General features: G+C 48.5%; 4 protein-coding genes, 1 long non-coding RNA gene and 1 other non-coding gene across 18 annotated transcripts; 1 reads left to right on the plus strand and 5 right to left on the minus strand.

Moving 5' to 3' along the window:
* Positions 1–10933: 10933 nt before the first annotated feature.
* Positions 10934–89154, minus strand: PPARD (peroxisome proliferator activated receptor delta). 4 transcript variants are annotated; one of them, XM_060109525.1, is made up of 9 exons: positions 89014–89154; positions 85312–85396; positions 39924–40871; positions 25543–25773; positions 15989–16143; positions 15045–15183; positions 14233–14435; positions 13603–14053; positions 10934–12954 (listed from the first exon to the last, which is right to left on the minus strand). In XM_060109525.1, exons 4-9 carry the CDS (start codon positions 25670–25672, stop codon positions 12707–12709), a joined length of 1326 nt encoding a protein of 441 aa, XP_059965508.1. In that variant the 5' UTR covers positions 25673–25773; positions 39924–40871; positions 85312–85396; positions 89014–89154; the 3' UTR covers positions 10934–12706. The 4 variants fall into 4 exon arrangements, with proteins under 4 accessions (XP_059965508.1, XP_059965511.1, XP_059965507.1 ...); XM_060109528.1 differs by lacking the exon at positions 39924–40871 and having other exon boundaries at positions 13603–13846; XM_060109524.1 differs by lacking the exon at positions 39924–40871.
* LOC132498100 (U6 spliceosomal RNA) lies at positions 69071–69173 on the minus strand. The gene has a single exon (XR_009533712.1). It is a non-coding gene; the product is annotated as a U6 spliceosomal RNA (small nuclear RNA).
* Positions 89155–94312: 5158 nt separating the features above from the next.
* DEF6 (DEF6 guanine nucleotide exchange factor) lies at positions 94313–116066 on the minus strand. The gene is made up of 11 exons (XM_060110178.1): positions 115958–116066; positions 104922–105062; positions 104086–104271; positions 101812–102048; positions 101575–101721; positions 98242–98350; positions 97755–98053; positions 96509–96675; positions 96181–96379; positions 95112–95202; positions 94313–94908 (listed from the first exon to the last, which is right to left on the minus strand). Exons 1-11 carry the CDS (start codon positions 116051–116053, stop codon positions 94685–94687), a joined length of 1896 nt encoding a protein of 631 aa, XP_059966161.1. The 5' UTR covers positions 116054–116066; the 3' UTR covers positions 94313–94684.
* A 2391-nt stretch (positions 116067–118457) lies between these two features.
* ZNF76 (zinc finger protein 76) lies at positions 118458–150654 on the minus strand. 4 transcript variants are annotated; one of them, XM_060109449.1, is made up of 14 exons: positions 150547–150654; positions 130921–131089; positions 127284–127364; positions 127091–127168; positions 125663–125862; positions 123498–123614; positions 123083–123158; positions 122362–122487; positions 122063–122242; positions 121036–121269; positions 120778–120941; positions 119901–120065; positions 119243–119356; positions 118458–118701 (listed from the first exon to the last, which is right to left on the minus strand). In XM_060109449.1, the coding sequence occupies exons 2-14, from the start codon at positions 130991–130993 to the stop codon at positions 118597–118599; spliced, it is 1713 nt and encodes a 570-aa protein (XP_059965432.1). In that variant the 5' UTR covers positions 130994–131089; positions 150547–150654; the 3' UTR covers positions 118458–118596. The 4 variants fall into 4 exon arrangements, with proteins under 4 accessions (XP_059965432.1, XP_059965431.1, XP_059965434.1 ...); XM_060109448.1 differs by having other exon boundaries at positions 120778–120968; XM_060109451.1 differs by lacking the exon at positions 119901–120065.
* Positions 150655–150952: 298 nt separating this feature from the next.
* On the plus strand, positions 150953–164743 carry LOC132496836 (uncharacterized). Its single transcript, XR_009533535.1, has 3 exons — positions 150953–151091; positions 163619–163720; positions 164661–164743. It is a non-coding gene; the product is annotated as an uncharacterized LOC132496836 (long non-coding RNA).
* On the minus strand, positions 156959–194596 carry SCUBE3 (signal peptide, CUB domain and EGF like domain containing 3). 7 transcript variants are annotated; one of them, XM_060109442.1, is made up of 23 exons: positions 194069–194596; positions 180479–180601; positions 179118–179243; positions 177234–177368; positions 176130–176252; positions 175821–175937; positions 173604–173651; positions 171145–171261; positions 169084–169206; positions 168454–168570; positions 167820–167945; positions 167408–167524; positions 167167–167271; positions 166762–166878; positions 166268–166426; positions 165862–166077; positions 165340–165501; positions 164966–165133; positions 164297–164458; positions 163661–163858; positions 163051–163203; positions 162847–162926; positions 156959–161024 (listed from the first exon to the last, which is right to left on the minus strand). In XM_060109442.1, the coding sequence occupies exons 1-23, from the start codon at positions 194151–194153 to the stop codon at positions 160875–160877; spliced, it is 3027 nt and encodes a 1008-aa protein (XP_059965425.1). In that variant the 5' UTR covers positions 194154–194596; the 3' UTR covers positions 156959–160874. The 7 variants fall into 7 exon arrangements, with proteins under 7 accessions (XP_059965425.1, XP_059965428.1, XP_059965424.1 ...); XM_060109445.1 differs by having other exon boundaries at positions 163661–163795; positions 176130–176255; XM_060109441.1 differs by having other exon boundaries at positions 176130–176255.
* Between the last annotated feature and the right edge of the window lie 72902 nt (positions 194597–267498).

Genomic DNA, 267498 nt, shown 5'->3' on the forward strand with positions numbered 1-267498 from the left:
CACAGGGAACTCTACTCAGTACTCTGTAACTATCTATATGGGAAAAGAATCTAAAAGAGCGTGGATATATGTATCTGTATAACTGATTCACTTTGCTGTACAACAGAAACTAACACAACATTGCAAACCAACTATACTCCAATAAAAATTAATTTTAAAAAACAGTGCTAATGTTTGTACAACTCTGAATATACTGTATTACATTGAATCGTACACTTTAAATTGGTGAATATTTTGGTTTGTGAATTATATCTCAATAAAGCTTATACAAAAAATTCCATATGTTATATGGAATCTAAAAAAAAGTGGTTCTTAAGAACCTAGGGGCAGGACAGGAATGAAGATGCAGACATAGATAATGGACTTGAGGACACAGGGAGGGGGAAGGGTAAGCTGGGACAAAGTGAGAGAGTGGCATGGACATATATACACTACCAAATGTAAAACAGATAGCTAGTGGGAAGCAGCCACATAGCACAGGGAGATCAGCTCGGTGCTTTGTGTCCGACTACAGGGGTGGGATAGGGAGGGTGGGAGGGAGATGCAAGAGGGAGGAGGTATGGGGATATATGTTTATATATAGCTGATTCACTTTGTTATACAGCAGAAACTAACACACCATTGTAAAGCAATTATACTCCAATAAAGATGTTAAGAAAAAAATTCCATATGTAACATATTTCTGTTGGACAGCACTGAATTAGAGCAAAAATTTAAAAAATAACTACTAACATCTAGTGTTTACTCTGTGCCAGGTACTGTGCTATGCACATCACATATATGAACTCATCAAGACCCTGTGAGTAGGTGCTATTATCAGTGCCCTTTAGCAGATGAGGCAGTTGAGACTCAGAGAGGTTAAGTGACTTGTTCAAGGTCACACAGTTCCTAAGTGGTGGAGCCAGCATTTGAAACTAGGTGGTTTGACTCCACAGGCACCATGGTATTCTGCTTCTAGAACACAGAGAGCAACAGAGCCAGAGGAAATTTCCCCTCTGGCTGGGAATCTTGAGGAGGGAGTGGGTGGAAGGAAATATAAACCTTGCTCAGAGACAGAGCAGGAACCCTGGTCTCAGATCTCACTTGTGCCCACCTGCAGTACCCGATGACTCACATGCTAGGGACAGGGACTTCCAGGAGCTGCCACCAATGTCCTCAGCCTTGCTGAACAACTCCTCCAGGCCAGGCTCCATGCCCTGGTAGGTCCCGGCCCAACCCCATCCGACAGTCACAGAGGGCAGGTAGGAGGGCTCGGAGCCCCTGCGGGTCAGTCCCTGCGGGGGGCCTGACAGGGTGATGTGTGGCTCCGAATGGCGGCGGCCCCACTCAAGGTGGTGGAGAGGCTGCAGGTGCCGGTAGCTGTCGTGAGGAAGAGAAGGGTAAGGAGAAAGGGATAGCTCCTCCAGGGCTCAGAGCTAGCTCAGCCTAGTACTTGGAGCTGAGGGCAGAGGGGCTCTGGGAAGATGCATGGTCCATGAAGAATGATTCCTCCCTCCCACGTCTCCCAGCCCGCTTCCCACTCGAGGAGAAGAGGCGCTTACCTGCATCCATCTCCGTGGAAGCAGAAGCCTCGCTGGAAATATCTGCAGACCTGGGATGCCTTCCGGTCCTGAGTGAAGCAGCGGCTGGACCCGCAGTGACAGGCCCCTCGGTCAAAGTTCCTAAGAGATCATCTGAGTCATGCCCAGCCCCATTTTAGTTCCTGCCTTTGTGATCCTTCTAGAAAGAGGCTGTGTGACATGAGGACTCAGGCTCCAGGCTTGGTCCTGTGTTCAAATCCTGACTCCGCTTGATAACCCTGGGTGGTAATTCAATTTCCCTAAAGCTTGGTTTCCTCCCCCTTAAACATGAGGGTAACAATGCCTCCTGTTACCTCAGGGTTGTCGTGAAGGTTTTTTTAGATTTTGCACAATGCACACAGCAGGTGCTCAGTAAATCATAGTGATTCCTATTACTTTCTCCAAGCACAGAGTCTCGTGGGCTCTGGATTCAGAATTCTGGGTTCAGATTCTGGAACCAGGGCCTGCTCTATGGGCACAGACCTGTGTAGTCATGCAGGGGCCCCACGCTTGCTTCAATGTTTTGCCATTGCTGTCTTGAAATTATTAAATTTTTGAACAAGAGACCCTGATTTTCTTTTTGTGCTGGGTCCCACAAATTATATAGCCAGTTCTGCCTGGTACCACTGCTTCTTGGTGGTATGAGCTTGGACAAACTTTCCATGCCTCAGTTTCTTCATTTGTAAGTTATCAGTACTTAATTTATGGGATGATGTAAAACGTAAATGAGATATTGTATGTAAAGTATAGTTATCCCTTGGTATCCGTGCGAGGTTGGTTCCAGAACCTCCATGGACACCAAAATCCATGGATGCTCAAGTCCCTTATATAAAATGGCATAGGGACTTCCCTGATGGTCCAGTGGTTAAGACACCATGCTTCCACTGTAGGGGGCACAGGTTCAATCTCTGGTCGGAGAACTAAGATCCCGAATGCCACGTGGCCCAGCCAAGAAATTGAAAAAATAAAAATAAATAAAAATTAAAAAAAAATAAAATGGCATAGTATTTGCATATAACCTATGCATATGCTCCTGTATACTTTAAATTATCTCTAGATCACTTATAACACTTAATACAATGTAAATACTATGTAAATATTTGCTGGTACACAGCAAATTCAAGTTTTGTTTTTTGGAACTTTCTGGGATTTTTTTCCCAAATATTTTCGATCTGCAGTTGGTTTAATCCATGGATACGGAACCCACAGATACACATGGCCAACTATACCTGGCACATAGCAAGCCCGCAATAAATATTAGCTGTTCTTATCACTCTGCTGTCATCATTATCATCATCATCGTCACCACTACTACAGGGACATTTGAGGGTCAGCCTGTGAGGTGGGAAGGGTGGGAGGAGGCCAAATTGAGCCAACATTTATTGAGAATCTACTATGTGTCCAGGCCTGAGCCAGGGCTCTGGGGACCTCTGCTCTTGTCGTGTGCTTCCTTGCCAGGTGTGGAAATAAGCCCACATGTGAAGCGGCCAGGGCAGCAGGGACCGGGGACAGAGGCCAGACTCTTGTCCCAAGAAAACACAGACTGCCAGCTGATGCTGGGGGTCTGCCACAGAGTGGCCCCCACCATTCTCCAGAGAATGTCCAAGAGAGGCCCTGGCAGAGAAGCAGGTGGAGGAAGGGCAGGATGGGTGACAGGCACCCAGTCTTGCTGGTGAAGGTACCAGATCGTCGGGCACATGGTCCTATTACAATGACTATTATTATATTATTACATAATATAATACTTATAATAACTGTAGTTGTTATCATGTTGTTATTTTTATGGAAGCTGTTGTGAGGGCCAGGAAGGTAATATAAGATCACTAAACGGTAACTTTTGATTTTAATTCAGACCACTATGTCATTTTTGGTTTAATTCAGAAGAAATTCAAAGAATTGATTGCCCCTGATATAACAAATAACCTTTCATCTCCATTTGCTTATTTATGTGAACAAGATTTCTCAGTGCTTCCATTCATAAATATTAAAAATAGAAATTGATGTTGATAACACAACATTGTAAATCAATTATACCCCAATAAAAAATTTTAAAAATAAAATTGAATGACAACCGCCCCCCCCAAAAAAGAAAGAAAATGATGTTGAATCCTGTCTTATTCTAGCAATAAGTAATGTTTATCCATGGATACATGAGCTTTTTTTGGTGGGGGGGGAGCAACAATCTCATCTAAATTTTGTAATGAAAATTTTGTTATTTAGTAATTAACTGTTAAAGTGTGTAGGGAGTTCCCTGGCAATCTAGTGTTTGGGACTCAGCACTTTCACTGCCAGGGCCTGGGTTCGATCCCTGGTGAGGGAAATAAGATCCTGCAAGCCTATGGCATGGCCAAAAAAAAAAAAAAAGTGTGTAATTTACTTCTTTTGATCAGTTGAGTACTACTAATAACTAAATCTAGGAAAAAGTCATATTTCTGTTTCACAAATATTTTTGTTGCAGGAACAGATAATATCGTGAAGACTTCTGAGAAGAAAAATATTTGTATTGGTAAAATTCTGTGGGAGAAGTAGAATAGGCATTCAAGGAGAAAAGGAGTTATGTAAAACTGTAAAGAGCCTGCTTTCATATACTTTTAAATGGATGACAGTATATGTTAAATCTCTCTGGTATTTAGATGCCACTGGATGCATGAAAAGAATAATGTACTTAATCAAATCCACCCTGCTCACCTGCCATTGCTGCTCAGCTGCCCACACAGCAAGTTCATTGGCAGGTCCCAAAGCAAGCAGCCCGAAACACCTTCGACTGAAATTCTGCACAGAGCTACAGCCGGCCCCAGCCCAGTACCCCATGGTGACTTTCAATCATTCTCACTGCCTGGCTTGGAAAAATTGAGAGACTCCTGCAGGAAGATTGAGGGCAAGTTCTTGTGGGCTGAGAGCTTTGAACACATCCCTCAAAATCTTGCCTGAAGTGCCAGTCTTGGAGAAGAAAGATTCAGAAACGGTAAAAAGCATTTGATTTCGTGATGTAACTACTCTAAAAACATCTTTTAAAACTCTCTTTTGGAATTAAAAAAGAATAATTGTATTATTTTAAAGTGGGACTATTTAGAATACATTAGAAATTTAACCTTTGCAACAATTTACGTTATGATGAATACCATTAGATAACTTGGAGTGTGGAGGGGACACATGTTTTTTCAAATTTCTTTTAGGTTTATAGAAGATGCCTGGCCTGGTATGTTTCTGCTCCCAATTATAACATGAAGAGTAGATAGGAAGAGGCTGCAGTGGGGGAGGGACCAGATCAGTGGTGACAGCCAAAGTTAGGGAGGATAGAAGGTGGATGGAGGTTGGGGTGAGGGGCGAGGTGGAAATGACAGTCACTGGAGAAAGGGTGGGTGACCTGAGAGGAGGAGCCTCTCACCCCCTAGGGGAGGAGCCAGTGGCCCTCAAAGGAAGGGCTTGAAAGCCTGCTGTCCCCAGTCCCCAAAGCTTTGCTTTCCCTAAAGACCACCAATGAAGCTGACCTCCAGGACTGCCTAAGAGGCCACCATACTAGCTCCTTCACAGCTGAGAGATCCAGCAACAGAGCTCTCCCAGCATGTCCAGAGGTGCTCTTAGACCATCAGACGAGCCACAGCAACAGGAGCTAGGGGCTTTGTGATCAAATTGATTTGAGAAACTCCTCCTTCTATATTTTTTTAGAGGTATGTTGTATATTGCTTACCGTACATGAACATATTAAATGCTCTGATAAGTCCTGCCCTTCACCCACACAGCCTTAACATACCAATAAAACACATTTTGTTTGGGGTACTGGCAAATTAGTTCATTTAATCCTCAAAACAAGCCTTAAAAGTCAGGAGTCATCTTTTGTTTTCAAACTCTGAGGCTCAGAGAGGTCAAGTAACTGGCCTGGGACTCGGAACAAGAGTTAGGACTATAACCCAGGTGTCCTCACTCAGCACAATACTTCTCTAGTTAACCAAGATTGACTTGTCAGGGGTAAGGGCTGCTGGATTTGGGGAATTTCTTAAGCCAAATTCTGAGGCCAAGGGTTGGGGACAGAACAGCCAGAAGTCACCAGTAATCCAGGCCTGGGGAGGCAGCAAAAGCAGCTGGGTGGCTGGGAGGCCAGAGAAGGGGACCCCTGAGCAGTGATCAGGGCTGGCCTGTTGGGTGAACACAGGGTGTGCAGAGGAGAAGAGCAGGGATGAGGATAGTGGGGCTGGGTACAGTGAGGGGGAGGTGGAACCTGCCAAACGAGCCCCCTGACCAAGATTCTTAAAACTTGAGGGCCAAACTTAGTCTAGCATGCCACCTTCCTTCTTGAGCTTTGGGCAGGACCAGGAACAACCGAAAATCTCCTTTAGTAAATGTCCATCTTCTTTTTTTTGCCTTCCTCTTGCTGCCAGATTGCCTTTCTTCCCAGCTTGGGAAAACCATTTCACACTGAGACCCTAAGGTCTACAATGATCCTTCCTTTACCCAATATTCAGTTCTCTCTGGGGAACTCATCTCTTCCATCTGTTGGCAAAATGAATCTGCGCTAAGGTATGAATGCCTGATGGAAGGCCTAGGGAGCTAGCATACCCAAAAGAATGACTCTCTAATGGTGTAATGTTCAACCTGAAGTGTTTCCATTCACACACTTATGAACACCTGGCACCAGGCTACATACTGGGGCTACAAAGATGACCAGGGGACCAGATCCCACTGCAGGGAGCTGTATAGTATTTCTGGGCAGAGAAACATTTGTTGAGTGGAAGAGAAAAAAGGCAAGTGGGGAATCTCCACCCTAAATGGTCAGACCCTGAGCTAGCCGTGACTTATCCCCTCTCTGGCCTCAGTCTCCTCCTCTGAACTGTGAGGGGTGAGAGTCTCCAGACCCTTCCAGCGTTGGGGTGGGGGCTAGGAAGCCCCTTTTCCCACCTGATGCACCCCAAATTCTTAAAGACTGAGCTTTCAGTGGACAGACAGAACCCCAAAGAATTTTCTCCCACTTCCTCTGTGTTCTCCCAAAACCCAGGCCCCTACCTGTGTGGTCGCTGGGAGCGGGGCCTGCTCTCTCCACCTCGGCTGCTGCCATCCGGCTCCGCAGGGTCCATCCCAGCTGTGACCCCTAATGAGAATCAGGCAGGGCTGCTCTGGTGCTCCTTTATCCCTCTCTCTCCGGGCAGGGCCAAAGGGAGGAGGGGCTGCGCAGGCAGGCCCACCCCTCCCCATGGCCCCCGGCCTGCAGGAGGAGGGATGGACGGTGAAGCAGGATGGCTGGAAGGCTAGGAGGCTGGGGGCTCCAAATGCCCTGTCCAGGCTACAGGATGTGGGTGGGGTGGGGCATGAAGGCCTTAAGGGATCCCTAGATGACTACTGGAGGAAACTGGGGGGATGGTTTAAGGACTTTAAGGGCCTCAGCAAGGGCCACCATTAAGAGGTGGCCAGGAGGGGGCTTGTCTGAGGCTCTGTCTAATGAGGAAGCTCCAGATTAGATGAGAGCAAATCAGCCAGTCAGAGCCTCTCCTGGGCAGTATAAATGGCTGTTGGATTTGTAGCTTGCACTGTGGAGAACAATTGGACTGGGCCCATTGACGATGGGGAGTGAGGAGAAGGGGAAGAGCCCTTCCAGCTCTGACTATTCCTAACACCCCCTCAATTCCTATCTTAATCCTCCAAAGCCCATGTACTCTCCACTAGACTGCAGTGACCCATGTGGGAGGTAAGCTGGGAAATTTAAAAAGACAAAATAAGAGGAATTCACTTAAAAGTTAAAGGAGAGATTTTTAAATTGAATTTAATCAACTTCCTATATTTATCAGTAAATTGAGACACTAGTTTGGGAAATGAATTGTCTTGGACATCTTTGTTATTTTCTTAACTTTTGCTGGATCAAAATTATTTTTTATTTATTTTTAAAATTTATTTTATTTATTTTATTTTTGGCTGTGTTGGGTCTTCGTTGCTGCACGCGGGCTTTCTCTAGTTGCGGCGAGCAGGGGCTTCTCTTGTTGCAGAGCTCGGGCTCTAGGTGTGTGGGCTTCAGTAGTTGTGGCACAGGGGCTCAGTACTTGTGGCTTGCGGGCTCTGGAGCACAGGCTCAGTAGTTGTGGCACACGGGCTTAGTTGCTCCGCAGCATGTGGGATCTTCCCAGACCAAGGCTCGAACCCACGTCCCCTGCAGGTGGATTCTTAACCACTGCGCCACCAGGGAAGCCCTGGATCAAAATTATTTAAAAAAATTTTTATAGATGCTGCCAATTAGCCCTCTGTGGTGGCTGTGCCAGATTATACTCTCACCAACAGTATGAGAGTGCCTGTGTCTGCACACCCTTGCCAACACAATATAATCAAACTTGTTAGTACTTGTTAATTTGTTATGTAAAACAACAGTATCTCATTGTAGTTTTATTTAATTTTTTTGGCTGTGGCATGTGAGATCTTAGTTCCCCGACCAGGGATCAAACCCGCACCCCCTGCAGTGGAAGCATGGAGTCTTAATCACTGGACCGTCAGGAAGTCCCTTGTAGGTTTTTTTTTTTTTTTTTTTTTTGGCTGCGTTGGGTCTTCATTGCTGTGCGTGGGCTTTCTCTAATTGCGGCGAGCGGGGGCTATGCTTCATTGCGGTGCACGGGCTTCTTATTGCAGTGGCTTCTTTTGTTGCAGAGCATGGGCTTTAGCCGTGTGGGCTTCAGTAGCTGCAGCACTGGGGCTCAGTAGTTGTGGCAGTTGTACCTCGTGGGCTCTAGAGCACAGACTCAGTAGTTGTGGCGCACGGGTTTCGTTGCTCCACAGCATGTGGGATCTTCCCGGACCAGAGCTCGAACCTGTGTCTCCTGCATTGGCAGGCAGATTATTAACCACTGAGCCACCAGGGAAGTCCCCCCTCATTGTAGTTTTAATTTACATTTCTCTTACTATGAGATTAAGCATCTCTCCATATGCTTTAGAGGCATTTCTTTTCCTGTTCATATCCTTTGCCCATTTGGGTTGTTGACATTTTACTCATTGATTGGTAGGTGCTCTTTACATATTAAGGAAATTAGCCGTTCTCTTATTATGTCACATATTTTTTTAACATGGTTGATTTAAATTTTTTTGTGTTCCCCCCACTGGAAGAAATTTTTTTTAGTGTGATGTAGTAAGATCTTTTATCTCTCTATTTTATAGACTCTAAGTTTTGTGTATACTGCATGAAACTTAGAAATTTCTGTGTGTACAAGATATTTTCGAAAGGTCTATCCACTTCAAGATTATATATAATTTTCCCCATGTGTTTCTTCTAGGTTGTTTTTTCCCTCCCCAACTCTTCTAGTTTTTTTTTTCTTAAACATTGTATAAATATATCAAATTTATACATTTTCCTGTTGATGGACATTTTTATTGTTTCTAAGTTTTTGCTCTTGCTGTAAAGAACATGTGTATGAGTCAGTGCAATTTGGAGGCTTTCACTCTAGGGTACTGTGTCAGGCTGCCTTCTCCAGGAAATAGATTTAGAGGTTTACTTGCAGGACACTCACTGGGGAGTGCTCCTGAGAACAACACCTGTAAGAAATTGTAGGAAGCAGGATTGGGTAGAGAGAGAACTTAAACTGCAATGTACCTAGGACAGAAGCCCCAGTTCTGGAGCTGGACGATTCTTCACGTTGTTTCAAATTGGGGCAAGGAGCCTTGGCTTGTCCCCACATGTTGGCTATAGCCTGCCCCTGAGGAGGGGGTGTGCTTATCCTGGGCAAGGTGGCCCCCTCACTGCCGGCAATTTCCTGAGAGGAACTCAGCTGTGAGCCCAGCTGCCACGGACCTCAGTGCCCAGGTTCTGAGGGGTGGAACCTGGGTGAGGCCTCACAGCTTCCACAGGCGCATTTTAACTTCACAAGATTTTGCCAAATTGTTTTTCAAGTTGATTTTATCAACTTCTGCTCCCTTCTGCAGTATATGAGAATTTGTATTGTTATTCTTCCTTTCCACATTTTCTATCTTGGTTTTCCTATGTTATTTTGAGGATAATTTCTACAGATCTTTTCTGAGGGGTAAAAATGATCTCTTTGGCTGTGTCTGTTTTTTAACTCATTTTTTTTCTGGAAGTTCCAGGCATTTCTTTTAAAATGTTTGTCTTTTTTTTTTTCCTTAAAAAGCAAACTGTTTCTTTCATATGATTTTCATATCTTTATATTTTTAATTAAATATAAAACTTATTTATCTCCTATATGATAATCAACAGCTATACTTTTTGATGTCCTGGGGCTCTAATTTCACTCATTATTCTATTTATTTTCATGCAGGCTGTCTCTTCATGTTTGTAATTTTGTGGGAGTTCTGTACGGCCTGTGTCTGTCCTCCAGAAAGGTTTTGCATCTGCTTCTTCCAGGCTCCTCAGGCACATTATCAGCCTGGGACCCCATTTCTTCCTTTAATAATAAAACTTTTTAAGTTTCAGAAGTTTTACAGAGTTATCACAAAGACCGTATCTTTTAATTCTCTTAAGGTTGCTTTCTTCTTTTTTAGTCTAAATTTTTTTTTTTTTTTTTTTTTTTTTTTTTTTTTGCGGTATGCGGGCCTCTCACTGTTGTGGCCTCCCCCGTTGCGGAGCACAGGCTCCGGACGCACAGGCTCCGGACGCGCAGGCTCAGCGGCCATGGCTCACGGGCCCAGCCGCTCCGCGGCATATGGGATCCTCCCAGACCGGGGCACGAACCCGTATCCCCTGCATCGGCAGGCGGACTCTCAACCACTTGCGCCACCAGGGAGGCCCTAGTCTAAATTTTTGATTCATTTGTCTGTGGAGATGGCACCACTGTAAGTAAAGGAGAAAACTGGGGTGTCAGCTAAGGAGAGGAAAGCCCTGATGTCTCGTGGGGGTAAAACTGTGCAAGTCCCAGGGACTTCCCTGGTGGTCCAGTGGTTAAGATGCCACGCTTCCACTCCAGGGGGAATGGGTTCGATCCCTGGTTGGGGAACTAAGATCCCGCGTGGCGTGGCAAAAAAACCCCAAAAACCTGTGCAAGTCCTACATACCACTCAAGGCCCAGGGGGACTTGCTTCCTCCCAGGCCCTTCTTAGCCCCTCCCAGATGCCCTCACCCCCAAACCTGGTTTGTGCCATGGTTCCACACACCCTTCTCAGAGGGTGTGTATCCTTTCTCCCCCTCCCACCCCAAATGCTCCCTCCGGGTGGGATGGCATCTTCTCAGTTCTCCACAAACCTTGCTGACTGAGGAGTGGTGAACAGAGCAAGAGGTGAGGGGGAACGATGGGCAGCCCCACAAGCTAGAACCGACCCCGCCACCTGGGCCAGCACCCCACAGTCTCATTTGCCTGACCAAGTCTCCCCCTCTGTGCACTGGATGTGGAAGAGGGGGAGGGGTCTCATCAGCCCCCAGGAAAAACACTGTAAGCTGAGTTAGCTTAAATCAACTCTTAAATATTTAATTCCCATTTATTTAAAGTTCCATCAGTCTGTATACACTATTTATATTAAAAACACAGGAAGCTGGGGCTCCTAGCAAAAATATACATTTCAATTTTGGAGATTGTTCAGACACTGAGAAGAGCTGTATCCTCAGTACCAGACCTGGGGAGGGGGATGAGGATGGGGTGCATGGCGGGGGAGGGGAGGGGAGGGGAGAATCTTGCCAGTAGAGAGTGATCCTCAGGCATGGAAAGGCCCCTCGGAAAGGAAGACCAGACAGGACCCAGGAAGCCTGGGCTCTAACCCCACATGTCCCGCCACCTTTCTCAGAGATGCCAGCCAGCCCCTCACCCCTCCAGACCTGTTTCCTCCCTGGAGAAGCAGGCTGGGTAGGCTCTCTGTCCTCTGCTCAGATGGCGGCGCTCCAAGCTGTGCTTCTGCCAACGGGGACGAGGGGGAGGAGCGGGGGCTAGCAAGGTCCCTGGTCACCAGAGGCAGTACAGGAAGAGTTCCAGGTGACCAGCTGGGCCAAATACAAGGAAAAGGGGAGGGCAGCAGAGTTGTTGGGACAGACGGGTGTCACAAACGAGCAGGATCAGTTTATCCCCGGTACCTCCCCTGCAAGTAGGTGCTGGGCTGGGTCCACAGGACCCCGTGCCCACCAAGGGATCTGGCCTAGCCTCGGGAACAGGGGCACAGCTCTGCCCGTCCACCTGCAGGCCCTTCTGGGCACTTGCCTGCCTCAGGGAGGGGAGGGTGAGGGGTGTGGAACCTGCAGGTAAAGTGATTTCAGTGCTTGTGGTGTGTGGGCTGGAGGGAGTGTGTGTGGGGCGTGAGCTTCAGCTGGGCTGGAGCCACTGCCAGTGTCTCCCGGAGGCCAGAGAAAGGAGGGGCGCGTGTGAGGCCAGGCCCTGACGCTGCAGGAGACAGGGGAGCGCGGTGTCGACACCCGTAGGCAGGACTTGGTGGCTGCTGCAGAGGGGCAGACAGAGTGGGGTGCTGATGGGGGACCCGCCCCAGGCCTGGGCTCAGAGGCAAGTCTCCGGCTCGCCATCTCCCCTACCTCCCTCTGCCTCTCTTTAAGCTCGCTCGTCAGCGGGGGTGTAGGGACCCCCACCCGGAGGAAACCCCACCTCTATCCAGGCTGGGCGTGTGTCCCCCAGCGGCCAGCGCGGGGGGCCATCAGTGACACTGGCCTGCAAGACCGGTGAAAAGAAGGGAAGGGCGGCGGCGTCAGCGGGGCTGAGGTCTGCGCTGCCTGTTGGGAGCCAAGCCGCAGCCCGGGCCGGGCCGCCTGCTGCGGGAGGCGTCCTCCGCCAGGGACCCAGTGACCAGGGGCCGCTCTGCACTCAGCCCTGGCCCTGCTTACCTTCCCTGGGAAGCCAGGCCCAGAGAGCTTAGTGTTTCTTTGGATGGCTCGAGTCCTTTGCTGTGAAGACTGAAGATGGCAGAAGGGGACTGTTGGTGCAGAGGGCAGGCCCGGCCCCTCCTGCTGGGGGTGGGGGCGGGTGGGGTGGGGTGGGGAAGCAGAGGTGCTGTTCTGCGCTGCTGGTGAAATAACACAAACTGCCTCACAGGAAGAGGAAGAGGGACAGACACGGAGATGGGGAGAGAGAAGGGAGGGCGAGAAAGGAAGGAAGAAAATGAACAAAGAAATGAGAGAAGACAGAGGAGCTGAGAAGGGAGGGAGTCGGGGAAGGGAGAGGGAGGCGGGCCGCCTGTGTGTGATTCCCCCTTGGCCACCAGGCCCAGTGCTCAGCAGCTGGTCAACAGAGAAGCCCTCAGTACATGTCCTTGTAGATCTCCTGGAGCAGGGGGTGCAGCGAGGTCTCGGTCTCTGTCTTCTTGATCCGCTGCATCATCTGGGCGTGCTCGGTGACCAGCTGCCGCAGGTCAGCCATCTTCTGCAGCAGCTTGGGGAAGAGGTACTGGGCGTCAGGGTGGTTGGCCTGCAGGTGGAACTCAAGGGCGCGCAGGATGGTGTCCTGGATGGCCTCCACCTGTGACACGTTCATGAGGCCTGGCCGATCTGTGGGGACAGAGGGCAGAGATGTGGGAGGCAGCAGGCACACACGGGGTCTCAGGAGGGCAGGGCGGCTCCCCTAACCCCAGCGGTGTGGGCAACTTGGCCCTGGGAAAAGTGGGCCTCCCTGCCTGGACTCAAACCCCTTCTCTACCACAGACTAGCAATTGAGGCTACGGGCAGGTCCCTCAGCCTCTCTGGACCTCAGTTTCCTCATCTGCAAAATGGGGATAACAGAAGTGCCTCTGGCATAGAGTCGTTATGAGGATTAAAGAGTTATAATCTAGGAAAAGGAACTGGAACAGTGCCTGGCATGAAGCAAGCCATATGCCACTGTCAGCATGAGTCTTACTATATTTATTGTGTTGGAATTTGAAAAATGCAGGTAAAACACAGAAAATTTCTCCACTATCAGAAATAACCCCCATCAACATGTTGGTATATTTCCTTTCAGTCTTTTTTCTATCTCATCTCCATCTATACTAGATGGAGCTGGTCCTGCACACACAGTTAGGACCTTACATGTTCCACTGCCAACATCACATGGACCCTTCCTCATGTTGTCAGAGCTTAGGCTCGGCCCCTGCAGTGAGGGCCCAGCCCCCAGGAGGGCTGGCTGTGCGGGGGCCGACCCACTGCCCCTCCCTCACTTACCTCCGCACAGAATAATAGCCGCGATGAAGAGAGCCAGGTCACTGTCATCAAGTTCCAGGGCATTGAACTTGACAGCAAACTCGAACTTGGGCTCGATGATGTCACTGAAGGGCTTTCGGAGGCTGCGCAGGAACTCACGGGTGACAAAACCAGTGCCGTTGGCTACCAGAAGCCCATCCTTATTGACGATGGAGGCCAGCATGGCAAAGATGGCCTCGTGCACACCATACTTGAGAAGGGTCACCTGGTCATTGAGGAAGAGGTCGCTGAAGCTGGGGATGCTCTTGGCGAACTCGGTGAGCTCACGCACGGTCTCCACCGTGGTGCACTGGCAGCGGTAGAAGACGTGCACGCTGATCTCCTTGTAGGGGGGCAGACCGTTCACCAGCTGCTTCCACACCAGGCCCTTCTCTGCCTGCCACAGTGTCTCGATGTCGTGGATCACAAAGGGCTGAAAACCAGGCCCCATTAGAGGCCAGGCCTCGGGGGACCCCCGCCCATGTGTGCCCCGTACCCCTTGCCTGTACCATGAAGTGAGGGGAGGGAGGAGGCCTGGTTCTCCCAGGAGTCAGGCAGGTAGCAGCAGGGCCCAGAGCCCGGGATGCTGCCAGGCTGAGCAGTGACACTCACCGCCGTGTGGCTGGCCTTGCCGGTGAGGATGCCACGGGCCTTCTTTTTGGTCATGTTGAAGTTTTTCAGGTAGGCACTGTAGATGTGCTTGGAGAAGGCCCTCAGGTCAGCCACCTGGGGGTTGTGCTGACTCCCCTCGTTTGCCGTCAGCCCTGCCACCAGTTTCCTCTTCTCAGCCTCTGGCATCCGGCCAAAGCGGATGGCTGCACGGGGAAGGGGGACAGTCATGGAGGAGCCTGGGCAGGGGCCAGCACCTCTAAGGTACACAAGCCAAAGACGGAGACACACTTTTTGAGCGCAAGGCCCTAAGAAGCTCTAGAGCCAGCAAGTTGGAATGTTGGGGAACCCCTCCAGAATATAAGCTCCGGAGGGGCAGGGCTTCTGTCTGTCTTGTTCACGGCGCCCAGCAGGTTCTATCTCCCGGGAGTGCCGGCCTCCAGGAAACTCCAGCCTGGCTCCTGGCAGCTGACACCCATGGTCACTCCCTGGCTCCTGCCTGCCCTCAACAACCAAGAAAACCCGAGGGGATTCTGGGCCTTGGCAGTGGCTTTTCACATCCTGTCAGGTCATCCAAGACAGGTTTAAGGTTCTGGGAGTGGTGTTTCCAACACTACTGGAGTTAGGGTCAATTCCCAGGTCCCTTCTGGGCCAGAGAGGGTGAGGCTCAGGTGCAGACAGGTGGCAACCGCCCCCGGCCTGGGAAGCATGGCGGGTCCTGGGCAGTCTGGGGAGGCAGGCCTCAGCAAGGTCAAAGCTGACCCGCGTACTGACTGTTCCTGGGCTCTCGGAAGCCTGGTTTCAGGTTGGCTCACCGTTGTGCGACATGCCCAGTGCCAGGCATTTCTGGAAGCGGCAGTACTGGCACTTGTTGCGGCTCTTCTTCTGGATCTTGCAGACCCGCCCGCACTTCTCGTATTCCAGCTTCATGCGGACTGTTCGACGGAAGAAGCCCTGAGGGACGGCGCACAGGTGAGGAAGAGGAAAGCCACGAGGAAGGGAGAAAGGGTAAAACCCTGCCTGCTGGGTTGTGCCAGGGGGCTTGATTACGCATCGAGATGTAACAATTCCTGAACTTTGGAAGTAATGGGGGGGGAAATATTATTGGAGGAGAGAGGGAGAAAGAAAGTAAACAACTTTAAAACTTTTGAAAATAACTGAAATAATATAACATATTTATTTTAAGTGCTTCTTTGTTAGTTTGGTGACACAAAACTGTACTGTGGCTAACTTGATTTATTCGTAAATGCAACCTGGTTCTGCATCTTTTCTAGGTAGTCGTTTAATAAAATAATATGTGAAATTTCGATGGGTGTGCAGTTAGGAGGAAGAATCCAAAAGCAAAACCAGAAAAAGAGATATAACGTTTCCTTTTTTTAATCAAAGCGCTCCCTCGGGCTTTGAGGCGCAGGAAACCCTGACCTTGGGGAGATGGCTCAAGCCCAAGACCCTCATCCTGTCCTACATGTCTTCTCGTGTCAGGTCCCCAGGGGGCGCCAGCAGCCCAAAGAGCCCAGGTGAGTGGCTGGGTCGGCACCAACGGTACCCAGCAGGGCAGGCCCAGCGAGGGAACCCCTCCTCTACAACAGGACCCAGAGCTAAGCCTGGAACGGGCCCAAGGGCCTGGCTGCCTCCCAGGCAGGAATTCCACACTGGGTATGGTCAGGACCTTGCCAGGCAGCAGGGAAAGCCTTCCTGGCAGGGCAACTCACTATGTGATCACAGCCCCGATGGGCAGCCACCCCTCCACTGCCCGTACCTTGCACCCCTCGCACGCGTGAACACCGTAGTGGAAGCCTGATGCCTTGTCCCCGCACACCCGGCACTCCATGTTGAGGCTGCCACACGAGGTCCCATCGCAGCCCATCTGCAGCTGGTCCAGCAGCGAGGGTGGAGAGCAGCTCCGGGAGAGGTCTGCAGACACACAACACAGGGAGAGGTCAGCAGACACACAACACAGGAGCGGCTTTGTGTTCTGCCAGGCCTGGGGGCCTGGGGAGGTGACCAGAGCCCACAGGGCAGCCCAGGTGGCAGGGCAGGAATCACAGTCTTGGCTCAGCCACTTAAGGGCTATGTGACCTCTGGGAGTCAACCTTTCTGAGGATCAGCCTCTACATCTAGAATGTGGGGTCAATGACAGCTTCTCTGGGTGGAGGGCGAAAGTGTCCAAAGCATTTCCCCCAGGCCCGACACCCAGCAAGTGTTCCAGAAAGGCAGCTTACTATCTGGGCTGAGTCAGACCTGCCTGGGCTGAGCTCACTGCTGGCGGGGAGAGGGCATGCGGGGGATGGTTGTGTTTTGGGAGGAGGGGAGCAAGAGGGAAGAAGCAGAGAGATTCTCTTTAGACTGTCCTTAGGAAGTGGCTCCCTGGCTTAAGAGACTCCACTGTGTGGGCCCACAGGGGATTGTGTGAAATGTGTTTTGTGGAGGCTACAGAAGCGCAGGCCTCTGCAGAGCTCAGCCCCCGCCCCAGAAATCTGATTCCTGCACGGACTCCTGAGATGCTGCAAAGGCTCTCTCAAGAAGCTCAAAGTCATTCCCACGAAACTTCTTGCTAGAGCAGAAAAAGCAGAAATCTCAGTCACTATGACCGGGCGGTGGACTGAACTTCCTCGAGTGTTTTCCTGTTAAATGAACAGACGTCTGAACCCCGTGTTGAGTGTCGGCAAGGAAAGCAGTTGGCCACAGGCGACTTCAGGGTATTTGTGCCATCAGGTGACTTAGTAAGAATGGCTGCGGGGTCTCTCCTGAATCTCTCCCCTGGACGCTCAGAAATGAGCCCTTCCCTGGGAAAGGGGGCCTGACTGGGCCCGTCTCTGCCCCCAGCCCAGTGCCCCTGTGTGACCCCACGGGCCGCCTGCCCTGCCTCTGCCAGACTGGCCTGCCAACCTGCTTTTCTCTGCTTTCTTCCTGATGACTGAGCAACCTCCTCAGGGGCAGGGGCCAAATCCCCAGACCAGAGGAGCAGTGGCTTAGAGCAGACAGCTCCACAGGGAGACCCAAGCCATGGCGGTCAGTCCAGACTTAAGGTTTTCCAGGCCTGCCTTCCACCCTCTCTACAGTATGGTCACTGCACAAGAGCCTGACTCCCCACGATGGAGCTACCCCCAGACCAAAGCGTACTTCACTCCCCGACACCTTCCTCCCAGCTCTCCCGGTGTCCCCTGGGGTCCTAGGAGTGACAGCAGGAAAGCCTCCAGCCACAACCCACCCCACCAGCAGGAAGGAGCGCGAGCACCAGACCCCCGGGCTGGGTAGGGTAGGGGTGACACAGTCCCTGCTTCCTGAAACAGCCTGGCCTGTCACACAGCCTTAGCTCTCAACTTCAGTCACTCCAATGGGTGTAACCGCGCCCGCCTCAGCCCGAGGACTGGGAGAGCGGGCGCCCTTGGCTCCTGCGCATGCGCTGCGGGGAGCCGACAGCCTGTGGGGGTGGGGGTGCGGGTGCGGGTCGGGCCGAGCCCTTCTGGTCTTCTCCGGAGCCTTTGTGTTCACTCAGCATTGGCCGCCCCGCACCAGGACATAAGGGCCTCGGGGCAGGGACTCTGTCCACCAGGGCGCTGCTGCTGGACGCGGGGCAGGCGCTCAGCGACTCTGGACTAAGTGGTCCTCAGGCTGCCTGGGTGTCCTGGCCTCAGCGCCCGGGGGGATGGAGGGGCCGCGCAGGACCCGCAGCTCCTGCCGGCGTTATAGCGGGGGCAATGGGATTCACATTACCGTCTGCTGGGAGAAAACGAGATAACATGTAAAACCGCTCTGTAGAGACCTGCGCAGATGCCGAGCAGGGAGGGTTTCCGGCACTTCCTCCCTCGATCTGTGTGGTCTGTGTGCATGTTTGGTTTCTGGCACTTCTTGTAAGCGGTGTTGTTTATGTGGTTTGCACGTCTGTCTCCTCTGCTAGACTCGGCACGTCTCTACTCACGTTCCCTTTGGATCTCAAAAGCCACCTCCTCCACTGAGTCTGGTCCACAGTGACCTATCATCTCAGTCTGTTCCCACCTCTTGGTGGTGCCTTCCTCGTCCCCCTTGTGGCCCTGGAGGCCTGGCAGGTGTCTGGTCACTTGGTTGCTGTTGGTACGGCACATGGCAATGCCACACCCTACCTTTTCATTCCACAGACATTTGATGAGCACCTGCTGTGTGCAGAGCAGGAGTCAGACCCTGCCCTCAACCAGCTGAGGTAAGAACACTAGGACACAAGGTAGCGAGTGGCAAGGCCAGCGGCGGGGCAGGCAGCGTGGTGCAGGACTGGGCGTGAAGTGGTCAGGGAAGGTGACTGCTCCCCTCTCTGGGCTCAAAGGTCAGGGCTTCGATGACCCCCAAGTTGGCTTCCGGGTGCTCAGAAGCAGCCCTCCTAGGGGGTGAGAATGGCCTCAGGAGCCACACAGCCTGAGTTCAGGTCGGGGGTCCGAGGCTCACAACCCAGCTCTGCCCTCTGGGCCTGTCTCCTCCTCTGCAAATGGAGGTGACAGGAGCATGTGTCTCAGAGTCACCGTGAGGAACAGAGGAGTTAACAGAGGAAGCTCCCAGACCTTGGAAGTGCTGTGGAAATAGCAGCTTCAGTTAGGATGAGGCTTCCTAGGATCAGAAAGCTGCAGTTCTGCAGCTCCCAAGCATGTGCCCACACAGGCAGGGGCCGTGCCTCTTCCCTCCTCTGGCTGCTTGTTCTTCTTCCCCATGGCTTCACAGAAACCCAAGGTGGGGGAGGAGGGTCCTCTGCTTATGAGGCCCGGAGAGCCCCGAACAAGACCTAGCCTCCTCTCACTTCTGGCCTGCCGCCGCCGCCCCTGCTCACCCTGGAAGAAGCCAAAGTGCCCAAGCCCCATGGACCATCGAGGCAGCCAGGGCTCTGGATTGTAGGGAGAGGCCCAGGGTGAGTGTCCCGGGGGGGCCCCAGTCAGGAAGAGTGGCAAACTGGACTGGGGGGGGAAGAGACCCAGGGCAGCGTGGGGGCCCTGGGCGTGTCCTGCCCCCCAGGTGGTGGATGGGTATAGGTAGTCCGGGAAGCCTGGGGCGGAAGGGTGATGGGACAAGGGCCCCACCCCACCCCCGCCTATTTGAGGGGAATAAGAGAACTCGAATAACTGACACACGAGGTAGAAAGAGGCAGGGGAGATGAGGGGCTGGGGCGGGTGGAGTGTATGTATCCTACAGGGGTAGGTTTTGTTGTGGGGTACATGTGTATTGGGGTATCCCATCACTTCGTGGTGAGTTTTCCAAAGATAAAGGTTCTTTTTCTTCCTTGTTGACCACCTGGCTTAAGACTTTATCCTCCAATCACCATCACATCCTACCCAAGTCATGATGGCAGAATGCTCCCCATTCAAGGGACCAGCTTCTGAAGGTCCCCCCACCCCATGACCTCTTAGCAGGAGACTGGGCTTCCGAGAGGCCCTCCCTCCCACTGGGAGCCCCTGCCTCAGGGATCCTCTGCCTCAGGGACCCCCAGGCATGCTGGATGGAAGACACCCTGGGCTCGCCCTCTGAGGGCTGTCTGCCGGCAAAGCCACTCTCCTGGGCCAGCCCAGGGCAGTCCTCTCACCTGGCCTCCTCCTCTGCTCTCAGGAGATGCCCTTGCTCACCTGATGGCCATCATCTGGGCCCTGAGCCCCACCTCTGAACTTCTGCCCCAGCCACACCCTACCTGCCTGGCCTCCCAAACCCCTCCTGAGGGCCTGCCTCTAACAGTCCTGGGAGGGAAGGGGAAAGAACCAGCGTTTATCAGGCCCCTACTAAGTGCCGAACGTGTTAGTGTCTTTATGCTCATTAGTATCATTTCAAATCATCTTGGAAGACAGTAACTGCCACCATTTAAAGGTGAGGAAACTGAGGCTCGGGAAGTTAAGGAATCTGTCCGAGATTACCTGTCCAATACATGGTGGGACTGGGATTTGACCCTAAATCTGAGTCCCGGCAAGGGCTGTGTGTTTGAAGCAATAACACCTCTTTTTTAGTGCATGCCTACTGTGTTCCAGGCCCTCTACTGGACGCTTTACACCATTAGCCTCACGTGACCCATAAAACAACCCTTCAGGCAGGTCTTCTTAACACCTGTTTCATAGGTGAGGAAACAGGCTCAGAAGGCTAAGTGACACGCTGAGAGTGGCTCTGATGGCTAATTTTTGTTTGTCTGTTTGTTTTTTTGTTGTGCTTTTTTTTTTGCGGTATGCGGGCCTCTCACTGTTGTGGCCTCTCCCGTTGTGGAGCACAGGCTCTGGACGCGCAGGCTCAGCGGCCATGGCTCACGGGCCCAGCTGCTCTGCAGCATGTAGGATCTTCCCGGACTGGGGCACGAACCCGTGTCCCCTGCATCGGCAGGCGGACTCTCAACCACTGCGCCACCGGGGAAGCCCTCTGATGGCTAATTTTATGTCACCTTGGCCAGGCCAAGTACCCATGGAATCCAGCTTTTGGTCAAACACCAGTCTACCTGTTACTGTGAAGGTATTTTTTAGGTGTGATTGAAATTTAAATCATGAGTCTCCACAATGTGAGCAGAACCCAGCCAGTCAGTTGAAGGCCTGAAGAAAATAAGACCAAGGCCTCCCCAAGGAAGAAGGAATTCTGCCTCCAGGCTGCCTCAGACTTGAGCTACATTATCAACAACCCCAGGTCTCCAGCTTGCTGGCCTGCCTGCAGAATTTCGAGTTGCCAACCCTCACAATTATATGAGCCAATTCCTTAAAATAAACCTCGCTCTCTCTCTCTACACACACACACACACACACACACACGCACACACACGCACCTCCTCTTGTTTCTGTTTCTCTAGAGAACCCTGACTAACAGTGGCAGCATGAGAATTATCACCCAGAACCATCCAACCCCTAGGGCTGAGCTCTTACCCACTGCACTCTGTGACTTTCCGTATATGTGTGTGTTCGTGTGTGTACATGTGTTCATTACTACTAATCAACAGTTCGTGATTATGAGATGCGTCACTGCCAAGGATAACACTATGCCATTATTCGAATGTTTGGACTCAGCATAAGCACTACCCCTGTCACGCAGAGAGTGAAGTATCAGTTGCACCATCTCTGATTACAAGTTCAGCAAACAGACGCTATTGACCTTATTCACGTCATTAGTGTAGTCGAGAGTTCTCCTGTATATCTAGTCTCCATCACTGGAGATAGGCTGTTGTCATAGCTGTGAGGGTGGCCCAGCGGGAACAGCCCTGTCTATTTACTTTGCTGGCAGAGCCCCAAAGGCAAACAGCTTCTGAAGTCAGGGCCAATTCTGTAGGACTCTGGGGCTGGGTTACCAAGCAGCCTCCTTACTTCTGTTGGCCTGGACTGTGGGCTCCTCAGGGCAGGCACTCAGCCTTGCCCTTCACTGGATGGCTGACCCCTGCTGGACACCCACCAAGCACTTGCTGACTGAGAGGAGGCATCACGGCCAAGAGGAAGGACACTTTATCTTCCTCAGCCCTGTGCTGAGACCCCTGACTTCTTTCTTGGGTGTGACTGGGACCTTCATCACTGAAGCAAGAGAGGAAGAGGGTGGGAGTGGGAGGTGAACGCTGGCTCAGCTGCCCCTGCCCAGCCGGGGGACCCGGCCACGCGAGCTTCCTCTTTGCTGAGCGCTAACGATGAGGCCTGTCCTGTCCGCCTCCTGGGTGGGGGGAGGGGCTTGGCAGGTGCTGAGCCTGGTACAGAGATGCACAGGGTCAGCGCAGAACCTCTGGAGGGTCAGGAGGAAAGCAAACTGTGCAGCCTTCCTGCTGTTTCAGGGCTTGAGACTGTGCCTCATCCTCATGGGTCCCTGAGGGGACTCCAGAGGCCAAAGTCATAGACTCACGGGGTGGGGCAGGGAGCCAGCACGTGCTGACCAGTGCCTGTGGTGTGTCACATGCCACCACTGACTCCTCACCCAGCCGGCCCTTGAGATGGGCAGGATGCAGCTTTTTTTTGGGGGCCGCACCACGCAGCTTGTGGAATCTTCCCCGACCAGGGATTGAACCTGGGCCACCCCAGTGAAAGCCTGGAATCCTAACCACTAGACTACCAGGGAAGTCCCAGGATGCAGCCTTAAAAGGCAAAGAGCCTGAGATTGGAGAGGTAAGGGCACTGGCAAGGACCACAGTCCACAGGGGCAGATCTGGGATTCTAGCCCTGGGTTGTGTGATCCCCAACACAAGAAGCTCTATCTTCAGGGCCCCTCACCGGCTGGCTTTTTTTTTTTTTTTTTTTTTTTTAAGAAAACAACAACAACTAATTTATTTTACCCTTTTAAAGAAAGTAATGCATTTTCTTTTTAAGTTATGAGAAGGGCTTCCCTGGTGGCGCAGTGGTTGAGAGTCTGCCTGCTGATGCAGGGGACGCGGGTTCGTGCCCCGGTCCGGGAGGATCCTGCATGCCGCCCGTGAGCCATGGCCGCTGAGCCTGTGCGTCCAGAGCCTGTGCTCCGTGGCGGGAGGGGCCACAACAGTGAGAGGCCTGCGTACCGCAAAAAAAAAAAAAAAGAGTAAGTTATGAGAATACTGCAGGCTTGGTGAGAAAAACACATAAGGGCACACAGGCAGCATCTGACAAATCCCCTCCACCCACAATCCTACTCCTCAGAGTAGCCTCACTAGCTATTTGAGTGTCCTCTTCCAGTGCCTTCTAAGATATATAAGGATTTTTTTTTTTTTTAAAGAAGATGTTGGGGGTAGGAGTTCATTAATTAATTTATTTATTTTTGCTGTGTTGGGTCTTCGTTTCTGTGCAAGGGCTTTCTCTAGTTGCGGCGAGCAGGGGCCACTCTTCATCGCAGTGCACAGGCCTCTCACTATCGCGGCCTCTCTTGTTGCGGAGCACAGACTCCAGACACGCAGGCTCAGTAGTTGTGGCTCACGGGCCCAGTTGCTCCGCGGCATGTGGGACCCTCCCAGACCAGGGCTCAAACCCGTGTCCCCTGCATTAGCAGCCAGACTCTCAACCACTGCGCCACCAGGGAAGCCCTATAAGGAATTTTAAACAATGGGATCCCCAAGTTGTCAGGAACTTACTTCCCTGTCAGTATACAGAGACCTAATGACTGCAGAGCATCCCACCATATGGCTCTACCACAGTTTATATAACCAATTCCCCACACATGGGCACTTTCTAATTTTCTGCTATTATGAGCACTGCTCTTGTAGATAAGTGTGGAAATCTCTGTGCTCGCTGAGCAAGTATTTACACTGGATACATTCCTAAAAGAGGAACTGCAGGGCCAAAGGAATGCACACTAAGTAGTAATGGCCTGCACTGCCCAGCTGCCCCTACCACCCTCGGGGACTACTGCAGGGCCACGTCCTCACTGTCTGGCTAACCCAGGCCTCGTTGCCAATCTGACAGGCTAAATGACATCTCATCTGAAGATTCCTTCTTTGACTATTGAGTAGACTGAAAAATGTTTCATGTTTTCTGGCCATTTGTATTTGTCCTACCCTGAATTACCCGCTTCTGTTTTTCTGGTGGGGGGCGTGTCTTGTAGAATTTTACATACTCTGGCTTTCACCTGATGATTAGGTTAAACAGCCCCCTCCATTTCAATTACTGAACGAGTAAGTCTTTCTACTGCCAATTCATCCATTTACTGATAAACGGAATCTATTAAACACAACATCATACACAGCACTGTGAGACTGGCTGGGTAACTTCTGCCCCAGACGTCTCCCCACGTGCCCTAAATCCCACCAGTACAGCTCCCCGAGACACCATCACCATGCCCACCTCGCCCGCTTCTGCACAAGCTACCACACTCTGGTCTGCATGCAAACAGCCTATCATTTGGGGATATGGTCCCCACAGCGTGTGTAGGAAACCCCAGGACAGGACACCACACCGCAGGTACTTCTACGTGCCTGGGCCAGCCATGGGGGCAGTGTGGGCTAGGGTAGGCAGTGAGGCCACCAACCCCAGGGCCCTCTCTTCCTCTTCCACTCTCCCTTGGTGTCCTCAGTGACAACTCTTGCTCATTCTTAGCTCCCAGTATCTCCCCTCTGCCTCCTAAGCCTCTCCACTTGTCTCAAGTTCAGGACAGTGTGTGCAGGTCCTGTGTGCAGGTCAGCCATTCATTCCTCTCTCCTGAGAAAGGTTGGGTCTGCAAAGCCATCAGCCAACCGACAGGGAGTAGGCTACCCTGGGGGATAGGGGATGCCTTCTCTCAAGGCCTGAAATCACACTGGGCCTACTCTGGTCGTTCCAGGGTGTCTGGTGGGATCAGAGGGACTGGATGGTGGCTCTCCCCTCACCCTACCCCACCGTGTGCCCTGAAGAGGAAGAACCTCTGCAAAATCCCGGGACTCTGCTTTGTAGGTTCAAAGCAGCAAGCAAGGCCCAAGGATTCAGGCCTCTCTTAGGTGCAGGCTCAAGCAGGAGCCTGTCCCACCCCAAGAGCCCCCACCCTGGCTTAACTCCTGACATCACCTGCCTCCTTCTCCCCATGCAGACACAGGGAGCCAGAACGCATCTCTGTGGGGCAGGCCTGCTCGGCTGCTCTGAATCACCACCTGTGGTCAGGATCCCCTTCAGCTGAAGCCAGCAGCAAAATCAGGCTGCCCCTCCCGGCAGCACATCCTCTACTGACGCTGAGGACCCTCTGAGGGAAGGGAGCGAGGACCAGCCGAATGTGCTGGCACTCAGGTAGAGGGAGCACGGAAGGGGCGGCGGCAGCAGCAGGGAGAGCCAGGGGCTGAGGGGGGGGTGCAGCGTCTGGGTGCCCTTGAAGGTGGACATAACATGATGATGATGATGATGAAGATGAGGACACCACAGTACAAGGTACCAGAGGAAAACGTCTACACTGCTGCTGGCAGTAGATAAAGGGGAACCAACAAGTTAGACAAGAGAAGCTAAAATCTGTCTGGCTACACAAAAGTATTAATTCCAGTCGTTCTCACTAAGTGCTTAGCATCTGCCTAATTACAATGCACCTTGATGATGTGTAATTAGTACCAGATTGAGTTGTGTGTTCTGACTGATCCTAACAATCACAGGTACAGATGATCTTTCTGGCATGTTGTTGATGCACATTTGTCCCAGATCCCTTGTGGTAAGAGAGGTGGAATAATAATGAGGACGACGTGCATTACACAGGCTAACTCATTCCATTCTCACAAAAGCCTGTCCCCTATAATCCCTGTCTGTTTTACAGGAAGAAGGGGTGCAACTTGCCCAAAATCCTGCAGTTGATGAGCAACAGAGCAGGGGTGTGACCCTGGGCTGTCTGGCTTCAGTCCTTAACCACCCCATGATGATGCTGTTAGCAGAGGGCCAGGCTCCCTGTCCCCCAAACCCCATCTGTGCCCCCTCTGCCCCATGTCCCCTGCCTGCTTCCCCTTACCTGTATAGCTGCTGGAAGGAAGTGAGTGCCCTGGTCCCCCATTGAGTTCTGGGGCTCCTTCTGCCTTTGCCACTTCCTTTTTCTCCTCCTCTTCCCGGACCTCAGGGGCTTCCTCCGGTGGCTGCTCCATGGCTGATTTCCCCTCGGCACCACGCCTGCAGGCCCGGTCATAGCTCTGGCATCTTCTGGGTCTGAACACAGATGGACCTCTACAGGGCAGTTCCTGTCAGCCTGGGCAAAGGAGAAGACAGGGAGAGGTTGGGGAGGCAGGGAAGAGGACGAGAGGGTGATGGAGTGGGGCAGGACCGAGGGCCGCCATCTGGGGGGACTGGAGGGGCGCTTCTGCCGCTCCTGCCCCAGCAGAGCAGGAGCGACTCATCCCTGCAGTGCGAACCTCTAATCCTGCCATCACAGGTCACTGCCCCTCCACCCTTTGCCCACCTGGCTCTTGTGGCAGGTTTGTGGGGTTCAGAGCAGCTTCCGTTAGCCAGATGGGGTGACACACCCCTGTGCCACCTTTCCCCGCATCCTGCTCTTTGAGCCTCCTGAACCTACAGGAGCCACATGAGAATGACTGGAGGGGCTTTTTCAAATTTTCCAGTCCTCTTGGAGGTCCTGATATGCATCAGATCTCCCAACCCCCATCCTGTCCCCACCAGCACCCAGGCCCAAGAATCATCGCTCTCCTAAGCCACCTTTCTTCAAGGGAGTGGATCCTACCCTTCCTGTGTTTGGGTGTGGGGAAAAGGCACGAGCCCCTGCCACGCTAGGCTCACAGCTGACAGCAGATCTGCAACCAGACGCTCAAGGCAGAGCTGTCAGGCAAGGGGCGATGCACTCTGTCCTGGAATCTGGGTTACTCGGTGGTGACCCCCGTGTCTACATCACCCAGGAGGGGGCAGTTCCAACCCTCAGCAAGTAAAATACTGTCCACAGATGCCGCAGTCAGAGGGGGTAAGGCTACGGGTGCTGTGGGAGGGAGTCCTCCCGGCAGGGAACACCTCTCAAGAATACGGCCTGAGGGGCTTCCCTGGTGGTGCAGTGGTTAGGAGTCCGCCTGCCGATGCAGGGGACACGGGTTCGTGCCCCGGTCCGGGAAGATCCCACATGCCACGGAGTGGCTGGGCCTGTGAGCCATGGCCGCTGAGCCTGCACGTCCGGAGCCTGTGCTCCACAATGGGAGAGGCCACAACAGTGAGAGGCCCGCGTACAGCAAAAAAAAAAGACTACGGCCTGAGCAAAGACATCGAGGCAGCACAGTGAGGAGTGGTGAGGGACCCTGTTGGCTGAGGCGTGGGGTGCTGTAGGAGAGGATTTGAAGGGAGGGCTGGGAAGGTGGGTTTCATCCAGGCGTGAGCACTTCAAATGCCCTGACGTAGGGAGTGTAACTGGACTCTGTCCTGTGGTGCTGCAGGCCTGGAAGATTAACAGCAGAAAAGACCTGCTTTAGGGAAATGCAAGCCTCTGTGGGACTTTATCTTGGATGCTCCACAGGCAGCTCAAACTCAACCTATCCAAACAGGAGCCACCATCTGGCCCTAAGCCCACCCTTCTCTTCCTCTGGTAATCTCTACTTTAGTGACCCAAATGCCCAACTACCCACCTATCAAAGCCAGAAGGTGGGAATCATTTGACACTCCAGTCCTCTCTCTTCCTCCTCTAGGCCTGCACACTTGGCTATACTGGAATCACTGGGGAGTTGTTTTTTTTTCTTTTTTGGAGGTTTGAACTTGAGTAAGACATTTATAAAAACCTAGGCAGAGGCAGTGTCCTCCCCAGCCCAGGTGCCACTAGGCACAGCACAAGAGACTACAAATGCAGCAGGGGAAGGTGGACACTCAGGGTGTGGGAGTGTAGGCACCCCCACTTCTGGCTCAGGGATTTGGGGAGTAAACAAAACCTACTTGGAGAAGAATTGGGGAAGAAAACCAGCAATTGCCTTCTGCACGGGTGGGGACAGGGAAGGAGGCAGGGACAGGGGCAGGAGCATTTCATATCACTAACCTAACTTGGGAAACTGCAAGGGACCATCTTCGACTAGCCTTAAGAGGAAGACCAGATGGATGATGGGAGAATCCACAGGAGGGAGAGGAGGAGAGGGAATGTGGCTAGGGGGCAACAACCCCTTCCTTTCTGGGCACAGGAAGGCAGCCAGGGCACCAGGTCCAGGCAGTGACCTCACAAGGACAGCACAGTTTTTGCAGCTTAGAGATCACCCACCTGCCCCCACCCAGCTACTCATTCTGCTCGCTCGCTGGTGTAGGGCCACTCTCCGGCCCCGAGGGAGTGGATGGCTCTGCGGCCTGGGGCGCTGCCTCTTCTGTGTCTCCTCCCTTGAGGCAGCACTAGCCTCTGCCCCTTTGGCCTGGGGCTCCTGGCTCTCAGGGGTGGCGGTAGCCTTCCCTTCCGGGGCAGTGCCTTCCTCGCTGCAGGCACCGATCTCCACTGGGGAGTTTTTAAAAATATGGATGCCTGGGCTCCTCCTCAGGGATTCTCATTTGATTGGTTTGGGAAGCAGCTTGGGCATCAGGATTTTTTAAAATTAATATTTATTTATTTATTTCGCTGCATCGGGACTTATTTGTGGCACATGGGATCTTTTGTTGTGGCGTGTGGGCTTCTCTCTAGTTGTGGCACGTGGGCTCTAGAGTGTGCAGGCTTAGTTGCTCCGCAGCATGTGGGATTTTAGTTCCCCGACCAGGGATCGAACCCGTGTCCCCTGCATTGGAAGGCGTATTCCTAACCACTGGACCAACAGGGACGTCCTGGGCATCAGGATTTTTATTTTTAATTCCCTTGGTGACTGTAACGTGCAGCTAAGCTTGAGAACCGCTGTGCCACAGCAAAGCAACTTCCAGCTGATGGTAAATCGTTCCCTCTTAATCATTCCTTTCCACAAGGCCTTCATTTTCCCTTGTTTGGATTGACACAATGACCTCTTAATTGGTATCCTAAAGGCAGTTTGGAAATTCAGTGCTACAGTCTAAGAGCTGGGGAGTTGGGGATCTGGAGATTTGTCGGGGGTGGGGGGGAGGGTCTTCACTGACGTGACAGGAGCAAGAAGGAAATCATTTCACCAAAGGAAAGTGACACGTCAAGGGAGGACAGAGGAAGAGGCACCAGAGCAGACAGTGAGGCAGTGGCCAGAGACAGGAGAGACTCGGGACAGCCGGATGTCTCAGAGACAAGGGAAGGGCTGTTTTTTTGGGTGGAGTGGGCGGTCAACCATCTCAAATGCTGCAGAGTTCAAGGGTGATAAACTGACACATGGCCACTGAATCTGGTGACTGTGAGGTCATCTTTGACCTTGTTATACAAATTTCAACCAAGTGGTGGGGATGGAAACCTGAGCTCTGAAGAATAAGTGGCAGCAAGTAAGCTGGGACAATGAATAGAGACTAATTTTTTAATGAATATGTCACAGAAAGGAATGTACAAGAGGATGTAGCTTGAAAAAGTAGCAAAGCCAGGAAAAATTTTTTTGGAATAGCGGAGGCTCAAGTAAGCAGTGGCTAGAGGAGAGGTCTTCAGAGAAAGACAGTCTGAAGATTCAAGGGGGAAGTTGGGGCAGGATGATTGATGGAAGAGGAATAATTCAAGGGCACAGGATGAGGAAAATACAAAGTATCACAGCAGTGTGTATGGGGGTGGTGGTGGCGGCGGTGTGCTAAAGCTCATAGGGAGTGACTTCACTCTTGTTAGTTAACTTAAGTAGGAGGAATGGTGGTCTACTGAGAGTAAAAGATGAGACTTGAAGAAAGCAAAGAGGCTGAGTAGAGGTAGTCTGGCAAACATGATAGGGAATTAGCTGAAGAGAAATAAAAAGAATTATATAGTAGGGCTATGGTAATTAAAACAGTGTGGTACTGGCACGTGAATAGATAATCATTGAAAGAGAATACACAAAGTCCATAAACAGATACAAATACATATGGGACTTAAATGTTATAAAAATGGCACTCCAAATCAAAAAGAAAAGATGGATTCTTCAATAAATAGTATTGGGACAAGTGAGTAACCATCTGGGTCCCTACCTTACATCTATACCAAGACAAGGTCCAAATAAATCAAAGGTTTTAAAGTTAAAACAAAAATACATGAATTATAAAAAGTGTTGAAAAGCTAAGTGGGAGAAGAGCTAAGGTAGATACTAAGCCCATAAAGCATAATGGGTAAAAAAAATTAATAAATTTGATTTCATAAAAATACAAACTTACTACAAGGTGAAAAAACCAGCATAAGAGAAAAAAAAAAAAAACCCAGATAATAGACTGGGAAAAGTATTTGCAACTCGTCAGACAAAGGGCTAATTGCCCTAAAATAGTTCCTACAAATTATTAAGTAAAAGACCAGCAATCCAAAAGAAAAACGGGCCCAGGATACAAAAAATATACACCGAAAAGGTATATACACTTAGTTCTTAAACATATGAAAAAACGCTCAACATCATTCATAAAAGAGAAATGCAAATTAAAACAACACTGAAATATACTTTTTACAATCAGATTAAAACAGATGCTAATACTCATGGGGCTTCCCTGGTGGCGCAGTGGTTAAGAATCTGCCTGCCAATGCAAGGGACATGGGTTCGAGCCCTGGCCCAGGAAAATCTCACAAGCCACGGAGCCACTAAGCCCGTGCGCCACAACTATTGAGCCTGAGCTCTAGAGCCCGTAAGCCACAACTACTGAAGCCTGCGTGCCACAACTACTGAAGTCTGTGCGCCTAGAGCCCGTGCTCCGCAACAAGAGAAGCCATGACAATGAGAAGCCCGCGCACTGCAAGGAATAGTAGCCCCCACTCACTGCAACTAGAGAAAGCCCACACGCAGCAACAAAGACCCAACACAGCCAAAATAGATAAATAATTTATTTTAAAAAAAACCCCAAAACAGATGCTAACACTCTGTGGCTAAGCACATTGGGAAACATCATCTCACATGTCCCCATGGAAAGGTAAATTAGCACAACCTCTAAAGAGGGTAATTTGGCTACATCTATCTAAATTACAGGACACATTCCCTTTGATCCAGAGATACCACTTCTAGGTTGTATCTTACAGCTATCCTTCCACTGAAGTACAGTGACATAAAGTATTAGCACAAGGTTACTCATTACAGTATTACTTGACCAGTATGTGTGGGGAACAAGCTAGATGTCCATTAACAGGGGACAGCCATAAACAAGAATGATGATGTTTATGGACTGATTTGGGAGTATCTCTAAGATATGTTAATAAGGGAAGAAAGCAATATGCAGAATGAAGTGAAGAGCTATACTTTGTGCAAAGAAGATACAATGAAGCTGGATTTGATTGTGCATGTGTAAGATAGCGCTGGAAGGCTACTTAAGAACTGGGAATGCTGGTTGCCTCTGGGGAGGGAACTGAGTGTCTGGGTTACTGATGGGACAGAGATTTTTCACTGTACCTGTTATTTTTATTTTATTTAAAAAATTTTTATTGGGGTATAGTTGATTTACAATGTTGTATTAGTACTGTACCTTTTAAATTCTGAACTATAGGCATGCTACCTGTTCTAAAAACAATTTAAATCGGAATAAAATAAAAAAGCAAAACTTACAAACAATAATGTGGAAGATGAGAGGGCGTGATCAGCGTTAAATTGCTCAAGTCCTTTTATTTTTCAGGAGACAACTGGAGATGTTGATAAACTTTACAGTTCAGTCAAATGTACACAGAAAAATTTCAAAGGTAACCACTAAGACACTGTAAATAGAGTGTATAATTTCCAAATTATTGCAGCAGAATGGGAAAACTTGGGAGAAGTCATGTAAAATTCTAGTTTTCGGACTGAGAAAGTCTCACAGACAGAGACATTACAACCAAATGCAACGTAGGGTGGTGGACTGGATCCTGGAACAGAAAGAGGACAGTGGTGGAAAACTGGGAAGTTCCAAGTAAAATCTGCTTAGTTTAGTTAATAGCATTGTACCAGCATTATTTCTTAGTTTTGGTAAGTTTGGTAATCTTTACAATATTTCTGTAACCCTAGACTTTTTCAAAATAGAGTTTTTTTAAAAAGCTTAAAAAAATCTGGCTTTCTGGCTTCTTTTTTGGGGGGAGTGGGGGGACCGCACTGCACAGCTTGTGGGATCTTAGTTCCCCGACCAGGGACTGAACCCACACCCTCCACAGTGAAAGTGTGGAGTCCTAACCACTGGACGCCAAGGGACTTCCCTGGCTTCTCTTGTATTAGGGCAAAACTGGCCTGCATGCCCCTGGCCCCCACTGCTCCCCCCCGCCACCCAGGGGCTAGGCAGTGGCGGTCCCTTTACCTGGAATCGCGCTCTCCACTGGCAGTGTCTTCACTGCTTCCAGCTGTCACTCCTAGGCTGCTTTACTCATTCACGATGCATGAACTGTCCCCATTTGCAGGGATGTGAGTCTGGTTAGCATAAATTGGTTCCTCAAGGATCAATCCCTGATCATCCCTGAGCATTAAACCTGGGAATCACCAGACCCAGAGCAAGGGAAATGCTCAGAGGTGCAGTTCCTGCCACATGGTTCTGACGAGGAACGAGAAGCCACCACCTGGGGCAGTCACTTCCAGCTGCTACCCAATTCCAATTCCCCTTCTTTCTCACTGAGTCCCCATTTTCTCTGGATCAGCCACGTGCCTAGCTACACACTCAATTTCCCAAACTCTCTGGAAGCTACAGTGTTCATGTGATGATTCTGACCAACAATATGTAAACAGAAATCTAGGGATTTCCCTGGTGGTCCAGTGGTTAAGACTTCGCCTTCCAATGCAGGGGGTGCAGGTCTGATCCCTGGTCGGGGCGCTAAGATGCCTTGCGGCCAAAAAAACCCCCCTAAAACATAAAACAGAAGCAGTATTGCAACAAATTCAATAAAGACTTAAAAAAAAAGAAATTTACTAGAAGGTCTTCTGGAAACAGAGGTCAAGAGGGTGGGGCAGAAAGGAGGAAGGAGCCGGGTCACCGCAGCATCACGGAGCTGCTGAACTAACCGTAGAATGCCTGTCTACAGACTACTTATTAGGTGGGAAAAAAAAATTTTTTTTTTTAATTTATTTATTTGGCTGTGCCGGGTCTTAGTTGTGGCATGCAGGATCTTTAGTTGCAGCATGGATGTGGGATCTAGTTCCCTGACCAAGGATTGAACCTGGAATCCCTGCATTGGGAGCACAGAGTCTTAACCACTGGACCATCAGGGGAGTCCCTAGGTGGAAAAACTAAATGCCTATTTCACAAGGCGCTGTTTGCCAGATTTCGGTTTCGTGCAGTTGAACACAATCCTAACTGAAATAGCAGCAGGATAAAAGAGGAGAGTGGGGCTGGGGGGAGGGGGTTGGTGACAGCACTGTAAAGGACCTTGGTGATCACCAAGAGCAGCGTGTGACCGTCGTGGCTCGTATAAAATGCTCTACAAAAATTGGCGATTATCTAAATAACAAGGACCACAGACGCTGATTCCTCATGCTCCACAGGATTGAAAAGCCTGGAAGTGGAGGAGGCAGGGGCAGGTGAGTGGTGAGAGACCCTCAACCAGGCCTGTGGCTGAAGGGGCTACAGGAGGCTTCTGAGGAGCAGCATCAAGAGGATGGGCAGCACGGTGACAGAGGGGGCAGATGATGGGACACCCAGGAGCCAGAAGCACAGTGGTGGCACTGACCACAGGAGTAAGCGGATGAGGCTGATTAGAACAAACTGTTTGGGGATCCGTGTAGCCTGGGTGTCAGTGGACACGGGGAAATCACACAGGCTGTGGTGATGAGAGCCAGGGAGAGAGGGGTGTGAGGACTGCAGGCACACCAGGCAGGTGGAAACAGAGGAGGAAAAACAACACTTCCCTGTCCAGATACTCAACAAAATATTTTCTCACACGTTCCCTCATATCCTCTGACGCTCTGAGTGACCCTGGGAGACGGGACAGAGGTCACTGTTGGGACTGAATCCTGGAGGGAGGGGCAGGAGCTGACTGAGTTCCCACTGCATGGCAGGCTCGGCCCAATCCTCACAAGTCCCCACAAGGCCAGCCCCGTGGGCTCCCCTGGGCAGATGAGGAAAGTGACAAAAAGCCCAGGCCCACCTGGCCTGACAGGCGTCTCTCAGAGAGCACGTGAGAGGATGCAGCAGAGGACCACAGGGTGCAAACACCGCGGGGCCCGAGCCCAGCCCGGCCTCTGAGGAGCTGTGTGCACGGGGCCACCTTACACACCTGACGCTCCTGAGCCTCAGCTTCCCTTCCACATATCAGCTGGTAGAACGTTCTTTCACCACGACCAGAGGAACTCTTCTCAGTTTCTGGGGTGCAAGTGGTGGCCTCCTGAAATCAGATGTGATTCTGGGCCCTGGCTAGAGCTTTGGATTTGGGGCCAGGGTCTCTGGATTCCAGGTGGATGTTCCTTCCCAGCCCGGAGCTGTCCCTTCTGTTTGTGACCTCTTAAGGACAGCAGCTGCAGGGGGAGGGAAGCTGCAGTCTGGTTGCTCTAAAACCCACACACATCCCTTGGGCTGTTGCTTATTTAGATGCAACCCCATGCTGGGGCCCATCCCTGCAGTTTGCCAGAAGCCATCCATTTTCACACAGCCCTGGGTGCTCCATCTACAGCTGAGGTCTGCCCATCTCCCCAGCGCCTGCCCCCACCGCTGGTCTCAGCTTGCCCAGCCAGGAGCCGCTTTATTCGCTAGGCCCTCCCCCACCTCACCGGGCCGGCCCACAGGCTGGGTTTTCACAGGTAGCTGCCACCACGGCCTCCACTCTCCCTGCAGTGCACCCTGTTCCCTTCTTCCTACCTTCAGTCCTGGCACTAAAAATAGCACCTGGCATTAGGTTTAACCTTTATGTGGCTGAGAAACCTTGGTTTTTGCTACTGCCACCCCCCAGCACCGTGCCAGTGCCAGAAACCCTCTGACTGTGTCACAGCTTTGCCCCACTTAAGAGGCTGGTGCTGTCCTCAGGACAAGGGTCCTGCAGCCAGGATGAGAGGGGTGCTGCTCTGCGGCCCTTGCACAGAAAACGGAGTCGCTACCAAAAGAAATTCTTACAAAAACAAATACCTGGGCTACTCTGATTCTGGCATTCACATCACACACATGTGTTGTGTGTATACACGCTCACAAAAGCCTGCCAGACAAGCATCCCACCCTCTTGCCCCTTCTAGGAGCTAAAGTTGGGCAAGGGGCACGACTCTATCCATTTCCCACTGGGCAGGTAGATTTCATGGGCAGAGGTAGTTAGGAGTTTAACCGAAATGACCCAGAGCTCCAGAGAGGCCTGGTCTGGGGCTTGAGCAACCAAGCCACCTGGGGCCCTAATCCTTCCACCAAGTCTAGTCATCCTCGGGAAACAGAGCTTCCCTGACACCCAGCAGCAGGCTGTATGCTCTGAGTGGGGTTACTCTGTGTCAGGCCCCATTCAGCTGTGATGCATCCTGTCAGGCCTCTCCCTGCACCAGAGCCTAAGGTGGGTCACAGCTCCGAGCCTCAGGTCCACCACCTCCATCACAATGGTACCAGCTTCCAATTCTCCAAGGGTTTATAATACACCAAGCTGTGTGTATACTGACACATCTAATCCTCACAAGAGCCCTAAGAGTCGGGTGCTATTACTATCTCCATTTAACTGATGAGGAAACTGTGGCACAGAGAGGGAAAGTAATTGACTCAAGGTCACACAGTAACTGGAGGAGCAGGATTTGAGTCCAGGTAGGTTGGCTCAAGTCTTAATCACTATGCTGTGCCTTGCATGTGGTGCTGGGTAAGACTGGACCAGAAGCTGGTAAGTCCTTGCCCTGTTGGATCTGGAAGCTGCTCTTAGCCTCAGTCTGGAGCCATCATCCCTGAATCCTTTGTCTAGATGCCAAGAACTGCTTCTGTCAAGAACACCCTGGTTAAAGCCCTTCTGAATACTCCCTGCCAGAAAATAACTGCTGTGTGCTGAAGACAGCCATAGGCTCTGGTCCCCGGCTCCCTCCCCAGCTCACCCCACTCGCCTTGTGTGCAGCATCACTCTCTGAGCACAGAGGCTCGCACCAGCCTCAGCCTGGAATGCCATCCCCACCACTAGCTAAGGCCTACTTTCCTTCCAGACCTGCCTGCACCTCCTCCTTTAGGAAGCTCCCCTTGACTAGTCCTATTCTGTTCCTTCCTACTGCAACCCTGACTCAGGCTCTCCAGATCTGCTGTTACCACATCAAACTGCAACGTCTGTTAGCTGGTCTGTTCTCACCATGTTACCAGTTTCCCACACAATGCCCTCTATCTATCTTGCAGAGGTAGGTCCCTGGCACCTCGCACAGTGCCAGGCATTTAATGGGTGCTCAACGTACACTCTCTGAATGAACAAACAGACTAAACACATTAACCTCAGCCACACTGTGTCCAGTTGTAACAGTTGCCCCTATATGAGTTTTCACCTATTACTGTATTACTGCCCTTGAGATGCAGCGAGTACCCCACAGAAGTTCATTCCACAGGCTTGTGTGTCAGGCCTGGGTTCAAACCCCGGCTCTGCCCCCCGTCTCTGTGACTTGGGGGAGACGCTAACCCTTCCGTTTCTCAGCCCTAAAGCTGGCCTACTACCACCTAACCTGAGCGGCTGTCATGCGGATGAGATAACCACACGCAAATGCTTAACAGGGCTGGGTGTAAACACCTAACAAATGGGGCTGTGGCTACTGCTACTGTCATCACTCCTGGCTTGCCTTAGGGGATGACATGGAGCAAGTGATATTCCAGGTCTATTCCAGGGACCTAAACCCAGAATTTCCCAATTCCCTGCCTTACGATCAACGGTGAGAAGGGAGAGCTGACAGGGCGCCCTGCTCTGGGTTTGCGTTTCTTTCAGAGAGATGGGCCCGGACCCTTCTCCACCTCTGCGCCTTCCCCCGCCCCTTGGGACGACCTAGTAGCTGCATTTCCTCCTTCCCTCACTGCAGGGGGATGAGGAGCAGCAGCCTCTGGCTACAGGGCCGAAGAGTGTTTAGGATCAGAGAGGCCATGGGAGTGGGGCCTGGCCAACTCACTCCCAAGCTTCCCTATCAGTCATTAATCCAGTACTGACCCAGTGCCCTGGGTTTCCAGACCAGCAGCTCCACGGTGCTCTCTGCCCCCATTTGTCAATCTCGGTCACCCTACTCCTCTCAGGGCACGTGAGAGGCCTGTGTGGCCTTGGAATGGATTCACCCCCGCAGATGCCCTGAGGCCAACACCCCAGGAATAGCCTGGGAGCTGGTTTTGTGCAGACAGTATGGGAAGCAGAGGAAAGTCTGCCAGGCCCTCCCCCCCGCCACCCATTCTAGAATTCTTCCAATTCCACCAAGAGCCAGCCTGTCAGCCCTGTGGAGTGGAGCTAAGCTACAATAAAAGGAGAAGCCGGCCTCCTTTTATTGTACCTCCTCAGGGAGCTACTGAGAACGTGCCCAGAGAAGAGATCATAGTGGGCAGGAGGGCTCCTCAGCTGGGACCAGCGAGGGGCCTGACGGGCGGCCAGCTTCCGGCCACTGACCCCCACGCAGGTCAATGCGCCGAGCTGCCACGGACTGTCAGCAGCGGAGGACTGAGGAGATACTAAAAGTCTTGTCTTCACAGACAACAGAACCACAGCGATGTCAAAACATGCACATTATGCACAGGAACAAAACCGGAAAGACATGACCCAAACTGTTAATGGTGCTTCCCTCTGAGGGGTGATTCTTATTTTCTTACCTATATTTTTCCGTGTTCTTCAAATTCTTTACAGTGAGCATGGGATGCTTTCATGATGGGGGGGGAAGAGAGGGAGGTATGTTTAAAAGTGTTTTGAAGAAAGAAAACTGAATAATACACTGAAAGATACTGAGGAGGTAAAAGAAGGGCCTGCCCAGAAGCAAGCCGGGCCTCTCCGTGGCAGCCTGAGAGCTGAGGACCCTCCCTGCTCAGAGAAGGCTTTGGAGGTAAGGGCAGGGGTGCCAAGAGGCAGAGGGCCGCAGCCGGGGACCTTTCCAGAACCTTCTCACCCGAGGACCTCAGGAGCTACAGCTGCTGATGCCGCCAGTGCGCTCCGCTCTTCCTCTGGTGCCGGCTGCTGCCAGCTGTTTTCATTCACTCAGTTAACACACATTTGTTAAGCACTCACCATCATGTGCCCAACACAAACACCTAACTGTGAACGATGACCAGGGCGCTGAAAGGCCAACCAACACCGCCACATGAGCCTAGTGTGGCTGGTCGCTGGTCGGGGAGGGGGTCCCGAGGACGTGGTCCCTGACTAAGAGGCAGGCAGGTGGGGGGACAGAGACCCCAAGAAGGGAGGAGGATGGCACAGAACCTCTAAGGGGTAGAAAGAAGGGATGCGCGGATGGCGTGCTGAGAGCACGGGGCGGCCGGTCTGGCTGAGGCTGGAGATCACCTGGGGCCTTGAAGGGCAAGTGAAGGATGTGGCTGTTTATCCGAAGGGCAGCGGAGAGCCTAGGAGGACTATGAAGAGGATGGGCAGGGCGAGAGCAGCATTTGGAAACGAACTGGAGATGATTTCAGCTAGATTCCGAGAGGCCAGGGTGACAGCAAACCCAGCTGGGGTGTTGGCGGGAGCGAGAAGGCCACCTCCCAGGGCCCTGGAGGGCTGGGTCCAGGAAGCAGCCTCCCGTTCCATTCCCGGGAGGATCCGGGCTAAGCAGCCAAGGCATGGGGCCCTTACACAGATTTGAGTGCATCTCCTGTCACCTCACTGGCGTCCTGAGGAGAGGGTCAGGGCAGGATTAGATACTCCAAGATCCCTTCCTGCTCTGACTGGCCTGGGCTCCAGCCTCCCAGCACTGTTCTGGTCTTAGGGATTCCTGGCTGCGATACACACACATCTGGGGAGCAAATGTGGCACCTGGCACTGCTTGGCAGGAGGCCAACTAACACAAACAGCCCCCACATTCCTGGGCCCGACAACTCCATCCAAGCCCCCCAAACTTCCGACACCCAGCTCTCACCGCCAGCACACCAGCCTGTGCCTCAGTGGCCCTGCTGTGTGTGTGGGGTTGTGGTTATGGGGCGTGCACTGGACACCGCTACTCATACCCCCCCCCTTTTTTTTTACATCTTTATTGGTAATTGCTTTACAACGGTGTGTTAGTTTCTGCTTTATAACAAAGTGAATCAGTTATACATATACATATGTCCCTATATCTCTTCCCTCTTGTGTCTCCCTCCCTCCCACCCTCCCTATCAGACTTGGACATGGGCCAGCCCTTTAAAGTTCACAAGGCGCCTTCATGTACGTGACCTCACTTAGTGTGTTGAGCACCTACACTGGACTATTTCATCCTAACGCTCCGGTGAGCCTGAGGGAAGCTCTAACTCCTGCTGCCATATGAACAAACTGGGGGAGGGGACAGAGGCTGGTGGCAGGTGAGAGGCAGCGCACCGAGGGGTGGCCAGGCCTAGTGAGGGGGAACAGAACTCGGATCGGCCCAACTCTAATTGGAGGGGAGGAAGGCAGAAATGGGGGTCAGCAGGGCAGAGTGACTTCTGAACCTCCCTGAGGGGAGAGGAGACACAGAAGAGCCCTATAGCTAAGTTCTGTCCAGGAGAAAATGTGACTCCCCAATTTAAGCTTCACCTAAAAGTGATCATGTCCTTTGACCTTGTAATTCCTCTCACAGGAAACTGTTCCAGGCTGTTCAATGCAATGTCATTTACAATAATGAAACCAATTTTTATAACAAAAAATATTTTTAATAATGAAAAAAACCCCAGAAATGACTCAATGCCCAATAATAAAGGAATGGATAATAAATTAGGGCACCCCCAGAAAATGGAGTATTATCCAGCCATTAAAATCATGTTTCCATAGAATATTTAATAACTTGTTAAGTGAAAAATAGCAGAATACAAAACTACAGAGACAGCATGGTTCCCATAAAAATGACTAGAGAGGGACTTCCCCAGTGGCGCAGTGGTTAAGAATCGCCTGCCAATGCAGGGGACATGTGTTCTAGCCCTCCCTGGTCTGGGAAGATCCCATGCGCCACGGAGCAACTAAGCCCGTGCGCCACAACTACTGAGCCTGTGCTCTAGAGCCCGCGAGCCACAACTACTGAGTCCACGTGCCACAACCACTGAAGCCCGCATGCCTAGAGCCCATACTCTGCAACAAGAGAAGCCACCACAGTAAGAAGCCCGCGCACCGCAATGAAGAGCAGCCCCTGCTCGCTGCAACTAGAGAAAAGTCCATGCATAGCAACGAAGACCCAACGCAGCCAAAAAAAAAAAAAAAGGCTAGAGAAAGAATGAAGTTTCCTTGTACGAATAGGGTGGTAGGTGATTTATTATTTTTATGTTGCTCTACTTTTTTTTTTTTTATGTTGCTCTACTTTTAAAACTTTCTGTACTGAACATGTATTATAGTCATGTTACTTGACTCACCAAAGCATGGGATACATTGCTGGATCCTTTCTCCTTTACGTCTTTTCTTCACTTGGCTCCCAGGTTTTCCTCTGACCTCAATGGCTGCTCCTTATCAATCTCTTTTGCTGGTGCCAGTCAGCAATTTTCTTCCCAATCTCTAAAGGTCTCTTTCATTCTCCATCTACGTTCCCTCCCTGCATGATCCTATGCTGGCTCATGGCTCTCAACACCTTCAATATGCTCATGACGCCCCTATTTATTTCTCCATTCCCAGCTTCTCTGAGATCTCCACATGGATGCCCACTGACATCACAAGCTAACACATCCAAAACCAAGCCCTTGACATTTCCCCTAAAGTCTTTCTCATCTCAGTAAGTGGCAACTCCAACCTTCTAGATGATCAGGCCAAAATGTAAGAGTCAGCAAATCTGGTTGCCTCTGCTTGTAATATATACCCAGGATCTAATCACCTCCACTGCTAGGATCCTGGTCCAAGTCAACATCATCTCTTGCCTGGATTATCACAACAGCCTCCTAACTGGCTTCTCTGCTTCTGGCTTCACCCCACTACTCTCCACACAACACTCAGACCGATCCCTTTAAGTCAGATTCTGTTCCTCCTCTGATTACATCCCTCCAGGCGCTTCCTGCCCATCTTTACACTGGCTTGGAGGCCTTCCAGAACTGGTGCCCCTGCCTGCTACCTTCCTCCCAGGATACTAGGCACCCGGCACACAGCCTCCTTTCTGGTCCTGAACGCAACAGGCATAGCCTGCCTCAGGGCCTTTGCAGCTGTACCCGCCAGCTGAAAATGTTCTTTCACCATGGCTTGCTGCCTCACCTCTCAGGGCTTTGCTCAAATGTGACAGTCAACCTGACCACCTGATTTAAAATCACCCCAGCCCACCCTTGGGTACTTCTATTTCTCTTCCCTGCTTCAATTTTCTCTGTAGCTCTTACCACCATCTGGAGAGAGAGAGAGAGAGAAAGAGAGAGAGAATGCGCATGCACATATACACAAATATTTATATACATACATACACACACACATATATGTATGTATGTACCTATACATATGTGTGTGTACTTTTTTACTCATTTGTTAACTGCTTGTCTCTCCCCAAAAGAATATAACTCTACGGGCCAGAGATTTTCATCTGTTACAATCACATTGATCCTCAAATCTTAGAGAGGAGTGACTGGCAGGCAGTAATTGTCCAACAAATCTTGCTGAATAAATGGATAACTTCTTACAGCTGGAAAAAAGCTTTTCGTTCCCAGCCCAGCCTGAAGTAGCCCTGTGGATATCATTTGTCCTCAGGCTTCAGTTTTCACGGGGTATTGGGTATTGAGCCTGCTCTCCAGACCATTCCAGTCAAAAGAGGAGCTTATGAGGATTACGATCAATTGGTAGAAATGGGTGGAGGGGAAAACACACAGTCCAGAAGCAGCTGGCTGACGGGGCCTCCCTGTGGTCTGGGTAGCTCTTTTGCTAATCTGCCAGGTGACCTTGGGGGAGATGGTTCATTCTTCTTGGCTCCACTGTCCCCATTAGGAAGGAGTGTTGGGCGTGTCAACACACTTTGACTCTAAAATCCTCGCACAGGGTAGACCTAGAGAGCACAACCCAATGGAAGGAGGCCCAGGCCATTCACAGGCCTCAGCTCCTCTCAGGGCAGGGATACGGAGGTAGTTAACAAATCCTCAGGAGCCTTTAAAGTGTTTACACTCCAGTCCAGGAGGAAGATAAAACCAGTACCTGCAACCACCTTGGGGAAGGCTGCACACAAACAGGGGAAGGGGAGGAGGGTGGCTGAGTCCTTGGGGAGGAAATGGTCTCTTGCTGGAGGCCTCAGGGAAGGGTCAAGGCCAAGGAGAGCTGGGTTATCCAGAAAGGATCTTAATAGTAAAATATGCTCATTAGAGAAAACACTGAAGGGTTCAGAGAAGAAAATAAAGTCAAGGAATGGGCAGATGACTTTTGTTTACACAGGCTGAGGGGTAGGGTGTTCTAGGTAGGGGGAATGCAGGCTCCTAGGCCCAGGAGATGGGGGTGGAGAGAGACGCAGCAGAGCTGGGTGGCGGGGACCAGAAAAGGCTGGGAAAGCCAGGATGCAGTGCAGGCCAGGAGTTGGCCTGCCTTCAAGGTGGGAGCTCTCAACCACTCCAGGGTCCTGCTTCTCACTTCCATTCCTGAAGCCCTCTAATGCTACAGTCTCCCGTATCCTGGTGAGTGGGCCCTCCGTCAAACTAATTTCCATTCCTGGTCCTGTCCTGTCTGACCTCTGGTCACCAAGTCTCAGCCTGCACCTTCCTCCTCCCCAAAGCCATCTTCTCCAGACGAAGCAAAGCCTCTTCTTACTGCAGCTGTGTCACTGGAAGGTTTCTCGACCCCTCCTCCTCCTTGGTTTATCATGCAGCTCCTGAAACCCCCAATAATCAAGGTGATGACACCTTTGGATAAGGCAATTCAACAAATGATAGCAACTGCCCAGGTCCTGCTGAAATCCAGACCCTAGCATGACTCTTCTCTATCTGGAGGTGAGAAGGTAGTGGGACACAGTGGAGAGAGCACTGGTGCTGGACTACATGACAAGTATACTCCCAGCTCTGTCTTTACTATGCTGTGTACCTCTGGGCAACCTTCTAACCTCTCTGTGGCTCAGTTATCCCATCTGTAAGATGGAACTAATATCCACATGCCTTCCAAATGGAAGCAGCCAAACTCAGAGGAGACATTAAATATGAAAAACATTTGTATTATACAAGTTATATGCCAAAATGTTAATGATAGTTATCCCTTACGGGTAATTTTGATTTCTTCTCTTATTGCTTATCTGGTTTTTCTATAATGAACATGTGCTGTGTTTAGTAAGCAAAATAAAACAAAAAAAAGTTTTAAAAGCATGATACAAACATGAGATATCGTTTTTTTTTTTTTTTTTGCGGTATGCGGGCCTCTCACCGCTGTGGCCTCTCCCGTTGCGGAGCACAGGCTCCGGACGCACAGGCTCAGTGGCCATGGCTCACGGGCCCAGCTGCTCCGCGGCATGTAGGATCTTCCCGGACCGGGGCACGAACCCATGTCCCCTGCATCGGCAGGCGGACTCTCAACCACTGCGCCACCAGGGAAGCCCGAGATATCGTTATTTTAGAGAGTACCAAGATGAAGCAGGAAAGCTGAGGAAGTCTACCTCAAGGCACAACATTCTGGCACGTGCATGTCATGGGATCCTCTGCCGACCCTGCAGGTGGCACAGATGTGGTGCCACAGCAGGATGGCCGGAATACACAGCTGGGAGGAAACAGCGAGTAGTCGAACTGCATGTCTGCCTCACGCCCATTTTACGGGACTGCAACACAGCGCTGACAGACGCCTGCCCAACAACATAAACAACCGTGGAGGGTTTAGAATGGGAAGGAGGGAAGGAGGAGTGTGATGGTGGGGAGATCGATAGTCTTTACACGATTGCAGTTGCTTTTAAAACAAGCATCAATGTCTTCTGTAATGAAGCTGAGTAGAAAAGCCAGGAGTCTCCTTCAAAAACGCCTTGCTTTCTCCCTAACACAAGCTCTGGGCCTCGCTTGAGAGAAATCAGCTCAGGAACTAAGGGTGAGTACTGACAGCAGGAAGCGAGGCGAAGCAAAGCGAAGCTCACCCGGTGGTGGATTCAAAGGCATTTTCAGTACTTGCTTTCTGTTCTCCCTTTCCGTTTCGAGTGCACACCTGTCTGCTTGCTTTCTAAAGTCCCAGATAAGGGCCTAGTTAACAAATATTTGGAAAGCAAGAAGTCTCCCAAAGAGGAAAGGGAGAACCAGAGGTGAGGGGGTGAAAGGCCAAAAAACAAGAGTTATCAAATCTCAGGGAGCCCAGAACAGACTTTTTAAACATTGAAGCACCTTGGAGAGTCAGAAGGTTGGCCCATGCCCTCACCTTCCAATTCTCATAATATTCTGACATCAGCTTCTGGATTTTACACCTGCATGACAGCTTGCAAGAGCTCTGCGGGAGAAAACTGGTCAAAAACCTGCAATCTCACTCCTTAGGACTCAGGAGCCAGGAGGAGGGGTGTGTGGGACGAGATGGAGAAACGCCAAGATTGAATGATTTAGTAATGACAATTGGGGAATTCATTCAGGGAGCGGAAGGCCTCACACGTTCGGTCATGTCAGGTTCCTAGTAAGGGTTCCAGCCTCACCCGGCAGGAGGATAGAAGGGGCTCCCTCAAAAGAATCATGTAAAGCACCGCTGCTGTTCCTTGAGCGCTACAACCAGCGGAGGTGGGGGATCTCTCCCTCCAGGCTTCGCTCTCCAGGGCCCCCTCGGCCCCTGCCTGCCCGGCTGCCGGAGCCCTGGAGGTCCCTCCAAAAGGCAGGGCCCAAGGAGGCCATGGACCAGGGGCAGAAGAACTTCCCAGAACTCCCCGCAGGGCCCACACAGCACAGCCTGCTCTTTGTTGGGCTGCTTTGGCCCAGGTCCTGAATTCGGTCTCTTCCCTCTGGAGGCCTGTGGGGATGAACAATGTAGGGAGAAGCAGCTGGAACTCAGGGAGGCTGACTCTACTGGACTCTCAGCTCTAACAGCAACAGGAAAACATGGCCTTGACAAACCGTGTCTGGATTCAGCTGGAGCCACTGTTTTCCTGAAAACAACTGCTCTGGGGAAGGACACCATGAAAGTGTGAGGACAGACGCTACTCACCGAGCACGCAGGTGCTAGTTGCCTGGGGAGAGGCGCTCACCGGGAAGGTGACAGGCCGGGGGGGCCAGCAAGGGCCGTCCTGGGGAACTCTGGAGCTGCTGCCCGGCCCTTCTCCCTGACTGCCTGCTCCAGAACCTCCGCCCCAATCCTGAGGCTACCAGAGTAAGTACGTGGTGTCTCCCCACCCACAGTGAGCTGCTTGGCAAGGCTCTGCGCACCTTTCCCCCATCAGTACTTCCTGTCCCCCACCCCAGCCCCCAGGCACCCAGGCAGGCTGAGGCACTGCCTTCCCCCATCCCTCCGGACCGTCCTGGGGATTCACGGGCCAATGTGGGGATCCTGGGCAGCAACCCGAACATGGGCCAAGGCCAGTGACCTGAGGCCTGCACCTCCCTCCCTGGACAGGCAGGACCGGACCGGCACCAGCAGCTCACCTCTGTCACACCCGTGCGAAAGCCTTTATTCCAAGGGTGGCGGAGAAGTGCCCAACAGCCCGCTGACCTTCCTACGGAGCCGCCTGCCACGTGCGGAGAGGAGCCCAGGTGGGACAGACACCCCCTCTTCCCTCTCTCCCCACATCCTCCAGGTGCTGGTGTTCTTTTGCTTCTGAGCACTAGTGCCTGGTGCCACCCTAACAGTGACCAGCCACCCCAGACAAGGCGGACTGGGTTGAGGGCAAGGGCGGGGCTTTGGCCCAGCTAGAGCTGAGTCTGAACCCCAGCTCTGCCACTCACTAGCTGAGTGGCCTTGGGCAAATTGCTTCATTTCTCTGAGTGACGATTTGTTTATATGTACAATTGCCCAGCCCAGAGAGATGACATAACTTGTCTACATTCATGGGGAGAGATGGCTGTAGAGCTGGGTTCCCAGTGCCAGTTTCCGGGCTCTCAGGGGTTTTCTGACTACACCAAGATGTTTCTCAATAGCAGGTGCAACTGACAGAGAAATTGTCTGTTTTCCAACATGGCTGTCAGTTACTCCCAAAAGTCAGTGAAAAGTTCCTTCCAAAGTTCTCTGCCTTAAAACAAAAGTAGCCTTCACAGACACCAACCTACCAGGTGACTAAAGTCAGCATCACCTTTACAGGGGCAACTGGCATCATCATGCCTCCTTATGTGAAGTAACAGGAAGCACGCATCACCTCTGCGGGCTCCCATAAGAAACGTTAACCGAAACCCGATCACAAGGAAACCAGAGAACAAATATGGAATGTGGATGATCTAGGACATAAGGTTAAGCAAACGCAACACTGTTAGCGATTGGTGAACCTCAGTAAAGGAAATACGAAAGTTCATTGCACTATTCTGTCAACTTTTCTGTAGCTGTGACCTTTTTTAAAATAAAAAAGAGAGGAAAAAGGCTATTCTGCTTTCAGCTCATCGCATGGCTCTGAGCCAACGAAGACTCAGTTGTGTCATGTTCAATTCTCTCCCCAGTAAGTGTCCGGAATATAAAAATCCAAGCTTCTCAGCATGTCATTCAAGGCTTAGCACCTCAGAGTTTTCCAAGCTCATCTTCCACAAACCTCTACAACCTGAATCATCTTTGTCAGCCAAAGCTGTTTATACGCTGCTTCCAGCCACTGGTTGGAAACCCATCTGTTCAGCCAGCAACTTTCAAGGAGCACCCTCCACGGACCAGGCACCCACCTTGGGTCAAGTGCTAAGGGGGTCCCAGAGATGCTGTGCTGTACAAGACACAGCAGCTGCCCTGGGGAGCTCAGCAGCCAGGAAACCCTATGACGCTCGGCTTTCGTCAAGTCCTGCCTTGTGACATCTCTCGATTAGTATTTCTATGCAAGACTTCCTTCCCAACATTTCTTGGGAAATTTATGTATTACTGAATCCCAAAGCCTGAGAAACATCAATTGAGTATTTGGGAAAAGGTATTATCATCCTCTCGTGAGAATTAAAGCCTAGCAATCAACCTAGGGATGTTACTGGTTCACAGGAATCCACTGCTTCAAGTCAAATCAAGAGCAAGAAACTAACATGCAGAGTTGAAGGTTAAGGCTAACATCTTTGGAAACCAAGATAGGAGTGCATAGGAAAGAAGTGACAAGAATTTAATCAAGTCCTCCTTGAAGCCACTGCCATGTTGTAAGTGTGTATTCTTGGCCCGCTCTGTTGCTAACAGTCATTCTTGCAAATATGTATTAACGTATTTATATACAAAGTATATACAAATTCTCCCAGTGGTATTCTAAGAAATAAGTTTGGAGGCAAAGTAAGTCCTTAAATTGGCAATTCTGACACGTGATTCTGTGTACTACTGTTAACGTTGTTAGGAGATCCACGAGTTAGGTTATTAAAATACTACCCAATAATGTTTACTGCCATTTTCTAGCATTTGACTATTTGCTACAGAAGAAATACAAAGAAATGATGAGTATGTGGAATTCTAGGACACAAAATCAGAGACATCTAAAATGTGAATCAGTAAAAGCAGTCTTGATTAGAAAAAGCAATAGTTAAACCAAAACTGGGGCAAGCAAACTGTTTTCATCACTAAAAAAGGAAATGAGTTTATACAAAATGTAGCATGTACCTCCATGCCCAACCTGAAGATACTTTTGGACACACCCTTAACAAGTCAACCAACATCAATGCAAAATGAAAGAAATTTTTCTACATTCGGAACACTTGTCTATATCATGAAAAATTTTTCTACATTATGACATGTCATGAAACAAAGATCAAGATTATCAGAAAGGGTAATTAATGCTTTGTGTATTATATTTTATTTTGGCCTTGCCGTGCAGCTTGTGGGATCTTAGTTCCCCGACTAGGGATCGAACCCAGGCCCACGGCAGTGAAAGCACCGAGTCTTAACCATTGGACTGCCAGGGAATTCCCATGCTTTGTGTATTTTAAAATTTCATTTTAGACCCACACAAATATAACCAACTGATTCTTAACAAAAGTGAACAGCAATTCAATAGCGAGAACTCAACGAATGGTGATGAAACAACTGAAACAACTCAAATGCAAAAATTAAAAATAGAAAAACCTTGACTTATGTTTTATACCTTTTATAAAAATTAAGCTAAAAATGGATCATCAATCTAAATATAAATTAAAAGACCATAAACTTTTAGAAGAGAACATAGGAGAAAAACTTTGTGACCCTGGGTTAAGTTCTTAGATGTAACATCAAAAGCACAATTCATATTAGAACATTTTTTGATAAACTGGACTTCATCAAAATTAAAGACTTATGCTCCTCAAAAGATACCGTTAAGAGAGTGAAAAGTTAAGCCACCTTCTGGGGTGCTGGAAATGTTTGCAGTTGGGTGATGATTTTGTGGAGTATATAAACATAAGACTAAGACTAGTCTTAAGTAACTAGCCTTAGTTACTTAAGACTAACGCAGACTACACACTCTAACTATGGGTATGTTATACCCCTGTTACAAAGCAAGCAAGAAGATAAATAAATGGCACATCCCCAGATTAAATAAATAAGTAAAATGCAATAGCAAGAAAGTGTGGAACGGGCTATGGAGAAATACAGAAACTTTAGGAGTACACTGCAGGAGGCTTATCTAAGGAAGTGATATAAGCTGAGATTTGAAAGATGAGGGGTGTTAAGGGGGTGAGATGTCCCAGGTGGGAAGAACAGCCTGTGCTGAGGCCCAGAGGCAGAGAGTGCCTGGTGTGCTAGAAAGTTTTGGATGAATAGAGTGTAGAGTTCTGAAGGCATGGGAGACGCGATTTCAGACACTCACCTTCTCTCACTGTGTTGTTTTAGAAGCCCACCAGTGAGTCTCTGCCTTTCTCTGCTCTGATTCTACCCACCCCCTTGCCTCAGAATTAAGTCCACCCTTAGAAACTAGGAAGTCAGGGCTGCCCATGTCCAGGCCCTTTATCTGTCCTTCAGAGAACTGAACGCCCCAGCGAAAAGGACAGCTCACCATTCCCAGACGGGCTCTGCGTTCTCAGCCGACTTGCCTGGCTCTCCTTGGCCTTCCCTGGGAATGCCTTTCCCAACCTGTTGGTCAGGCTGAAAGAAGTGCCATAACACCTACTCCAGAATCATCCCTGCTTCTCCCAAGTTGTAAATATTTCTTCCTCCGAAGTGGCCACCTCTTGTGTGGCCTCCATCACCCAGCTAGCTGTACCCTCACCCTCTTCAAGGGCAGTCTCTGTCTCCCTCCTTTTGGCATCTCCCCTGTGGGACAGTTGTACATAGTCAGTTCCCAAATCAATACCATAAACAAATTTTTTAATTGAATGAGGCTCTGGCTAGAGGGAAGGGGAAGGGTGCCATGGGGGATCATAGCAAAGGCTGCCTGGGAAAGTGTCAAGACTTTGGTGCTTCCAAATTCCCAACAGTTATTAACTTTCAGGATTCGGGAATGAGGAATAGAATTTCCTGGGAATTCCCAAAATTGTAAATTACTCTATAACTTTCATAACACTTTATTTATGAGTTTTTAAAGAAGAATGAGAGATCATAATAAACTGAATTATTTTTCTGTGAAAAAGTTTCAGAGGTTTTACTATAAAAGAAAATAAAAAAATATAATAGTAAATGCATGCATAATTTATTACTCGGAACAATATAATGTGACAGGATTACATACTTTATTAACATGTAAAAATTATCTCTACCTGATATAGATATTTGATAATAGAAAATGTTAACGAAGAAAAACATTAACATAAAATGAAAAAAATAAAAATCATTTAATGATTTAAGGATAGTACCACAAATCTTGAATATTGAAAAGTTATTCTTAAAGTGAAATTAAAATTTTTTATTTTTAAATTTCCAGACACTAAAATTTACCCTTTCTGGTGTGCAGTTCTGTGGGTTTTGGCAAACTCATAGTGATTAACCACTGCCATAATCCAGATAAAGAACTGTGTCATCGGGCTTCCCTAGGGGCGCAGTGGTTGAGAGTCTGCCTGCCGATGCAGGGGACACGGGTTCGTGCCCTGGTCCATGAAGATCCCACATGCTGCAGAGCGGCTGGGCCCATGAGCCATGGCCGCTGGGCCTGCGCGTCTGGAGCCTGTGCTCCACAACGGGAGAGGCCACAACAGTGAGAGGCCCGTGTACCGCAAAAAAAAAACAAAAAAGAAAAAACAAACAAAAAAGAACTGTGCCATCACCCCCTAAAGACAATGACATTCCCTTGTGCCACTCCTCTGTAGTAAATCTGCCCACATCATTTATCATTAACTCCTGGTTTGTTCTCTCTTCCTGTAGTTTTGCCTTTTCCAGGATGTCATACAAATGGAATCATAAGTATATGGCCTTTTGCCCCTTCATTCTAACCCCAGCAAGAGTCCCCCAGAACCTGAGGAAGTGGGAACAGTTGGCAGCTTAGTGGGAGTCTCTGGGATGGGAGCCACGTGTTTGAAGAGCCAAGTTCCAGGCCCATAGACAGTTAGAGACTGGTGGCAGGAGTGCAGCCTGTTCCTGGACACGCCGTGGCACTGCCAGGAGATACTGCTCCAGGAATGGGGTTGTCATTAGGAGGGATGTTTCTGACCAGGCACCTGGCATCAGCTACACTGTGCTGTTCCTGGCAGCTTGTAACAATGTGAACCTTTGCGAGTAGTAAAATCAGGAAGGGGCTTGGATAGCACAACCAAGAGTTTGGGTTTGTTTTTATGGTAGCAGGGACTTTTTGAAGAGTCCTAAGCCTGGAAGTAGATGTGACCAGATTTGTGGTCTGGCTGCAGACTGGGGAGGGGGCAAAGAATGGAAGCGGGGGCCTCTGAGAGACTTTGGAGTAATTCAGATGAGAAAGGAAGGGGGTAGGTCAGGGAGGTGTTTGGCACTTGGATGACAGTACTTGGTTCATTTGGTACTTGGATTATTTGGATCTTGGGGGGACACTGGGGGATGAGGGGACAGCTTCAAGGAGTCTAACTTCAAGAATGAGACCCCAACCCACGATCCACCCAAACATAAGGCAGGAAGGCAACAGCAGAATCCACCACACTGTCACCTGGCTGCAGGAGTTTGTTGGTTGACCCGGAAGGTCCTGTGACTCCTCAAAGTCAAGGGTGAGGCTTCAGAATGGGCAGTCCTGGAGATGAGATGGACAGACAGGCCCCTGCAGACAGGTTGCTGCAGTCTTTCTCCCTATGTCCAGCACATGGTTGTTTCTGGCCCCAGGAAGCCCTGCCTTGTGCTGCATGGAGCCAGGAAGAGAGCAGCTCCTTGGAGGTCCTTGTCCTTCTGCTTTCTCCCTCTAGTTGCTTCTCCCAACCTTGGGTTTGCATAGTTGTCCAGAGGTGGGGAAGCCAGGCCACTCCCAGGCCTAGACCCATTTGGGCCACTTGGTAGGGTGGGTGGTATTGACCAAGTACTGTCAGCCCCATGCCTCACCTGGCCAGGTCTGTGGTGTCCTTGAGGAAGCCCCTCCTTTAGGAAGCAACCAACCCGCACCCCGCCCAGTGGGGTCAGGTGAGTCGGCTGGGCTTCACTTCAGCTTCTCAGCCATAAAATGGGGCCACACCCCTGCCTGACAGGCTAGGGAAAGGGTATGACAATGAATGCTCAGGGCAAACTGTTCCGTACTATACAGAGTATAACAACCACCAGTGAGAAGTTGCCTTTGGCTCTGCAAGGCTCCCCACGACCTCCTCTTGTCCACCAATCTAAGAGGCCCCTTGCCTCCATCACACAGTGCAAGAGCACTGCCACCACCTTCTTGAAGCCCTCTCCTCCAGGCGCTCTGCCCTCTGCTGCTTGCTTTTACTTTACCCACCCCTGAAACCTCCCTTACACCCTCCCTTACCCTTCCCTGGGTTTGTCCTTGGCTGGCTTCCCTTCTCACGGCACAAACCACCCACTGGGGTTTTCGCATACTGCGACTGCATCTTCCATCTCTGTCCTGGGCTGCTCTCCTACTGACGGTCTCAACACCCCACGGAGGCCTCGTAGGGCCTCCTAATGCATCCAAAATGCAATCGGTGATCTTTGTGTCGGGCCTCAGACATCCCTGACCCTTGTGCCCAGCAGAGTGCCTGGCAGGTGGCATGTGCTCAGTTTATGTTTGCGGAGCTGATCACCACGTGCTCCTTTCCTCTCCTGCCACCTTCCACCTGCGACTCCTCCAATGCTCCTTGTGCCATCATTGGGACACCATCTCCTAGTCACACAGGCTGAAACACCGGCACCATCGGGTCCCTCCTCACCACTGACTTTTCAACCATCCACTGTCCCCTTCCCCTGACTCTGCTGCTGTCCTGGCTCAGGCCCTGCCCACCTCTCACCTGGACCTGCCTCTAGACACTCTCTTGCTCCAGTCCAACCTCCCTACTCCTGCTGGTGACATTCCTAAGCCCAGACATGATCTGTCACACCCCTGCCTACAAATCTCTGCAGCTCTCTTGTGCCCAAAGAATAAAATTCCAACTCCTTAAATGCAGCATCCAAGGCCTCCCACATTCTGGCCCCAACCTGTCAGTCCAACCACAGTGGGAAAAAGCAGCGAAAATAACTGACATATACCAAGTGCTTCCCACGTGCCTCTTAATCCTTATAATAATCAGGACTACAATTTGACAGAGGAGGAAACCAAGGACAGGAGGGTTAAGTAACTTGCCCAGGGTCACAGTCCAAACTCATAAGGAGTGTCCTGGGTCAGAACTAACAACCTTTTAATCCTTCAGCCTTCCCTGAAAGATTAAATCTTTAAGGTTGGGATATGCCTTAAAAAAAAACCTCTGCAGCAAGCTCCACGCTGCCTCCCTTACCTCCCAAAGGGCGAGGGGTGGAAGAGGACAGAGGGCAACAGGTGTTTCTGAGATTGAAATCAAAGACAGTGCGGGTTCTATAAATTATTCCTAAAATTCCCTTTTAGTTCCAAGAAGGAATATGAATGTTTAATGGTACAGAAATTTTATAGTAAACAGAAGTTGTATTTTCTTTACATACAATTAACTACAGCATCCTGGGATTCCTGATTAATCAATGTACATAAAATATTCATACCTATTTTACAGGACCTATTTTACAGGAGAAGGATTTTACTACTCTCAAAGGTTCACGTTGTTACAAGCTGCCAGGGACAGCACAGTGTAGCTGATGCCAGGTGCCTGGTCAGAAACATCCCTCCTAATGACAACCCCATTCCTGGAGCAGTATCTCCTGGCAGTGCCACGGCGTGTCCAGGAACAGGCTGCACTCCTGCCACCAGTCTCTAACTGTCTATGGGCCTGGAACTTGGCTCTTCAAACACGTGGCTCCCATCCCAGAGACTCCCACTAAGCTGCCAACTGTTCCCACTTCCTCAGGTTCTGGGGGACTCTTGCTGGGGTTAGAATGAAGGGGCAAAACCACAAAACAACAATGATGGTAACGATAAAAGGGAGAGAGCAGAGGAGAGGGCACAGGAGACCTGAACATCAGAGAAGAACACTGGTGTGATAAATTCCGGAGGCTGCTCGGGTGCCCACTGGCTGGTGGGTGAGGTGTGCTTCCTCATGCTTTCCTCCATTCTGCCCCACTTACCCTTACAAGTACTGTATTTGTTTGCTTATCTATGTCTCCCCTCTGGAATGGGGACTCCTTGACTGGTCTTAAAAACTAGCAGACGGGAGGTGCTAAATTAATGCTGAAATGGTGGCGGACCTTGTAAATTGTTTTTTTTTTTTTCTTTTTTCGCGGTATGCAGGCCTCTCACTCTTGTGGCCTCTCCCGTTGCGGAGCACAGGCTCCGGACATGCAGGCTCAGCGGCCATGGCTCACGGGCCCAGCCGCTCCGCGGCATGTGGGACCTTCCCGGACTGGGGCATGAACCCGCGTCCCCTGCATCAGCAGGCGGACTCCCAACCATTGCACCACCAGGGAAGCCCGCAAACTGTTTATACAATATCTATTCTCTTCTTCTCCCTTAGTTACAAAATCCCAATTTTATTTCAGTTGGCCATGTGTCCATCTAAAAGACTTCTCAGCCCCCCTTGCAGCTATGGGAGGCAAATGAAGGGAAGTGGGAGCTATCAGGTGGGACCTCCAGCAAAGGTCCTTCAGGGGGAGACAGTTAGCATATGTCCTTTTTATCTTCTCCCCACATCTTCCTGGAAACTTGACATGATGGCTGGAGCTCCAGCAGCCATCTTAGACCATATGCAACCCCGGGGTTGGAAGCCATGCACTAAGAATGGCAAAGCAGAGAGACCATACCTAGATTGTCTCCCCCAGATTTCTTTTAAAAACCTAACAGAGAATAAACTTCTAGTGGTTTAAGCCACTGCTATTTCTGGTTTCTGCTTACTGGCTGCCAAATGTAATTCCTAATGAATTAATGAATAACCAATTAAACTTGGTTTTCTTAAATTACTCACTGCTGACTTGCAGTTCAAAGGCCAGTCACCACCTCTAACCTCTGGTCCTTGTAATATAATGATAATTTTCATTAATTATGGACATCAGGAAGATGGAAGGACAAAAGCAATACAAGGAAGAGGTAGTACAAGGTGGAGAAGTAGAGGATGAAGATGATGAGCGATGGCAGCAGGAGAGGAAGCGGGAAAATGAGGGGCAGACAAGAGAGGGGACGTGGGGGGAAGGCAGGGTAGGAAGAGAGGGCAAAGGGTGCTGGAGGAAAGGAAAGGGGAAGATGAGGGGCAGGTGGAAACCATGGAGAGATGACGGGGCAAGAAGGGAAAGGGAATGGAGTTCAAGTGTCCTCTGGCAACAGTCACTATTCAGAGAGCGCTCACTGTGGGCTGGGCACAGTGCCATATTCTGTACCATTCTCTCTAATCCTCATCCTCCTGATGTAAGTATTATCATGCCCATTTTACAAATGAGGATGGGAATTCCCTGGTGGTCCAGTGGTTAAGAATCTGCCTTCCAATGCAGGGGATGCAGATTCGATCCCTGGTCGGGGAACTAAGATCCCACTTGCCGCAGGGCAATTAAGCCCATGCACCACAACTAAAGAGCCCACGTGCTGCAACTACAGAGCCCACACACTCTGGAGCCCACACCACAACTAGAGAAGTCCGCATGCCACAACTAGAGAGAAGCCCGTGCACCGCAAGGAAAGATCCCCTGTGCTGCAACTAAGACCCGACGCAGCCAAAAATAAATAAATAAATAAATAACAAATGAGGTGGGACTTCCCTGGTGGCACAGTGGTTAAGAATCCGCCTGCCAGGGCTTCCCTGGTGGCCCAGTGGTTGAGAGTCCGCCTGCCGATGCAGGGGACACGGGTTCGTGCCCCAGTCCAGGAGGATCCCACGTGCCGCGGAGCGGCTGGGCCAATGAGCCATGGCCGCTGAGCCTGCACGTCCGGAGTCTGTGCTCCACAACTGGAGAGGCCACCGCGGTGAGAGGCCCGCGTACCGCAAAACAAAAAACAAACAAAAAAACAAACAAACAAAAAGAATCCGCCTGCCAATGCAGGGGACATGGACTTGAGCCCTGGTCTGGGAAGATGCCACATGCCGCGGAGCAACTAAGCCTGTGCACCACAACTACTGAGCCTGTGCTCTAGAGCTCACGAGCCCCAACTACTGAGCCTGTGTGCCTACGGCCCATGCTCCACAACAAGAAAAACAACCACAATGAGAAGCCCGCGCACCGCAACGAAGAGAAGCCCTCACTCGCCGCAACTAGAGAAAGTCCACACACAGCAATGAAGACCCAATGCAGCCAAAAATAAATAAATAAATAAATTAATTAATTAAAAATTGAGGTAACTGTGGCTCTGACATATTAAATAACCTCCCCTGAGTCACAGAAAATGGAAGAGGCAGAAGACTTCTTTGAAGTAGCCTTGGGGTGTGTGTGGCGGGGGACACATCATCCTCCCTTCTCTCTTTATCCTGCTGCCTGGAATGTGGGTGTGACAGCTGGATCCATGGCAGCCATTTTGGACAATAAGAACAACAGCCACACCCTAAGAATGACAAAGCAGGGAACTGGAAGGAACTTGGGTCCTTTACAACCTAGTGGAGCTTCCACAAGTGCCTGAGACTAAAGATCACCTAAGCCACTTGGAGTCCCCATCCATAAATCCATCCATAACTGTTTCAGATCTCACTTTGCTCAATTTTCCTCTGATCTTCAATAGCAGATTCCAAAACCCACTCCCAGAGAGCCTGATTTAGCAATCACTCTTCTAGAAAAATGGCATCAGACTAGAAAAGGCAAAGAAATGATCCAAGAGCCCATGGGAAAAATCTCGATGCCTCAAAAGCAGCAAGCTGGTGATCTGCCCCTAGAAGACGAGACCTTGGAGATCAGCAAGTGACACTGTAAACTTGTCATTATTTAAAGACATGGAGGAGAGGAGTGCTTTTTTCCCCCACTTATTTATTTTTTTAAATTAATTAATTTATTTATTTATGGCTGTATTGGGTCTTCGTTGCTGCGCACGGGCTTTCTCTAGTTGTGGCGAGTGGGGCTACTCTTTGTTGTGGTGCGTGGGCTTCTCACTGTGGTGGCTTCTCTTGTTGGGGAACACGGGCTCTAGGTGCGTGGGCTTCAGTAGTTGTGGCTCACGGGCTCTAGAGTGCACACTCAGTAGTTGTGGTGCGTGGGCTTAGTTGTTCTGCAGCATGTGGGATCTTCCCAGAACTGGACTCAAACCCATGTCCCCTGCATTGGCAGGCGGATTCTTAACCACTGCACCACCAGAGAAGTCCAGGAGGATTTCTTAAAGACACACTTGGAGCCATCCTCAGTAACAAAAAAAGGTGGTCCTAATAATCTCGGACCAGTCTTTAACGGTGCTCGCAAACCATCCAAGAAAAAAGATAAACCGATGGTCAAACCTCAGAAAAAGAAGAGCTCCTTTTGAGCAAAAGCACCAGGCTGTCGAAGGGGCACATCTGCACACAGCAGCATCACACGAAATTACTGTCTTGGGCAACAGGCTGCAGCTTCCCGTGCGCTAGGAATGCTCTCCAACTAGACGGCAAGCTCTCCTCTCTGAGGAGAGGGACTGTGGCATTACTATTTTGGTATCTTCAGCAGTAGCACCCAGCACAGTAGTGAACACCCAGAGTCGTCAGGAAAGAACTGTTGGGAACCGTGTGTACTGGCTCAAGCTGTCCGCCACCCCAGGCCCTGTGCCCACCTCTGAGTTGAAATGAGTTGAAATGAAATCCCAGCCAAGGGGACTGAGAGTCAGTGCTGTCACTGTTCGCCACTCCCACCAGACTACTGTCTGACGGACACCCTCTGGGGATCTTCAAAGATCAACTTCCCTTCTCCTCTGAGACTATTCCTGTGATAGAATCCCAAGAGTCCAGAGAATTCAGGTAGAGCTGAGGAGGGATGGCACAGGCCGTTTAGCTCTGCCCAGGCCTATCCAATGTGCCTCTTTTGGCTGCTGAAATCTCAGTGGGGCAGAAACCTTAACTGCACAGGCGTGGGCGTGGGGTGACACTTAGCTCTGAACAGCTGGCTACTGAACTTTCACACCCTGGTCTCCTCTGAGGCCCCCGGCATGTAGAATCATCTACTCTGATAGCAACTGTCCCTTTCAGAAATGCAGCCTTAATCTCAAATTATAGGTTCTCAGGGTCCACTAGGGATTATAATTAGTTTGTATTCCTCTGCCTGGCACTCAGAGAAGCTGAGTTTGGGGATGGAAAGTGGGACATGCATTCTTAAGGCCGGTAACTACTTTAATTTGCAGGCTTTAGTGGCTTTTTCTGGCCACTGGCTTGCTTTAAGTCTCTGGCACCCTCACCTAGACTGAGAATTGCTATCTTGTGTCCCAGCCACATTTCCATCAACTTGGCACAAAACGTGCCAAAAAAAAATCTTTCCTGCTCTCTTTCCCTGCATCTGGGTCTCATACCACTCCCAAGCCCTTGCCCCTACTCAACCAGAGAAATTCAATGCAATTCAACTCAACAGGCCACACTGAGCAGCCACCAAGTGACAGGGAGAATGCCAGGAGCTTCAAGCACTAAGAAAAGCAAGGCCCTGTTCTCAGGGGTCCCGGCATCTGGGAAGGAAAGGAAACGTAAACAAGTGATAATTACTATAGAAAGAGACACCAAGCACAGAAAGAGCAAAAGCCATTCTGTCGAGAGGAATTAAGGAAGGCAGTCAAGGGCACTTCCTGGGAGGAATAAGCATGTGCAAAGCCTGAGGGTGTGGCCTCCTGGAGACAGCAGCCACGGACAGAACTAACAGGGATTAGGTTTACTATACGCCAGATGCTGCCACTTTACAGAGGAGAAAACTGAGGCACAGAGAGGATAAGTACCTTGTCCAAGATCACAAGTTATGAAAGGATGAAGACAGGTTCCAAACCGAACAGCTGGACTCTAAAACTTGAACTTTTAAACATTACAGTTTGTGGTGTACAAATAGTTCAGTTTGCTGAAGTGTAAAATTTAAAAGCTAAGTTTACGCAGGAGAGGTAGATGGGGGCTGGATCGCAAAGGGCTGCATACACTATGCTAAGGATTTGGACTTGAACTTTCAGCAATATAATGGACTGAATTAATGTGAAAGAGCTTCCCCTTCCCACTATGGTCACAGTCATAGAAATACTAGATAAGATAAATGATATCCTTAAACATACAGCCAAATTTGAAAGAAAAATACCCCATGTGCCAGAAATGACAAGAAAAAGGGAAACATGAACAATAAGTGGGACTGACACCAGAATGACCTGTGGACTTTTGAACCCACACATGAAGTAGTTATAATGTCTGGCTGTGGCTTTGAGCCCAGATATCAACATGAGAACCTCAAAGGGCTGCCCAGTACAGGAAAGCAATAAGGAGCTGGCCATTTCTCCAAGGCACTGTGGAAGGGTGAAAGTCACCCATAAGAAACTCAACTACTAAGCTAGCCCGACCCACGGATACGAATCTGATTTTACACTACGAGAGTGGTGAAGGGGTGCCAAACTGAGAAATGAACATAAAAACTGAGCCAGGACCTTTAACCCTATGGCCCCACCAGATGCAAACTGTTCTTAGGGATACTTTCACACCCCAGGACACAAAAGTTGCCCATGACAGTCCTTCCTGAAGATGAGCTCACAACCCAAAGTTACAAACCACAAGGAAATAAACCACCAAGAGGGACAGCATCAGACACAAAAAGGGAGGAAGCATCCCAAGAATCAGGAATAATAAAATAATTTGAAAGGGCTAACAAAATGAGAAGATTTAGATGGTTAAAGAGGTAAAGCAGCACAGAAAAAACATATAAGAGATCTGGACGGTAGAACGGTCAACAGGTGTCTAAGAGGAATTCCGGGAGGCTAGAGTACAAAAAATGGGAGGGAACCAAAGAGAATGACTGAGAATTTCCCAAAATTTAAAAAAGAATTAAATATAAGATGTTAATATTAGGAAGCGCTGGGTAAAGGTGTACAGAAACTCTCTAAATCTAAATTTATCTAAAATTATTCCAAAATAGAAAAAAAAAGTTTAAGTGAGTCTCTCGATAGAAGTAGCACACCAAATCCTGAGGAAGAAAAAGAAAAACAAGTCCACTGTCTAAACAAAAGTATATAGAGATAAAGAGAGAAATGCATTAAATGCAAGTAAAAAGAATACAGATGTTCACTATATTATTTTCATGTTTTCTCCAAAGTAAAAAGATGGGGGGTAAGAAGAGAAAATGTAGGAGTAAGAACAGAAATAAGGTGTATAATTTTCAGACCAGTAACGAGAATAAAGAAAACTCAATCAATCTAACAGAAGGCAGGAAAGGAGAAAAACAGGCAAAAAAAAGGAAAGCATATGGAAAGGACTCAAAAACATAATATATTTAAGTCAAACCCAAAAACGTAAATAAATTAAACTCATTTAAGACAGATTTTCAGATCTGACTTAAAATTTTAAGTCCAGCCACGTTCTGTTGATGAAAGAAACTCCTAAAACGTGATGACACAGAAAGGCTGAAAATATGAGGCAAATAACAACCACAAGCTGGGGAAGCACTAGTGTCATCAGACTTTAAGACAAAAAGCAGTAAAGATATTAAGGAAGAAGACTTGACAAGATCTGGTGACTGATTACAAGAGCCATGAAGGGTGCCCAGGAGGTGACCAGGGGGGTGGGGATGCTCCCATTAAGGTGGGGACTGTGGGAAGAGCAGGTCTGGCAGAGAAGGGGCAGGAGCCCCCAGACGCTCACACTCAGGCAGGGGAAAGAGGAAGAGGAACCAGGGCAGCAAAGGCACAGTCAGAGAGGAAGGAAGAAAAGAGATGTTTCATCTCCCAGAGGGCAGGGCCAATCTCCTGCTGCTGCATCTTTCCAGAGTCTAATAAGGTACTAGGCACAAAGCAGGCACTTGGTAATAATAGTAATAGGAATAATAAAACAAACAAGTATGTGAGGGCCCAAACACAAGAGATCTCTGAGATGCAAGGAAAGAAGTTACGGCATCTGTAACGCTTGTGATCTCCACAGTGACAAGAGGCAGCATCTTCTTGAGAGGGATGGGGGCGAGTGGAAGAAGGCTTGGACCAACTCCAAGGAGAATGGGACACGAAAACCATGAGAGATGAATAAGAGGATAACCAGCCAGCTGTTGTTGGAGAGCCTTAACTGACTCCACACGGGGATACAGCTCTGCTACCTAAAAGCTCTGCCTTGGCCATCCAGCTCTTCCTTCAAATCCCAAGTGTACAATCCACAGACTTATCCAAAAAACAGGCAGACGCCACAACTCATCTTTGGAGAAAAGAACTGCTGTAAAACCAGAGCCAAGAGGCTGCCACCATGACCTGGGGAGACCTACACCACGTCCCTGGCCACTGTCTTGGGCAGGTCCTCCCAGACAGGAACTGTGTGGACAGGAGCAGGGACTGTGGCCAGTGGTGACTCAGGCAGCGTTTACCAGCTGCGTGGGTGCCCACCACCTCCAGAGGGTTGGGCTGATCGCGTCGGGCTTCCTGGAAGCGTTTCTTCACTTCTACTTCTGAAGACATGCAACCTCCAGAGTGACATCTCTCTTGATGACGTCAGAAGGCATGTAAATCAGCAGCTGGAACCAACGTCTTCTTTTTTAAAAAATTTATTTATTTTATTTTTGGCTGCATTGTGTCTTTGTTGCTCTGTGCAGGCTTTCTCTAGTTGTGGCGAGCGGGGGCTCCTCTTTGTTGTGGTGCGCAGGCTTCTCATTGCGGTGGCCTCTCTTGTTGCGGAGCACGGGCTCTAGGTGTGCGGGCTTCAGTAATTGTGGCATGCGGGCTCAGTAGTTGTGGCTCGTGGGCTCTAGAGCGCAGGCTCAGTAGTTGTGGCGTACGGGCTTAGTTGCTCTGCAGCATGTGGGATCTTCCCGGACCAGGGCTCGAACCCGTGTCCCCCATATTGGCAGGCGGATTCTTAACCACTGCGCCACCAGGGAAGCCCGAACCAACGTCTTCTTACACACACTTGACCAACCCAACTGTACTCACTCCCCAACACCTCCACACGTGACAGGGCAAGTGGCCAGAGAATGCCACGTGGCCTAAGGGAGACAGGAAATGATGCAATACCACGGGGCCACAGTGAGGACTGAGGAGGTCAGAGCTCCCAGACCGTCTCACCCAACACGCAGGACTCTGGTGGCCCAAGTAAAGGGAAATGTGAGCATCGACTCCAAACTAACTGGTGCCCAGGTCAGAGTGTTACATTTCAGAAGACCACAGGACTTCCTTTATACGTTAACTCAGATTCAAGGGAACAGGGAGTCAGAAACTCTCACATACTGCTGAGACAGGGTAAATTAGTGTAACTTCCTGGAATTTGGCAAAATTTATCAGTATGCTTACATTTTGATTCATTCAAAATTACACACATAAACACACACACACACTCTCTCTCTCTCTCTCTCTCTCGCTCTCTCTCTCACTCTCGCTCTTGCTCTCTCTTTTAAAACCAAATATGGCGACTTCCCTGGTGGTGCAGTGGTTAAGAATCCACCTGCCAATGCAGGGGACATGGGTTTGATCCCTGGTCTGGGAAGATCCCACATGCCATGCAGCAACTAAGCCCATGAGCCACAACTACTGAGCCCGTGAGCCACAACTACTGAAGCCCACGCGCCTAGAGCCCGTGCTCCGCAACAAGAGAAGCCACCGCAATGAGAAGCCCGCGCACCGCAACGAAGAGTAGCCCCCGCTCGCCACAACTAGAGAAAGTCCGCACGAAGCAATGAAGACCCAACGCAGCTAAAAATAAATAAAATAAATTTTTTTTAAAATGCAAAAGAGCATCCTTTGGGCAGATGCAGTAAGAAAACTTGAGGCTTTCAGGAGTCATTTCCTGGTTGTGAGGTGTGAGGCCCTCAGGACAGTCATTCTCAGGCCCCACTTGAACTCTGATCAGTGACTTCAAAGGCACCTTTCTGAGAAGTCGGTGGTTCTCCAACCAGGCTGCCCCCTCAGGTCAATGGGGAGCTTTAAAATGCAGATTCCTGGAGTTCATTCTTGGAAATTCTAATTTGAGAGGCCTGAGACAAGGCCCAGGAAACTATCTTTCTTCCAAAATTCCCTGGCGAATCTGCCAGCTGAGTCTTGCCTGGGAATCACTGGACTAGACACCACCTGGGACAACTTGCAGTGGGGCCCGTCTGCACATCTGGCTGCAGCACTGCAGGGATCCCACAGGCCAGCACTAAGTGCAGAAGGGGAAACTCAGTGGGGAAATTCCAGGCGTGTTCGGCAATCTGTGCCAAAGAGCCTGGGGGACAGCCAGCAGATCCCCCAGACAAAGCCAATTTTGGAAGGTTCTCTCAGGCATGGTGATCTTGGAGGCTAACCTGTGAGAAAGAGGTGACTAGTGCAACTTCTGCTCTGGGAGGCCAAAATAAAAATTAGTTCCCTTCAACAACACACGTGAGCCAGCAAGCTCTACAGGCCCCAAGGAGCTGGAAGCAGAAAGGAATGCAGGGTGGCGTGACAGAAAGAGCCCTGGGTCTGAGTCACACAGCTGTGAGTTCGAATCCCTGCTCTCCATCACTGGCCCTTAGTGGGTTAAAGATGGCTGCCCTTGCTACTCCTCCCTCCTTGAATCAAGGCTGGTCCAGGGACTGCTCTGACCAGCAGAATGTGGCAGAGGCCCCATTCAGACTGCTGAGGGAACACGAAAACCCAGTGTTCAAACAAAGAACCTCCTCACACAACCCTCTGACCAAGAAGCTCCCGCTTTTAGAGCCCTTTTTGGCCAAAAGCACATCTTCATACACCAAGTCTGGGAACTATTTACGATCCCCTATAATTGGGAAGGACCCTGCCAACAAGCACCCAGTGTTCCAGGATGACTCACCTTCCCCCACCACAGCAGTGACCCACTGGCCTCTCTTCTTCCTGTTACAGTGTTATCTTTGTCCTGGACACCTAGGTTCAAAAAATCAACCTCTCAGACTCTTCCGTCTCCCTTCAGCATCCAGGGAAGGGCCAAAGCTTTGTCTCCACAGTCATCCCCACTTTTCCACTCACCCTGCCACCCAAAGGCACGGTCCTAAAGGCCAGGCAGACCTGAGTGCCACTTTGCAACTTACTAGTTGTGCACCATATGCGAGTTTCTTTTTTTTTATTTTTTTTTATTTTTTATTTTATTTATTTATTTATTTTTTTTAACGGGCCTCTCACTGTTGTGGCCTCCCCCGTTGCGGAGCACAGGCTCCGGACGCGCAGGCTCCGGACGCGCAGGCTCAGCGGCCATGGCTCACGGGCCCAGCCGCTCCGCGGCATATGGGATCCTCCCAGACCGGGGCACGAACCCGTATCCCCTGCATCGGCAGGCGGACTCTCAACCACTTGCGCCACCAGGGAGGCCCCATATGCGAGTTTCTTAACCTCTCGGAGGCTTAGTTTTCTCAGCTGCAAACAATATACATCAGTAATACCTTCTTCTTGTGGTCGTTTCTAAGACAGAAGAGTTGAGAAAACACAGCCAAAGTACACGGTACAGAGAAGGTGCTCCATGCGTAGCAAGTGTTACTAAAGGCCAGAAGCTTTTCACTTCGGTTAATACAGACCTCGCCTAATCTAAGTCTCTGCCTGTGTATCACTCTCCATTTTGACCTGGCTGGTATAATCCTAGCAGATTAACTGTCCTAGCTAACGCCTATCACGTTATCCTCCTGCTCAAAGGCCTTCCATGGCTCCCATGTTCTCACATCAGTCCCAACCTCCCAGCCAAGCATGTAAGATTACCTACATTAATGGCTCCACCCCACTTCCAGCCGGCTCCAAGTCAATCCCATCCTCACTGCAACTTGATATTGGAGGCAGCCTTCTAAAACGGCTCACAAAACACCTGCCTCCTAATATTCAGGCCCTTGTGTAACTGCCTCCTGACCCACAGACACTGCCAGATCATAAATGTTGTTTTACGCCCCTAAGTTTTGGGGTAATTTGTTATGAAGCAATAGATAAACAATACTCTTGATTTCCCCAATCACATCTGAGCTGCTGCTCTTTTACTCACACTTGTGCTTCCTACACCATCTCAGCCTGCTGCAATTCTGCCCAGCCTGCGAGGCCCACCCCAGATGCCAAATGCTCACCCTTGAGCCTTTCTTAAGGCTCCATTAACCAGCCTCCTCTGAAGGCCTTTACCTCCTTCCCTCCCGGCAGTTTTCCCACACACTTCTCCACCACGGCATCTGTCGCATTGCATCCTTATCAATCTGTTTGTTATATCTGTGTGCAAAATGATACATGTGAAGGTTATTCACTCAGCAAAAGACTGGAAATCACCTGTACGCCCATCAATAAATAGGGGGGTGGCACACACATAAAAGAGAGGAGGGAGCAGTGAAAAAGAATGAGGAAGCTCCAGGCGCACTGGATGCCAGACGGACAAGACACACTACGAGAAGCGAGAGGCAGACCAGTGAGCACAGCAGATAGTCATCTGCCTGGAAAGTAATAATGTCATAACAGAAAAGAGGTACATGCTCATAAAAGAGAGTGGCTAAGGGGGCTGGGCGGCTGAGAGATGGGGGAGGGAAAGAGGGAATACCTCTTAATTTTGTAGCACATCAAGAATTCTCAATTCAAAAATAAGCAGCTCCGGGCTTCCCTGCTGGCGCAGTGGTTGAGAGTCCGCCTGCCGACGCAGGGGACACGGGTTCGTGCCCCGGTCTGGGAAGATCCCACATGCCGCGGAGCGGCTGGGCCCGTGAGCCATGGCCGCTGAGCCTGCGCGTCCGGAGCCTGTGCTCCGCAATGGGAGAGGCCACAACAGTGAGAGGCCCGTGTACCGCAAAAAAAAAAAAAAAAGCAGCTCCTAAGGAAAAGCTTTCCTCCTAAGATCAGGAACAAGACAAGGATGTCCACTTTCACCACTTCTATTCAATGCTGTACTGGAGATTCTAGCCAGGGCAATTAGGTGAGAAAAAGAAATAAAAGTTATCTGATTGGAAAGGAAAAAGTAAAACTATCTCCATTAGCAGAAGTCATGGTCTTATACACAGAAAATCCTAAGAAATCCACTAAAAAAAAACTATTAGAACTAATAAATAAGTTCAGCAAGGTTGAAGTATATAAGATGAATATATAAAATTTAATCATATTTCTACACACTAGCGATGAAGCAATAAGTCCAAAAGTCCAAAGTCTGTCTAATAAGAGTCCTAGAAGCAGAGAATAGAGACAATGAAGGAAAACAAAGAGAAGACTTCCTGGAGATTCCAAGACTTGTCTTTAGCAATTAAGGGCTCCGCAGAAATTAAGGAAAGAAGACAAATATCTAGATATATCCTGGTGATATATCTGAACTCCAAGAATAAAGAATATTCTTGCATCTTTCAGAGAAGAAAAACCAGATTACTTACAAAGGACTTAGATTCCAACTAATTTCATTATTCATATTGAAACATGGAACAGTAACCTCAAAATTCTGATTCTGTATTCAACCGAGCTATCAATCAAGAAGGAGGGCGTGGGTAGCTTTGTACACTGCTTGTGGGAATGTAAAATGGTGCAGCCACTATGGAAAACAGTACGGTGGTTCCTTAAAAAATTAAAAACAGAATTATCATACAACCCAGCAATTCTACTTCTGGGTATGTATCCAAAAGAACTAAACAAGGGGATGTGAACAGATATTTGTACATCCATGTTTATAGCAGTACATTCACAAAAGCCAAAAGGGGAAAGCAACAGACGAATGAATCAACAGATGAATGGATTAACAAGATGTGGAAAAAGGAACTAAATTCTGACACATGCTACAACATGGGTGAACCCTGAAGACATTATAAGTGACATAAGCGAGTCACAAAAGGACAAATACTGTATGATTCCACTCCTATGATGGATTTAGAGTAGTCAAATTCATAGAGACAGAAGGTAGAATGGTGGTTGCCAGAAGCCTGGGGGGTGGTGGGGAATGGAGAATTATTAATAGGGTACAGAATTTCTTTTTTTTCCCTTTTTTTTGTGATTTCAATATTTATTATAATATAGAAATCAAGACAGTGTGGTGTTGGCAAAGAACAGATACATATATCAATGTAACAATGTAAGAAGTCCTGAAATAGACCAATACTAACACAGTCAACAGTTCTTTTGAGAAAGAAGCAAAGTCAATTCAATGGACAAAATAGTCTTTTCGACAAATGGTGCCTGGAACTATATATATACACATACACACACACACACACACACACACACACACACATATACATACATATATGTATACATATATACATATAAAAGCCTAGACCTTATGCAAAAGTTAACTTAAAATGTAACATAAACTTAAATATAAAACAGGAGAAAATCACCATCTCCTGGGGTGAGGTGACGAGATTTTAAATATAATGTCAAGAGCACAATCCATGAAAATAATTTGATGAACTAGACTTTACTAAATTAAAAAAACTTCTGCTCTGTAAAAGGCTCAGTTAAGAGAATGAAAAGGTAAGCCACAGACTGGGAGAAACATCTGCAAAATACGTATCTGACTAAGGATTTATATCAAAAATACACAAAAAATATTTAAAACTGAACAACAATAAAATATATAAGCCACTTGAAAAATGAGCGTAAGATCTGAACAGACCGAAGATTTACGTATGCCAAATAATCATACGAGAAAATGCTCAACATCGCTTGTCATCAGGGAACTGCAAACCAAGACAACAGCAAGATACTACTAAACATATATTTAGAATGTCTAAAACACAAAACATTAACAGCCAAATGCTGGTGAGATGTGGAACAACAGGAACTCTTACTCCTTTCTGGTAAAAATGCAGATGATACAGCCACTTAGGAAGACAGCCTGTCAGTTTCTTACAAAATTAAAAATCGTCTTATCATATGATCCACAGTCATGTGTCTATCTAGGTTTACCTAGACTTGAAAACTTATGTCCAGATAAAAACCTTCTTGTGAATGTTCATTGCAGCTCCATTCACAACGGCCCAAAACAGGAAGCAACCAAGATATCCTTAAGAGGTAAATGGATACACAAAATGTGGCACATACCCACAAAAGAATATTGTTCAGTTATTTTTTTAAAATGAGCTGTCAGCCATGAAGAGACATGGAAGAATCTTAAATGCATATCGCTGTTAAGGAATTTCGTCCGCAAAGGCTACACATTGTATGATTCCAATTATATGACATTCTGAAAAAGGCAAAACTAGAAAGGGGGGGTGGGGGGGTGTTGAATAATTGAAGCACAAGGGAATTTTTAAGGTAATGGAACTAAATGTATGAAACTATAACCCTGAACCCATGGCATTATGCCTTTTTTAAACCCCATTTAAATGTACAACACAAAGAGTAAACCTTAATGTATAATTTTTTCTAAATGGCCCTATGGGAATCCCAGGATTAAAGATAGAATATGATAAAAGAATCAACTGTGTACAACAAATATATTGAACCACTTCACTGAAGTAGTTAAAGGTATAAGGAACTGACCTAAGTAACTTTATTTTTTTTTTGATATTTTTAAAAAATCTTTGTTGGAGTATAATTGCTTTACCATGGTGTGTTAGTTTCTGCTGTGTAATAAAGTGAATCAGCTGTATGTATACATATATCCCTATATCCCCTCCCTCTTGCATCTCCCTCCCACCCTCCCTATCCCACCCCTCTAGGTGGTCACAAAGCACCAAGCTGACCTTCCTGTGCTATGTGGCTGCTTCCCATTAGCTATCTACTTTACATTTGGTAGAGTATATATGTCAATGCCACTCTCTCACTTCGTCCCTGCTTACCCTTCCCCCTCCCTGTGTCCTCAAGTCCATTCTCTACATCTGCGTCTTTATTCCTGTCCTGCCCCTAGGTTCTTCAGAACCAATTTTTTTTTTAGATTCCATATATATGCGTTAGCATACGGTATTTGTTTTTCTCTTTCTGACTTACTTCACTCTGTATGACAGACTCTAGGTCCATCCACCTCACTACAAATAACTCAATTTCGTTTCTTTTTAAGGCTGAGTAATACTCCGTTGTATATATGTGCCACATCTTCTTCATCCATTCATCTGTTGATGGACACTTAGGTTGCTTCTATGTCCCTGCCACCGTAAATAGTGCTGCAATGAACACTGTGGTACATGACTCTTTCTGAATTATGGTTTTCTCAGGGTATATGCCCAGTAGTGGGGTTGCTGGGTCATATGGTAGTTCTATTTTTAGATTTTTAAGGAACCTCTACACTGTTCTCCATAGTGGCCACATCAATTTACATTCCCACCAACAATGCAAGAGGGTTCCCTTTTCTCCACATCCTCTCTGGCTTTTATTGTTTGCAGATTTTTTGATGATGGCCATTCTGACCGGTGTGAGGTGTGACACCTCATTGTAGTTTTGATTTGCGATTTGCATCTCTCCAATGATCAGTGATGTCGAGCATCCCCTCATGTGTTTGCTGGCAATCTGTATATCTTCTTTGGAGAAATGTCTATCCAGGTCCCCTGCCCATCTTTGTTTGTTTTTTTGATATTGAGCTGCATGAGCTGCTTGTATATTTTGGAGACCAATCCCCTGCCAGTTGCTTCGTTTGCAAATATTTTCTCCCATTCTGAGGGCTGTCCTCTCGTCTTGTTTATGGTTTCCTTTGCTGTGCAAAAGCTTTTAAGTTTCATTAGGTCCCATTTGTTTATTTTTGTTTTTATTTCCATTTCTCTAGGAGGTGGGTCAAAAAGGATCTTGCTGTGATTCATGTCATACAGTGTTCTGCCTATGCTTTCCTCTAAGAGTTTTATAGTGTCTGGCCTTACATTTAGGTCTTTAATCCATTTCCAGTTTATGTTTGGGTATGGTGTTAGCGAGTGTGTTATTTCATTCTTTTGCATATAGCTGTCCAATTTTCCCAGCACCACTTACTGAAGAGGCTGTCCTTCCTCCATTGTATATTCTTGCCTCCTTTATCAAAGATAAATTTCCATACAAATTCTGAAATTTTTTGTTCTAGTTCTGTGAAAAATGCCATTGGTGGTTTGATAGGGATTGCATTGAATCTGTAGATTGCTTTGGGTAGTATAGTCATTTTCACAATGTTGATTCTTCCAATCCAAGAACATGGTAATATGTCTCCATTTGTATCATCTTAAAAATATGGAACGCTTCATGGATTTGCATGTCATCCTTCCGCAGGGGTCATGCTAATCTTCTCTGTATCATTCCAATTTTAGTGTATGTGCTGCTGAAGCAAGCATGGGTACGGTTTCATTTTTGCAAGATGGTCTTTTTTTTTTTTCTCTTCCTTTTTTGGCTGCGCCACATGGCTTGCAGGATCTTAGTTCCCCAACCAGGGACTGAACCCGGGCCCCTGGCATTGAAAGCACAGAGTCCTAACCACTGGACCACCAGGGAGTTCCCAGTTTTGCAAGATGAAAAAACATTCTGGAGATGGATGTGGTGATGGCTGTACAACAATGTGAGGGTACTTAATGCCACTGAAATGTACATTTAAAAAATGGTTAAAATGGCAAATTTTATGTTATATGTTTTATAATTAAAAATAAATAAATAGCCAATAAATATAATAAACAAACAAACAAACAAACAATAAGTGAGCGAGGGCATGATGCAGGCACTTTGGAAAACAGTTTGGTAGTTCCTCAAAATATTAAACAGAAAGTTACCATGACCCTGCAATTCTACTCCTATGTATAATCCCAAAAGAACTTAAAGCATATGTCTACACAAAAGTCTGTAAATAAGTGTCCATAGAAGCCAAAAAAATGGAAACAACCCAAATGATACAAAGGAATATTATTCAGCCATAAAAAGGAATGAAATACCACTACATGTTACAGCATGGATGAACCTTGAAAACATTATGTTAAGTGAAAGAAGCCAGATACAAAAGACCACATATTGTATGATTCCATTTATAGGAAATGTCCAAAATAGGGAAACCCACAGAGAAGGATAGTAGATTAGTGGTTGCCAGGGAATCAATGAGGGGAAGATGGTATTAGGACTAAGTACTAATAGGTACAGGGTTTCTTTGGGGGTGATGGAAATGTTATGGAATTAGATAGTGGCAATGATCGTACAACACAGTACATCTACCAAAAACCACTAAAGTGTATACTTTAAAGTGGTGAATTTTACATTATGGGAAGTATATCTCAATTTTACAATACTACAGAAATATGCGGAGTATAAAATAAAAGAGATTGATCACGTTCTGCCTCGTGGCTCGGTGACTCAGAACCTTGGCCCTGTCCATGCCCTCCTGCCCTGCAAGACTGCCTGTCCTGGCCTCCACCTCTGTGTGCCCTGCACTCTGGCTGCTCACAAGCCCTTCATCTCCCCCTTGACTCTCCACTTTCTGCCTCTTGGGCAAGGCCTGCTCCTGCCTCACTGGACCCACGCCTCTCCTGGTGGGTTCCCACCACCTACTCAGACCTACCCAAGACTGTCGGGAGGCTGAGACACCAGACCGTGGAGTCACCCCAGAGGAGCTGCCCAGTGACCAGGACTGCGGTTACAAGTGTGTGTCAGCTGAGGGATACGGTTTCATATAGGAACTTAATTATAGCTCAGGAGTGGAGGAAGGGAGAGGAGAGGTGCAGGCTTCGAGGGGCCCCACAGGAAGCTACCCTGCTCTGCAGTCCAGCGGGTGGCTGCCGGGTCTCACCAGGACTGGGATCCACAGGAAAACAAGTATGATCCACTGAAGAACACACAGCTTATGGAAATCATCCTGTTCATAAGCATGAATTCCTGACCCCGCCATGAAACACCAGCCTGCGTGCAGACCAGAGTAGCCCAGAAAAAAGCTGAGATGCCAAGTTTCACTCATCCTCAGGGCTCAGAGGCCTTCTCCTCACCTACGGCCAGAGACCCCATTTTATTCGGTAAGAAGTAAAGGGGAGGCATCGCTTGTTCCTCCCAGACCACCCCAGCTTCCAATTTCTCCCTGGCTCTGAGCTGTTTTTCTAGAATGGAATCTAAGCTGCCAATTCTGACGATGCTGGGAACATCTTCCCCATGCCTGACTACATGCTCAGATCCCTACCTACTGGCCAGGGAGGGGCCATGGAGCAGCTGCTGGCACAGAGGTGTCAGTAGGGCATGGTGGCCGAGTCTGCCAGACCTGTCAAACCACCTGGCCTGGCCATGGCCAGGTAGGGAAAGCAGACCAGCAGAGGTTCATGGAAAGAGCAGGGCCTGGGTGGAGGAGTGTCTTGTCAAGACACAATTTCTTGTCCCCTATTTCCGGCCTACATCCGGGCCCCTTATATAATCTCCAGGCCTCCTCCTGGTCATCTTGGTCGCTGTCTCTGCAAGAAGCCCCCACAGCCACCTGCTATCCCCCCCAAACCTAACACCCAGTTTCTTCTCACTGCTTCAAGACAGAGCCAGGGACCTGGGCCCTCCTCTTGGTCACTCTTCCCAAGACTGCACCCCAGCTTAGGCACGACCTTTCCCGTCTCCACTCTGTGTACCTTTTTTTCTGAGCTCCTGAGAGGTTTGTCTCTAAAAGCCATGAAAAGAAACCTTCAGACTGGAGGCAGTATCCTTTCCTGGGTTTGTATGGAAGGAAAAAAAAGGCAGAGGGGTGGGTAGGGAGAGCAGATGGAAGACAGGTAGCGAGAAACATGGATGAGGAGAGGCACACACACACTTCACGCACCTCTCTACCGTCCACACTTTAAGCAACTACACCAAGAAATAACCAGATGGCTCTTCCCAAATGCCTCCCTTTGGGCAAAATGCCTTTCTTTGCTCACTCACAAAAGGCAAGGAAGGTCAGAGAGTAAACAGAGACATAATGAAACCACCTGAAAAATGGGAAAGGCAGGTCACAAAACTAAAAAACATATCATTTTTGAAAGAAAAAAGAATAGGTATACACAGTCATAGTAAAATCTAAAAGAACACAGTCCTTGGCTTGTGAGATCGTTATCCACATTCTTCACCCAAAAATAATAATCAATTAATTGACAGATAAATGAATGAATGAACACAGCTCAAAATTTATAGCAGTCGCTTATAGATGGCACTGATTACGTATGATTTTTTGTTGTTGTTTTTGGCCATGCCATGTAGCTTGCAGGATCTCAGTTTCCCGACCAGGGATTGAGCCCACACCATGGCAGTGAAAGCGCCGAGTCCTAACCACTGCTGCCAGGGAATTCCCTATGTATGACTTTTTTTTTTTTTTTTTTTTGCGGTACGCGGGCCTCTCACTGTTGTGGCCTCTCCCGTTGCGGAGCACAGGCTCCGGACGTGCAGGCTCAGCAGCCATGGCTCACGGGCCCAGCCACTCCGCGGCATGTGGGATCTTCCCAGACCGGAGCACGAACCCGTGTCCCCTGCATCAGCAGGCGGACTCTCAACCACTGCGCCACCAGGGAAGCCCCCTATGTATGACTTTTAAAATTTATTTTTTTAATTGAAGTATAGTTGATTTACAATATTATACTAGTTTCATGTGTACAGCACAGTGATTCAGTATTTTTACAGATTATATTTCATTATAATTTATTACAAGATAATGGCTATAATTCCCCATGCTATACAATATACCCTTGTTGCTTATCTATTTTATACACAGTAGTTTGTATCTTTTAGTCCCATACCCCTGATTTGTCCTTCCTTCCTCCCTTTGGTAACTACAAATTTGTCTTCTATATCTGTGAGTCTGTTTCTGTTCTGCATATACATTCATTTGTATTATTTTTCAGATTCCAAACATAAGTTATATCCCACAGTATCTGTCTTTCTCTGTCTGACTTATTTCACGAAGCATAAGATTCTCTAGGTCCATCCACATTGCTCCAAATCGAAGAATTTCATTCTTTTTTATGGCTGAGTAATATTCCATTGTAAATGTATACCATTCTTCTTAATCCATTTGTCTGCTGATGGGCACTTCCATGTTTTGGCTATTGTAAACAATGCTGCTATGAATATTGAGGTGCATGTATCTTTTTGAATTAGTGCTTTTGTCTTTTCTGGATATATTCCCAGGAGTGGAATTGCTGGATCATGTGGTAGTTCTATTTTTAGTTTTTTGAGGAACCTCCATACTGTTTCCACAGTGGCTGTTCCAATTTACACTCCCGCCAACAGTGTAGGAAGATTCCCTTTTCTCCACCTCCTCTCCAACATTTGTTATTTGTAGACTTTTTAATGATAGCCATTCTGACAGGCGTGAGGTGACATCTCATTGTAGTTTGATTTGCATTTCTCTAATAATCAGCGATGTTGAGTATCTTCTCATGTGCCTGTTAGCCATCTGTATGTCTTCTTTAGAAAAATGTCTATTCAGGTCTTCTGCCCATTTTTTGATTGGGTTGTTTTTTGATATTGAGGTGTATGTGCTGTTTATATATTCTGGGTATTAACCCTTGTCAGTCATATCATTTGCAAATATTTTCTCCCATTCCATAGGTTATATTTTCGTTTTGTTGATGGCTTCCTCTGCTGTTTAATTAGGCCCTGTTTGTTTATTCTTGCTTTTATTATTATTATTACTTTTTGCCTTAGGAGACTATTCCAAAAACATACTGGTATGATTGATGTCAAAGTGTATTCTGCCTATGTTCTCTTCTATAAGTTTTATGATTTCAGGTCTTACATTTAGGTCTTTAAACCATTTTGAGTTTATTTTTGTATATGGTGTGAGTGAATGTTCTAATCTCATTGTTTTACATGTGGCTGTCCGGTTTTCCCAACACTACTTGTTGAAGAGATTGTCTTTGCTCCACTGTACATTCTTGCCTCCTTTGTCGTGGATTAATTGACCTCAGGTGCTTGGACGTATGACTTATTTTCTTCTCAGTGCTTATCTGTATTTTCCAATTGTCTATAATGAATAACTATTATTTATATAATTAAAACATTTTAAAATAAATTAAAAACCACACACAGGGAAATTCTTGTGCTCAAGTGCCAGATCCACATCCCAGAAAAGAGAGTTTCCCAGATCTCCACAATCCTGGCACAGGGCCCCTGCGCCTATAGCTGGGCGGAGGAGAGGCCCTAACCGCCCCCAGAGCCCAGGCAAGGCCCCCACTGAGATGTCCCTTATGCCTACCTCTTCTGATTCCCAATACCTTCTCTGCACCCCAACTCCTGCCTCCAGTGAGGAAGTGGGAGCAGAAATAAATACAGCTCTCCAAAAATAACCCAGGGATGACAAGGTACAAGAAAGGAGAAAAATGTAATGCCACTGCTGGTTTCAGCACAGTAAGTCCTGCTGGTCTAGGTAGGGCCCGTCTGTACAGGACAGGTGCCAAGAGCCCCAACTCTCCTACTGCCTCTGCTCACAGCCTGAGGATGCCTACTTGCACCCATTCGTACATGCCTGGAAAGCCCAGGCTAAGGGGACATGAGCAGGGAGAGCACAGTCACAGAACTGAGAAGAACAAGGGCTCCAAAGGGCTCAACCCCAGCTCCGTCATTTGTCAGCTGTGTGACTTGAGCAAATTGTTCAACTCTGATCCTATACCTCCTCATCCAATACCCACATCTTGCAGGCTGGTATGAGGGCAAGAGAGCTCCTCCATGGGGTAATGCCTGGCCCAAGGGAGAATCTGAATAAAGGCGATTTCCCTTCCCCCCTTCTCTCCATATGTGCACACCTGGGCCATCTTCTCTTTCTCCTCTTCCTTCACCAGGCTGGAAGCAGGCTGATTAATCACTTGCAGCAGTGATTGTTTTCTGCTCCTACAAGTCCCTCCCACCCTACATGCCTGGCCCACCAGTTGGCTGGTTATTTCTTATGGTTCTAGGGGGTTTGCTCACTGCCTTGGAGCAGATCCAGGGAGCCACTAAGCACAGTCATTCTCAGGGCCTCCTCTGCCCCCTGACCTGGAATGAGGCTCTGCAGGGGGTCCCAAAGCCTGCCAACACTTTGCTTCTGCCCAGTGGCCAACAAGAGACTCCGCTGTGCTTGAAAGCAGGGAGTGTTCTCTGAAGCCAACATTAGTCTGGCCAGTCAAGCAGGTACTTTCGAAGCTGGAAGAATTGGATTTGGCCAGCCACCCATTTGTGGGGAGGCCCTGCTGAATGGAGATCAAAGGAGCGGGCTTCACTCACCTGGGTTCAAATCTTAGCTCTGCCACTTATTAGCTGTGCAGCTTCAGGCAACTTTCCTAACCAGTCTGAGCCTTAGCATTCTCATCTGTGGAAGGGGTACTATGATTCCTACCTCTCAGGGTGTGTGGATTAAACCAAGTGATGCATGTAAAGTGATTAGCACAGTGCATTCAACACATGAGAGCCATATTCTACTCAGCTACTGGTGTCTACTGACTTCTGCTGGGGATGGAAAGGGGATTAGATACAGGTGGGCCCAGCTCCTGAAGAAGCCACAGTCCAATGTCGGAGGCTAGCATGCAGGCAGTAACTCCACCATAAGATACCACGGCAGGTGCCAAGCCAGAGGTGTGAGAAGGGAGCCTTACTAGACCCCCAGTGGAGGAAGCAGGGATAAGGAGGCAATTGAGAAAAACTGCCAAAGCCAAAAATCTCAGTTGTCTCCACTGAGCCTCAACCAAAGGGAGGGGCAACAACTGGGGAAGGGGTCCTAGAGGGAACACGTCAGCTTTCTGACTGTTCCCCATGAAACAACTTCCCAGACGGCTCTGGGGTAGGCTAGTGTCAGGGCCACTCTGTGGGAAGAGGGCCACTTAGGCTGGCCATCTAGCCACCCTTCCTTCCAACAAGTGCTTGGTGAGCCTCTCTGCACAAGGCACTTGCCCCTCAAGGAGCCAGTTTCTAGGGAGAAGAACTTTGATGGTGGCTAATGAACACCCCTCAGGACTGAGGACATGACCGTGCAAGGCAGGCTGCTCCCCTGTGACTCAGCAAGGTCTCTGACTCATAGAGAACATAGGATGGATGGACTGGTTCTTTCTCAAGACGGAAGCAGGAAGCAGAAAGGAAGGCAAGGTTCAGGCTTCAGTCCGCAGAGAGGAAGCAGCACATGGGCAGAAGCCCTGGGAGAGCTGGAACCAGCTCGTGAGAGGTACCCCGTGGTTATCTACATGGTGCCAGGCTGGAGGTAGAAAAGTGAGTCCAAAACACAGGGTCCTGGTAGTGCAGAGGACGAGGCCACCCTAGGCTTGCGGGGGACAGAGGCAGGCCTGGGCCTGAGTGCAGATATGCTACCTGGATCAGGGAATGGGCTAGAAAACAGACAAAATATTTTTCTAAAAGCTGACACACTGCAAGGATTATGAAAGGCAAAATGTAAGTAGGTGCTGTAAATACACTGGGGTCTTAAGAGGCCAAAAAGAGGTCACAGGAATCACACACTATAATAGAATATAAGCAGGGCTAGATTAATACAATATTGATTGGATGCAGTCTGCAGTTTGGGAATTTATTTACCTAGTGATTTTCACTTGGGAGATCGAAATTATTATTGGTCATTTTATTTATTACCAAAGATTTTTCATGTTTTCAATGACAATCTATTTGGTGCCATTATTTAAAACAAGCTCTGGACAGAGTCACCTAGGACTAACTATAAAATCGGAGACACAGGCATGGAGGATTTAATCCATGGAGACAATCTGTACCTGGCCCCTAGATGACAATGAAGCTGACAAAGTGTCATTTTGGAAGCTTGCCAGAGCACCTGAACTGTCATGGGGTCACTATCCAGGGAGAGTGATTTTTTCAAGCTGGACTTACTTGACCTCTTGGAATCTGTTTCTTAGAAATCCCAGCCACACTGTGAGGACCTAGAAGAGGAAGAGTCCTGAGGTTTGGAATGGCCACTCCCAGGAACGAAAGAATCAGTGGCTCAGGGACGTGGGGTGCCTATGAATGCTGGGAGCCTAGGTGACGGCCATAAACGTGCAGTGGCACCGGTTCATGTGCTCCTACTTTCTCGGGCAGCCCCCAGGCACCTGGCTGAGTGTAGGGATGAAGGCAGGCTGTGGTGCTGCTCCGGGCAGGGAAGGGCAGGGAGACGAGGGGGCTGTTAAGAAAGCATTTTAGGTGGGCAACGGTGGGCTCCACACTGGGTAGACGGTGGGCGGAGGCAGCCTCGAGGCCTTGAGATCCTCATGGGGCTGAGGAGGAGGGGGAGGGAAGTGAGGACCCCCAGAAACCACCCCAGAGCTGTCTTTCTAGGCACACAGCTCCACACCTGCACTGACAGTGGAACTGCTTTTATTATGAAAAAAATTTTTTCCCCCTCTTCTAATGTTTTAAGCTGCCTATGTTTATCTGCTGATACCCCATAGGTACCATGTGACAAACATTCTACAGAAAGGAACTGATGAACACAAACATAAACGCAGAAAGGTGGTGAGAGGAGGGAGGGAAGGAGGGAGAGGGGAAGGAAGGAAGGAAGAAAGGAAGCAAGGGAGGGAGGGAAGAAGGAAGGATGGGCCATGTAGAGAGATTTTGCAGTATTTCAGGGTCAATGGCGATCTGGCCCCCAATCATGTTTCTGAGCTCATCTCCCATTCTCTTCCTCCCTCACTGCTCCAGCCACCTGACTTCCTGACTCTTCCTCCAACACACCAGCCATGTTCCTGCCTCAGGGCCTTTGCACTTGCTTTCCCTCTGCCTCTAAGATTCTTCCCACACGTGGCTCACTCTCCTCTTTCAGCTCAAATATAACCTTCTCAGCGAAGCCTTCCTCAAGCCCTCTATTTAAAACTGCCACTGGACTTCCCTGGTGGCGCAGTGGTTAAGAACCCGCCTGCCAATGTAGGGGACACGGGTTCAAGCCGGGTCCAGGAAGATCCTACGTGCCACGGAGCAACTAAGCCCGTGCGCCACAACTACTGAAGTCCGCGCGCCTAGAGCCTGTGAGCCACAAGAGAAGCCACCGCAATGAGAAGCCCGCGCACCGCAACGAAGAGCAGCCCCCACTCACCACAACTAGAGAAAGCCCACGTGCAGCAACGAAGACCCAACACAGCCAAAAGTAAATGAAAATAACTAAATAAAATTTTTTCTAAATAAATAAATAAATAAAACTGCCACGACCTCTTTCCTACTTTATTTTTCCATACAGCATTTCTCACCATCTGACATGCTATTTACTTAATTCTGGCTCCCTCCCCTTTCCCCAGCACAACTACCATGAGAGCAGGAGATCTGTTTATCTGCTTTGTTCACTCCTACATCCCTCGTGCCTAGAACAGAGCCTAGCATGTAGGAGGTACCCAATAAATACCCACTGAATGAATGGAAGGAAGGAGAGTGGAGAGAAAGATGGAATTGGAGTCAGATTTAAGCTAATCCTGGATCCTCAACAATCTGAAAGAAACTATTACCATCTGAGTGAAGGTGTGGGGGAGTTCCATAAGCAAGGAGCAGATGCTATCCGAGGCCTTCTCTTTTGCTCCCAAGAACTCCCGAAAAGGTTCCCCCAGAGAGCATACTGTCTTAAATATTAGTTTGCAGAAAGTCTGGACCTAGAATCTCCAACTGCTATGAAAAGGATGCTCTAAGACTGCCTTAAAATAAGAACAAGGATCAGCAAAGTCACCCCCTGTGCTTGGAGACGGATGACCCCTGTAGTAGTTTCCTGTTGCCACTGTAACAAATTACCACAAACTTAGTGGTTTAAAACAAAACATTTATCCTCTTAGAATTCTGAAGGTGAAAAATCCAAAATTAGTTTCACTGGACCAAAATCAAGGTATTGGCAGGGCAGCACTTCCTCCAGAGGTTCTAGGGGAGCGTTTGTTTCTTTGCCTTTTCCAGCATACAGAGCTGCATTTCTTGCATTCCTTGGCCTCTTCCCCCATCTTCAGAGCCAGCAGACCTTGCTGCAGTAGCCACTCTGCCTTCTTCTGTATCAGATCTCCCTTTGCCTCCCTCTTCAAAGGACAATTGTGATTGCACTTAGGGCCCACTAGGATAATCCAGGATAATCTCCCCACCTCAAGTTCCTTAACTTAGTTGCATCTGCAAAGTCCATTTTGCCATACAAGGCAGCATCCACAGGGCCCAGGGATTATGGCCTGGATATCTTTGGGGGCCATTACCCAGTCCACTACCATGAAAGACAGGCACCAAGAGTTTGGGAGAAACACAGTTCAGACCTCTGGTCCACTGGAAAGAAGAGTCAGATCGGGAGTCTTGGCAAGGTCCTGGGCCAGAGTCTTTCTTTTGCTGTAACTAGGGAGCGGGGAGTTATTTTCATGCAACTGAGCATTTTGGTCCTTGGAGGGCCTCCTTAGAAGAGAAGGGTAGTTTTCTCTTCTCCAACCTGATGTCCCCAGTGGACCACTCAGAAATCCATCCCAGGATGCACATGCTGAGGGTCAAGGGGAACCCAGCAGGATCTCTGGACTGTCCTGAAGGCTTTTAAGGAGGGGAAGCTGCAAAGAAATGGTGTGGGTCAGACGAACAAGCTCGGGTTCAGGGATGGCAGGTAAGCTTTTTCCCATGAGACCTGCCTGGGGTGGAGGGTTCTGAGAACCCATCTGGGTTGCCTGCTTGTTTGGAAAAAAGGATGATCAGTGAGCTCTGGGTTCTGGCAAGTTCAAGGACAGCCTGTCTATGAGGCGAGCGGGCCCGCAGATGACTGTCTGCAGGGCAGCCTGCCTGGCTCCTGCTGGGAGCAGGGAGAGCAAAGCTGGCTTGTACTTCCATCAGAGCGGTGACCAAGAAACTCCACGCCGCTGAGGTCACAATTCTTGGATGAGGGAAGTGCCAAAAGCAGTGACAAGGATCAAAGAGTTACAGCAGATTACAAATGAAAGAAACGAAAATCTGTTTTTAGGTACCTATCAATATAATAATATAGAAATGAACTTAAACATGAGGTCGTTTCCCCATAACACCTGGGAGCCTCTCCCTTCAGGATCCTCCCCATGGGAGAACTCTTTTGAAGCTGCGTGGGATAATTCAGTAATGGTCTCAGGAGAGCTGCTGAGATGACGCCAAGGCCCGGGAGAAGTCAGGCTTTGCAGGTGGGACTTGAAAGAAAAAGAAGGGCAACGCACTGCCTGGAACCCCAGGAACTGTTGAGCAGCAGATGAAGGCTCCCCGTGCTCAGGCTGGGCTTCCAGTGCCATGGCCCGGTGTCAACCAGGGAGGGAACCAGTGCAGGAAGGCACTTCCTCCTGAGCTCAGCACCCCCAGAGCCTCGGCTCCGTGAAACCAGCAATTACCGAGGTGCCTAGATCTCTAAGTCACTACCCCACTCACTGAGCGCTAAGAGTCACACCCAGGTCTGCCCAACACCAACGCAGCTCCTGCGCTTCCCCAGGCATCTTCTCAGACAGAAAGAGTCACAGAGACAAGGCAGGACGATGAGGTGCTAAAACCCGGCAGCCAGGGCCCCGGGAACCGCAGAAGCAGCCAGCCCCACGCTAAGGCTGGAGACCCGCGGAGCGCAGAGGCTTTGTTGGGTCTCAAGCAGCTCCTCCAGCCTCATCCTCCATCACTCTTTTTCCTGTTTTCCCCCTCGATCCCCTTCTTTCCTCCTCTTTATCCCTCTCCCCACCATCCTCTCATTTGTCCCCCTGTTTCTTCTCACTCTTCTCCTCACTTCCTCATGGTCTAAGATACTGAAACTGAAGTGTTTTTGAAACACTGTCAGTGGTGTTACATGAAGCTTTATTTTTCCTACTTTTTTTTTTTTTTTTTTTTTTTTTTGCGGTACGCGGGCCTCTCCTGTTGCGAGGCACAGGCTCCGGACGTGCAGGCCCAGCGGCCATGGCTCATGGGCCCAGCCGCTCTGTGGCATGTGGGATCTTCCCGGACCGGGGCACGAACCCGTGTCCCCTGCATCGGCAGGCGGACTCTCAACCACTGCGCCACCAGGGAAGCCCCCCTACTTTTTATTTGATAAATTATGATTGACTTTTTAATATGTCTTGACAATAAAACCTAAATTTAGTTGCCTTTTAATTTTTGTGAGCCCTTTTATTTTGTGAGCCCTCTGGTGTATCAGCATCCCTAAATAACGCGTGTGTGTGTGCGTGCGTGCGTGCGTGCGTGCGTGCGTGCGCTACTCCACCCATGCTCTGGGTACTTAATCAGTGTGGCTGACAGCTCAAAATCAATTAATTTTAACAGCAACCAGAGGAACTCAGATTATATATGAGGAAGAATTTCCTCATACTTAGACTACTGCAGTAATCTCCTACCTAACCTCTCTACCTTCATTCTTTCTCCACTTAATCCACCTTTTTGCACTATTAACATAATCACTCCTTGCTCTAAAACCATCAATGGCTATCCACTGCCCAAAGAACACAGAGTACAAATTCCCTCACCTGGCATTAAATGGCTTCTATCAACCTACCAGGAATTTCCTAACAGTGGTTTCCAGGAATGGAAATTGTGAGAAAACACTCTTCGCCTGGAAGTATTCATATACAGGCCAGGTTACCTCACATAAGGGATGCTAAAAAGAAGTAGTAGCTGGTCTCCAAGGAGGCCTCTCTCCCTCCCAGTGAACCATGCCTCTTGTTGTTCATACCCTTGTGTAGCCCTCTCCTGAATCTGAGCCGGTCCTATGACCAAGAAAACACAAAGTGACATTGTGTGACTTCCAAGATTAGGTCATAAGAAACCTTGCTATTTATGCCTGGATCTCTCAACACATTCACTCTTGGGATATTTCTGCTCAGAACAGCTGCCATGCTGTGAGAGGCACAAGGCACACGGAGAGGCCCCATGTAGGCACCCTAGTCAACAGCCAGCATCAGTGCCAGCCATGTGAGGGAGCCAGTGTGAACAACCAGCCCAGCTGAGCCTTCAGATGACTCCTGCCCTGGCCTCTACTTGACTATAGCAACATGAGACCCCAAGTGAGAACTGCCCAGCTGAGCCCAGTCAACCCACAGAATCATGAAAAATAATAAAGTGCCAATTCCACTTAATAATGTTCTAGATGAGCCAATAAAAACTAACTTTATTAAATCATGACCCTTGAGTACATGTCTTTTATTTTTATTTTATTTATTTATTTTTTTCAGGCCACGCCACACAGCATGTGGGATCTTAGTTTTCCAACCAGGGATTGAACCTGTGCCCCCTGCAGTGGAAGCCCAGAGTCTTAACCACTGGACCACCAGGGAAGTCCCTGGAGTACATGTCTTTTAAATATCCTATGTAACAAAACAGGAGTTCCATGATTGTTTCAAGAAAAAGCAATTGTGCAATTGTTTGAGTTGCAAGCTAAACTAGCCATTTTTTTCATGAAACACCATTTTTACTTGAAAGAAAAGAATAATAGACAAATAAATTATGATTATTTAGATTGGGTATTTGACAAACTTTCTCTTGAAAATGAATGAAGTGAGACTGTCACTTCAAGAAAAGAAACTGACAGTATGTTACCAACAATAAAAATCAAGCTTTCAAGAGAAAATTCAAATTATGGAAAACCTGTATCCACCACTGTGAGCTTCACAGCTTCCCAATACTTGAAGGCTTTTCTGAGATCAGTGGTCTTAATATGATTTACTGACATTGTAAAATGAAGCATGTCAACATTTAGATCTATATAACTCAGTAAACCAATTATTTCTCAATGACCAATTCAAAGTAAAAGATCCATTCAAAGTGCAAGATGGGCCAATGGATTATATGTCGCAAAGTATGAAAAGTTTTTTGATAAGATTTCAGACTCCACATTCCAACTAACCTTTAAGAAACTACCACTCATCCAGTTTTGGTATAGTAACAAAGAAAAATATCCACAATTATCTGCAAAAGCTATTAAAATATCCCTCTCCTTCTCAATTACGTATCTGTGTGCAGCCAGATTTTCTTCATATCCTTCAGCTAAAACAATGTACTTAAAGAGACTGAACACAGAAACAGTTATGAGGGGACTTCCCTGGTGGCACAGTGATTAAGAATCCGCCTGCCAATGCAGGGGACACAGGTTCATTCCCTGGTCTGGGAAGATTTCACATGCCACAGAGCAACTAAGCCCGTGCACCACAACTACTGAGCCTGCGCTCTAGAGCCTGCGAGCCACAACTACTGAGCCTGCACCACAACTACTGAAGCCCGCGTGCCTACAGCCCGTGCTCTGCAACAAGAGAAGCCACCGCATTGAGAAGCCCGCACACTGCAACAAAGAGTAGCCCCTGCTCACTGGAACCAGCGAAAGCCCGTGTGCAGCAACAAAGACCCAACCTAACCAAAAGGAAATTAATTAATTAATTAATTAAAAAAGAAGAAACAGTTATGAGAATCCAGTTCTCTTCTATTAAACCAGACATTAGCAAAAATGTAAAACAATGTCACTCCTCTCAACATTTTTGTTTTGGAAAATAGCTATTTTTCATTAAAAATGTCATTTATGATAAATGTAATGGATTTATTATTATATCAAATGAATTCATAAATTTGTAATTTTTAAAACTGCCTCAGTTTTAATTTCTAATACAGTAAACAAAAGTTCTTGAGGTCCTTAATTTTTTTGTTTAATAGTTTTTTTAAACAAATTTATTTATTTTTGGCTGTGTTGGGTCTTCGTTGCTGCACGCAGGCTTTCTCTACTTGCGGAGAGCGGGGGCTACTCTTTGTTGCGGTGCGTAGGCTTCTCATTGAGGTGGCTTCTCTTGTTGCAGAACATGGGCTCTAGGCGTGTGGGCTCAGTAGTTGTGGCTCTCGGGCTCTAGAGCACAGGCTCAGTAGTTGTGGCGCACCTGCTTTGTTGCTCCATGGCATGTGGCATCTTCCCGGACCAGGGCTTGAACCCGTGTCCCCTGCATTGGCAGGCGGATGCTTAACCACTGTGCCTCCAGGGAAGCCCCCTTAACAGTTTTTAAGAGCATAAAGTTGACTTCAAAATAAACCAGGCTTTCTTTCAAGGTGGCCAATCTGACACCCAGTTTCTTCAGGAACAAAGCCAGTCCTCAGGGATGACTTGCTCCTATAAATGAGTATCCTTGTACAGCTCCATGTTTTTAGTACCCACTGAGTCTCTAATGTCTAAAAAATCTTTCTGTGCATATATCTTCTCTCACCAACTACGTTCCACTCACTTGGGCCATGGGGACAGCCAAGGACTACATCTGAAACCATCTGTCACAGCACCTGGCCCACAAAAGTGCCTCAGATGGGAAAGACTAAGATGACAACACCAGTTTTTTGAGATTAACACTGAAAAAATCTGATAAAGCTATAGCCTCATCTTTGCCAGTGGAAACTAAGGAAGAAAACTTCTAGCTGGGGCTGGGAGCTCAAAGCTAAGGGATGAACAGGACAACCGACCCTGGACATGGACAATAGGTGCCACTGTGGCTAGCTGCTGCTCAAACAAACGACAAAGTGAATCGAGTCAATGCAGCAGCTTTCCCTGCTCAGGGAAAACTCCTGCAACTTCTCTCTCATCTCCTCTCAGAGAACCTCAGAAGCCTCCCAAACCCTCCTTCTTCCGCCTTCACATTTCCTTCAGAGGAAAGAACTTGGTATGGGTTTCAGAACAGGAGTGGCCCCCGCCTCAGGCCTTCCTGCAAGATCCACAAACAACCTGACCCCCACAGACTGACAGACACATGGGCTCAGCACCCTGTTTGGCAACAGGAAAACTCACGGGGTGTTAAAGGCAGAGAAAGGGAAGTGAAGTCCATAAACAGCTAGTAGAATCACTGAGCTTCAGAGACTAAAACAAATCAGAGAGGGGCCCACGTTTCCCCTGGCCCCCAGCAGGGACCCCACCATGGCCTGGCTTCCCAGATAGTTGGGACAACGAACATCAAATTCCCTGGAGCTCCCCTTCTGAGAGTTTACAAAACCTGCCAGGCATCCTGAGAGCAAACAGGGAAACAGCAATGCAAAGCACAGAGCATTGTTCTGACTCTCGTGAGGACCCGGTATCCCAGCAGAGATGGAAGAAACAATTCCGTGTATCATGCCCAGCTCTCTCTCATACATGCCAGCAAACTACAGACCCATGAGACAGGGACAGAATCTGGTTTTTCACTGTCATCATTTTCCAAGTGCCTAGTAATGTACCTGGCACATAGCAGGCAGTCAAAAACGTTTGTTACATAAATGAAAGAAAAAGATGGACACTATCTTTGTGGCCTGGCACCCAAATAATATGGGCAGAGAAGAAAGTTCGTACATTTATTCATTCAACAAATACTTAGCATCTCCTCTGTGCCAGACACTGTCCTAGACACAACAGGAAACAAAATAAGCCCCCGCCCTTATGGAGTCTATGTTTCAGTGGGTGTAAAGGTGAAAATCTTAATGCTCCTCACAAAAAACCCACATAAGCCATAGAATCAATAATTATTTAATAAGTGCCCACTATGTGCAAGTACCAGATGCAGTGACAGGCTCCTGGGATCTGGGACTCAGCGCTAGTGAAACCATTTCATCTTAGATGTGTCCGTCAGTTGTCAGAGGCCCCTGGGTAAGGAAAATGGGATTACCTCTTTGGTGCATCTGTCCTCATCTGTTGGTGAACAGAAGCCACTGCGTGAGTACCACGTGCATACCCCAAAACACCACGCAACGCTGCGGGATAAAAAGAAAGCCAACATCTTTAGCTGAGAGGCACCAGGGGTCAGAAAAGCAGCTCTGATACATTATAATTAAACATCAGGGCTCAGAGAGTGCTCCTAAGGCAAGCTGGCTCCTCCTCTGTCCCTCACCCCCGCCCCCCCCCCAGATGTTGTGATTCTGAGCCTGAGTCAGCAAATATTTCCCAACCCTGGAAGTAGTCTGCTCACTTCCAAGTAAGCAGACACCGGCTTTGATGATTCTATCAGCGTGGGGCAGGAAGAGTTGGCAAGGTGAAGAAGAAGCCGGAGCCCAACACCCCCCCCACAGGTGGCAGCTCCTAAATGCAGACGCCCTGAGTCATGCTTGATTCTTTGACCAAAGCCCGGTGGAGAAGGCACTGGAGTCACACCCTAATCACCAGCCTCTGAGCTGTGAAGGCCAAGAACCATATGCCAAGGAAGAAGACCCACGTATCTGAAACCTGATACAAGGGGCCGTTTCCTCCCTGCCAGGCTCAAGCAAGTGCCTATCCTGACACCACGGAACTCAGCTGCAAGTAGCTCCTCCCTCTGGATCCGAAGGCACAGAGGAGGGCCTGTAGTTTAGCTTCCCAGTCCGCAGGTAACACCCTAGGAGGTGGGCCTCTGTATTTGGTGACCATACAGCTGCAGCAGCTGAAGCCTTTAGAAGCGACAGGGCCAGCCCCTCCTGAGAGAAGCTGCGCCACCCCAGGACATGCCAGGGAGCCACGGGCCCTGAGGACAGCGTGCACAACAGCCAGGACATCTGCATTCTATCCAAAGAAGAGGCCTACCAGCTTCCCAGGCCAGCGCCCAACAATGGCTGTCCTCTCACCAGGCCCTGGGGGATGGGGTCTGAGGGACCACAGGTGAGGCTGGAAGGCTGAGTGAGGGCAATTCTTCCTGAGTGGGTGGGGGCACACACCAAAGAAGGAGGAAAGCAAGGAGAAAGGCAGCCAAACAAACGAGTGGTTCATTAAACTAAGGAGTTAATGGGCTACACCATCTGCAGGATAATGTCAGGGGCCTATCTGCACACCCCTTTGAAAAAGAGAGGCAGGCTGACCCAAGCTCTGCAAACGTCACCGAATGGGCACTTGGTAATTGATGATCATGACTACCCACGCGGAAGATGACGTGGTAGACAAACTGCAAGAAGCTATCTGGCCAGAGCTTCTGGTGCACAAGCTGCTCCCCAAGGACTGGGCCTGACGTCCTCTCAAGCCCTTCTCACCTGCCGCCTCAGTAGAGAGCACTATCAATGGGTAAGCAGACAGAGGAGCAGCAAACGGCTCCAAAGAGTCAGGTAAAGTCCTGGGGAGCCACAGGCTGGACTAAATTACCACCAAATACACAACCCCAACTTCATCAGAATGACCCATTAAAGCCCCAAAGGGATGTTTTCCATTGGAACAAGGAACCCCTTTTAGTCCAGTCTGCCCTACTCCCCCCACCGCCCAAGTGCTGCTTAGGAGGGGGCCCAAAGGGTTAATGGAGAGGGCACTGGCTCAGCCATCCACGACCCTACTGCTTTCACAGAAAAGGGTCTGTGCACAAGAGGGTTCCAAAACTTTAAAGTCTGGTCTGGCTGTTTCAGTTGGCTCTCCACCACAGTTCCCGAAGGCTGCCAATTCTGTGTCCAATTCTGGCTCAAAGACAGAGAGCATGATCCTCAAAAGAGGAGACCTAGAAACCTGGAGCCCGGTAAAACAACAGGCCTTCATTTCTGAACTGAGAGTGGGTCACGCTTTCAGAATCCTCCAAAGTCAGATTGGGCAGAAACATAGGATATGTTATTTCCTGAAGATCTCTCTAGGGGACCAACTCCAAATAAAGGAGCTCAAATTGAACGCATCTGTAAAGAACTTTCAGTCTGGCAAGAAGGTTAAAGATCCAGAAGCACCGTGAAGGTGGTGGGTTCTCTAGCCACAGAGAGGATGATCTCTGTGACTGGAAGCAACTCAAGTTCCTGACACCATCTTCCTAATGCAGCCCCACAACCTGTCCAGGCAGATACTGACTGGCTACGCCTGGGCAAAGGGAACAGGACTTCAGTGTCAGCCTCTCTGTCTTAGAGCCACAGGAAATGAAGCTCCCAAGGAAAACAGAGGGAAAAGAACCTTCAAGAGAACCTGCTCAGTTATCGACATCAGAAGCCCCAGACACATTCAGAGATGCGTGAGGGAAAAATCAGCAGGTGGTTCGAGTCACCAATAACAAAAAGGACAGATACCTGCCAGCCCCAGGGCTATCAGGCTGGCAATGTATTTCAAAACTCAAACAGGAAAAAAAATGTTCTGGAGCCAGTACAGAGGAAAAGGTTGAGGACCACAGGCATTCTCTGGGGCATAGATTCTGGAGACTTCTCTTAGCTCTCTGGGATAGGGCATAGTGTAGAGGGTGGGAATCAGGGCAGAGATAGGCTGAGGTATCATGGTTTAAAGGTGTACAGTATATCCAGAGTGTAAAGCCACAAAGCCCTGTTTCCTGGAAGGGGAAAAGAGTTGGATGAGGCCTCCAGCTACCCCTGGCATACACCCAATTCAGCGGCTGGTCTCTCCTCAAAGGTTCCTGGAAGTCAACAGACCCATAAAGGGGAAGTACTAAAGCTGAGATTGGAAGAATGGTCTACAAATTGGACATCATCCCTGATGCAACACCCCAGTAGATTCTCCCACACAAACATTACCTGCTATTTACCTCAGACATTCAGCGCCTTACTTCAGTCAGGGGCTGAACACCCACACGCCCACTCCACGGGTATCTCAACTGCGGGTCATGGGAAAGCAAAGTAGTGTCTGCAGCTAATGCTTCTCCCAGAAGCAGAGGCAAGGAACTGGGAAGGAAGGGGAGGTGGATGACAGGAATGCAGAGGGCATGACTGATTGGAAAGAAATCAGAGAGTGGAGCAAAAACAGGGCTCCTGGGGGGAACCTGGGTAGGAGGGGCTTAGGTAGACAGGGATTGCAGGCGCGGGCTGAAAAAGCCGGGTAACACCGCGAGGAGGATGATGGGGAGGGGTGATACTGAGAGGGGCCAGGCAACGGGGGAAGGAGAGGACAGGGATGGGAAAAGAGAGAGAAGACACAGGGCAAGGACGGGAGGACGAAGACAGGAGACAAGGATAACGAGGGGGACAGAGAAGATCTCCAAGGAGACCCTGGGTAGAGAGGGCAATGAATGTGGGGACACCAGAGAAGATATGAAAGAAGAGATCAGAGGCAAGGGTGGGTAGTGGGAGAGGACCTAGAGCCTGAGATCGGGCTCTCAGAACACAGAAGTGGGAGGAGACGGAGACACGAGGCCCAAAACGGGGCACAGAGTCTGGGGGTTGGGGGGAGGCCCGTGGTTCGGGCTCAAATATTGATGGACGTCCAAAGGCTGGGGGAGCAGGGGAAGCGGGGCGGGGTGCCAGGAGAGCAACGGACGACCGCGACCCGCCCGGGCCAGAGCGACAGGAAGCGGCAGCCACTCGGTCCGCCGACCCCTGCGACTCTCCCCACTCCACTCCCCGCCGGGCCTTCCGCCCCAGCCGCGTTGCCCGCCTCAGCCCGGGCCCGCTGCTTCCCTCCGCTGCTTGCCTACCCGCTTCCCCGGACCCGGACTGACCTGTCCTGGCTGCCCTCGGCGCCACCGCCGCCGTCCCGCAGGCTCCGTAGAATCCTCCGGCTCCGGCCAAAACTTTTCCCATTAATCCCCAGATCCGCGGCGGCCGCGGCGGCCGCGGCGTCACACGCTGCGCGGCCTGGCCCCGCCCCACCAGAGTGACGTCACCGCGCAGCTCCTCCCCACCCTTCTCTCCACGCCCCCTTCCGCCCCGGCCGCGGCCAGTCACCGCGCCTCCTGGAGTCGCCCCTGATTCTGCCACTCCGCCCACCAGCACGCTGCCCCGGGCCCGCCTGCAGCGCCCTCTGGTGCGGGACGAGGGCGCAGCAGCTCAAGGAGGAGCTGAGGAGGAAGGTCCAGGGCCAGTAAAGCAAGTCTGGCAAGTATTAATCACAAAAGAAAATTTAAAGCTGGAAGGGAACTTAGAGATCATCTCGTACAGTCTCCTCAAACTTCCAGTGAAGAAACAGTCCCAGAAAAGGTGCGTGACTTGCAGTGAGAAGCAATGCTGAGGTTAGAACCTGGATATCCAAATTCCACTGGAGAAGACTGTGCTCCCTGTAATTTTCACAAAAGGGCTTTGCTCCCTCAAGAGGCTTCTGCAACTAGAAATTTATGGTTCTGGATTTCTTACCTACCTTCCTATTTATCTAATAAACTTGCCCACCTAAATGGGGAGCACCCTTCTTACTGTTGTAGAAAATTCTGTTCTCGCTTCTTAACCCAGGTCTTTAGGACCTGGAGGGTCATGTTATCCCAACCTTCAGATATACCATAAAAAGTTACCCAGCAGTTAGGGGGCAGTATGGGAGAAGATGGGTTTGCCATCTGGCAATGAGCAAAACTTGACTCTATAGGTGTATGATCAATGGGTAACTTCCTCCTTTCCATCATCTTTAAAATAAAGATTACCTCTCCCCCTCTCCTTCACTCCTAGATACCTGGATAGTAGAACTACGAGTGCTTTTTTTTTTCTTTCTGCTTCTTTTTTTCTACTTTTTGAAATGAATCTGCAGTACTTTTTTTTTTTTTTTTTTTTTTTGCTGCAGCATGTGGGGATTTTAATTCCCCTACCAGGGACTGTAACCCCTGCAGTGGCAGAGTACTAACCACTGGACCAACAGGGAATTCCCTGCACAGTACTTTTGTAATTCAGATGTCAACCTCCTTGCCTCTGAGATGGAAGAAAGAATGGGTTGTGGAAGTCAAAGCCATCCCTAAGATTTCTGCAAATTTCTCGGGGATTTATATTCTCCTAAATCTCTCCGCCTCCAGGCTCCAGCTTCTGCCAGGCTGTCGCAGTCACACAGTTCAGAAATGTAGAGATGAGACTCAGCCCTTCCTGAGGACTGCCCACACTTCTTCCCACACAAAACACTCATGGGTATAGATGTTATGATGCTCTGGGCCCTGGGGAAGGGTCACGTAATACACTGCAAACAGTTTAAACTCACACAGCTGACATTTTTTTAAAGTCCTTTCTGCACTGGCGGCGTTGAGGTTTTCTGACTGGCTGTTCACTCCTTAGAGCCTGGTCTTTTCCCAAATTACTACCTCTCCTCCTTGCCCCACCATTCTCTCCTCTATCCCATTCCCTCCAGAGAGAAAACAAATCCTTCCCGCTTTCCAGGCACATCGCTTCATTGCTAGAGTTCCTGCCAACACTCATGCCCTAGAGATTTCACTTTCTCCCCCCTAAAAGTCTCATTTCCCCTAATAAAGACAGCTCCTTCCCTAAAAGAAATTCTGGAAGCACTGTTAAAATACTACATTTTTCAGCTCATTTCATTTTCATATTAAAAGGATATATAGGGCTTCCCTGGTGGTGCAGTGGTTGAGAATCTGCCTGCCAATGCAGGGGACACGGGTTCGAGCCCTGGTCTGGGAAGATCCCACATGCCGCGGAGCAACTGGCCCCGTGAGCCACAATTACTGAGCCTGCACGTCTGGAGCCTGTGCTCCGCAAGAAGAGCGGCCGCGACAGTGAGAGGCCCGCGCACCGCGATGAAGAGTGGCCCCGGCTCGCCACAACTAGAGAAAGCCCTCGCACAGAAATGAAGACCCAACACAGCAATCAATCAAATTTTTTAAAAAGCCACTCTTATTAAAAAAAAAGGCTATAGGGCCTCCCTGGTGGCGCAAGTGGTTGAGAGTCCGCCTGCCGATGCAGGGGATACGGGTTCGTGCCCCGGTCTGGGAGGATCCCATATGCCGCGGAGCGGCTGGGCCCGTGAGCCATGGCCGCTGAGCCTGCGCGTCCGGAGCCTGTGCTCCGCAACGGGGGAGGCCACAACAGTGAGAGGCCCGCATACCGCAAAAAAAAAAAAAAAAAAAAAAAAAAAAGGCTATATAAAAATATATACATATATTTTATTTTTATTTATTTATTAATTTTTTTTTTTTGCGGTACGCGGGCCTCTCACTGTTGTGGCCTCTCCCGTTGTGGAGCACAGGCTCCGGACGTGCAGGCTCAGCGGCCATGGCTCACGGGCCTAGCCGCTCCGTGGCATGTGGGATCTTCCCGGACCGGGGCATGAACCCATGCCCACTGCATCGGCTGGCGGACTCCCAACCACTGTGCCACCAGGGAAGCCCTATACATATATTTTAAACTTAAATCAGTTAGTTTCTGTTACTTGAATCTAAAACAGACTAACACAGCTTCCCCAAATCTTCATTTTGACTAGATTTGCCCACAGGCACAGCTCACAGTGGGAAAAGTGGGTCCCTGCCAAGCCTCTGCAACCCTTTTCAGATCAGCCAGAGAGCTCAGCTACCAAAACCTGCTCGGATGCCCAATTACAGTGTAACTGAACAATAACTTACAGTGTGGAATAAGGCTAGACCTGCTTTGAATTAGATCCGGTCTCCTCCACAGCCATTTCAAGCTCCAGCCAGCAGGTGGAGGCCTCCTTAGCTTCCTGAAAACGGCCTCCTCAGCGTTCCTCTTCCTCCCCCTCTCACCTACAGCATGGGCCCGAGAGGCAACTTTCAGCTGGCACCTCTTTGGCCTGGGTAGACACTGGTCTTGAGGAAGAGGTGCCTTGCATATCCTGGCAACAGTTTGCAACAAACCACTTACATTCCAGCCAGTTGCCTGACCTCCCCAACCCTCAGGGGTGACCTAGGGCCACAGTGGCTGTATTTTCCACATGGCCCCCAGAGTTTATAGGTATCTCTGAAGGTATCAGAGATTGGATACACTCTCCTTTGACCAGGATGATTGTAAGGACAAAGGAGTTCTTTTCTAACCCTGGAATTAAAAGACTGCAGGGCTTCCCTGGTGGCACAGTGGTTGAGAGTCCGCCTGCCAATGCAGGGTCCACGGGTTCATGCCCCAGTCCAGGAAGATCCCACATGCCACGGAGCGGCTGGGCCCGTGAGCCATGGCCGCTGAGCCTGCACATCCGGAGCCTGTGCTCCACAACGGGAGAGGCCACAACAGTGAGAGGCCTGCGTACCGCAAAAAAAAAAAAAAAAAAAAAAGACAGCAAAATATCTTCTTCTGCCCCCGATAATGTCCCACCAGACTGACAGCTTCTCATACCAGTCTGATGTGGATTCAGGGTGATCTTCCTTTCACTGTCACACTGCAACCAGCAACACCTCCTGTGTCCCATCATAGAACGTTAAAAAGCCTGGAATGGACCCCATTGACAGATGAGGAAACCAAGACTTAGGAATTGGCTTGCCACCTCAAGTTTAAACACTACCTGGCTTCCAAGAATGTCTCTAATCAGGCCTCATTCTACCTCATAGTTAGTAGTCCTCAAAAATTTTGCCCCACTACCCCTAAAAGAATATATAAGAACTAATGCAGCTCCTTGTACATTTTTAAGGTGACATCTAATATATTTCATATTAGTTTAAAACTTAGTAGTTGCAGAGTATGGATGTAATTTCTACTATTTAATAAACATTAATATTTTAATATAAAACTACTATATTACCCTTTTAAATGTATTGACTAAGACTCAGAACCCATAGCGATTTGATGTTCACCATCATCCATCTTAAAAATGAACAGGGCTTCCCTGGTGGTGCAGTGGTTAAGAATCCGCCTGCCAATACAGGGGACATGGGTGTGAGCCCCGGTCCGGGAAGATCCCACATGCCGCGGAGCAGCTAAGCCCGAGCACCACAACTACTGAGCCTGCGTGCTGCAACTACTGAAGCCCACATGCTTAGAGCCTGTGCTCCGCAACAAGAGAAGACACTGCAATGAGAAGCCCATGAACTGCAACGCAGACTAGCCCCTGCTCGCCGCAACTAGAGAAACCCCATGCACAGCAACGAAGACCCAGTGCAGCCAAAGATAAATAAATAAAAATAAATAAATAAATGTATTAAAAAAATACATGAACAAATAGATAAACCTACTAATAGACCTACTGTATAGCACAGGGAACTATATTCAATATCTTGTAATAACCTATAATGGAAAATAATCTGAAAAAGAATATATATAACTGAATCACTTTGCTGTACACCTGAAAGTAATACAACATTGTAAATTAATTATACTTCAATTTTTAAAATTTTTTTATTTATTTATTGGTCCCAAGGGGGTGGATTTGAGAGTGACCAAGAAAATCCAATCAGTTGGACTTGGAGACTGATTAGATATGGGGCAAGATGGAGAAGGAGTCAAAGGTGAGCATGCAGGTGGAGGATAAAATATTGGCCTTAGCCATGGCAGTAGCCATGGGGATAGAGATGGAGCAGTAGATATGAGAGCATGAAGGAGAGAGAATCTACTGGTTTTAATGATGGGTTTTTCGTGAGGGGGATGGCAGAGAGGGAGCAAGTCATCCTAGATTACCAGATCTCTGTCTTAGGTAACAAAGTAGGTAAGTCAGACAATATGGGAAGAGAAGCAAGTTTGAAACGCTTTGGGCAAGTTACCTGACTTCTCTGAGCCTCAATTTCCGCACATGTAAAATGAGAATAATAATATCCACCTCTCAGCGTTGCCATGAGAATTAAATAAACTGGGAAATTGCAAGGCATAGAATATACATTCAATAAACACTTTGGGGTGATACCAATAATAGTGCTTGCTCACGTGCTGAACACTTTAATCCTCAGAACAACCCTGTAAGGTAGGTACTATACTATCCCTATTTTGCCAACATGGGAACTGAAGCACAGAGAGGTGAAGAAACTTGACCAAAGTCACCCAGTTGGAAAGTGGCAGAGTGTACTTTCCTAGCCACTGCATTATACCTTACTCTTTCTGGGACATATAACTGGACTTGAGGGGAGAAGAGAGAAAATGGTAGAAGAGACAGACTATAGACCTGATGCATAATTTATCCCAAGAGCTGATTTTATTTGGAAATGTGCCTCCACAACTTGGTGGCAGTCTGGGGGCAGATGGCCCCTGGCTTGCTTGTTGACTCTCTTTCCCAGCCTAGGGCACAGAGTCCTTGGGGTTAAGGCACAGGGTCAAGTTCTCAAGGATCAACATCCCTGACAGCCTCAGTGGTCTGGGGCCTGGGGCTGGTGCAAAAAAATGAACCAGGTTCCATTCTGGACTGTTTCATGGTTGGAGGGCCTGGGCCCTTGGCACCAGGACTGTAGCTCCTTCTTCTGCAGGGGCTGGTGTCACCCACAGGCCAGCTGTGGCCAGGTCCTAGTAGGCATGAGGTTGGGGGAAAGAGGCTAGCAGAGGTTAGTTTTCTGGTGCTGGGTCCACTTTATCTTCCTGAGGGGCGGAAGCTGAGACGGGCGCCTCTTCCCCACAATTGAGGGACTTCTGCTGCTCACTGCTGCTGGGTGAGGGGGTCTTGTTGTCGTGGGATCCCCAGTGAGTCAGGCGTTTTAGGGAGGAGTCACGGCGGACAAGTAGAGGGGCCTGGAAGCCTGTGAAGGAGCTGCTGGTGGTGGGACGCTTGTCTAGCAGAAAAAAGGCAGGTATGAGGAAGAAGCAAGGTGCATGTAAAGGGGAGAAGTTGAGGGGCCTTGCCTCAGCCCTTGGGGGAGAGGAGAACCCGCTGACCTGCAGTCCTGTGCTGGCTCTGTAGATCTGGGGGTATCCCTTCCACCCTCCCTTCTCCCTCCCCACTCCAGGGAAAGCTCCAGGGTCTAACCCTTCTCACCTCCAGGTTCAATTGGATGCATGAGCCGGTTCATCTGGACATTCCAGTGTTTCACGTTCGTGCTGGCCTGGCGCAACTTCCGTTGTGCAGCCTGTGGGGGCAGGACCAGGGAGGAGTGGGTCAGAGCCACCCTCCAAGACAGAGAGTCTTGACCTTTTCAGGTTCACACGCCCCTTAGGATCTGACAAAGGCTATTGATCATCTTCCCAGAAAAACTCATGTATGTTCATAAAGAGTTATGTATATGAACAGAGTTGGCATCCAATTTCAGGGGACTCATGGGCCCTCAAAGGGTCAGAAATAACCATAGTTTCCACTTATTAAGCAGCTAAGGTGTACTAATATCTTATGTAACTTCCAGAGCAGAAGTTAACAGCAAACAAATTCAAAAGAGGTTAAGTGCCTTGCCCAGGGACATACACGGAGCTCTGAACCACTGCATTACACCACCTTCCCAAGACCTAATGCAAAAACCTCTGCTCCAGTGTTCACCCAGCCATTAGCAGTGGTTGTGGGGTGGGGAATCATAGAGGAACTTTCCCTTTCTTTGATACTTATTTCTATGTTTGAATTTTTTACAATGACCATGTAGGCCAACAAAGCAAAATAAAATAATCAATATTAATAAAAACAAAACTTCAAAAGTTTTGAAAAAAAGTGTTCTATGGAGATTCAGGCTCCAAAGAGTGGAGCCAAAGTACAGGGATAGCAAAGTAGGGGCTGGAAGAGTAGGAGGAAAAATTTTTGCCCAGATTAATAACAATGATAAAAGTCATAGCTAAGGTTTCTTCAGTGCTTACTACATACTTAATTTCACGTGTTATCTCATTTAATCTTCATAGTAATGCTATTACCAGTCCCCTTTCTCAGATAAGGGACTTGGAACTCAGAGAGGTTAGGCAACTTGTCAGAGGTCACACAGCCAGGCAATGATGGAGCCTGAGGGATAGAGCTTGAGGGGAGATTCCAGAGCCTGTGCATTAAGGAGGGGAGATTCCAGAGCCTGTGCGTTAAGGCGCTCACCCTCGTTCACCTGGCAGCCTCCAACCTGCTCCACCCCAGGCCTCACCTCCACGTCCTCGTCAGCTCTCTGCCGGTTCTGTCGCACCTCCTCCAACTGCTGCTGGGCCTGCTGCAGGGAGCGGCTCTGCAGGGCCATCTCCTGCTGCAGTTCCTGCTTCTCCTGCTGCGCCCGCTCAATATAGCGCTCCTGTTCCTCCTTCAGCTGCAGCAGCTGCTTCAATTTCTCCTCCTCCTCCTCCAGCAGTCTGCCAGGCATCCACTGTGTCACCTCCAGAGCCAAGGCACCTCGCAGGTGCTCGGCAAGTGGGGTGGGGTGGGGGGGGGCGGGGGCGGGAAGTCAGGGAGGGGAAGCAGAAGGGGCCCCTCAGTTCTACCTGGTCTGGGCTAGGCGCACGGCCTCCTCATCTTGCCGAGCTTTCACCTCCAGTTGCAGGGCCTCCTGAAGCCTCTGCTGCATCTCCTCCAGCTCCTCGATGCGCTGCCGCTGCCGGGCAGCCTCCTCCTTCTTCAGCTCCATCTCAGCCTGCATGGAGGCCCTTGCCTGCTCGGGAAATGGAGCCAGGTCAATGGGGGCATGGGGGAGAGAGGCAGCAAGTATGCTGCTCCTTTCCCCAGGGCTTTGCTAGGCCAGCCCAAATACTTATCTCTGGGTCAGGGTCTGGGGAGTTCCTTCAGGTCAGTGTTTCCTGATCTGATCCCCTCTGCAAGCCTGACTAACTCAGATAATGATCAGTGAACTACATGGGGGAAAGGGGCTCAAGTCATCCCCTTTTTAGCACCAGCCTTAATAGTTATTGTTATACATTATAATATAACGTTTTATAATTATAATTAGGGTAGTGCTTGGAAGGGAATGACAATAATTATAATTGTTATAACAATTATAACTCAGAGTGTTTCCTTAGTTGATCTTCCTTTCCATACCTCTATAAGCCAAGTTCTATTGCCATCAACATGTCACAGGTAACTGAGGCACAGAAAGGCTGAGTAACTTGCCTGGGATCACAGGGTTCCTAAGAGGCAGAGCTGGGATTGAATCCACAGTGTCTGACTCCAGATCTAGATCTCTTAAATCCTAAATCTAATTGCCTCTACACGCTTAGTCCGCCTCCACATTCATCCTGCCTTCCTCCCATCCTGCATTCCCCAAACTGGTTTCATTATAAACTCAGATCAAGTCTAGTCCAACCTAGTCCAGCCTTGGTCCAAACTCATGCCCAATCACACCGTCTTTAGCAGCTCCTCTGTCCAGGTCCCGCCCCCAGCCAAGGTTTCTGAGCCAGGTCCCACTCCACACCTAGCACTCAGGTCCGACCCTCCCATTTCGTAGGCTCAGGCCCCGTCCCCTACCGTCTCTCCTCTCAAGCCATCCCTCGGCCAGGTTCCTTATCCCACAGGCCCTGTTCCTGGCATAGTCCCCGTCCCATACCCATCCTTCAAGCCCACAGGCTCTGTCCCCAAAAATCCCTCAAGACAAGCCCCGCCTCCACTTGCATCCCTCAATGCGTGGCTCCGCTCTCGACCAAGGCTCCGCCCCAGGCCCCGCCCCCAGTGCTCAGCTCCCAGGCCTGACCGCACCACACCCCTCAGCCCACTGCCTCCTGCGCTGTGCGGCCCCACCTGCTCAGCCTCGCGCAGTTGGCCCTCGAGCGCCAGTTGCAGCTCGCGGTGCTGGCTGCGGCGCCGCTCCTCCTCCTCCTGCAGCAGGCGCTCGGCCTGCCGCTGCGCCTCCTGCAGCAGCTCCAGCTCCTGCAGCTTCCGCTCCTTCTCCTCCTGTAGCTGCTGCAGCCGCAGCACCTCCTCCTCCTTGGCCGCCCGGCGCCGCTCCCGCTGCTCCCGCTGCTCGCGCCGCTTCTGCTTCAGGTCCTTGTGCAGCGACATCTTCCCCTCGGCCTGCAGCCGGATCGCCGTCTGGATGGCTGCGGAGGGAGCGGGAGGGGCTGGCCGGGGGCAGGGCAGCCTCGAGGCGACCCATCGCCAGAAAGGGGCCTTAGGAGTTGCCCGTGTCCAGTGCCCAGCCTCCCGCTGGGCAAAGTGCTGTCACCCCCTTTTCACAGGTGAGGCGACTGAGGGCCAACCAGGTCCAGGCCACCTAGCGAGCACTCACCAGCCGTCCATTCCTGGCGCTGGCGCGTGTCTGAGGCGCTCATCTCGTATGTGCGGGAGGCAGTCTTCACACAGAACATGCAGCGCTTCCCTTCTCGGTCGGGCATCACCTGGGAGAAGGTGGACGGCCCCAGACAGGCTGGCTTCACTGCAGTCAGGGCCACACCTGCCCCAGGGGTGCTGCAGCTCCAGCCGCTACCCACGCTGGCTGACCATCCTCCCCAGGCACCCCTCCCACTCTGACAGGAGCCTGCGTGGCTCGGTTTGAAGGTTAGTTATGGGGATACTTGTGTGCCCACAGCTCTGTATCCTTTGCTCTTTGAAGGTGGGACTGTTCTCTTGGTATCTCTCCATGGGGCCTAGCACAGAGGGATCACTCAGTGTTTATGCAGATCACGCTGGAACATCTCCCATGACAGGGTCCTCACAATCGAGACCATTCATTTCCACAAAGCCCTGCCTGTTGAGAAAGTTCTCCATTCATTCATTCCACAGATATTTTGTAGTGTCTACTGAGTGCCACTCATTGCTCTGGGCATTTGGGATACTGAGATGTGCCTAAGAGACCCAATCCCTGCCTTCCCTAAGCTTACCTTCTAGTGGAAAATAATAGCTACCACCTACTGAGCTTCATGTGCTCTAGAGTCTGTACCAGGCATGGATTATTAGCTTCACTTTACAGAGAAAGAAACTGAGGCTCTAAGAGGTCCAGGAACTTGCCCAATTCACACTGCCTATTAGTGGTGGAGCTGGATTTCTGCCTAGATCTGTGCTGTTTCCACAATGACAGCTGTTTCCCTATGTGACAAAAATGGACAGAGCCTAGGATGACTATAATAATAACATTTTTAATGTAAAATAACAAGTGTTGGTGAGACATTGGAACTTTCATACACTGCTGGTAAGAATGGAAGATGGTGCAGCCACTGTAGAAAAGTCTGGCTGTTCCTCAAAAATTAAACATAGAATTAATGTATGGTTCAACAACTCTACTCCTAGGTATGTACCCTGAGAAAAAATATATATCTACCCAGAAACTTGTACCTGGATGTTCATAATAGCATTATTCACAATAGCAAAAAGATGGAAACAACCGAATAGCCATCAAAGAATGGATAAACAAAATGTGGTACATCCTTACAATGGAATATTATTCAGCCATAAAAAGGAATGAAGTCCTGATTCATGCCACAACATGCTTGAGAACATTATGCTAAGTGAAAGAAGCCAGACATAAAAGGACAAATATTATATGATTCCACTTATATGAGGCACCTAGAACAGGCAAATTCATGGAGATAGAAAGCAGAATAGAGGTTACCAGGGGCTGAAGGGAAGGGTGGATGAGTTATTGCTTAATGGGTACAGAGTTTCTGTTTGGGATGATAAAAAAAGTTTTGGAAATAGATAATTGGGATGGTTACATGTGAATGTACTTAATGCTACTGAATTGTAGCACAAAATGGTTAAAATGGCAAATTTCATGTTATGTATATTTTTTCACTACAGTTTTTTAAATTGTTGTTTGAAGCCTCTAAAATAATGGACAGAGTCAAGGGAGGGAAAGGGATGGGAAGGGAGAAAGAATAGGGAGGTATAGAGCTGCCAAAGGAAATGGAATTTGGGTGAAGGGGAAAGAACTTCAAAGAGGATTTTTAGAAAATTTTGCTGGGTAGAGTGAGACATAAGCCATCTCCTCTGAAATCTTTAGCAAAGTCCACATTATTCACCAAAGACTTTAGTATTTGATTTGCAGTTTGTTTTTTTTTTTAAAGTGCTGACATATGGAATCTAAAAAAGACAAACAAATGAACAAACATAACAAAACATAAACAGAGTTATAGATACAGAGAACAAACAGGTATGTTTGCCAGAGGGTAGGGGGCGTAGTGAGAGGAAGGAAAAAGTTGAGGAAGATTAAGAGGTACAAATTTCCAGTTGCAAAATAAGTGAGTCATGGGTGTGTAATGAATAGTGTGGGGAACATAGTCAATAACTATGATTACATAGTTAACTTTGTATGGTGACCTATCATAACTAGACCTATTGTGGAGGTCAGATTGAAATATATAGAAATACCGAACCATTACGTTGTGTAACAGGAACTAACATAGTATTGTAGGTCAATTATACTTCAAAAACAAACAAATCCATAGAAAAAGAGATCAGATTTGTGGTTACCAGAGGTGGGAAGGGAGGTTGTTGTGGGGATGGAGGGAAGGTAATTGGATGAAGGTCATCAAAAGGTACAAACTTCCAGGGCTTCCCTGGTGGCACAGTGGTTAAGAATCTTCCTGCCAATGCAGGGGACACGGGTTTGAGCCCTGGTCCGGGAAGATCCCACATGCCGCGGAGCAACTAAGCTCATGTGCCACAACTACTGAGCCTGCGCTCTAGAGCCTGCGAGCCACACTACTGAGCCCGTGTGCCACAACTACTGAAGTCCACACGCCCTAGAGCCCGTGCTCCACAACAAGAGAAGCCACTGCAATGAGAAGCCTGTGCACCACAACGAAGAGTAGCCCCCGCTCGCCGCAATTAGAAAAAGCCCGCGCACAGCGATGAAGACCCAACGCAGCCAAAAAATAAATAAACTAAATTTAAAAAAAGAAAAAAGGTACAAACTTCCAGATATAAGATATAAGTACTAGGGATGTAACGTACAACATGATAAATTAACACTGCTGTATGTTATATGGGAAAGTTGCTGAGAGAGTAAATCCTAAGAGTTCTCATCACAAGATAATTTTTTTCTATTTAATTTTGTATCTATATGAGATGAGAGATGTTCACTAAACTTATGTGCTTATCACTTTATGATGTATGTAAGTCAAATCATTATGCTGTACACCTTAAGCTTATACAGTGCTGTATGTCAATTATATCTCCATAAAACTGGAAGAAAAAATAAAGTGTGTTACTTTTCTAAAAGAAAAAAAAAAATTGCTGCCATGGCTGAGAATAGCCTTGAGGTACCCAGGTATGCAACTGACCCTTGAACAATGCAGGGGTTAGGGGTGCCAAACCTCTGCCTAGTCAAAAATCCACATATAACTTTAAAGTCAGCCCTCAGTATCCTGGTTCCACATCTGCGAATTCAACCAACTGCTGATGGCACTGTACTCCTGAATGTATTTATTAAAAAAACTTCACATATAAGTTCCAACTTGTGTTGTTCAAGGGTCAGCCGTATTTGGGTTGCACTCATCTAAGCGGGAATTTGTCACTGTGGCTTTTCCCGTTTACCCTCGTCCTGACCCCCTTGCCTTCACACTGCACTGGAGCCCCCCCTGAGCCTTGAGATGTGCTCTACCCCCTCAACTGTCCCCCTCACCTCCACGCAGCACTGCGCATCCAGCAGGATTGTACCCCTTTTCTCCTTGCACTCTTCACTCCCGAAATAGCAGAGGCAGCTGGGCTGCAGCTGGAACCAGCGTTCTGCCCAGTTCCTCCTCAGGTGCCCTCGCTTCCACAGGTAGCCCTGCCAGCCAGAGCAAAGTCAGAGGCATCACTGCCCACCCCGACCTTCACCCTCCTCGGGGTCCTCCCCTAGTTCCCAGCCTGGCCTGACCTGCTTCAGGACGTCTTGGATGAGTTCCTGGTAGACCTCGTGGATGGCCATGCTGAGGGTGTCTCGCCCCACGCCTCGCAGACAGCGGCCTGAGTTGAAGAGCTCCAGGAACTGCCAGACGCTGAGCCCGCTGGTGCTCTGGGCTGCCTGGGCCTCCTGGGCCAGCAGCTCCTCCAGCTCACCCAAGCCCACCTCCAAGCTCATGCTGCTGAGCACCTTCTTCAGCAGGTATTCCACCTGGAAGGGGGGAGGGAAGGCTTGGTGGCTGCAGCAGGCTGTGGGGCTGATGCGAACACCAGGGGGCGCTCCCACCAGGCGCCCGGAGCCTGGGCAGAAGTGACCAGGGACAGGAGGGGTGGGTAGGGTAAGAGGACAAAACAACTAAATGCTGGAGGACACCTGAGTAGAGATTTAGGAGGGGATCCTGGAGCCCCAACTTCAATTCAGGCATCCCCTCCCCGAGCTCCTGTCCCACTCCTTCCTGCCTTGAATTAAGGGCAGGGTGAGGTGGGAGCTGAGGGGGCCAGGGGCCAGGCCGAGACAGCAAGTCATAGAAAATGTCAACAGGGGAACCAGGGCCCTCTCATCCAATATCCTCACTTTGCAGATGACAAAACTGAGGATCAAAGGGGGAAGTGGGGCTTCCCTGGTGGCGCAGTGGTTGAGAGTCTGCCTGCCAATGCAGGGGACACGGTTTCGAGCCCTGGTCTGGGAGGATCCCACATGCTGCGGAGCAACTAGGCCCGTGAGCCACAACTACTGAGCCTGCGCGTCTGGAGCCTGTGCTCCGCAACAAGAGAGGCCACGGTAGTGAGAGGCCCGCGCAAGGCGATGAAGAGTGGCCCCCGCTTGCCGCAACTGGAGAAAGCCCTCGCACAGAAACGAAGACCCAACACAGCCATAAATAAATAAATAAATAAATAAATAAATAATGATAATAAAAAATAAAGGAATTCCTTTCAAAAAAGGGGGGGGGGAGGTGACTTGTTCTGAATCATACAGCAAGTTGGTAGCAGCCAGAACTCAATTCAGATCCGCATCCCATGAATCCTTATTCCAAGCCCCAAGCCCCAACCTTAGGGATCCTTCCCCTATGGGAGGGCAAGGGGATTGGAGGTGGAGTAAGCAGAGCAGGGACAGGAAACCTGTTACACAGGAACAGGAAGTGGTGGTTGGGGTAACTCCTGCTGCAGTTTGTTCACACTGTGTGTTGATCACAGTAGCAAGCAGCTTTCTGACCTCTGAGAGGCCACCTCGTCCTGACTGGCAGGAGTCTGACAAAGATGCCCAGCCAGCCAGGTGTCTGTATAGATAGACACATGTCCCTCGACTGCCCCAGCAGCTTCTTGGGAAACTCTCTCCAGGACTTTCACTCTGGGGGCTACTGGGTCTCTGCTGGGAGTGGGGCGGGGCACCCCCCACTCTTCCCACAAACAGAGGCAAGGGCACGAATCTGAGCACAGTTAGATGTGCCAGGACTTCTTGTAAATATGGTGGCTCTCTCCCCCACGTACCTTACTCTAAAGACCTAAATTCGCCCTGGTATCTTCGCAACCACCAAAAGGGCTAAAGGGTCAGGAGAAGGCTGAACGGACAGGGGAGAGGGGAGGGGGAGTAGAGGGAGGGTGCAGGGTGACTGGAAAAGCGGGGGGGGGGGGGGCATCTGCCCTGGCTTCACCCATGAGTTAAGGAGGTAGAGGCTGGATTCTAGGCCTCTACTCCCAGGATGCCTTCTCTGGGGCCCTGAGCTGAGTCTGCCCTGGCTCTCCCCTATATTGTAGAAGATAGGAAGAGAAAATCTGAAACCAGGGGCAGACTTGGTTGCCCACTTGGAGTAACTGGAGAGATGTCCCAGGAAGGTCTCTATTCCCCTAATAATAGCATCCTTCTCAGATTGCCACAGTGCCTAAAATCCTGCCATTTGATTTTAAGTGTTCTCATTTTTATTATTATTATTTTTTTTAATGTTCTCATTTTTAAATGCCCAGTAATGTATCAGGTGTTCAAACCTCTGTGTAAATAGAATTTGCAGATCATTTTCCTACTGTGAGGGCTAGCAGAGCCTTGAAGGAAGTGTAGTTTTTGACCTCCTGGGAGAAGGCATAATTGCTCTGATATGGACACTTATAAGCATCTGGAGACAGATGGGTGTGAACAGGTCCCAGGGTGGGGAGATAAAGAAGAAAGGGGATGTGGGAAAGTACGGAGGCAATTTGGCCTCCTTCATGGTTCTGCTAAGGTCTGTCCCCAAGTGATAAAGTCCCTGGGGCTTACCTCATCAGGAACCATGATCAGAGGGTACTTGTCCTCAGACAGGAAGTTGAAGAGGCACCAGAGGCGGAAGGCATCCTGATTGGAGAGCATGCTGTTCCCGTTGCTATCCACCCGATAGTTCTTCTTGGCCGTGAGGGTCCAGCACAGCTCATCAAAGTGCTCCTTAACGAAAGCCCCCTCCTCCACCTGCCACCAGGCCGGCAAGTCAGCTGAGAAGGCTGCCCCGTCCCTGCTCTACCACCCAACTAGGCTCCAGCTGGCTTCTTAGGGTCATCTATTCCCCTGCTCCCCGCCCTGCCATGTTGGGGCTCTAACCTGAGGAGTCCCTGAGCTGATGATCAGGTAACTAGCTGACCAACCAGCCTGACCCCAGCCCCCAGCCCTGCTACTGCCACAACTCCCTCACAACCACTGCCCCCAAGTCCCCTGCACACAGAGAAACTCAGGTCCCTCAGCCCAGGGAGAAAGAAGGGGAAGCCCAGGAGAGAATGGACAGTCAAGGAGAACCTGAGAAGACAGCGACAGCTGGGAGAAGCAGGGGGGACAGCACTTGGGGGAAACTGGAGAGCCTTTTGTAAAAGTTACAGCTGGAAGCTAGGCAGGGATGGGGTGCAAGGTCGTGGGAAAGGTGGAGGCTAGGATAGAGCGGAGGAAGCTGGAGAGTGAGTTAAGGGGAGCCAGGAGGGGGCAAGTGGCTGGGCGGTGAAGGATGGAGATGGGAGAGCAGGGATGGACAGAGGGGACAGAAATGGGGTTCATAGGGGGAGGAGTTGGGATGGCAATGTATTAGGGTGCTGCTCAGGTTGGGAAGTGGAGAGAGGTTAGAGGGGCCCCACCTTGTCCAGGATGTATTTGTTGAGGTAGGGCATGTACCCCTGGCTGGACACAGGGCCATCGTCATCATCTCGGAAGTGCTCCTCCAGGGCCACAGGGTCGTGAGGGATGTGCAGGACGGTGTACAGGTTGTGGGACAGCACCTGAGACAGAGGGCAGTTTGCCTTCCTGAACGCCAACCAACACTGGGCCAAAGGGCGGCTCCCACCTCCCCACTTGTCCCCACCCCCATCCTGGCTGAGTCTTCTGCATACATGATTCAATTCAATCATAACTAAAGCTTCTGTATATATAGACACAATGGAATGTTATTCAGTCGTTAAAAAAGGAATGAAATCTTGCCATTTGCGACAACAACGGATGGACCTTGAGGGCATTATGCTAAGTGAAATAAGTCTGATAGAGAAAGACAAATACCACACGATCTCACTTATATGTAGAATTTTTTAAAAAGGGAAAAAAAGGTGTTCACAGATACAGAGAACAGACTGTTTATTGCAAGAGGTGTGGAGTGGGGAGGTGAAATGTGTGAGGGTGCTCAAAAGGTACAAACTCTGGGTAAGTCATGAGGGGACTTCCCTGGTGGTCCAGTGGTTAGGACTCTGAGCTCCCAATGAAGGGGGAACGGGTTCGATCCCTGGTCAGGGAACTAGATCCCACATGCTGCAAGTAAAAGAGCCCACGTGCTGCAACTAAAAGAGCCCGTGTGCCGCAACTAAAGATCCTGCATGCCACGACGAAAATCCCGCGTGCAGCAACTAAGACCCGGCGCAGCTAAATAAATAAATACAATAAATAAATATTTTTTTAAAAGTCCTGGGGAGATATAATATATAGCATGGTAACTATAATTAACAATATCGTATTGCATATTTGAAAGTAACTAAGAGAGTAGGTCTTAAAAATTCTCATCACAAGAAAAAGAATTTTGTGTAACCACGTATGGTGACAGCTGTTAACGAGACTCACTGTGGTGATCATTTCACAGTATGTATATAAATATAGGATCATTATGTTGTAAACCTGAAATTAAAATGTACATTATACCTCAATAAAATCCAAAAAACTAGAACATGTACACTTGCTATGCACCAAGCACTGTGCTCAGCACTTTATATATACTTCACTTAATCCACATAACAAGTGTTTATATCCTCATTTCACAGATGAAAAAAACCCCTAGGCTCTGAGACATTAAGTAACTCACCCAAGGGCACAGGGCTGGCAGAGCTGGGATTCAAACCAAGGCAGCCATGCTCTTTGCCACTTCGTCAGGCAGGTATGTGCCCTTTCTGCAGACAAGGACACCGAGGCTCAACCGACTCAATCACTTGCCCGAGGACCCACACTGAGCAAGAGCCTAGGATTCAAATCCAGCTCTGCAGATCCCAAAGCTCAAGGGCAGAAGCCTGACATCTACCATCAAAGACTCAGGCTGCAGTGTGCCTAGAGTCCAGTGTGTCTGCTCCAGGAAGGGCGTGTGCAGTTCCAGTCACTGCCCTTCTAAAGATGGAAAGGAGCTGGAGAGGGAGCAAAGGAGAGGCACGAAAAATGGTCTGTGGGATGTGGAGGACAAGGCTAAAAGGGATGGCGGCCATGACAGTACAGAGGGAAAATGGGTTGGTTAACAAACCCATGATATTAGAACAAGGAGATCAGGAAAAAAAATAAAATTGTCTTGGGGTAATTCTGTTGTAGCACTTATCACAGACAGCGTGAATGATTAAAAATTGTCACCTACTATGTGCCAGCCACTGTATGAGGTGCTTTCTATACCCCACATCTAATCTCTGCAACCGTGATATGTAGATATTATTATCTCTGTTTTTCAGATGAAGATGCTGAGGCTTGGAGAGGTTAAGAGTAAGTGGCAGAGTTGAGGTTGCAACTGGTTTGTTCCCGGCTCTGAAGGCTGCTTCCCCATTAAAACATTGACCCTGGGGCTTCCCTGGAGGCACAGTGGTTAAGAATCCACCTGCCAATGCAGGGGACACGGGTTCGAGCCCTGGTCCAGGAAGAGCCCACATGCCGTGGAGCAACTAAGCCCATGCGCCACAACTACTGAGCCTGTGCTCTAGAGCCCACGAGCCACAACTACTGAAGCTCGCACACCTAGAGCCCATGCTCCACAACAAGAGAAGCCACCGCAATGCAACGCCCGCGCACTGCAACAAAGAGTAGCCCCTGCTCGCCACAACTACAGAAAGCCTGCGCGCAGCAATGAAGACCCAATGCAGCCAAAAATAAATAAATAAATTTATAACAACAACAAAAATATATATATATATATATTGACCCTGAGCCTCATTCCCCAACTATATAGTGAACTCTGGAGGCAAGGTCTAGGTTCATCTTTATGTCTCACAGCACCTATGTCTTCTTCTGCACACCAAAGGCAGTCAATAAATGCTGTATTTAAGGGCTGCTTCCATCACCAGCAGTCCACCTTGGAATCAGCTCCTCTGAGGCAGAAGCTGGCAACATCCTAGAGATGGCGTGTATACCAAGCCTTCATTTCTTTATTCTCTTTTGTGAGAGGAGGGGTAGAAGGGTTTGAGACTTCTTCCCAATGTTCTCCTGGGCCTCAGGTTCAACTCAGCAAAGTGGGAAGTTGGGGGGCCAGCAAGGGGATTGGTGTTTCTCTTTTCCCTCCTTTCCCTCTGGACAGCCATCTCTGATCCCCACCCCAACCCTCATTCCCATGATCTTCAAATTATCTCATGTGCCATCTTTGGTTTTGCCTACTCTTGTTCTAAAGGACATCTGAAGTTTCTTCCTGATGAACTCTACCCCCCTCCCTTATTTTGGTAATGGAGCCTTGATTTTCCTTTGAGAAGTAACTCTCCCCCATTTTCAATATCTGTGGTATTGGCCATTTGCACCCCTACCCCACCTGGCTGCAGGGGTGGGCACATTGGAGTCATGGTGTTTGGTTCAAGGATGAACATGACCAAATCTAGGCCAATGAGAATCAGCCCTGGGATTTTTGCTTCCTCTAGTGGAGAAGAGGTATACTCTTTCCCATGGGTATACATGGAAAGAGTTAAGCTGTTAGAAGATAGATGTAGCTGACATTTTTGTCCCTGTGTGGGAAGTACTTGCTTAAGAATAAAGCTATCAGTGAAAAAAAGCAGAGTCAAGGTATAAAGAGTCATCATTTGAGGACCTAGATCCAGTCATGCCTGAAGCCAATACTATGCTTGGAGTTTTGTTGGTTATGTGAGCCAATCTATAACATCTCCTTTAAGTAATTTTGAGTTTGGTTTCTACCACCTATATGCAGAGCAGACATGATTAATACATCTGTGGTCATAGGATACCAATCCACACTCTAAGAGGTGCCACCACTTCATGCTTAGCACTTAAAATCCAGGGTGACCAACACAAGAGAAATACCCACTTCTGAAGAGATAGGTGTTATTCTAAGAGTTTCACATATTTCTACCTGTTGCCTCCTGGCCTCTTTTCAAATTACCCATGTCTTTATCTTTCTTCAAGCCTCCTAAAGCACCTCTTTGAGGAAGCTTCCTGCATAGCCCAGCCAAATGGCTACACTCCAGTGAAGCGTGCAGGGGGATATGGAAGGCCAGGAACCTTCACTTTCTAGTTATGAGGCCTTGGATAAACTCCTTCACCCCCTGAGCCTCAGTATCATTGTCAGTAAAACAGGGGATAATACCCACCACGTACAGGGGCCATGAGGATGGAGTGAGATATTATAGAGAGAGTGAGAGAGTTAGCTCTGTACAGAACAAATATAAGTTCCCTTCTCATATAGAAAGTGCAATTTCTTACCTAACAAATTAGCAAAGATGCAAAAGACTGATACTATCAAGTATTGAGGAGATTGTGGAGAAATGGGGATTCAAATGCCCCACTGTTGAGATGTGAATTGGTAGTGTTTCTGGAGGGCAAGACTGTATCAAACATAAAATTGGGCATGACCGCAGCATTTTTAATCATCTAACCTATAGATGCTCAAGAGAACAGTTACCTGTACAAGAATGCTCACTGAAGCATAGTTTAGAATAAAAGGCATTGGGAACTTCCCTGGCAGTCCAGTGGTTGGGGCTCTGCGCTTCCACTATGGGGGGCACAGGCTGATTCCTGGTCCCGGAACTAAGATCTCGCAAGCTGCGGCATGGTGGAAGGAAGGAAGGAAGGAAGGAAGGGAGGAAGAAAGAAAGGAAGAAAGAAAGGAAGAAAGGAAGGAAGAAAGGAAGGAAGGAAGGGAGGGAGGGAGGAAAGGAGGCAGTGAAGAAAGGAAGAAAGGAAGAGAGGAAGGAAGGAAGGGAGGGAGGGAGGAAGAAAGGAAGAAAGAAAGGAAGAAAGGAAGAGAGAAAGAAACGAAGGAAGGAAGGAAAGAAGAAAGGAAGGAAGGTAGGAAGGAAGAAAGAAAGGAAGGAAGGAAGAAAGAAAGAAAGAAAGAAAGAAAGAAAGGGAGAATAAATGAGGCACTGGAGACAGCCCAAGGCTCCTTCAAGAGGGGACAGGTGGGCTTCCCTGGTGGCGCAGTGGTTGAGAGTCTTCCTGGCGATGCAGGGGACACGGGTTCATGCCCCGGTCCGGGAAGATCCCGCATGCCGTGGAGCGGCTGGGCCCGTGAGCCATGGCCACTGAGCCTGTGCGTCCGGAGCCTGTGCTCCGCAGCGGGAGAGGCCACAACAGTGAGAGGCCCACGTACCACAAAAAAAAAAAAAAAAAAAGAGGGGACAGGTACACCAAGTCACGGACCTGTGTGTGGTTGAAAATTTTACTTCTGCCACATGTATACTTATGGGCAACTGGTTTAACTTCTCCAAGACCTTAGTCTCCTCCTCTTTGAGGAAAATAAGGCACCTGCTCCACAGGGTGTTTTAGAACGAAGAGCTTAGCACAGCACCGGGTACATAGTGCAATAATAGAAATTGCTTAATAAAAGTTGTGAGCTATTTTTATTATTATATTTGTATGAACAGACATGGTAAGATATGCATACTATACTGGCAGGTGGAAGATATGCATACTATACTGGCAGGTGGAAAAAAGCAAGCTGTAGAATGAAATATTTGTAAAATAATATGAGTGCAAAGATTATGCTGAACCATATTAAACTGCTATGTTAGTAAGTCAAACATCAGCAGTTTCATATAGTTCAACCTAATAAGTTTATTTGTACATAGAAAAAATTTAGAAGACTCAGCAAACTGTTAACAGCTATCACTCTACCACTCTTCCCCAGGGAGGGGAGGAAATTTCACCTTCTTTAACACTATTTTTGTCTTTCGATTTTTTTAACCAGTAAAACATATTTTACTTTTCTAGTAAATTTCAACTTCTTTAAAATTATATTCTTCTGAACCAGGAGCATATATTGTTTTCATGACAAAAAATTTTAAACTATAGAGATAAAAAACAAAGGGTGCCATTAACCCCTGTTGTTAATGTACCCTGCTATTAAGTTGCTCTGTAATAATGTTCTTTTGCTGTTCCCTGTTGGTGTGAGCATTTCTGGGTGTTCTACATTCCTTGAGGGCAGCAAGGACTCTAATGTCAACCCTGACTCCAGAGCTCAACACAATGTCCCCCACATTGTGTTAATCAATGTTTTTGACTAACTCCCCAAGTCTAACTTAAATGCTGCAGTGGTTTCCCAAGGTTCTCAGAGTAAAATCTCAGAATCTCTCCAGAGATTTTACTCTGTACCTTCTCTGACCTCATCCCTCTTGCTCACTTCTCTCCTGCCCCTCTGGCCCCTTTGACATTCCTCAAACACACCAGGCACACTCTTGCCTCAGGGCCTTGGCGCTTGACATTCCTTCAACCTGAAACATTCTTCGCCCAGGTCACGGCATGGTCCACACCCTCTCCTCCTTCTGATCTTTACTTAGATGTCACCTTCTCAGGGAGGGCTTCTCTGACCACCTTATTTAAATCTGTAATCCTATCCCCTCTACCCCCCACACAGTAATGATAGGGGTATCTTCTGCTTTATTTTCCTCCATGTCATGTATCACACACTTTTACTTATTTTGTTTATCATCTGTGTTCTCTTGACTAGAACGTTAGCAACACAAGTGTGCGGTTTTTTGTCTGTTTTATTCACTGCTGTATCACTGGATCTGGCATATAATGGATACTCAGTAAATATCTACTGAATGAACCTAAGTGCTTCAAGGGGAGAATTAGGAAAAATACAAAAGTCAGATAGACTGAATCTCTCTGAGCACATGAACCTTGCTGGGGCTCAGTTTTCATATTTCTAAAAATGGAGTTCAAGGAGATGATGTACAAATCCCCTCACACCCCAGGATAGAACCTGCCACCCAGCAGCACAGTTATCTGAGCTGTTCCTCTCTTTGGTTCATTGGCCCACGCTGTCCTCTAAGACCTTCCTCACCTGGACATTTTGCCAGGGGAATCTGAGGAGACCAGGGCAGAGAGGCTCCGACCCTGTTAGCCATCAGGTGTCAGGACAAAGAGGAATTAAAGGCTCCAGACACTCAGGGCTCAGGGCCTCTCCCCAGAGAGCTCAGCTGACCTCAGACTGCCAGGCTTCCTGTGCCTGGGTGCGGGTAAGGGCCGGGGGTGGGGAGAGAGTGTGACCAGAGGAAGGTCATGCTGGAAAGGAAATGGCAGGAGTGGAGGCTGGCTTGCGGAACTCACCTGCTGATTTCAATCAATCCTTAGCCCTGGAGGTAGGGCTCTCATTATCCTCCTTTTACAGAGGAGGAAACCAAGGCTCAGAGAGGTGAAGTGTCCTCTTGCTCAAAGTCTGATTCTAAAGCCCTACGCTAGATCTCTGCTACATTGGCTCAGGTTAAGCATCAGAATCACCTGGGGAGCTGGTTGAAACTGAAATCTGCTGGGGCCCGCCCAGACCTACTGACTCAGAGTTTCCAGGGGTGGGGTCCAGGTGTCTGTAGTTTTCACAAGCTGCCATTTGGGCTCCCCCAGAGAGGATTCTCTGTCTTCCCCACCCACCCAAGCAGCCCGACCTCTGGGTTGGCAGCCATTGACCTTTGAGAGGCTTCATTTATTCACTATTTCCTCTGGAGGCATGTGGGGGTGTGGTTCTCCCCTGGGGGCTTGGGAGTTCCCTAAAAGCTCCAGTGCAGCAATGCGATGGGCGCCAGGCCCATGGTCCTGTAGTTCGCAGACTTCAGGAGTAGACGCAGATACAGAGGGTTTGGGAATCCATAAAAGTACCAAGCACTAACTGCAAAAAGAATGACTAATTTCTTTCTCCTAGATGGCCTATCGTCTTTCTTCCTCCCTCCCTCCCCCCTCCCTTCCTTTCCTTCCTTCCCTTCCTTCCCTTCCTCCCTTCCTTTCTCTCCCTCCCTCCCTCCCTCCCTCTCTCTGTCTTTTAGATGGCCTATAGTCTTTAAATGTATCTAGGTGCTAAGTGATTCTTTTTTTTTTTTTTTTTTTTTGCAGTACGTGTCCCCTCAGGCAGACTCTCAACCACTGCGCCACCAGGAAAGCCCTAAGTGATTCTTTTAAAATATATAGATCCTTTTTAAGAGTCATTGAATGTATTTTTCTCAACCAGTGGGGTACTAAAGCAAAACTATCATGAGGGAGTAGCACCAGGAATTTTAAAAGGTGGGAATCTCTGGATTAGCTGTGTGCCTGCTGAGAGCAAGAAGGGGCTTGGAGGGGTTGGCTGTCAGCATCAAAGGAAAGACAGAGGCTCAGAAAAGGGAGAGGAGAGGCTGCATCAAGGATCAACTTCACCTACTTGAGGTGCTATGTTAAAATGTATTTTCCGAGGCTAGTCAGAGAGCTTGGTGATCCCCAGTTCAGCCCTCAGGCTTTACAGATGAGAAACCAGAGGTTCAGAGATGGGCAGTGACTTGCCTAAGGTCACCCTACTGGGGAGCAATATAGGCCTCAGCTTACATGGCTCTGAGTCAAGTGCCCTGCACATCATTGAATCATCCTCCCCTTCCTCCACACTCTAGACTGAGAAGACCAACAGCAGGCAGGGGTCAGGGCAAAGCTTTAGACCCCACTCATCAGATTCCCAGACTGGAGTTTTTATTAACTTCTCCTCTACCGAGGAGAAGGTTGTTGTCCCTCCCCAGAGGAGACACAGCCCGAAGCTCAGAGGCTCTTGGTGTGCAAGAGACCCTCCCTGGGCCCCAGGACTGCCCCGAGTGCCAATGAGAGGCTCAGGAGCCTGGGAGACCTGACAGAGCCAAGTAGGGAAGGCCCTAGTTCACCCTCCCTGCCTTCCCCCTGCTCCTCTCCGTCAAGGGGAAGTGATAAGCCTCCTAGGATCCTCACTGAGACACACTGCTCCAACCACGCGCCCAATCTCAGGCCCCTCACCCCAGCCCTGGCAGTCAGGGAGTGAGGAAGCCGAATTCTTAGCTGATCATCCATGAAGCCTAAAGCCAAAGCTGCTCCCACAGGGAAGATGGTACGGCCATCAGGAAACCCATCATTCTCAAGGCTCCCCTCCCTGCAGCCCTCTGTCAGGAGGGGAACTCACTCCTAAAGCTCTTTAAAGAGGGAGATTCTGAGGACCCTGCCAAAGCTCACAGTCCTGAGAAACTCTGTGTTCAACCTAACTCCGTTCTGGGCAGAAGTGCCATTCTTACTGATCTATTTTTATTTTTCTCAACCCACGTGGACAAAGGCTATTGTACTTTCTATAAGAATTCAGAGAAGAAAACTCATCTCATCTCTCCCCCAAGCCTTCTCTTCTTCAGAGAAAACAATCCTGACTCCTTGGGGTACTTCTCAGAGCACTTGCTCTTCCTCCTCCTTCTGGCCTCAACACGGCTTTGCCCAGGACAGCCGGTGGCAGCCTTTCTACCAACACATCAGGGGAGAAGTGGTGACTGTTGCAGACAGACGTAGCCTGCTCTGGGCTGGTGCAGGTCTCCTGCCTCTTCCCAACTGAGGACGCCAAGGCCAAAGACAGTTTTAGCAAGAACAAGCTAACCCCAAGATCTCTTCCCTTCTCACCAAGTCTTTCAGTGGAAGGAGTGTGCCCTGCAGGTCTGTCTCTCTCATCTGCTTCTTCCTCTGCCTTCTGGCCACTTCTCTATTGCTCTTTTGCCTTTCTGGCATCCCCACCCCCAACACTATCACTATTTCCTCCCATTCCAGTATCTAGCACTATGGGCTTGAGGGAGAATTGCCTTCCTTATCTTCCTCTCCTATGACATGGGCCCTGCCATTTCTGCCCCACCGGCCGCCAGGCCTGAGGCTCCCACTGCTAGCTCAGATTCCCAGAGTGGGCAAGTTTTCTGTCGAGTGGGTTGAAATCTACCATTGATCCTGTGGGACCACAGAGGCTGCTGGCAGTGGGCTCAAGGTGAGCTGCGACGTGGTACAAAGACAGCAGATGGTTCAAGTATGCAAGCTCCCCAGGCGACCTTCCTTGCAAATACTCAACCTGTGGGGGTGGGGAACAGGTATCCACCCAGTAAGAGGCCAAGACAGAGGCTCAAACTAAGAAGGCTTACTGCCTGATTGGCCCAGGAAACGGAGAGCCACGGAGTGCTGTATCTTCCACGTATGAGAGGCTTAGAGAGACTGGAGGTGTCATAGGGCCACAGGTAATGGAGTGGTAGAAAATGGAACCTTGGAGACAACAAACCATGGAGGTTGGGATTGTTCCTAAAAGATATTAAAGGGGCAGAGTGGGAGGTGGATGTAGGACATGGAGTTTCCACAGGATGGATTTTGGATGATCTGCTTTTCCTCTATCTATACTGAAGACCTCACTAGATTACATAATAAGACAATTTAAGTAGAACCTGTCTGTTGGGAGATTCTCTCAGATGATCAAAAGTGGTAGTGGACTCTCCTTCCTGGGGGAGCCAAGAATCATTTACTGGATGCTCACAAGTCTGGCTAAGGGGTCGATTATGGGATAGGACCAGTTTAGGACATCCAAGTTCATCGTGTCCAAGTTCAAAAGTAGGGGGATGGAATAGGGGTGGGGTACAATGCCTAACCTGTCCCATCCGTCTCTCCCAGGTTTCCAGGCACCTCCTAGTTCGATCAATTAGAATGGAGGTTTCCTTGAGACTGCACTCCTCCTCTGTGTGGGGTGGGTGGCAGGGGAGATGCCAGGATACTATGGCCTAGCCTCATGCCAGGCACATAGCTGGTGCTCAGTAAATATTTGCAGAGTGAATGAATGAACCCCTAAGGCAGATCCCAGAGGGCTGAAGCCCACCCTGCTCCTGACTCCCCGCGTTCCCTGGCTCCAATGGCCTAGGGCCTTGTTTCTTCCCCACTAACTAGGGTGAAGGAAGCACTAATGCGGGGCTACAGGAAAGAAGGAGATAAACTTTTCGGCCCCCCCAGGAACTATCTAGGACCAAGCATGAATTTCAGGGCAATCACTGATGGGGCTCTTCCTGGGCTCAGATTCCACACCTTCCCTACTCGAGTTCTCAAGGTCTAAGGTAAGTTTCTCAACCTGGCATGTAGGTGTGAGGGGGGTGGTGAGCCAGGCAGCAGTATAATGGGGTCTTCAGTCCTTGCCCCTTCCTACCCCTGTCCCACCTGGGGGGCAAGGTCCAGAGGAGCTGCTCTCCTGCGAAGGATGACTGAGCTGGCCTGGTTTGGGACTGCGAGAGGCTCTTGAACCCTCTCTCTCAGCTCCAAGAGGAAGTGACTGACAAGTACTAACTAACTGTCTCTCTTCAAAGGCAGGAGGAAGCGGCAGGAAGCAGTAGGGTGTGTGCCCAAGCTTGACTCTGGGGAGACGTGTGCTCATCACACAGAGTCTGGGATGTAGCTTGGCCCGTGGCCCTCAGGACTCCATGATGGGACCTCTACTCTCCCGAGAGTTGGGGGCCAGGGCTCTGGGCAATGCCCCTGCACACACCTCACTGGGGCCTCTGGACAGGGAGCAGCAGCATCCACTAGGCCATGTTGCCCCAGTTCCCCAGCACGGCCCTCCCACCCCTCCTGGGTCCCTGGCTAGCTGGGTGCCCCAGGAGGAGCACAGGGTTCAAGTCTAGCTTCAGGCAGCAGGAGCTGATGAGACGTGTCTGCCAGCCTCCCCTGTGCCCCGGGTGCCCCTCACCTTGAGCTGGGACTTGGAGACCTTGCCGCTCTTCTCCACGTCCAGCGCGGTGAAAGCGTACCAGACGGACTTAAGCAGCTCCTTGCGCAGGGCCATGGCTGAGGCGACCGCCCTGCCCAGGGGCGTCTCTGACACCAAGATCCGGTTTCAGGAAATGCAAACGGCTGCAGAGACCACAGAAGGGCCATGGTGCAGAGCAACAGCTCCACCTGCCTGCTCTCGCGGGCTCCCCACACTGGCAGGACCCAGCCTGTTGCTCTTGCAGTGCACAGCGGCACCACTCCCTGCATGTGAACTGGGGTCCAAGCCCTGGGGAGCTAGAGCCCCAACTCTGATCGGCCTGCTTCGCTGGGTGTGAGGCCCTTTAGAGGCCTCCTCAGCCCCAGAGCCTCCTGGAGCCTTCTGGGCTCCCAGAGGCAGCTTGATGAGGGAAAAGCAAGCCCATCCCGACTTTGGAGTCAGATAAAAGGGGGCAGGTCCTGTACCAATTCCACACTTACCAGGTAGGAGGCTTTGGATCAATAACTTAACCTCCTTGAGCAGTTTCTCATTGGTAAAGCAGGAGAAATACTCACCTCATAGATTGTAAAGAGGTCTGAGAATGGATGTAAAGCACAGAGTAGGCACTGGATAAAGCATTTCTTTTAGGACCATCTAACATTACTGTGGTGGTAGGGCTCCTCCCAAGTGGAAGAAAACAAAAGGCAACAATACAAACTTGGAGGAGGAACTGGGCCAGGGCAACTCCAGGTCAGGAGGACTTGGCACATGATTGGCTGCCTCCCCATCCCCTAGGCTTTGGTTCTAAAAGGCACCCCGAGCATTGCCCACTCTGGGGCCCCACTGGCCCTGACCTAGAGATTCTGAAGCTCATGGGGGTGAGGCTCATGGTGGGGTCCAGCTTCAGGGGTGCCTGGGAGCAGGAGGCTGGCGATTCAGGGCCGTCCACATCAGTGCTTCCGTTTCTTTAGATCCAGTACCTGTGAGGGCTGGGGCATATTCCTGCCACGAACAGTGGTCTTGTATGTTGAAGGAGCCTGCTCAGGCAATCGAGACACCCCTCCCTGGGGGCATGTCCCAGCTCCCCCTGCTTCCAAGGAGCTGGTGGCAAAAGTAAAAGAGCTCGCTAAGCATCCTAGGAGAGGATGTCTGCGTTGGGGAAGAGGGTGGGGCACATCCATGACAATGGAGAGAGGAAAAGAGGCACCTGCAATCCCTGCAATGTTCCCACGCAGGAGGGGTCAAGCCCAAGAGTTCTTTCCATCAAGTCCCTTTCCCTGCATCCCTTCCTTCCCACCAGCGCTGGTCTGGTCCTACCATGTACTTTTCAGTGGGGTCTGACTGTGGCTTTGGAATTCCATGGCCCCAGACACCTAGGTGGGTACCCCCAGAGCTGGGTACCAAAGCTAGGACTTCAGCACCAGGTAGCAGAGGCATCAGAGACCCTGGGTACCTTGGCAAAGGCACCCCCCCTCATGGGGCTTTGCCCGCTTGGAGCAGTGGATTGTGTGCTGTGTGTGGAGGGGCTCTGATGACATAACACAAGGTAAGGTAGAGAAAACAGAGTTCCTCCAGCCCACCCATCTTGAGGCCTGAGACCCGACTGGAGCCTGGGAGCAGTGCTCACACTGGTCTTGCTTGGCTACCGGGAGCCTACTTGCTCAGCTGTGGGCAGGAAGCCACCGGCAGCTCCTCAGGGCTTCTCTCACACCAGGGCTTCCTTCCCCCTGTGCCTCTGGGAGGGCAGGCCCACCAGTCGGGCATAGAGGCTGAGTGAGGTTTGTGCCCGGGATATAGGGCCAAGAGCCTGATTTGACCAGCCCTGCCACCAGGGCCCGAAGCTGAAAGGAGGGAGGAGGAGGGAGGGACCCAGGTGGAAACTTGGAACTTTTATTAAATACTCATTCACCCGTTTGCCACCACCATCCAGAGCAGGAAAAAAAATTATCAAAATGGAATTAAAAAAAATAAAACAAATTACACCCAATCCCCAGTATGTACAAGGTTGCTCCCTGCCTCTCTGCCACAGAGAGGTTGGGGAGCAGCTGGGGGTAGGGGTGGGGCTGGGCACCTTTTCTCCAGCCACAAGCCCCTGAGCAACTCTGACTGCGGTGGCAGAAAGTCCCTGCTGCCAAGTGGCCAGACATCTCGGCTGGCCTTCGGGGAGGTGGTTATTGCTGGGAGGGGCAGTGCTGGGCCCAAGCTGCCCCTACTGGGCTGAAGGGCTGTCTGCCTTCTCCCCTAGTGGGCAGTGACCAGTTGGAGGAGAGGACCTGTCCCAAGAGCAGCCCCAGTTGCCACCTGAGAAGGGGAGTGGACCAAGGGCGGGAAGGTTGTTTTCTAGAGACAGGAGAGGGCGCTCAGGTGATTTTGGGGGGAGGACACCCCAGTGCAGCCTGCTGATCAAGCTTGTCCTCCTTAGCTCCTGAGGATGACACACTCCCCCGATTCCAGCTGCTTGGCCCTTCTCTTGGGCAGGACGCTTGTGCCCTTCAGGCCATTTTCCTGCTGCCTTCTTGCCCTAGAGACCTGTGTGGCCGCCTTCCACGTGTCAACCACAGCCTGGGCCCTTGGAGGCAAGGATGCCTGTACGGCATGGCACCTCTTCCAACATGGTGTGGGACCCAGCCCTCTCGGGCTCAGCAGCCGCTCTCCGAATCTGTGGTCTCCAGGGTCACAGTCCCCTGCTGCATGGCAGCAGTGGCGACGCTGATGGCCTCCTCTAAGGTCTGCTGCTCCTCCAGCTGTGGGGAAGGGGGAGGAGAAGGAAGGAGAGAGTGAGACCCTCCCTCCTAGACTCCAGTGGTAGTATATGAGGCCTACTTTTCTGAATCTCCACCCACCCGGCGCCAAACACCTGAGCACTTAGCAGGGCCCCGAGAAACAGGAAGTTCACTCATAGAATCCTATTAGGCTAGGCGTGGTGAGGAGCTGTGCAACGGTCCAGGGTCAGACAGAACAGTTTGCTCATAGAAGGGGAAGGACTGATTGGAGTAATCATCTACTTCTTTTCCAGATGAAGAAACAGGGACACCAAGAAATGAAGGGTTTAGACCACCAGGGAGACTGCCATCGAAGTTATCCCGAAGGTCAGAAGGGGCTCCCTACCCTGACTCAGTCAAGAAAGAGCCTGAGACAGGTGTGTGGATGCAGGCAGAAAGGGATTTGTCCTCTGAAATGGGCTCTTTTTGAGCCAAATGCTGTCCTCTTCAAGACCTCCATCTAGTTCCCCTTCCCTTCTAGTTCCTTTCTGCGGCCACAGTATCCTACCAGACCTCAACTCACCTGCACCGCAATGTGAGTTCCGTTGGCTGTGGCTAACAGCGCCACCTGTTGATGATGAAGGGATGCTACACTTGAGTCCTCAGCCACCACAGTCCCAGAGGTAATGATTGTGACCTGAAATACAGAAGAATGAGGTTTTCCAACACACCTACATTACTCTCCCAACCCCCAATCCAAAAAACCCCTCCAAGCAAGGTGGCTGGGAACAACCCAGAAGGAAACGAATACAACCATTATGGGTCAGATTAATTAATTAGCTTGGGGCTCAGAGCTAAGTGGGGTTGTATTTTACTTTAATTTACAGCCAACTTAATTTAGGAATTTTGAATCACAGAAGGACAGAGCTGTAAAAGGTCCCAGAGATAATTTAATCCCCTCATTTGAAGATGGACTAAAGTTCATGGAAAAGTAACGTGCCTATGGCAGCAAAGCAAATTAGGGGTAGACTGAGATTTAGGAACTGTCTCTTGACTCCCAGTGCAATGCTTTTCAACAAGAGTTGCCGATGACCCAGAGAAGATGTAGGGAAGACCCTTTATGTGTGGGAATCTTGGTCCTCGTATGAAGGCTTGACTAATTAAGCCTGCACTTTAGGGCTCATCCCACAGAAAGGAAGGACAAGAGAACAAGAAACCCCAAGCAAACCGCCTGGCCATACGGGCTGCGTCTGGGTGCCATCGGCGCTGACCATGGTGACTGTGTGTGTGCCAGATGTAGCAAGGTCATCATCATGACTAGGGATGGTAAGGGTGGTACTGCCGTGCTGGGTCACCATACTGATGGCACTCCCCAGTGCCTGCAGGTCTTCTGGTGACAGGCTGACCTGCCAACAGCAAGGAAGAAGATGAGCTGGGAGTGGAGGGGAGGGCTGTCTGAAAGCCCCCAGGCAGATGAATCTGTTCTCCCAGAGCAGGTTCGCTTATTGGTAAGCTAGAAGATTAGCTTCTTGTCACAGGGTGGAGGGAGTCAGGACAAGCAAGTAAAACAGGCCCTAGGTTGCAAAGAGAGGCTACACTGGAAGAATTCTGCTGACCACATCTATTTATCACCACTTTGCCTCAGGGCTCTGTTCCATGCAATTCAGGGTCTCCACCTAATTTCATCCTCATATCAACCCTGAAAGTCGTAAGTGCACTTGACAGTGAGCGTGCTGACAAACGTCAGGTTATACTGCTGGCTAGAAACGCCAAGTTTCCAGATCCCACACCATGCTCTGGCCCGTATACCGACACGTCTCTCTTGAGAAGGACATCCAAGTGTTTCACTCAGATGAACAGGACGTGTCAGCCTCCAAGTAAAGAGGGAAACTATTAACTGTGCTCCAGGAGTCACAGAGACTGAACTGGAAGCATGAGGAAGAGGTGGGGGCCTGTGTTACAAGATTTGGAACCCTCGGTCTCAGCTCTGAGATCCATAAGGCTAAAAGAGAGAAACTGGGTGGACGTAGGGCTGTTAGAACTTGGAGCTCCCCAGAGAGAGTGGGAGAGGGTACCAGCCAGAGTGGCCCACCCCACCTCTACCCCGAGGGTCTGTACCTGCTGGGCACCATCCTGAGTGATCAGAGCCACCTGGGGGGCCCCATCTTCCTCGGCCACCATAGCCACTTGGGCAGGGATGTCATCACCCTCTTCTTTCACCTCCGACAGGTAAGCAATGCGGGGTCGTTTGGGTAGCGGGTTCTCCTCGGCTGCAGAGGCGGCTGGGAGAGGAGAGCCCAGGCTGACACCTGCCACCAGGTGGTCACGGGGAGGCCCGGCTTGTCCCCACTCTCACCTCCTGCCCACGCCCCTCACCCTCGAGCTGCTGTTGCTCATAAAGGGCCTGCTCGCTCTCCTCCGTGGCCTCCAGCTCGCCATGGGCGCTGCGCTTGTGCATGGCCAGGGTAGAGGTCTGCCGGTAGGTCTTGCCGCAGGTGCTGCAGGTGTAGGGCTTGCAGTGTGTGTGCACCACATGGTGCTTATACAGGCTTGAGTACTCGGTGAAGCGCTTCCCGCAGCCTGGCACCGTGCAAACGTATGGCTTCTCCCCTGGGGACACTGGGCTGTGAGGGGGGTGGGACCTGGGGCTGGCAAAGGGGAAACTAAGGGGATAGGAGTGGGGGACAGGGTTGGTGAAGGGAGAGCCAGAGTGAGGAAGAGGGACTGAGATCTGAGACTCTGAATGGACAGAGTTGGGGAAGGTGGCCAGTGGAAGGCAGAGGGGACGTGAGTGTGGGACCATGGAGCCCAGAGACAAGGTGGAGAGAAAATGGCAGGGGCAAGGCCGAGGCTAGTGAAGGGGCTGGTGGGGGGCGCTGGGGGCTTGTGAACAGAAGAGGCAGGAGATAGAGAGGGGTGACTGATATGTCAGGTACGATGGGAGAGTGAGGGGACATGCATCTGAGAGCTGACACAGAAGGCTGGACAGGGACGTAACACTGGGGAGGGTGAGGATACACAGGAGTCACATGGACAGTGGATGAGGTGAGGAGCTGAAGATGACATTTCCCTCTGCGTTTTCCCCATCACGCCTGACCCTGGGCTTTTTCTGGGAGCTCAGCTGGAGGGGGAGAATTTCGGGTGGGTATAGAGAGGCAGCAGGGAGCTGAGAGGGCCAGCAATGCCCATCAGATTGGACCTAACTGCTGAAGGAGGAACCGCTCACTGCAAGTGAAAGAGTGGTTCTGGGGATATGGCCGAAACCACCGAAACCCCGTGCCCTGCCCACGGACCAGCCTGGAATGATGTTCTGGGCTGCGCGTCAAGAATATGTTTAGGTCAGAAGCCTATGGTAGAGGGGGCTGGGGCCTCAGGGGTGGTCCTTGCATGCGAGCTGGCCCACCTGTGTGGATGCGCACGTGATTCTTGTAGTTGGTGGCACTGGTGAAGCCACGGCCACAGTGGGGCTCGGGGCAGGTGTAGGGCCGCTCGCCCGTGTGGGTGCGCACATGTACCTTGCGGATGTTAGACGTGGTGAAGGAGCGGCCACAGCCCTCAAAGGGGCACCGGAAGGGGCGTTCACCTGTGGAGATGGGCTGTGTGAGGGTGGCTCTGGAAGGGGTCCCATGGAGCAGGGAGCAGGGCGAGCCCTGGGCTCAGAGCCAGGTACCAACGGGGCAGGGCGGGCAGGGCCCAGCCTACCGGTGTGGGTCCGGACGTGCTTCTGCAGGTCTCCGGAGGTCTTGAAGGCCTTGCTGCACAGCTCCTCTGGGCACTTGTATGGCTTCTCACCAGTGTGGGTGCGCACGTGGCTTTTCAGCCCATATCCTGTCCGCGTGTGGGAGGGAGGGAAGGAGGGGTGAGAAGAGCATTGGGTGGGGCCTCATCCTCCACCATCTCTTCTTCCTAATTCAGAGGCTCTCCATCTTCAGGTCTGCTCTGCCAGGCTCCGGACCTCCTCTGGCACAAGAAGCCTGTGTCTGCCTCTATCCCACCCCTGGCTGGGCAGGTAAGAGGGGCCGGAGAAGCCCACTCTGCTCTCTCCTTCCCTCTCCAGGGGCAGCTGGTGCCATTCCAGAACCAGTGTAAGAGGGAACCTAGAGAACCTATGGTTAAAGGGCCCCAATTCAGAGGGAAAATGAAGCCTAGACGGATGCAACCGACCACCCGACACCCCCAGCTGGTGGGTGTCAGGGCTGACGCAGAGGCAGGGCTCTCTGCCAACCTCCAGCTCCTGCTGCCTCTTGCCTCTGTAACAGAGTTTCCTCCAGAGACGGCGCCCTGCATCGGAGCACTCCGACAGCAGTTTCTCCAGGAAGGCAGCCTGGTGCATGGCTTCCTTGAGGGAGTTGCCAGAGCTAATCTAGAACCCTCTCCCCTCAACTGGAAGCAGTCCACCTTGGTCCCTATCCAGGTAGGTTACCTGTGGCAAAGGCCTTTCCACAGCTGGGGAAATCACACCTGTATGGACGGTCACCTGTATGAGCTCTCTCATGTACCTGTGAGGACAAGCAATCATGTAATTCAAAGGGACATGGGTATGAATGGGCAGTTTAGTTCTCGTTAGGGCCCGGAGTATCAGCATTGGCCACCTCCTTTATTTTGCTTCCTCTTCAGCTGAGATGTCCCCTCCAGAGACCCTTCCCTGATTCTCTTCCCTCCTGCATTCTTCATGTGTGTCAAAGCCCTCTGTGCTGACTTTTCTGTACACTCATCTCTTCCTTCCAGGAGGCAATGAGCAACTCGAGGTCAGGGACCAGTTCCAGTCAAAGCGGGAAGGCAGAATTACAGCCTGCTGGGAAGACGGCAAGGCTAAAAGCTCTCTGCGGCAACCTTACCTTTAAGTGATGAGCGGTGGTATAGAGACGCCCACAGCCCTTGTAGCCGCAGCGGAATGCTCTGTCCCCAACCTGCTGTCCTTTGCCATTATGCGGAGCCTGGCTGTCATGCAGAACCTGAGGAAAAAAATCTTGGGGTCCCTATATGTATTCTCCTCAATGAAAGGGAAGAGGTAGGACACAGGACCCAGCTGGCCCCTTAAGACCCAATAAATAGGGTTAAACCTACCAAGGGAGAGAAGTGCAACCTGGGTGACAGATCCAGACAGACGGAACAGACACCGGGGCATGTTGCAGAAGAAATGGGGCTGGCATGTGGAGTCACCACCCAGCTCTGATGGACAGAGGAATGACTAAATGTCATAGGGGCTGTGACAGCTTTGGGAGAAAGGGCATCTCCTAGATGGCTAGGTAAGGTGGGGGAGGAGTGGTCTGAACAGCCACACTTGAGCTGGGTGGTGACTCCACATGCCAGCTGCCCCTTCTTTTGACCACCAACCTGGGAGGCGCAACTCTGGACACGTTTATCCTCTGATGGGAGGAGATCCCTCCCTCCCTGGGGGAAACCTGTGTTTGGAAGGGGCATTAACAAGTGGCTTGCTGTGGGGATGAGCTCACCTGCGTTCACCAGAAGTGAGGTGGTCACAATCAACAAACTGCAGAAGTGCCCAGGGCAGGGGCCCAAAAGTCCCACCAGAAGCCTCAGCTCTAACCACGGTACCCGGCTAACTAACAAGTCGTTCCCTTCCCTTTCTCCTGCGAACACCCTTTTCACACCAGCCTCTGGCTTCGTGGAGCCCTTACTGTTCTTCTGCTTTCCTGGGCAGAGCCCTGCTGGGACTGCCCCTTAGTCTTTGTTTCTGGGACACTATGGCCTTCCAAGGAGCTCCTGAAACAGAACTCCGGAAGTCGTGGTGAGCAGGACACAAAAGAGGGAGACTAAGTCCAAGGCAAGGTCTGTCTAGTCAGCTCCAGGTCAAGGGGTCAAGCAGCTGACAGAGTTTCATGGATACTTAAGCAGCTGGTGGGTGGCAGGAGAGGGTCACAGGTGGCCAGGCCTGCTCGGCAGGCTAACCCGCTCAGGCGTTCGGATTTCACTCCCATGTCCCACTGGCTCTTGAGGTAATCAAGGGAATCAAGGAACTTCAGGGCTGGAAGCGACCTCTGAGATCATCTGGCCCCATCTCATCGTATGAGACAGGAACAAGCTGAGGCCTAGGAGGGGAGTGACTTACCCAAGGTCAGACTAGGTAGAGGCGGAGCCAGCACAGATCTCAGCGCTCACAATTTAAAGCTCAGTTGTCTTTCCAACATCAGTAAGCCTCAAATTAGGCCTCTAAAATACACCTGAAGGAACTGGAGTGGGAGTGGGCATAGCCCAGAGGAGCCTACTGCAAAGTTTTGTGCTTCAATTTGAAAAGACACGAGGATTTCCTTTTCTCTTTTATGTTACAGCCACATTAGTTTTATTATAAAAATAACTCCCCCAATCTTTGGGTAAAACGGGTGTTCCAGGAAGCCCTGCCACATCTACCCTGAGGCGCTGCTGTCCATGGGGAGAGGGAACACCCTGGTTTGGAAAGCTCACAGATCTCTGTACCGGTTCCCCCTACGGGCAGGACCACAGCCCCAGCAGAGAGAGCTTAGACTGACTGATGTTTGGAAAGCCAAGATCCTTTTTCTTTGCAGCTGAGCTACTGTGCAAGCCTTGTGTTCCAAGAATCCCAGCTGCTCTGTTACATCTGCTCTTGTCACTGCCTACTGAGGTTATTTTCCCAAATGACTTAATGAGTCGCAGAGAAGAAATAAATACAAGAACATCTGACCTCGGTGGACTGGAAAACTAATAAAATTCACTGGCAAGGCAAGAGCTTTCTCAGACAGAACAGCCAAAGTGAAGCTGGGCCTAAATTCCCACCGTACGGATATCGCTGTTTCCTACAGCTGCCTTCCCTCTGCACAGACAGCATAAACAAGCCTGAGTGTACACAGCTGTCGGCGGCCCTGGCCAGGCTGTGATGCTTATCCGAGACGATGACGTGTGAGAGATAAGTCGGGGGAGCCAGTGTGGAGGGGCAAAGGGAGTAGCCCCGGCCATGTCCAGGCACAGGACTGCCCTTGTCCTCTAGAAAGGTGGCAGATTTGGCAGGGCCAAGAGAGCTCACCTTGCTGGCGTACTGCTCCAGGGCCACCACTGTGTCCGCGCTGAAGCCCTCATCATCCTCTGTGGCCAGGTCCTCCAAGCCCACCTCTGTCTGCACGGCCAGGATGGTGCTGTCGGATGGCACAGCCACGGGGTGGTGAATGTAGGCAGTGGAGCCATCTTCCAGCTGGACAGCTTCCAGGGCACTGGGGTCATAGCCCTCTGCAGGGAACATGCGGTTAGCCCAGACGCTGCACAAGGGCAAAAGACGCGGCTGGGACCTGGGTTTTAAGGTAGTGAGAGGTACATACACCAAGGAGGGTTTTAACCTCGGGTTTCTCCTGGTCCCTCACTTTGGCGATTCACTCTGGCCGGCCTTCCTTCTGGGGCAGCCTCTCCTAAAGATGAGGTCTCCTATGGAGTACCGGCTGGGAACTCACAAGCTCTGTGAGGACCCAAAGGGACCATCATCTTGGCCTAGATGACCACAAGAACCTCCTAACTGGTGGCCCCTCACCCCCTAGCTCCCTCCAGGCAGCAGAGCATCCAGAGGGATCTCTGCAGGACACAAATGCGATCACGTTACCTGAGGCTCTAAACAGTTCAACCAGGGTCCATCTGTCTCAGGATAAAGACCAAAACCCTTATCCTGAAGCTCCAGTGCTCTGGCCCCGGCCTCTCTATTCAGCTTCATCTCACCGACTCTGCCCTCACCTCCAGGACCTGAGCTCCTAGTGGCTCCTTGGACGTGTCATTCTTTCTCCTCGCCCACCCCCGTTTCCGGACCACACATGCTGTTCCTTTTGTCTGGGGTACTGAACCCTCCCTGCCACTGCTCTTCCCCAGCTAAGCCCACTTCACCCTCCAGCTCTCAGCTCAAGTGTCACTTCCCCAGAGAAGCCTTCCCTGAGCCTGAAACCCGTTTGCAATGATCAGCTCATCATGATGGTTCATTTCAGGCCTAGTTCCCCCCTAGATTCTAGGAGAGTAAGGGCTATGTCCGACTCTGTTCTCTCTTGTATACTCCACACCTAGTACCATGCCTGGCACGCAAGAATTGCTCAAGAAACTACTTGTAGAAGGAATAAACGATTCTTCTTCAATACCTTAAAAGCTTAATTCTTAAAAAAATGATAGTTAAGTTTTTAGTTCTGGTCTCTGATGACATCATTGGGTCCTATTTAAAGCCCTAAGAATTTGTGGCTGTGCTGGAGCCAAGCCACCATCAAGGCCCAGGCTACAGATCCCCATGCTCAGCCTCCCGGGGGGCAGAAACAGCTGTTCCTGTGGTCCACGCCAGGGAAGGCAGGCGAGCCTGCTGATCCAGGTGAGCTTGGAGACCACAGCTCCATGCCTCTGCCCCAGCTCCCAGGGTGCACAACTCCAACCCCCAACCTCTGCCAGTTCTGCTTCCCTTTCTTCTTGCCAGTCATGATAACTGTGACCCCACCTTTGGGTGTGCGGTGTATGTAGGCCATGCTGCCATCTTCCAGCTGCACGGGCTGTCCATCCTCAAAGGAAAGAGGTTCTGTAACGAGAGCAATGCCTGCCTTTCTCTGGAGCTCGGTGTCACCGAGGCGGGTCCTTCAGTGGGGGCTGCCTGGCCTGCCTCATGAGGCAGGGGTGTCTCAAGATGCCCTCACCTTTCTGCACTGTCACTTGGTGAATGTATGCAGTGGTCCCGTCCTCGAGCTGGATCACTTGCCCTTCAAGAAGCTTCTCTCCTGTGGAGGTGGAAATGGAGAGAAGCGGGCCAGGCCCAGAAGAGGGCTGAGGGACACATGCCTGTTTTAGCAGAGGCCTGTTGGAGGCACAGACCGTGTGTCTAAGCACAGGTGACATTCTCGTTACCTCATTCCCTCCCTCCCAGGCCTGTGCCTCAGAGGTACCGGGGGTAGAGACATCCTGCCATGAGGAACCCTATGGCTCCCAGCAGATTCCCTTCCTGTCACTCACAGGAGGAGCAACTTCCTTTATTATTCTACCCACACCTGGCAAAGTGGGGACTTCCAACCTGGCAGTAAGCTGCTGAGATTGAGCTAAATGGCAAACAAAGGATGCCCTGAAATGTGGGAAGGCCCCAGTGCGTCAAAGTTCAGATCTGACTCAAACTAACTAAATCAAAATACATTCCCTTGGGGCTTCCCTGGTGGCGCAGTGGTTGGGAGTCCGCCTGCCGATGCAGGGGACACGGGTTCATGCCCCGGTCCGGGAAGGTCCCACATGCTGCGGAGCGGCTGGGCCTGTGAGCCATGGCCGCTGAGCCTGCGCGTCCGGAGCCTGTGCTCCGCTATGGGAGAGGCCACAACAGTGAGAGGCCCATGTACTGCAAAAAAAAAAAAAAAGAAACATTCCCTTGTCTCCCATCGTGGCAGCATACCAAGACCTAGACCCTCTGATAAGGCAATATAGCTTAGAGGTTAAAAGCAGTGGGCTCTGGAACCAGTCCAGGCCTCCTGGGTTTGAATTTCAGCTCTATCTCTTACTAGCTGTGTGATCTTGGACACCTTATTTAACCTTCCTGTGCCTCAGTTTCCTCTTCTAAGAGCAAAAGGCTCTTAGGTTTAGAATTAGAATTAGATAGGCCTCTCCTTATGTCCAGTGAGTTTGAGAGGGAGAAGGGGTAAAGGAAGTGAGAAAGGGAAGAAGGAAAGGGAGACCGAAGACTTAATGACAAATGCTTTCTTTGTTCCTTTCTTTACAAGTTTCAGGTTTAGGAATTTGAGCTCCTATGATGTGGGAGAAGGACCAGACAGCTACTTCTGGTTCACCTCTGCTGATGTCTCCCACTCAGGAGAGTTCCCAAACTTGTCCCCAAACTGAGTTTTCTTGGGTAACTAACAGTTCTACAACCCAGCCAGAGGCAGGTAAGGTGGAGACAAAGATAAGCAGCAGGAGTGAAAGGCAGTTGAGATGAGGGGAGAGCGACTCCCCCTCTTCCCTCCCGCCCAGCAAGCAGTAAGCTACCCTGCCTTTTAACACTTTAGCTGTCCTGGCAAGGGCACCAGTACATGGGGTTCTGAAAGTATCATCAGAGCTTCTGCTAGCGGAGTGGGTACTGCTTCAAGGCGGGAAACAAGATGTTGAGAAGTTATTTGGGAAAAAATTTCAACCTAGAATTTCCTTTAACAAGCAGAGATGACAATGGGGAGAGGCAGTGGGGAGAAGAGCTGACCGTCAGGGCCCTCGTACCCCACTACAGAGGTGACTGTATGTTCCGGTTTGCCTGGAACGGTGCCAGCACCTTTATTCATAGCACGCTCTTCCACTCTCCAAAGTGTCGGCTTTGAATAACAGGTTTCACGCTTATCCTAATTATAGGTAAGTGTAATAAAATTTTAGGGCTTCCGGCTGGCTAATCTGGGCCCAGGCAGAGCTGCCTGCTGACAGAGATGAAAGTGTCCTGGTCAAGAGCGTCAGAGGAGCTCACCAGCAAGAGAGATGCCTTTCAGGACAGTGAAGTTCTGGTTCCTGAGGGCCAACTCTGCTCTCAGCAGTGTGAAATCTGTTGTGACTGTGTGTGTGCACTCATGTAAGCACACACTACAGCACCATGGAGGAGGCAGAGAACAGAGCCAGGAAGAGTGACAAGAAGAAGATATAAACGGAGAGGTGGGGGAGGAAGAGAGATCCAGACATAAGAAGACAAGATGTAAGAAAAGAGTGTGGCTTTCTCAGGCCAACTGTTGCTACTTGTTTTTTATTCGTTCAGTCAACCATTAATTCATAACAGAAGACTGAGGCATGGGAAATACCTGGGTCCACAGAGTAAACACAGCCCCATCTATAGTTCCTAAGTTCTTCCATCCCACTGAGACTGCTGCAAAGGGGCAAGACCTGTGATGGGAAGTCTGCAAACAGAGGGTTGCAGGCTTCACAAGTATTCTAGAGAAGTTCCATTACCACGAAAATGAACCCAGCCAGACCCATACATCATATGGAAAGAGCTTATTGATGAGTTTAAGGGGCCTCTTGGTCATCGTCAGGAAGCAGATGATTTAAAATGAAATCAACAAACAATTTATCTGTAAGCTTGGGACCTGAAATACATTTTGACAATGTGTTGAAATGAAGGAGGGCAATGTTATAATGACAGTGCAGTCATGTGGATGGCGGTGCTTACAGAGTCCAGAAATGACAAAATAAAGAGTAGGAATGAGGCGGTGTTTGGCTAGTGCTGTCCAAGAAAGACACGCATGCCATCTGGCAAGCCTGAGAATGCTGGCGAGAAAGAAAGAGGCTGTCAGGATGGTGAGTGTCCCTGGCCAGAAGGCCCTGCCCTTCAACAACGCTCTGTTCTGACTCCACGCCCTCCTTGAGAATCTAAATTGCAGGTAAATCTGAATTTCAGATAAACAATGAAGTTTTTTTTAGTACTTGGTGTTATTATGTTACTGTTTTTAATATTTAATCCCATGTTTATGCATGTCTTCCTCATGCAGTATGTGGAACATACTTAAACTACAAAATTATTCGTTGTTTATCTGTAATTAAAATTTAACTAGGGCTTTCCTGGTGGCACAGTGGTTAAGAATCCGCCCACCAATGCAGGGAACATGGGTTTGAGCCCTAGTCCGGGAAGATCCCACATGCCACAGAGCAACTAAGCCCGTGCGCCACAACTACTGAGCCTGCGCTCTAGAGCCGGTGCTCCACAACGAGAAGCCACTGCAATGAGAAGCCCGCACACCACAATGGAGAGTAGCCCCCGCTCGCCACAATCAGAGAAAGCCCGCGCACAGCAACGAAGACCCAACACAGCCAAAAATAAAAATAAATAATTAATTAAATTAAATAAAAAAATTTAACTGTGTGCCCTGTGTTTTTATTTCTGGTCACCCTAGTTGGGTCTAAGGCATGAGATCTATGCCTGGGTGCCCCCTCTGAACCTAGAGGAGTATCTTGTACATGGTAGATGCTCAGAAGATAGTTTGACTGCTTAAACTTGCTTAAGTTAAAATGAACTGCTTCTAGAAAGCACTGAGAAACTGGAAAAGCAGGAAGTCACAACCAGCACTGTGTTCATCCATTCCAGAAATATTTATGAACCACTCACCACATGTAAGGAAACCTGCCTTTCAGAGGTCTTGGCTCCTATAGCTAGGCTAGTCTGATTTTCTAGCCTGCCTACGTGGCATTTCATTTTAAGGAGTTCCCTTTCCATCAATCACCTTGAGAGATTCTCATGCACAGCAGGTTGTGGCAAGCAGGCTGGAAGGCAGGGTGGTCATGAGACTCTGGGACGGGGACAGGGCAGGATTCTGAGGTCCCCGGAAATACCTTTGATAGCTTGCTGGACGTAGGCCGTCGTCCCATCACTGAGGGTCACCGTCTGCAGCCCCAAGCTCTCCATGGCAAACTCCTGCTCGTACACTCAGACATGAAGTTGTATTCTTCCCAGCACTGAGAGCCACAGCTGAGGTGAGAGATTTCCTTTGGCGTCACAAATCTGAGAAAACGGACAGTGTCATATTATGAGCTGCACGGCTTCCTCCTGCCGCAAGGACACACAGGGACAGTGAAGGAGGCCAGCCAAGAAGAAAAAGAGGTGAATTCTTCAAAGTAGAGAACTATGTTGGTTTTTATTAAGAGAGTTCAAAATATACACACTGAAGAATTCTAAAGGTTGAGCATGCAAGAGAAGCATGCCAGCCAAACTGATTGTAAAGTAAGATTTCATTAATCAAAACCCACTTTTAAACTCGCTCCCCTTAGAAGGGAGCCCCGCTGATGGCAGGGGGCCAACCCCACTGCTGCTGGTTCTCTGTGACCATTCTGACATCTCTCCTGTGCTCAGATCTATCCATTCACCAGCCTTGTAAATATCACACAGGCATCACAAACAGCACAAGTCCCCAACAGAACTCACAGTGCTCCCCACCCCAAGAACTGTTCCACTCCCAGTATCCCCTATCCCAGGGGTGGCATGTCCAGCCACACAGCATCCGTGGGGGTCATTCTTTTTTTTTTTTTTTTGGCCACATGGCTTGAGGGATCTTAGTTCCTGGACCAGGGATTGAACCCAGGCCCTGAGACTGAACGCACGGAGTCCTAACCACTGGACCACCAGGGAATTCCCAGTAGGGTCATTCTTGATTCCTCCTTTTTCCTCAGAAGTCTAGGTACACCATCATCTTACATCATACACAAAAATTAACTCAAAATGGATTAAAGAATTGACTGTAAGACCTGAAACCATAAAACTCCTAGAAGAAAACATGGGTGGTAAGCTCCGTGACATCAGTCCTGGCAATGATTTTTTCAGGTATGTCACCAAAGCAAAGGAAACAAAGGCAAAAATAAACAAATGGGACTAAAAAACTAAAAAACTTCTGCACAGCAAAGGAAACAATCAACAAAATGAAAAGGCAACCTATTAAATGGGAGAAAATATTTGCAAATCATGTATCTGATAAGGGGTTAATATGCAAAATATACAAAGAACTCATATAACTCAAGAGCAAAAAGCCAAACCATCCAACTGAAAAATAGGCAGATGACCTGAAAAGACATCTTTCTGAAGAAGACATATAAATGGCCAAAAGGTACATGAAAAGATGTTCAACATCCCTCATCACCAGTGAAATGCAAAAAAAAAAAATGAGATATCACCTCACACCTGTCAGAATGTCTATTACCAAAAAGACAAGAAAAAACGAGTGTTAGCAAGGATGTGGAGAAAAGAGAACCCTTGTGTGCTATTGGTGGGAATGTAAATTGATGTAGCCACTATGGAAAACAGTATGGAGGGTCCTCAAAAAATTAAAAATTTGATCCAGGAATTCCATTTCTGGGTATTTATCCAAAGAAAACAAAAACCTTAACTTGAAAAGATATATGCACCTCCATGTTCATTGCAGCATTATTTACAATAGCCAAGACATGGAAACAACCTAAGTGTCCACTGACAGGTGAATGGATAAGGAAGTTGTCACACTCACACACACTCTCACACACACATACACACACACACACACACACACAGAATGGAATATTATTCAGCCACAAAAAAGAATGGAATCTTACCATTTCGACAACATGGATGTACCTTGAGGAAGGACATTATGCTAAGTGAAATAAGTCAGGCAGAGAAAAAACAAACACTATGATCTCACTTATATGTGGAGTCTTAAAAAAGAAAATCTGGGCTTCCCTGGTGGCACAGTGGTTGGGAGTCCGCCTGCCGATGCAGGGGATACGGGTTCGTGCCCCGGTCCGGGAGGATCCCGCATGCCGCGGAGCGGCTGGGCCCGTGGGCCGTGGCTGCTGGGCCTGCGCGTCCGGAGCCTGTGCTCCGTAGTGGGAGGGGCCACGGCATTGAGAGGCCCGCGTACCGCAAAAAAAAAAAAAAAAGAAAAAAAAAAGAAAATCAATGGACTCATAGATACAGAGATCTGATTGGTAACTGCCAGAGGCAGGGGTTGGGGGTAGGTAAAATGAGTAAAGGGAGTGAAAAGGTACAAACTTCCAATTATAAAATAAGTCCTGGGGGATGTAACGTACGGCGTGATGACTACAGTTATTAATACTATAATGCACATTTGAAAGTTGCTAAGAGAACAAATCTTAAGTTTTATATCACAAGAAAAAAATTCTGGGCTTCCCTGGTGGCGCAGTGGTTGAGAGTCTGCCTGCCAATGCAGGGTACACGGGTTCGTGCCCCGGTCCGGGAATATCCCACATGCCGCGGAGCGGCTAGGCCCGTGAGCCTAGCCTGCGCGTCCGGAGCCTGTGCTCCGCAACGGGAGAGGCCACAACGGTGAGAGGCCCGCGTACAGCAAAATGTTGTATGTCAATTATACCTTACTTTAAAAAATTAAAAGATAGACAAAAAAGTCTAGGTACCTAATTTCAGATGAGTATCACCTTGCACCTCTTGACTAATGTAAGCGCCTCCTAACACATGTACTCAATAAATTGTTGCCTGTTTCCTATTCATTTTGTAATACTGTGTCAGAATGTCTATGTACAGATCTAAATCTACCACTCCCTTGATTAAAACTCTTCAGTGGCTTCCTATCACCCTAAGGATTCATTCTCCTTGCAGGCAAGGCTGGTCCCCTTACAAGTCCCTGCAGCCCTGGCTACTGCCTCTTCCTGGCACTCACAATCCTGGAGTCACCTACTTCAGTACTTATCACTGCCTCTTTAACACATGTTGCCTATACAAGACTTTGGGCTCCAGCCTGGTTCCTGGTTCACTGCAGGCTCTCCACAATTCCTTGTTCAGTGACTTACCAGGTCCCTGTGCTAGGAGAGAAGCGCTGGAGTGTCCCAGTGGCAGCACTTGCTCTGCGTCTGCCGTAGTACAGAGCGTACCAGAGCCTCTGCTCTAGGCTCAGGGGTTAAGATTCTCTTTGCCACCCATCCATAGAATTCTCCTAGACCTGGAGTCTGGACTTCCTGCTTGTTTCTCACTACCTGCCAGCTGATCTTCTCATTCTCAATCAGTGCTGCCCAAACTGTTTTCACATCAGGGCACCCAGAGAGAAGGATATTTGTATGTCACACTTTGGATGCTGCTGCTTGAAGCCAGGAGCAACCAGCTGGGGCTTTGGCAGCCCGAAGGGCTGAGTGGATCAGTATTTTGACATAACTATAGCCCAGTTGTGACACACTGGTTGGGATACTCTACCCTGGACTCGGCATCTCCACTAGAATTATTCATTCATTCTGTCCATAAACACTTACTGAATGGGCTAAGCTCTGGGGATAGCAATACTGCTACCACTAACAGTGAATACTGCTGGAGAGCTAACCATGTACTAGGCATTTACATATAGTAACTCGTTTAATCCCCAAATGGTCCTTTAATTAAATACTATTATTATCCTCATTTTACAGTTGAGGGAGTTGAAGCCCAAGCCGTTAACTTGTTCAAGGTTGCACAGCTAATAAATGGAAGAAGAGGATTTGAATCCAGGCCATCTGGCACCAGAGTGGGCTCTTAAGTAATCTACTCTGCTGCCTAATACAGAGGTTTTTAGCTGGAGTTTATGAACCCTGAAGCCACCTGGTAATACTTTTTTGGTGTGTGAGCTTGTACATTTTTCTAAAGAGGGGAGAGTCCATGACTGTCATCTGAATCTTACAGGGATTAGAGGAGGTAAAGAACCACTGGCCTAGGAATTCCCACATCTGACTCCTCTTCTTTGGTCTATTAGGATCCTGGCAGTGACCCCAATGTTGCCCAGAGTCGTGATAACCCCCACATGGTCTCTATTTCATGAAAGCTCTGGTCCTGGCCTCTTTTCATCTGCTTCAGGACCTTCAACTTTCATTCTCTTGATCAGGGAGAGAAGTTCTTTTGGTAACCTGTTTTCATATAAACAGCATTGTGTCAGAAGAAAGAATACACCTGAGAGACCTAGGTCGGAAAACAAAGCAGACTGTAGGTTAAAAGGGATTACAAAATGGCCTCAGATCTTTATGGCTGGGCCCTGTGACTGCTGAAGCAATGGTTGGTTTGATTTAGTTCATCTGTATTCTATTGAGACTTTCTGAGGAAAATCTGAGGAAAATCTGTGCTCATCTGTGTTAAAAACACGGGCTCTGGTGTCAGCCTTGGTTCTAATCCAGACTTTACTTCTTTGATGCTGTGTACCCTTGAAAAGTAACTGAACCTCTCTGAAACTTAGATGCTACTTCTAAAAAATGAGGAAAATAGTGGCGCCTTCTTCAAACGTTGCTGTAAGGATGAAATGAGGTCACTTATGTCAGCATTTAGCACAGTGATGGCACAAAGGAAGTACTCGAGAAATTCTGGCTCTGAGGAAGAGGATGGAAGAAGAACCTAAAGGGATGTACTTTTGAAGCAATGGGTATTTCTAAAACAGCCAAGAGTACTGGCAACAGCTCGGGACCAGAAGTCTGCAGAAAGGCTTTTAACCTTGATTCTACCTTCTGTGACTGCCTCTTAATCTGTTAAATCAAGTGTTGGTCCAAATGACCCTAAAATCCTTTCCATTGTTCGTGCTAATAACACTTATCAAATATATAGTCCTTAATATGTGTCAGCTGCTGTTCAAAGCACTTAATCTATATTAACTCTTTTAATCTTAAAAATAATGCTATGAGGAAGTAGGCACACTATCCTCATTTTACAGATGAGATGACTGAGGCTTAGAGGTGGAGTAATTTGTCCAAGGTCCCAAAACTAGTTAGTGCTGAAGCCAGGATCAAAGCCAGGCTGGCTGGCCGCAGAGTCCATACCTCTCAGTATCTGGTGCATTTCTTCCTTTTGCTAATCCACTGTGACACAACATCAGCTCTCAAAACGCTTGAATACTGGTTGTTTAGCTTTCGTCTCACCCACTGCAACTTAAAACCAGTTCTTCTCGACCTGACCACATGGAAAGAGGGAATAGCTGGTAGCCACATTTCCCAAAATAACACTTTTTAGACTCAAAGAAAACAAATCTCCACTCTTTTACATGTTCTCATGTCCAGGCTAAATACAGTTTTCCTCCTTAAGCCTCATAATATACACCTTTAAAACAGTCTACTCTTGCTCTCCTACCTTTCCTTGATCTCTGAAGCTGCTTTCCAACAGAGCCTGACGGCAGGTGAGGAGAAGGTGCTTCCTGGCTGCCAGGCATGTACAAGTGTCTAATTGCCATTTTTCTCCCTTTCTTTTGTTAAATGATGAATTTCCTGTGCCAGTACTAAACCAACAACAGTGACACTGGCAGAGCCAAAGAGAGGCTTGTGACTGCCTCAGGATGGCTGGGTCTGGGCAGTTCCCGCCTGTACTTGACATTTCAGATTCATAACTCCCATGGCCCTCTGAGAAAGGGTAGGGGGAAGGGGGGAGCAGGGGCAACTGCTACGTTTTCTCCTTGGAGGGTGTAAGTTATACCAGATCCCTAATGACCTGAGCTGGGTATAGGGGAGAGCCAGTCTGGGGGAAAGAGGGGAGTGGGGAATAAGAACATGACAAAAGGTAGGGATGAAAAGGGAGACTGACACTCCCAGAATTAGCAGCAAGTCCAATTCCTGTTTGCTGCATTTTTAAATGAACTTAACCTACTGTTTGCTCTGATGCAGGAAACAACCCTATGGCTTCATAATATATAAATGTGTTTCCTATTGTAAACATAAATTTTAATTACCAGTGAGATAAGATTTAGAAAAACTTTTTAGACACATAGAATCTTTAGGTCTCTCTATGAAAAGAGATGTGCTTAAATTGCCTCCCCAAAGCAGAAAAATAAGAGAAATGACAGATGGGAAATTAAAGAGTAGCCATGTATTTGTGCTTCTCCACTTTGTCATGGTTTAGATCTAATCTGATCCACACCCAGGCTGGGCTTCACCTTGACTACAGGCACCTGTTCACTAGTCTGTAATTTTCTGCTAACCCGAACTCCCTGATCATTTGGAACAAGGCTTTATGTACTCCGCCTCAGCCAGCCCAGAGGGCAACTGTATTGAGAAGCCAAAAAAGAGAAAAACAGAACATTTGCTTGGAGAGAGAAGAATGTTCAACTTTGAAAAAAAAGTGACAATTTTCACTCAGATAATTCTTCATTTGGAAATATAGAAAACTTCTCAGAGAGGACAAAGTGACATTAGGTTGGGAGGGATGAAGGCTGAGGGAGTCAAGTGGCAAACAAATTAGAACCGGATTTGGAAGAGCTGTAGTAAAATGATTCAGTATTTGTGATTATAGAAGAAGACTTCAATGCGCACACAAAAAGCCTAGTGAAACAGGCTTGGTTCTGTGGGTTTCCAAACACTAAAGAGAAAACAGGAAATTAATAACAGAAACATTTAAAACGTCAGCTAAACACCTCTTTCCAAAAGGCACAATGATGTTAAAAGCCCAAAGTACTTTTTAGTATGGTTCCTATTTGGCTACTACAATTTTATAGGTTTGAATTAGTCACAGAAAAGGGAGTATTTAGGCAAAGTGGATTATTTTCAATTCCAAAAGGGCAATGAAAATGCAAACTCCTTTACTTCAGAATGGCATTCATTTAAACTAAAACAGATAACTTAAAAATCTAATTTTCGGCCAAATGATTAAGTGAATTTTAACACCTTGGTTTGTAAACATTCAACAGAGCAATCATGGGGGAGTTTTAAACCCACCTTTAGTCCATGAAAAGAAAAGTGCAGAATACAGGCAATTTGGAAGGGTTACCCTAAGGATATCACTTTACATCAACAAGCAAACTAATACAGATATGATGAGGTTACATCTCAATTGTTTCTGGAATTCAGCTTGGGATCACTGCTGGCTTGAGAAGGGTTATATGAAAACGAAACATTCCATCAGTATCAGGAGGAACTGGATCATCACGGCTATTTAGACACGTCATGTTATTTAAAACATCATCCTGGGACAAAAAGGTTAAATTTATATGACCAGTTCATCAAAATGGAACAATATCCAGATCTCAACCAGGATAAGAAGGGAGTTTTGGACTTTTGAAGCTTAAGAAAATCAAGTCAGGGCCTCCCTGGTGGCGCAGTGGCTGAGAGTCCGCCTGCCGATGCAGGGGATACGGGTTCGTGCCCCGGTCTGGGAGGATCCCATATGCCGCGGAGCGGCTGGGCCCGTGAGCCATGGCCGCTGGGCCTGCGCATCCGGAGCCTGTGCTCCGCAACGGGAGAGGCCACAACAGTGAGAGGCCCACATAACGCAAAAAGGAAAAAAAAAAAAAAAAAGAAAATCAAGTCAAAAAGAAGAGCTGGCTTAAAAAAAACCCTCGACGGGGGCTTCCCTGGTGGCGCAGTGGTCGAGAGTCCGCCTGCCGATGCAGGGGACGCGGGTTTGTGCCCGGGTCCGGGAGGATCCCACATGCCGCGGAGCGGCCCGTGAGCCATGGCGGCTGAGCCTGCGCGTCCGGAGCCTGTGCTCCGCAACGGGAGGGGCCACAGCAGTGAGAGGCCCGCGTACCGCAAAAAACAAAAAACAAAACAAAACAAAAAACTCGACATTAGGGGAAAATACTAAAGAAATAAAACATAACACATGATATTAAAAACACATATAGGGGCCTCCCTGGTGGCGCAAGTGGTTGAGAGTCCGCCTGCCGATGCAGGGGATACGGGTTCGTGCCCCGGTCTGGGAGGATCCCATATGCCGCGGAGCGGCTGGGCCCGTGAGCCATGGCCGCTGAGCCTGCGCGTCCGGAGCCTGCGCGTCCGGAGCCTGTGCTCCGCAACGGGGGAGGCCACAACAGTGAGAGGCCCGCATACCAAAAAAAAAAAAAAAAAAAAAAACAAACAAACACATATAACTGATAGATAACTAATAAGGACCTACTATATAACACAGGGAACTCTACTCAATACTCTGTAATGACCTACATGGGAAAAGAATCTAAAAAAGAGTGGATATATGTATATGTATAACTGATTCACTTTGCTGTACAGCAGAAACTAATACAATATTGTAAATCAACTATACTCCAATATAAATTTTAAAAACAACACATGTAGGGTTTCCCTGGTGGCGCAGTGGTTGAGAGTCCGCCTGCCGATGCAGGGGACACGGGTTCGTGCCCCGGTCCGGGAAGATCCCACATGCCACGGAGCGGCTAGGACTGTGAGCCATGGCCGCTGAGCCTGCGCGTCCGGAGCCTGTGCTCTGCAACAGGAGACGCCACAACAGTGAGAGGCCCACGCACCGCAAAAAAAACCAAAAAACACAAAACACATGTAACTGAACTGTACACTTAAAAATAGTTAAGATGGCGAATTTTATGTTCTGTGTATTTTACCACAATAAAAAAAAACTAGGTAGAAAAAAAAACCACATGCAGACACTTACAAACCTCCAAGAACATTATCAAATTCCCACTGGACAAATAAGGCTACAATATGAATTCACATAAGCAAAAACCACTAATATTTAAAAAAAAGTTTAGCTAGTAATTAAAGAACAAGAAAGAATAATCATGATGATATTATACTTATCAAATCACCAAAAATCAAAGTAAAAGTATTCACATCCAACAGACAATGAGATATCACTACACACCTATTACAGGAGCCAAAATTCAAAACACTGACAACACCAAATGCTGGTGGGAATGCAAAATGGCACAGCAAAATGGTATTCCGCAAGACAGTTAGGCAGTTTCTTACAAAGCTAAACATATTCTTACCATAAGATCCAGAAATCCTATTCTTAGGTATTTACCCAAATGAGTTGAAAACTTATGTCCACAGAAAAACTTGCACATGGATGTTTATAGCAGCTTTATTCATAATTGCCCCAAACTGGAAGCAATCAAGATGTCTTTCAATAAACAAACTGTGGTACATTCATACTATGGAATATTATTCAGCAATAAAAAGAGCTATTAAGTCACGAAAAGACATGGAGGAACCTTAAAATGCATTTTGCTAAATCAAAGAAGCCAATCTGAAAAGGTTACATACAGTATCATTCCAACTATATGACGTTCTGGAAAAGAAAAAACTATAGAGGCAGTGGAAAGATCAGTGGTTGCCAAGGGTGTAGGGCGAGGGGAGGAGGGATGAACAGGTGGAGCATAGGTCATTTTTAGAGCAGTGAAACTATTCTGCATAAATCTGTAATGGTGGATAACTGACATCATACATTTGTCAAAACCCATAGAATGTACAACACAAAGAGTGAACCATAATTGTAAACTATGGACTTTAATTAATAATAATGCCTCGGGCCTCCCTGGTGGCGCAGTGGTTAAGAGTCCGCCTGCCGATGCAGGGGATACGGGTTCGTGCCCCGGTCTGGGAGGATCCCATATGCCGCGGAGCGGCTGGGCCCGTGAGCCATGGCCGCTGGGCCTGCGCATCCGGAGCCTGTGCTCCGCAACGGGAGAGGCCACAACAGTGAGAGGCCCGCATACCGCAAAAAGAAAAAAAAAAAAAAAAAAAAAAAATAATAATAATAATAATAATAATGCCTCAACATTGGTTTATCAATTGTAGCACATATACTACACCAATGTAAGATGTTAACAGGGGAAACTGGGAACTGGGGGCGGGGGGTTGGGGAAGAAGGGAGTATATGGGAACTCTCTGTACTTTCTGTTCAGTTTTTCTGCAAACCTAAAACTGCTCTAAGAAACAGTCTATTAATTACAAAAAAAAAAAAAAATTGAACCATCAGTGTTGGCAAGGCCAGGAGAGGCGGGCGCAAGCGTGCATTGCTAATGGCACTATAGGGGCTCCAGGTTCTCCAGAGAACAATCTGTCAATGCTTAACCCCACCAGGAAAGGTTCAGGATCTGAGATCTAATCACCTCATCTTCATAATTCATCCCACGAAAAGAATGGACCGAAAAAAAGAGCTACTTGCACAGGATGCTTGTTTACACGTTTCAGACAAGAACCACAAAGACCATCTGGATTAGTGGAGGAAGGTTAACAAATCAACGCTAAGTGAAAGAAGACGAGGCTGAACACTCATCCAGCTCCAACTCGCAGAAACCTGAACTCCAAATGAGAGGAGGGCAGAAGAGGCCAAAATGAAATGAACAGTAGTGCTAAAAGGAGGGGGTATAATCTTAAAAAAAAAAAAAAAAGTCACTGAAATGAAAAGATACCAGCATTGAGCTGACAGGCAGCTCTACAGTGGACACTAAACCCGTCTGCTTGGTTGCCCAGCTCCGCCCTCTGGGAGTTTTCCTTCACTCTCCCCACAGCCTTCCTACGATACTACTGGCATCTCATCCCTCCTTGGTTCTGCAAAGACAGATACCTATTCTTCCTCTAATTTATGCCAATTTAAGTACTGAGGTAGGGAACTTCTTCCTCTAGGATTTTTTCTTCCTTTCTTCTCTTATAACCACCAGAGGTCCAGTTACTCTTTAAAATATGTAATTGCAGTTATCAATCAAAATTACAAATGTACACACCATCTGACCCAGCAACTTCATGTCTAGTCTACAGGTAGACGTACATGTGTGAAAAATGGTACACGTCCAAGGTTATTCATGGCATCCCTGCATGTAATAATAGCAAAAAAATTCCAAACAGCATAAATGTCTATCAATATAGAACTTCCTTATTATGTAGACATAAATAAATGAGGATGTTCCTTACATACTGACATGGAAAGATCTCCAAAATATATTGAATAAAAATTTCAAGGTACAAAACAGTGCCTTTTGTATGCTGCCACTGCCATAAAAAAATCTATGGAAAGACAGTGAAGCAATTACTAACCAAGGTTGCCTGTGGAAGGATAACTGAGTTACGAGCACAGCGATGGAAGGGTGACTTTTTACTGCATATCTTTCACACTTACAAAAAAAATTTTAAGCCCTGTGAATGTGTTATCTATGTAAAATAAAAAAATATATATATAAGAATAAAAGAAGAAAGTCTAAAAGCAAGCTTTGCACTCCTTGTGTTGGCTAGAGGAATATCTATGATTCTCCCCTAACAAGGCATGGCTACTCCAGGGCTGACAGGATTCCATGATGTACCGGTTTGTAGCAAAACCACATCTGAAAACTCAGCTTTCCAATTCATGGATGCCATTCTCAAGTATCAGATGGAAACCTGATCAAGCTGAGCATGAAGCAACAGCAAATCTACACAGGACCTGAGGACGTACTGGCTCCCCAGCCTGGTATGTCCCCAGGCTGGTCAAGAGGGTGGGTCTGGCTGAAGTGGCAGATGAGCAGGGGCTGCTTTTCTCCCTCACTGCTTCTGTGGCTTTGGGCAATACCTCCTAGATTGAAAGGATGATCTTCTCAGACAGAGAGAACTTTGGTCTTAAGTACCCCTGCCACACCCTCTACATCTAAGCCTTGGGTCAGTTCTACAATCTCAAGGAGCTCCCAGTTCCTTGAGCTTTTCTTAACTGCATGGGTCTCATGCTTTATCAGCTATCCCAAAGCAGCAGGGACTTCCAACAAATGAAAAGTTATGCAGTTAGAAACATACCAGGCTAACAAGTTTTATCTGGGCTTCTCTGAGATGAACCATTACAGAAGGCAAGCATTAACCAGGAAGCAGTAGAAGAAGCGCTCCGACTTCCAGCTGGTGTCAGTCTAATACACTGAAGCTTTGAAACATCCCAGGTCTTTCTGAACTATAAGTGAGGAGCCCAAGTAGGCCCTGCACTTCGAGCAGCAAAACAGAGACATAGGATTTGTGAGACCCTCACACGGACACTCACATTTCCGTACTTGATTGATAGCTGCCAGGGCAAGAGGCATCTGAGGTTTTGTCAGTAGCTTAAGGCCACCAGTTAAAGATAATGGCTTCAGGGCTTCCCTGGTGGTGCAGTGGTTAAGAATTTGCCTGCCAATGTAGGGGACACGGGGTTCAAGCCCTGGTCCAGGAAGATCCCGCATGCCATGGAGCAACTAAGCCCATGTGCCACAACTCCTGAGCCTGTGCTCTAGAGCCCCTGAGCCACAATTACTGAAGCCCGCAAGCCACAATTACTGAAGCCTGCGCGCCTAGAGCCCATGCTCCGCAACAAGAGAAGCCACTGCAATAAGAAGCCTGCGCACCACAAGAAAGAGTAGCCCCAGCTCGCCACAACTAGACAAAGCCCACGCGTAGCAACGAAGACCCAACACGGCCAAAAATAATAAATAAATAAAATAAATTTATTTTTTTAAAAAAGATAATGGCTTCAGCTGCACTTGGATTTGTAGCCCAGTTGTTCGTTTTTTTTTTTTTTTTTTACTCACCAGAACAAAATTTTCCCATTCTGTTAAGTGAAAGATACTAGTTACATATCCACTCTAATTTTGTGAGTGACCAGATCATTAAGATGGGCTATATCTCGTATTTTTTAAATTAATTAATTAATTTATTTTGGCCATGCTGCACGGCATACAGGATGTGGGATCTTAGTTCCCCGACCAGGGATTGAACCTGTGCCCCCTACAGTGGAGGTGTGCAGTCCTAACCACTGGACCGCCAGGGAATTCCCTGTATCTTGTATTCTTGTTTAGCTGGTCAGAGACTCTCCTCAAAATATAAGCATCAACATCTAAATGACACAAAGATTAGACATCTGTGCTTCCAGATGCAGTGAAGGGATTACTCTGCCAGGTATTTTTTTTCCTTAAACTCAACTTTTTTGGGGTGAAAACCACACATCCTACTTTCTGTTAAACTGATTCTAATTTAAGTTCCTGGAGAGCATGCATTTCAGCTTAATCAGCACCAAAGAATGTGCCCACAGATACTAAATGAACAATACTACTAGGTCACATAACTAACTGAACTCTTTAGCTCAAATTTGAATCCTAAATCAACCCTACTTACTGTGAATTAGATCTAATTGAGACCAGATTTGAAACCCTTCATCTAGGGACTTCCCTGGCGGTCCAGTTGCTAAGACTCTGTGCTTCTAATTCAGGGGGTGCAGGTTCGATCCCTGGTCGGGGAACTAAGATCCCACCTGCCTCGTAGTGCGGCCAAAAAAAAGAAAGAAACCCTTCATCTGCTACAGAACTATAAGCTCCCTAAGAGAAGTTCCTGGCAGAGGAGTAAATGCTGACTGAAAGAATGAAGGAGGGTGGGGGACTTCCCTGGTGGAGCAGTGGTTAAGACTCCACGCTCCCAATGCAGGTGGCCTGGGTTCGACCCCTGGTCAGGGAAGTAGGTCCCTCATGCATGCTGCAACTAAGAGTTCACCTGCCACAATTAAGGCGCCCACAAGCCGCAACTAAGGAGCCCGCGTGCCGCAACTAAGACTCAGCACAACCAAACAAAAAAAAAAAAAAAAGAAAAAGAACGAAGGAGGGAAGGAACTGAGTCCCACCACCCCAGCTCTTCCTCCAGCCCTAGCTAGGATGCCCACTTTTTCCTCACTTGGATTACCATCTTGCCTCATCTCCGACATCCACGTAGTTTTCTCCCAGACCCAGGTCAAGAACAAGCGTTCCCTGGCCAACACTGCACCAGACCATCAGACTCCAGCCTACTCCCTCTGTACTCAGCAGTGAAGCTACACCAGGAGGCTCGTCTGTAGTGTTCCACGAGGGCACTGATGCATCTCTCTGTCATCGGATCCTCTGAGTCCAGTGCCCAGAACATGGCAGGCACTCACTGGGTATTGCTTTAGCAAAGGAAGGGAGGCCTCTTACCACCAACGCCACTACGCTGTGTAGAGCTCAGCAGTTTACATCATGCTCTCAGATATACGTACAGTTATATTATCTCCCTTGCTCTATGCACTACTTCATCGACTCTCACACAGGAGGAGCTGAGAAGACAACTCATTTCTAGTCTAAAGCTGTCATTTTGCAGATGAAGAAACAGGCCAGAGCTGCCAGAGGAGTCTGAAAGGATCACAGAGCTACCTGGTGGCAGAGCCGGGTCTCCCACCTGAGCCGCTAGTGTTCTTCCCACCATACTCCTTTGTCTCTTGCCCAGTAATAGTGTTCTTTCAGTTCCCAGGAGGGCAGAAATTGACTAGCACGTCTAACAGACTTGTATATCCAGCTGCTTATTTAACATCTTCACGTCCAAAAACATCTCAAACTTGACATATTCAAAAGTGAATTCCTTATCTCCCTTTCCTACAATGTATCCTTCTTCCAGGCTCCCCCATTTCAGTAAATGGGAACTCCATCCTTAAATTGCTCAGGCCAAAAATGAGGGAGCTATCCTCAACTTCTCTATTTCTTTTATATGCCACTTCCAATCCATCAGCAAATCCCGTTGGGTCCTCTTTCAAAACGTATCCAGAATCCAACCACTTCTCACTCTCGCACTGCTTTACTTCGGGTACAAACTACCAACATGTCTTGCCTGGACTATTGCAATAGTTTCCTAATCAGTTTCCTTCCTTCCACTCTTGCCACCTACAACTCATTCTCCACATAGCAGCCACAATGATCCTTTATGTCAGATCATGTCACTTGGGTGCCTAGGACCCTCCAATGGCTCCCATCTCACCCACAATTCACAAAAAATCCAGGGACCTATAAGGCCTAATATGATCTACCACCAATCCACTCCCACCTCCACATCTCTTGCTATGTTTCTCCTCTCCACACTACTGCAGCCATACTGACTGGTGTCCTCATGTTTCTTAAATATACGAGGCATATTCCTGCCTCAGGGTTTTTGCACTTGCTGTTCCCTCTGACTGGAATATAATTCCCTCAGATAAATGCTTGGCTCACCTCTTAACTTCCTTCGGGTCTTTGCTCAAATGTTGCCTTTTCAATAAGAACTTCCTTGACCATCCTACTTAAAATTTAATATCCTGGCTCCTGGTACTCTTTATCTTCCTTCTCTGTTTAATTTTCCCAATATATATTTTACTTGTTTATGGTATGTTTCTGCCTCATCCCAACAGGTGAGCTCCTCAAGTCCTGGAACTTTGTTTTATTCACTGCTCTATCCCCAGGTATGAGAAAAGTACCTGGCCTCCAGAAGATATTCACCAAACATTAGTGGAATGAATGAATGAGTGAATGAATGAATGAACCTCCATACTTTTAGAATCTCCCAGTAATCTGAAGGGTTTAGGCCAGAAGGGGAAGACCCTAGTTGAGCTCTGATCTCTCCCTCACTTCCCCCACTGTCTCTCCCTCTTCTCAGGCCCAGTCCAGCCCATTAACATAAGAAACCACACCTGGGCTGGGAAGCAGGGCAGGACCAAGGCCACAGGTGCTTGTTGCCAGGATGATACATTTCTGCAGTGTGCTAATTTTTGAATTTAGCATCATGATATCTCACAAACAGAAGAGGTCAAAAATAGGTTGGGACTAAATATACTACTTAACCAAGATAATAGTACTGACTCAGTAACAGCAGCTCGTTTGTTTTGAGATATTTTGCAAGGAACAGTGCTAAATTTACACTTGTTCACCTAGCTGTCCTCTTCTTTTTTCTCCAATTTTTTATTATGGATTTCAAACATACATAAAGGTAGAAGGAACAGTATAATGAACTCCACGAACCCATTACCCAACTTCAACAATTACCAACATTTTGCCAATTTGATTTCTTCTCTTCTCTGATTGTCTCTGCAACCTCCGCTAAATATTTCATCTAACTGTTTTCTTGAGAACTGTTCTACATATGACAGACCCTGGCCTTGTTACCACGGTATACTAGCCACTATGTCAACCAATCTCTCTAGTCTAACCAGAAACACAGTAAAAAGAAGCACTTACACCCATTCCCCCACCCAAGCTATGACTAAAAAAGGAAGTGTCTAAATTCCAGAATGTTTAAATCAAGGGACTTGCCCATTATCACGTTTGGAGGGTTTTGGGGAGAAGGGTTGTTGTAGCTACAAAGTAGATGTAGACACTAGCTGTTTTCACTTGTTTGTACCTGATGCAGAATTTCTGAATGAGTTCATTCAATCCAGGAAGTATTCACTGACTACCTGCTAAATATGTGGGACAGGATTAAGATAACAGAAGATAAAGAAAACCCAGCTTCTGTTCTCAAGGAAATCACAGTGGGGGTGGAGGGTGGGTGTTGGGTGAGAAGAGTACCCAAATAACTAAGATCCAAGGCAGAATATGTTCTGTAGCCTAAGAGAGATTAAACAAATCTAAGGCGAAAGTTCCTTTTAAAAAAATCAACCCACAAAATTTGCAGACCCCAAGATTTATGCCTTCCTTAACTCTAAATCTGCCCTCTGCTGAATTTACTGCTATACAGCCAATATGTGTATTATTGGGAATTTGGGAATTCCCAATAATTCCCAAATTTGGGAATTTGGTGACCCACAGAATAGACTTTTGGAAGTGGATCTTTAATGTCACATTTTGCTACTCACCATCCATTCCTTTGGTGGGAGGGGTCTGGAAAGTCCTCCCAGGGCTTGGAAAACAATGGGGCTCACTCGTGTTGACACTCAAAGCATTCTACCCTGAGGGCATATACAGCAAGCGGCTTCATAAACAGCATACAAGAGTGGAAGTGTGTCAAGAAGACATGGCTACATTTATTCAGGATTTCCAAGATCTCTCTTCTTGCTACCTAAAGGACTGTGATCTTGGTGATCTATTTTATCAGACGCTCCCAGAGAAAAGTGTAGTTCTCTGGACAAACCAGGGAAGTGTGGTTGGCCATGCCGTGTGTGAAGGAGAGAGTGGCAGGGAGAGTGGAAGAAGGGGCAGGGCTGGGATGGGAGAAAGGTTTACACCATAATCAGTGCTACCAAGATTGGTGAGGTGAGGATGCAGGTGAGGGTGAGGTGAGGTGAGGTGAGGAAGAAAAATAAGAGTAGGGCAGGAAAAAGGCACTGTGAGAAGGGATAGGGCACAGGAAGGGGGATAAGGTAAAAGATGATTCTGGTTTGAAAAGATCACTGATGAAAATGAGAAAGATGCCATGAGATCACGGAATCTAAGAGGCAGGATCTCACAAGATATTGAAAAGGGTATGAAGAGGAGGGATCTTAGCATGAGAGGGTGTATAGATTTTGAAGGATGGGTTCACATTGGGATGGAAGGGGCTCATTTCACTGAAGCTGAGTGAAGCACTCACTAGATGAAGGGCTAATTTAGATGAAGGTTTTGAGTAACAGGGTGTGGCTGAGGATGGTAGAAGGGAAGCAGCTGGAACACTCATAAGAGATTTCCAACCTCTTATGTATATGAATTCCTGGGGGTAAAGGATTTAACAGGATGAGAGAATTTGGGATAGAGGATTTAAGAGGATGAGAGGATTTGGGATAGAGTGCCACTGGGGTGGGAGACACCTTAGGGTAAGTGGGAGCTCCAAGGACTCATAGGGTGAGAGGATATTTGGACAAAGGGTAAAGAGAGGTATTAAGGTGCAGGGGTCTCAGGACACGTGAGGTCAAAAGTCATGAACAATGGGTTGAGGAAGTCACCAAGCCATGGGGTAAAGGTTAAGAGAAACCTTAGAAGTGATGGGGAAAGTGTTGGTGTTGGGCTTAGAAATTATTAGAAAATAAGGAACAAGGGGCTGAGAGTGACCTGGAAAACTAGGTAGGTTTAGGGGCAAGATAAGCAATGGATCAAATGAGTTTTGAAGACTGTGAGTTCAAATCCCAGCTCTGCTACTCATCTGGGTGAGTTTCAGGTTCTTCATTTGTTTAAAACCAAACCAAAACAAACAAAATATGGGAAATAGTGGTAGATATATTGGGGTTGTGAGGGGAAACAGTTTACACATACAAAGCTTGGCGCACAGTAGGTGCTCAGCAGTAAGTGCCAGTCATTATTAAGGAGATAGCAGGGTAAAAACCAGAGAAGTGAGGAGGCCACAGCAGAGATAAGAGGACAGTGATTCCAAGAGCTCGGAGGGTACCAAGATAATACAAAGTGTGGCCCCTGTGTTCATTATCTGTTGACTCCCTAGCACCCAGGACAGAGTAAGACCCATAAGAACTTCTTGGCTTATACTTAAGGGCTCCCATGGGCTAGGCCTGGTACCAAATGCTTTGAATGCATTATCTCAAGCACTACTATTATCCTACCCTAGTAGAAGTGAAGACTGAGGATAAATGGTGTGCCTAAGGTGCCATACTTTACAGGCCAGAGTCAAACTAGAACCCAGATCTCTTATCACATCAATACCCCAAGCTGAAGCACTCTTATCCTGCTTTGCCAACATGTTAACTGATGAGGCCTGATCAAGGGAAATGAGTACGGACTATTAAGAGTGTAGGGGGGGGCCTCCCTGGTGGCGCAAGTGGTTGAGAGTCCGCCTGCCGATGCAGGGGATACGGGTTCGTGCCCCGGTCTGGGAGGATCCCATATGCCGCGGAGCGGCTGGGCCCGTGAGCCATGGCCGCTGAGCCTGCACGTCCGGAGCCTGCGCGTCCGGAGCCTGTGCTCCGCAACGGGGGAGGCCACAACAGTGAGAGGCCCGCATACCGCAAAAAAAAAAAAAAAAAAAAAAAAAGAGTGTAGGGGGGTTGCAGGAGTGAGGGAATAAGGTTCAAGAAGCAAGTGGACCCTGAGCTGAGATTACAACAGTAAACTTCTAGTTAGGAGTACAGAGTACAAAAATGATTGCAAACAAATATTATCTTGACTGAGAATTGCAGAACGTCACAGCTGGAAAGAAACTCTGAGATCATTTAACCCAAACTTATCATAATACAGATGAGAAACTGAGGTCCAGAGCGAGGAAAGGACTTCTTCCAGGTTCCCAAAGCACAACGGTGGCAGAGCTAGGACTTGAATCTGGGACCACACACTCAATCCAGATTCTCTGATGACTCCAACTATATCTACTTCATATTCATCTCTATATCTTCCTGAGCACTAGCTCGGTGCTAGGGCACTTGTAAGTCATGTGCTGATTAACACTGGGGGGGTTGGAGTGCAGAGAGGGATGTCCGTGGAGGTGATTTTAGGATGAAGGGGCCACATGGAATGAGGATCATGAAGTTACAGGGCAAAAAAGGGATTATCAGATACTGAGGGTTATGTAGAAGATAACTGGGTGGGAAACTATTTTAGTAGGTATGGCTTAGGAGTTACCAGGAAAGGTTTGGGGGGAGTCACCAAGTTTGTGGAGGAACACAGGGTAGAAGTGGAGGGGGTTACCAGACCAGTGGAGTCACTGACGTTTTGGGGGATGTAGGGATCTCGGGTCGTGAGTCACTGGTTTAGAGCTGAGGGTGGTGGGTCCCTGGGCAGTGCTGGGGAAATTCCTGGGTTGGCAGAGTCAATGAATAAGAAGTGAGGATTACCTGGTGAGGTCTTAGGGTCAGTGGGTGCGGTGTGGGGGTCACAGAGGTGGAGGCGGGCGCAGTCACGGGGTGGGGTTTGGAAGTCATGGGGGAGGAGTGGCAGGACGGAATGGAGGGGCAGGGATGGGGGCCGGAACCCGGGGTGGGGGAGGGTCAGGCCGCCGTCCAGCCTCCCGGCCACCGGGCTAGGGCCGGAGGAGGGTGGGCACGCCGGGCTCGGGACCTTGCCGGGGCCCTGCGCCCGCCCGGCCTCCCACCTGGGCACGGTGGACCCACTCCCCGCAGCCACCAACCTGACAGCCCCCGAGGGCGACTCCGCCGACAGACCGCCATGCAACGGGCCCCGCCACCAGCGCCGGCTCCGCAACCCGCCTGCGCCATAGCCCGCCCGCCCGCGCGCAGCTTGCCTCGCGCCATATCCAGGTTCCAGGGCCGCCACACTCTCCTCTCCTCTCGGCGCGCCTCTACCAGGCCCCGGAACCTGTATATAAAATACAGGGCACGCTCCACCCCGCACCCCCAGCCGCTGCGGCCGCCGTCCTACTTATCCCGGTTCCCGGGCCGCTGGAGCCCGGGCAGCCAGGCTCTGAACGGTGCCGGTGAGAGCCCCGCCCCGCCCCCCGACCGGGGTGACGCGCCGCCCGCGAGGCCGAGCGCCCGGGGAGGGCGTGATGACGTCACGACGCCCCGGTCAGGGACTGGGCGCGGCTCGCGAGCCGGTCATCTCTATAGCAATGAGGAGCTTCCACCTGTCCTGCCGAGGGACTCGGTCCACCTGAGGTGGGAGGCGGGAGGAGCCCGAGACCCCGAGTCTCGTCGGCCGCCTGCGGGTGAGAAGGTGCGCTTTTGGAGGCGGGGAGGACCGGAGGGGCAGATGGTGAGGGAGGCCGTTCTCGCGGCCGCCACTCTCCGCACCGGGGCCACGGACCCTCTCTTCGCGGCTCAGAGCCCCCAGGCGTCGTCCTGCGCCTTACGGTCCCGAGGCGCTTTACTGTGCGCAGTCCGCTGGCACTGCCTACGATCTATGAGCCACCCCCTGAAGGAAGCAATTGCGGGTATTACTAGCTCCTTATTGAAAAAGAGGACGTCGAGGAGCCGTGAGGGACTGGCCTCTTTTAGGGAGGGCGCCCTGAGGGTGCTCTTCGGTTCTCTCATTCCCCCGCCAGCCCCACCCGCAGCCTCAAAACCAGCTGCTCCCCCTTGTAGGCTCCTTTCGGGGTGAACAAAGCCAAGCCCTTTTACTGTTTCCCCCTCTCACTAGGGAGGGGCTGTGCTTGGGGAATTTTCAGATACCTAGGGGAAAAGTAAAAGAGAGTGAGCTTTTGGTAAAAAAATTAAAAATAGAGACGTTAGATGAGGAACTGGTAAACGTTGCCTCTTAGGAGAGGAATTGGGGTGACTGGAGGAATGAGGTGAGAAACTTTTCTCCCTCTCTGTGCTTTTAGACTTTAAGTCCTTTCTTTTGTCTCCTCTCTCCCCGGCCCCCAAATTTAACTAAAAAAAATTTTTAAAGGAAGTATGCGAATAAACTGGAAACATTTACAGAGTACTGTGTTTGGGGCCCATGGTAGCTAGAGGTGCCATTGGTGGTTCCTTTCCTCCCTTGTCTAAAGAGCTTAACCACAAAGCCTCCATTTCAATTTTAGACATTCTCTGTTCCGCGTCTTACTGCTTTTGGCACAATTCCAGAGGTGGGACTGGGGCTCCAATTCTCATCAGGTTCTCAGTTTAGGCGGGCAGTAAGTGACAACTGATGGCCCATTCTTTTTCTCTTTTTTTTTGGCCGCGCTGCAGGGCATGGGGGATCCTAGTTCCCTGACCAGGGATAAATCTGCGCCCCCTGCAGTGGAAGTGCAGCGTCTTAGGCACTTGACCGCCAGGGAAGTTCCGATGGCCCATTCTTATGGTTATATATATTATAATTAATCTTTCTACATCTCCAGGTATAGAAATAAACAGCCTGACCTTTAAGGTGCCCTCTTTCTGGTCCTTTTTGGTGGAAGTTTGACAAGTTATTTTACCTAGATACAAAGAGAGAACAAAGTAGCTTGTAGCATAAACTTCTGGTTAGACATAGAGCAGGGACTAGAACTCAGGTTGTCCTAGTTTGTCCCCCCCCCGCACCACCTTTTTCCATAATAAAAAATACATCTGTCCTTTCTTACATTCCTTGAAGATCCTAATTTGACTGGCTAATCACCTCTCCCTTTACACAACAAAAACTCTGGGAAACTAGTGTCTGAATTTGAAGTATTAAGATTCTGATGATGGGTAATTTCAGGTACTCAGGAGAACTGGGGAGGAAGATACTTTGGAGTGGAGGATTGAAGATCATTTCTAGTAACTTCTGTTCTGCCTTTGAACCCCATCCCCACAATATACCGTATAGGCTGGTGGTCTTCAGACATTTTAAAAAATGGACTCCATATAAGAATTTTAAAGAACTATGTACCCCCTTGTTCATTTCTAAGTTGATACCTAAATTTTCCATCATAAATTTAAATACTTGTAGAGGATATAATTTCTGACTTACTGCAAATGTTGACGTTTTAAACTAAAACCATTACATGATTCTTTGCACAGGCTCCGGACGCGCAGGCTCAGCGGCCATGGCTCACAGGCCCAGCCGCTCCGCGGCATGTGGGATCCTCCCGGACCGGGGCACAAACCCGTGTCCCCTGCATCAGCAGGCGGACTCCCAACCACTGTGCCACCAGGGAAGCCCCATCCTTCTTAATTGTATCTAGTGGACTCCAAATACCCTAAATATTTGATGTCTGCCAACATCCATTTAAAAATATATGAACAAGAAATTTTATATGGTTCCCTTTCTTATTGAATTCCTAATTCCATTCATGCCCCTATAGAACTTTATCCTAATTAGTATATTTGTATGCTTTAAAGTCTTTTACTGATCACTATCACCTTCTTTGCAACAAAATTGAGTATATATTTAAGCTTATTGCTTGTGACCATAGCTTTGTTGAAAAATTTCTTACGAATCAAATTGTCATTACGGTTATTACTAGAACACGATTTATTAAGCAACATCACTATATTACACATTTTTATAACTTGTGAAACCTAAAAAGTACAATTTTATTGAAAATGCATCTCAGTGAGAAATATGGTTTTTCTCCTCAATTAGTTCAGGTATTCAAGACTAACATTACCTAATGGTGGAAGGAGATAAGGTGCCACACCAATTCTCTACCTGTTTTTTATTTTTATAGACATAAGCGTTGAGAAACGTTCACATAGTAATTGGGAAAGGAAGAAATTTGTTAAAACGATATCCCTCAAGTCTTTGAACTACTTCTAAATTACATGCCAACAATCACAAAGTGTCCTATTACCAAATACTGTTATCAAGTACTATCAAAAGTCCTCCTTGGGCTTCCCTGGTGGCGCAGTGGTTGAGAGTCCGCCTGCCGATGCAGGGGACACGGGTTCGTGCCCCAGTCCGGGAAGATCCCACATGCCGCAGAGCAGCTAGGCCCGTGAGCCATGGCCGCTGAGCCTGCGCGTCCGGAGCCTGTGCTCCACAACGGGAGAGGCCACAACAGTGAGAGGCCCGCGTACCGCAAAAAAAAAAAAAAAAAAAAAAAGTCCTCCTTTACTTTATTAAAAGCAAAGAATTGGAAACCACTGATCTTGCAAAAGGATTTGTTAGTCATTTGAGTATGTTTCAGTCTTATGAAAATAATTATTAATTATCTGTCACCTTTTCACTCAGAGGCACCTAGTTAATCAGATAACTGATTTTCGTACTTCTTTGCCAACACAATTTTTTTGATAAAATTCTTACATCATTACATGTTTTCAGTATCTTTCTGTTAAAATATTGACATGCAGATTCACTTCCATATGGAAAACACCTGCCATTTGTGGAATTAGCAAAGCCAGTCTTCATTTCACATCAGACTTACTTTCTGTCAGGAAAAGTCTGACTTTATTCTTCAATTTAAATAAGTACATTAAGGGACTTCCCTGATGGTGCAGTGGTTAAGAATCCACCTGCCAGTGCAGGGGACACAGGTTCAAGTCCTGGTCCGGGAAGATCCCACATGCCACAGAGCAACTAAGCCTGCACGCCACAACTACTGAGCCTGCGCGCCTAGAGCCTGTGCTTGGCAACAAGAGAAACCACCACAATGAGAAGCCCGTGCACCGCAATGAAGAGTAGCCCCCACTCGCCGCAGCTAGAGAAAGCCCACGTGCAGCAACGAAGACCCAACGCAGCCAAAAATAAATAAATAAAATTAATTTATTAAAATAATAAACTATATTAATATTTACTTTTAAAGAATATTATAAAAATCACTGGGAAATAAATTATTAACTAGCTTATAAAATAGATTACTAAAGTCAGTCATGATTAAAATTATATAGATCTAATAATATTATAAAAATTGTAAAAACAAGATGGTACTATTTCTCATTGTATAATTTGGAATAATGCCATATAATGTATAGCTGAATACATTAGTTAATTTATTAAGTGAAAAGTAGGGTAGAAGGCATGTTAGTCCCTTGGCAATACCAGTTTCTGCTTGTGTTGAACTCATGTTTGGCTTTTGGGAACAACTAAATAACAGTCGTGTAACAAAAAAAGAGAAAGAACTCCAATAATTTTCTTAGACTTCATGATTAAACTTTTTCTTATGTATTTAATAAAAAAGAAAGTTTTTGTTAGGAAATAATTGTTTGAGCAGCTAACAATTTCATTTTTTGCTAGCAGGAGGTAGAAAATAGGAAACATTTTATAAGATGAAACGAGAAGATTGATTGTAATGGGAATATTTTGTTATGAAGGGAAAAAATGACCCCTTCCTTCTACTCCCCAGGTTTTTACACCCTAGGCCATGCATCAAGATTCAATGCAGGTGAGGGATATGCCTTTCTTTTGTAAAGTAGGACAAGGATTATGGTGATAGAGGAGGTAGAATGGAGAGTGCATGAATATGCTGGCTGGCTCTCAAACAGATGAGTTTTAGGGAAGAATTCTTATGGAAGTTGAGGATCTGGAAATGTATTCCCTTAAAACTCTCCTCAGGGCTTCCCTGGTGGCACAGTGGTTAAGAATCCGCCTGCCAATGCAGGGGACACCGGTTCAAGCCCTGGTCTGGGAAAATCCCACGTGCTGCGGAGCAGCTAAGCCCCTGTGCCACAACTATTGAGCCTGCGCTCTAGAGCCCGTGAGCCACAACTACTGAGCCCATGTGCCACAACTACTGAAGCCTGCACGCCTAGAGCCCGTGCTCCACAACAAGAGAAGCCACCGCAGTGAGAAGCCCACGCACTGCACGAAGAATAGCCACTGCTCGCCGCAACTAGAGAAAGCCTGTGCGCAGCAATGAAGACCCAATGCAGCCAAAAATAAATAAATAAAATAAATAAATTTTTTTAAAAACGTAAAAAAAAAAAAACTCTCCTCAGATTGATTTCCTTGCCCAGGTACCCCCCTTGGAAAGTCTTCATGTACCTCACTTTAAAGACTGCTTGATATAGACAGACCCATACTCCACTGGCCCTGACTCTACATTATTCTGGGACATGATTGCAAGTCCTAGAAAGAAGGAGGAAGACTTGGTGTTTTTGGAATAGAAGAGGGTTAGGAGAGAAGTCAGAGAAGATGGCCCCAAGTTGGTATAGTCACTCACCATGGTCCTGGATGTGGTCCTCAGCTTTGCAGTTCTAGAAATGTGATTTTTGTCAGTCCACACAAAGGTGTTCATATTTTGTCACACTGAATCAAACTCACAGGAAGTTAATGTATGAAATAGAATGCCAGTGAATTAATTTATACTCATAATCACCAAGTTGACTGGATTCCCTCTCCTGCTGGGAAATCTAGGTAGAAAGGTCAGTTGTAATCAGTCTTACATGAGGAGTGCAGATCTTGAGCATGGCTATCGTTATCAAGCTGTGATGGCCTGAGGTGCGATGCCTGGCACGTAACAGGAGCTCAGCAATTGTGGAATAGAATGCACCTGTCTCCTTTATAGATGCTGATGGGGAAGTTCAGGATTCTGGTAGGCCAACCCAACATATTTTTTGATCAGGTAGATTTTTCCTTGTTCCACTTAAATGGCTATATCATGTAGCTACTAAATCCAATAAAATGTCACGTCAGGGAATTATGTAATTACAACAATTAAGTTTTATCTATCATCTCTGAGCCCAGAAATGGATACTGTTCATTTATAAGGGGTTAGAGGTTGCTTTCCCGAGACCTGTATAGTAATGGTGGTAGTGGCTGAATGATCTCTATTTCAGAATTCTGTTTGGTGGCCAAGAATGTACTGCATAAAAAGAACAGCGTTGGTGAATCTCAGTGCTGGTACTTTGCTAGAGATGGGACATCTTTACTAGGGAAGTATCTTAACCACCTGTGGCCTGGCTAGATTTTGGGGACTGTAGTATGATAAGCAACAATACCCCAAATTTCCCCCACTCGGGATAACTCTTGATACTGCTTTTTAAAATAGACAAGCCTTTTCAAATTCTAAAATCATTAGGAATAAGATGGATAAATGAAAAATTGGGGTAGGTCCTATCTGGAAGCAAAGACACTTTGTCTCCTCAGAGCTTTTTTCCAGCTCTAGGGTAAACCATTGAGAGAGGAAAAGATGCCAGGCTGAGAAGTTTCATTTAGTATTTTAATAATAATAATAAAAAAAGACAATACAAAATCCAAACATTTCTTTTTACAAGTTCAGATACATTTTTCCCCCAAGTGCAAAATACTCTATGAACTGCATCATTTATTGTTGTGTAGGAGATGCTTACTATATCGGCAGCAGTGGAAGGTAGATATAAATACAATATTTTGAGATTTCTTTTGCATTAAAAAAAAAAAAAAAGCCTCCCACATGGTAATGGTTATTCTCCGAAACTTAAGTTCAACTCACACAGAAGACTAAAGTTTTTGGTTTGTCCAAACTGTTACAATCTGTGTTGTCTGGATAAGCTGATAAGAGAACTGGGGGTTCTATTCCCTCTTATCGTATATTTTTGTAGAGGGTTCCTAGTCCAAGTAATGGCCCAAGGACAGAGTGTGCTACCTTTGAGACAAGTCAAATTTAAAGGTATTCTTGTGTTGTTGGCTTCCACTGTTCTCTTACAGTGCTTAAGAGAGAAGCCAAGCAGGTTAACATTTTCTGCTTGTGGTCAGTTATACTTTGTCTCCCTTCCTCTAGTTTGAGCCTGTTATATTGAGGTTAAGCAGCAAATACAGAAGTCTGAACGCTCTATAATATTTTCTGACATTTGAGATATGACCCCCTAATCTCCAGAGTCACCTCAAACATGCATATGGAGAAAACTTCTTGGATATGAAAACTTTCATTAGGGCTAAAGACCAGGACTGTACTACTGAACTTTCAGCATTAAATCTGAGCCTCCACCACCTCAAATTAATCCAATCCTGGCAGAGTCAGAGCAGTCACTGCTCCATGTCAACCTCTGGGAATTTGTAGGCCTGGGGCAGGGCAGTTCAAGTCCAGGCTCTGGTCAGTTTTCTCCTGACTTTGTTCTCTAAGGTTTAGGGAATGGGCCTGGCCCAATAATACAGAAAGACAGAGGCAGAGAATAAAAAGAGATTGCCACGTTGCTGAAGACATAAGTGCCTTTCTGATATGCATCACTTGGCGCTTGCAGCCCTTGCAGGAATGGCTTCCCATTCCCAGACTCAGATCAGGGCAGGTTTTGTACTAAGAAAAATGAGGCCTCGCAGTACTGCGGCCCTACGAATACCTCATCCTGCAGAGAGGCCTCTTGGCTAGTTCATGAAGGGTTCCCATTTATACCATCTTCCCACTTCCCTACAGTGGTAAAAACCTCTTTTTCTGTCTGGCCTGTAAAGGCCTAGAGAGTCCCTGAATGTTGACTCCTCAATCCACTAACCCTTAGTTTGATGCCCCTGGGCCAGCTTCCTCTGTAGGTTTAGGAGCAGCTTTGCCTGGATTCTTAACTCCCAACTTGGACGACCTAAATTAAACTTGGTGGACATTAGCAGGTCTTCACCTGATCTCCAAGATCTGTCTTGACATTAGTTAAGAAGCTTGGTGGTCTCTACTTTCCATACTGTGGAAATAATTTGCAAGCCCCGGAAACCATGGAATAAATGGTTAGAGGAAGTGTGTTTATGTGTGTGTATGAGGGTGACAGGAAAGGAATGGAGAGCAAGAAGTCAGACCCTGAAGGCATGAATTGGGAAGCACTCTTGACTGTTTGGCTTTCTGAGAGAGATGCAAAATGGTAGGGAGAGAGGAATCAGAAAGTTACCCTAGCTTCTGGTGGAGAATGAGGATGGTCAAAGTTGATTAAAGCTGTTTTCATGGCATCTTCTGGGAAGTGTAGATACTTCTATTAAATGACCATTTCCCTGCTTGGAAGCAGCCGTTTTGTATCTCTACAGCAGAGCCTTCTTTGACCCAGAGACAAAGGCAGCCAGACACTCTATCCCCAAGGGCCATGGTGTTGGCTAATGGATGTCAGGGGATCTAGTTGTGACATTGGTTACCTACTGCCTAAGGCTGTTTCAGTTGGTGAATGCTACTGATTGGGGGGGTGGGGTCTGGCTCCTTTATTTAGTGTTGAGCCTCCTTGGGGAGCAATAGCCTGAGACAGTCATTAGAAGTGAGCCCTAGGAGTCAACCGTTAGCCTTTGATCGAATAGGGCTACAGCTTTGGGGGAACTAGAAGGAGCAAATGGAAAATAATTTTATAGGCAGCAGTGGATTGAAGGTGGAGTATGTGCAGGATCTGGACTTGGGCATGGACTTGATTCTTCTTCCTTTTGAAAAGCAGTAGTTGAGGAAGCTAGGCTTGAAGTCAGCTCCAAGAGGAAATGGCAAACAGGGGTAGGCAGAATGGCCAACGTCAGGCAAACAACTCCATGCCTGAATAACTGTCCTATTCTTGGCTCCCACAGCCTTGTCTCTGGCCTCAGGGCCCTGAGTCGGCCTATCCCCAGGGGGTTTGTCCTGGTCTTCTTCCATGTGCACATCAGGGGAAAGCTGGATGAAAGCAGGGAAACGATGGAGGTTTTCCCTACTTGGGGTGGAGAATCACTAGCCAATTCCATTGGCCTCTACAGTCTTGAGGTCCATGCTGAATTCATGGAGGCACAGGGATGGTGGGATTGGTTTAGCAAACACAGGTCCCTCTTCTTCCCACTCCATCAAGTCCCCAGAATTACATATCCTACATATCAGGTGCCTCTGCTGGGGGAGTAGAGACAGATCAGATGCTCCAGCACTCAAGGCTCATGAGATTCAAAACCTTTTTTCTTCCACTCCAAACATACACTCTTCTCTCTTAGGCAGCTATAAATAGGGTTGTTCTAATAGAGGAAAAAGAAACAAAAACAAAAAACAAAACCAGAAAACAAAAACCCCTCCCTCTAGTCAACATAGAAAGACTCAAAATGATTGCACTTATTAGCTGTGGACAGGGTGGCAGAAGGCTCGCCAAGTGCACACATTCCTCTTGCTGCCCACGGCCTGGGGCCAGAGGTAGGTGGCTCTGGGCTGGCTGCAGAGCGGGGTCCTCTTTGGTGGGGCCCACAAGCCATCTGGGACTACAAGGGAAAGACAACTCTGGGGGCAAGGCCCAAGCTGGCTTTTGGTCAGCAGCCATGTTTCTTTAAGGACAATACTTAGCAAGGGGAATAGGGCTCCCCCAGGGAGCACTCGGGTGGGAGTGAGGGAATGGCTGGGCCAGGGAAGACAAGTAAGAAAAGGGATTGGTGTTTGAGGCTGGCTTCCAATTGTTCTGTAGTCTAGTCCTTTAGAGGACACATTTTCTTTTTTTTTCGTTTTCTTTTTTTTGCCGATGCTTTAAAACCTGGTTTCTGTCCTGCAGAGATAAAGTCTTTCTCTTGGGGAGCAGCAGCGGCCTATTCAACATGGGAATTCCTGCTGCTCTTCCTCATGCAGCTGGTGTCCACTAGCCAGTGGTGTGGGCCTTTTGTAAGCCCTCATGAACTGGACCCCAGGCAGATGTGAGCAAAGAAGGAGAAGAGCTGTGTAGACAGGAAAGCTGGCTGTGTGGGCATTCCAGGGCTCAAACCACGTGTCTCAGAGGACGAGTGCTGGCATTAAGCCTGTAAGTCAAAGGCTTCTTTGGCAGAACCCTGGGCTGTTAGAATATTCCTGGGGGGCACAGCCAGGGGACATTTTGGCTCCTGTCTAGCAAGGCACAACCTATAACGGCAGAAGCCCCTCTTCCCCCTCCCCCACCAGACCCACTTCCTTCGTGGGCCTCTAGCACCCTTCCAAGCTGATAGGGTCAGGGATGTGAGCTGGTAAAATGGTCAGTGTGGCTGGGGAGGGGAGCAGGATACTGTTCCTTCACCCCTCGGGAGAATAGAGCCAGCACTGAATGGCTTTTCCAGGGAGCATATAGGAAATGAGTAAAGAGAAAGAGCGAGGCAGAAAGAGACAGGGAAAGGAAGCTAGGGGAACGGAAAGGGAGAGTGCTTGGTCTATATGGAGATTTTTTTTTCTCCAAAAAGAGAGATCGGAGAGAGTTCCTCATCCGAGGGTGGGGGCTGCCGGCTCTGAGGGCTAAAGAGTCTGGGGGCTTCAAAACCTGGGTCTTGGGCCTAGCGGCACTATTTATAGGGCCTCAGGAAGCTGGAAACTTTGGAGCGGAGCAGCTTGATGAAGGATTTGGGCAGCATCTCCTTGTGCTTCTCTGTGTACTTGAAGTAGTTCTGGGGGTGGGCCAGCACCTCGAAGAAGGCCTTAATGAGCTTCTTGTCCTGCAGAGGATGGCAGGTAGCAATGTCAGCATCAGTGTCAGTGGTGGGAGAGAGGACCACCAGCCTCCACTCAGCAGCAGCCCCTCTTGATGTCTCATAGGCATATCCAGAAGTGAACTCTGGATTCCCATCCCACCATCTGTTGCTCCTCTGGAATTCTACAACTCAGTCAGTGGCAGCTCCATCCTTCCATTGCTCAGTCCCAGTCCTTGGAGCCATCCTTGACCCCTCTCTCTAGCTCACAACCACAGCAAATCCTGTTGACTCTACCTTTAAAATATATCCAGGGTCAGACCACTTCTCACTGTCTCCAGAGCTACCACCCTGTCCAAGCCAGCATCATCTCTCACTTGGCAATGGCCTCCTAACTGGTCTCCATGCTTCTTCCTACCCTTGTCCTTCTACAGACTGTTCTCCCCCACAGCAGCCAGAATGACTTTTTTTGGTTTTTCATTAGATCACGTCCTTCTTTCCTAAACACTTCTCTGGTTTCTTTTCTTTTTTTTTTTAATTTATCTTTTATATCTTTACTGGAGTATAATTGCTTTACAATGTTGTGTTGGTTTCTGCTGTACAACAAAGTGAATCAGCTATATGTATACCTATATCCCCATATCCCCCCCTCTTGAGTCTGGTTTCTTTTATCACTCAGTAAAGCTGAATCCCTTTCATGGCCCAGAGGCTGAATGCGATCTGTGCCCTGCTGTCTCTCCTCTCTCCCCCTCTTGACTCTTCCTTACTCTGCTGAGCTACACTGGCCTCAAGGTTCTTGAACATGCCACGTGGCTCCCATGTTCCTGCGCTTGGAATGCTCCTCTCCTGATCTTCTAATGGACAGCCTTTTACCGCATTCAGGTCTCTACTCCTCAGAGGCCTTCCCGGATCACCCTGTCTGAAACAGCAACATGATGTGTGGAGAGCCTACTGGGTGCCAAGCACTGTGCATTAGGATTAGGACTCAGCTCTTCTGGCTTCTAGGCTAGTGTTCTTTCCATTGCATCAGCAGATTTTTAAAACAAGGGGTGGAGCTTCCAGCCTCTCATCTCCACTTTAATCAAAATGGTGCCTCTACTTTATGCATTGGAGTTCCACAGCATATTTGATATAAGGATTCAGATGCTCTAAAAATTTTTGAAAAGCATTGCTGACATTATACTCTTCGCAGTCTGCAAGTTCTAGATTTTTGTCAGTCTCATTTTGATAATAATACAAAAATTATTTATCATAAAGATAACATGTTTTTGCATTGAAAATTTATGAAGGATAATACTGTGACTAGGACTATAGTTTCTTTAGTAAGATTTTCTCAAACTGGGATCCACAGACCTAGGTATCCAGACCATCCTTCAATGTTGGAAACATTCCTTTTCCTTTAAAAGAGGTCTATACCGAATTAACTCTGAGAAACACTGTACTAGATATGCTGTTTTTCTGTGGGAACTGAGGAGGGAGTACGGGAAGGCAGGGACTTATGCAAAAGCATCTTTCAAAACCACATTTTCCGTATATTTCTTGGTGGAAGAGGTCAAGGACATTTCATCTCCTCATCCTCCCTTCCTCTTCACCCAGAGTGTAAGACAGTGTGAGTGACACTGCAGTCAGATGGGCTTGGGCTCAAATCCCAGCTTTACCACTGGGCAAGTGCTCTAACTCTCTGTGCCTCCGTTTTCTCATCGGTAAAGTGGGAATGATGAAAGTACCTACTTCATAGAGCTATTGTGTAAATCAAATGAGAATATTCAAGTAAGCACTTAGCATATTGCCTGCACCTTGCTACGTGCTCATTAAACACTGGCCATCATTATTGTTCATATTCACTCACCTTTAAAATCTCCTGGTGGTTTTCAGATGCATAGAGCCGGCCGTCTCGCACAATGTCTTCTACCAGCTGTTCATAGTCCTCTGCAAAGTCAGCGAAGGAGAGGGGGGCTCAGGGGTGGGAACTTCTCCTGCTTCCTTGCTCCCTTCAAGACCCATGAGCCTCCCCTTTCTCACCCACTTCCCTGGCTCTTCTGCCCTTGCTCACCATCATATGTAACATAGGGAATCTGGAAGCCACGGGCACTGTTGGCCTCACTTGTCTTGAAGTTGATCCAGAGCTTCCTGGAGCGGGCTGTGAAGGCGATGGGGCGCTCGTAGGTCTGGCAGGTCTCATAGGTGGTAATGGAGGATGGGGAGGCTGGGAAGGCAAGCAGCGGGTCAGGAGAGAGCAGGGCAAGCTCTCCAAGTCCTCCTAGAGTGAGGAATCATGCTGACAGAGGCCCTCCCTCACGTATGTAGCTCTCCTACCCTCCAGCATACACATATTCTCTCTCAATGCCCTGGACTTGTTCCACAATTCCTCTTTGACATCCAGGCAGTCACACAGTGTAAGAAATTTGACATCTAAGTGAATGGAACAGTAAAAATACTAGAACAGGAAAGTGACACATGTAAGACTATTGGAATTCTACTCCCAAAGCTGGCTTTCTTAACTCTGCTCTCCACCGAACACGTAACATTCATTGCTGTTTTCCTTTGCTCCGAGGCCTCCCTCATCATTGCCCCAATTCTTCCAGCACCAATTTTTTTCTCTCTCTCTCCCTCCCAACCAGATTTGGACTGCCCTTCCCTGGCCCAACTCTGCAGCCACCCACAGTTCTTTCTCATGACGAGGACGTCCCCACACTCGTCCTCAGATGGCAGGAAGATCTCGGGTACCACGATAAGAATCTTGCGCTTGGGTGGGGGGTTGATGTTCCAGACGCACTCCACGCCAGCTGGGTAGTTGCCTGGGTAGTTGGGAGACTCGATATAGCCAGTGAACTCACCCAGCTCCCCACCACACTGGCGATCTGTAGGCCAAGCCCCGGTGGACAAAGCAAGAAAGAGAAGGGAAGTCAGTGGGGAAATAGGTTGGGGAAATTGAAGAGTTCTGAAGTGGAAATCAGATACATCTAGGCAGCCTCCTTCTTAGTCATCATCTCTTCTCCAAGTTCTGGGTCTCCCTTCCTTCCTGCCCTTTTAGTACCTCCTAATCTCACTTTACCTGTCCCTGCCTCCCCACTACCTGCCTCCCTCCCCTCCAGGGAGAGGGTGCTACAGGGCCCAGCCCAGCAACCAGTCTTGAGGTTGAGTGGGCTGGGGAGAGATGGAGGGTGGGACTTTCCTGCCCATCCACTGCCCAGCCCTCCTCCCTGTTGGTTTACTCCCTGCCCACCTCCGGCTCCCCCCCATGCCCACTGCTCCCAGGCCTCTCCACCCCGTTTTCCACAGCCTGGCCTGACACATACTCTTGCACTGGGCCACACTGGTGGAGCCATCAAAGTCAGTGCTTGTGTTTCCTGGACAGCGGGTGCAGAAGTTCTGACGGAAGTCGGGCTGGTAGGAGCCCATGGCACAGCGGATACAGCGATGGATGCTGGTGTTGTAGTAGTGCCCAGGGGAGCACTGGACTGCAGGCAAGGGGGAAGGGTAGGAGTTAAGATGGCAGGCAAGCGGGAGTTCTGGGGCAGGACACATTCATCACAGAGAATGAATGAAGACACCAGAGTTCCTTCTAGAGTCCCAGCCTTCCCTAGTCGGGCCAGAATGTAAGCTCAGGGGAAAACGAACTTGACCGAGTGGTTGGCTACAGCGCCAATCCTGTTCTTTCAGGCACTGAGCACAGTCGCAAACCTGTACAGAAACTCGTTTGTAGTACAGAGGGCAAGGTGACACCAGCTTTCCAAAGCAGAGGGGTAAGTAGAACTGTTACTTATTCCCCACTTCCCACGCTTGGGACTGGTGGAGGGTCGGGACGGGTCCTATGAGTGGGATGCGGGGGTTGGTCATGCAGCTGGGCCTTCCCTGGTTTGGGGAAGATGGTAGGGCGACATACTTGGGTCTCCTCTGGGGACTTGGAGAGTTTTTTGGAAGTAGCTGGGGTTGGGGTCCTGTACCGGGGGGAGTTGCCCACTCACCTTTAGTGTCACAGTCTTGGAAGGAGGCGGCTCCCTCGTGCTTGGTGGTGAGGCTCCCACCGCACGGGAAGCACAGGGTCCGTCCCGCTTCAGGTTGGTAGGTGCCACGTGGACATGGCTGGCAGGGCTTGAAGCCATCTACAGAGTGTTGGCCAGGTGAGCACTGACCTGCAGTAAACCGAGGGCCCAACTCTGATGGGGATGTTCCTGGTCACCCCCACGGGGTCACCCAGTCTCAGGGGACAGAGGCACACACAAACAGGATGTTGACTAGGAGAGTGGCCTGGAGCCTGGGCCTGCCTTGGGAAATCCCATGCCCATGGGCGTCCCAGTGCCCACCCTACCCCACTCTGTATTGTTTGTTCCCCTGGCACCTGCACATGTGGTGACGTTGGTGGCTCCGAGAGGCCCGTGGGCATCACTCCCAGGGCAAAGGTCGCAGGAGAGCTGCCCTTCTCTCTCCTGGAAGGTGCCCGCCGGGCATGGCACACACTGCTCCGTCTGGCCGTGGTAATACGTTCCCTGCGGGCAGCTGACTGAGGGAGAGTCGGCCGCGCTAGCCACCCACCCCCCACCTACTTCCCACCACCCAGGTCTGGGACTCCCCTTCCCTCTCCCCCCAGATTCAAGGAGAATCTCTTTGTCTGGGAACAGACAGAATCCTGCTTGGGAGGATCAGGGGCCAAAGCCATGTGCAGGAGGGTTGGTGGCCCAACATGATGTCCCTCTGGATTTCAGCCTGGGACCAAGGAGGTGGGGGTGACGGGCAGGAGTGTCCTGGCTGCCTCACCATGGGAGAGCTGCACCTGAGGCCGTAAAGTGTCCTGCTCTGAACCAGACCCAAGCTGAGCCTTCCCTACTCCCCCGCTCCCCCGTTCCCCAGCAAGCTCCCTTACCACACTTGGCCCCAGAGCGGTGCTGCCCGGGCCTACAGGCCTCCACTGGTTCTGCTCGCTCCCCAGCTACTGGGCCTGGTTTGTGGGCCAGCTCATAATCAAGGCCTGCCAGGCGCAGTAGGAAGCGGTCCTGGTTGATGGACTTTCTAAGCATCTTCAGGGACCCTTTCAGCCGCCGCTCCATCCGCTGTCGGAGGCAGGGCAGCCCACAGCCAGCTGGTGGGGGATGGTGTTATGAGTCAGAGAAGGAAGAGAAAGAAAGAGTGGCTGTGAGCAGGAGGGCCGTGGTGAGAGGGACTGGCTCCTGGGCTTGGCCTTAGGCAGGGTCTGCCCCTTCCTTCACTGCTGTTTGCCCGTCTCTGCCCTCCCCTTTCCACCCTCCTCCCAACGGTGTCCCAAGTCCCACCTGTGGTTTCTTCGGCTCTGACTTCTGCCTCCAGTTCCAGGGTGAGCCGAGTGACTTCCTTGCCTGGAGGGGTCCGGGCCCGCCGGCCCTTGCCCTTCCGAGAGGAGTCACACTTGAGGTGGATGAAGGTGACCTGGCAGTCAGAGCAGGGGGCACCACCTGGGGGAGAGGCCTTGTCAACCTCAGGGGCACCCCCTGGAACAGGGAATGTTCTTACTCCCAGCTCTCACTTTTCCACCCCAACTCAGACAGATCTCACCAGATCTCTGACTATAACCATCTCAATTCTCTGTTAGTCTAAGATACTAATTAGTTGGTGGGGGGGATATCCTAGGACTTCCTTGGACCCTATGCCTACAACCGCTTCTTCCCCTGTTCCGTCCAGAATTCAGGGTGCCAGTGGGTTTTTGGAGATCCCACTAAGCAGAAGAGCTGAGGGGTGGGAAGGGTTTGGTGGCCAGATAGCCCACTGGAGTGGGGTCCCCAGTCCAGACCTGGCCCCAGGATTCTGCTGGCCTCCTCCGTTTTGCCTTTGTTTCTCAGGTGCAAACGGCATTTGGCATCTTTGATCTTGAAGGAAGCCCGCTGTTTAACCGTCAGCACTGCAGCCTCTAGAGGGATGGCAGAGCTCAGCACAGCCTGGGGGTCCCTTGAGGGTGGGGGCTGCTATAGAGGATGTTGGGAAGCTGGGGCCAGGGGCTTGGCTGGAGGAGAGGGATTACAAAAGCCAAGGGCATCGGCTGTTAAGGGTAGAGGGAGCAAGGCAGCAGGGCTGGAGAATTACAGAGGAAAGAAGGGGATCCAGGGAAAAGTAAGGCCAGGAGGATTAATAAGGAAGAGAAATAGGGGTTAATAAGCCAGAGAGTAGCATGGAACAAGGCCTCTGGGCTGGTGCTCACCATGGCAGTGGTTGGAGTTTGTGCTGTTCCCAGTGTGGCCAGCTCGGGCTGGAGCAGCCCTGGGGCTGGGGATGCCACAGCTCACGGTGAAGCCATTCTCAGACTCTGAGAGAAGGGGGCTGTCACAGCTCTGACCTGCCCCCTGACCCCCACTGGCTGGAGGAATCCAAGGGGACCAGAGGAGCTGCCTAAACAGCCAGCCTTCCTCCCTGCCAGCCCTCCAGCAACCTCCTCTCTGTACCTGGCAAAAACCGGGCCCTGGAGGGGCAGGTCAGGGCACAGGTGTCCTTCTTCCCAGACCGACTGCAGCTGATCATGGCTTTCGAGGCACCAGGACTACTATGACACTTTGCTGGCTCTAGGAAGTGGAGAGAAGCCTGAGGACGAGAGGGTCTTCCTCTCCCGCCCTCTCTGTCAGCCCGTCAGTCAAGTAATTAGGAGGAAGAGAATTAGCTACATGTAGAACTGCAACTGTACATGGAGATGAATGAAGGGATTATTTACCAGGAACTTCACGTCTCAAATGGCTACATTCTCTATCTCCTACTACCTCATACCTTCCTCAGTATGGAACTCCACATTTTCCAGGACCCCAACTACCCCCCACCTTGAAACTGCAGTGCAAGCTTCAGCCAGCAGAGGGCGCTGCCCACCTGTGCAATCCTTCCCGTTCCAGTGCAGCCGGCCCTGGCCTGCTGGGCAGGTACACTGGTAGCTGCCAGGAGTGTTGATGCAGCCAAAGCGGCAACCTCCCCGGTTGATACTGCACTCATCCACATCTGGGAGAGGGAGGAGGCAGACACAGACAAACAATAAGGGGGTTGGTGGGGGGGAGGAGGAGCCCGAGAGTGGGCCATGAGTGAGGACCTTTGGTAGAGTTCCAGGCACTCTGAGGTGATTCCCGGCCCGAGAAGAGCTCAAACCTAGGACCTCCTTCCCTTATCTCTGTTCCCAGTCAAAAGAAGGATTGAGAAGGGGCCAAGCTAACAAGCTTTTTAAAGGCTTCCACTCCTATCTACCAGTGGGGCTGTAATTTGGAAGCTAAGGATGGGAGTCAAGAGGCAGTGATGGGGATGGGAGACAGAAGTTTCGGAAACAGGATGCTGTTCCCTGATACTCTAATCTCTCAATTGTCTTAACCTCTCCCACTTCATCATGATGAATGCAGACATGGCACATGCACCTGGTGATTGCCCACAGCCACCAGCCAACTCAGGGACTCGTTCAATTGAAGGGTGAGGAGGTGAGAGGGGCTGGGTGGCTGAGGGTCCAGATATGCTGACTTACCCCCACAGTGGGTGACACCATACAGCAGGTAGCCGTGATGGCAGAGGCACTGGAAGCTCCCCGGCGTGTTGACACATATGTGGTCACAGGTTCGATCAAAGGAACACTCGTCTATATCTGGAAGAGCAAGGTTTCAAGCCGCTGAATCTGTCTTGGGGCACATGACCCTGTGACTCCGTGCTCAGGTCAAGGGCTCCAGGGAGGGGCCTTGGCTCTCTCTCTTAAACTGAAAAGAGTTCCTACCTCTGGTCCAGCCCTAAGATCAGCAATTCAGCCATGCCTACCCACCCCCTAAGCCCGCTCCATTTGGAGTGTTTGGAGTCAGGAACTCTTGAGGTCCAGTGCCTATGGATCAGGGCCACCATGTGTGGCTAGGCTGGTCAGATCCTGCCAAGGATATGAACTGGGGTGAAATCCATCCCTCACTTCTTGCCAAGCCATGTGCCCCAGCGTAGAGCTGGTTTGCCCAGAGGAAGGAGCGCATTTGCTAATTCACAGCACAACACTGCCTATGGAGACTCTCCACAGTGTCCTTTGAGCTTCTCAGGCTCTGGCCCTCTGGCCTCTTTGAAGCTCTCCCACCCCGAGAAACTCTCCAGAGGGCTTTGCCCTTGGCCCAAGTCTGCTCACCCTGGCAGTTCCTCTCATTGATGAGAAGCTTATAGCCCTTCTTGCAGCTGCATTCGAAGCTGCCCACTGTGTTGCGGCAAATGTGGTCACAGCCCCCATTGTTCAAGCGGCACTCATCTATGTCTGGGGAGGCAGGGCAAAGGAGAGAGAATCAGAGTAATACTGAAGGCTGGGGACAAATAGGGAGACAAGATCCCTCCCTCCCTCACAGAGACAGGGAGAATCAAGGAGAGCCCTGGGCCTGCCTCTTTCTCTCTCCCATCTCTGTTTCTCCCCCGTTCCAGGTATCCGTGGCCATTAGTAACAACCTTGTTTCCTGAGACTGAGTCTTCTTAGAAGGGGAAAGATGGGAACCAGTGTCAGGCCCTCAGGTAATTGCCTAGAAGTAGGTGGGCACCTGACCTACAGGGGGCTAGTCCATGCCCCTCACTCTGCCACTGACAGCCCCTCCCAAGAAAGCTGGTGGACAGGGTTTATCCCCTTACTGTCCCCCACCCCTGCCTGCCATAAGAGCACGGAGTTGGGGGGGGGGGCAGGGGGCAGAGAGGTGGAGATTCAAAGGGGCAGCGCTTCAGAGAGGAGGAGCTAGAAGAGAGGCCAGGCAGGGAGGACCTCCAGGAGAGCCAGTGAGGCTGGGGAGCTGATGGGGGGAGGGGTGGGGGCCAGGCAGGGGGCTGGGCTGTGAGAGGTCTGGAGAGACTCAGGCCTGAGGCAGCTTTCAGCACTAGGAAGGGAAGGGAAGGAGGGGGGCGTGAGCGGCTTCCTTCCTGAGGTCAAGTTCCCCAAGCGGGTGGCAGACGGGACCCAGGCTACTCACCCCTACTTGGGGGAGGGGGCAGCGGGGGCAGTCTTCCACCTCACTCTTAGCATACCTGTCAACAGCCCTTCCTAGCAGCAAACCTCTCAGCTCTGGCTGTCTGACCTGCGGCCCCAGCCCTCCCCCGCACCCCAACCTCCTCCGCGGCCTCTCTACCAGCTGTTGGGCCAGAAGACACAAAGAGCAAGCCCAGGCTTTCCTCCAGTCCCCACTCCTTGTGACCAAGGGACACAGACCTGATGAATCACAATTTTCAGTATGGCTACCCTCCCTTTTTCCTCCCGGGCTCCACCTTTCCCCTAAACCTGGCTAATTAAAAGGTGGGGAAAATAGAATGGACAATGTGGGACATTATACCATAATAATAGCTAACACAGAGTGTTCACCATTTGCCAGGCACTGTTCTAAGACTTTACATATAGTTTATATGTAACTCATTTAATCCTTACAACATTCCTATGAGGCAAGCACTTTACTTGGTGAAACTGAGGCGCAGAGACACTAAGTAACTAGCCCAGGATTGCAGAGTTAATAAGAGGCAGGGCTGGAATCTGAACCCAGGCAGCCAAGCTCCAGCATCAGTGCTCCCAACTGCTACCCTAATCTCCCTCTGACCAGGAGAGCCTTTCCACGGGGAAGGTCTGGGGAACGTGGGTTAAGGAGGTTATGGAACACACCTGTGACCTTGTGCAGACATAGTCAGGGCTCAAATATCCTTCTAGACCCAGGAACAAATGTGAATGGCACGTTCATTAACCAAGAGGGTTAGGGACCCATAGGGGAAATGGGAATAAGAGTAAGGAAAACAAAGTGGGGCAGGGGCACTAAGGAACTGGCTGGACATTTTTTTTTTTTTTTGCGGTACGTGGGCCTCTCACTGTTGTGGCCTCTCCCGTTGCGGAGCACAGGCTCCGGACGCGCAGGCTCAGCAGCCATGGCTCACGGGCCCAGCCGCTCCACGGCATGTGGGATCTTCCCGGACCGGGGCGTGAACCCGTGTCCCCTGCATCGGCAGGCGGACTCTCAACCACTGCGCCACCAGGGAAGACCCAGGCTGAACTTTTTTTGTGCCCCTTGAACTGAGATGGGGAAAGGTGGGCAGGAGACAAGCCTTAGTCACAGCCTCAGTTATTTACAATCAGGATCGTCTCTAGGGGCTTGAGGAGGTCCCACAATAGGTACTGTATCTCTGGTCCCAACCTCAGGCCCTTATCCTTACGCTCCTGTCCTCTGAAAACCCTTACCTTTGCAGGTCTTCCTGTCCGGCTGCAGCATGAAGCCCACAGGGCAGCTGCAGTGGACGCCCGTCGCTGCATCGTGGCACTTACTGTCGCAGCCCCCGTTGTTGACAGCACAGGTCTCTGTTTAGGAGGGAGGTGGGAGATGGTAAGCTGGTTATCAGCTCGGAGGAGTCCCAAACATGAGGGTATAGGAGGGAGCACAGAGGCCCAAGGGAAGCCCTTAGCCTCCCTGTGCTTTAGAAGGAGCATTAAGCGGAGGCTCCCAGCCCCCTTCCTCCCATCACTCCCACCCCCATCCCCTCACAAGTACAGCCAAGCAGTCCACTTCCCTGCCCCCTACTTGATTGAAACAAGGTGGACAGCAGTGAGGCAGGTACAAGCCAGAGCTGTCAGGCAGGAATGTGCTGAGGGGGTGGAGGAGGTAGAGAGGGGAGGGCGCAGGGAGGGATGGAAGCTAAGTAAGGGTGGTCCCCGCCGCCAGGGATCAAGAAGGGACAATAGGAGCTTCCTTCTCTTTCCACCAACTACTATCTCGACTATCTCGTTGGCGGGTGGGGGGTCATGGTGGGACAATCCTGGGAAGAGTGAGCCTGGTGATTCCTAAGACAGCTGAGAGATGACCCTCAATCCATTTCCCCTTCCTCCCTGCTCAGCTGTCTTAAGAAAGATCCCAGTTCCAGGACTGACTGCTCATCCTCAGAGGAGAGAGCTAGTACTCCATCATTTCCCAGCCCCTTCCCGGCTACCTCCAACTCCTCCCGGGCCCTCCTCTTAGCTCCAGAGGGAGATAAGCTGGCTGTTCTGTTGTTTTACTTTCCGAATGGGGAGATACTGTCTAGGCTAGGGGAGGGGGCAAAAGGAGAAGAATCCAGAGGAGAAGGAAGGGTGTAAGAAGATAGGTGAGAGAGTTAGAGAACCTCAGAGCTAAGTCTCTTCTGTTGACCCCTCCTGACTGGTAAGCTTTCCCTTTGCTGAGAGGTCGGAGTTGGGGGAGTATGGATGGGCCACGCTCCCTATTTTCTGAATTCAGAACAGGAGAAAAATAGAGGTTTAAACTGCAGCTCAGGAGATTCAGATGAGCCCAGGAGGAAAAACATCAGCTCAAACAGTGCAAGGCCCTGACGCAGGGACTGTGAGGGAGGTGTGATCCATCCTCTGGGGGGCCTAGAATTCTCCCATTAGAGAAACAGAATCCTGAGGCCTCCACTAGGGAAGAGAGGAGAGAGGTTCTCAGAATCAGGGGAGCTGAATAAGAAAAGCGTTGGAGAGTACTATCATCTTCTTGAATCTTTGACTCCTAAAACTCAGGCCCAACCCTCGTCCCTGAGGAGACCAGCAAAGCAAAGACTCCAGAAGAAGCCCAACTCTGCCTGTGGGTCCCTGGTCATGCCCTGGACCCTCAAATGCCCAGGTCTGGGAGCAGCCACAGTGGGATCTCCTATGTGCCACTCCCACCTTAAGTCTCTCCTGAGGCTCCCCGAGACCATGGGAAGAACCTAGGAGGGAACCTTGACTTCAGGCTCCAAGCCCAACGATCCCCCACAAGAGTGGTCTTAGCATAAGAAGAAGCCCTCTAAGCCCTGGAACAGGGAGAGGGGAACAGAGATCCTGCACCAAGTCTAGTCAATTCTGAGGGATCCAGGATGGGGAGCAGTAGAGCTGGCACAATGACCAGTCCAGGCTGGACCAGGAAGCTGGGCATAGCTGCCTGCCCCTGCAGGGCAGAGCTCTCCAGAGGGACCTCTCTGGCTGCCTCAAACGTCTGCTCTTCAGGCTGTGTATTTAAATCACAGTTTAATCTGTGCTTATTCTGTGTCTTAGTACTTAGTAGATGCTATAATGCACTATCTCCATCATCATAGCAATACTAAGAGAGGACTCTTATTCTCCCTCTTTTACAGAAGAGTAAACTGAGGATCAGAGAGGAAAGCAGCTTGCTTAAGGTGGCACACTTAGAAGGGGGCGGAGCCAGGATTCAAACTCGGGTCTGTCTGAACTCCAATGTCGTGCACTTAACCATTATGGTGGGAGAGAATGGTGAGTGATGCTGGGACTGTGAGCTAATATGGGTAAGAACCCAAGAAAGATACCCCAAGGAGGGGATGGCATCTAACCCTATCCCACCCCGATCTCAGTGGGCACGATGGGTAAGTGCAGCTGGCTGGGTCTTCAGCTGTGTAGAAGGCAGAGAGAGGGAGGGGGCAGATGGCTGGGAAGGGGTGAGGTGTTAGAAGGTGGCACAAAGGAGCAGGAGAGGAAGGAGAGTGACAGGATCATAGAAAGAAAACCAACATGAAGGCTCCCAGGCCAGCTCGTGGGGACTCAGGTTTCCTGTTGCTCAGTGGGCCCGGTACCCAGGCTGCCAGGGGAGCCCGTGGGCATGCAGTTAGTGGGAGCCCCAGCGGGTTAGCCCTTCCCCTAGCAAGGCAGCGAGAGCAAGCGGAGAGAGCAGACATATTTACCATTAGAAACGGCCTGAGGGGGGATGTGCTGCTCTAGCCGCCTTTCCCCTGTTTGACATTGTAAAAAAGCTGTTTAGATGCTGCGCGGGAGCTACTGTGGCCCTCTGTGCCCCAACCCCTCCCCACCCTCCTCCTCCTCCTCCCTGCAGGCCCAAACCGCTGGCCCCAAATGATGAGCTCTGAGACTCCTACACTTCATTCCCCAGGGTTGTCCTGCCTGGTATCCTCCAAGAAGCCAGGATCCCACCGAGTGACTGATAGGAAGCTGAGTCTCAGAGAGGGGCAGTCATGGGCCCAGTACTACACAGCATGCCAAAGGCAGAGCTGGGATACAACCTCAAGTCTTATAAGCTGCCAAATCCCAAATCCCAGAGGGTGCCCACCCTTTCTGCTAAACTGTACCGCCCTCTCAGTCTCCCCACTAAATCTGAATGTCCTGATGGCCCCGAACATCGAAGTTTCCTTCTACCGGGGCTGGGGAGAAAAATGAGATACAGGTCAAGGTAAAATCAGTTCTGCTGGAGAAGAGGGAGAGGAACTTGGAAAGGACATAGCTATGAACCTTAGAACAGCCTCATTTGCTCTCTTCTGCCTCCCTTGGCCATGGCCCAGAGGGTGGAATGGGTCTTGATTAGAGCAGAGCTCAAGCTTAATAGGAGTATTTTCAAAAGCAGCCGTGCCCAGGACTATCTAAACGGAAAGACATCAGAGAGGGACCCGGCCTCACACCCATGGGCCCCAAGCTCTGTCTTAACTACATGCAGCTTATCTTTGGGGACTGCATGCAATTTCTTCTGGGAGTCTCTAGGATGTGTGAGTGTGTCCAGGGCATCGCAGGAGGTTTGGAAAGCTGAAGAATTAGACTTAGGAGGGAAAAAATGAAAGGAGCTGGAACAAACCAGCCTGGAGAAGGCAACACGAAGACCCGAAAATGTTCCAAGATTTTGGCGAGTTAGTTCAGAGGGAAACACGTAGCAAGAGAGATTTTAATTAAGGAGCTTTAGAACTGTGTGTGCAAGTCTCTGGAGCAGGTACCTGAGGGAGACCTTTAAGAGCACCGTCTGCTCCCCAGTTCTTGTGACTGGGGGAAAAGCAGTGCTCTCTGCAGAGACGGGGTGGGTCTCTGGAGTGAGATGGGAGAGAGTCTGGCTCTGAACTGGAATATCTTGTCTCTCATAAACACACCAAGTGACTGTGTTCACACCTTCCCATCCCCAGCACATTGTATCCCATGAGATGAACGTCCATTCATAAATATCCGTGCCCACAGGACAAGCTTGCCCCTGCCTGGCTCAACACAGCCTTTCCCCCTGCCCAAACTCTCCGCCTTCATTTCCCACTTTTCCAAGGGGACACCTTGTCCCGTTGTCTTTCTCAGCACTCTGTGAGCACATAGTAATTGGCCTTCACAAACAACAACAACAACAAACTAAAGACTTTTAGAGAATTAGGAATTAAGGAATTGAACTCATCTATGGGACCTAAAGATATGTTGAGGTAAGGCCTAGGAATTCAGGACAAGGGGTCCAGGGGTTAAGAAGGCCCCAAACCAGGGTGAGAGGGATGGGATGCTGGAATTGGCGAGGAAGTGGGAAGGCTACAGGCAGAGCCCCACTGGAATGTGGAGGAGAGAGGAGGAAATGGGGGCCTAGGGTAATAGGACTGGAAAGGAGATTTACAGGCGGAGAGCAAGGAGAGAGAGGAAAAGATACCTGGAGCCAGGAAACCCCATTTGTCAGTTCAAGGCTGGTTGTTCCAGGAAAGAGTGCTCTGCCCCACCCTCAGTTCCAGAGTGGGGACATTGAGTTGTGACAGCTCCCGTCTTACCCTACTTGTCAACCAGGGCCTCCGCTCAGGCTTAATCCATTGCATTGCCCCAGCTTTCCTCCCTCTTCTCAACCACGGCCTGCGTCAACAAGCACCTCTGCTAATTATTCCCAACCTGGCAACACTTTATCCTGGATTAAGAGGATGGTGAGGCTCCCAGGGGTGGGGCAGCAGAATCAATGGGTGGGGGAGGGGAGGAGGGTCAGGTGAGCCCTTCAGACTCTGAATTTTCTCTCACTAGACCTGGCATTGTCTGGGTCTTCGACCCACTCACCAGTCATTCTGCTCTCAGCACCCGGGCCCCATGTGCTCCCCCCTCCCCTTGTTCCCAAGGGCCCCTACCCCCACCCCCATCACAGGTGGACTGAGTTCTCCACTGGCCTCACCCACCGATGCACGTCTTCCCGTCGGTATGGAGCACAAACTTGACATGGCAGCCGCACCGGGGACCCTGCTCTGTGTCATCACACGTGTGCTGGCAGCCACCATTACCATAGTTGCACGTCACTGTGCAGAGAGGGCAGGAGGCCTGTCAGCTTGCTTCTCCCTGGGTACCCCAGTTCTCCATAACATGGAGACTGGTCCTCTAACCTAGCTGCCTCTCCCACGCTCTCTTTTCTTCCCACCTCTTGCTGCCAAGGCCCCACGCCCTTCCCCTTTGTCTCCCCTTCTCCCCCACTGCCATCCCAGTTATCTCACATTTACAGTCCCGTTGGTTCTTGGTGAGCTCGAAGCCAGGGCGGCATTCGCAGGCAATACCCCCTTTGGGTGTCTCCCGGCAAATGTGAGCACAGCCATGGTTCTTGTTCATGCAATTCATTCCTTCTAAAAGGGAAGAGGAGGGCGGTGAATGTTCTGTACTCCTGGATGCCTAGAGGAAGAGAAACTAGAAGGGATAGCTGGGGCCTAGGGAAGTGGGAGGATTTCACTGAGGCTACAACACAGAGGAGACTGGCTCCCCCTCACAGGGCCCCTGTCCTGCCCATAGGGCTGGATGCTAATGAGCAGAGCTCAGAACTATTCTGAATGATATATAAGTATTGACAGCCAGCCCCCCAACCCTGCATGATCACCCTCTCCTTCAAACAACCAAAAACTAGTGTCTAATAGTTGCCCAGCACTGTGCTGGTACTGGGTGGATCTAGGAAGGATCCAGAAAAATATAAGACATGATCTCTTTCCTCAAAGAGCTTACAGTCAAACTGGGAAGAAGATAAGTAACATTTATCATGTGAGTGAGGAGTAATTAGTACAGATAATTACTATATGTCTTATTCGACAAGTATTTATTAAGCTCCTACTACAAGCAGGGCAGTATGTTAAGTTCTGGGGATATGAAGATGAATTGGGCATAGTCTCTGCTCTCAGGGATGTCACAGTCGGCAGGGGTGGGAGGGTAATGGCAGAGTCACAGAAACAGACAAGACATACCCCGCTACTCCTGCCTGACCCTCCCAAGCCAATCCAAGGAATAAGGCATGGGTGAGGTCCTCTCAGATAGCATTGGCTTAGGGCTCAGCCATCTACAATTAGGAGCGACACCCATCTTGGGTCTGGACACAGAGGATGTCCCATGGTAGCCTCAATCCCATACTGACCCGCAGCCCCAAATGAATTCTCCCAGATTTTCCTGTAACCCCGAGTATCTGTCCATGGAACCCTTAGGATGTAATTGGGTTGAGGGACAAGAGAAGAAAGAGTGGCAGAGGGTGAGACCTAGGGGGCACTGAAGGGAAGCTCCAGAACAGGTGGGGAGAGAAGCCTGGGAGTGCAGGGCTGGGCCCTCCCAGGTCATAGGCTGACCTTCTGGCCGCTGGATGCAGGTGTGCTGGTTGTCGCTGAGGAAGAAGCCCTCCCGGCAGTGGCACTCATAACTGCCCATCATGTTGACACAGCTCTGCTGACAGCCACCGTTGCCCTCGGCACACTCGTCCACATCTGTGCAGGATAGGTGGTTGGGGAGGCCATGGGTGCGGGCCAGGGTCTGGTTATGTGCTGGGACTTCCGCACCCAGGGCTGAAAGCAGTCTTAAGAATCCAGCACACACGCACATCCCCTCCACGGAAATCCAACTCCCAGCCTTACGCTAGGCAGTTCTCACCCACTCATCAGCTAATGTTCCACTGCTTGTGAAGAGGCCACCCTAAGAGGGCAGAGCTGGGGAGTTACGCAGGTGGGGAGGGGACATTCCAACATGGCCTCCCTTTCCTTCACCTGTTGAAATTGGGTCTGAAGGCAGAGGAGATTAGGAAAGGAGTCAGAGCAAGAGAAACAGAGATGAAGATAAGGATGGAGATTGACGATGGGGAGGAACTGTGGGCAGCTGGTTGTGATAAGCAGCCAGGGAATCAGGGCTCCATGTGCAGGGAGAGCTTTGGCCAAGGTGCTGAGGTTGGAGGGGTGGGGTGGGGAAAGGTAGTGAACTTCAACTCATTGTGGGGCAGGGACCATTTCTGTGGACAGGCCATGACCCCGTCCTTCCTCCCCTTCCCCCATGCCTGGGCTTGCTGCCACATTCCCTAGCCTTTCTCCTATTTTGGTTTAACAAAACAAAGTCTGGTAGCTTGGCGGGGAGGGATGGGGGAAGAGCTGCCAGGCCACACCCTAATTACCAACCCCAAATCACCACCCCCAGGTCCCAAAGCCAAGCTCATTCCGGGGCGCCCACTTCAATGCCTTGACTCCATCTCTACGCTACTTACTACCCTCCCAAGTTAACAGTCCTTCTCAGTTTTCCTTGGCACAGGGAGGCATCAGGGAGATGGACCCAAGTGGACCAATCTAGCTCCTAAGGGACCTGATTCCTAAGGGCCTCATCTGTCCTTCTCTTCCCATCCTCTCTGCTGAGCCCTGAAACCCTGTCCTTTACCCTTCTGGCCAAGGGCAGAGAGGCCCAGATCCAGAAGGCTCCTGACTGAGAGATGCATCTGTAGGGAAAGCCAAGGAGGTATATGTTTTTGGCCTTGCTCCTGTCCCATCTCCTACACCCCTGACTTCTCCCCATCCCTGTCTTCCTGCTCTTACCCCGTCCTACATTCCATCCTTCTATTTGCTCCCTTCTATTCCAGCCTTGTGATTTTGCTACTCTAGCCAAGTGCTTTCCTCTAGTTCTCAGTGGGGAAACTGAAGTCAAGGGCATGGATGACTTAGGGTTCTCCTAAAAGCCAAAGGTTAAGAGTCTCCCCTAAGGTTAGGGAAGCATCAGCATCAGCATCCCCCTCCTCCTCCTCCTCATCATCGACATTCCTCCTGTTTATTGAGCACCTACCATGTACTAAGGATTGTACGGGGCTCTTTACACATGTTCTCTCATGGTGAGTCACACAGCAGCCCTTTGAGTGGGATACTACCGTCCCTATTGCCCAAGGCTCCATAGCTAGTAAAGCAGCAGAGCCAGGATCTGTCTGGAGCCAAATCGTCTTCCTACCACGCTCCACCTCCCGTGACTAAGCCCACTACTGTCATATACTGGCCCTTCCCCTGAGAACACTTTCTAGCAGCATCTCCTTCATGTTTTTCATCCAGCAGAAGGATTATTTCATCCTCAGCATCTAGTTTCCAGGGGGAGGCTGACTTTGTTTTCTATTTTGTGGGAATGCAGCTTTTTGTTCACTTTCCTCTTCTTGCCTGGGAATAGAAAAGGCTAAAAACACCTCCTCTTCCACAAGACATGCCCTGCTCACTCACCCAGACAGTTGTGTCCGTCATGTGCCAGGTGGAATCCATCATAGCAGGTGCATCGGTAATTGCCAGGGATGTTGACACAATCGTGCACACAACCTGCATTATCCTCCCGTTCACACTCATCCACATCTGTGGGCAAATAGGAGTTAAGGCAGCTGGACCCACCTGCGTGCCCCTGACTGTCCACCCCTGGGTTCAGCCTTATGGTGGTTTTTTTAAAAATATATAACCTCTGTGTATGTGTGTGCTTGTGTATGTGTCTCTGTTTCCCATAGTTACCTTCATAGCCTACAAACTATTTTGCATTTTGCTATTTTCATCTAAACTTAAGTCATAAACATTTTTACGTTTCCATCCAGTCTTTCCAATTATCACTGTACATGGCTGCAAAATATTCCTTTATGTTGCTACATCATAACTTATTCATCCCTTTTCTCTATTGTTAGTTTCCTTCCATTTATTTTTCTATCATAAATGATGCATCAAAAAACATATTCTCGGGCTTCCCTGGTGGCGCAGTGGTTGAGAGTCCACCTGCCGAGGCAGGGGACACGGGTTCGTGCCCCGGTCCGGGAAGATCCCACATGCTGCGGAGCGGCTGGGCCCGTGAGCCATGGCCGCTGAGCCTGCGCGTCCGGAGCCTGTGCTCCGCAACGGGAGAGGCCAAAACAGTGAGAGGCCTGCATACCACAAACAAACAAACAAACAAACAAAAAACCCCAAAACCCCATATTCTCCCATATATTGTTTCTTTGAATTTCCTTTGAACAAGTTCCTAAACATGAAATTCCTGGGTCAAAGAATATAAATAACTTCAAGATTCCTGCTAGGTATGACAAAATCACTTTTCAATTCATAATGTCATGAGGAATTAACGAGTGCACCTTGTGTATTGAAGTCTTAACCAGCACCGAAGGTCATAAATTTAAAATAACATCTCGACTGCTTTAATTTGCATTGCTTTAATTATGAGGAGATGTGTTTGTTTATAGGATGAATTTCCCCTAGGATAAATTGCCTGTTCTCATTCTTTTGGGGCATGGCATAAGGGTCTAAAGATGGAGGTTCCAGTGTCAGGGAACCTCAGGCCTCAGTCCCGTGATTCTGATCCCCCGACCCTGTCAGACTGTATGACCGTGAACTGTTCCCACCAGGGCCTTAGCCAGCATATATGGTGGTGCCTTTGTGCAAATTAGAAAATGACACCCTCTCTGGGAAGAAACAGCTTTCCTCCAGCCCTCTCCCCACGCCAGCAGGGACTGCAGGCCTTAGTGTAATGTACAGCGTGGCCAACTGAGCGCAGCTCAGTGGGGGTCTCCCCTCTCGGGCAGGTCCCCCTTCTCCAGGTGCCCTCCCAGCCTCACCTTTGCAGTGTTTACCATCCCCTGTGTAGCCAGACTTGCAGATGCACTTGTACGACCGTGGGGTGTTCTGGCAGATTGCATCGATGTGGCAGTTGTCAGTCCCCTCCACACACTCGTCCACATCTGGCAGGGGCAGAAGGAACACATGAGACCCTCTCCTGGTGCCTCCCAAGGGGTGTCTTGAAGGTGGTCCCTCAGGGCAAAATCCCCTCTCCTCTAAAATAGACGGCAACCCCTCCAGAAGCAGGCGGCCTCCCATGCCCCTCCGATTTCAGAATCTTTCTGAATTCCTGAAATTCCTGTAATTTCAGGAATTCAGAAAGAACGCCCACTCCCCTCAAAAATACTTAATCCACAATGACAGCTAAAATTCCATCATTTGAAACACTCCTCTTTGATTTAAAAACAAACAAACAAAAAACCTTTGGACTGGGTAGGTAGCACACTTGATTAGAAACATTCAACCTAGGGTGAATTAGGTTACCTTTCTTAGGAGCAGCCTTAGAGGGAGGGGGAAGAGAAAGGCACGGGGACAGTGGCCTCTGGGAAAGTGGCAGGGTCCAGCGACTATTGGTAATTCAAGGAGGAAGAAAGGGAGACGGGGCATCTGCGGAATCTTCATCTGCCTCACAATTCTGCTTGAGACCAGGCCTGCTCCCACTTGCCCACCATGGCGCCAAGAATCTTTAAAGGAAAGAAGTTCCATTCTGGAAGATCTGCCTAGGCCCATCCCTCAACAGCAGAGGGACTAGGAGCTGGCAGGGGCTGTGGCACCGGCAACCTGAAGCCTGATAAGTGCAGCCCTTGCGGCTCTCCAGCTGACTCACCCAGGCCCATCCATCCTACCACCCTGAGCTCTTTCATCTAACCCCAGGTGTACCTCGCTCTGACACAAGGTGCTACTCACAGAGCTATGCTGAAGAAGAGGCTACCCAAGATCTAGCAGAAAAGACAATGCTCAGAAAGGACATAGGAAAGAGAATAACTTATCATCTTTGGGCAAAAGACTCCAACTTCTGGGGCAATGTTACGGTGCCCATAAGGCTGAACCGAAGTAGGCGAAAATGCTTCAGTCAAAAATGCGTTATAATTTAAGGCTGTGGAGGTTCGGAGATGACTCGGACCAGCCAAAAGGAGAGACAAAAAAGTAACATGAAGCAGGATGTGTCGAGTGCCACGAGGGCATTAGAGATAAGGAAAGAGGGTCCTCAACCTTGGCTGCACATCAGAGTCAACTCCCCTAGGAGATACCCAAGTGCTACCTCCAGAAATTCTGGTCAACTGGTCTGGGCTGAGACCTGGTCATCAGTATTTTTCTAAAGTTACCTAGGTGAGTCTAATATGCAGCCAGGCTTCAGAATCTCCATTAAAGGGAAGATCAGAGGAGGAAGAGACAACTTCTAGCTGTGAACTAGGAAACCCAGGGTAGTGTAGCAAACTGCAAGTAAAGAAATGGGATTTGAAATCAAGATCATAACTTCCAAGTATGATCTATGGGTCATAGAATTGCTTGGCTTTTGTTAAAATGCAGATTCTTAGGTCTGATTGCTGACCTATTGAATCCAAATCCTTAAGGTGCTTGATATATTTTGTATTGAATGAATGAATGAATGGATCAGTAATTGCTCCAATTTATAGATACCCATGAGTCCTAGCTTGAAACAGTTAACTGTTCTTTTCTTTTTTTTTTTTTTTTTAAATTATTTATTCATTTATGGCACACGGGCTTAGTTGCTCCGTGGCATGTGGGATCTTCCCGGACTAGGGCTTGAACCCGTGTCCCCTGCCTTGGCAGGCGGATTCTTAACCACTGTGCCACCAGGGAAGCCCCTGTTCTTTTCTTTTTGATGTCAAGAACTTCCGGGGTAGGACTGAGGCCTCCTGGGGCTAAGAAGGGAACTGAAATTTGGAAGAGTGCCCCCACACACCTGCCTCAAACCTTCTGGGCTTCTATTCGGCTCCGCACTCTACCCTCCAATTCTTTGACCCCTCTGCAGCAGTCCACCACGCCCAGTGATCTTTGCTGTAATTCACACTTATTCTCCACCTCCCTCAGGCTCTGCAGTCATGGTATCTGCCTGCTAGCTCACCCTAGGAAGTCATCCCAAAGTGAATGGATGGAGAAGAGGGGGCACTGAATTCAAGTTCATGAGACAGGGCAAGAGGGACCTGTGTAGACAGTGAGAGGCTGCATGGAGAATCAGTTTGTCCAACTGATGAAGAGTACATGGTACTAAGAAACGTCCTATTGTAGAAAGACGATAATCAGCCAGTCCCAGGTTCAAATCCAGCCCTACCATTCTCTAGGGTGTGTTTTCTGATTCTCTTATTTGTTCCTCTTTAAAATGGGGATGATAATACCTTCTCATGAGAAGCTGTGAACAGCTGATGAGATAATTTGTGTAAAGTACCTAATAAGGTATCGGAAGCTTGAGATGATAATTATTAAATCACTGATTCAGATAACAGGTGCTCTATGACGGTGCTAAGATGGTAGCCACTAGGCACATGTGGCTATTTAAATTTAAGTTACTTTAAAATTCAGTTCGTTAGTTGTCCTGGCCACAGGCCAAGTGCTCAATAGCCATATGTGGCTAACGGCTACCACAGTGGACAGCACAGGTGTGGAACATTTCCAACATCACAGGAGGTTCTATTGGATAGCATTGCTCTAGGAGTTCTGAATAAGGGATACCCTGGGCCTGAGTGGACCAAAAAAACTCCCTGAGGAGTGGGACTCAAGTTTGAGTTTTGGAAGTTGGGTAACCATTAGACAGAAGGGGAAAGGAAATTTCAAGTGTGGTTAAATGCATGAAGAAAGACTAGGCACTCTGAGGTCCCAGTCCTCATTCTCTGTCCCCACATCTGCACATGCCCCCCATGTTAGGGAAAATATCTTTTAACAACTAATTCTAATCTTTGAATGGAATCCAAAGTTTTAGATGTTCTTATTGGGTCCCCCGGAGGCAAGGGGACTGGAGGATCACCCCCTTCCCTGTGGTAGCCCTTGTGAGTGTTAGAGGCAGGTACAGAACACTGGGCAATGCCAGTGACTAATAACATCCTGTTCATCCTGCCTTGAGCCCTCCTCCCCTTGTGTCTCTCCATCCCTTCCCCAGCGGCCAGAAGGACAACTTGGAAACTCATCTGGAAGCTCCTCCTCTAGGGCCATCTCAGAGGTACATGCTTGTCTCTGAATCAGCTGGGGCTTTACAACAGTCTCCATCAGGCTGTCTGGGTTCCGAGTTCTTCCGTTGGCCTCTGATTCAATGCTCACCGGTACTAGAGTGGATCCTGATGCTGACTGCAGCAAACCCAGGCTTTCTGGCAGAAACTTTAGACCCTTCAGGCAGTCGGACTTTTCCTGCCATCTTACCCCTCCCCCTCATTCCCTGCTCAAAATACTTATCCCTCTCCAACACCTAAACCATTCTACCCCTTTTCACGCATTCACACGTCTCATTCTTCACATTTGAAATGCAGTCCTTTCTTTTTTCTTGCAGCCACACTGTTCTCAGCTTCCCAAAACTGGCTCAAAAGTTGTCTTCCCAAAAGCTCTTCCTGGTAAGCCCTATTCCTGGTAAGTTCCAGGTCCTAGGGGACTCAGTTTGCCTCAGCTCACTTGCAGCTATTACTGAGTTGCTCTGCTAATGCTTTAAAGCCATCTTGTGTGGCATGTTCAGCTTTCCTCACTTGGCTGGTCACTCACTGAGGATGGAATTATTACTTGGATGGAATCTTTTGAAGCAGAACAAGCCTAAAACAGAGCTCTGAAGTAGGGCCCCAAATTATATCCAGTGTCTCCTTTTGCCAGTTCGTTCTTTCAGAGCTCCCCCACATATGACCACCCCCAATTTGTCCATGCAGGGATCCCTTCAACACCCATGGGCACAGTCTCATCTTAGTTCATTCTCTCAGGGGGCAGGTGTTTACTAGCTGGCCTGACAAACCAGGTGATACTGCTGGGCAGGAATTGGTTTAGACCAGTGGCTGCACCCTGGGATTCCCAGGGGACCTTTTAAAAAAATGTGACTCTCTGGGGACTTCCTTGGTGGCACAGTGGTTTAGAATCCGCCTGCCAATGCAGGGGACACGGGTTCGAGCCCTGGTCCAGGAAGATCCCACATGCCGCGGAGCAACAAAGCCCGTGCGCCACAACTACTGAGCCTGCGCTCTAGAGCCTGCAAGACACAATTACTGAAGCCCACGTGCGTAGAGCCCCTGCTCTGCAGCAAGAGAAGCCACCACAATGAGAAGCCCGCACACCGCAACGAAGAGTGGCCCCCGCTCGCCACAACTAGAGAAAGTCCACGTGCAGACCCAACACAGCCAGAAAGAAAGAAAGAAAGAGAGAGAGAGAGAGAGAAAGAAAGAAAGAAAGGGAAAGAAAATGTGACTGACTGGGCACTCTCTTAGACCAGCTGCATCAGGCTCTCCAGGGTGAGTCTGGACTGCTCTCTGTCTTCCTTTCCCAACTCAGATAATGTGATAGACTATTTGCCCAAGCTGGGAAGAGACCAGGGGCAACAACATGACAGAATGTTTGAGAACAGGGGTTCTGGAGTGATACTGTGTCTGTTCAAATGCCAGCTGCACGCATGTCCTTGTGGTCCTGGGCCAGCCTCTGAACTTGGCCGGCTCCTTCCTCTGTAGATGGGAATAATGATAACAGCACCTCCTCATGGGGCCACCATGAGTGTCAAATGAGTTAATACTTATCAAGTACTTAGCACTGCAGTGCAGGCATGCAGTAAATGCTCAATAAAGGTCATTATTTTATTCCTTCTCTCCAACCTTCTCCCCAGTATCCTTTCTGAACCCCTCTCCCCTTCCCCCTTCCCCGTACCAAAGTCCCATTTGAGGCCTGGTGTGGGGTGATGAGGCACTAGGGGAGTATGTGATGGTGCAGGGAATTGGGGGAGACATATCCTTAAAGGTATCTGTGTCACTGCCTACTCTGCCCATGCTGGGAACCGCCCAAGCAGCAGGTGAAGTGGGTGAGAGGCCAGTTGGGAACCAAAAAGCTGCCCTCCACAATCCTCTGTAAAGGCTGTCCTTTTGTGCCCTTTCCCCCACCCCAGGCACTGGCCTGGATCACAAGCTGAATCAGGGGAGAGTGGTGGCTGCAAAGACACCACAGATGAGCCAAGACCTCCCTGCCTCACCTTCTCCTGGCATGACTGCACAGGTCTGTAATGGCAGCAGCTTTTCCCAGCACCATCTGACGTTTCTTCTGGATTTGCTTCAGCACCTAACAGAGCACTGCATAAATTCTGCTAAACAGGGAGGAGGGGTGGGATGACGCGGGGGATATGAGGGTTAGAGGACAGACTAGAAAAGCTGGATTATTACAACACAGGCTTAAGCATTAAGATTCCCTTCTGAGGATGGGGAAGTGTACCCTAAAAGGGAAGCAGGAGGACTCCCAAGGAAACACTTTATCTGCTTCAAAATTTTGCCCAGGTCCAGCTCTGGAATAACCAGGGAAAATGAGCAGGAATGCAGGCTGCAGAGAAGCAGATGCCCGTAGGTAGAGTCTACCCCATCTTTATGTTACTACAGTTGTCACCTTCCTACTCACAGGAGCTGGGGGTAGTTGTGGACAAATTTGCTGGTCCCAATGCAAAGGTCCAAAGGAGCTTGCTTGGTGTCCTCATGTGCCCACATGGCTGTGGCATCCTTCTTGCCCAGCCAGGATAGCCCAGGATGTTTGCTGTGTCTACCTCATTCCTCTATTTTCCTCTCTTGAAATGCCTTCGAACCTCACCCATCACTGAGGACCAAGTGTAGGTGCCACTGCTGGGAAGCTACCTTTGACTGGTGCAGCCTTCTCTAATTTACTCTTTAACTCGGAAGGCTTTTACTGTCAGGTTCTCTCATCCTCTGACTAATCACTATCTTGTGATGCCTCTTACATGCTACCTTACACCATTATTTAACTTTTGGTTCCTGTGTATTATCTTCCTATGGAAGCTCTGAGCTCCCTGAGGCCATGGCTTCTGAATCTTTGAAACCTGTACAGCAGCTAGAATAGAGTTAAGCATATTCATTCAACCATTCAACAAATAGTTATTGAGCATTTGCAACATGCCAAGCACTGTGCTAGGTGCTGGGCATTCAGCAGTGAACAAGACAGACTAATATATATATATATATATATATATATATATTTTTTTTTTAAATTAGGGTATAGTTGTTTTACAATGTTGTGTTAGTTTCTACTGTACAAAGTGGAATTCCTTGTGCTATACAGCAGGTCCTTATTAGTTATCTATTTTATACATATTAGTGTATATATGTCAATCCCAATCTCCCAGTTCATCCCACACACGCCCCCCTGCCCCCGCGCTTCCCCCCTTGGTGTCCATACATTTGTTCTCTATCTGTGTCTCTATTTCTGCCTTGCAAACCAGTTCATCAAGACAGACTAATATATTAAAAGCATTTAGTAAATATTTGCTGAACAGATGCATGGACGGATGCATGGATAGATGGATGGGTTGGTGGGTGAGTGGATGAGGTCCATACTGTGGCATCCTTTCTGTTCTGTGTTACTGCAGAGAAAAAGCTCACTTCTTTTCTCTCCTGTAACACCACAACTGTTCTGGGTAGAAGACAGTCCCAAGAAATTTAGTTTTAAGTTAAGGGTAGGGAGACTGGTAACTCAGAAATGGTAAGATACCCACCTAAAGGCATCTATTTGGTCGTGCTGAAGCCAGAAGAGATGGGACCAACAAATCTAGTATAAGAGGGAATCCTATAGAATACACAGGTCCTCAGGGTCTTCAGGTGCTATCTGGGACTACTCAGGCGTCTCTTCAGAGTATCCTTGTCAGATAGACGTTCCCCAGCCTCAGTGCTAACACCTTCAGGACAGGGCACCAGGGGCCAACGTTCCATTGCTGCTCCTGGTCAGTTCCCCTCTCCTTTCTTCCATGTTGCCTCCCACATCCAAGTAACATCCAGAGTAGAACCAGCTCAGGTTTTGGCCATGACACCCTAACCTGCAGCATGTGCACGTATGTGTACCTGCATATGTGCATATCTGCTCAGATGCAGGTACCGTATGTGCACATGCTGGAGCCTGGCATCCCAGCTCTGGCTTCTCAGGCTGTCTTCCCAATTTGGAACTGGGCTGTGACCTCAGCTGGAGCCTGGGCCCATCCTCAGCCTGGACAAAGCCTAGACAGGGGTGAACAGGCCTGGAGAGAGTCCAGGAAACCACACAGACGACCCCAAGGAGAGGAGACAGAGTTCTTTGTTCTTTCTAAAAAAGTACGCTTCCCTCTCCTACAAGCTTAGCCTGCTCAACTGAAGAGCCAGGAAAAGCAGTTGGTGCTTGGTGACTGGAGAGGTGCAGGGCTGAACTTGACAGTGTCCTATCTTATTCCTAATCCAGCTCCTTGCTTATTTGAATGTACCCCTAAATGGACAAGAATTTTCTCCCTTTCAGTGTGGACTAAACCAACAATCCTGAGTCAGAGGTGTTTTAGAGAATGGGTAGGGTAGAGGGTAGTGGCAGTGGGGAGGGAAGAACAGAATACTGGAGAGGAAGTCAGGCCATGGGCTGAGGCACATTCCCTTTCCATGATGATCAGTCTTCTCTCTCCAAATTGATGGGAAAAAATAACAAGATAAACAGTGATGATGTCAGATGATGTATAATTCCATTAAGCATGCAAAGTTCTTTCATGTAGGCCATTTCATGTGGTTCTCAAACAGTCCTATCTCTCACTGAATCGATGAGGAACATGCCCAGAGACAGTATCTTGGGAAAGAGAAAACGGCTAGTGCACAGCCAGGACGCAGGTTTTCTGACTCCCAGTCTGGTGCTCTCTCTGTATACAATGTCTTTTATAGACGTATGAGGGAGGAATCGTGCCTTAGCTGTTATCGCGCCCCCCCGCCCATCCCCACCCCAACTCAGCACTTAGTTCAGCATGAAGCAAGCATCCACTACGGAACCACAGAATGGCCTGGAACTGACATTCGGATGTTCCTGGGAGGAAGTCAGCAGTAGGCATACAGATGCTCCCAGGCTTTGGGCATGGGGGCAGCAGGGAGGAGGGCAGGGCTGTGTGTGGGCAGTGAAGGAGGGTGGTTGCACCATGGTGGGAGCAGACAGAGTTGCAGTGAGGAAGGGGTGGGCAGTGCAGGAGCGGGCAGGTGTCTCCTGCCCTTGGATTCACTAGGCTGGGCGAAGCAGCTGGTTAGAAACAAAAACAAACACCAGGGATACAGGTTCCTGCTGTTAACAGCTTCAAACCGCCAGAGGAAAACTCCAAATAAATATAATTAGAAACTTGTAAAAACGTCCTCTCTGTAAACCTGCTCCCCAGGGTCTACCCTTTAAGCGCCCCCCTTCTCCCAGCTCCCCCCAAGCCCACATATCCTGACACTCCACCCTCTCCGAGGGATTCCTTAGATCTGTTTCCTTATTCTGGATCTTCTCTCCAGCCCAGCAGCTCCTGCCCAGGTCTGTCCTCAGCTGTTACCATCAGTGACCAGAGGCAGATAGCCCCTGGCCTGGGGCTCTGACATCCAAACCCCACAGATCTCTAGGGCTATGGTTCTAGCCACAGGGAAACCATAGGTAAGAGTGAGGGCCACAGCACCCTATTTAAGGGGCATCATTCTGCCTGTAGGGCCAAATTGCAAAATCCAATGGCAACTACAAGACGGTGCCTTGGTCTGAAAAGGGGAGATGTCTAGGTTGGAGCACAATAGAGAGGGCTAGTCTTGGAAACTGAGACTATATGGTGTGGGGCAAGAACTGGGGCCCTGGGGCCTTGCCCAGAGAGTACTCAGTTCCCAGCACACAAACATTTCAGCTCTACTTCCCAATGCTGTTGGATACACGTACATTCACACACACAGAAACACACACGTGTCCTGCAGGGGCTGTTTCCAGGGGGAAATACCCCACTTAAGGACACGGTAAGAGCTATCGGGTATGTGAGGCCCCAGGAAAGTGGAGGGGGGGGTGAAGAAAGGAAGAGTAGCCACATGACGTAGACTCGGGCAGGAAAAAGTGAAGCAGGGCCCAGGGAGAAAAAGGCACGAGATTCAGGCGAGAAGCCTGGGAAGCCCCAGCTGCAGGATTGGGGCTTGCTATAGTGTCTTCCACCTTCAGCAGGAAGGATTTTGAAGAGATACATAATCTCAGAGCTGAAAGGGACCCTACTGATACTCGTCCATTTCGTAAGTGAGGAAGATAATTTCAGTTATTTCCTCAGAGGCCCCAACCCTCGGGCTCTGCATTTACCTAAATCCACTGGTACCTTCCATACTTCCCACCCTGTGCCATTTGGGGCTGGCAGTATGTGGGCATGAAAAGAAGAGAGTGGCCAGTCTGGTGACAGAGGGGCCAAAGGGGACGAGGAGGGAAGGGTCCACGTTCCCTCTTAGTCCAGGCAGCTAGCTCCTCTACCACTCAAACATCCCTGGGTTGGCAGTTGTATCACTTTTCCCCCCAAGGACCGGCAGTCCCTCTGTTTCCAGACTCCTGTCTAATAACTGAGCCTGAAGAAGCTGTCCCCACGTCTGGGCCTCTTGTGGGTACTGCCAGCCTCAGAGTAACTCTGCAGTTTCCAGCCCTGACAGGGACTCTTTCTTATAAGTGGTCATGTGCTAGGGGTATGGGACGTCAAAGGAGGCCCACACCCTGACACGCAGGGACCAGAGCCGGGGGCAGGGACTGGGGTTAGTTCAGGCAGCAAGCTCTTTACCTCCATCTTCTCAAGACGGTCGGTCTGAAGCCATCCATTCCCTTCCCCCATGCTCAGTTCAAGGCACGGGACCAAGCCATTCCACTTCTTTACTTCTCCAATGAAAACAAAATGCACGTTGCCTGCTTCCTTTTCCCTCTCACCAGAGCACAGACACACACTCACACACCCTGAGTCATGCACACGCACGCTCACATGCCCCAGTGAGTGCACACCGCACATTCCCAAACTCACACGCAGGGCCGGCTCCTTTTACAACAGGTCCCAGCCGCTTACATCTCAAACCGGTTCTCATATGCTCAGATTCCTGAAGGTTTCAGGAAACAGTCTCATTTAGGGGTGCTGATAACTTTCTTCTTTCTCTGCCTGTGGTAATTCTGGCCTCGGTGTCTTCTAGTCTCCTCTCTCTCATTCCACCCTGCAGAGACTCGGGAGATGAAGGGTGAGAAGGGGAAAAGTTCTCCCCTGGCTCCAGGCTTTCCCCACCCCCTTAGAGGACATGTCACTGAGAGAAGAGAGGTCAAAGGGATTCCTGAGGAATTTCTAAGCAGTCCACCCCCACCTCTCCACCCTTCTGGAAAAATGAGGGGTGGGGGTCAGGCTTAAAGGGAAGATCAGGCTCCAAGAGTGGAGGCTGCCTCTCCCTCTCTCTCCCCAGTGTGGCCTGGATGGGGCATGGGCAATAGCCGGCTGCCCACGGGGCCACCCTCACCCGCTGACACCGTTATGGTTTTCATTTCATATTTTCGAGGGAGGGGCTAGGAGGAACAGTCCCCTCACTGTAAGAGCCGGCCACAGGAGCCCAGGGAAGCGGGGAGGAGAGGAAACAGCCACATTAAAGAGGAAGAGAGGCGTGGGGGAAAGAGAGAGAGACACACACATACACCCAGACAGAGACCCGGAGAGACGCATCGAGACAGAGAGACACTGTCTGCTGCCAGATGAACGCTCCCAGTCCCAGGGATGGTGTTGCTTGGAAACTCTAAATATACGGCTTTATCAAAAGTCTATCCCTAATGAGGAGAGGAAACAACCAGGTAAACTAAATGGCCAGGCTGGCTCTCCCAGCCGGCCCTGGGGACAAGTTTTCCCCAGGAGGCCAGGAGACCTTTTCATTCAGCTGTAACCTGAGCCCCATGCAAGGATTAGGTCTTCTTAACCACTGCTGCACACCACCGCCCCCCCTCAAAAAAAACAAAGCAAATTAATGCTTTTAAGTTAACAATTATCCTGGTTATCCAGTCTGTCTACTTTAAAATACACAGACAGGCACTTGAAAAACACTCAAAATCATGTACCCTCATGCTCACTCATTCCCAGTCACACACACAGTTCTCAAAGACACTAAAACATCTGTATACATGCTTAACAACTAAGTCACAACAGAGACATACACCAGCTATGTCACCTGTGGGTGATTGTGGTAAAACTCACACACACACACACCCACACACACCTGCATACTCAGGGTTCCCTTCTGTGTCCCTCCCCTCCTCTCCATTCCACACCACTTTGGTGAATCTCTGGAGAAAAGGGTCTGTCCCTTGGGGCCCAGATATCCCCAGTGCTATAGTAACTCTTGACAAGATACTTGCCAAAGTTATTTGTATTTTAAAGACTTGCTAGAGCTTCATTTAAAAGCATGTGGCATTCAAAGCACACCTTCTGGCACTAGTGATACCTTGGAGATATGTCTGAGAGCAAGGAATGTCCACAGCACCGTCTATGGGTAAGGCTGCCCTGCCCGGTCAATACTTGTCCTTCCTGCAAAATTGGCCTGTAGATTTGGGACCAGAGATGTCCCCCTACCCCAGCAAACCTGTTGTGAGGCAACTCTAGAAGACCAGGTTGATAAATTTCCTGAATAGTAGGGTTAAAGGTAGCTGAAACGACAGGCTTGGAATCTACGCCCAGCTAGACTCAGGGATCAGAAGGAAGGAAGATGTGAAGCTAACTGCAGCCCAGGCAGAGCAAGTGTGGCTCGAATGTGAGATAAGCAGTGGGCAAAACTATAGTCTGTAAGTTCCTTGAGGGCAGGGCCTCCGCTCTGGCTGCATTTCCCACAGCAGCAGCAGGATGAAATGCAAGAGAGAGCCCTGAAGTCCCTCCGAGAGATTCTGAGTCCCTCTGTCCCTGAAGGATAGGTTGATCTCTCAGGCTTGAAAGCCTTGGCTTGATGGCACCTGTCCCTTCTTGGAGTCTCCATCTGCCCCACAAACCCCCGCTGAATATACTGCTTGCTCCTCCTTTTGGCCCCAGCCTCACTAGGCCACTACAGACACTGGCTTCAACTTGAAAGAGGCCCTTATCTCGTCTCTAGATTACTGCATGAAATCTGTTCCTTCCTTCAGACTAAACTCCCTAGCTAATTCCATGTTATGAGTAAGTCAGCATGCACTACAAAAGCCACCTTTGTTTATGAAAACACAAGCAAATCCACAGTGGGAGAGGGGCTACTCCCAGCCTGGGGGTGGCAGTGGTAGTGGGCTGTCTGGAACCAGGACTAGAGAAGAGGCAGTTTGGGGTTGGAAGGGGTGGGGGTGGGGTCTGGTATTTGACAGCCAAGGGTCTCTAGTGTTTTGGTTCTGTTAAAGGACAGGTTGGAGGAGGAAGAGGGTAGTTGAAGAGGCAGTGCTTGGGAAGAAGAGGATGGCACTGATATAGCACCTTCCTTTTAAGAGAGTGGGAGCCCATCCAGGACACAGAGCGGCTTACGAGCCAAGTGCTCAGGCTCCAGGACACAGCGACCCGACCGCCAGAGACTCAGACTTCCCCAACTCCCAAGTTCAACTTTCCCTGGTGGCCCAGCCACCTCCACACCCCAACTTGGCTTCAACGAGCCCCTAGGACAATAGGCAGAATCATATTCTCCTGGGCAAAGCTGTGGCAGGAGGAATTTTCTTTTTGTCCATATAAATCTCTTCCTGGGTGAGGACTCGATGGGGGAAGGGTGCAGCAGGAGGTCAAGGGGGAGGGGAGTCTGTCCCCAAGAGAACTGTAGCCCACCAGCCTGGTTTCTGCCAGCACAGCCTTGGGACTGGCCAGGCAATGAGCCTGGGGTCAGGGATGGGGGCGGGAGGGCCTCCCTGTCTCTCTCTAATTCCTAGAGGGATCTGTCAGAGCTCCCCAGCCTGGAATTTTACTTTGTTATTTTAATGCAATTCTGACCTGGATTTAAATGGAATTGGAAACCCAAGGCCTTAATAAATAAATATTATGATAAGAAATGAAAGCCATGCAAGACGAAAGAGATTTCCCCCCAAAGAGGCAGAAATGCGACATTCTTGCCGGGAGCCAGAGTCACAGAAATTTTCTTCTCTTCTTCAGCCCTCTACCATCCAGAAGGAGACAGTTGGTTTTTTGGTTTTCCTTAAAAGATCCTATCTTTGTTTAACATTTTTCTGATAAGACTACTTCGAAATTTCTGTCTAACTTTGAGGACTGGGGGCGAGGGGAAGAAATATAGCATGGCTGAAAAAGTTTTCATTCCAGGCCAGAACTTAAGTTTTCTGACAATGGTTGAGAGGAGAGAAGATTCTCTCTCATACTTCTGGAGGACAAGAAGTCTTTGGAAGATGCTGGGGTGGCAATGAAGTCGGGCAGAATTCTGAGATGCGTGGTCACTTCTGCCCAGGGCTCCCCAAACTTCTCACTCACCCGTACCGCCCCTGGCTCCTCCAGCCTTTCGCCTGGGGCGCAGCGCCCAGAGGTCAGGCCCCCAGCCGAGGAGTGCGGGTGCACAGTGCCCGCTCCTGACAGCAGCACGCCTCCCAGCACCTGCCCTGCCCCTCGGAAATCGCGCCCCCGCCCTCGGGCCCTGCAGCCCAGGCAGCCCGGCGCCCGCGCGCCCCTCCTTCCTTACCTTGCACGGCTTTGCTGTGCTGGGCGGCGCGGGCGTGGACCAGGAGGACTAGCAGGCAGAGCCCGGGCACGCGTCCCGAGCCCATGGCTGAAGCTACGGGCGGCCGGGCGGCCGGGGCCGGTCTCGCGGCCCGGGGAGGGCGGAAGCGGGCCGGGCCCCCGCGCGCCGGAGGGGGAAGGGGAGGGGGTGCCCCGCCGGGGCCGGGCCGGCGGGTGCGGGCGCGGGGCGCGGACCGCGGCGCCCTTGGCGAGAGGCTCCCGATGCTGCCGGCTTCTCCCGGCCCGACGCCGGGGAGAGCGAGGCGGAGAGCGCGACGAGGCTGGGGGCGCCCGGAGCCGCTGACGGAGGGGAGCCCCCGCCCTCTCCAAGCCCGGCTCCGCTAGCGGCGGCGGCGGGGCTGCTCCGTATAATCCCACCCAATTCCCAGCTTCGCCTGGAGAGAGCTGCAGCGGAGAGCGCGCAGAGCCCGAGCGAGGGACCTGAGAAAGGGGAGGGGAAACGCAGCGCCAGAAACACGCCCTTTCTGCCTCTCTTTCTTCCTCTCTCGCTCTTTCTCCTTCTCTCAGGCTCCGTCTCTTTTTCTTCGCCTTTCTCCTCCTCCTCCTCTTTCTCCTCCTCTCCTCGCTCCTTTTCGTTTTCTTCCTCCTCCCCCTCCTCCTCCACCACCTCCTTTTCCGTGCCCTTTTTTCTTTCAAATGGGGCCTCGGCGCGGCGGCCGCTCCCCCTGCGCGCCCGGGCGCGGCGGCCCCCTCCCCAGGCTGCCGGGCCGCTGCCTGCAGGAATTTACAATCCGGCGCTGGGGGAGCGGGCCCGGTCTCCATGGAGACGGCTTCCCCGGGAGCAGGGAGGTCAGGCGCAGACCGCGCACAATCAATGGATCAATGCAAGCACCGCTCGGCTCCAGACCAAACAGCACCCGGCTCCGGCTCGTCCTGTCTACCGGCGGAAAGAGTGGGGGAGCTAGGGTGCACCCCCGCGCTCGCACACGATGAGGGCTGTGCGACGCAGGTTTGCACTCACACTACAAGAGGAGACAAAGAGAGTGAAGGGTGTCGGGGAGGCTGGGCTAGACCGGACGGGCACTCAGGCTCGCCCGCCGACACAGCCCGACACGCGGGACACAGCCACAGGGGACCTCGAAAAACTGAGAGCGGCTCCGACAGCGGGTCGAGTTACGCCCTCCCAACTCTCACCTCCACCACAGACCCCACACCCTCAGGACTCAGTCCCCATTCGTAGTGCCGAGTCCACTTTAATTGAGGACTAAGAAGAAAGTAGCCTTTCCTCAGCTGAAACTGCCAGCTCCAGGGCAGACTCCCTTGCAGTTAAGGCCTTGGAGGTAGCCCACCCGGCACCCTACCTGTATAGACCTGGGTTTATGTATACAAAACACTCTCACGCGCTCAGCACAGGGGCAAAAGCTAACCCGCAGAAATCTGCTTATGTGTGTAAACACAGAGACCCAAAGATATGCACAACATTCTCCTCCATACCTGCCCTCCCACCTTCAAGATGTGGTCCCCACCAGAACATTCTTAAGCCTTCATCCTTCCAACTTGCAGGAGCAGAAAAGGAAAGATAAACGATATTTTTAAAAGTAGGGGCAGAGTGCCAAAGGAGCAGTGTCCCTGAACCGTGGACAACAGCTCCTGACGCATTTACCAGCTCTGCATCTTCTCGCCTTCCATTCTAGCGGAAAGATGAAGGACCTCTTGAAAGGTGGTGAGAGCTTTCTCTGAGTATGGAGGTTTGGTCAGAATGAGACTGCCAGGCCCCAGCCAGCTACTTATGCTTCAGAGCCAATCTTCTGCAGGGAAGAGAACTTTGGGACACAGACTAACCTCAGAGAGCCCTCAGGGTACCCAGGAGGAAGGGACAATGACCGGGCTCCCCCTGAAAATAACTCAGTTCTTAGACCCTTGACACTGACAGCCCACATCAGCTGGGGTGACAGCTCTGCTGTGTCAGAAGCTTCCTTAACCCCCAGGGAGAAGAACTGAGCCCTTCCTCCCCTAGGGATTGAGTGGGAAAGTAGGAGGATGCAAACAGACTCGGGCATTTGGGTTTCTTGTCCTGGTTCTATCCTGGGACAAAGATTACCTTTGGGCAAGTCACACCTCAGTGGGCCTCAGTGTCCTCATCTAGAAAACAAGATGGCGGGTTAGCTCAGTGATGGGAAGGAGACAATGCCCTTAAGAAGCCTGGGGAAGGAGGCCTTGGGCACCACTGCATGGCATGAGAGATGACGGTTGGGATGGGAGCACATAGACCATGGGCATGGTGTGGAGGCCACAAAAGTTTGGGTCAGATGATCTCTGAAGTCCCTTTCAGCCCTGTCACTCTAGGACTCCCTCCCTCCTTCATTACATTGGCAAACCCTTCCCCTTGAAGCAGCTTTGCCTGCTACCACCAATTATGTGTAGGGCTAGAGGACAAGTGCAAACCTGCCATCCTCTCTGCCCCAAACAGGAGAGTGGTTAAAAAAAAGAAAGAAAAAGAATTGGAGGTTGCCAGACGGTGCCAGATCAACATGGGGGCACAGAGAGCTGATTAGCTCCCCCAAGGCAGGGAAGGGAGATTGCACTGTGCTTGCTTTGTCTCTGCCTTGCTTTGGACACTGGTGTGAGGTCCTCTGGGTCCCTAGGGAGGAGGGCTCCCGCCCATCCTCTAAACCACAGGTGAGGTGGGCATTGAGGATTCCGTATGGGCTGATTAACAGGTTAACTCAGACCTTCTCTCCAGTTCAGCATGATTTCCTGGTCCTCTGAATGTGGACATTGCCCTGGCTTGGGTGGGGGGCGGTGGCGGGAGAGTGGTTGGCCTCACCTTAGCCACTATATCTCTGGGAGGCTCAGTATCTTTTACTCTAGTTTCCTTTTTTCCCTTCATTTTCCTCTGTTTGTCTCCTCTGCTCCTCTAGGAAGGTGAGTTTTCTCCACATCTGGGCAGAAGAGGCAATTCCCTGCCCAGCTCCCCACCATCCAATCTGGTACCCTCAGCCTTTCAGAGGATTGTATAGGAGCAGAAACAGTCTTATATCACCAGAGTACTGTGAATTGGGGTGCGGGTCACATTGCCCTATGCCCTTTCCAATTCTGCAGGGACTCACAACCAGATAGGGACTCAGGAAGATGACAAGGAAGGAATAATGAGATGGCTCTTGCAAGCGCTACTACAAAAGCAGCAGCACATGCCATACTGGTGGGGGCAAAATATCCCTGCGTTCTCTAGGCCTCCCACGCTCACCTCAGGCGGCAGTTTGCTTTGGGGCTTTACTTTCCTTCAGGGAGACCTCTGACATTCACTTGGTTCTAATTTCTCTTGCAAACGTCTAGGGAGAGGATGGGGCTGGGGGGCCCATAGCCAATACATCTTGGTCTGATCCTGCTTCTAAGGACACCTCTGCCAGGGCTCTGTCACATTCAGGGACTTCACCTCCCCTGCCAAGTCTCCTTCCATGAGGCTTTGCTTTTTCTCTCCGCTCCTGAGCTTCCCCATCTGTAAAATGAAGCCAGTGCTTCTATCTTGACAGGAAATTATAGTCTTAACGGAGAACATGTACATATTGAAACAACACTACCCCAAGTTCAATGTCGGGCCCTACCATTTCCCAGCCATCTATCTATTTTGGGTGATTTATTTCATTTCTCTGAGCCTCAGCTTTCTCATCTAGAAAATGGGTATGCTCATACAACCTCATAAGTGAGGCATAAATCACTGTTTAACTACATGGGCCCTAGAGTAAAATAAAACTGCAGTTCAAAACTCAGTTGTGTGACTCAGATAAATTACTCAGTTCCAGCGAGCTTCAGTTTTCTCTTATGACAAAGGGAATAAAAACCTCATAGGGTTATGGTGTTAATTAAATGAGATAATGAATGGAAAAGCCCTGGCGCATAGTAGGCATTCAATAGGTGGTGGCTATTGTTGTTATTTCCACTACTTCTCAGAAGGAACAAAGGCCACAAGTGTTTGATAGTAAAGGTATAGTAGTGCCTGGGAAGGAGCAGTCTTATCCCAGGCCAGAGTTTGACGCAGCTGGGTATGAGTGCAGCTAACTGGGCTCGAGTCTCACCACCCTCCATAGGTTCCTGTCTGTCACACATTCCTACTGAGAAGGTTCCAAAAATGCCATGCATTCCAGCACACTGCCCTTGTCAGCAGCACTTCCAAATTGGAAAGTTGGAAGAAAACTTACCTACCAAGTAGAGTAGCTCCAGAACCCCTCTTTCTGAACCACCTTGCACCTCCTACCCTGCCTTAAGAAGGCACAGACACTCTGAGACACAAATTAGAGCTCATGCTACCATTTACTCAGTGCTTTTCTATGTGCCAGGCATTCCACCACTAGCCGATCAGGCAAGAATTGTTATCCTCATTTTGTTGTTGGGAAAACTGAGGCTAAAGTAAGGTCAACCTGTCCAGATGACCGACTAAGAAGGGACAAAGCCAGGACTTGGGGCCCAGGCTTGACGCTGAAATGTGTATACCCTCTCCGTTCTCTATTCTACCTCCTCTGAAAACACAGAGACTCAGTATATTCTTGCTACCGTTACAGTTTAATCATTTGGGGCAGACCAGCCCCTTCACATACAAGAGGTAGGAGGACAGTACCCTTACTCCGGAGCCTCATATAGGAGTAAAATTTCAGAAGACTTTAGCCATCGATTTGTCTATAATGAGAGGTCACATGACTGCCCTCGGTCACGCAGCATATTAAAGAGGCAAAGCTAGAAGCAGAATCTACGTCTCCCCTGACTTCTGACTCCTGGATCAGTGCTCGTTAGTCAATACCTCAGAGCTGCCAGTCTCCCTTCCAGTTCTCCCTTTTCCTGATGATTTGATCAGTCACGAATCCTTCTGTCAAGTGGCATATATGGTACTTGTCTCATATCCTCCCAACACACACTGTCCTAGGCCTTCTAGAGTGTACAAAAGAAATAGAAAATGTGATCCCTGATCAAAGAGGTGTATCAGCACCAGTGTATGATTCCAGACCTTCACATCACAAGGCAAATCCCCCAAATGCCCTGAGTCTTACCAGGAAGGCAAGATTTGTATATGCAAAACAATATCTGAATGCAACATCAAGCAATCCAGACAGAGTGCCAGAGGAAGTCAGAGGAAACAGGAGTCGATCATCAGAGAAGACTCTGTGGACCTTAGGAAGGATTTGAGGTGAATCTTGATGACACTTAGAAAGAGATGGACAAGATAGAAATAGAAACAAAAATCAGTGATTGACAGATGGAGAGAAAAAGAGAATAGTCAGAACCACAGCAACAACAATAAAAGAAATAGAAGAAAGAAGGGGGGAGCATGCTAGGTCAGTGGACAGGTTGTCTCTGGTTGGTCCTTGTTTCCCACCTGTCCAGGATGGCTGAGCAGCCATTTGGCCAGATAAGCTGAAGATTGGAAGTAACTCTCTCTCAAAGTCTGTTCCGGCCCTGGGATTCCAGGAGTAACTTTTTCCAAGGCCCTTGGTCTTGTCTTTGTGGAGAGGTCTGCCGGCAGTCCTGCCAGGACCTGGTGGGGAAGGGGGGTAGCCTGGTCTGAACTGCCCACACCTGTTCCAGCCTCCCTACTTGGGCAGCCTCCTTGGCCCCTCATCCCGGTGTCCTCCCAGCCCTTCCTCCCTGCCCACCCCCACACCTGAGTCGCTTTGCCACCTGCTTCCTCCCCACCTGCTCCCTGGCTGCTTCCATGAAGGAAACAAAAATCTCCAACCTGCCAATTGGCATGAACACTGATGTGTGGTTCCAGACTTCTCCACATCACAGGGCAAGTCTCCAAACTGCCCTGAGCCTTTCCTCTGTCACCTTCTACACAGCTGCTCTTCCAAACTTTGGATTCCCCTCCACCAACCTCGGCCCCCTTACTTCTCCAATCAGTGCTCTCAACTTCTGTTTCATTGAGAAGCCAGAAGCGATGTGACATGAACTTCCTAACTCCTGTCCCCCTCTCCCTCCACTGCTGGGAGAGGGGTCCCTTTTTTTGGCTAAGGCCAGTCCCACATACATGGGCAAGGACCCCAACCCCTCTTGTCCCTCCAGGGAGCTGATGCTGTCAGTTACCCCCTCCCTCTCCTGAATCCCTCACCTCATCTCCTTCTCCTCCTGTGAACACAGTGTAACCTGCAGCATCCCACAGCAGCAACAACAAACTTCCCTAGACTCTGCTGCCTCCTGTCCTTCCAGTCTCCTGACCTTCTAGGAGGAGGACTCCTGCTCTCCAACTCCCCTGCTTCCTTCACCCCTCGCCCTTGTGCAGTCTGGCCCAGGCCCACTCTAACACCCCTCTGCTAGGTCTCTGCCGACTTCTCCATCTCCATATCTGGGGCTGCCCACTGGTCCTTATCTAGCCTGACCTCTCTGCATCATTAGATGCCTCTGAACATTTCCCTTCTTGGAATCCTTCCTTTCCCCCAATATCCTGCCAGCCACTCTCCCTCCACTGGCCTCTTAAGTGCTTCTAGCTTGGCTCTTTTCCCTTCTTACACTACATGACCTCCCCAGGGACTCTAACCCAGGGGTAGCAAGGGTGGAGGAAAGAATATTGCTTTTGTGGTCAGATGGTTCTAAGTTTAAATCCCATCCCCAACAATGGGTGAGTTTGAGCAAGTTTCTTTACCTCTCTGAGCTTCAAGTTCCTCATCTAGAAAATGGGAGGATAAAATTCTGACCTTGCAGGTGGTTGGAGGGTTACTGATAGGTCGTGTGGAAGGTCCAGCACAAAGTAGGTGCACAGTTTGCCCCACATTGTGGGGCATTATGGCTCCAACTATCACCAATGTGCTGATGACTCCCAAATGTATATCCCTAGCCCCAACTTTCCTTCTAGCTCTAATTCTATGTGTCCAATGTTCAGATCTGTATCTCTAACTCATCCTATATTTTTGCCCACTTATAGATATTGCCATTGGTATTTCTCAAGACCTCAAGTTGAACCAACCCCCAACCAAACATTGTCCCTCTCAACACTCTCCCCTGACCTGTCCTCTTCCAGGTCTCCATCTTGGGGTTAACAGCCCCATAACCCACTCAGCAGCCCCAGCTGGATTTCTCAGAGCCTGAAAAGACTCTCTCCTCCATCCCCATCTAACAGGTCAACAGGTCCTGAGGATGAAACTTCTGAGACCTCCCTCGGTCTCACGCCTCCCCTCCACCTCTCCGTCCCCTCACCACGCCCCTTGCTGCTGCCGCAGTCCAGGCACTCAATGTGTCTCCCGTGGACCACTGTCTGACAGGGTTAAGTTCCAGCTCCTTAACGTGACATACGTGGCCTCCTGTACCAGTCCTGGATGCTCCTCTCCAAAGGCATTTCATGTCTCTCTTCTGATCTCACCACCAGTACACCCAAGCCATGCCATGCCTGGCACATGTTCTTGCCAGCTGGAAAACCACTACTACCCTTCAAGATCCAGCTTAAATGGACCTTGTTTATGAAGTCTTATTACTGCCCCCACAGGCTCGGCACTCAGTGGTCCTTGAAACCTACCCCTGTGACGGCTCTGGCTGTGCTGTGCTGTGCTGTAATGCTCTATTTCCCTTCACTAGTCTGTCAAACATTTGAGGGCAGGACCCATAGTGGTCACCACTGTATTCCCCAGCCCAAGCATATGCCTGGCACATAGTTGCTCAGTGAATGTTCGCCGAACATAACACTATAATTCCTATGGGTATCCTGGATTAAAGAAAGGAAGAGTGAAGGAATGGTGAGCTCATGGGAATCCATCCCAAGGAGAGGTCGAGCATCCCTGACCTGTCTTCCTGCCTCCCACCAGCCTGAGTTGGGTTGCCTAAAGGACTAGTGGCAGAAAAGGGTGTTAAATGGAGGGGCAGCGTGGAAACCAGGGGCGGTGTGGAGATGCCAGGCTGAAGAGAGATCACCAAGATGCAGGGGACCTAGGAGGGGACTATTCTGGCCAGAGACTCTGAGATTCTGGAAGACAAAGAATCAGAGCTGGAATCTTCCAAGTCAGAGCTGAAGACCTCCTCAAGTTTTGGAGAACTGGATGATGGCAGTCTGGATAAAGCGGCCAGAGGCAAGAAACTGGGGAGAGAATCAATGATCCCAGAGGCCTTGGACCAAGGTGGATGGGGCGGGGTACACAGGCGAGCTCCCCATCTGAACCTTGGAGAAGCAGACTCAGGAGGCAGAACCCTCATCATCTCTACCCCTTCATCAAAGATCTTTCCTACTGATGCTTCAAATCCCATCATTAGAAGATAAACTCCTTTGAGCTAAACTTGTGTTCCTTGGGTTCCAAACATAAATATCCCTGTAAGAGAGGGTGGCAGGATTAGTCCTTTGTGAGTTGAAACGTTACTCATCAGCTGAAGCCTTAATAAAGGTGTGGCAAAGGAGGGTCTATGGGAACACTCACTGAACTGCCTAACTCTATGACTCTCCTCCCCAGATCCCAACTGGGTTCCCTCCCCAGAGAAAAAGATGGAGAGATGGAGGGGGACCTCTCCATCTAACACTATAATTCCTATGGGTATCCTGGATTAAAGAAAGGATGAGCGGAGGTATTGGGGCAAAGTTCAAGGTATCCATGAACCAACTCATAAAGTGAATTGCTGTAAAATAAAACTCAGTTCCCCCAATACCCTCTATTATATTTTCCAAGGAGGGCCCTTACAGGACTGAGAATCCTTTTAGAAGAAGCTGAAAACCTGTAACAAGGAAGGGCTTGGAATCTTTGCCAGCTGTGTGCTTAGGCTGAGCGTTGATACCCTTACAAAAGTTTGCCTCCCTTATTTGTTAAGAGGCTCTCCCTTCTTCATGCCACCACTTCTCCTCTGTCCTAGGCATCTGCCAAGCTGGCTCGGCAAAGCTAAGGGGCATCAGCCAGGTTGGGATTCCTTGGTGTCTCGCCCCGGTCTTGCAAAAATTGGTCTGCAGGAGGCTGCAGTGCTCTGAAGGAGAACAAGCCCTGACCTTGATTCAGGCCTAAGGGCTACTGAGGAGAGAGCAGAACTCATTCTAGTCCTCTTCTGCCCTCACCGGCCCCTCCACATCCTGGTCTGGTCCTGCTGGGGCTGACTGAGAAATTCGGTTGCTTCTCTCTGGCGGACCCAAGCTGTAATGCTACCCTTTACCAGTAGGTGCCGCCGTCTAACATACCATCCTCCAGTCCTTGGGGAAGTCCTGAAATCAGACCTTGGGGAGCCTACTCAAGGCACCCAGCGCTTCAAACAATTTGCAGTTGAAATTATTATAAATGAGATACTCCCACGTCGGTGAAGTTAAGATGTGGAATTAATTGTGTGTTTCTGTATAACCATAGGTTCAATTTTTAATGAGTTTGACATTCATTTTGCGCTGGGTGCCAGGAACTTAAAGGATGTGGGAATTCAAAGATGACATAGTTTCTCTTTTAGAGTTCATAATTAGGTAGGAGAGAGAAATTTGCATCTAAATAATTAGAATGTAAGGCAGAGCATGGTAAATACCCAAATACGGAGGTGCCAGTATAAAATTCTACAGTAATGAAGGCATAAAAGAGACAGATTAATTCCAGCTGGAAGCCTGCGGACGACTCAGAGGGGAGGGTTTAAAGACGACCCCAGAGAATACATAGAATCCCATACATGGAGTTGGGTGAAGAGGGCAAGGGCTTTCCAAGTGGTGGAAAAGAGGTGAGCAAGGACTTGGAGGGGGAATGTCTACTGGGAATTAACAATGTGGTTCAACCAGAGACAAGGACTTGAGGGGGTGGGGAGGAAGATCTGAAGGGTGGGATGGGCCAGACGATGAAGAGCCTGTTCCCACCTGGTGCTAAGGGGTCGACCTCATTGCATAGGCTCTAGGAACCCTGAGGACTTTGAAGCAAGGCAGCAGCATGGCTGGCTCATGTCATGAATTGACTTTCTATACTCTGGGCTTTATGTACTCTGCAGGATTTCTTCAATGTTTAGTGGCTTTATTTCATCATGGATGCAGGAAGAGAACAGAGAGCAGAAAGGGGGAAAGGGGACAAGAAAAGAAGTGAAAGGGAGGGAAATAATGGTTAGAAGGAAAAGAAAGATGGAGAAGGAGGAGAGGGAGCAAAAGAGGAGGCAGCAGAGGAGGAGGAAGGCAGACCCTGCCCTGGGAAGAGGCTCAGCCCTGGGGCTGCGCTCAGGGAGCTTTCTGGGCTTTTCCAGGCCAGCGGCCTCTGGCTCCAGGCTCCAGCAGACCACCGAGGACAATGTGAGGCGGGGTTGTTTGGTGATGTGTTTTCTGCTGGCCCCCTTTGTTTGTTTTCCCTTTTTCTGGCAGTGGACACATCTGGGGTAGAGAAGAAGGAGGAGGTCAGGGGCGTGGCCAGCATTGACGGTAGTCCCAGGTCAGGCTCTGGGATGGTGGGATCCTTTAGTGGGGGCTTGTGGGCTTCGGAGCTGGACTTTTTTTTTTTTTTTGCGGTATGCGGGCCTCTCACTGTTGTGGCCTCTCCCGTTGCAGAGCACAGGCTCCGGACGCGCAGGCTCAGCGGCCATGGCTCACGGGCCCAGCCGCTCCGCAGCATGTGGGATCTTCCTGGACCGGGGCACAAACCCGTGTCCCCTGCATCGGCAGGCGGACTCTCAACCACTGCGCCACCAGGGAAGCCCTGGAGCTGGACTTTTGATGTTCCTGGGAGGGGCCTCCATGTGGGCACCCAGAGCCCGGTAGCCTGCCCAAGCCCAGAGATGGTTTGCCCCAAGCTCTTTGTCCCTGTCCTTCCCTACCCCGACAGGAAAGAATTAGTCCTTGAGGCCTGGGCTCCTTGCCTGTGTAGCCAGGATGTCGTGCTGGGCTGGGGAACCTGTGAGAGTAGCAAGAGCAGTCACTTTCAGCTCAGCACTGGGGGCCTCAGGGAGAGTCTACGCAAGCCAGCCTGCTCCCAAGCCCTGGCGATGAGTCTGGCCTCCTCTCTCCTGTCCCACAGCCCTTGGAAGCCAACCTAACGAGCACTATTAAAGTTCATGAAATGCAATGATTCCTCCGTTTGCTCAGTTACAACTCTTTATGAGATTGTTCCCTCTTGCAGAGGAGATTCATTTGAGCCACCAGGGCTTGGCCTTTGTCCCCCTAATTTTTATTGGCCCATTAACAAGATCAGATGCCCTGGGCTGACCAGGAATATCTGGTATGGGGTCCCCACAAGCCCCATTGGGTCTAGTCTCAGGTGGCCTTTTGATTCCAAATTAGCCTAAAAACAGCTCCTGTTTCCCTTCTTCCCTCTGTTTCTTCCCCACCTCCAAACCCAGTTTTCTACGTAGGTACAGTAGGGATGTGGGGAGATTTCAGAAGTTAGGAGATACCTTCCCATCCCCTTTAGAATGTGTCTCAACCCACTGATGGAGCAGTTCCCCTTGGAAGAACTCCAGTTTGGCTTAAGGGCTTTACTCCCCATTAAAATGGAAATACACTGAACTTTGTTAGTCATTCCTAGGTTGGTGTGAATTAGTTCATAAGGTCATGGATTGGCTTCAAGGGAATCTGGGAGTCTCCTGTATTGTACACAAGCTTTTGCCCCCAGTGTTCATTTTTTTCCAGAGAGAGATTTTCTATAGCTTTCTTCAAAGTTTTCATGACACGCCCAACGCCTCACACAAGGTAGAAAACCTCTATAGAAGTGGAAGGAGAATGGTTTGTGACTGGGGCACAAAAGATAAACACTTCTACCTGCACCAACTGCTTGGCCAGCCCCATCCCAGAGGAGGAACTAGACCCCTCCTCCTTTGGAGATATTTCTTCCACAGACTTCCCTTGTCACCACAGCTCTATCAGGCCTCTCCTAAAACCAACCTCAAGTTGGGGGCAGAGGCAAGAGGAGAGCCCTTTAACTCTGTGTTGATTTGCATGGCAAGGCTGTAAATGATAGGTTCTCATTCTGGTGTAAATACTCATAAACTCACTGTAAGCACGAGGCATCACATGCCTTGGGTGTCCAGATCTTCTGCAACCACGTACAGGGCTGGCATTCAGGAGGTCGGGGAGGAGGAGAACGCTGAGCTGGCAGCAGCTGTCATGACAAGATCACAGTGACTACCAGGGAAGAGGGCATGTAGGCTGGTCTCTCTAACCCCTCATCCTTGGCCCTGTACAGTGATGCTTCAGAATGGCTCCTCTCTTGCTCAGCTAGTCTGACTCTTCTCGTAGACTATGGCATTGTCATCAAAAGGCCCTTGTTAAAATGCAAGGGGGCTTCTTGGGAAGATAAGTAGGGCTGGTTGGCTGGCTGTCACCCAATAGGAAGCACATTTGGGATATGTGGAGGGAAGTTTCCAGCAGATCAGGGCAATAGCTGTATGAGGTTAATTTAAGTGGCTTTTCAAGTAGTCTCCCTAATTCCATTCTTGCATTCTGAGGGTCTGTTTTCACATGGCAGCCAGAGTCATCTTTTTTTTTTTTTTTTTTTTTTTTTTTTTTGCGGTACACGGGCCTCTCACTGTTGTGGCCTCTCCCGTTGCGGAGCACAGGCTCCGGACGCGCAGGCCCAGCGGCCATGGCTCACGGGCCCAGCCACTCCGCGGCATGTGGGATCTTCCCGGACCGGGGCACGAACCTGCGTCCCCTGAATCGGCAGGCAGACTCTCAACCACTGCGCCACCAGGGAAGTCCCAGAGTCATCTTAAAGCAGAGTTTCACAACTTCAGCGCTCTTGACATTTGTTGGGGGGCTGTCCTGCGCTTTGCTGGACATTCTGCAGCATCCTGGCCTCTACCCACTAGATTCCAGGGCCACCCCCACCTCCAAGCTGTGACAACCAAAAATGTCTCCAGACGCTGTCAAATGTCCCTCATTTGACAATGGTGGGGGGGGCAAAATGGCACCTCCCCCATCCGCCACTCCATTGAGGATTTCTGTCATAAAGTGTAAATCAAATCATGGCACTCCCTGGTTAACATCCTGCAATGTCTTCCCCTTGCTCTGAGGATGAAATCCAGCTGCTTGACAGGGCCTTCCAGGCCCTCTGTGGCCTAGCCTCGCCTCCTGCTCCAGCCCCAGGTGTGTCCCTCTACTCCTGTCCGCCATCACCCTTTAGCCACGTGAAACTTTAAAAAAAATTTACTTAGGGGGCTTCCCTGGTGGCGCAGTGGTTGAGAGTCCGCCTGCCGAGGCAGGGGACACGGGTTCGTGCCCCGGTCCGGGAAGATCCCACATGCTGCGGAGCAGCTGGGCCCGTGAGCCATGGACACTGAGCCTGCGCGTCCGGAGCCTGTGCTCCGCAAAGGGGGGGGCCACAACAGTGAGAGGCCCGCGTACTGAAAAAAAAAAAAAATTGCATAAACCAATCTTAAGAATCAGACCAGGGCCTCCCTGGTGGCGCAGTGGTTAAGAGTCCGCCTGCCGATGCAGGGGATACGGGTTCGTGCCCCGGTCTGGGAGGATCCCATATGCCGCGGAGCGGCTGGGCCCGTGAGCCATGGCCGCTGGGCCTGCGCATCCGGAGCCTGTGCTCCGCAACGGGAGAGGCCACAACAGTGAGAGGCCCACATACCGCAAAAAGAAAAAAAAAAAAAAAAAAAAAGAATCAGACCATATTTACCATATACTTTCATTTTGCACTTTTTTTGTTTCCACTAAAATACTATCATTACATAAAAATGAGACTTTACTTTTATGTTGTCTTTGACACAGAAAACTTTTTGATGTACCTAGATAAGCCAGGCTTTTTTGGACAGAGGAGAAGATGGAGAGACATTGGCAAATTTTGGATATGTCTTGGAAGGCTTTTCATACATACTTATGACAACTCATAAATATTTGACTTATAGAACTCCTTACTTTTGTTTTTCCTCTCTCCCGCATGACAGCAGGGACCTTATCTGGCTTGTTCACTATTATATCTTCATTATCTCCCTTGGTGCCTGCCACACAGTAGATCCTGAATAATTATCTGTGGAATGAACAAATAAGGGTGGCAGAGTTCAGAGAAGGGAAGATTCCTTGGGCACATTGAGGCTTGAAGCTTGTTGGATAGGAAGAGTGGAGGGTAAGAAGGGGAAAAGGTATCCTGGGACAGAGCTTAGGGGATGGCAGAAGCAAACGCCCAAAGAAAGCACAGTGGCCAACATGTACCACAAGTGACCCAAAGGACGTGTAGGCAGCAGAAACTCCTCAAGGGGCAAAAGGACAAATCTGGTGTGAAAATGATTTTTGGTCTGAGTGGATCCAGGGGTGAAGTGTTTGTGTCCCTTGATGAGGAAGTGGGGAGAGAAGTCAGCTGAGTTCGAGCCTAGTGAAACTGGGGACAAACCAGGGAGGATTTCGGTTGCTGAGCCGGAGTCTAGACTGGGCTGAACCTGTGAAAAGTAATGACTCTTCCACTCATGGTATCTGATGTCGATGACTCCAAGTGCTCTGATCCCCTCCGACCACTGGAACCAGTGGCCACAAGGGAAGTCAAGGAGCTCACCAGACAAGTGAGCCTAGACCAGTGCAGAGAACCCTGGGACCTAAATGGGAGAGGCCTGGCGTCTGGTTCCTTCTTCCCTCCCTCTCTTCATGTGTGGCCTTGCTCTAGGCATTGGACTGCAATGGACCTCCGCGTCCTCCTTTTGGAAAACAGAGTTAACAATACCTGCCCCGTTCAGAGGAGAAATGAGGTCATGTTTGTGCAGCATTGCGAGCTCACTGGAGACAATGAGTGCATTCTTAACAGTAACAATAATAATCATTACTGTAAATCTAACCAGTAAATATATCTCCTCAAAGCTGGAGTTGGGCCCCTCAGTAGGATAGCAATTAAAGTTTTTTTAAAAATCTCTAGATGGGGGAATTTTCTGGCCCCATTTTGATCTTTGGGGTTTGCAGAGTTGTGGGAGGGAGCGAGGCCTGTAACAATCATTCATTTCAATTCCATTCAGTTGTACTTGTTGTATCTCTCTTGTCCTTGAGTTATCCCCAACGGGTTTTGCAACCTCTTGCCCTCCTTCGGTGCGAGGAGAAAGAAGTTCCTTATATTCCCCATTTCCACACCCACCCAGTGTCCCATTCACTCACAGAAACAGTCATCTGACTATTAGAGATCCTGGGCATTTGGGCCTTGGCCACAAACTAGCCTGCAAAGTTGGTGACCTACCTCGAGTACTTGAGCCTCACTTCTACCCATCCCACTAGGTAGGCTGATGGTTCCCAAACTGAGCTGTGCATTCAAAGCCCTTGAGGAGTGGGGCCCGTGGATTCTCAGGTGATTCTGATACAACCAGCCAGCACCTGTCTAAATTTGGGAACCACAGGTTTAGTGAAGTATTAGTTATGAAATAGGTCTACAAAGAGAAAAATGATGCTTATACAAAGGCATTGTTAAAGTTTGGGTCAAGTTGGCAGAAGACCCTTTCTCCTCCCCAGTCCATAAAATGATAGAAACCTACAGGAAAACAAGCTATATTACTGTGTGAGAAAACAAAAGTGAACCCTCAGTATATCAGAAATCTTGGATACCAGAAAGATAAAGAACAAATAGCAACAAAGCTATAAAGAAATAAAACTTGAAGGAACCAAGCTAATACATATGAAGAAGACCATGGTGGAGGGAAGAGAAGTTTGGGGGATAGGGTGCCCTAAGCCTCAGACAACAGACTCAAAGTAAGCAGAGGAGGTCCCAGAAGTGTTCCTTGCTGCTTCCTGACCTGTGTTAGTGGTTGGCAGTAGAGGATTTGCCCCAAGGTGCTGGGACTAGAGAGGCAGAGCAATGTTCCAAGTAGCTACTGACCCTCTGAGAGGGATATAGGGAGGCCTCATTCAGAAGAAAAGCTGCTAACAGGCCATTCCTCTCTCTCCCACCCTCAATAACCAGTGACAAGGCTATAGTGAACACAAAGCTGGCAAATAGGTATTCTCAAACACAAAAATGAGCAGAACACCAAGAATCGCTAGAAGTGAAGGAAAAATAAAACTATGGTACAGAGAAACTCTAAGCCAGTAAGGTCCAATAGAACTTTCTGTGATGATAGAATTGTTCTATACTTGAGCTGTCCAATATGTAGCCACACACCACACGTGGCTAGTGACCACTTGAAATGTGGCTGCTTCAACTGAAGAACTGAATTTTTTATTTAATTTTATCTTAATTTAAATTTAAATAGCAAGCAACTACTGTATTGGATAGCATAGCCCTGAACTTAACATATAGAAGAGTTAACACCCAAAGAAACAGAGATAAAGGAACAAAACAACAACAACAACAAAAACCACTTGAGTTGAAGAATTATTATTTTCAAGAGATGAAAAAAAATAATAAACCCATTTTAAAAAACAACCAGGGGCTTCCCTGGTGGCGCAGTGGTTGAGAGTCCGCCTGCCGATGCAGGGGACGTGGGTTCGTGCCCCGGTCCGGGAGGATCCCACATGCCGCGGAGCGGCTGGGCCCATGAGCCATGGCCGCTGAGCCTGCGCGTCCGGAGCCTGCGCTCCACAATGGGAGAGGCCACAACAGTGAGAGGCCCGCGTACCACAAAAAAAAAAAAAAAAAAAAAAAAACCAACCAGATTTTTAGAAATTTAAAAATTGATCATCAGAATTTGAAATTCAGCAGATGGTCTGAGATGAACTTAATGATCTGATTATTAGAAAGACGGAGCTGGAGAAGTCTCCTTAAACACAGCGAAAATGATAAAAGGATGGAAAGTCTGAGGGAAAAAGTTAAGAGACATCTGTCTAATAGGCATTACAAAAGGATAGAACTTCAGAGAATAGAAGAGAGAAAATAATTAAAGAACTAATAAAGGAAACTTTTCCAGTTGTTGAAGAAAGAAATTAATCACTAAATTGAATGTTCCCAGGAAAAAAGGACCCACACCTAGACACATTTTGATGAAATTTCAGATCACCAAAGATAAAGAAAAAAGATCTCGAAGCTTCCAGAGAGAAAAAGCAGGTCACCAACAAAATAATATTAAGTTGGCGTGAGACTGGAGGTTAAAAGACAATGGAACACTATCTCCAAGTTCCAAAGGGAAATGAAGTATTCAAGGGGGAGGGAAACTTTTTTTGTTTTACAAGGAGAAAGTTTGCCACCCTCATATTCTTTGAAGAATTCCTAGGGGAAGTGCTTCAATTAAAAAAAAAATAGTGAGGGACATCCTGGTGATGCAGTGGTTAAGAAGCCACCTGCCAGTGCAGGGGACATGGGTTTTATCCCTGGTCCAGGAAGATGCCACATGCTGCAGAGCAACTAAGCCCGTTCGCCACAACTACTGAGCCTGCACTCTAGAGCCTGCGAGCCACAACTACTGAGCCCGCGCGCCTAGAGCCAGTGTACCGTAACAAGAGACCCCACCGCAGTGAGAAGCCCGCGCACCAAAATGAAGAGTAGTCCCTGCTCACCACAACTAGAGAAAGCCCGCATGCAGCAACGAAGACCCAACGCAGCCAAAATAAATAAATTAAAAAAAAAAAAAAAGTGAACTCAAGAAAGAGGAAGACATGGGATGTGGAAACTGTGGTGGACAAAGAAATTAGTAAAACTTTTAGTCAAGTCTGAATTATTGAGGCATAATGTAAACATTTCAAAAACAACAATTTGGAACCATAATCTACCCAGATGATCTAAATTTGGGAGATGACAAATGGGGGAGGAAGAAGAATGTTAAAGTGCGGTAACGGAGAAAAAAGTTCCTGATTAACTCCAGACATTGATAGAAAATCATGAGTTAAAGAATACAGGATTCAGGCTTCCCAGGTGGTGCAGTGGTTAAGAAACTGCCTGCCAATGCAGGGGACACAGGTTTGAGTCCTGGCCCGGGAAGATCCCACATGCTGCAGAGCCCGTGCGCCACAACTACTGAGCCTACACTCTAGAGCCTGCAAGCCACAACTACTGAGCCCACATGCCACGAGTGCTGAAGCCTGCGTGCCTAGAGGCTGTGCTCCGCAACAGGATAGGCCACGACAATGAGAAGCCCATGCATCACAACGAAGAGCAGCCCCGGCTTACCACAACTAGAGAAAGCTGGCGTACAGCAACAACAACCCAACGCAGCCAAAAAATAAAAACAAACAAATAAATAAAAAAAAAAAAACATAGGATTCAAATTCACATACAGATAATGGGGCATTGGAAAATCAACTTCCAAATCACTAGAGTGAATTAAAAGGGCAAAAAACTTAATCTAACAAAAAGCAGGAAAAAAATTTTTAAAAGATAAGAAGAAAGCAAGGAAGAGAGGAAGCATAAAATAAAATGACAAGGTAAGTCTAAAAATACCATTAATATTACATGAAAAAAGAGACAATTCTTCTATTAAAGGGCAAATACGGCTATATGCTGTTTACGCAGATGTATTTGAAACCAAGTGGCAAGAACATTTTGAATATGAACAGATGGGAGAAATATACCAAGCAAATGATAACAAACATAAAACAGGTATATTAGCATCAGATAATTTGGAATTCAAGGCAAAAATCACTAAAAGAAACAAAGAAGATCTACTGAAAAAAGTTATAGTCTTACAAAAATATATAACTTCTATGATTCTTAACAGTCAATTTCAAAATATATAAAGCAAATGCTAGTAAAAATCGAAGAGAAATGAACAAATCTATTAGGGCCATGGATGAAGTTTCAGAAATCTACAAGTCAAGTAGAAAAAAGTCATAAAGAAAATAATGGAGGATTTGAGTGACATAGGATTTGAGTTAACAATCTTTAACTAATATATATTATACCCTACAAACTGAGAGCACATTTTTTTTTTAAATACATTTTTAGAATTCACATACAAAAAAACCCCCCAAATTCCAAGCCACTCCCCATTATACCAGCCATTTTCTCTGTGCACAATACATGAAAATAAGTAATTAACATTAAAATGGTAGGGTGGGATGAGGTGGGACTTTACATCTATTTGGAAATGTAAACTCATTCACAGGGAATTCTTTGGAACTCAAAGCCTAGCTTATCTCTGCTACAGCCCATTCTGGTGAATACTTATAGATGTAAGTCTCACATATGAATGTCATGGGATTCCCAAGGGGGTAGGGGGATATTATTGTGAACCTCTGGTTCTGAGAGTAAAGTTTAAATAAACTCAGCCTGGTATTCAAAGGCCTCCAGAATCTGACCATAGCCTGCCTTTCCTCTCTCACCTCCAACTCTTCTCCAACATGCAAATGCCACAAACTCAGAATACTCACCACCTAATAAATGCTCCTTGGTTCATGACACTCGTCCTGTTACTTAACTCACGTCCTGTTGCTTAATTGTTCTACCTGTGTAAATCTCACCTCCTCAACATGATTGCACACTCCAGCACTCCAGCAAACTACAGCTCAGGCCATAGTTTAGTAAATAAAGTTTGTTTTTTTTTTTTTTCTTTTTTCTGGGATCAACAGGTAATTTGGACTCACTCAACCCAAGTGAAAGAGGCAGTGGAAATTTATGTTATTATATTTGTCTTTAAAATGAGGAAATAGGAGCAAAGGAAGATTAAAGTGTTTGTCCAGTGTAGTACACTGGCAAAAATGGAATTAGTAGGCACCATCTAGAAACTGTGCACCTCAGATTGGGACTTGAACCCACTTACCGGGACTCGAACCCAGCCAAAACCCCGATTGGGACTCAATCCCATGCGTCCAGGACTTGAGCCCGGCCAAAACCCAGTCTTCCAACTGAGATCACACACCTGGTTTCAGGACTTAACGAAGCTCAGGTTCTTGAAGTCTTATCGCAGAAAGAATTTAGTGAGACACAAAGTAATAGGTAAGAAGTAGACTTATTTAGAGAGAAACACACTCCACAAACAGAGTGTGGGCCATCTCAGAAGGTGTGAAAGGCACCAGGGTATGGGGTTGTCAGTTTTTATAGGGGTGGGTAATTTCATAGGCTAATGAGTGGGAGGAGTATTCCAGCTATTTCAGGAAGGCATGGGGATTTCCAGGAATGGGGCCACCACCCACTTTTTGATCATTATGATCAACCTTGGAACTGTCATGGCACCTGTGGGTGTGTCATTTAGCTTGCTGGTGTGTTACACTGAGTGTATACTGAGGCTCAAGGTCTAGTGGAAGTCAACTTGTCTGCATCTTGGACCCACTTGGTTCTAATCAGTGTATGTCATGTCCTTGGGCTATGTCATTCTTTCAAAGGTTGTGCCCTGCCCCCTTCCCTCCTATTTCAATCTCGTGATCTAATTCCTGACTGTTGCTGTTTTTTCTTTCTCTTGGATACCTCCTTTATTTAACAGAAGTTTATAATGTGCTTCCCATGAATCAGGCATTCTTTTATAAATTTTCACTCATTTGAGTCTCAGCACAGTCTTAGGAGTTAGGTACTGCTATTATCATCCACATGGTATAAGTGAGGAAAGTGAGGCACAGAGAGGCGAAATAACTTGTGTGAGGACATATTTCTTAGTATTTGGTAGAAGCGATTTGGCTCTGGAATCTACTTAACCACTATCTTATAGTGTCTTTCATCTTCAGATCCGACTTGTCTTTTCCTCTAGGTCAAAAACACGTCAGGGACTTCCCTGGTGGTGCAGTGGTTAAGAATCTGCCTGCCATTGCAGGGGACACAGGTTTGATCCCTGGTCTGGGAAGATCCCACATGCCACGGAGCAACTAAGCCTGTGCACTATAACTACTGAAGCCCGCGCACCTAGAGCCCGTGCTCCGCAACAAGAAAAGCCACCACAATGAGAAGCCCATGCACCACAACGAAGAGTAGCCCCCGCTTGCCACAACTAGAGAAAGCCCGCATGCAAAAACGAAAACCCAACGTAGCCAAAAATAAATAAATTTAAAAAACCCAACACATCAAATAATGCCTAATCTCCCCACCCTGTGATCCATAGAGGTTATACTCTATTTAACATTGAATCAGTCACCAAGGAGGGTACAAAAAGAGAATGTGAGCTCCAAGAGGGCAGAGGGGTTATCTTGTTTACTGCAGTCCCATCACCAAAACAGTGCCTGATAAAGGAAGGTGCTCAGCAAAAAAAAAAAGAAAAGAAAAAAGAAAAAAATTAAATAAATGATCAGGTGAATAGTTGAATAGATGGATAAATGTATGAATTAGATATGTTTGTAAATAAAGTTTTATTGGAACACAGCCACGCCCACTCGTTTATACAATGTTTATGGCTGCTTTCCCCAGAGGTCATATGGCCAGCAGAGCCTGAAGTATTCACTATATGGCACTTCACAGAACAAGCTTGCTGAACCCTAGAGTGTAAGGATACTTTCTTCCTGGAAGTTGTTATCACCAAGCCACTGCTGGAGAGGAGCCCCTGTCACTACTTGTTGCATGAAAAATGGTCAAGAACGGCTCGTGCAGGAAATTGCAAGGATGCTCTTTGTGCCGAAAGAATGCCCTTCTGGGAGAAGAGGAGGCAGTGCTAGCGGGTGGCCGTCAACCTTGCAGAAGTGATTGGAAGGCAGGCTTTGGAGCCTGGGTGGACTTGGGTTTGGTTCCCAGCTCTGCCACTCACCAGCTGTGTGATTTCAGGCAGGTTCCATGCTCTCTTTGAACTTCAGTTGGCTTCTCTGGAAACTGGACAATAAGATCTGTCTCTAGGGTAGTTCAAGGCTCAAGCAAGATTTTGCACAGAAACTGTCTAGGATCTAGAAGCCCTGGTAAATGGTCATTCTTTTTCATTGTGGATACCAAATCTGATTCAGGATTGGTCTCCAACTATTACTGGCCAGTTTCAAAAGAGCTTTTGTGCTCAGGTAGCCCTTCATGGAGAAGACCACCACTCTCCCCACCACCTTCTTCCTGCAGTTACCTTCTGCAGCCTTCCAGGTTCCACACTGGCTCTCATCCGGTGCCAACCCTCCCTGACTTCTGTCTCTACCTGCCCCCCCTCCCCCACCCCACCCCCGTCCTCATCCTCTGCGCTTACACTCTCTCTTACTCTGTTTTTCAAGTCATTATCGTCTCTGGGTGTTTCCTGTGAACCCAGACATCTGCCCAAACAGATCTGTCCCCACAGCGGGTCCAGTGAACCCTTGAGGGCCGGTCACTTGATTTGACAACAGCTCCAGGCTGAGTGGGCACACACTCACCCAAGGGGGGCATCTTCATTCCCAGCCACACTAGACTGCACTCTGTGCCTGGTGTCCCGGGGCTTGAAATTCCTGCCACCAGAGAGGCATTCCTTTGTGATTATTCTTACCCTCGGGTCGTTCCTCTGTTAAAATGCAGGTAATTCCTTGGAGTAGATCACCTGTGTCCAGGTTCTTATCTTGAGTCACAGCCTCTGGGGTATTAACCTACCAATGGTCAACTAATTCCTGAGCTGTTACAGTCCCAAATGGGATTCTGTATCTGAAAATGATTTCAACTTTGTGAAGAGAAATATATAAGCAAAGGATTATTCTTAGTGTTAAAAGGTGTTAGCAGTTATGTGTTCCATTTTACTGAAATGGGTTTTGAAATAAGCCCCAAAGGAGTGAACCTCTAAGGGTGGAATTACAAACTACAAAATAAGTTTTAAAATATTTAAGATGCCAGGGGAAGGTACTTTCCCTCCCAAAGCCCACTGCTCTAGTGACCATCAACTCACCAAGTGGCCAGCTCTGACCCCTGGAGTCTTGGAGTAAAGAAGGTCTGTTGATGTGACTGTGCTGTTGATGCCGAAGCTTAGAACCAGGAAGAGTCTTGGAAGCCTCTTATATTGCAGATAAGGAAGCCGAGGCCCAGAGAGAGAAAGCTGTTCGCTCATCTAAACTGGGGAGCCTAAGTAGAAAAGTAAGTAGGGGCTAAAGTAGCTCGGGGAGGCAGGGGGCCAGGAGGGGTCAGAAGGCAGAGGGAACCACAGGTGTGTTAAGGACACTGCACAGCACTCTCAGCAGTGCTGGCCCTGTGCACACGCAGCAGAGGCAGATGAGTCCCCTCAGCCCCTCACCCCGGCTGCCCCTCCTTGCCTGGGGCCACTCCGCCAAGGGGAGGCCTCCCATGCCGGGCCTCGGCCCACACAGAGAAAGTCAGAAACAACGCCATTAAACTGAAAACATTTTTGTCTTTCTCCACGGAACAATGGCCATTAATAGCCATGGAACTGGAGCAGAAATGGAACGTGAACCCCAGGGGCTTGGGAGCCTGGAGGGCTGTGGGGATGGGGGGACGGAAGTCTGGGGACAGCTTCTGCCCACCACCTCCTCCCATCACCCACCTGCAGCCCAGTCCCTTTGAGAGACTTCTGGTGGCAGTTGACTTTTCCATTTGGACACCGCTTGACCCGCACCCCTCATGCTCTAGTGGGGGCTCTGAGGGGCTGTTCAGGCCACCCTCCTACCCACCCTGGCAGTGCCCTGGACACTCGCCACAGATACTCGCCACACACCAGGAAACCGGAAACCACAACCAGGAGACGGCTTAAAACGGGCTCTCGACTCCCTGAACTGGGTATCCCTGGCTCCCTGAGAAGCCCTGCAGCCCCCTGCTGGGGAGCGGGCAGGGCTGCATGGGTGACCTGGAGGCCAGGGACTGCCCCCCCGGTCCCCTCACTGCAGGCACCCCCAGCGTGGGCTCTTCTGGGGGCTGCTGAGGCAATGAGGCCCGCCAAGAGCGAGAGCGGGAGATGACGCATTTTTCTGCAGCCACAAGTTGCTTTTGACGAGTACGCCCCATTGGGGAGCAACCGAAGCCTCATCCCACCCAGCATGGCTTTTGTCTGCACCACATATTTGTCTTATTTGGAAGATTTTTGTGGGTTTTCTCGTCTTTCTCCAGCGCTCACTGTCTCACAGGGGATGGTGGGGCTGAGGGAGGGCGACCTGGGGCCCCCCGCCTGGTGGTCTACGGCACACTTGGAGATGGGGGAGAAATGTCGTGCCCCTCACAACACCCTCTGCGCCCCAATGGGCATCCTGGACCCAGGCCACACGCCTCTTCCCTGTGGCACGTGTGCCTCTCCTGGTCTTTCCCCGGCACTTTCCTCTCTGTCTTCTCCTCTCAGCTTCCTCAGTTCCTGCGGCAGCATCGCTTTTTATCCCTTCACATCCCCTTCCGCCTGACCCCTTGTAATTTCGTACCTCCTGGCCTTTGCCCATACTTTTCCTCCCCCTTAGAGCACTTCCCCTTTTTTTCTACCTGTCTGAATTCTGAAGTATCTCTTAGGGCCTGTTGCCATCTCATCTCCTTCTTGGTGCCCACCTGGACTACTTTACCCCTTGGTAGGATCTCCTGCTTCTGAACTCCAAAAATGTGTGTTTTCTATCCCTTTGGTGATTCCAAACACCTCCTGCCTCTGTACCATCTGCCCAGCGACATGGCAGAGGCCATGGCTTTCATTCTTTGGTTTCTCCCCCAATTATGCCTTGTATAAAGCGATTGCTCAATTAATATGTGTTTGTTTGTGGCTTCTCAAGGGCTGGCCATGGACCAAATTAGAGAATCTCAGTTGATGGAAAAGGCCAAATCTAAGGACCCATTCAGAGCTTGAATTCCTGCCAAAAGGTGTCTGGCTTCAGCTTACATGCCTCTAGTGACAGAGACCTCACTACTTCTTCGGGCAACTCATTTCGTCTCCTGATAGCTCTGATCACAAGAAAGTTCTTTCTCATTTTGAACTAATACCTGCCACCTCTGGCTTTCCCCACCCTACTCCCAGCTAGACCACAAAACTATTTCAGTCCCCTTGCCTCAAAACTACCCTTCAGATATTTCAAGGCAGCCATCTCCTACCTCTGCAGTCTTTTCTTTTCCATGGGGAAACAGCTTTTGTCATAACCCCTGGGGCTCCAATGCTTCGATGACCATGGACTTCAGCCTCATGCTGAGCCTCTCCCCGGACCCTTGCTGAACTCATTCCCCTGACAAAATTTCCCCTCCTTTGGATCAAAATGGATGTCATAACCTTTGAGATGGGGCTTGTCTCTATGTGGTAATTTGAGATGTTCTAAAGGAAGGAGCCCACTTTCTCACCAGTTTAAAACAAAAAGGGGATTAGAGGATGCCAACCAGCTGCAAATCTGGTAACTGCTTCTACATGTTAGTGAAGGACTGGCTTGCCATACATCTCAATGGCTGTCTCTTAGGTAATTTATGTGCATATTAATATAGGTATTTCAGAGGGAATACCAAATGTTTTAAACCAAAGGGGTGACTCATGGTGGCATTTCAGGCTGGTGAGATATTCTGTGACAAGTGAGTCCTGTGTTGCCTGGCCTGCCTCTCCTCTGATCCTCTTGTGGGTGATGGAGAGCCTCCAAGCCCAGGTACATTTGCATTAGGACCAGGCACTTCTCAAGGGGTTGTGCCTTCCAGCTCCCAGCCCCCATAACCTGCATTGATTATTGGAACTTATGCTTTGCTGCCTTGTATAGTTCACTATTTTTCTTAAGTATCTGTGTCTTGTAGCAAATGAAGAACTCCCTGAGGTAAATGACAGGGATCTTAACATATTCTCATCGATGTTCCGTTTCTTAATCATGGTGATGCTTACACAAATGTACGCATTTATTGAAACTCATCAAACTGTATGCTTAAAATGGTTGCACTTCGTTGTTTGTGAATTATACTTGGATGAAAGTGGTTTTTAAAAAATGTGTTCATGTCCCTTACAGAGTCTAGAGCCGTATCCTGCTCACACCTGGATTCACGTGCATTTGTGGATTGATTTACTGAGTTAAGCTGTACCTAGAGCTATAGCCAAGAGCCATCTTAGCTTGTATACCCAACCACCAGCTTGACATGGCTCCTCAAACAGCGTGGCTGAAGTAACACTCTGCATTCTCTGGCCTTGCCTCCAGCCTGGTCTTTCTACCCAGTGAGTCAGGCCCAAATCAAGGAGACATACTCGATTCCTCACCCAGCCTATCTTGCAGGATTGCTTCAATATGACCGTTACCATCACTAGTATTGCTACATTACAGGTCCCTCATATACCAGCTGCCTCACCAGTCTTGCCAATTGCTCACTTTGAGAGTTGAAGGCTTCTCCCTGAACCCTTGAATGTGAGGGCAGCACTGTTACCCAACGTTGATGCACCAGACCATGGCTGTTGCTCGGAGCCTCCCAGCCACCCTGTTCCAGAAGCCATGTGCCAGTTGTTCTGCCTAATGGGCCACTGCCCCTGGGCCAAGGTTCTAATCACCTAGCCTGAGTTAGGGCTTAAGGTGTCTGGGGCCCTTGGATGCTAGGCCCTGTTCTACCCAAGTGCCTGGCTTCTTTTTCTTGTCCTGCACTCATGAGTGTGTCCTTAGAAAGGAAGATAATAGCTGCCTGTTGGTAGCAGGATGGGGTGATTTCTGTTTGCCTCTTTATGTTTTCCAGTCTATTCTAATGATTCCTGAGTGAGTGCGTCTATCTTGCCTACCAGACTGCAAGTTCCCTGAGGGCAGGGTCTGAGTCCTACCCCTCTTCATTACCCTCTACTTTTAGCTGTGTGCCTGGCATATAGTTGGTGTTCGACAAACATTTATGGACTGATTAATGAGTTTGATTTCATGAAAACTATGGGAGAGATGTCCTGCACTCATCCAACAGTATCAGGTGTTGGAGAGGCTGCAGAGAGACCGGAAGGCTTCTATGCAGTGTGACTTGATCCGACCGTCTTGGAGAGCTATTTGGCAATATCTTGTCAAGTGGAAAATGCCCACCAAAGTCTTTACTCTGGAGACACTGTCTCTTGCATGTGCATAAGAATGCTCATGGCAGTGCTGTATGGAATCACAGAAAGGTAGAGGCGACCTATATGTCCATCCACAATGGACATTGTGGTGGTCACAATGGACTATATACAGCACAGAATCGATCACAGCTTCACTCATTGATGTGGATGACTCTCTGAAACATACAGTAGATCAAAAAAGAAAATTGCAGATGGATATGTACAGTATGATACCACTTATATGGCCTTAAAATAAATGTAAAACAATACTATATATTGTTAGTTATGTACACTAGGTCTCAGGACAGGCTGAGTGGGGCTCAGGGCACAGTTCACCCCTCTGCAAAGGATATATATAATATGTATATAGTAAGATATAGAGATATTTGATAAACATCAAATTCAGGAGAATGGTCACCTTGGTGGGTAGGTGCGGGGGGAGAGCAGAGAGAGGTATTTGAGTCAGGCACACAGAGGGTTTCACCAGTTTTGGCAAAGTGATATTTTCTAGGTCGGGTGGTGGCAAACACATGGTGTTTGTGATGTAATTCTTTATTTTGTGGTCATCATTACTGTTGTTCACCAGACATTTGTGGATCCTTCTCTTCTAAGCACATAGTAGGATTGCAATTTCTGGTTCTCTGTGGCTGGGAGGGACCTTGTGACCAGCTCTGGCCAATGAGTTGTGAGCTAGACCATTAAGTTGCCTTTTTGAGACCCTCCAGATTTCTCTTTTGCTTCTGACAATGTTTGAGATGTTGGCTGTTCCATCAGCCTGGGTTCCTGAGTGATTTCAGTGAGCAGAGGCCTCTGCTCATCCTTGAAGGACATGTAGCAGAAGGAGGAAGCAGCAAATAGCAGAAACAGAAGCAGAAGTGTGTTAAGTCAGTGAGATACTGGGGTTGTTTGTTACTGCAGCAACATCTAGACTATTCTGACTGATACATACCTTTTAGTGTGCCTAAATATTTCAATTAAAAAATGAAATGATAGGACTTCCCTGGCAGTCCAGTGATTAAGACTCCACACTTCCATTGCCGGGGACGTGGGTTAGGTCCCTGGTTGGGGAACTAAGATCCCACATGCCGTGTGGTGCGGCCTAAACAAAACAAACAAACAAACAAAATGAAATAAGGGGAAACATCCATGCCTTTTAAGCAAGTGCCAAAATTTGACAAGAGAAGGAAGCATAGGAGAGAAGAAGGCCTGCAAGTTTTCATTTCGATTGCTGTTTCCTTTAAAAAAGAAAAAAGCCATTTCCTAATATCCTTTTTTTTTAAGACTTTTTTTATATTAATTTATTTAATTAATTTATTTTTGGCTGTGTCGTGTCTTCGTTGCTGCGCGCGGGGGCTACTCTTCATTTCGGTGCGCGGGTTTCTCATTGCGGTGGTTTTTCGTTGAGGGAGCACGGGCTCTAGGCACGTGGGCTCAGTAGTTGTGGCTCGGCAGGCTCTAGAGCGCAGGCTCAGTAGTTGTGGCGCACGGGCTTAGTTGCTCCGCGGCATGTGGGATCTTCCTGGACCAGGGCTCGAACCCATGTCCCCTGCATTGGCAGGCGGATTCTTAACCACTGTGCCACCAGGGAAGCTTCTCCTAATATCTTTTTGCCCCTCAAGTGGTGGCAATGGGTAAGCTCAGCAATGAATCAGGGAGGCTTGAGGCTGTAGTGCCCCTGACATTTCATTACACCTTCTTTAGAAACCCATTTAGCGCCACTGTGCTTTCCCTTGGCCAGGCCTCAGCTTCAGGAAACAAGCCCAGCCATTGCTGGGTATTAGACACCTGCAAGGCAGACTTGGCTTGGCACATTCTCCAGGCTTCCGAGTCCATCCTCCCACCCTCCCCACTCCCCTAAGCTGCAGGAACATCAGTCAGAGCAGATACATGAGATCAGAGCAGACAGGATGTGAGGAGGTTCTCGCCTTAGGTGCCTGGCAAGAAAGGGAGCCCAGGCTCCCAGGAGTTTGGGGCCAGATAGCTCTGTCACACACAGTCTGGAGCCCACTGACACTTTAAACATGAGCCCCCTGCCTTCTGGCCTCTGCTCCAGAGGAAGTGTTCCTGGATTACCTTGACTAGAGGGGAGGAGAGAAGGAGCTGCAGGGAATACTTGGATTTCTATGGTGCTTTTCTTCCTGAAGCTTCAGAAGATTTTCCCTTCTCTGATCTCCTGTGGCCTCCCCCAGAAACAGGGCAAGGAGAGGAAGATCCTCTCATTTCCTAGTCCAGGTGAGGAAATGGGAGCCCAGAGAGGGTAAGCAAATGGCCTGTGGTCACAGAGAAGGACAAGGATATGATTCTGGTGGGTGAGGGTGTCGTCTTCAGCCCCATATCCCCCACCCTGGTCCTAGGCCCATCCTGCTGGGCTGGCTGATCTCTCTGTGTGGGCAGCAGCTTCTGTGCTCTCAAAGTTTCCCTTGCAGAGGGGTGAGCTGGGCCCTGTGTCCCCACTCAGCCTGTCCTGTGGCCTGAGCACTGAGGAGGAGGAGGATCCAGGAGAGGCTAAGGTCAGCCTCCTGCCCACAGAGCAGTGACGAGAGGTTGGCCACGAGCCATGTGGTCCTGCCACTGGGAGGTCAGGCCAGGGAGGCTGCCAGAACACCAGGGCTGAAGAAGGTCCAGATAACGCAACTGGGGCAGCCTTTGTGGGTGGAAATGACATTTCTTGGCTTTAAATAGCTCCATCTCCCTGGAGCCCCAGAGCCTCAGCGGGGCTATTAATTCCTGGACTCCGAGGGCTGCACGGCCCCGTCATTCTGTTTGCACAAGCTGTGTAAGATCTCAAGCATTTTTCCTGCCACCCATCTCCCCACCTCCCTTCAGTTTTCCTGCGCAATTTCAACAAGGGGTTAGTTTATTTCTAGTAATGGGCCTGGGCTTTGAGCTGACCACATACGTATTTTGTCCTTCTTACAAGTGACACGGCTCAAGTCAGCAAACTATTGAGGGTTTTCTTTGTAAGCTGTTGTCTCCTACAATGAAAGGTAATGTGTATACACGTGAAAGGCAAAAGTAGAGGCCATATCTACGCAGGTATGCATGTGTATACCCAGTTAATTAATCAATCGTTTAATCATTCAACCAATATATTAATCCCCCAGATATTTGTTTGAGTGCCTACTATGTTTCAGGCACTGTGCTAGTTCTGGGTACACAGGGTAAATGAGAGTCCTAACTGATTAAACAACTGTTACCACCTCCATGCCTGCCGCTAGGGGTGTCTCCTGCCTGGTTGGGCATCCCAGTCAATAGATCCATGTGGTTCTGAATCCTGCTCATCATCACCAAACCCCAGCTCGTGCCATGCTGAGAATGACGAAGAGGAAAAGACAGGTGGATACAGCAAGTACTCGATGTAGAAAATTGACAGGTCATGGTGGCTGGTTGGCTGGAGATATATGAATCGGTGACAATTCCAAAGTATTCAGCCTAAGGACAGGGAGAATTGGAGAATGGCAAAGACAGATGCTTGGACTTGGGAGGGGCCATTTGCCTCAGTTAGGAATTGTATCAGATTGCTGATAAAAGTCCATTCACAGTGGCCTAAGCACATGGGGTTTCTTCTCTCACATAAAAGTCCACAGCTCTGGGACTTCCCTGGTGGCACAGTGGTTAAGAATCCACCTTTCAATGCAGGGGACACGGGTTTAAGCCCTGGTCCAGGAAGATCCCACATGCCGCGGAGCAACTAAGCCCGTGTGCCACAACTACTGAGCCTGTGCTCTAGAGCCTGCGAGCCACAACTACTGAAGCCCGTGCGCCTAGAGCCCGTGCTCCACAACAAGAGAAGCCCCCGCAATGAGAAGCCCGCACACCGCAACGACAGCAACGAAGATGGAACGCAGCTAAAAACAAACAAACAAATAAATTTATATTAAAAAAAAATGTCCACAGCTCTAGAGCTAGTGCAGCAGCTGCATAGTCGCTGGGATCCTTCCATCTTTCTGCTCTGTCATCCTCACGTTCTCCTCATGGCCCAAAATAGCTACTGGAGTTCCACTCATTACATCTGAATTCCAGAAAGAGAGATAGAAGAAGGATAGAAAGACAAAAATGGTATATGCTCTCCACCCTTTTAAGGAACCTACCTAGAAATCCTCTGTCACTCCCCACTTGCCTCTCATTAACCAAAACTTAGTCACATGGCTACACCAAGCTTCAAGGGGGACATGGAAATGTAATTTTTTAGGAGGGTGTGTTGCCCAGGGCTCTGTTACTAGTGAAGGAGGGAAGGACTGACACTGGGAAGCAACCAGCAGTTTTTGGATGGCTTGAATAGATACATGCTGACTTGAATTGAGTCAGGAGAAAAGACAAGGAACTGTGTTTGGGGGCATGAAGAGTTTGCAGTGAGGATGAAACATCCTATTCGAAACAGAGGAGTGGAACATATGTGAAGGGAGGACTGAATACGTAGGTTCTCTGGTCAGCCACAGAGCGATAAGAAAACCATGGCTCAAGTGAAAGCCCATGGCTGAGCCTGGGTCAAGAATACAACATAGGGGAAAGAGAAGAAAGAGCAGCTTGCAGAAGAAAAAAATTACAGAACATCATTTGTCAATTCTCATTGTGTGATTTCATCCTGGCTCACCCAGCCTCCCAGTCAGTCTGTAGGATCTCTGAAGGCACACACTGAAGCTCCCACCTTGGGGCAGCTTCAGACAGCACCTGTTAAATACAGCTGCCTGGTTCTCTCCTGTGCCCAGGTTGAGCCTTTCAAGGACACCCACAGGGAAGACACATCTACCTGCTCCTCCTCACGCAGGTGCACACTGCTCAGACCTGGCTGACATTTAGACCTCGTTGGGGAATTCTGGAACCTAAGACTGGGGGCCTGCCCTGTAAAGAGGGAGCAGGGGCATGGGAGGGGACTCTCCTTTTGCTATGTAAACCCTCAAGAAGTTTCTCCTAGAGGATTTAGATCAGTGATTCTCAACCATGGGCAGTTTTGCCCTGCAGGGGACATTTGGCCAGGTCTGAGAAACTTTTTTTTTTTTTTTTTGCGATACGCGGGCCTCTCACTGTTGTGGCCTCTCCCCGTTGTGGAGCCTGTGCACCGGACACGCAGGCTCAGCGGCCATGGCTCACGGGCCCAGCTGCTCTGTGGCATGTGGGATCTTCCCGGACGGGGGCACGAACCCATGTCCCTTGCATCAGCAGGCGAACTCTCAACCACTGCGCCACCAGGGAAGCCCCTGAGAACATTTTTGATTGTTATGACTGGGGGAGTAGGGTGTGCTATTGACCTTTAGTGGGTAGAGGCCACAGATACTGCTAAACAGCCAACAAAGCACAGGACAGCGCCCCCCGCAAACAAAGAATTATCCTATCTAAAATATGAAGAGTGACGAGGTTGTAAAACCTTGGTTTATGTGAGTCTGATTACTGGGCCCACAGGAAACAAATAATCCCAGGTTCACCCAGACCCATGCAATGTTGATTGACATTCAAGCTAACCCTAGGCCTCTGAAAGGCCTACTTAACCACCAGAGGAAAGACTCAAGCTATGCTTATCATAATTGACTACCATTTATTGACCATCTACTACACCCCAGGTTCTTTACATAAATTACTGCCAAGCATTTCAGCAATTATAAAAAAGTTTGTGGCATAATCATCATTATCCTTGTTTCACAGATGAACTAACTGAGGCTCGGGGGGGGGGGGTTAGGGGACTCAATAGCTCACAGCTAGTAAATGACCCCAAAGCCCACTTACTTTCCATTCCCCACGTGACTGTTATATTTGTTACAATCCTATTACTGCATGTATCTTCTTATGGTCTCATCTTTCGAAAGCTCATAATTGGATGTGACAAATGAGGGAACTCTTTACTAACTAGACCATTCCATTAACCATAGCACATCCTTCTCCAGCCATTCTGGGCAAACGGGAATTTCTGTGCTTAAAAGATATCAAGATGTAACAGGAGGATGCAGTTTTTGGAAAAGCAAAGCTAAGTGGCCACCAAGCAGTTGAAGATACACTCAAGTTCATTAAGGAGTTAGGCAAGTACAAATTAAAGTAATGAGGAGATACCTCAGGGTGGTCCCAGGCAACTGGTAGAAATCACCAAGCACTGTGCCACCTATTACTTCTGGGTGTGGGGAAAAGGGCATCCTCATTCATTGTTGGTGGGGACATGAGCTGTTAGATCTTTTGCAAAAGCAGTCTGCAATATCTTCTAAAATTAAGCCCAGGAACACTTCAACCCAGCAATCCCACTTCTGGGCACATGTAGGTAGGTCACAGGAGTTTTATCACACTGTGGCTCAGAGCAGCAAAAAGCTGGAAACAGTCGATGACTGTCAGAAGGGGGTGGCTTGATAAATTAATAAAGGTGAGTTTTATTGTATGTAAATAATAGTAATAATAATTTTAAAAAGATTGCTATACAACCACTACAGTTCCTATGATAATAGAAAAATATGTTTAACAAGATTCCATTTATATGTATTTGTGTATATGTAAATATATATAGAGAGATTTGCATAGGCTTATATGAACATGGAGAAAAGTATAGAAAGGTTCATTCTAGGTTCTTAGCATGGGTTTCCTGGGGATGGAGATGCTGCTGGGGTGGGGACCAATGAAGACTCAAGAAAAAAGGAAAACAAAAGAAAAAAGAACAGACTTTAACATAATGTGTGATATGACCAAATGTATGCACTTATGCAACATTTATGAATGTGGAGGTACGTATACATTTAATTTAAAATTAAAAAAACGTTAATTCTCCAACGGGCCGAGCCGGGGAGGAGGCAGGGGTCTCCCGCCGCCGAGCTTGTGGCTCGCGCTCCCCGGGGGGTGGCGGCGGAGGCTGCGCGTTCCCGGGCGGTGAGCGGGGGCGTGCCCGACTGGTCCCGGCGCCTGCGGGCGCGTTGCGCCTGCACCTCGTCGGGGCGTGGAATCCCTCACCTGGAGGGAAGCAGACGTCGGCCGGCCGGCCGCCCGCCGGGGAGACCGCGCGGGGATTTTCCAGTGGGGGCGGAGGCTCCTGAAAGGCTCCTTGTCGGCCGGCGAGGCTCAGAGACAGCGGGGACAGCGAGGCGTGGGGGTGGGGAGACCCCAGCTGGTCACCGCGAGGGCTGCGCCTCGGATCCCCTGGCCGCATGTCAGCCCTGAAGCTCAGCGAGAGGCCAGAAGCCCCTATTCAGCGCAGAGGCGAGTATTACCAGCAAGGGGGGCTGGGAGCTCACGCCCAGCTCGCCACAGAATTTGCGCACAGAATTTGCGCCTCATTTTAGAGGCCAGTAGTGGCTTGGACCCGCCCTGGGAGTTGTTCCTGTTTGTGGCTCCCCCTCCCTGGGGCCTAACACCGTGCCTGGCACTTCACAGGGCCTTCAGCAGGCAATATTAGGGAACACCCCCCTGACTCCCGGGCTCCATAGCCATATACTCCCTCCAGAACCCTGGGAGCATTCCTGTACCGTCAGCATCCCACCTGATGGGCTTGAGCATTATGCTTCTCTCAGCCTGTGTCCTGCGCCTGCACCTCCACCCCACCCCGGGGCTGCCTGGAGGACAGGAACGTAACAGACAAGTTTGACCACTTGCTGCCCAACACAGGGTAGGTGTCTTTCACCAAAATTTACTGTGGCAGGGCAGAGAAAGAGGACATACGAGTCAAGGGGTTCTCTCCATCTTCTTTGAATGAAAATCTAATTAGGTCTTAGATATTCTGTTGTCTTTACCAAGAGAGAAACTTAGAAATGTAGCCTGAGCTCTGAGCCTGGTGGCAGGAGGGTTGAGATGTGACAAAACTTGTAGCGAAAGAAAGAAAGGAAGGAAGGAAAGAAGGACGGGAGGGAGGAAGGAAGAAAGAAAAAAAGAAAACTGGAGCACAAAGTTTAAAGGTTGAGTCAAGGGGGCCAAGAAGCCTCCCCTGTTCCCTTGCCCTGGGTTGTTTGCCAGGAGAAAGGAAAATACTTCCAGAAAGCCCAAATTGGGGTTTAGTGGCTCCAAGGAAAAATTTTCTACCTGGAACTAAAGCAAGAACTAGGCTGCAAACCAAAATCTTCTAACTTCCTCTGTTGCCAGAGAATTGCAAGAGAGAAGCAGCAGGGAGGTGGGGGACGGGGGGGGGGGGATGGAAAGAACCCTGGACTTGGGGTCAAGGTCTGGATTTGAGCTGTGGTCTCAGCCACTTAGATCAGCCCCTTAGCCTTGGGGCTTGACTTCTCTGAACCTCAGTTTCATCATCTCTAGTCTAATAATAATAATCCCATTTCATTCACATGACAATCTACTAATAGATGGATGACTGCCTATCTCAGTTCCCTATATGCAACAGGTCGTCAGCTAAAGGGTGCAGGTCAAAAAGGTACTTGCATGGCAATGTTCACTGCAGCATTATTTACAACAGCCAAAGATGGAAACAACCCAAATGTCCATCAGTAGATGAATGGATAAACAAAACTTAGTATATCCATACAATGGACTATTATTCAGCCATCAAAAGGATGAAATTCTGATCCATGCAACAACACGGATGAACCTTGAAAACATTATGCCAAGTGAAAGAAGTCAGGCACAAAAGGATAAATACTGTATGATTCCACTTACATGCGGTACCTAGAGTAGACAAATTCCTAGAGACAGAAAGTAGAACAGAAGTCACCAGGGGCTGAAGAGAGGGGAAATGGGTAGTCACTGCTTAACGGGTACGGATTTTCTGTTTGGGATGATGAAAACATTTTGGAAACAGATAGTGGTGATGGTTGCACAGCAGTGTGATGGTTATTAATGCCGATGAGTTATGCACTTAAAAATAGTTAAAATGGCAAATGGTATATATATTTTACCACAATAAAAAATCTTTTTTTTGTTGTTTTTTTGGCTGTGCTGGGTCGTCATTGTGGTGTGCGGGCTCTTTGTGGCACGCGGGCTTCTCTATTTGTGGTGCGTGGGCTCAGTAGTTGCAGCACGCAGGCCCAGTTGCCCCACAGTATGTGGGATCTTAGTTCCCTGACCAGGGATCGAACCCACATCCCCCGCACTGGAAGGTGGACTCTCAACCACTGGACCACGAGGGAAGTCCCCACAATAAAAATCTTTGAAAGGGGGGTGGGATCCTGACTGTGAAAAGAAAGTTCTGTTTTTAGCAGCATTTTTGTGATAGCTCCCAACTGGACACAGCCCAAATGTCCATCTGCAGTAGAATGGATGAAGTGTTGTCTATTCACATAATAGAATGCTAGGCAGTCTTGAGAATAAATGACAACCACACACAACGATCTGGGTGGATCTGACAGACGTGATGTTGAGTGAAAGAAGCCGGACACGAAAGAGAATGTCCTGTACGATTCCATTTATGCAAAGTTCAAAAACAGGCAAAACGAATCTATGGTGCTAGAGGTCAGGATAGGGTTCCCGGTGGGGAGTAATTATTGGAGGGGGCACAGGGGACTTCTGGGAGCTGGCAGTGTTCTTGTTAACTGATCTAGATGCTGTTATCTGGATGTGCTCACTTTGGGAAAATTCTCCAGGCTGTTTTACACTTATCATGTGTTTTCTTTTCTGTATATATGTTTGCTTCAACAAAACATTGTTTTTTAAAAATTCTTGTTCATGTCATGAATGGTGAATAGGAATGGTGAACTAGAAAGTCAAGCTACAGAAGCCTGATTTATATGCTTAATCTGTACCAAGCCAGAGAGACTATGAAACCAGATTTAAAATTCTCTACGCTGCTTGCAATTTGTACTGCTCCCACCCCCATGAGCTGTAACCAATTAGTTTTGAAATCTAAATAGCCGACTTTCCACATCTCACACTGCCAGGGACATGGAGGGGAAGGGGGTGCACCCCAGCACCAAGAAGAGGCCCTTATCCTCAGACTCACAGCCCTTGGAGCAGAATCCACGATCCCCGTGGGCTTGCAGGTAGACAGTAGGCATCCAGCAAATACTTGTGGATGGACTATGTCATAAAAATTCTTCAAGTGCACCCCTGGGATCCCACTGCCCCCAACATCAGGGAAGGGCTGTTGGCAGGGAGCTGCCTGCAAGGACTTAGGGCCTTGGGGTCTAGAGAAGAGGTTGCCCCTTCCTCCAACATCGGGAGCCCACCTCCCAGCTGCCCTACTGGACGCTGTGGGGAGAGCTGATGCAAAACATTTGACTTGTCCCTGGCTGACCCAAGTCGACTCCTGACACCAAACAACCTGGCAGTTGGGGTCTGGGGGAGAGGATAATTTATATTTTTGCTTGGTGACAAATTGCTAAATAATAGATCTGGCTGGGGTTTCGGTTTCTCCCCCAGCAGCTTGACCAATGTGTTGGCGTGTTGACTCAATCAGCAAGTTATTTTGGTCCTGTGGGGACCCAGAAGTTGGTTTCTGCTCCGGGAGGCCTTCCCCTCTCTCCTGGGTGTTTGGGCTTCCCCCAGGTGTCGTGTTTGTTTGCCTGCCTGTCTGGGGCCCTGAGGGTTGAAGGAGGCAGCATGGGCCTTTGCCAGACTCCAGGTTTTCACATGGCCTGGGGCACATGGCCCTGGGGAAACAGACTCCTGCTTGCAGGGGTATTTCTCCTGCATAGCTAGTGAAGCAGCCGCCGTATCTCCTTCCTCTTCTATTTGACCCAGTGAATGCTGTCCTCCCTCTCCTTCCAGCCCTATCTGCCTTTCTCTCCACAGAAAATAGCCAGCCACTCTTTGTATTAATGACAGCAGTAGCAGCAACATAACCCCTTACGTGGGAATAGTGCTTTATGGATTATGAGACCCTTTCACAGAATCATGTCATTTGACCCTCCCCTAGCCCTCTGTTTGGGGCTGAGGCTCAGGAAGGTTTTGGGATTTACCCAAGGCCATGGACTCATAAATGTCAGAGTATATCTTTTGATTTCTGATCCCGTTTTCTCGCCTCTAACCCAAGAACCCCCTCTGCTTTTGGAGACTGGGGCAGAGGCTGCTAGCTGCCACCCTAAATCCATTCCCCTTTCTTCCTTAGCAACAGAACCTCCATTTTATTCAAGGTAACATAGTGCCCAGGCAAAAGAAACATTCCTAGCCTCACTTGCAGCTGTGATTTGTAAGCAGGAACGTCAGGAAAACTCCTTAAAAAGGGGGCATGGACCCTTTTTACCTTATCTCACTTCCTGGAATTCAGAGATAATGGCTGGAGCTCAGCAGCCATTCTGGATAATGAGGTAACCTTGAGGATAAAAGTGACGTACTATGACTGTAAAGTAGAAATATAGAGGGGTCCCGAGTCTCAGATGACCAGAGAACTACTATGCCAGCCCGGACTTCCTACCTCTAGATTTCTTTTACATGAGAGAGAAATAAGTCTCTATTTTGTTTAAGCCACTGCTGTATGGTTTTCTGTTGAATCACTCCTGATTCAGGTACCCCATTTCTGGTGATACACAGTCTCTCCTGCACCCCTTCCTGCTTACTCATTTGGAATGCAAATGAGTAAGAACCTCATGAGAACCTCATGGTTCTCAGCTCTCATAGTTTGAATATGCTGAGCCTGGGTCATGAGAGCTATCCCAGGCAGGTACCTCTCTGGGTCTCTTGAACCTGCTGAGAGTTCTAGAGGATAATCACATTATAGAGTTTCTTCTGTTAGTTCCTATAGCCAAGTGAAACTACTGAAGGGGGAGAACACATGAAAATTCCAAGCTCTCAGCAATTTGCCTAGATTGGATCCTTCTGAGGGCAAGTTTACAAACATACTTCCAGCTACCCTTCATCCCCCCAGGCTTCCAGAGGGTGGGACAGAGAGTTCATCATTTAGGGCCTATTTCTCATCTGCACCCCTGTCCCCAGAGCACAGCAGAGAACAGTAGAGTCCATGCGTTCATGATCCCTGTCATGTGAATCCCTAGCAGTAAAACATTTTGAGCATATACCCCTAAGAGATGCATGTTTGTTGACTTAAGAATTACAGAGTCCCTCCCGTTAGTCCACACATGTGGGGCTGCACGTAACTGAAAGCCCAGGCAATAGTGGCTGACTTGAGCACCTTGACTGGTCAGGCCGGGTGGGCTCTGCTTGGTGCGTCAGGTCGCGGATGTCATTAAGGGCCGGGTTCTGTCTGGCTTTCTGAAGTTCCTCCATCCTTATTGCGTAGGCTTTTGTTCTCAAGTCTGTCCCTTCAAGGTCGTGTGTTAAAATTGTGTCTGCCTTCTCAGAAAGGGGGACGGGGCAGTGCCAGCCTGCCAAGCTCTGGCACCTGCCCCCTTTTTGAGAAGCAAAATATCTTTTCCAGAAACCTCTGGTGAACGTGTTCTTATGCCTCATTGTCCAGCACTGGGTCGCATGGCTTCATGGGTCACAGAGGAGGCTGGGAAGTTATCAGGTAACAAGGGAAAATGGAGGTGGGAATGGAATGGCTGTTGGGTGACCACCCCATAAGGTCTGCAATGCATGTGTACTACTGGGCTAATGTATTAGGTATATGATAAGACCTACGTTAAAAATAGGGATTTTAAAAGCATGAGATAAGAAGTAGACATTCTAATGTTACTTCCCACACAGTTCCTGTGGCACAAGCATCCACTTTGGAACCACTGGTGTAGCATAAAACGCACAGTCTCTGCAGCCAGAAGGATCTGAGTTTAAATCCTGTCTCTGCTATTTATTAGCTGCAACCTTGGCAAACTCCTTAATCTTGTCAAACCTCACTTTCCTCATTTGCAAAATGGGTATAGGAGTAGAACCCACCTGAGTTTTGTAACAGTGCTGGGTACCTTTTAAGAGAACAGTAAATATTAGATGTCTCCCTTTAATAACAGCTTCCCATTTATGGGCAAGGGATGGTGGTGGGGAGAGTTAAAATAGTTAAAGTATTGAAAGCGATGGTAAGTCTTCAACATCTTAATAATGTCCATCATTTAAGTGTCCAGGTGTTTTTCATTTCTATAACAACAAACGCCACATTCTGAGGATTCCTACCAGGCCTACAGCACAGGACCAGATTCCTGCCAGTATTTTCCTAGCGTTGCCACTACCTGCTGTAAGCCCCTGATCCCATGATTTTGCTCTCTTGGCCTCAGTTTTCTCAGCTGGAATCTGGGAAGTTTGGGCTAGAAGGTGCCAAGCCTGTCCCTTCTCCTTCGGTTTAGGATATCCCCTTTGTCAGTCCTGACTCCTGTGACATCTCTCTGCCTGGTCTCTCACCACTCCCACTCTCCTCCCCAAGCCCCCTGGACTTGATTTCTGAGGTCCTGCCCCTTGTGGCTTGCCTTCCCTTTCCCTGGCCTGTTCACCCATCAGTTCCCCCACCTCTGGTAACTCTGCCCATTTGAAGGTGCTCTCTATCCCAGTATCCTATGAGATTCCACTGTCTCTCTAGGGAGGAGGCGGCATGGAGGTCTGGTCTCTGCTAGAGATGAGACCTGGTTTCAGAATGTTTCCTCCCAGAAAGATTCAGAGCACTTTCAGTGTGCAAGGACTTGTCCAAAGGGCTTCATATGTTTTAACACACATAACACTAGGAGGTAGCTCCTCTTATTATCATCATCATCATCATCATCATTCCCCCTTTTAAAATGAGGGGAATGGGGCACAGAGAGGTTAAGTACGTTGCCCGAGGTCACACAGCTGGTAAGGGGCATAGCTGCATGTTTGCCCAGGCACTCTGGCTCTAAAGCCCATGCTCTTAACCACCATGTTAGACAATATCTAATTAATTTCTTTGTCTCTCGCGACTTTGGGCAAGTTATATAACCTTGTCATTTTTGTAAATGTGGAACCATTTGAGAGTACATTGCAGACATCATGTCACTTCACCCTAAATATTTCAGCGTGCCTCTACCTGGCATTTCTCTATATAAACTCAGCACCTCGTCAACTCAGGAGATTTGACACTGATACAAAACTGTCATCTAATATAATGTTTATTTGCAAAATGTCCCTGTCTCAGTAATGTCCTTTGTAGCTTTTTTTTTTTTCAATATAGAGTCCAGTCAAGGACCACACATTGTATTTAGTTATAATGTTTTAAAAACTTTTTAAATTGAGATATAATTCACATACTAAAAAATTCACCCTTTTAAAGTGTGTAATTCAGAGGGTTTTTAATATATTCACAAAGTTGTGCAACTATTACTATTTCGTAATTCCAGAAAATTTTCATCATCCCCAAAAGAAACCCTGTACCCGTTAGCAGTCACTTCCCATTCCCCCGTAGCAACCACTAATCTGTTTTCCATCTCTGTGGATTTATCTATTCTGGACATTTCGTATAAATGGAATCATACAATCTGTGGCCTTTTGTGTCTTGCTTCTTTCAGTTAGCACAGTGTTTTCAAGGCTCATCCGTGAGATAGCCTGGATCAGAACTTCATTCCTCTTTAAGGTTGAATGATATTCCATTGTATGGATATACCACATTTTGTTTATCCATTCATCTGTTGATGGACACTTGGGTTGTTTCCACTTGTTGGCTAGTATGAACATTTTGGGGGTCCAAGCTGTTGTTTTGCAGAATGTCCCTCCACTTGGATTGTCTGATTAGTTTCAGGTTCACTGCATCTATTTTCTTAGCCTAACCAATGGCTTCCTCTCTCTGCTGAGCTCAGCCATGGCCAACGTCTCTGCCCAGCTGCGTCGCTGGCAGGTGGAACAGCCTGTTGAAGGCAGGGCTCCTCGCCTCCCCAACAAAGCAGTGCTGTGCTCATTCCCACCGCCCGTGGTGCCTGCCACTGCCCTCCCTGCCCTGTGGGCACAGAGCCTCAGAGCTATTTCAGGCCCTTTCGTGGTAGACCTGGCCTGGGAAAATCTGAGGTCCTGGCGGCTAGACACAACTGCCTTCCTTAGAGGCATGAAGGTCATTCCTTGGGCTTGGCTTCTTTGGTCTGGTGGCCCAGCCCCTTGCTTCTGGTTCCCACCAACCCCCAGCAGTCAACCCCTGGCAACTAGCATGAGGGAGCAGAATACACATCACTGGGATGGGCTTCCTGTTGACATACGCCAGCTTGTGGCATCGGGTGTGGTTAAGGCTCAAAAGAGCATCTGTCTAAAAATGGGCCCTTTCTGCTCAATGAATTCGGAGCACATGTGTCTTTGAGTCATTGCTGTTTCCTCCATACCGGCAAAAATGACCTTTCTTCCCTTGCTGGTTTCCTCTGAGCAGCCCCAGGAGTCCCACAGCTATGAAAATCTGGAGTCTCTTCCCTCCTGGACCTCTTCCCCAGATTAACAACTCAGCTTTCCTGGCAAAATCCACAGGGTGCCTGGGACTGCTGCTCCAGAGCCGTATGGTTTTTTGTTGGAGCAGAATGAGGCAGGGCTTTTGGATCACTTTCTGATTCGCTGTATGGCTTTGAACAAGCCACTTGACCACTCTGTTCTCCTGTTTTTCCAACTGGAAATTAGAGAATGGATGATGCCATTCTTTGCAGCATTTCTCCACAGACTGAGGTTTGTTTATGGGTGAGACAATGGAGCAAGTGACCGAGATGGGGTGAATCTCCTTCCTTGGAGATGCGGACATTTAACAATAGGTCAGATCCCCATTTGGCCATCCTGGCAGAAGTGGTTATGGAAAGAGCATGAGCTTCAGGGCCAGCTATTCCCAAGGCCAAAACTTATCTCTCTGTATCCTACTTGCGGTGTGGCCTCGGGCGAGTTAATCTCTCTGACCCTCTGTTTCATGGGGATAATAGTAGCTTTTCCAGGAGTTGATGGAGACATTAAAGGGGGTGACGCCTGGAAAGTGCTAAGGACAGTTTCTAGTGTGTTGCAGAAGCCCAATAAACCATTGATATTGAGAAAGTACAGTCAAACAGGGTAGCAGTGGGATAGTTCCTTAGGATATATCCAAGTCCTTACTCCTCTCTGTTGGCCAGTTTCTCATGCTGAGTTTTAAGACAGTCAAGTTAGTGTTGTTGGGTGAATACTCTGAAATTTTTTTTTTTTTTTTTTTTTTTGCGGTACGCGGGCCTCTCACTGTTGTGGCCTCTCCCGTTGCGGAGCACAGGCTCCGGACATGCAGGCTCAGCGGCCATGGCTCACGGGCCCAGCCGCTCCGCGGCATGTGGGATCTTCCCGGACCGGGGCACAAACCCATGTCCCCTGCATCGGCAGGCGGACTCTCAACCACTGCGCCACCAGGGAGGCCCCTACCCTGAAATTTTTACTGTGGTATCTTCCCTGGTAATGAAGACCCCTTAACTCTCACCCTCCTTTTTGCTCAGCCCAGTTTTTACCTCCTTGGAAAACAGAACCAATCAGAAATGGGTTGCAAAAGGTCCCAAGTTATCTCAAGGAAAACCAGAAGGAGGGTGAGATGCTGCAGGGCGAGGCTGTGACCCCCTGTGGGGCCCCAGCTCCCTGGGAGGCTTGTGGTTTCCAGCCTCCCTGGTGGCATGGCTCTGGGTGGGCCACCCAGGGGGTGAGATTTCAGGGCTGCCCAGCCACAAATCCTCTCTGTCTTGTGGGCTAATTCTTGATAGTCCTCGAAGTCCATTGACTTAAAGCTCTGATCCTTGCTGGAGAGAGATCCACCTGGGAAAAGATATAATTTAATCCTCTTCAGTCATGTGATCCTCAATGTATGTGACCATAGCAGAAGTTGCTGGTTGTCCCCCCGTTTTGTTGCCCTCCATCTTCGTTTTGTAATAGAACCCCCAGCATCTGGCTGCCCAGTCACACCAGTGTTTCTCAACCATGGCACTTTTAAACATTTTGGGCTGGGTGATTCTTTCCTGTTGGAGAGGCTATTCTGTGCATTGTAAGACATTTAGCAGCATCCCTGGCCTCTACCCACCCCCTCCCCGTAGACATTGCCAAGTGTCCCCTGGGGGTAGGGGCAAAATCCCCCCTGTTGAGAACTCCCTTGCAGTAGAGACTACATCTCCTAGCCTCCCTTGCAGCTAGGTGTGGCCATGTGATGCTGTTCTGGCCAATGACACGTGACTTGGAACACCAGAGGTGTCCACGTGAGCAACTGCCAGTTTTCCTTAAAGGGGAGCGTGGGTGCCTTGCTTTCTTTCTCCCCTTCCTACTGGCTAGAGTGAGAGTACAGTGTCAGAAGCTGGGAGGTGGCAGCTGAAGGTCAAGGTGGCAGAGCAGTTACAGAGAAGGAGCCTGGGTGCCCAGCCTGGGAGCTGCCATATCCACCCTGTCGCTTATGCTTCAACTGCTGTGTGTGAGAGAAATAACCTTCTGCCTTGTCAGAGCCACTGTCGTTTTGGCCTTTGTAACAGCAGTCAAACTATATCCTAATTGACATAAGTCATTTGTCACCTCCTTTCCTGACTGCAGCGTGTGAGGGAGGAAGTGAGAACATGAAAACAGGAATAAAGGAATGAATGACTAAACCTGCTTCTATGGACCCCCCCTCTAAGTTCTAGGCACTGTGGCAGGGGTTTTCATGAACACCGCTTTTATTTAGTTAGTTCTCCGGGTGACTCTACAGGAGAGGCAGTATTATCCCTGTGTTTCCATAAGAGAAGGCCAGGACTCAGAGAGGTTGAGTGACTTGCCCATATCACACAGTCAGCCAGGGACAGAACCATGATTCAGCTCTAGGCTTGAAAGACCCCACCCCCACTGCATGCTGCTCCTTTGATTGAGAAACTTTGCAGACACGAAGCTCCAGTAAGGACGCCACTGCCTTCAGGATAACCTGTCACACAAAACCCTGTTCCTGTCTCCACATAACACTTTGTCTACTCCCCTCACACCCCATGTTCAGCTTTGCTCATCTCCAAGTGGTCTCCAGGCTTGCCTGCTCTTTCCTGCCTCTATATCTTTACTCAGGTAAAGCTTGGTCAGCCCCCTTGGGCTGGGATGCCTTTAACATCCTTCCAAATCCCTAGCCCCTAAATCTGCTGACTCAGAGCCCTTCGGTGGGACTCGGCTCAGACATCGCCTCCTCCAAGAAGCCTTCCTTGACTATACCCTTCTCAGTCAGACCAGGTCCCTCTCCTGTGTGCTCCCTCCACACCTGTACCACCTACGATGGCACCTACCATTGTGCGAGGTATCGGCTCCTTGAGGGCAGAACTCTGTCTCCTCTGTCTCTTCACAGATCAACGTGATGTCTGAAACACAGTTATTTATTCAAGGACGGGGAAGGAGGGAGGAATGCTAGAATGCTGTCAAATGAGAGAACCGGCTCACAATTTATTCAGCCCTGTATGTGTCCACAGTTGCTAGTTACTGTGAAGAGTTTCACAGAGAGGAAATGTGCTGGGTTTGGTCCTCAAAGAGCTAAGACTCTGAGAGGAAGCTGAGAAGAAGTCAAACAGGAAACATACAAAAAGATAAACAATGGACATTGTACCTGTAGATTGTCTATGGAGTGGGTCCCCCGAGACCCCCAGCAGGCTCTGGGCTCTCTTCACCCCATCCATCCCTAGGAATGCCGGCTCATTCTAACAGCAGTCTGAGCAAGACATAATTAGGAAGAACGATCTGCTGCCTGAGAGCTGCACCCTGAGATTCCAAGGCTGAAAAGAAAGACCAGATCTTCCTGCCTCCCTGACCTGACTCACCCAGTTTGTGGGAATTATGTCCTGTTGTCCTGCTGTGGCGGACTGGCTGGCATTTAGGGCTAGGGGAACCCTTCTCCAGCCCTCAACTCCCGAGAAGCTTCCCCAGAGACTGGGAATGTGTAGGGGGATGTGTAGGACGGGATCCCTTCCTCAGATGCTCTGAAAGCTCGCGGAGCACCTGGAGAGCCAGAGGACAGGCCGGACACTTCGGAGCGTGCAGCCAGGCCTCCCCCATTGTGGGGGACCACTCATCAGTCCAGAGTTCCCATGGGACGCTCTAGTGGCCTCCGATCAGTGGGTTTTGAAGTCTGGGCAAGAAGCCCAGCTATGTATGAGTCCACCCTTTGCCAGAAGAGCCTTCCTTTCTGCCCAGGTGAGGGAGGGTGGCGACCTGGCCTCAATGGCAGGAACAGCCCTGAGGGTGGACGGGAATGACAGATGTCCTGACGATGGTGGCAGTGAGGACAATGATGACGTACCTGCCAGGAGCTGTTCGAAGCACTTATTTAATCCTCACAACCACCTCATGAGCTTGAGTCTCGTAGGTTTTACCCTAGTCATTATCCAAGTGATCTTAAAGCCATTTTCCAGGGCAATATGCTCCCACAGAAGCTCCCGCCCTGTGTGGCCTTGGGTAGGTCCCTTCGCCTGTCAGCCAGACATCAGCCCTGATGAGACCAGCGTTGTAAGACCAACAATGCAGCCGTGCTTTGAAGAGGCTGTGGGTATTAACCAGGCTTAGCTGTTATTCCTCCCATCCTCAGCTGGCCTAGCCTGCCTGCAGACACCAGGGCCCGCCAGCCTTCTCCAGGGAGGGAGCCTGATTCTTCCATTTGTGCATTGTCCTCTCTGCTTCTGTTTTTCCTCACTGACCACCCACCATTTTGTACAGCCCAAGGAGGGCCTGGCCAGTGTGGACAAGGGTCCCAGCACTGATTCTGCCCCTCACCAGCCACGTGACCTCAGGCAAGTTGCTTCTCCTCTCTGCCTCATCTGGAAAACAAGGGGGTCAGGACTGAACTACCCCTTTGAGCACTAACATCCTAATGTCCTGTGATCAAAGGCCAGGGGAAGGGCTGGAGGACCCAGACGGGAAAGCTCAGCCCCAGCTCAGCTTCCCATGTTAATGGCTTTGCCGAAAAGGAGGCCCCTGGCCATGGAAGCTGCTTTATCAAAATGTGTTCCAGCTCACTTAGATTACACTTCACTCCGCTGAACTTCAAAAGGGGCACAAGGGCTCCTCTGCAGACAATTGCCGGCGGAACGTCAACACGGCCAGTCAGGCTTGAAGGGGTCACCTCACTGGGCAGCTGGGCAGGCTTTTACGGACCCTAGATGGGAGAAAGGAAAAGGAGGCAGGCTGAAGCCTCACGTGGTTGAGGCATTATGGTTTTCTCATGGTTATTGTCTTCCCCTGGTGTCCAAATCTCAGATCCAAAGAGAGAGTCCTGATGGGCCAGAAAGACAGGCAGCCTCTGAGAGAATGAAATATAATCTGAGGAGCTGCAAGCCTCATGCTTAGAGGGAGGGAACAAAGCAAATTTGTGAGAGTGACAGCTTATGGGTGACGCCTGTTAGCAGCTTTGTGTGTGGACAGGGGACATGGGTATTAGTTGATGATAAAAGTCAGTCATGTGATGCAGCTTCCAGAGAAACGAAAGCCTTGGTGCTGCATTTAGAAGTTGAAGAAAAGCAAGAATATTGTTACCATTTATAAGTGCTAAGAGTGCTAGACACCGGACCTAGCCAGTTACATGGGTTACCGCATCTGATCCTCACAATACCCAATGAAGTAAATACGATCATGATCTCTCTATATTTCCAGTGAGCGAACTGAAGTGCACAGAGGTTAAGTGACTTGCCCATGGCCACACAGCAGATAAAAGGCAGAGGTGGGCTTCAACCTTGGGTCCCTCCACCTATGTTGCCGCCAAAACAACATCACTTGAGGAACAATCCAAAGAGCAGCGGTTATTGAGTCTTCAACTGTTTTCAAGGATGTGAGGGAGAAGGGGGATCAGACGTGCCCTGCATTGGGGCATTGGGAGGAACTAAGACTGAAGGGTGAGCAGAAACCTTCTTCTACTCAATGCAAAAAAGACATTTTCAGGGCTTCCCTGGTGGCGCAGTGGTTGAGAGTCCGCCTGCCGATGCAGGGGACATGGGTTCGTGCCCCGGTCCGGGAGGATCCCACATGCCGCGGAGAGGCTGGGCCCGTGAGCCATGGCCGCTGAGCCTGCGCGTCCGGAGCCTGTGCTCTGCAACGGGAGAGGCCACAACATTGAGAGGCCCGCGTACAGCAAAAAAAAAAAAAAAAAAAAAAGGCATTTTCAGCAGCCAGTTGTCTGGAGACAGCAGGCAACGTCAGGACTAGTGACTTTCTTTGATATTGGGGGTGTTTATGCATAACCACCTGGTAGGGAGGCAAGCCAGTGGATTCAGTAGGTGGTTGAATGAAGGCTCTGCTACTAACCCTGAGATTTTGGCAGATTCAAGGGCTGAGGGGCTGGGTTAAGCAGACACACCTTGGTCTCTGGTGTCCAAAAAGTCACATCACATAAAGGATTTCTTCAGGTGTTACTGGAGCTACCCCATAGTGGGTGACCTCAGGCTAAGCTGAGAACGAACCTGGCTTGAAAGAACACTCACCTCAAGGTCAGGAGACCTGGTCTTTTGACTTCAACTTTTAGCTCTGTGCCCTTGGGCAAGTCACTTGACCTCTCTGGCCCTTGGTTTCTTCACCGGTGAAAATGAGCTTGGATCGGATCAGTTCTGTGGCCCTGAGACATAAACAGATGTTGCAGGTGAACTTGGGACGACACAAACCCTCTGTGTCGTAGTGTTGGAGAAACAGAGCAGTAGAAGGCAGGCTGGGGATGACCCCATGGCAGCCTTCTGAGGAAAGGAGGTCCTCTTAATGGGATGAGCTAAGCGGTCCTGGCTTGGAGGTCAGGACTCGGGATCTGGGCTGGTGGCCCAAACTTGAAGTCAGCCCTTGCATTTTTATCATAGAGGAGGTGGGAGAAATGCACTCAGCAGACAAAACAAACACAGAAAGGTGAGTTGTTGGTGAAGGTGTGTGTTTTGTCTACTGAGCTCTTTCCTGCACAGAGACCCATCAGACAGGCTTGGGGAGGCCCTGGGGAGAGGGAGGAGGGGGCACAGGCATGCAGCTCCCAAAACGCTGTCTGTGCTTTGCAGTTAATGCCCCGACAGTCTTTGTTATTGTGAATGAGGTAGAACTCCCCCAGTGTCTGCTTTTTGAACTGAGGAAAACCTGAGTTCGAATCCCAACTCTTGCCACTCACTAGCTGGGTGATTTGGGGCAATTCACTTAACTTAGGATGTCCATTTATGACTTGTTATCCAAATGGAGGCATTCTTGAGAATGGAGGGGAAAGCTATTATTAATTATGCTGGGACAACAGCATAAACCGAGACTATTTGGAGCAAAAATGGGACACCCTGCCTGCCTTCACCAAGGCCATTTCCACATTGAGAAAACGGCCACTGTGATACTCACATGCATGTGCTTCATGTGGCTGGGCTGAAGCTGCAGTGAACGGACACAGCATTTAGTGGGTGCTCAGGAAGAGAAGGCTCCATGCTGACCTTTCCCTCTTCTCACATTCTGTGTGTCTAAAAAAAGGCTCTGAAAAAAAAAAAAAAAAAAAAAAGGCTCTGAGACGGGGCTAACTGGGGTCCCAGAGAAGCTGTGCTAGGGCCTCCTTCAAATCTGTGTGTGCTTTCCTGGAGGGCCGGTGCCCAAAGCCAGCTAGGACTTGGGCCTCCCTTTGGGATCTCTTTGCCTTTTCATCAACACAGACACAGGGTTTTTCTTGGCTAGGCCCCTCTGCTCACAGCTCAGGGATTGTACCTTGAAGCATTCAGTCCCAAGTGATATGAATCAGGATCTACCAGGAAGTTTGTTTTCCAAGGCCTTAGTCAACATGTGGGTGTGGAAACACCAACCAATTTCAATGTAGAGTCAACTCCTTTTTAAATAGGGACTTTCACATTAGTCAGACTTTTCAAAACAACATAATGTTTAAACAAAATTCCATTTCCACCTTTCCATCACCAGCAGCAGTTGCTGAAGATATTTCTGTTCCAAACAGAGGCTTCCCCAACCCATGTCTTAGCTGGTTCCCTTACTATGTCAGAGCCTGGGCTATGATGTCACGTGCTGGGGGTGTGAAATCACCCTTACTAGGGCCTCAGTTTCCCCTTCTGGCTCTTCACGTGGACTCGGACTGCTTCGGCCAGTGTCTTCTTTTGCTTCGCTCTGATTCTTTGGTCTGTTGATTGCCTGGAATAGCAGCAATCCAGCTCACACCTTCCGAGATACCACCCCCTTAAGCCCCGGCACAATCCCAGGAGTTCTCGTATTTCAGTATGAGAGGCTCATAGCTCAGACTGCCACTGAGGTACTGCCGTTGTGGTACCAGGATTTGGCATGAAATACTTTCAGCAGAGACTCATGGGTCCCAAACGTGGCCACCCTGAGCAGGCTCAGGCTTTCACCTTACCGAAACCTGAAGGTTGGCTGGGTACACACACACCTGGCATCTTCCTACAGCCCTGGGCCCCGTCAGTGTCTACTTTGATCCCTTTCGTCCTGGCTCCAACATTCCCAGGGCCTGTCCTGTGTCACATCCCCATGCAGCTCTCTTTGCTGATTTGGCAAATCAGGCAAAGTCCGAGAACTCCTCAACCTGTTGGTTATGTACTCCAGAGCTCTACTAAGTGTAACACGCAGTATTTCACTTCACGAGCAATGCTCTAGCTTGTGTTCAGAACTTGGGCCTCATGTAAGTAGCCGAGTAACCCCTGTGTGCCTCAATTTTGTCACTTGTAGAATGGGGATGATAACAGTAGCTCCTCCCTCACTGGATTGGTGTGAGAGCTCAGTGAGCTCATGAGTATAAAGTGCTCAGAGCCTGACATTTAGCAAGTGCTCCATTGCCATTGGCCATTGTTACGATAAATCTTCACCACCACCCTATGAGAGGGGGACTCTGTTTATCCCCATGGGCAGATGAGGAACTGAGATTTGGAAAGGTTAAGTAAGTTTCCCAAGCCGTGTGCTAGAAAGATGGGCAATAAGCATGCTTTGGGAAGTCTGGGGCCCTTGCTCTCGGTGACATGAGAGTCCGGGTTAAATCCCAATTCAGTTGCTTTTGCATATATTTAGAGAGACCAATGTGTCAGGCCCTGTGCCAGGAGCCAGGGAGCCAGCAGGTAGCTCCACCCGGTGTTCAGCCCAACCCGTGCGGGCCAGCTCTGGACTAGGCACAGTTAATCTCCAGCCATCCCCCCTGGCTTCACCTGGCTCATTAAAACCAGACACATTATGAGTTTACTTAGCATCTGCAGAGAGTGTCTTTCATCTTCAAAGGCTTCCCGAAGCACCAACCAATTAATCCTTACAACACCCTCATCTCATGGACAAATATTTATCCTCACTTCATACCCAGGAAAACTAAGGCATTGAGAGGAGAACAGACGGGGCGGGAGGAGGAAGAGTGAGTGACAGAGCTAAGCAGAGAATTCCGGAGCCCCAGACCCTGCTGACTGCCCAGTCCATCTGGGGGCTGCAGGGAAATTCTTCCCATAATACCTTTTTTTTTTTTTTTTTAATGGAAGCAGAACCTTTTACAAGTTCAGAAGATTTAGATTTCAATAGTAACCTCCAGGAAACACATTAAAAACACATTCTATCCGTTACAAATCTTAATGTCACCGGCCAGGGATGAGGGAATTAATGCCGGACCCAAAAATACATATAGTCAGCAACTCCAGGGCAAGGGCAGAGACGATTTATAGAGTGCAAGGTCTGGATGTCTGGAGCAGGCAGGCCGAGCTCAGCGGTGAAATTGAAACAGGGCTGTTTTCAGATGGGGCTGAGGTGGGGGGAGGCTGCTGAAGGCAGCTTTGATTCAATCATTGCGCCCCATTTCTTCTCAATCAATGTAAAAAAATTTTTTTTAATGCTATAAAGCCCAGGTTCTGATCTGTCATGAGAAAACTGCTTTCATTAACATAAGTTCCTGTTAAGGGCCCTTTAAAAGAACCAACTCCTCCCCCTCACCCCTCCCCCTGCCCACCAAGTGCCCCCACCAGAACAATCCCAACCCTTATCATCTCCCATGTCTACCTGGGTCAAACAAAGGGGGAATCCAAGCAGTGGTGCAGCTGGAGAATCTATGCAATGAAGACAAAACGTGTGTATAATTAATGTGGTTTTACTTCTCTTAGCAGAGGGTATTTTTCTTTACCTTTATATTGTAAAATACAATACAGTTATAGAAAACCACACCAAAAAAAGGTGTAGCTTAGTAAACTAGGATAAGGGAAACAGCGCAGGTCTTTTAAATTGTTTTCATTTTTGGACTCAGCACTCCATTTTGCCCAACTTGAATCTAACACAACCTTGGAAAAGTTTTGAACCTCAGGGGTATTATTGCACTCATTTTAGGAAGGACGGTGACCTAAAGAGCTATGTAGAGCACGCAGCTGTTAGTTTAGGGCCGCCACATTCCCAGCCACGTGCTTGCTGCTCAGAGAAAGGGTATTAAAGGACTCAGTGAGCACTAGGAGCTGAAGCCCACAGCAGCGATGGACTTGGGTCCCCAGCGTGTTCCCACTGCCCGCCTCTCTTGTCGAAAACCACACAGCATCGCCTAGTGCTGAGCGAGTTAATGGGCAGGTCTCTGTGCCCTTTTCTCCTGGAGGAAAGGATGAGAAGGCATTGCATCACGCCCCCTCCCTTTACAGGGGAGGAAACTGAGGCCACAGGTCTGATCTGAGGTCAGTAGTAGCAGAGCCAGGACCGAGAGCTGGGTTGGAAGACTCCCTGTCTGGTGCTCCTCCGCCCCATGCCTGTGCTGCTTTTTCTGTGATACACCTTGTTGGGTCAATAGCTACTTGTCAGGAACTGGTAACCAGCACTTTTCTAACCAGCCTGAGTACTCAGTAGGATGACTGACCACCCCAGTTTGCCCGGGGTTGGGGGTGGGGATTCCAGTGCTAACCCTGGGACAGTCCCAGGCACACGGGGCCAGCTGGTCACCCTGTGGGCTGTGTCCATGTCACTGGCGCCCAATCACCCTGACTAGTTGGTGGGCACTCAACCTGTGGGGGCGAATCAAAAGTTAGGAGGATGGGGTTTCTTATGCCAAATGAGTTGGAGTACAATTATCCCAATTATTGAGATTTTTAAACAGTTACTGAAGGAAACGTAGGGGTTTGTCCTGAATTACAATAGCTAACACTTTGAGCATGCTTTATAACTTTAATGCACTTTCACACTCCAAATCTTAATTATTTGGGCCCTTCAGGCAAGGATGTCTGATTAAAATCATTTTTATGAAGTAGGAGACTGAGCTGGCCCAGCGACCTAGGCTGGCACACCTAGCTGTGAGTGATGGAGCTCAAAAAGCACTACCCCCTTCTCTGACCCTTGGCTGATGCTCTTCACCACTCCCTCTCTGGTCAGGAACCCTGGCTGGAGGCCAGATCTTGAGTTCTCTCTCTATTTAATTGTTGGGAAGCAGGAAGCCAGAAACTGGGGGTTTCTAAATTCAATTCCAAGGATCTTGGATTAACACCAAAATAATTCCCCTACTGTAGACTTGCTATTGGAAAAGAACCTTGGTGGGGCCAAAGAAGGAGCTTGGTTTGATCAAGCGAAGCTATTTGTTTACCTTTACCCTCCGCTGAAAGCCGAGTTCCAGTATTAAGGCTCTCCCTCTCCAAATGCCATTCAAACAGCCCCTAGCCACGGACACCGCTTTCCACTCACGCTGGAGCAGGAGACTCTACACTTCTGAAACTAGAGCTGGAGGTGAAGTGCTTAGCTGAGCTTTGTCTTTCAATGCCTTTCTTCTCTCTGGGGTTTTAACTGCTTTTTCTGGCCTCAGGGAATCCCTTGGAAGTTAATAAAACTTACTACATCAAAGGGCTCTACAACCATTACTCTATTAAAACCTCACAGCACTCCTGCAGCAGGTAAGCATTATTAACCCCATTTTACAGATGGGGAAACTGAGGTTAATTGGTTTGCCTCCAGCTACTGAGGAAATGAGTGTCCCAGCTGGTTTGAGAACTGGGTGGTTTGTTCAGATCACCCAGGGGTGGTTGTTTCTGCTGAAATCCGTTTTTCAAAGCACCTTGACTGGATTTTTCCTTTTCCTTCACGAAAACTGATTCCTCACTGGCTGCACTGAGGATGAGGAACTTCTCCAAAGCTGGCTAGTCCGAAAGCAACAGCTCCTGCCTTCCACCAGGAGAGGTGCCATAAAAATAGATGAAAGCTAAGAGTTCAGTGCAGTAATTTAGGAAACAATTTGGGCCTTTCAGAAATTAATGTTATTTAAAGATGCAGATTCATCCACCCCAGGGGCCTCCTGGGAGTGCTTCCCGAACCATCTGGTTCAATCAGCTCATTTTCTTTCCCCTAATCCTCCTGGCTCTCGTGTGTGTATGTACAGCGAAAGTTCCTGGGGAACTCGCAGCATGAATAAAAAGCAAAGACCTTTCTCTTTCACCAGCCACCTCTCCTCTTTTCCAAACAGCCTTAAATTCCGAATCCTGTTTATTCTTAGTGGGGGTATAAAATTCATGTTCCAACAGACAATGAGGAGATCTGTGGAGGCCTCCACCCCAGGGCTCATGTCCTCTCAGTTTGGGTCCAGCCAAGATGGTTGGGGTGTCTTTACCCCATTCTCTGAGAAGACCTACAAAACCTGGTAGTGTTTGGGAATAAATTTGCCCAGGCCTGCTGAAGGAAGAAGCCGAAAAAAGTTTTCTTTGTGGGGAGTGGCATGTCTGGTTAAAGCTATCCATGAACCACAGGGAAGATTTCAAAGGCTCAGGTAAGTGTTTTCAAAAGGAGGGTTTCAGCACAGTCCCAACTGTATGAGTCCCCGCTTCTTGCTGTTCGAGTCCAATTATAATCCACAAAGGCAGGATGCTGTGTTTACATAAATAATTACCAGATTTCGGATAGCCAGACGTGTTGCAGCACACAGAAGTCAAGCCCATAAATTACATTTGGGGAATTAAGGGTCAGATTGATCTTATCTCTCTAAATCCGGCCAGATTCCGGCAAGCTAAAGGCACATCCGGTTGACTGAGCCTTGGGAGGCATGGGCCCCAGAAACTAGTGATTCTGAGGATGGCACTACCCGTTCCCCCCAACACCTCCCTTTTCTGCTTCTCCCTGCTCCAGTTTGCTGGCTGGCTCTGAGAGCTAGGGGGTGACAGAAAGAACTGTCCCAACTTGCTCTTTGCCCAACCTGCAAGGGAGGAAGGCAGGAGAGGGGTGTAGGCATCTCACTACTATCCTCTTTTTCCTCCTGGACCACACAGGATCTCACGTCTGAAATAACAGCAACGATGTAGGAGTAGTGATAGGAAACATCAAAGCAATGAGAGTTATAGAACGGGGCTTCTGCTGGAGATTTCCCTCCTGCACAGGCCAAACCTCTGTGTTTTCGTTCATTCAACAGAAGTGCATTCAGCACCTACTGTATCCCCCAGTGCCATGCACAGTGCAGTGGTGGAGGGCTCATGCTCTGGAGCCACAATGCTTGATTTGAATCCTGGCTCTGCCGGCCACCGCGGGTAAGTGACCTAACCCTCCTGGCCTCAGCTTGTTTATCTAGAAAGTGACATAATGATAGCACCACTCCCTAAGAGTGAGGTGAGGGTTAATTAAATCACTCATAAAGAGCTCTTTGAACAGGCCTGGCACATAGTATGTTGGTTATTGCTATTATTATTATTATTATTATTATTATTATGACTCTGCTAAGCACATGTGAGCCTCTGTTCTGAAAGTGGTTACAAGCTGGTTGAGACAGAATTCCCACATAAACACAAAGGGTATGACAAGGCAGTATCGCTGATTAGGTACCAAGTGAATGGAAAAGACAATTAAGTTCTAGGGAGCAGGCCGAAGGGCGAGATCGCTGCGGTGGAAGAAGGCATCACAGAAGAAGGAAGGCTTAAGCTGTGCTTGAAGGATGTGCAAGATTTGGCTGGGCCACAGAGGGAATAACAGATGTAGGGAGAGCTTGAGGTGGGGGCTGGGGGTAGAGCCCCAAGAATCCACAAGACTTAAGCTAGAAGTTAGACTGTTATGCAAGTCTGATGCTTCTAAGAGTATAAGCCAAACCTCTTCAATTAAGATTTCCAAATCCAAATGTCAGCCTGTCTTATAGAGAAAGAAATATTGATTTGTGTTAACTTCATCTGACAAAACAATGTTACAAAGTGGGGCAACAGAGTGCATTGTGAAGAGACCAGAAGAGGCATGGATAAATAGAGCCTCAATTTATAATATGGGGGGTTAGGTATATTGATAGAGATGTCACTGAAACAAAGTAATATTGTTTGGTGAATTAGAAGGTATTCTACCCAAAAAGTGTTCTATTCATTCAATCCTTTAAATATCGAGTGCTTACTATGTGCCAAGCATTCAGGGAGACTCTGGTAGTGACAATAAATATGGTTTTTATCATTGACTAAGTGTGTATTCTTAATTCCTGGCCAGAAGGACAGCTCCTCTTTCCCACAGAAACACAGGGAGGAATGTGAGCACAGAGGCTCGGACAGTCACCAGAGTAGTGGCGCTTCCGTGATCATTTTGATGAGAGTTGTCACTTCTGTACAAGTAGACAGAGAGTGAACTCTTGTGTTCTCCCAGATTTCCACTCCTACCTCTAGGTACCTCATTTTGCACCTGATATAAAAGTGCAAAATATATTTCACAAGTAATAGGGGAATTTGATTTATTCACTGTTTTAATCTTTCATGCTACATGTCTTAAATGTCAGTCCCTTTTTTGTAACTATAAGGTTATAAACAGAATATAACATTTTTACTTCATTTAAAAAGTAAATTTATGTTCACTAGAAAAAATTAAAAGCATACATAAAGGTAGCCAGATTATTCTTTTATTTTACAATTTCATTTCCCAAAGCAGATAGTGGGCATACAAGATAACTGGTAAGTTAAAGCTGTAGCTACTTTGTTTTCAAATGTTCTGGCCCAGTGCTGTCCAGTGAGCCACATGTAATTTAAAATTTTCTAGTAGCCACATTTAAAAAGATAAACAAATGAAGTTAATTTTGGTAATTTATGTAATATATCTAAAATAACAATATAAAAATAGGGTTCTTACATTCTTTTTTTCATACTAAGTCCCCAAAATCTGGCAAGTTTTCCATTTATAGCACATCTCAGTTTGGACCAGCACATTCCAAGTGCTCAATAACTACATGCCAGCAAGTGCAATTCTAGGATAATCATTTACAAAGTGAAATGCTTTATAAAAGACAGCTGAAATAAATCTTAGTGAAATTATAGGTAGCAAATGTGAAATGTGGAAATTAAAGGACTGCAATTAATGTCCAGATTTTTTTTTTTTGCTTTGAGGTTTATGGTATTTATATCTTAACACAGCCTGCCTTTAATTGATATTATACCACTTCACATATAGTTTAAGAACCTTACTATAGAATATGTCTATTTCCCCTCTCTTGGTCTTTAAGCTTTTATTGTCACACGTTTTACTTACACGTGTGAAATAAACCACACAATACATCATAATTTTTGTTTAAGCAGTCAGTTATCTTTTTTTTTTTTTTTTTGCAGTACGCGGGCCTCTCAGTGTTGTGGCCTCTCCCGTTGCGGAGCACAGGCTCCGGACGCGCAGGCTCAGCGGCCATGGCTCACGGGCCTAGCCGCTCCACGGCATGTGGGATCTTCCCGGACCGGGGCACGAACCCGTGTCCCCTGCATCGGCAGGCAGAATGTCCAGAATTTTTAATGTCCTTTTCCTAAGAGGGTAGAAAGCATTAGTTATAGTTTGTTGTTTTTTATGTGAAAGAATTTAAAGTTATAATATAAACTATTTTGGTTATTTAAATAAATAAATAAATAAATAAATAAATAAATAAATATGGTTTTTGCTATTGATGTATTGACCTCATATTTTTCATTTTCTATAAGTTAGAAAACAATTTTAAATAAATAGATAAAAGCAGGTACATGTGAAGCAAGCATTTCAAAAATGTTTCTGTATAGCGTGTTTCTAAAAAAAATTTTAATCTGCCTCTGTGCAATTTCATAAATTAATTTGGTCTTCATTTGAGTAAGAATTACAATAATTTATTATTGAACATTTAAAAAATTAACCCAGTCATTGACAATTGAATTTCTGAAAAACTTTTGCTTGGATATCATTACTTTCAAAGATGAATTAATTCAAGAAGCATTCAGCGAATGAACCAACCATGTGCCCAACACTGTTCTACCTGCAGCAAAAGATAAGAAAGGATATGAAGGGAACGAAGGACTTTCACTTCCAGTCAAGGAGCAACAGGGACTGGATATACTCTCTTCTATGAAACAACCAAAAAGACAGACAAACAGACAAAATATATGAAACAATGGTTTTCAAACCATTTCAGGCAATGAAGGACAGTTACTGAGAGAGGAAAACAAACAAGGTAAGTAAGCCCTACAATTGCCCAAGCTTTCTGCCTTATGAGGGTTTCCAGGCTGTAGCACAGGGAGAGAAAACCCAGGCAGAGCTCAGCCAATTCTGTGAGTTGAAAATTCTTTTCCTGAGGACAGAGCTAAAAGTTTGGGGAGACCAAGGTGGCCAGAATTTGCAGGACAGAGTACCAAGAGCAAGAGTGCTGCAGAGGTCTGGAGATCTGCAGAAGGTCTCCCTCAAGTATTCAGCATGATTGACCCATGAGTTTGAGGAAACTATCCAAGGCAGGGGAAAGAAGATCTGAAAAGATTAGAGAAAATGAGAGGTGTTCACTCAGAGCTGGGAACAGTGTCTAATCACCACCAGGAAGACTGGAAAACTTCATAAATCATGGGGCATTGGGTAGAATACTCAAAAGGGTATTGCTTCAGTAATGGGGAATAATTAGCCCTATATTAAACATGGCTCTGGTCCTACCTGACAATTCTCAAAATTAAGACCAAAAGGATCAAACTTTGTCCAAGTAATCTAGCTCCCATACAAATCTCAAGAATATTTGTAGAAATACCAAAAAATCCAGCACCCAACAATGTAAAATTCACAATGTCTGGCATGTAAACAAAGATTATCAGACATGCAAAATGTGACCCATAATGAGGAGGAAAATAATCAAAACTGACCCAGAACAACACAGATACTATAATTAGCAGCTATTATAACTGTACTCCATTTGTTCAAAAAGATGTATGTTATAAAAAAGATTTAAACCAAACTTCTCAAGATGAAAATTACACAGTGAGATGAAAACCACACTGGTAAAGATTAGTAGCAGATTAGACATTGCAGAAGAAAATTTTAATGAACAGGAAGACATAATGATAGAAACTATTCAAAATTAAGCATACAAGGGGAAAAAAAAGTTTAAAAACTGAAAAGAGCATCCATGCACTATTAGACAACTTCAAGCAGCCTAATATATATAATTGGAGTCCCTGAAAATGAGGCTGGAGGACAGAAAATTCACTTGAAGAAGTAATGACCAAAATTTTTCTAAATTTGATGAAGACTATAAACTCACAGATCCAAGAAGCTCAATGAACCCCATGTACAATACAAAAAAACCTGAAAGAGAACTACACCAACTCACATTTGATCCAAACTCTCAAAACCTGGGATAAAAAAGAGCATCGGGCTTCCCTGGTGGCGCAGTGGTTGAGAGTCCGCCTGCCGATGCAGGGGACACGGGTTTGTGCCCCGGTCTGGGAAGATCCCACATGCCGTGGAGTGGCTAGGCCCGTGAGCCATGGCCGCTGAGCCTGCGCGTCCGGAGCCTGTGCTCCGCAACGGGAGAGGCCACAACACTGAGAGGCCCATGTACCGCAAAAAAAAAAAAAAAAGATAACTGACTGCTTAAACAAAAATTATGATGTATTGTGTGGTTTATTTCACACGTGTAAGTAAAATGTGTGACAATAAAAGCTTAAAGACCAAGAGGGGGGAAATAGACATATTCTATAGTAAGGTTCTTAAACTATATGTGAAGTGGTATAATATCAATTAAAGGCAGGCTGTGTTAAGATATAAATACCATAAACCTCAAAGCAACCACTAAAATAACAAAACAAAGAATTATAGCTACTAAGCCAACAAAGGAAATAAAATGGAGTCATAAAAAATACTCAATCCAAAAGAACACATAAAAAGAGAAAAAAGGAAACAAAGAAAGAAATAAACAATGGAAAACAAATAGCAAAATGGTAGACAAACTTAACCATATCAATAATCACATTAAAAGTAAATGATCTAACAAATGAACCTATCTATGAAACAGAAACTGAATCAGGGACACAGAGAATAGACTGGTGGTTGCCAAGAGGGAGGGGAGTGGGAGAGGGTTGGATTGGGAGTTCAGGATTAGCAGATGCAAACTATTATATATAGGATGGATAAACAACAAGGTCCTACTGTATAGCACAGGGAACTATATTCAATGTCCTGTGAAGAACCATAATGGAAAAGAATATGAAAAAGAATATATATAGGTATAACTGAGTCACTTTGCTGTACAGCAGTAATTAATGCAACATTATAATTCAACTATACTTCAATAAAAAACAAATTTAAAAAAAAGGAATGGTCTATACTGTATGATTTCACTTATATGAGGTAAATAGTGTAGCCAAACACATCAAACAGAAAGTAGAATGGTGGTTGCTGGGGGTTGGGGGAGGGAGAAATGAGGAGTTATTGTTTATGGGTGTAGAGTTTCAGTTTTGCAAGATGAAAAAGTCCTAGAGATTGTTTACACAACAATGTGAATATACTTAACACTACTAAACTGTATACTTAAAATGGTTAAGATGGTAATTTTTATGTTACGTATATTTTATCATAATTAAAACAAACCAAACCAAACAAAAAAATTCACATAATTCTTTGAGCTTACAAAAAAAATAAATGGTCTAAATGCTCTACTTAGAAGGCAGAGATTGTTAGATTGGATAAAAAAGCAAGATCAAATTATATGGTGCTTTTAAGAAATACACTTTATTTGTTCAGTTTTATATATATATATATATATATATATATATATATATGTATATATGCACTCTTTGTTTTTTTTATATTCTTTTCCATTGTGGTTTATCATAGGATATTGAATATAGTTCTCTGTGCTACACAGTAGGACCTTTTTGTTTATCCATTTTATATATAAAAGCTTACATCTGCTAACCCCAACCTCCCACTGCATCCCTCCCCCAACCCCCTCCCCCTTGACAACCAGCAGTCTGTTCTCTATGTCTGTGACTCTGTTTCTGTTTCATAGATAGGCTTATTTGTGTCATATTTTATATTCCCTGTATGTGGTATCATGGTATTTGTCTTTCTCTTTCTGACTTACTTCACTTAGTATGATAATCTCTAGTTGCATCCATGTTGCTGCAAATGGCATTATTTTGTTCATTTTTATGGCTGAGTAGTATTCCATCATGTATATGTACCACATCTTCTTTACCCATTCATCTGTCCATGGACATTTAGGTTTTTTCCATGTCTTGGCTATTGTGAATAGTGCTACTATGAATATAGGGGTGCATGTATCTTTTTGAATTATAGTTTTGACTGGATATATGCCCAGGAGTAGGATGGCTGGGTCATATGCTAATTTTATTTTTAGTTTTCTGAGGAACCTCCATACTGTTTTCCACAGTGGCTGCACCAACTTACATTCCCATCAGCAGTGTAGGAGGGTTCCCTTTTCTCCACATCATAAGAAATACACTTTAAATATAAAAACACAGATATGTCAGAAAGTAAAATGGTGTAAAAAGATATATCATGCTAACACTAATCAAAAGAAAAGATGGACCTGGGGATGTGATGTACATCACGGTGACCATACTTAATAATAATACTGTATTGTATATTTGAAAGTTGCTGAGAGAGTAGATCTTAAAAGTTCTCATCACAAGAAAGAAAATTTGTGATTAATGTTAACTAGACTTATTGTGGTGATCATTTTGCAATATATATGTATATCAAATCAAAATGTTGTACACCTGAAACTAATATAATGTTATATGTCAATTATATCTCAAGAAAGATGGCTGTGTCTTGGAAAGATGTCTATGATATATTATGAGATTAAAAATAGTTGTGAAACAAACAAACAAAGAAACATGTAGTGGCTATATTAATGTCAGACAAAGTAAATTTCAGAGCAAAGAATGTTTCCAGATATAAAGAAGATCATTTTATAATCATAAAGTGGGCAATTCATCAAGATGACTTAATTCTAAAAGTTTATGCACCTAATAACAGAGCTTCAAAATATGTGATGCAAAAACTGGTAGAACTGCAAGGAGAAATAAACAAATCACAATTATAATAGGAGATTTCAATGCTCTCTCTAATTAATTGATATACAAGTAGGGGGAAAATAATCAAGGGTATAGAAGACAAACACCATCAATCAACTTGACCTAACTGACATTTATAGAACACTCTATCCAACAGCAGCAGAATGTACATTATTTTCAAATGCACATGGAACATTTACCAAAATAGGCCATATTCTGGATTACAAAGTAAGTCTCAATAAACTTTAAAAATTCAAGTCATAAAAAATTTGTCCTCTCATCACAATAGAATTAAATTAGAAGTTAATAACAGAAAGATTCTTGGAAAAATCTCCAAATATTTGGGAACTTGATAACACACTTCTAAATAACCAAGGGTCAAATAAAAAATACAAAAGGGAAACTAGAATGTATTTTGAATGGAATGAAAATGAAAACCCAACATATCAAAATTTGTGGGCTGCTACTAATTTGGTACTAAAAAGGTCTCAAATCAATCATCTCAGCTTCCACCTTAAGGAACTAGAAAAAGAAGAGCAAATGAAACCCAAAATAAGCAGAAGAAAGGAAATAGTAAAGATCAGAGCAGAAATTAGTGAAAAAAAATACAGCAAAACAATGAAGAAAAATGAAGCCAGAAGGTAGTTCTTTGAGAAGATCAATAATATTGATAACTATTTAGCCATGTTAGATCAGGAAAAGAGAGAGGAGACACAAATTACCAATATCAGCAATGAGAGAGGTGACCTCACTACAGATTTTACAGGTAAAAAAAGATAATAAGGGAATATTATGAACAACTTTGCCTATGTCAACAATGAACAATAAATTAGACAACTTATATGCAACAGACAAATTCCTAAGACAAACTACCAAAACTCACTTAATGAGAATAGGTAACCTGAATAGCCCAGTATCTTTTTTAAAAATATTTATTTATTTATTTTTGGCTGTGTTGGGTCTTCGTTGCTGCATGTGGGCTTTCTCTAGTTGCAGTGGCAGGGGCTTCTCTTCGTTGTGGTGTGTGGGCTTCTCATTGCAGTGGCTTCTCGTTGTGGAGCATGGGCTCTAGGAGCGTGGGCTTAGGTAGTTGTGGCTCACGGGCTCAGTAGTTGTGGCTTGTGGGCTCTAGAGCACAGGCTCAGTAGTTGTGGCACATGGGCTTAGTTGCTCTGCGGCATGTGGGATCTTCCTGGACCAGGGCTCGAACCTGTGTCCCCTGCGTTGGCAGGCAGATTCTTAACCACTGCGCCACCAGGGAAGTCCCCAGTATCTGTTAAAGAAATTGAATTTGCAACTTAAAACCTTCCCCCAAAGAAAACTCCAGGCCTAGATGGCTTCACTGGTAAATTCTGCAAATATTTAAAGGAGAAAAAATACCAATTATATACAAACTCAGAAAACTGAAGAGGAGAAAAACTTCCCAAGTCATTCTGAAGCCAGTATTACCCTGATACTAAAACCATACAAACAAATTTATAAGAAAATAAAACTACAGACCAATATTCCTTGTGAACGTGGATGCAAAATTTCCAAACAAGATTTTAGCAAATAAGATCAATATATAAAGAGACAAAATACATCATGACCAAGTGAGATTTATTCCAGGAAGGCAAGGTTGACTTAACATTTGAAAATCAATATAATTCATGTTATTAACAAAGTAAGAAAGAAAGAACATACGATCATCTTAATAGATACAGAAAACAATTTTGACAAAAATACAGCATCCATTCCACGTTAAAAACTCTAAGCAAACTAGGAAATTCCTCAACCTCATAAAAAGCATCTGTGAAAAACCTACAGCTAACATCATACTTAATGGTGAAATGTAATGCTTTCCCTCCAAGATGAGGAGCAAGACAGGGATACCTCCTCTCACCAATTCTATTCAACATTGTACTAAAGGTTTTAGCCAGTGCAATAAGGCAAGAAAAAAACAGGCATCCATATTGGAAAGGAAGAAGTAAAACTCTTTATTCAAGACAACATGACAGCAAAAGCATGATCCATAAAGAAATATTGATCAACCAGACTTAATGAAAATGAAAATTTCTGCTATATGAAAGACACTATTAGGAGAATGAAAGTCACAGAGTGGGAGAAAAGTATTTGCAAAGCATATAACTGATAAAGGAGTTGTATGTGGAATATGTAAAGAACTCTTACAACTCAACAATAAGAAAACAACCCAATTTTTACAGTAAGCAAGAGATGTGAACAGACACTTCACCAGAGGAGGAATCTGAATGACAAATAAGCACCAAAAAAGATGCTCAGCATTGTTAGTCATCAAGAAGATGCAAATTAAAATGACAGTGAGAAACCACTACACCCTTACCAGAATGGCTTAACAGGAAAAAAAAAAAAAAAAAAAAAGAAAGAAAGAAAAGAAAAGATTGACAATACCAAGTGTTAGGATGTGGAACAACTGAAACTTTTGTATACTGCTGATAGAAATGTAAAATGAGACAACCACTTGGGAGAAATGTTTGGCAGTTTCTTATAAAATTAAACTTACCATATTATCTAGCAATTCCATTCCTAGGTATTTACCCAAGAAAAATTAAAACATATGTCCACAAAAAGACACTAGAATATTTATAGGAGCTTTGTTCACAAAGTCAAGAGGTAGAAATAACCCAAATATCCACCAACAGATACATGGATAAAAAACTGTAGTATATTCATAGAATGGACTAATACTCTACAATAAAAAGGAAAAAACTGATAAATGCCACAAAAATGGATGAATCACACAGACATTATGCTGAGTCATAGATGTTAGACACAAAAGACTACTGTTATGGACTGAATTGTGTCCCCAGATTCATATGTTGAAGCCCTAACCAATATGACTTTATTTGGAGACAGGGCCTTTAAAGAGGTAATTAAGGTTAAATGAGGTCATAAGGGTGGTGGGGCCCTAATCTAATAGGACTGGTGTCCTTATAAAAAGAGGAAGGGACACCAGGGATGTGCCCACACAGAGAAAGGCCATGTAGGGAAACAGAGAGAGGCCATGTAGGGACACAGAGAGAAGGAGGTCATCTGTCAAAGAGAGAGAGGGTTTAGGAGAAACCAAACCTGTTGACACTTTGATCTTGGTCTTCCAGCCTCTAGAACTGTGAGAAAATAAATTCTGTTGTTTTATCCTCCCAGTCTGCAGTATTTTACTAGCTGACTAATATAACTGTATACTGTGTAACTCCATTTATATAAAGTTTCAGAACAGGTAAAACTAATCTATAGTGACAGAAAGCAGATCCATGGTTGCCTGGGGACTGGGATAAGGAGATGGGTATTGACTGCAGATGGGCACAAGGAAACTTCTGGGTATGAGGGAGGTATTCTATTTAACTGTGGTGGTGGTGGTGGTTCCCTGGTATATATATTTGTCAAAACTCATAAAAATGTATGCTTAAAATTGGTGAATTTTATTCATGGAAATGATACCTCAATAAAGTTGATTTTAAAAAGAAACAAAATATTATGTAAAAAGTATAGACAAGAATTCTGGATTGCAGTGTAAGAGAGTCATGAAGTCTACCAATGCTTCATGTCTTTCATTTTGTAAGTTTGGAGTTTTAGAGAGGTGTGTCCCCAGCAAAGGAAGCTGTGGGTAGTTTCAGCCCTACGTACAAAGAGGGATGCAGATGGAGCTTTCCATGTTAAAGGCCCGTAGAGTTATAACCATGTATTTCCTTTAATTTGTTCATGAAAAATAACCCACATTAAACATCAACCAGCCAACTATTACACTCAAAGGTATTTTTGTACTTAAAAAAACTCAATATAAAAATTTGTATATATTTTTTAACTGAGTCCCCATTTCTATAATCAACTGATGGTGAAGTTTTATTTAGCCTGGGGGCCTAGCCCTTCCTGGTGTCTAGTTCTCCAACTTGGACTGTGCAAGGCATCAAATCCCCCCTGAGGGCTTGCCTCACAGAGATTGAAGATCTTTGCTATGGGCGTTAGAGGCTGCCTGCCCTAATTAGAGGGACAACTATTAACCTTTCTAACACAGCAACTCTTGCTTCTTTTCTCACCGTAGAGTAGAAAAGAGAGAAGACTTGGATTAGGTGATTTAAAAAGTGTTTGCTAGCTATATTATCCTCTGAGCCTATATTAGGTCAATGCTTCTCTCACTCACTCATTCAACTATAATGAGTTCTCTCTCCGTGCTTAATTCTATAGGAAGGGCTCAGGACACAGCAGTGAAGGAGGCAGACATGGCTTGTGCCTTCATGCTGCTTGTATTCCAGTGGGAGTTGGGAGCTGCAGGCATCCCAAGTCGAAACAGCTTAAATGATAAGTAATTTATTGGCTTGATGCTTGGGAATCTTAGGCAGGGGTTTCAGGGGTTCCCCGAGACTCTCTGTGCAGTGAAGCTGGTATTAAGATGGCCGTCAGGGACAGTTCCCGGCCTCCCACCCTGGGAAGACAAAGTCAAAATCCAGGAGAGACGCTCTCCCTTCCCTAAGGGTGTGGGATGAAACAGACTGATGAAGAACATTGCCGGAAGCCTCTAGGGAACCTCTCCTTGTTCCGTATTTGCCTGACTTGTGTCATGTGCTCTCTCTGAACCAATCACTGGAATGGAGATGGGATTTTTTTTTTTTTTTCCCCCTTAGACCAATCAGGGTTCTCCATGGAACTGGGTGTGGTAGGAATGAGCTCGGGGTGTCTCAGGAACCAGAAATAAGAGGCTCTGCTTTATTCTAGTTGGGTTCTACTAACCCGAATATTCACGTAGTAAATTTCAACATTGGTTCAAGGCAGCTGATAACCCTTTGGCAACTTCTGGAAGCACTGACCTAAGATACTGGTTTCAACTGTAAAGTAATTAAAGGGCGTCACCTTATAGAAAACATCAGAAATATTCAGAAGTTTCATTGCATGACTGTTGAGGGGCAGTCGGGAAAGACTGCTTGGGGGAAGCAACTCTAGAGCTGGCTCCGGAAGCACGCAGCTCTCTGAGACTTACTAGCTGGGTAAGTCCCTTAAGCTCTTGGAACCTCAGTTTCCTTTCCTGTAGAATGGGCACTATAATACCTTCTTTGTAGGATTTGTGAGAGGACTAAATGAGAATGTATGTGATGTCTTTTAGTACAGTGCCTGGCACATAGTGAGTGCTCAATATTATTTACATGTGTAGAGCCAGTCTAATTGACCACATTAGGAGGTACACCTGGATTGTTTCTGACCCACACCTTCATCTTTTCAGAATCTGATTATAGGTCACAGCTGATCAAGAATAGGAGTCCCACTTACAGGTATTTGTCACGGTTCTGTCCTCCATCTGCATTGCTTTTCCTTGTTTGCTCCAACAGCTCCACTTTTCAGGAGGTGATAAGAAAGACTGGTCAGGAGCTCTGAGGTCAGATTCCCTGGGTTCAATCCCTGTCTTACTACATATTCACTGTGTGACCCTGGGCAGGATACTTAAGTTCTCCTCATCTGTAAAGTGGGTGTAAAAGCAACATCTTTGTTGTGGGGTGGTTGTGAGAATGATAGTCGCACATCTGTATGAAGGGCTCCCTGAGGGTCTGGTACATCGTAAGCACCTGATATGTGTTGTCTGGTATTATTACTATTTCATCTATCAACCATGACTCCTGACACCATTCTTGTTATCAGTTAGTCTCAATCTCTCTCCTTAAAAATTCCAGCTGCTTCTTTCCACCTGCCTGCTGAATACTTTCTCACAAAGATCCAACCAAAACTTCATTCTCAACCTGTCCTAAAAGAAATCTGAAACATACCCATCCACTCTCTCCTTCCCCCAAGTTTCCTCCTCCGCCTCTCTGCAGCCATTCTTTCCATTAATATCAGCACCTATGGGAAACAGCTTTATTTCCTGTTTCAAGAATTCCAGATTATCAGAAAGCCTTGCTTCTCTTCCACTTCCCACAAATTCTCATAGTTGGGGAGCACTTCCACCCAGCTTAAGAGAAATGAAGCCAGAGCTGTGAAGTGACTTGCCCAGGGTCACCAGCATGTGGGCAGCAGGAGAAATGCAGGCCTCCTGTTTTTGAGGGGATTCCCCTTCCACTGCCCCATGGCTCACTGTTCTCTGTGCCACAGAATCACTTTGCCCCAGTTGTCCTAAGGGCCCCTGGCAGGCTCAGAGTCTCGGGCTTGGTGAGGCAAGGCTCTATGTAGTTCTTGAAACAATTAAAAATCAGATTTCAAAAGCCAAGTCTCCTGTTATCCTGAGTTGTGCACTGGGGAAGGGGGGTGGGCAGAGGTGAGGAGACTAGCTCCTTTGAGACTTTCCAAGCATTGTGAGCAAAGTAAAACCCAAACTGAAGGATGTGAGTCATTCTGAGTGTGCATCTGTTAGCCACAAATGGGTACAAGAGATATAGGTTCTGCAGGGGTTATGAGTGGTTTAGCCAGTGTTTTTCAATCTGAGAAATTCCATAGCATAGAATTTGAGGGTGCCCAAGGGAGCCCTCCATGGCTCTTCTTGCATTCCCACCTTTCTGAGCCCTGACAGGTCTCAGGTACTCACTCTGTAGCTCATGGGCACTGAACGTGGGTCGCATGCGGGCTCCATGCAGGCTTCAGACACCAAAACAGCTGTCCAGCTCATCATGTTCCTACTTCCTCAGACTATTGAAGTCAGAAAATTCTTGCCATTCCTGAGCTTGTAACAGAGACTCAGACCCAGTGACCTCCTTTTGTTCCCGCAGGGGGCTGCAGCCCCTCTGCAAGTTTAAACCGTTCAAATGAGCTCCGGCTTCATCTTGTAGACACTGTCGGAGGAACAGGGAGGGGGGAGGCAGCGCTGGGAAGAGTCCCCAAGGTGAAAAGAGAATGCCCATGGTTTCCCCATTCTCCCCCCACGCCATGGGAAGAAAAAAAGCCCAAAAGTAAAACTGGAGTTTAAAACTTTTCTCTGTTCATAGAGACAGAAACTAGAATAGAGGTTACCATGAGCCGAGGAAGGGGGTGTTGGAGGAGAGGAGGAGGAGTTATTGTTTAATGGGTATAGAGTTTTTGTTGGGGATGATGAAAGGTTTTGGGTATAGATAATGGTGAAGGTTACACAACATTGTGGATTTAATTTATTTGACGCCACTGAATTGTACCCTTAACAAATGGTTAAAATGATAAATATTATGCTATGTATTCTACCACACACACACAAAAAAGACAATAACTTAAAAAAAAAGGCTGTTCTCTGCATTTCTTTTGAAACTGACTTCAAATAGACTGGCCCTCAAATCTGCAGCTGAATTCTTTGTCGGGAGATCATTATACTTTGCTTTAGGCTGGTGGTTCTAAAGAATTATGGATGATGGGAATGATTGAAACTGATTTATTTCTCAAGTGTTTGAGATTCCTTCATCCTGGTCCAATAATGTCTATTCAGGAAAAGCTTGTCTTTACCAAAGTCAGAAAAATAAAAGAAAATGCACAGGCCACCATCTAAAGTGGGCCTGGTTTAAGAAAATCTCTTATGTGAAATCTCAGATTTGGAGAACAAATTGGTAGCTGATGATTTGCCTTACAAAAGACTGATTCACTTAACAAAAGAGTTTTACTCAAAGGTTCCTTTAAGAAGAGAGCCCCCTGGTGCATTTAATGATGTTATTAGATTAAAAAAAAAATCCCAACCGTTCAAGGACATTGCACTGTAAATATGTGAATGCATTGTACTGTGTTGTAAGAGTGGGAATAAAGAAGTAAGGGCTCTTTGACAAATGGACCATTTTGGCCCAAAGTAACACAAGGAGGAAGCAAGATGAGTGTTCTTGGCCTCAAATCCTGGCGGCTTTCTGGGAAGGCTTTGGGAGTCTGTGATTTATTTCAGACAGCTAAGCCCGAGGCCTGCGATGTGTCCATTTTGAGAACTTAGGGTCCAAGTTCTAACTCTGCTCACGCTGACCCCTGTCACCTGCCCTAATCACAAAGGCCCTCAGTCGTGAGCTCAACTCTGTCCTGCGATGGCAGAAAAATATATCTGTTGCCAGAAAGTGGATTCTCTCCGGTGATGAAGAATGATCCTTATTTATGTCTGCATAGGTACATTCTGGGGCCCATAAAGGTTTAATTGTCCCTCTAACTAGTTTTTTTTAAAAACCCACAAAGAGGCTGCCAGCTTTCCCCAGAGTTTAAAACCAACTGAATGCGGTTCTGTGGAAACTGCTTTAAGTGTGTAACTTGCGCTGTGTCCTGGGGCACAAGGCACGATTGTTTGGGGGAGTCGAAAGATGCAGCTCTTAGGAGGACTTTGAAAGTCAGTTTTTGTGGCTTTGGGCTGCTGCTGACCCTGGCTTGCTTTACACACACACACACACACACAGAGAGAGAGAGAGAGAGAGAGAGAGAGAGAGAGAGAGGGCCTCCCTCTCCCTCAGCAGAAGCCTGCCTCTGCAGGTTACTCCCGGGGTGCCACTGCCCCCTGCTGCCACCTCCCAGTTCAGGGGGACCCCCTGTCACAGGACCCTAAACATCCTCCCTTTTCTCTCTGACGTTGCCTGTGCTGGTTTAAAAGACTTACAGGAAGTGAAGGAGAGAGGAGACACAGAAAGAGAGGAAACATGTCTGTGAGACAAAAAGAGAAAGACGGACACTGATAACCAATACTGGGCCCAGAGAGACCCTTCAGCACCGCTGCCTGTCCTGTTTGTGCCTGTGTGTTCATTTGACAGTTATTGGCAGGGCACCTACTATATGAATGAAGCGCACACAGTTCCTGCTCTCAGCTTACAGTCTCCGGATGGAGTTAGTCATCATGCACAAATGTGTAAGGACAAACTGTGGTGACTGCTATGAAGAAAAAGGAATGTTTCTACAGGAAAAAAAAAAAAAAAAAAGGAATGGGTGCTGAGTGAAGGTAACCAAGGGCCATGGAAGGTTCTGTGAGGGAGTTAGGCCTTGTAAGTTAGACCTGAAGAATGAGAGGGAGTCAGTGAGGTAACCGGAGGTTAGAGGAAGGGACAGTATGTGCAAAGACCCCGACGCAGAAAGGAGCAGGACTGGAGAAGGAGGCTGTCAGCACTGCTGCCAGCATCTTCTTTGTCTTCTCTTTAAGCCCCCTTCCCTGAAAAGATCTGTGATGGTTTCCCATCCATCACACTTCCCTGTGAGCTTTGAAGGGCCTCGTCCGGACTGCCCCCAGATTATCTTGACCCTTCTCACCCTCCTCCTGGGTTCTGCGAAGAAAACACATTTGTCAAAAGACTAAAGCAAATAGTTTTGACGTGTGGTTCTGTACCATAAGGGAGGTTATAATGAAGTCGATCCCAGTTTACACGACTCCAAATGGTTCCATTTAAATGTCCCACCCTGTATTTATGTGTCCCTACCACTTCAGTTGACTGTTTATCTTCCAGTATACTCTACTCTGCTTGCAGTCCAGGCCTCTATTTAACATCATCTCTTACTATTTCCATTCCATGGTCTATCATTTACATTTTTCTTTAGGAAATGTAAATATTTATTTACAGTATTAGCTTTTACTCTTGCTTAGCTCTATATGTTATGGAATAAACAGACTGTGATATGGGTTCTAGTCCTGAATTTTCTGTAAACTGGTGGTGACCTTAGCCGAGTCATTTAACCTCACTGAGCCTAAGATGCTTCTCTGTAAAATGAGGCATTTTTTGTTTTTGTTATTTTGTTTTAGCTTGCGGATCCATATTCAGGATTCCTCTTAATCCCTGTGCTTCTCTACTTCTTACAGACAGCCACCTAGGAGTGCTTCTCTGACATCCTTCTCTATATCCACCCCTCTTTCAGAATGTCTTTGTGGTAGGATCAACTTTCTATATAATTTGCTCTTGTGGGGTAGTGTACAGGATAGTATTTAACAAATGAGGATAGATCATACTATTGTGCTTGGGTTAAAGCGCACATATGTGGGGAAATGGTGGAGAAGTAGGAAAATTCTAGCTGCTGGCCTGAAATTCCCTTAGACTGCTTCTCAACCTGGGGTATATGCATCCATAGGGGTACAGAGGTGTGCCAGCAAGTACAGGAAGCCCTTCCTCCTCGAACAAGAATTCTACTCAAAGATTTGAGGAGAGAAAATAGACTTCAGTGCTAAAACAAACATATGACATCTTAGTTTAAAAGGGGAACCCTGGGGTGGACAGCTTTGGGCACACTGTGATGTGAGCGGAAACATGGCCTTTACCTCTGCCCTTGGGTTGTCTGAGAAATACTTGCTTTATGGGTCTTTTGAAATATGTGCACTTAAATAGGGTAAAGGTGTTGAGTTACTCAGGAGGGCCACTCCTGCCAAAGAATGGACATATGTGGAAAATCCATTTTCACCCATTAGGAGAGTTTAAAGAGGAGTCCTGAGGTTGAGGGGGAGCCAGACTGAACAAGAGACCCATTTCTAAAGACCAAATCGGTTACAGTCTTGCTTAGGATTCTGGCTCACGGCTGGGTTTGAACTGATCCAAACATCTGGAAGGTCTCTCACCCTTTCTCTGACCTCCAGTAGCAATTCTTATTTGTACTCCATTCTGGGACTTACCATACCATTATATGTTAGTTATATTTTCTTTTTTTTTTTTTTTTTTTTCCTTTTTGCGGTATGCGGGCCTCTCACTGTTGTGGCCTCTCCCGTTGCGGAGCACAGGCTCCGGACGCGCAGGCCCAGCGGCCATGGCTCACGGGCCCAGCCGCTCCGCGGCATATGGGATCCTCCCAGACCGGGGCACGAACCCGTATCCCCTGCATCGGCAGGCGGACTCTTAACCACTGCGCCACCAGGGAGGCCCTATATTTTCTTTTTTATATAGCTTCTCAGCCAGAGTTAGGGAGGTGGTATGAATTAATAAAAAGTATATGATCAAGAGTCAAGACCTTGCTTGCCGTGTGACTTTTGGAAACTCCCTGAAATCTCTCTGATCCCCAGCTTGCTCATCTATCAAATGGTCCAATATAACACCTGCCTTGCCTACTGAACAGGTAGGATTGCATGCAGAGCGTATACATTACATTTGCAATGTAAAAGCATTTTGTAGATCATTAAACAAAAATCAGTTATTATTAACTAAGACCCCTAAGGGAAGGAGAGGTTATCTCTCACATCATCTTCCTATTCTCCTCAACCTCTAACTTTTGCCTAGTTGGTTCTGAAAACTATTAAAGATAAGATCATGAAATGCTGTCCCCAGGCTGACCCTGAGAAAACTCCCAATTCTGTCTCTCCTACCCCCATCCTTTCCTCCTCTTCTGGCCTGTCTCGTCCCCTCTTCCACATGCTCCCACACTGCTATTTCTTCCTACTGCCCCTTCCAGAGAATTTGGGTAAGAAAAGGACACTTAAAGGGGCCGCGTACTGTATATGAATGAACTACTCTCATAATTTCAGGGGTCAGCAGGGCAAGTTTTATGGCAATGCCATCTTTGTGGGAAAACAAACTGGTGTCATTCTGGAGACTTCCTCCCAGAAATAAAAATGCCCAAACAGAATTCTGGAAAAAAATTTTTTTTTAATAGAGAAATCAACAACCCAATCTAAGTATATCCCTGTAATGATGAAGAATCATATTTTCATTTAACTCTTTGCTGCAGTCAGACAACTTCCTCCCACTTCTGGCTTTGGGGTGTAGGCCAGCCTGCTTCACAGTTGACATCCCTGAGGGAAACACCAGGAAAGGGTGATGGGGAGGAAGGGGCAAGTTTAGTTTTTTTTTTTTTTTTTGCATTACGCGGGCCTCTCACTGTTGTGGCCTCTCCCGTTGCGGAGCACAGGCTCCGGACGCGCAGGCTCAGCAGCCATGGCTCACGGGCCCAGCCGCTCCGCGGCATGTGGGATCCTCCCGGACCGGGGCACGAACCCGTGTCCCCTGCATCGGTAGGTGGACTCTCAACCACTGCGCCACCAGGGAAGCCCAAGTTTAGTATGTATTGATTTGAGATACTCTCTGGCTAAACAGTAACTTTGTTAGGCCATTCCCCTCCTATCTGCCTGGGCCTCCGAGTGAAGTGGATTTTCTTAAGCAGAAATGTTCTTGGATTTCTTCATAATTTTCCCCTTCAAAATATAGGAGTTGTGCAAGAAAGATCCACATTCCACACTAACAAGGCAAGGGTTATA

This window comes from Mesoplodon densirostris, chromosome 10 (assembly GCF_025265405.1).
Source record: "Mesoplodon densirostris isolate mMesDen1 chromosome 10, mMesDen1 primary haplotype, whole genome shotgun sequence".
Lineage (NCBI taxonomy): Eukaryota > Metazoa > Chordata > Mammalia > Artiodactyla > Ziphiidae > Mesoplodon > Mesoplodon densirostris.

Coding starts and splice junctions, on each gene's coding strand:
- PPARD (XM_060109527.1), bottom strand. CDS start 25,672: ATGGAGCAGCCACCGGAGGAAGCCCCTGAGGTCCGGGAAGAGGAGGAG. Junction 16,144..25,542: donor TCCTTCCAGCAGCTATACAG/GTAAGGGGAAGC, acceptor GTGTGTCTGCAG/ACCTCTCCCGGAGCTGCTCT. Junction 14,436..15,044: donor ACTGGGCATGTCGCACAACG/GTGAGCCAACCT, acceptor TTCCCCGTGCAG/CCATCCGCTTTGGCCGGATG.
- ZNF76 (XM_060109448.1), bottom strand. CDS start 130,993: ATGGAGAGCTTGGGGCTGCAGACGGTGACCCTCAGTGATGGGACGACG. Junction 122,488..123,082: donor TGGAAAGGCCTTTGCCACAG/GTAACCTACCTG, acceptor ACACGCGGACAG/GATATGGGCTGAAAAGCCAC. Junction 120,066..120,777: donor CTCAGGATGGTGCCCAGCAG/GTACAGACCCTC, acceptor TGCTGTTGGCAG/GTCAGCCTGTCACCAGAAGA.
- DEF6 (XM_060110178.1), bottom strand. CDS start 116,053: ATGGCCCTGCGCAAGGAGCTGCTTAAGTCCGTCTGGTACGCTTTCACC. Junction 101,722..101,811: donor TCCAAGACGTCCTGAAGCAG/GTCAGGCCAGGC, acceptor TCTGGCTGGCAG/GGCTACCTGTGGAAGCGAGG. Junction 98,351..101,574: donor ATGCGCAGTGCTGCGTGGAG/GTGAGGGGGACA, acceptor ACCTTCTCCCAG/GTGATGCCCGACCGAGAAGG.
- SCUBE3 (XM_060109441.1), bottom strand. CDS start 194,153: ATGGGCTCGGGACGCGTGCCCGGGCTCTGCCTGCTAGTCCTCCTGGTC. Junction 168,571..169,083: donor CAATGAGAGGAACTGCCAGG/GTGAGCAGACTT, acceptor TTGCTCTTCCAG/ATATAGACGAGTGTTCCTTT. Junction 164,459..164,965: donor CCAAGACTGTGACACTAAAG/GTGAGTGGGCAA, acceptor CCTTGCCTGCAG/TCCAGTGCTCCCCTGGGCAC.